General features: G+C 44.2%; 1 protein-coding gene across 1 annotated transcript; it reads left to right on the top strand.

Moving 5' to 3' along the window:
* The first annotated feature begins 68,975 nt into the window (after positions 1 to 68,975).
* PCDH17 (protocadherin 17) lies at positions 68,976 to 276,021 on the top strand. Its single transcript, XM_066621360.1, has 4 exons — positions 68,976 to 71,558; positions 153,471 to 153,529; positions 153,692 to 153,864; positions 275,167 to 276,021. Exons 1-4 carry the CDS (start codon positions 68,976 to 68,978, stop codon positions 275,850 to 275,852), a joined length of 3,501 nt encoding a protein of 1,166 aa, XP_066477457.1. The 3' UTR covers positions 275,853 to 276,021.
* Positions 276,022 to 288,358: the final 12,337 nt, after the last annotated feature.

Below are 288,358 nucleotides of genomic sequence, written 5' to 3'. Positions count from 1 at the left end.
ACATAAATAGTGGTATTCCATAATGACTGTACAGAAACCCTGTGAGGTAGATCTGGCTGAGAGGGACTCACTCCAGGCCACCCAGTGAGCTTCATGGTCAAAGAAAGCATTGATCCCATGTACCCCAGTCCAGCTGTGACACAGGGTCTATAATCCAGTGGAAAAATTCAGCATATTTAAGTCATGGATTCAGTGAACTTAAGTGCACAATTCTGTACTAATTGTGGCCTAAGCTCTCCACTTAGGATAAAAGAATGCTTCAAAACTTTGAAACTGCATGAGGCACTGAGAACTGAAAAATGCCTTTACCTTTTCTTCCACCTCCCTCATTTCTTGCAGTGTTCTCATCTCCCAATTTCCTTTTAAGTTTTAACACTAAATTCCAGAGTTCTCCCCTTCTGCTAAGTTTTTTTTTTTTTTTTAACAAGCAAATAAGGGCAACCAGCTGCTGGCAAGGTCTTCTAGCCTAACACAACCCAACTTGCAGAGAGGCAGAAAATTGCTTAAATAGAATAGGAATCTGTGGTGTTAAATTTTTGAAAGAAAATCATTTCAGAGTAGGGAGAAAAAAATACATTTTTTGAGTTACCTAGTTTCATTCTACACTACAAAGCACTCCTATCTCCCAACTGTACATATTTGATAGGGATAGTGCCTGTGGTTCTCCCTCAGCATACCAGTTGCTGGTGTGAATGAAATTAGTATAGAATAAAGGACTCATACTGCATAGCCCAGAGATCAAAGGAACTCTTGATGCTCCAATAATTAGCTAAAAGTCCCTCTATAACCTATCTTCAGTTTCCAGCCATGTGGAACACAGGGGGAGTAGGATAGTTCATATGGCACCTACACACCCACATTTCCTCATTTCTTAGACAGAGCTTGTACGGTTCCCGATAAAATTTTCTGTTTGCTCAGTCTGCGTTCTGCTCTGCATTTGCACTGCAGCCTTATGAAGAGCCAGCTCTCCCAGCTTTCATATGTCAAACACAGTAATGTACATATGAGCTTCATTAGTGAGCTCTGTGCTTCAAGCCTTTCCCTTTAACTGACAGTCAGGGCTTGTCCACATTAAGAATTAAACTCCTTGTAGGAGTCAGTACTGAGCTGAAGCTGATTAATAAAAGTGCCCTGCAGCTTCTTTACAAAGCTGGGAACTGGCAGAGGTGACGCCACAGGCACCGTTTCCATTATTCACACATTCTAGCATATTGAAGATGGGCTTTACCTACCTGTGGACTCAGAACTGCTATGCATACTGGTTCAGCAAAATGTGGGAGCTCTTTTTCACAGAAACTGCCTAAGAAATTTGGAGGGAAGCCCAATGAGTTTTGCATAAGACCACCAGCAAAAGGCCTCAGGACATGTTCCATACATCTCAAAGTTGCCACTAGATTTTGCAAAATTCAGAATGAATTTGCATATTCCTCCTGAGGAGAAATATCTTAGGAGTGTTGTGGATAGTCAAATAATTGTAACCATTGCCTTAGTCTTAATGAAACTAGCAACATTTCTCAAAAAATTTTTATGTTCCTGCTTTTATGTTCCTGTTCCTGGGCAATGCCTCTACTACCCGTTGCCCATGACCCATTGCCCCTGTGAGTAGGAACAAGAAAAATGTTGAGAAATGTTGCTAGTCTCATTAAAACTAAGGCAATGTTTACAATTATTTGGCTACCCATAATACTCCTCAGATATTTCTCCTCAGGGGGAGTGTGCCCTTTACCACCCCTTGTCCATGACTCTCCACCTCCTGGAACAGTGAGAAGTGCAAGGTATAGCACTAACTAGTTGTGGTTTCATTTCAGTGAGATAGCAATGAGAATGGCCTTTAAAAAAAAAATTCCTGTCTTCGTAATATTTGCTTTATTCACACAGAAAATCAAGGTTACAAAAATGAATTAGGACCTTCTGAATACAAACAGAAATAGACCTGAGGTGAAAATAGGTTCCAAAAGTGATCATCCCTCTGAAAATTGGGGGGTGGGGAGCGCACACATCTCCTTATTGTTTCTAGAACAGCATTTCCCTAACTGTGGGTTGCGACTCAAATTTTTGGTGGGTGGCTGGCCTGTCACAACGGGAAGCCTTTTGCAAAACAATATAAACACTACCAAGTATGTAAATATACAAAGCATGCATTTTGTTTCCTTGTGCTGCATTATTTTAAGGCAATTCTCATTTATGTGGGTACAATGTTCCCAGAGAAGAAATAGAGTCTGAATTACAAATGTTTCTTCGCATAGCTGGTTTACAAATTTCTATTAAAATCCTGGGCACTGCCTTGTTCACTGATATTTAAGGGTGCTTTCTAAGGGAGCAAAATTGTTATTACTGCAAGTGACATAGCATATGGCAAATGGGATAAACTGCAGTTCTGCACATTTGCTTTCCCACCCTGATACAACACTTTTTACATGAGGTAATGCTACACTTTTTACATGAGGTAATTGTTCAACATTCCCACATTTAAGCTTGCCATATTCTGAAATGTCACTTGATGGAATTACAGCTGATGCCATTTGCTTTAAGTCTGTATGTATTTAACATATGTCAGCCAGGCTGCTGTCCCACAGGTGCACTCAAGCTTTAGAGTGCAAGCCTATGCTTGGGAAAATTTTCTTTTTAAATATAAAAAAAATGTATTATGCAGAATGAAGACATGAAACCACATTATAAGTGCAACTGAATGTCACTCGATGATATAGTGCATGCATCACAAATGTAATATGGGTACCTGTTGGTGACAATATTGTCACCATCTTTAAAACTGCATTGCCACACTGGAGGTTTAAAGTGCTCCTCTCCAAAAAATGAAATGCCCCAGATGAGCAATGGCAAGTTGGAAGAATGTGAGGTTTTTTACTTGACTCAGCTATTTCATAGGCTAGCACTTTACAAAGGGCGCTTTGTTTCAGGAGCAAATATTAATGTGCTCTTTTGCCAACACCAGTTACTACATTCAAAACTTGTTTGCTGGCTCTGATGTTTCCAAACCCAGGAAAACATCGGGCCAGAGTGATTGAATCATACAGTATTCTGAAAATTGAGAAATTATTCCTATACCAAAATAAGGTTTCCTGGATGTAATATTAAGGTATACTTTGACCATGAACAGTGTTGATACTCAAAATTGAACTTTTTTTTTCAAAATGTGGATTCTGTGGCCAGTCTAAGAGCTATTCCACAAAGTGAAGTAATAGTACAATGAATGCTTCCCACTTAAAAAATAATTAAAAAAAACAAAACAAAGTCTCCCAACATGATGCATATGGGAAAGATAATTTAAGCATTGTATGCTCCCAGTGGCATAGCTAAGGAGGTGCAGGGGGTAGTAGTCACACCGGGCAACAAGCTTTAGGGGGACAACAAGCTGAGCTTGACACTAGTGGCCAAAATTGTGAAAATCTTGGTATGTACGAATAATATCATGTTAAATACAGCATTGGAAAGGTAATCTAATGCAGAATGCAATGAAACAAACCACATTAGAATATCTGTATTCTATCAAAAGTTATGGCCAATTAACCAGAAAACAAAAACACAACTGCCCTAAGGAAAAAAAAGTGGATTTCTTTAACTCAAAACTGACCTATGAGATTGACTGAACCAATAAGGTGTTAATATGAGTCATTTCCAAAGAGGCACTTTTTCAAGTGGCGCTCCTCTTATATTTAGCAGGGAGAGAATAACTGTTCTTCTTCACCCCAGCACAGTGTCTCTAACCAATAAGGGGTACACTTTTTATTTATCTGAATTAATTACCGTAGATACTCACCTATAAGTTGATATCACAGATAAGACAAGGGCAGTTTTTGAGCCAAAATCATGGAATTTGCTATGACCCTTGGATAAGTCAGGGGTTTAACTTAGGGAGGTGTCTGACTATAATTTTGTCTGATTTTACCCAAGTCCAGATCCTGAAAAATAACCTCCAGTAATTGTTACCTAAGAACTGCACAGTCACTAATTTATTAAAAACACAGTGTATATACATAGTATGTATACATCTATATATACATGTATACATACATACACTATTTTTAATACTGTTTTTGCTATACTATGTATACATAGTATGTATGTATGTATGTATGTATGTATGTATACATAGTATACATGTATACATAATATGTATACATAGTATAGCAAAAACAGTATTAAAATAGTCTCTAATTTATTAAAAACTATGATCTATCTCATAGATCATAAGATACATTTTTATTCACTAATTTTTTTAATTGTTCTCTCAACAACCATTTGTAAACACTATCAGAGTAAGGCCACAATCCCATCCACACTTTCCTGAGAGTAAGCCTCATTGACTTTAATGGGACTTACTTCTGAGTAGACAAGCCTAGGATTGGGCTTCCAGTACACTGGAAACAGCATACCAGTAGAACCATTAATGAAATCCTCCTTTAAAGTGCCTGGTGCCTTAAGCCAAAGGCTTTACATAGAACACACAACTGGGAGTGTATGTTCTATGAGTGTGCAATTCAGTTCACAGTACAGAGACAAGCAACAAGGAGTGACTGAGCAAGTGCAGCTGCACATAGTTGCACCTGGTTTACTTGGAAGTAGACCCTCTGTGGAGGAAGGACAGTGGCGCCTCCGGGCCTCATGTGGAGGTCCTGGCAGGGGGATACTGCAGAAGCATGCATGCTCTCCTAAAAGCTTACTACATAAGCAGCTGTTGCAAATGCTTCCTAGCTCCTGCCAGCATGCAGCTAAGATCTCTGGCTAAAATACCTGTTGCTGCAGAATAATTCTACTTTAAATTATACTCTCTGCTTTTCCTGTGTTTTGCATCTTTGCAAGGTCTCCAGGACTCTTCCAGTGAAAAGGACACAAACACAGGGAGATTGCTTCTCTCTCTCTCACAGATGCTCCCCACACAAACACACACACACACATACACAAATGCAGGAACTTTTCCCCTCCAGTCCAACTTCATTGGTGAGGATAGGGGGAAATGAGGTTAGCAAGGAGGTTTGCAAAAAGTTTTGCAAAGGAGAGACTGAAGTGTGACTGTATACAGTAAGGGGAGAGGTGGAGAGGAAAGCAAGAGGATGGCATAGGCTGGGAGCCCAATCCTAGGCATGCCTACTCAGAAGCAAGTCCCTTAATAGTCAGTGGGGCTTACGCCCATGAAAGTGAGGCTAGGATTGTAGCCTTAACTGTTTTAAGTGCTCTCTCTCTCACACACACACTCACACACACAAACTTTTCCTTTTATAAAAGTTAACTCTTCCTCTCCCCCCCCCCTTCATCAGTGGTGAATGATTATGGGGAGAGGGGCTAGCAAGCATCAGCTTCGAAACAGAGAGTTTAAAGTTTGGATTCAATAAGGGGGAGGGGGCAAAAACAAGAAGGAAAGAGGAGATGGACTTAACCCTTTCAATGGCTTGAGAAACAAAGGTACAGCCTTCTGTAGGCTGCCTCTCCTTCTCACTCACGCGCGCTCGCTCTCTCTCTCTTTAAAAAGATCACTCTCCCCCCTTCCCCACCCTGTCCAACTTCATCTGTGGGGAGATGGGGGTTAGCAAGTTGGGCTTTCCAATGGAGTGCTTGAAGTTTAAATACAGTAGGAAGGGGGAACAAGAAGGAAAGAGGAGATGGACTCAGCATCATTTGAAACCCTGCAGTTTCAAATGACTGCTTCTCCCTAGCTCAGACACCCTCTCCCACACACAGCTCATTGTCTCCTGCTCTGTCTTGGGTGCTGCTCCAGAGATGCCTCCATGGGCGCTGGTGCTGAGTGAGGGGAGCTGCTGATGGCTGCAGTGGCAATTGCCCGGCCCTGCGCTTGGAGCTTCTGCAGCTGGGCAACAGCCTGAAGGAGCACGAGGAGCACACCCACATGACACCCGAAGGCAGCTGCAAACGCTCTGCAGCATCCCCAGCCTGCACAGCCTCCTCTCAGCAGAAGATCACTTGCTCCCTCGCTCTCTCCCTCCCACAATAGTGATTGGCTAGCTCACTCGCCTCCCCTCCCACCCTCACTGCTTGTCTGCCCTGGAGATAAGGCGGGGCAATGATTCAGGCTGCTTTTCTGGGAAGAAATTTTTCACCTTATAGGCGGAGTATCTATGGTAAATTCAATTTTGTCAGGGAGGGGGGCTTCAAAATCTTGTTTGATCCCAGGTAGCAGCTAGATGACTTAGCTATGCCACTGGCTGGGGAAGTGGCAGATCAAGTGGGTGGTGGACTGCTGGGAGGAGGACACTGGTTTCCCCCCAATTTGCACTTTTTAAAAAGCCCAAGTGTGATGTCACTTCTGGTTGTGACATCACTTCCAGGGCATCATTTTGAGTTCCACAGTGGGCTACACATTCATTAGCTACATCACTGTATGCTCCACAGTTTATCTACATGAAGAGAGTTTTACGAGGCAGAGTGTCAAGGCAGCAGCCTTCCCAGCCCTCTCAGGAACAACCCTGGCAGCTCCAGGTGAGAGGAGGTAGGAGGGAAACAGAGAGAGACTAGGACTGGGCCCTTACTTACTTACTTTCTAGGCAGTAGTTAATGCTAATGAATATTACTCAAGTGAAGTTATAAAAAGCCAGAAGATAAAGTAGCAATATGTTTGCTATGAATGTGACAAGCCTCAGCAAATGAACTATGCAATCCCAGTCACTGTTTACCCAAGACTCAAATTAGTCCAATCCTGGTTAGATTAAAAATAAAACACATTTTTAATCAAAGGTGTCTTATAAAATAAAAGGATAAATGTGTTTACCACTTGTAATGGCAGGCTTTTGCAAGGAGCTCTATCAATAAAACCTACAGAAAACATTAAAAGAAGCTTCAGTATGAATATTTAAGCCAGATAATATATGAATATTGCATTGTAATATAAAATAATTGAAATTTTAATCTCTATATTGAACCCTTTATGCTATTTATTTTCATAGCATCATTAGTGTTGTACAGATACATTATGCAATGTTTTGAGATCATGATTTTGCGGATCTTCCACCTCAGTGGCATAATTCTTAGGCATTTAACATTTTATAGTTCAAAGTGACTTTTATTCAAGTACAGTAATTGTAATTCTCACTCAAAATACAGACTTATGTTACCAAATATACTTTTAAACATGCATATCATGCACACATTGATAAAACTATTTCATGTGCTGCTAGGATCCTGTGTGACCAGTGGCACAGCTCAGTGGTTCAAAGGGGAATGAAGAGGGAGGAGAAGGTGAAAAGTGCAACAAATTTTTATTTGATTAGAAATGAGAAGGAAGGGGAATCAAAATAACCTAAAAATCCGAACACAATTGCAAACACACTCATAAGAACAACTCTGCTGGATCAGGCCAAAGGCCCGTCTAGTCCAGCTTCCTGTATCTCACAGCAGCCCGCCAGATGTCTCAGGGAGCATACACAAGACCACAAGATACTTTCATCTTGCTGCTATCTCCCTGCATCTAGTATTCTATTTACACTCACAACCCCCAGCAAAAACACCAGATTACAATTGGGTTGAACCTGTACTACTTTATTAAACACAGTGACCAATTTTTAATGTATGAAACCTACTGAATATACCTTCCCTCCCTTGCCAGTCTGGGGTAGCCATCCATGACCAATTCGGATGACAGAAAAAAATTCCTACCCGGCCCTCATAATCAGCAACCAACTAATCTCAGACCGTACATACCCATCATGGCTTGGAACCTGTTTTCCTCCAGAAATCTGTCCAATCCCTAACAAAGGAAGGAAAGAACAGAAGCACTAAGCATGTTGACCATTTGACTACACATAAGACCAACAAGGAAAAAAATTAAGGCAAGATTATGGAGATGCTATGCTAAGGACCAAGATAACTAATTCATTTCTTCTGGATGTAGTGCAATGTGTTACTGAAGCTATAGGGCAAGTGTGCCGGGTAAAATCTCCTAATTCAGGTGTGTCCAAAGTTTTTGGCAGGAGGGCCCATCAGCTCTCTGATACTGTGTTGGGGGCCGGGGGGGGGGAAGAATTAATTTACATCTAAAATTTGAATAAATTTACATAAGTTTGCATAAATGAATATATTAAAGACAAACTTATATGAATGAATGAAGGTCTTGCAATAGCTCAAGGCCTATAAAAGGCCTTGCACAAAGCAAGGCTGGCCTTTCCTTTGCTGCCACTACTGCATCATAGACGTGAAACAGCAAGAAGTGGAGGGAGCCCTCATCCCACAGCTCACACGACAGGTCAAACAGTCGCCCTCACGCTATGAGCAGTTGTGTCGGGCCAGTGCAGGCTCCAACAAATCTCTGGAGGGCCAGAGGCTCATTGGAGACTGAGGGCTTCCTGAGGGCCTGCTTGGGCCCCAGGGCCAGGGTTTGGGCACCCCTGTCCTAATTGAAGGCAAATTTCCCAAAATCTAGGCTGTAGATTCATGCCTCCAATCCTATCTCCCAGCATCCTACACAAAGCAGCAATATTGCAGGAGCATTCACTGCATGCTATGGTGGAGGGAGGGGTGACAAGGCAGCCCAGGAGATGCAAGTAAATTTTTTTTTTTTTTTAAACTTACCAGTCTCAGGTAAAAGGTAGTTTTTTAAACTTACCAGGTTGCCTGACCATCAATACGTCTCCCTTAGACCTACGGCAGCTATTTTGCTGGCTTAAGTCCAAGGAAAGGCAGGGAACATGTTAGGCCAGGAAAATGAAGATAGGATCCAGCATGCCCTCAAAATACTCCCTGCCTGCCCCAATCCTTTCCTTCCTCAAGCTAATGCCTCAAGCCGTCTCGGCCACCACCTTACCTGCTCTTGTGCAGCATCCAGGAGCCACTGGTACGCATGAGGGGCCTCCATCCTTTGCATGAGTCATCTCTGCAGTGCACAACAGTAGCATGCCTCTTATGATGCCGTTAGAGGATCTATTTGAGAGATCGCCTTCTACCATATATTCCGGCCCACTCTCTTCGATCATCAGAGGGGGCCCTGTTGGTTGTGCCGTCATCAAGAGACGTTAGGGGGGTGGGGGCCATAAATAGGGCCTTCTCGGTGGTGGCACCTGTATTGTGGAATTCCCTCCCCTTTGAGTTGAGAACAGCTCCTTCATTGTTAACCTTCCGGCAAGGCCTGAAGACGTTTTTATTCCAGCAAGCTTTTGGTGTCTGATGGCTGCTTTTAACTGTTTTTACTGCTGATTTTATTGCTGCTGGTTTTTTTTTACCTTTTTATTGCTGTTGTTTTAATGTATTTTATGACTTTTAAATGTTGTTAGCCGTGGGAGTTAGCCCAATGTTGTTAGCCTCTGGGGAGAAAGGCGGATTACAAATCAAATCAAATCAATAAATAAATCTGTTGCTATAAGCCCTCAATAAGGTTGCATTGTTGGTTTGCAGGAGGAAAGCAGGGCAAGAGAACTGAAGTTGCTTTCCCAGGGATAAGGGGTATACTGTGAGGCAGCCCATGATGAGCACTGGGCTCTCACAGTAGCTTGGGTTGTAATCAGGGAGAGAAGTGGGGGAATGGTGGAAAAGGAGGGAATTGGGGCTTACTGGCCCTAGGTGCCAGCTTGCCACAGTGGACGTTAGATTGTAGCTGGAGTAGCGGTGGCTTAATGCAGCAACAGAAGGTAATTGGATGACAAGCTGGAAACAAGGCAGAATGAAGATGAGGAACAAAGACACATTTAGAGATCCAGTTTTTATGTATCTTTTTCTCCCATGTATTCCTATGGGATCTTTTCAGGCAAGTCCTTGATGTGACTTGATGATTTGTCCCCAGTTATAACTGGTTCTAGCACCTGGCTGAGTGTGTGATAGCTAACTAAGGAGACCTGTTGCAAAATTTGCAGAAGAGAATTGGAAGGGGAAATTGTGACATTGGTTGTTTCCCTCCTACCCCTTCAGACAATTTCTTTTTTTCTCCTCCAGAGAATGATCCTGCAGACCTGTGAGGCTGGTAGATTGAACCCTGAAGGGCCTACCTTGGTCCTCAAGTGCTTGCTGGTATGATCTTAGCAAGCTTGCGAACAGGACATAGATACCGCAGACACTCACCCATAAGTCAACCCCACAGATAAGTCGAGGGCAGGTTTTGAGCCAACAATGATGGAATTTTCTATGACCCTCGGATAAGTTGGGGGTTAAACTTAGAAGGGTGTCTGACTATAGTTTTGTCTGATTTTACCCCAGGCCAGATCCTGAAAAATAACCTACCACTAATTGTTACCTAAGAACTGTAGCCTCTAATTTATTAAAAACATAATAATAAGTGCACTGTAAACAACTTACCAGTAAATCAGTGGTTCCCAACCTAGTATTCATGTACTCCCAGGGACACTCAACAGGACTTTTAGGGGTACTTGAAAAAGAATGGAATAATGGTAGAAAAAGGCAGGTCATGCTCCAGAATGCCTTGCAAGGACCAGCAAGGCAGGAAGGGAGGTAGCTAGTTGGCTTTGAAAGCCCTACCAACAGCTAGTTTTTGGTCATCAATTCATGTATGAACCAGTGATTGAAAACCAGCATAGTAAAAAGCTGAAACATAATATGTAAAGTGATCAATCACCCAGAATTTCTCAGCACACTTCTGGTGCAGAACAGTGCAAAGGCAGAGTCTTCTGTTCCTCAAACAGATAAAAAGAGAAAACACTGTGATGAATACATGAAGTCTGGGTTTACATAGAGAGGAGATGAGGGCTTGTATTATTACAAACATTTTGCTAATATGAGGGGTACAATTTATTATTGCCAAGGGATATGCAAGTGAAAAAGGTTGGCAACCACTGCAGGAGAACCATGAATCAAATCCACCTTTAAGGTGTCTGGTGTGTTAAGCCAGAAGCTCTACATACAACATACAACCCATAACACATAACTGAGAGTGTGCAATTCAGTTAACAGCAGAGAGAGGCAGCTGCATATATTTGCAACCCTTTTTAGTCAGAAGCAGACCCACTGCTTTCCATGGGTGTTATTCTTAAGTAATGCTGCATTGAATTGTAGCCTGGGAATTGTTGCTTCAAACGGAAAGAGGATCCCGTCCTGGTGTTGAAAAAAAAGACCTCTGCCAAATGCAAAGCCTTTGCAAAAGGGAATCGGGTTGCAGCAGCAAAAGGGAACGGAGGGGAATAAAAGGTTAACTTTGGCTGAAACATCCCAGGAAAGTAACTATAGCAACTAACCAGCTGCCTGCCTAAGCTTAGCTGAGAAAGAACCTGTTCAGAGTTGAAAGGCTCTGCCCTCTGATTGACTGGGAGATAAGGCGAAGTGAGAATTGGAGCTTGATTACTTGGCAAAAATTTCACTACTATACCTGAGTATTTACGGTAATATTTTACATGTCATCAGTATAAAATAACTACTTAAATAAGCCTTTGAAATCTTGGCTACTAGCAACATGCTGCTTTACTATTTAAAAGCACTGTAAATACTCCTCCTAGAAGAGGACTGAAGAAGAGAACCTTTAAAACACTGGAATTTAAAAATATCCACTTAATGATGCAACTGGTAGTTATTCTTGCCCTCCACAGGGGTCCTGGGTAAGAAGTAAATTCTGACCTCTTTGACAGCTGAAACATAGGAATCAGAATCCTCCTTCTGTGTTCTTTGGGCTTTCATGGCCTTTTCAAATGTCATTTCTCGAGCAGGATTGATTCTCTTCCGTTTGCTATGATGAATGAAAGAACCAACTATCATTCTACTTGCAATCAGGACTCTTCTTGGCTAGAGCAGAGAGACTGATCTCTTTGAATCATTTGAACAAAGAAAATTCCAAAGTGTCTAAAAAGGAATTTAAAAAATAAAAATAAAATTGTAGCACTGAACAACTTTGTTATGCTAAAGTGGTACTCTATGACAAGTATGAGATAACATAGATTGTTGTCTTTGAAAGCCCTTATTTCAAAAGGCAAGTATTCTACTACATATACAATATAGGTTGCAAGTTGTTCCTCAATTGCAAAAGGGAAGGGCTGGTTTTTGCTGATCTCCTTCCTGCTGCCGTCTCATGCTGTCTTACTCAGGGGCCAATTTGGAGAAGGATGAGAGGAAAGGGATTGGTAAAAATTGTCTGTGTGCATGGATCAGGGAGAGCTGGATTCAAATCCCCACAGCGATGAAGTGATCCTGGGCCATCACCATCTCTCAGTATAATCTAACTCATAGGACTGTTCTGACAATAAGGGGAGGAAACCACGTATGTTACGCTGAGCTCCATGGAAGAAGAGCCAGATTGCAAAGAGTTATAAATGACAGTATGAGAGAGAGAGAGAGAGAGAGAGAGAGAGAAAGACTGTATGATCTTTTGATTGCACTTTCTGTTAGGCTGCAATCCTATAACACTTTCCTGTGAGTAAACCCCACCAAAAACAATGGAACTAATTTCTGAATGCGCATGCATAGGATTGCGCTGATAGTACCTGATATTCAGTTTCTGGGCCTCACTGTGTTATTTTAAGGCCTAATTCAATCACACAAAGAGCTGTATAGTGACTGGGTGGAATGGAGATTCAATTGGCAGTCCAGAATCTCATCCTCATCCCAGGGTGGTTCCACAGTTGGTCCTTATGCTGCTGGATGCAAGCAATCGTAGCCATGCTCAGCCAACTCCTAATGTAGTAAGAGTCCACTGTCTCCCTTCTGCCTCCTAGTGAACCTTCCCATTGGGTTCTGGGCCCCTGGCCAGCTTACCAAGAATCGGTGGAGAGCAAGTGACAGTGGCAAATGTGAGTTCCCTTCATGTGACCACCATAACTATAGCAGTGGCCATGAAGGAGAATAGTTCCTGTCCACTTCCCAATTTCTTGGCAATTTCTCTGGGAACATGCTACTGGGGGAACCCTCACAGGGCTTTTGTTCCAAGATCCCTCCCAAAAGTGGAAGCTACCACTATCTGAGGTGCACAGCTTTCAGCTACCAGTCCCAAGACCCCATTCTCCATCTTGTACCCAAGTTTTTTCTAATGCAAATCAAGATTCTGGCAGGAGCTTCTAACACTCACACATCCATCATGTGAACAGCACCAGAGGAGCTGGAAGAATTATTCCCTTATGCCCCCTAGCAGTTCCCTTCAGTCTCTTTATATCTTAATTGTATTATGGGAGAAATCTGCCAAGGCTTTCTTGCTTGTGGTTCACCTGCCAGGTTTGCCCTTTGCCTCCATCTTGGCTCAAAGAGAATTGGCGTGTGATGCCAACGTTGTTGGCTCTTTAGCCTTTCCTCAATAGAAAAGATATCCTCCAATAACATTAGTTGCTGAGGGAGAGAATGAAAGAGCCATACACAGTGCATAGAAAAGCATTCTTCTCACAATAGCCATGCTTTTCCACCTGATTCGGGCAAGAAGGGAGAAGGGATAAAATGCACTGCTGGAAGCTCCAGACTGATTTAATGTGTACATATGTAGAATTAGAAGATTTTTAGAATAATGGTGAGGTTATACTGCTGAAGCTGTGCCTATAATTTAATTCCTTATCAGCAGATTGTGTATTCTGCACTGACTAAAACAGATGGGAGTTTGGGCTGCAACAAGGAATACAAGATAGCATTGCTAAGCGTTTGGTGTTATGATTATTATTTAGATTACAGGCATGACTGGAGCCACTGCTCCATATTAATAAAATGTGTTGATTCAATTAGCATCACTCCCCAATTCCCTCTGCCTTTGTTTAACATTCTCCCTTAGCCTTTCACATAAACCTGGCAGGTGAACCACAAGTTGCTAGAAGTTCATCTTACAAAGCAGGATATGATGTCTGAGGCTGCATACTAAGTTTGCAATTTGTCTATGGATGAGGTTGTTTTTTTGGGGGGGGGGGATGTGACATTACAGGAAGAAGTTTCTCTTATCAAACCAATGCTTGTTGCACCCATTTACTAAAATGAAATCATCACTGATTCATTCACCAACTAATTGACTATTTTAGGATTTCCCAAAGTGACTAGGGAGAATGACTGACAATCTATATTACATTCGGCATCATCATGAGAATTTCTCCAAGCAGTCTGAGCATGGAAGAACCTGGGAGCCCTGGATGTTCACCTCTCCTTTAGCGCAGGGATTCTGAGCTCCTAGAATTCTTTTTCAAGCCCAAGCCCAGCAAATTCTCAAATGTCTCTACTTGTAAACAACCCACCATCTGACACGTAGTGTGGAATGTCAGCAGTGTTTTTGCAGTACCAAGCAGGCACCGAAAACAGAAGGCTTACTGAGCTCCTTGGCATGCTCCATGGCTATGCAGCTGGAATTGGAGTCCTGTGCAGCTCTGGAGTCCATAGAGCTCTGGAGCTTGATGATGATGATGATGATGATGACGTTATCTCTGAGTGCTCTGGAGCTGCTCCTGTGCAGCTTTATTAGAGCTCCATGCATCCCTGTAAAAATTATAGGGAACATTGCTCCTTGGGATAAAAATATTAACCAGTCAGAAAGGACAACTACAAAAGAGTAGATCCCCAACATACATACCAGTTCCATTCTGGAAGTTGGAACATCTGCATTTTGAAACAGCTTGCAGGCCCAGTGCTATCATTTTGGGCAAAAGCTCCCAAAACTTTGGGCAAAAGCTCCCAAGCTGTCTTAACTTGGCTGTTGGTTAAGTTGGGCATCTGTAACACAAGGAGCCAGTGTACTCTGATCTTTTCTCTTTTTTTGACTTTGGATTCATTTGCCTGAAAAGGTCAGGGTCATTTTTCTTCCCCATTCTTTTTTAGTGATATGCCTTAAGTGAATAGCAAACTTTGCTGCTATAGATAGCTCTATGGGGCAGGTTTTCAGCCCTTAGAACTATCTAAGATTAGACTGCTAGACTGCACCTTCTGGCTACATCCCTGGTCCTGGCACTGCTTTTACCTTAGTATTTCTAGACTTGTTGCTTACTTTGCCAGTAAAGTCTCCATATAGAGGAAGGAAGGCAAATCCATCAAGCTTTTTTCCTGTGATGATTACATCATATGGCAACTAAACTGAGTGATGTGAAGCTCCCCTACTTAAGAAATTCTACTTACAAACTTTCAAAGATATGAGCAGCCATCAGCTTCTAGCTCCAGCATGAGCCAGCTGCTGGGCTTTTAAATCATGCAGCTCAGTATGCATGGCCTCTTTGTTCTCTCTCTCTCTCTCCCTCCCTCTTCTGCTCCCAGGAATCCCTGTACTTAGGATCCCTGTTACTAGTAAAAACAAGGTTACTATAGCAACCAGGTTGCTTTTTCAGAATTGCTGAGTTTTATTCACTGGCATTATGGGACTTGCAAACAAAATGATTTGTGCCCAGACCCCCTGGAACCTAGCATGTCCTTAAACAGAAGAGCTTTGGTAACGGCACATGTTTTCCCAGTGTATCTTTGCTTCTGCTTCCCTCTGCCGCTTCTCTTTGTGTCTGTTTTTAGATGATGAGCCTCTCTGGGACAGTTTCATTCCTTTGTTATGTAAACTGCTTTGAGAGCTTTTTGTTCAAAAGCAGTATATAAATAATGCAAGTGTTACAGTATCAGCATATGAATCAATATAGGACAACAAGAAGCAGCATTTGAAACAGTGATCACACCCCTCTCAAAAGGGCCAGAATAGAATTGGTGTGTTTTCATCATGGGAGAGCCAGAGCCAAGGGAAGCCAATGGGAAAAGCAAGGTAGATACTCTAGGTCAGTGGTTCTCAAACTTTTTTGCACCAGGGCCCACTTTTTAGAATAACAATCTGTTGGAACCCATTGGAAGTGATGTCATTAACCTGGAAGATATCATGGCTGAAATGACATCATCCATTTAGGCTTCAAACCTAAGCCATGATCAGCCAAAGGTCCCATTATGCAGTGGGCTGTTATTTTGCATAGCTCCAAATTCAAACATTCCACCTTGGAAGTCAAAGCAAAGCACAGACTTGGATCTTTCTCCAACCACACAGCCCTCCTTTCCAGCATCCCATCTTCCCACCTTTTCAGGGTACAGCACCATGTCTCTCTCCCACTAGACCACCCTGCCAAGCAGCTCTATTCCCTGTATTTTCAGTTCTATATTTTCAGTGGCAGCCTGGCTAAGTGCTATGCAACCCACCTGAAATGGGCTTGTGACCTACCTAGTGGGTCCTGACCCACAGTTTGAGAAATGCTCTAGTTTAAAGTATTGGGGTGCGATAGGGCCATAAAAGAAAACTGTGTTGCTAGGTAAAGAGAGGAGACAGGGTAGTAGAATATAGACTGAAGGGTGAAGGGCAATGAGGTGACTTGCAATGAACAATAAAAATGGAGACGAAGTGGGGGGTCACTCAGCAAAAATTGCAAATAGGTCATGTGAAATAACAGGTAGTTGTTAGAGCATGGAGTGGAGTGAGGCAGCACTGCACTGGAGGGAACAAGTTCTTCTACAAATAAGAGACAGGGAATCACTTGGCAATTAAAGCATTAATTGATTAATCAGAATGATTAATCACTTGCTGCCTTCAGGCCTGCTTAATGAAAGTGTGATGAAGGACAGGACAGCTTCAGGATCTAGGGGAGGATTGTAAATTGGAGTACCAAAAAGATTTCTATCAGGTTACTTCCAAGGAGTGGAAGGAGATACGATGAGCCGAAGCCCATGGGGGGGGGGGGAATTGTATTGAAATTAGTGGAAAATATGGTTGAGTAAACTTGCAAAGGACAAAGTTGCAATGCCATGTGTATTTCCTTGAAATAAGCCATCTTGAAATAAGTTGGACTTCTTTATTAACCCATTTCTGCCTAACCCACAGGTGTACACATTTGATCCCTGTTGCCTATATGCAACATTGGCAGAAATGGCTTAAATACCCATAACTTCAGATTATAAGTACTCTTTCTTGGTATACACTGAAATAATGGGACTAAATATGGTTTGTACTGAGTTGCAAGGAAAAGAATGATAATCCTTGTATCTAGTATATATGTTTTTAGTTTCAGGGACTTTTCACACATTACATGCAGGCCCAGCCCATCTATGAAGTGAGTGATGTGGCTTGCGTCCACAGCAGGTGGTGGGGCAGATTCAGGATGACCTTCACATTCAGTATGCCACTGCCTCTCTAGCCCACTGTGCATGAAGCTGCATTGATCTACTTCCCTATCTACTCACCTTCACGCCTTCCTCACATGGTCCCTTTAAACTGCTCAAGGAAGGATTGAGGTGAGGGGCTGAGAAAGTAGCCACTTTACCTGGATCCTTCTTTTAAGTAAAATAGGAAGTGTGGGATGTGCTGGGAGTTCCTAGCAATCTCTATACTTCCTGCTGTGTCAAGAGGATACCACAGGAAGAACCAAGTAAGTATCTCCATTTTTTCTTTCTTTCTAAGAGGGTGGGTGGCATCAGACAATAGTATTGGGCATTGGCTTTGCTTTGGTCACACCTGGTTACTTGTGTAGGTGTATATCTAATTTAATTTTGTGTTTAAAATATGAAGTATTTTGCACCTGTCTGTGAAAATATGTATTGTATTGTATTGGCAACCTTCAGTCTCGAAAGACTATGGTATCGCGCTCTGAAAGGTGGTTCTGGCACAGCGTCTAGTGTGGCTGAAAAGGCCAATCCGGGAGTGACAATCCCTTCCACACCGGGAGCAAGTGCAGTCTGTCCCTGGTCTGTCTCCCTGGCTATGGGCCTTCCTTCTTTGCCTCTTAGCCTCAGACTGTTGGCAAAGTGTCTCTTCAAACTGGGAAAGGCCATGCTGCACAGCCTGCCTCCAAGCGGGCCGCTCAGAGGCCAGGGTTTCCCACTTGTTGAGGTCCATCCCTAAGGCCTTCAGATCCCTCTTGCAGATGTCCTTGTATCGCAGCTGTGGTCTACCTGTAGGGCGCTTTCCTTGCACGAGTTCTCCATAGAGGAGATCCTTTGGGATCCGGCCATCATCCATTCTCACGACATGACCAAGCCAACGCAGGCGTCTCTGTTTCAGCAGTGAATACATGCTAGGGATTCCAGCACGTTCCAGGACTGTGTTGTTTGGAACTTTGTCCTGCCAGGTGATGCCGAGGATGCGTCGGAGGCAGCGCATGTGGAAAGCGCTCAGTTTCCTCTCCTGTTGTGGGCGAAGAGTCCATGACTCGCTGCAGTACAGAAGTGTACTCAGGACGCAAGCTCTGTAGACCTGGATCTTGGTATGTTCCGTCAGCTTCTTGTTGGACCAGACTCTCTTTGTGAGTCTGGAAAACATGGTAGCTGCTTTACCGATGCGCCTGTTTAGCTCGGCATCGAGAGAATGAGTGTCGGAGATCGTTGAGCCAAGGTACACAAAGTCATGGACAACCTCCAGTTCATGCTCAGAGATTGTAATGCAGGGAGGTGAGTCCACATCCTGAACCATGACCTGTGTTTTCTTCAGGCTGATTGTCAGTCCAAAATCTTGGCAGGCCTTGCTAAAACGATCCATGAGCTGCTGGAGATCTTTGGCAGAGTGGGTAGTGACAGCTGCATCGTCGGCAAAGAGGAAGTCACGCAGACATTTCAGCTGGACTTTGGATTTTGCTCTCAGTCTGGAGAGGTTGAAGAGCTTTCCGTCTGATCTGGTCCGGAGATAGATGCCTTCTGTTGCAGTTCCAAAGGCCTGCTTCAGCAGGACAGCGAAGAAAATCCCAAACAAGGTTGGTGCAAGAACACAGCCCTGCTTCACTCCGCTTCGGATGTCAAAAGGGTCTGATGTGGAGCCATCGAAGACAACAGTGCCCTTCATGTCCTTGTGGAAGGATCTGATGATGCTGAGGAGCCTGGGTGGACATCCAATCTTGGGGAGAATCTTGAAAATATGTATCATACAGATATACCCTCAGTGATAGGCTTATCAAATTGAAATATCAAAATACAATTACCTCAGTGGTGCCAAAGGTGGAGATTGGAGGACTCTGTCAATGAATGGAATCAGGGTGCACTGGGCTCTGAAACTAGGCCTGGTTCTGGATTGCGTCTGTACTTGCTACCTCCAGTTTGCCCCTGCTATGGTATTTCCCATATCCAGCTTGCCTCAGACCCACCAGTCCCATGTCCTTCCCACCTTAAGGCCCACACCTTTCCCTTCATCTAGCTAGCTGGATGGTGAACTAGCTGCAGAGCAGCAGTGTGTATAAAGCAGTGACCAGTGGGCAGATAGGGATAGTTCTTCTCCCACATGCTCCAGTCTTGTGACTCTAGAAAGGCTGAATTGACCTCTTCATTCTTCTATCAGCAGACTATCTTGGTGCAGTTTTGGCACACAGGGGTCAGAAGAGCTAGGGATAGGACTGCTAAGGTGCTGAAGTATTTTCACACAAGAGACTATGGAAGAAAACAAGCAACTTATAAAGAGAACTTACTGACTGGAACGTGCTATGAAAATGCCTCCACAACTAAACTGGGCAAAAAAGCATATGAGAGCCTGCCCACTCATCCCTTTTTTTTAAAAGGCTAATTTTCCCTACAGGGTAGGAACAGAAGGAGCAGGGATAATTAGTTGGAAAAGGAGAACTAAGAAAAGCATAGATAACAAATGGAGCAGCCAGTAGGTCTGTGATCCCTTCAGCTTTTTCAGCCTGTCTCCAGGGAACCTTTAGAATTCTTAACATAGCTCTACTTTCCCCATTACTTATTTTTGCATAATGCAGGTAACATATAGCCTAGCTTTCAGATATGGAGCTCTCAGTTTTGGGATGACAGGTATCAGAACAGTTCAAAGACATATAAGATCTGGTTAGATGATGTCTGATACACTAGTCCTCTTGACTAGTCCAGGGACTATTCCGAATTAGAGTACAATGCAAGCCTGTGGTTTTTCATTTTCCTACTTTTGGGAAACACTTTTTACATCAACCAACATAAGAACAGCCTCACTGGATCAGGCCATAGGCCCATCTAGTCCAGCTACCTGTATCTCACAGCGGCCCACCAAATGCCCCAGGGAGCACACCAGATAACAAGAGACCTGCATCCTGGTGCCCTCCCTTGCACCTGTCTGCCTTTGACATAGAATCCTGCACTGTAAGATTCTATGGCATGCTGTAGGATGCTCACTCAATTAGATCTGAACTGACTAGGTCTGTTGGACTTCTCCATTGCCATACCTAGACTGTTCCTTTAGAACAGCAGTTCTCAAAACTTTTGGTCTCCAGAGTCCTTTACAGTCCTAAAAGGAGTAGTGGTGATCCTGGTTCCAGTGCTGCCCAGGGCCACAACTGCAAGCTGCCACCCCACCCATCAGCTGGGCTGCTGCCCCCCCCCCACTGGTCCCACCCCTTGCCCCTCTTCCAGAGGGCGACGGAGGCCATGGGTGCCTTCCCTGGCCCTCAAAACACCTCTGGGGGAAAGGCCCTCAGGGGGTGGTCCTCAGATCAGAGCGCTGGCCAACTGAGTGCCGCAGGGGGTGCTGCAGCACTGCTCCCCAAGCCTAGTGCCTGGAGCATTTGTCCCCCTTGGCCCGCCTTGGTACACCACAGAAAAGGAATCTTGAGGTGCTCGACCTGTGCATGTGTGGAGTCTCAGAGAGTCCAGCACATCTGCACATGCGCAGAGAGGTGCAACACTGATTCCAAAGCCAAATACTGGTGGAGAACTGGGAAGAGAAGGGGAATGAGGAAGGAGAGCCACAGGAGGAGAGATGGATGAGCAAACTGGGCAGAGAGAAAATGGTAGCCACTTATGGTTGATCCCTTGAAGGCATCTTGAGGCGCTCCAGGGCTCCTAGGAGCACACATTGAGAAATACTGCTTTTATGGATCTGCACATTGCAAGCTTCCCAGGCTTCCCACACCTTTTTGTCCCCAGCTGCACTGCAATCATGGCAATTGCATTGCCACTATCCCCCTACTCCTGCACATGCTTATAGTGACCCAAACTCTACACAAGAGTTTGGGAATCTCTGACCTAGCTCCATATTATATGCACCCCCCCCAACAGGGTTTCAAATGTGTATTTTCAGTAATAAGCTTTACAGATGAAAGGAGTGGTCCTGACTGGCTTCAAGAAGGTAGTCTTTAGGACACTGCAGAAAATGCTATTTCAAGGATCCTGAAAACTGGGGCAGGCATTGGCCAGTCACATATATTTGCTTTACTACAGGGACCAAAAACAAAATGTTGCATATGCCCAGGTCAAACAGGCTTAGTTCTCTTTCCTCCCTCCCTTTGTTCTCCTGGGTGCCCCCCCCCCCCAATTGACACCTCAACATTCATTGCTCTTGCAGGCCAGTGAGCATGCAGTCATTATCAGGCTGGAATTTTTTGGGAAGCCGGAGGTTACCATTGCTTTTTCAATTAATTTACAAATTACCAACTTCTGCATACCTACATACCCATTGTGCCCCAGAATATGTATAAATCATTACCTGTTATCTGTGCGTGGCCCAGTTCCATGTACAAATGGGTAACACTAAGCCACCTGAGTTCAGTATTAATGCAGAGACTGAATTTGGTATTCATATATGGACAACCATCTGAAGCACATGGTGGTAACTCTGTTGCAGATGGCTGTGGAGGATGTGGATTATGTATACCCATTTCAAAACAGGTTCTGGTCTTGTTTTGATATCAACATGGTTAAGTATGCATTGATTGAAAGAGCAGCTTCTTTTGACTGCCAATCAGTGTCAGTGAATGACCCCAAGTTCTACCATAATGAGGAAGGGAGACAAACTTCCTTCACTCCATAGCAGACAAATTTTAGAAGACCTTCATACCTTCCCTTCATATGTTGACATTCCGTGTCAAGCGATCTACTTCTCTATGTTTATCATTCCTTTGCTTGCTGTCGTTTAAATTGTGCACATTGATTCTAGAGTTCAAAATGAGTGCAGCCAAAAAAAAGAGAGTCAATCTGTAACCCTATGCACACTTACCTGGGAGTAAGTCCCATCGAAATAAATGTGACTTACTTTTGAGTAAACATGCATAGGATTGTTCTGAAAGGTATTCTTTTTGGTAGATATTTGCTTAAAATGTCACCATTTAAATTGGCAGTGCTAATGAGGACGCTAGAGAATAACTTTTCATTGGTTGAACAGCCAGCTTCATTCTTTGATGCACTACTTGGTATGAATACCTCCCCAAAGGTTAAATACATTTATTAACACTGATGTGTAGCAAGATAGATCAGATCAACCAGAAAATCTAAAACTGCTGTACATAATGTCTTTTTGTGAGTGAAAATGCCATTCAGTAATTATAACAGTCTCCCCAAAAAGGGTACGTAATGTATGAAACATACTTATCTCTCATTGAGGGAGAAGTAAATGATGCAAATCCATTTTTAAAAAGTTTGGTACCCTAAACCTAATTAATATCCTGTTTAATACTCCTTGAAATATTGCCCATGTTAAATAAGACAATCACTATGATAGAAGACATGATAGAAATTCATGGAATTATACACAGTGGAGAGAAAGAGAGAAGTTTCTTCATCTCTCACAACACTAGAATCCAAGGTCAACCAGTGAACTGATTGACAGGAGAAGAAAGGAATGGAAAGAAAGGAGCATGTGCTGTCTGTAGTAAGGGCTTTACTTACTACATGTCCTCAGGACATGCAAGTAAGACACAAAGCACCATTTATAAGTGCAGACAACATGTCCAAAAACATGTCAGGCAACATGTTTTAAATCATCATTTTAAAAGAGGGAGCCAGTTGGATTTTAGTGAGGATGGGATTCCAAAGTTGTGGTGCAGCTATCAAGAAGGCCCCATCTCTTATATCTGCCAGACTGATTAATCCTAAAGGCAAGCAGATTGAGGACAGCCATATGCTATTCCCAAGTACATACTTCTAGGCAGTATACCTCTGGATATTAGTTGTTGAAAGCAACAGCAGAAAAGGGCTATTGCAGTGGTTCCCAAACATTTTTGACTGGTTTGGGACTTACTGGGCCCTTGACTTACTAGGCCAATGGCCTTGGCTCTCCATTAGGGCTGCAATTCCATACATTGTATAGGGTGGTCAGGTGGCAAGGATTCCACAGCTCCCCTGGCTGTTTTCCACAGCTCACAGTTTGGGAACCACTGTGCTATTGCCTTCATGTCCTGCCTATGGGTTTTGTGGAGGCATCTGGTTAGCCACAGTAGGAACCAGGATATTGGACTAGAGGAACAATGGGTCTGACCCAACAGGCTCACCTTATGTTTTTCAAGAAGCATGACTGTCACATTCTTGAACTCATGTTTTAAAGGCAGTTTTTATTGTAAAGGATAGAAAGCATGTATTGCTATTTTACTCTTCCCTCTACATTTCTGTCATCTTCTTTGGGCACAAAATCTGTGTCCAAAATCTATATTTATCTATATCTATATCACCAGTCAGTGAGTCTTGTGATGAATCCATATCTGCTTGTTGTAGCAGCTCATTACTTCTGGCATTTCCCAGCACTAAAAAGGACTGGGAATAAGAGAGTCATGTTTTTGGCTCCCGTGAATTTAAGAATTCAAAGCATCTAGTGACAGTTTCTCTGCAGATGTTTAGCATCAGTGTCACTCCTATTCAGCAGTCCTATACATGCTTTCCTGGGAGTAAGACCTACTGAATGCACTGAGACATTTCTGCATAGACGTGCGTAGGATTGCACTATTGGTCTTTTTCATATTTTAAATGTTTATTCATATAACATTAGAGTTACAGCTGAATTCCACCTGAAGGAATGTTTAGTCATATTTCTCATATGAAATGAGAAGGAAGAAGGAAGAAGGAAGGAAGAAGGAAAGGCCCATAAAGAAGGTCTTTCATAAAGAAGGCCCTTCATAAAGAAGGAAGGCCCATAGCCAGGGAGACAGACCAGGGACAGACTGCACTTGCTCCCGGTGTGGAAGGGATTGTCACTCCCGAATCGGCCTTTTCAGCCACACTAGACGCTGTTCCAGAACCACCATTCAGAGCGCGATACCATAGTCTTTCGAGACTGAAGGTTGCCAACATGTACATATTTCTCATAGGAGTTATGGATAGCCCATATAGTGTATCATGTATGTGCTTTGTTGAAGTAAACTTATTTAATAATATCTGTTGAGTAAGTCTAAAATATTTTTATTATTGCAATTTAACAAGCACAATTTTCATAGACCCAGAAGACATGCAGTTTCAGTAAGGCAGATATGACGAACCTGGACTGAGACAGATATATTGAGGTTGCATAATGAATATGACCAGATCCTCGATCCTATCTGGGCACCACAGTTTGACTTATGAGACTAAGAGCCGGCTATTCCCGGCCTCCTCATTACTGCGGATGCAGCTGCTACTTGGGGACCTTCCAGGGAGCTCTGCAATATAGAATAGAGCATCCCCAGTTAGCCCAGCAAAAAAGGTGTTAAATGAAGATTCGGGGACAGAGGGGCCAAGAAAAGGGAGCCTTCACAGAATGCAGCCAGAGATTCTTCAGCCTATGATGAGGAAGGGATGCAGACCTGAGGGTTTGTGTCCAGCTCTCCTTGGCAGAATGGAGCGGCTGCAAAAGCCCAGGGAAACTGTCCCGGTAGGAGTAGGTTGGTTGCGACCCACCAGTTTGTGTAATGCTTCCCCTGTCCCTTTAAGACAGGGGTGTCCAAAGTTTTTGGCAGGAGAGCCACAAAGCCTCTCTGACACTGTGTCGGGGGCCGGGGGGGGGGTGGAAAAGAATTAATTTACATTTAAAATTTGAATAAATTTGCATAAGTTTACATAAATAAATATATTAAAGATGAACTTATATGAATGAATGAATGGTCTTGCAATAGCTCAAGGTCAATAAAAGGCCTTGCACAAAGCAAGGCTAGCCTTTCCTTTGCTGCCGCTGCTGCATCACAGACATGAAATAAGCAGTGGAGGGAGCCCTCATCCCACAGCTCACGTGAGAGGAAACAGTCGCCCTCACACTGAGAGCAGTTGCATCGGGCCAGTGTGGGCTCCAACAAACCTCTGGAGGGCCAGAGGCTCATTGGAGACTGGGGGTTCCCTGAGGGCTGTATTGAGAGGCCTCAAGGGCCGCAAGTGGCCCCAGGGCCAGGGTTTGGGCACCCCTGCTTTAAGAGAAGGAGGAAGGGGAGGGAGACAGCAATGTGATCCCCAGGATCACGTCGCTAAGGGGGTGCAAGGGGTGCTTTCTGATTATCTGAATATTTTTGCCCTACTTGTTCTTGCACTATTACAGGTATCTGGTCCCTTCCCTCTCCTGGTGAATGGAATGCTGTTCACAAAACAGTAGCTGCTTTCATTGATGGACTGAGGCATTGCCAAGAGCACCCCTGTGCATAATCTTACAAAGGGTTGGTGAGATCATATGATTATCCGATTGGGTGGCTTACAACCACCTGAGCACCTTTAACTGCCTTCTGACCTGGTCAGAGGAGCTGGGTTGACCATCTAGCTGGCACATGCAGGACGGTTGGCCAGAATCCTTTATTTGAGGAAACCCAGTCACAAAGATTCCCAGTTCACATAAGCTTGCTTGGAATGTTTTATGGCTCTTCTAATGATGCTGAATTCAAAAGGGAAAAGGGTGACAGCAGAGGTGTGTGTTTTTCAGCAACTTTTAGGATGCTGAGACCTCACAGAAGCTTCTAGTGGCTTGGAAGTGTCCAAAAGGAGGAGGACAAAAGCAAAATAAGAGAAACACAGGACTTTTCACCACAGAATTTGGATAGCTGCAGTATCAGAAGCTGCAACTATGGAAATATCAATTGATAGTGCAGTTTTTATAAAGAATTTATAACTCTGGTTAGTGAGGATGGCTAAAACCTGCTGGAGTAATTTAGTAGAGATTATGACATACGGCACCAAATATTTATCTGGACAAGTATACGTCTGGATTATGGCATTTGCATGAACAAGAGTACCAGATATTGATAGAATCTGTCCTCCCTCCTAAATTCCACATTTATCATAGGAATGAGAGGAGCGTGTGCAACTGCTAATTATAGAGACCTCTGGTACTGTTGTACATGTGTGATTCAGTCACAGTTAGCTGCGTAGACTGAAAGATCAGTATGGTCAACAGCCTGTCAGCAGCTTTCCAAGGTTTCAGACAAGAAATCCTCTCTATCCTGCCTGGAAGTGCGAGGGATTGAGTCTAAGGCCTTCTTAGAAAGAAAATATTCTTTACCCAGCGTGTAATTAGTTTGTGGAACTCTTTGCCACAAGAAGTAGTTATGGCATCTTGCCTGGGTGCCTTTAAGAGGGGATTGGACAAATTTCTGGAGGAGAAATTCATTACGGGCTACAAGTCATAGAAGGTACGTGCAAGCTCTTGGTTTTAGAGGCAGGCTGCCTCTGATTGCCAGATGCAGGGGAGGGCACCAGGCCACAGGTTATGTCTGTTGTCTTGTGAGCTCCCTCAGGCATTTGGTGGGCCACTGTGAGATACTGGAAGCTGGACTAGGTAGGCCTTTGGTCTGATCCAGCGGGGCTATTCTTATGTTCTTATGTTCTCCATGAAAAGTGTGTGCTCTACCACTGAGTCCTTCCCATGTTGGTGACACAAACCAATCAATCTGCATACATGCAAGACTATCAGGTCTTATATCATGACTGATTCTGTCAGTGTCAGATGATCTTTTGTAGTCTGCAGTTTACTCACCACTGTCAAGGAAGGGGGAGTTTTCTTTCCTTTTGCCTGGGTGGAAGGGGTGAGAACGAAGTCTGAGCTGAGGCTTGCAGTACTGAAGCAAGCTGATGCTATCAGCCTAAGAAGGCAGCTGAAGTTTCTGTACAGGCTAGGTGAGAGAACTTACCTACAGGTGTCAAGTGGCTGAACAGCCTTATTATACTGGCTAGGACTAAGTGAATTCTCTGCTTTTTAATAGTTTGTACAAGCAGAGAAATAATCTCTGCTGATTTGGATTTCCTTTTTCTTTAAGCTACATGCCTTGCAGAAGTGCATGCTATGCAACCTTTACTCTGATAAAAAATTGTCAAAACAGCTCCTTGCTTTTTCAAACTATTTTTTAAAAAAACCTAAATTAAACTTTGTTTGTAACCAGGGGAGTTTTTATATGTTAATTTGCTGCTTTAGCGCTGAAATGAGCAGGCTACATAAATTATTCTCTAATTTCTTTTCTGAGAAGTTTCAAGTCAAATATTTGCTGAATATGTAGTATCCATATTCAGTAGCAATATTTGATTTTTGACAGAATGTGACTGTAAATATACAGTGTTCAGGGGTCAGGAGACGACTGATGGCCAATGTCTGTTGGAGGACCCATGTGGCCAAGTCAGCTACTCAATTCCTCAGTACCAGTGGGAGGAACAGCAGCCAGTACACCAGCGGGAGTACACTGTAGGAAGTGCCATTGGGGACCCAGGGCAAGACTTTGCCCCAAGGACCCCTGAACCTGACACCAGCATTGATAATAGTACTTAGTACTGACTGGACTGTTGTGCACGTCCCACTTCTTTGAACAGTGAGAGGTTCTAGTGTCGGCGTCCTGGAGCTGGTTTCCTTTTAAATAAGAGAGGGCACTGGAAACCGAAAATATCTTTGCAATATTAGCTTTATTTGTAAATATACACATAGAACCCACTGGAAGCAAACCAGCTCCTAAAATCAGACAACAATTCTTAGAGAACAACTTGTGCAGCCACTCCAAGGCTGCATCTCCCATTTCCATCTTATTCCAGCTAGAATAGGCCTATTGTTCCATTCAAACTCCAAACTGTATTCTGCTGTTTTTATGTCCCCTTTCCTCTGCTGTTGAAATATCATTCGCTCCAAGCTTTGATGTGTATTGCATTCTAAAAGTTAAGAGAGAGATCCTGTATCACCCCCTTGGTCCAAGTCATTTGGCAGGTGGTGTGATGTGCTATCCTAGCCCCCAGCTGCACCCCTTAAGTGGAAAGAAATTGGGCCAGAAGACAATGGAAATAAAACTTCAAGCAATGTTTTATTCTGAATTTTAGGTCATACAAGGCCCAATCCTATCCAACTTTCAGGCATGGATGCAGCTGTGCTAATAGGGTATGTGTTGCATCCTGCGTTGGGGGGGGCAGTCACGGAGTCAAGGGAATGTTTGTTCCTTTATTGCATTGCAGGTTGCATTGCAGCTGCATTGGCTCTGGAAAATTGGATAGGATTGGGCCCGCAAGGAGAAAAATAGTCCAGTTCTTCTGAAATTCTTATTCTGTATTATCGTCAATGATAACTATGACTGCATTACCCTAACAGCCCAATACTATGGGACTTTTGTGCAAAAAGTCCAGTGACAGTGAAAATGTTGTGCCTCCATCATGCGCGATACAGCCTCTGGTGGAACTGGCCATCAGCTCCTTGCACGCATCAAAATTGCCTAGATGCTCCACTGACCGAGGTAAGTTGGTGGAGGGGGTGGTTTGGGGGAGGCTTGGGGTGGCAAGGGAGAAAATGGGACAGTGAGTGGCTGGAGGGGGTGGTTCTTGGCTGCAAAAGCGCAAGTTGGATCCTATCCCCCATTTTCCAACAATTAATAATAATAATAATAATAATAATAATAATAATAAACTTTATTTATACCCCGCCCTTCTCCCTAAAGGGACCCAGGGCGGCTTACAGCATGTTAAAAACAAATTAAAAACATCATTTAACAACAGATAAAAACATATTAAAAACACATTAACAGATACCATAAAAACAGTAGTCAGATGAAAAGTCAGATAAAAAGAGCATAAAGCAGCAGATTAGGCCTGTAAAAAATACTAAAAGATGTAGAAAATATGTTAAAAAAACAACTCGGAAGGCTTGTTTAAACAGAAGGGTCTTCAGGCCTCGCGGAAAAGTCTCAAGAGAGGGAGACATTCTCAAGTCAAGGGGAAGGGAGTTCCATAATGTTGGTGCCACTACTGAGAAGGCCCTATTTCTTGCCGCCGCCCCACGTACCTCCTTAGGCGGCGGCACTTGTAAAAAGGCCTTCTCTGATGACCTAAGAGGATGAGCCGGATTGTGCGGAAGTAGGTGGTCCCTAAGATACCCTGGCCCAGAGCAGTATAGGGCTTTAAAGGTCAAAACCAGCACCTTGAATTGGGCCCGGAAACGAATGGGCAGCCAATGTAGCCCCCGGAGAAGCGGGCTGACAGAGTCAAACCGCCTAGGTCCCGTGACCACACGGGCCGCCGCATTCTGCACTAATTGCAGTTTCCGAACCGTCTTCAGGGGCAGCCCCACATAAAGTGCATTACAATAATCTAACCTCGATGTCACCATAGCATGGATCACTGTGGCCAGGTCTGCACGATCCAAGTACGGCCGCAGCTGGCGCACCAGCCGAAGCTGAGCGAAGGTCCCCCTGGCCACAGCCGCCACCTGGGAATCCAGGAGCAGCTGCGAGTCCAGGTGGACTCCCAAGCTGCGGACCTGCTCCTTCAGAGGGAGTGCAACCCCATTCAGAGCAAGCCAACAGTCCAGTACCTGCATTGAGGATTTCCGAACCAGGAGAGCCTCTGTCTTATCTGGATTTAATTTCAGCTTGTTAGCCCCCATCCAGATCCTCACTGCTTCCAGACAGCGCTCCAGGCCCTCAACCACCACCCAGGAGTCTGGAGGAAAGGAGAGATAGAGCTGGGTGTCATCAGCATATTGATGACACCCCACTCCAAACCCCCGGATGACTTCTCCCAGCGGTTTCATGTAGATATTAAACAGCATGAGGGACAGAATTGAGCCCTGTGGCACCCCGCACCTCAAAGGCCAGGGTGTCAAACAGGCATCCCCCAGCACCACCATCTGGGACCGACCCTCCAAGTAGGAGCGGAACCAGCGCAAAACAGTGCCTCCAACTCCCAACTCGGCCAATCGGCCCAGAAGGATACCATGGTCGATGGTATCGAAAGCCACTGAGAGGTCCAGCAGGACCAACAGGGACGCACTCCCCCTGTCCAGTCACCAGCGTAGGTCATCCACCAAGGCGACCAAGGCAGTTTCTGTCCCAAAGCCAGGCCTGAAACCAGATTGAAAAGGATCCAGATAATCCGCTTCATCCAAGACCCTCTGGAGTTGGGCCACCACCACCCGCTCAATTACTTTGCCCACAAACGGGATGTTGGAGACTGGCCGGTAGTTATCCAACACAGTGGAATCTAGGGAGGGCTTCTTCAGGAGGGGGTGAACCACCGCCCGTTTCAAAGCGAGTGGCAACGTCCCCTCCATCAAGGAAGAGTTGACCACCTTCCCCGTCCACTCAGCCAGTCCACCCCAGGCAGCTCTTATCAGCCAAGCTGGGCAAGGGTCAAACAGGCAGGCAGATGGCCTCACACTCCAAAGGAGTCTGTCCACATCCTCAGGCTGTACAAGCTAAAAAGAATCCCACAACACTTGGACAAGCAGTTGCCAAGGGGACATTGTCAATGTGGCATCCAAGTCGCGACAAATACGATCGATTCCGATCCCTGTTCTCTTCTCAGACTTTGTCAGCTACATAGCCATCATGGGTCCAAGAAGACCTGTACACAGCCAGAAGGTGTACCCAGAGGTAGTTTTTTACTTTCCTCTGGTTGTCCTTCTGGTAGCCCCCCCCCCCATTGGATGCAGCATGTTCTCAGTCACGTTGACTGCGTCACATTGTCAGGGTTAGAACATAACCCAGGATAAATTTGCAGGCCTGAATAAGGTAGGGCCTAATGAGTGCTGAGTCACCAGGACTCAGGTGTAGAGTGAGCCAGCTGATGAGGCATGCATCATGAGACAGGGTGTGGCAGGAGGAGACACCACCCATCCTGATTCCTGCACAGAGCTTTATAAGAGACTGTGAGAGCCCTCATGTGTGGGTCATTGGTGGTCATGTGTGTTGTATGTTTTGCTGTCTCTGCTTTGTTTTGCTATGCTGCTGCTATTATTGTAAACTTGTAAATACAGACTGAAATGGTGATGAATTTCCTCATGTCTGTGTACTCTCTATGTTGTGAGCTGTGTCCTTGAAGCTGCATTCCGCTGGACAACCAGATAAGGAGCTACTCCCTCCTCGACACACATACAATGGTGAGAGATAGGATTGGGCTGCAACTGTCACAGATCTTATTGACTATAATATATCTGACAGTGTTCACAGGTATCAGATTATATTAATCCTGATTTTGTTTGCTCTTGATTACACTCTAAATGGCAGTGTTTATATTATTAACTTAAATGTATTGGTGCAGAGGAAGGGTTGAACTATTACTTATTACTTATCTGAACTTTTTATCCTCTTCAGGATTAAAACATAATTATTTTGTCACATAATTATACACTTAGAATAATACATATATTTATAACTTCTAAAATACACATCTGCAAATTGATCAGCACAGAGTTATCAAGTCTAATTGAAGTGGTGTTGCAGTCCAACCAAGGAAGTAGAATGAACACTTGCAACTCAGCCAGAAACAAAGCTAACAAGTTCAACCAAAGAGGAAGATGTAACACAGGCAACTTGGTTAGAAATTGGCTTCCAAACCTGCTCCAGTACATGCAGCAAAAAAGTAAAAGGAGAGGGAAGGTTTCATTTTAAAGGTATTTGTGTGTCTCTTTATGTCCAAAGGTCTAGCAAAGTTACACTTCAAAGTGACAGATGAAAGCAGAGTTCAGCACTTGTTCCAAGTGTGAGGTGCTGTTTCAGCTGCTGCTGGTTTAAATAGAGCACCTGGCTGCTCTAGACTTTGGTTTTCTAGTGGTACTTTCTCATTTGTTATTCTTTTCTTATTTTATTGTGTCACATAATTGTGAAATTATAACTTTTAAAAATACATGTCTGGAATGCTCAAAAAGAGAAAATTCTACACAGAACTTTGAACCCACTTAAGATCAAGTCCCTAACAGCCCAATCCCATCCACACTTTCCTGGGAGTAAGCCCCCTTGACTCTAATGGAACTTACTTCTGAGTATACATGCAGATTTGGGCTGTAAGTCTCCTGTCCACTGTGATAATGCAACCTTTGTATTGACCACAAGAGATGAATTAACACTACACCTATAGCCATTTATTTCATATACTATACCATGAAGCCACATCATATCTTTGCAGTGCTTGATTATACGTGATCAATCAAATGTGAAGAAAATGGGAAGCATGTCCTTGAAAAACGGTAACTAGATCTTTATACTAAATACTGCATACACACACACACAATGATTTTTGCATCAGTATGGCAAGCCTATAGCAAACAACTTGAAGAATATAAATTGGATGTTCCCTAGAAGAATGGGAAAAGGTTAAAATTCATCATTTTAACTGATAGGCTTTCTTTGAAAAATAACAGGTGCAAGGAATACAAAATACTGTGTTAATTTTCAATTCCTGCACTGTGATTTTTTTTTCAGAAATAATATCTTACAAACATAGCATATTTGATGCTTTTAATAATTTAAACCTAAAACATTGTTTTGAATCTTATTTTCTTTTTCAGACCACACACACAAAACTTTACCATCACAGAAATGATCATATTCCATTTTATAGGAGATATGTTGTGATGAATACCTTTCACGGCTTGATATACCATATGCAATCTATCAGTTTAGATGCTTTGAAGGAAATGTGATGAAAACCGTTTCAAACCAACTTGACTTCTGCAGATTTATGGCGTAATCCTATGTCAATTAGTGCCATCAGAATGGGCACAAACATAATAAGGCTTGTTGCGGCAGTGCAGAGGCCCACAGCTCTGATGGCAAGGCCTGCACCAGCCTACCACCGACACTTGTGCTCACTGAAGCAGGTAGGTTCTCCACTGGGCTGTGGGAGGTGGGAAGGGCAAAATGGGGGTGGGAGAGGCATGATGGGTGGGGGAGGCGCTGGATGCAACAGAGGCTGTACTTGCCCCGCTGGATTGCAGCACTTTCACGGGACTATCACGGGACTTTTGTTAGGATTAGGCTATGAGGCTACAGTACTATGCAAACTTTCCTGGGAGTAAGCCCCACTAAACACAGTGGAACCTGCATCCAAATAGACCTGCATAGGATTGCACTGTAAACCTCTTGTGAATTAAGCCATTCAAGAGGTCAAAATGACTCCTAAACTTCCCATTGGTTAAACCGCCCAGAGGTCGGAAAGTAGGTCCAAATAATAGGGGGAAATGATAGAACTGAAATATTTGCTGAGTGAAAAGATGTCTGCCTCACTATTGTCTATGTTAGTCTGATCCAAAATTTCCATATGTCTGAAGGTTTATAATCTAAATAATTGTAGCCAATCAACTTCGTGCTGATTAGCTGAGAGAAAGAATAAGCAGGACTTGTTATGCCTGCAGCTAATATCCAATCTCCATTTGCAAAGTCAACACTGAAGTTTTTTAACATTCTGTTTAAAAAAAGTTTTGTTTTTTTTAAAGAAAACTGTGGCATTCAGTTAGCTAGGAGTGGTCACATCTTTTACATGGTAGAGTTGCCCGCAGCAAGTGCGTAACATATGAACACCAGACACCAGACACCAGACATGTGCCCTCTGTCCATGTACCTGAGAACACTGTACCTGTCCATGTACCTGAGACCAGGGCTTTCAGGTATTGAAAGATATATAGCTGCCTTTTGTAATTTACATACCTCCTTAGGAAAATAGTGGCATATTCCAAACAGGAATGTTTAGTTGTGGAAAAAGTGACACTTCCCTAACATGTTCTGCTTCAAAATTCTATGTTAGAAAATTATTGCAGAATAATATAGTGTACAGAAAGCAGTGAAGTGCATTCAGCAATATGTAATAAAGGGGGGGGACACTTTGGGCATCTCTCTTGCTCTGAGAATTTGCAGTATAGTATTTCAAGTATGCAGATCATCACTGCTATCATCCTAACAAAAACAACAAATGACTATCCCTGTTTTCATCTATGAAATCTTAGAGGATACAGTTTGCCTGCTAAGTTGTAGAGTTGTCCCATCTCCTCCCCATTCCTCCAAGAAAATTGGGGGGACTGGACGGACACACAAATGTTATCTGTGAAAGAATGAGAAAGATACCTTTGTGCCTGTGTTTGTATCGTTTTCACACCTTCCAGGAGATAATCGTAACAGCTATTGCTGCTGCCTCTGCTTCTTCCTCCCTTTTCATTCTGCAGTGAATTCAAAGGAGGGTTTTCATTGTCAATAGATCCACTTTACACTGAATAACTAGAGTGAACAGGGAAGGACTTGCTGAAGAATGACTTGCAAATCCTGCTGCCAATGCTATTGCTGGATCTTAATTTAAACCTATCGCAAGGATGCTGTTAACATTTATCTGCCTCTCTGAGGGCCAACAAATGAAAATCACTCCCTAAATTTCCAGTGTTGGCATTTTGTTTTGATTGATTATCGCGATTAATGCCATTGGTGTTAGCTTTAAGACCCCCAAAGGGTAGTCAGCTAGTTAAAGCTGCAAATGTGGCTCCTGCCAACTATTTAGCCTCCTGAAAGTTTTTAAGAAACCATGATTGAAGATCTTATCAATCATTACAATTAAGTGTTTGTGTGCTTCTCATTTCCAAAAGCCATCTGCTATTGAGTTTTTAAAACTCACTTCTCTGTTTATCTAACCCACCACCTAACATTTGCAATAATATTTACAGAATGGTGGGAACAAGATGACAAAGAAAACTTTATACTTCCACTTTAATCAAGACTATTATGCAATATAATTTTTCTCCCCTTTGCAGTGCTCAAGGCCTTTAACAAATCAAAATACATCAAGTTAAAACAGTAATTAATGTCAAATGGCTAGCCACAAAAGGCCCTATTTAATTAAAAAGTTCTAATCTTTGATTAAACCTTATCACACATCCCTCTGATTGCAAACTGTTGTCTGCAAAGCACAAGTAATTGGTTACATAATCTATTGTCTCTCTCCTAATTGACACCTGCTAATTGTCTCAACATAAGATGGCAACAGATGCACTGCAAATGTTAGAAGTTAATGGTGAAATTACAATTCCTTTGAAGTCAGTGGGAAAACTTTCATTAATCTTTACCAAGGCAGGATTTTTCACCCTGATTTTCACATCAGAGGATTTTGTTAATATATTCAAACGATTTTGAGTTGCTTCTCATATTTCCTTTATGAGTCTTATGCCTGTTGGCCCAAATTCCCCACTTGCTGTAAAGCCAAAGTAATCTTACATCACTAAAAAAAGGTTGTATCTTTTTCATGGAGTCAGCACTTTGGCTAGGGTTTTTAGATTCTCACCCGGAGGACATGCACACACAGTTCAATGCTTTGAGGCACCAGGTGAAGTTGTAGCAACATACTCTAATTCAGTGCTTCCCAAACTCCTACAAGGGAGTTGGGAGCACTGTTTGTTGTTGTGGGGGGAGGAGGGAAAGCATTAGCGTAATTTCGGATTGGATTTCGTCACAAAAACCAGAAGTGCTTGGTTTTTTCCCCCCCTATGTTTGGAAGTACAGGGAGACCTGCAGAGGGCTCCTTGGACCTCCCAGAACTGCAGTGCTGGCTGTCCCTGGCAGCAGCACGATCCTGAGGATCATGTTGCTGCCTTCCACCCCCAACCGCCCTTAAAAGGGTAGGGATGATTGCTTCCCTGGCTGGTGGGTTGCAACCCACCAGTTTGGGAACCACTGCCCTAGTTCATATTAAGAACATACATACATTTGTTGGCAAACCTCACCCCAAGGATGCAAGGTAGTTCACAGATACTAATGGTGATTATTCTATTCTGTCTTGAACCACCAAAAGCCAGTTTGAATAAAAATAACTTACAATGGTCCTGGAAGATGTCTAGAGGGCAGGTCACACCTTTTTGCATCAGCTGAAACCTCTAAACGTTCGTGGGCAGTCCTATATAAAATCCCCAGTCATATCTTCTGCCACCAGAGTCAATGCAGCAGGTCCAAAAAGGCATGCACTGCATCCTGTGGTGGGGGGTGCAATCAGCCTGCAGGAGGGTAGTATAATTATTTTGTACTTACCTCCTGGTAGACTGCCTGATCTCCAATGGGTCTCCTTGGACACGTACCACCTATTTTGGTGGCATATGTCTAGGAGAGAAAAGGAGTGGGGAGGTTTAAAATAGAAGGAATAAGTTCCAGCATGCACCATTGCCAGCAGATCCCCTCTCCTGCCTCCTCCCTGCCCCAGTTGTTCCCTGATTCCTGCCAAGTTATGCCCTACCCTGCCACTGAATTACTGACTTTATGGAAGTGGCCCAGTTGCACTCTATATGGCTTTGTGTTTATACAGTGATGCAATAGGTCAATGTCACCCAGGCCCAGCTCAGGCACCAGGGGTCACATCGGGAGTAGGTGAGCAAGTGAGTATGGCCTGGATCCAGCCCTCATGCAGACCCTGAAGCCCAGTTGCTACTTGCCAGACACATCTGCTGACAACACCTCAGGGGGCAGTGGCCCACCGGTCCCGGACATTCCAGCCAAAGGACATTGCAAAGGGGAGGGAATCCCCCTGTTCCCACGTGCAAAGATTGAGGCACTACTCGTACTGAGAACTGATAGCAACAAGACCCTGACAAATGTAAAAACCTTAACCTGATTAAACAGTTTCTGCAGAACACTTTCACCAGCTCCTCATGTTCTTCCACATGGGGGTAAGTCAGCCACTACCCATATGGGCTCCATCCCCTGGCCCCACCCAGGGGATGGATGCAACAGACTGAAAGGGTTAGGCTGAAAGTACATTATAGTAGTCTAGCTTCAAAGTAGCAAAACTTTGGCTGCAAATTGAATTTTCCAATATGAAAGCCAGTCAAAGCTATTTCCAAGCAAGCCTGTTGAGGGTGGTGTTGATTGCTCTCACAAATCAAAAGTGTGGCCTTCCGCTAGGCCTGTGGGATTTGAGTCCTCTTGCCATCAGTCCAACCCTAAAGTCACATTATTGGCCTGCGTTGTGCTCTTCTGGCTGGCACCCAGAGCCATGTACACGTGTAAGCCAACGTGTCACACATCCTGTGTTGAAATAAAAGAAATAAAAAGGTTGTCAGGCAACAGTTCAAGACTGGAGAGTTTTTCCTGTCAATTCCCCCTGTGCTCCTCTCTCTCCCATCTAGCTGCTGCTGACTAGGAGAAGCAAAAATAAAAGAAACAAACAAAATCCAATGGACCACTTCTTATTCAGGACTCATTAGTTCCTGTTGTATTAGGTAGGTACAAATACCAAACTAAATGAAAGGACCCAATTCATTGCATTCTTCCCATTTGTCCAAAAATAAATATCGAACCCTACTACATGTTAACATTGTTTTGTTCCTTCTGCAGAGTGTCTTTAGCTCACCACAGGGTCTAGTTTCATTTCTCCCACAATTGCAAATGTTTTTAACTACTGCAGCCTGAGGGGGATGGGGGGAGATAAATAGTAAAGTTTAGAAGGTATTCGTCATTGCATGAGTTTAGGGCAACACGGAAATTTTGTTTTTGGGTCAGAAGTGTGGAGCAATGGATTTTGCATTTTAAAAGTTTTTTTAAAATACTTAGCACTTCTTCAACATATAAAGTGCTTACTATACAACAACCCTGTAAGGTACATCAGTATTACTATCCACCTATTGCAGGTGGAAAGCTGATGCTGAATGGTATTGACTTACTTAAGGACAACTAGTGAGTTCATTGCTTCAACCAAGGACTCTCGTCAACATGCCTCTCGCCCTGCTCAAGTTTCAGAATGTCTGAAATCAATATTCAGCAATCCTCTTGGGGTTCCTGGTTTTCATTTAGAGTTACCTTTTGCTTAGAACTCTGCTTCAAAACTCACCTGTTAACTCTGATGAACTCTCCTTGTAAAACTGCAGAAGCAGCCTCAGTGGCACTAGTGAGTCATGCTCATAGAGTAATGGTCTAAATATTTTGATTGAAAGCTTCTTTTCAGAGAGACAATTCATAATCCAACAGAACGGCCCACTGTTTCTTTTTTTTTTTCCTAGCATATGTCTGAACCAAATTAGAATAATATTTCAGAGTGGCAGCAAAATATATTTACATATTTAATTTTAAATAATTTACGTTGCCTTTTGCTAAGATAGTTTTACACAGGCTGATGTGTTAAGCTTCCCATGATTTATTGACTGCAGATTTTATTGGCATTGCATTTTCCTATGCAAAAGGGGAGGAAATGCACTCATAAGTTCTCAGCTAGCCATTTTTCTAACTATGGAATCAGTTACCAAAAAAAAGGGGATGAGGTGAAGAAGGACTGATTCACAATGCTGAAAACACAACATTTATCCGCAAGATGTTGCCCTGTATCGATCTGTACATATTTATTTTATTTTGTTCTTGTACATATTTATTCAGTTGTGTTACTTATGATAAATAAGATATGACAAAACTGGAAATGAATTATCACTGAATTTTGTGGGGGGAGGGGTGCTTAAGTAACAAGCATTCTTTAACCTTTTTTCTTCATATGGTTCAGTGACTTTCTCCTTTGTGAATTAGAGTTTAAAGTTCACCAGCAGCTCAGTTCATAAACCATTTGGAGCATATCTGTACCACAAACTTAAACTGGTTAAATAGTCCTCCCCCCGCCCCCCATTTAAAAGGTCCAGGTGCCTCTGATGGAATCCTTAGTCCTCTCATCAAACATTAGTTCCCAGAGTTATTTGAGGGACGCCATGACAGGTAAAATAGGTGAAGTTGTATAAATGAATATACAGGCATGCCCCCTTATTTGCAGGAATTCCTTTCTGGAACCCCACGAGGATATCTGAAACCACGGATATGGGGAACACCTGTTCCCACGGTCTGGGGGCCCCCCCTCCAGAGGCGTGTCTGAGCTCAGCAGAGGTCGAGGGCACCCATTCCCAGCCTCTGCCAGGCTCAGATTGAATTGAATAGCTCAAAACACATGACCTCACAAAGAAACTGGAAGTGACATTTTTAATGCCTTATAAGACATTTAAAATGTGATTTCTGGTTTTTTCGTGAAACTGGACGTCACGTGTTTTCAGTTATACAGCTCAGTCTGAGCAAGACAGAGGCAAACCAGTATTCAAACAATGGCCAGTCATACAGTAGATCATTAATGCAAAGACAGTTATGCATGTCTGCTTGTTATTGTCTGTTTGGAACTCAGGCAGTTATGGGGACCATTATTGGTAGGTGGGGGTGTGATTAAAAAGGGGTGTCAAAAATAAGCCAATTAAAATTATAATTTGGATGTATTCTCTTGCTGTATTTACTGATTACTGTACTTTGTATTTGGTATATTGTTGCTTACTGCTTTTATATGATTGTTGGAATACTTCTCAGGGTGTTGATAGGTAAAAGGAGATGGTCTTTGAAAAAGAATAATATTTGTTTTGGCAATCTTATTCTTATTCTGGCAATTTCATATAATTCACCACTAAGGAAAAATCAAGTCACATGAGCATTTTCCAATTTAAGCCAGGATTGTTAATAGCACATTGTCAACAGAGTCCATCCTGTTTACACTTAAACAAATGAGATTGTTGTCACCATCTTCTACTGCATAAGAATTAAGAACTCAATTAGAGTGTACTACCACTTGCAGCAAATTGCCTTACGCTGAGACCAATTTCAGTAGCACATGACTCCAAGCACCCCACCACTTTTAAGACATGCAGATTGCAAGATGGTTGGCATCATGTCTAAGAATTCTTCCTTGACATGATAGAAAATATCTCTTACCAAGTTTCTGAAATAACAAAATGTATAAAATCAATGGAGAAATGATAGAATATATATACACAGGGTTTTTTTGTAATGGAACACACCGGAACAGTGTTCTGGCACCTTTTTTCCCCTCCTCTCCGCCCCCACCTTTTTTCCCTCCCTGCGCCGCCCCCGCCCCACACTGCTGGCTAGGGAGGGATTCAAACCTCCAACCTTGTGCTCCACAGCCCAGCAGTCTCTCCATTGGGCTATAGGAAAGCCTATAGTTAAAGTGTTCAGAACTAATATATAAGGTCTAGGTGCTCCATGGCTGCAAAATATAAAGTTGCGGCTGCAAAACTCCTCAAAGTTCAGTCCCAGGCAGGCTTTTTTTTTTTTTTACCTTTTATTTTTAAGTCCCAGGTAGGACTTAACCCACAGTTAAGCTCCTGGAGTGAGCCCACTGCTGGAGGCTGTGGGTTAAGTCCTACCTGGGACTTAAAAAAAAAAAAAAAGGTAAAAAAAAAAGCCTGCCTGGGACTGAACTTTGAGGAGTTTTGCAGCCTCAACTGGCCCCCCTTTTGGCAACTGGCAACCAACCTTTATATTTTGCAGCCATGGAGCACCTCCCCACCTAATAAAAAAAAAATTTCTTCCTCATAGGGATTTGAACCCCTAACCTATGGCTCCACAGACGAGCACTTTAGCAATTGAGCCATAAGAGCTCTTAGGCTCAAAGTGTTTGGAACTAATACTTGAGGCACTGATGGCCACTAGCTGGGCTCAAGACCTTATATATTAGTTCTGAACACTTTACTATAGGCTTTCCTATAGCCCAATGGAGAGAGTTTCCTATAGCCCAATGGAACACCTCCCCACCTAAAAAAAAAATGGGGTGTTTCACTCCAGCTGTGGCAGGAGTGCTTTTGCTATCAGGGAGCTCACACGGGATGGGTGTGTGTGTGCGTGTGTGTAGTTATTGACTACGTCTAGTTGTCTCTTATTACTTATTTCTCTGATAAAAAATGGTTTAAAAATAAATAAATAAAAGATTAACAAGTTGTGAGTTCCTGCACCTTTTTTTTTTTTTTTACAAAAAAAGCACTGTGTATACATGTCTATAGATATTTATACTACTATATGAATAGTATCCCAGCCCTATCCCCTGCCAGCCCATAGCATGCATTGTTGCTGATGGAGCGCTTGCTGCACGCTGTGATGGTGGTGGGGCAACCAGATGGCCTGGGAGAGGTAAGTAAAAATATTTTAAACTTATCCCTCTGTAGGCCAATGGGTCTCCTTGGGCCCAAGTTAGCTTATGATAGCATAAGTCCAAAGAGAGTCAGGGGACAATTCTGAGCCAAAAAGAGGGGACAGTATCTGGTGCGTGCTGCTGCCACTGCAATCCACCCCCTCCTACCTCCAAACCACCCTCAGAATTGCCCATGACCTTCCTCCGTTGCACCTTACCTACTCCAGTGTGTCCTGGGTGGGCCACTGGCAGGTGCATGGATCTTCCATCTGTTTGCAACAGTGGTTCAGGAGGGCCCAATGGCAGTGTACCTTTTGCACTGTTGTAACTGGACTTGCAGCAGTGGATTGTGAGCTTCACTGCCATAGGCACAGAATAAGATTAGGTTGTTAACAATATCAATGGTTATTACGGACAACAGCATATTAAAATGACTTGCTATATTCTTTGTTTGATTTCCATTCCCTTTAGCTCAAGCAGTTATCACTTGCAGCAATAGTTCTCCAAGCATAATTTCTTGGATGTATATCAGTGTCAAACTAGACACTATAAAATATACAGAGCAACTGCTGCTCCATGTTTCCTTAATTCTGTATCTTGAAGCATCTAATACAATGTCACACAATCAGAATTTGCATCTCCTTCCCCCACCCCTGCTGTTCAACATCACAAGAAAGAGTGAGTAAAGAGATAGAACAATGGAAACCTAGTCCTATAACAACTAGTCTGAGCTTCAGGATTCCTCAATGAAGAAATCAAAAACATCTGGATAATATCAAATTCCCCATAAGGAACTTATTCTGCACTACTGCACTTCCCTTGTGAGGCATGCACCCAGAAGCATGTAGGCAAAGGTATGCATTAGGGCAAAGGTAATCATCACTGGTCATGTAGGAGGGAGGGACTGAATAGACCTAGGCAAATATAAACTGAGAAATGTGAAGCCTGAAATGTGCCCTGCAGGCTACTCTAATGTGCAGGGATTCCAGGTAAATTTGCAAATAAGCCAATGTAGAAAGTGTTCTCTTATGGGATAAAGTTTGAAAACTACCAACTTACAGCCCAAACCTACAATATAGATATGACAGTATATGTCCGTATACAATGGTACAACAACTGCCCTGCTGGCATAGAAATGTGTCAGCTGATGGACCCATCACAAATGCTGTCACAGTGCCAGAAAAACACAGTGCTGATGTAGCTCAGACATTGGCCAACTCTGTGGGAGAGAGTTCAAAACGAGGAGGGGATCAGGGCATAGCATGTGAGGGATGCGGACATGACAAATAAAGGTCAACGTGAGCCAAATTCTAAAAGTGTCTCAGATGGCAGACACACCTTGACACTGGAAAAATACTACGCTGGTAGTATTGGAGCTGGTATAGCAATAAGTAACCCCAGAGGGAACAGTGAGGAAGGGGAAAAGACCAGAAAAACACCAGAAAATCTCCCACTACCCTCTTCCTACCCAGCTTCCTATGATAGCATTTAGGACTACATTTGGCAGCCAATCACAGCACACCAACTCTGGTATATAAGTCACAGGAAGGGAGACTACCTCTCGAATAGATGCATAGGGCTGTGCTAGCATGACATTTCCTGGACAGGCTTAGGGTATGGTAGTCATTGCACCAACATCAGTGCACATCAGCACCAACATCAGTGCATTGACACAGTCTGAATGGCATTGAGCCACTAGATATCCAGGCTTGGGGGTATTCATGCAGCATCTGGAGAGCTACCTGAATTGTTCTAGAGTGGAATTGCTACCAAATTTTGTCTAAAGTGAGATTTGAAGTGAATTTGGAAGTTTCTGGTAAAGCAAAACATCCAAAGAATTTCTGAAAAATCTGTACACAGGTGTGTGTATAAAGAAGTATTCCCAACACAGTTTGAATAATTGGTTTGAAAACTCTAAGAAGTATGGAGAAGCATAGAGATGACTTCCTCAGTCACCACATTCTCATAGATGGAAAAAATAAAATGTTCATTCATCTGGTGACAAGTTAATTGCAATCCTATACATGCTGGACTGAATTCAGTCAGACTTTTATCTAAGAAAACCTGCTTATTATTGTGCTGTAAGGCACTAGTAAGGCACTGTAAGGTGCCTTACTAGTGCTGTAAGGCACTAAACTGCATGTTTAATTGGTTTCATCAGTAATTCAGTCATTTTCATGGATTAATTAATGCACACCAGTTTTAATTAGTGGGGCCAAGATCTAAGAACCCACTTGCTTTATTTATTTTTAAGTTAGATGGATTCTGGTGTGTTGTTGAAATAGAAAATAAAAAAGGATTATAAATAGACGGTTTAATAAAGAATGTAATATTTTATTTGTTAAGTTGTACATTAAGTTACTTTACCTCAAGTATCTGTGTTGAGTTATGAGTAATATACAGTGGCATCACAATGGAGGTGCAGCTGGTGCAAGTTGCACTTGGTGCCACCCTTAGGAGGGGATGGCACCACACTGCCAAAGCCTCTGGTGATCTTCAGCCCACTCCAGGTTCAGCTGCATTATACTCTCAGCAACTATCATATTTTTGCTGCTCGGCAGTGAGAACACGAAGTGACTGGTCCCGGAGTGTGTAAAAGATTGCCAAATGGAGATGGGCTTTTTGCATTTTTGCATACGATAGCCTGGAAAGTCAGGGGAGGCATGATTTCATCATTACATCACCCCCAAACTTCTGGAACACTACGTTCCTGCAGATAAGCTCTGTACCAGGGGACACCCAACTCTGGGATGCCTCTGGTAATATAAAGGTGTATTTATATTTACTTAATTAGTAGATTAAAGGCAGACAATTAGTCAACTACAATTCTTTGAATAATTGACAGCCCATAAAACAAAATTGGTGAACTAGCCTTAAACTAGAACCTAGCAGGGCATCTCAATCCTAGCCTTAGCAGCCTGTGGGGTGCAGCGGTAACAACAGCTTCTGTTGCATCTTGCGGGCCAGCTGAGAACCAGGGTGGCAGGGAGGTAAGTACAGAAAGCTTTTACTTACCTCCTCTGCTGATGCCTGGGCCCCCATGGCCTGCACAGATCTACCCCAGCTATTTTGCTATTTTGCTGGGGTAAATCTGTTAGGTCCAAGTGGGCATGTTGGGCCCAGAACTGAAGCATTGAATCTGGTGGATGTTGCTGCCACCAAGATTCACTCCCTGTCCCAGTCCAATCCCTTCTTCAATCTGTCCCCACAGCCAACTTAATTGGGTCAGCAGCTGATCTGTGGACCACTGTCACCTGTGTGCAGCTTTCTGAGCCTTGGTGGCAGCTCTCCACAGAACAGAAGAGTGGCCATTACGTGGTCCCCAGGATGCGTTGCTGAATTGTGAGATCCGCCATCAAATCCCACAGATAAGATTGAGCCCTCATAAAAGTTTAACCACTTCAGTAGAATCCAAATCTCACCAGCTTAGGTTTGTTTGGATCAACAAATCTCAAAAAGTACCTTACTGCCTGTAATGGTCCTAGATCTTCTGGGGAGGCCTTTTTAGTCTTATAGATCAGAAGGGGGCTTTCTTGGTAGTGGTGTTGTGTCTAAAGAATATCAAGGGAGTCGTCCTTGTCATATTTTCAGCATCAAGCAAACATGTTTTTTCATTGGACAGGTTCTAATTTACAATAATTATGAATCCTGCTGCTGAGCTTGAAAATGCTGTTGTGCTTTGTTCATTACAGTAAAAATGAGTTCTGTTTTTCTATATAGCAAATATATTAGACTTGATGCTACCCTGGTACATGACTGCATTTGGGGAAATGTAACAGACCTGTACTTTTAACAAGCTACTATGTATATTCTAGTCAATATACTATCTTGTCTATATCTATGTCTATACAATATCTAGTCAAAGATAGTCAATGGGACTTACTCCTGGGTAAGTGTGGGTAGGATTGCAGCCTAAGGTCCAAGTCCTAACCAAATTTCCAGCACTGACATAGCAGTAACAATCGGGCATGTGCTGCTTCCTGCAGTTGGGTGTCACTCACGGAGTCCTCCTCAAAGTAAGGGAATGTCTGTTCCCTTACCTCAGAGCTGCATTGCCCTTATGTCACTGCTGTAGAGTTAGGATTGCACCCTTAAGCATTTCTGAAGCATATGAATACATACACTGAAACAATTATTGGCTCTGATCCATGGCAACTAGTCACACAGAACAAATGGTGGCCCTGAATGAAGATGTGTATTGACATTTGGATCAAAAGGTGGACCTAGCCAGGACAACAATGAACATTGCTATGAGGGTGGGGCACTACATCCCAGACATGTAACTGAACCAGATTGGTGACACACATGCAAAACTGCTTATATGAGCAGAACTCCTTTGCTTTATTGGCATGACTGTTTCATCAAGTGTCTTCTAGGACATATTCAGATTATCCTTACGTGTATTAAGTAGATTCCTCTTGTTAGCTCAACATTAGGGGCACTTTAACTCCAGTAAACGTGCACCATTAAATATTTGCAGACTCAGGAAACATGACATCAATCTGAACTGAGGAAATTTTAAAAAGAATATAGTAGCCTAGAATTTTTTTAAAGATGTGTATTCAACAGATTTTTAAGTAATTAAGTTTTGCATTAAGAGCTCAATAACCTTTGCATCAATTTGATGACCTGAGATCCTTCAAATAGTCAGGGCATCTAACGCTATATTTCAGAGGGATTCACATCAGCCTACATCAATCAATACTGTTTTCACTTTACAGCCAAATTACCTAACCTTCTGGGCTAGCACTTTACATTAAGTTTCCCAAATATGCATTTAATTAAGGCTGAACATGATAGTTTTTAGACTCGCCTATCGACTGCTTCTTGATAAAGAGCAAAATTGAAGACCCAACCCCCTAACAGGCAGTGTTTAAGCCTGAATAAATGTGCTTTTGGAGCTTTCTGTGTTTTATTAATGTACAATCACTGATCAAATCCACATGACAATTCAATGGGAACAGTAATTTTAAGTGCAACTCTTCTTTAGCGCAATACAATCTGCTATGTTACTGTACAGTGCACTCACCAACAAGGAAACACATAAATGATTTAGATAATTATTCTAAGTTAGTCATTTGGAAAACTTAAACTGTTGTACATATTAAATTAAAACAAATGGTGCAACACACACACGTGCACACACGACACTCATTTTCTCTGCAAAACAAATCTTGATTAGTATACAGTGTTTGGATGTTAAACTGTGATCTTTTAACTAAGGCCACTTAATCCGTGACTTTCCCATTAAGAGCAGCTTCATAAGCTTCACGCAATCAATTACACATGATTGCTTCAGTTTACACCAGGACTCCTTGTGTAAGAAAACATATAAAGTATGAACAATACACCCAGTTTTTTCACTCCTGTCTTTATGTGCCTGCAGTGTAGTTTAACCCTAATTCTGATTCATTTGAACCCTGATTCATTTAAGAACATAAGAACATAAGAACAGCCCCACTGGATCAGGCCATAGGCCCATCTAGTCCAGCTTCCTGTATCTCACAGCGGCCCACCAAATGCCCCAGGGAGCACCAGATAACAAGAGACCTCATCCTGGTGCTCTCCCCTACATCTGGCATTCTGACTTAACCCATTCCTAAAATCAGGAGGTTGCGCATACACATCATGGCTTGTACCCCATAATGGATTTTTCCTCCAGAAACTCGTCCAATCCCCTTTTAAAGGCGTCTAGGCTAGACGCCAGCACCACATCCTGTGGCAAGGAGTTCCACAGACCGACCACGCGCTGAGTAAAGAAATATTTTCTTTTGTCTGTCCTAACCCGCCCAACACTCAATTTTAGTGGATGTCCCCTGGTTCTGGTATTATGTGAGAGTGTAAAGAGCATCTCCCTATCCACTCTGTCCATCCCCTGCATAATTTTGTATGTCTCAATCATGTCCCCCCTCAAGCGTCTCTTTTCTAGGCTGAAGAGGCCCAAACGCCGTAGCCTTTCCTCATAAGGAAGGTGCCCCAGCCCCGTAATCATCTTAGTCGCTCTCTTTTGCACCTTTTCCATTTCCACTATGTCTTTTTTGAGATGCGGCGACCAGAACTGGACATAATACTCCAGGTGTGGCCTTACCATCGATTTGTACAACGGCATTATAATACTAACCGTTTTGTTCTCAATACCCTTCCTAATGATCCCAAGCATAGAATTGGCCTTCTTCACTGCCGCCGCACATTGGGTCGACACTTTCATCGACCTGTCCACCACCACCCCAAGATCTCTCTCCTGATCTGTCACAGACAGCTCAGACCCCATCAGCCTATATCTAAAGTTTTGATTTTTTGCCCCAATGTGCATGACTTTACACTTACTGACATTGAAGCGCATCTGCCATTTTGCTGCCCATTCTGCCAGTCTGGAGAGATCCTTCTGGAGCTCCTCACAATCACTTCTGGTCTTTACCACTCGGAAAAGTTTGGTGTCGTCTGCAAACTTTGCCACTTCACTGCTCAACCCTGTCTCCAGGTCATTTATGAAGAGGTTGAAAAGCACCGGTCCCAGGACAGATCCTTGGGGCACACCGCTTTTCACCTCTCTCCATTGTGAAAATTGCCCATTGACACCCACTCTCTGCTTCCTGGCCTCCAACCAGTTCTCAATCCACGAGAGGACCTGTCCTCTAATTCCCTGACTGTGGAGTTTTTTCAGTAGCCTTTGGTGAGGGACCGTGTCAAACGCCTTCTGAAAGTCCAGATATATAATGTCCACGGGTTCTCCCGCATCCACATGCCTGTTGACCTTTTCAAAGAATTCTATAAGGTTCGTGAGGCAAGACTTACCCTTACAGAAGCCATGCTGACTCTCCCTCAGCAAGGCCTGTTCGTCTATGTGTTTTGAGATCCTATCTTTGATGAGGCATTCCACCATCTTACCCGGTATGGATGTTAGGCTGACCGGCCTATAGTTTCCCGGGTCCCCCCTCTTTCCCTTTTTAAAAATAGGCGTGACATTTGCTATCCTCCAATCTTCTGGCACCGTGGCCGTTTTGAGGGACAAGTTGCATACCTTAGTCAAGAGATTTAACCCTGACTCTGCATGGCATCCATGGTGTGGGTGAGGCAGCTGGTTCAGGTGGCAGGCTGCTGACAGTCACTGAACTAGGCACTTTGTCTCACTCCCTGAGAAGCACACGAAATTGAACTGAAATCAGCAGAACTTACTTTTAAGTAAACATGAACAGAATTGTACTATTAAGCTGCAATCCTCAATGCACATATTGGGGAGTGAGCCCCACTGATGTCAGTGTATTTTACTTCCGAATACTACGTTCAAGTGTTGCGCCTCTTATATTTTGTAGGGGGAGACTGACTGGCCCTCTTCACCCTAGCACAGTATCATTTTTAGTGACTGTTTGCTGGGGTTCCTTCTGCTTCTTTTTAGATTGCAAGCTCTTCTGGGACAGGGAATTTCCAAAAGGTTTTCTATGTAAACTGCTTTCTCTGATTTTCTCTGTAAACCACTTGCTTAACTTTTTTTTAAAAAAATAGTGTGTAACTATTCCTAATAATAATACTTGCCAGGGATTATGCTGCACAATGTTGTTCTGGATCATTCTCCATCCTGTTAGACACTGTGGGCATCCCACTGGCATCTCAAGGTCTGGGTCAACCTGAAGATAATCATAGAAATACATGATCATAAATGGCAGGGATCATATCTGCAAATATGTCAAATTTTTCCCCAAGCTGTAAGCTTGCAACAGGATTGCCTGGTTGCTAATTGGTATGTTTTCCTCAGAAGAGTGAAAATTCTAACCTTTTACTTGACAGATACGTGGGTAAAATGCCACAGAACAATTTGAAAGCTTATCTACAGTATGCTCTTTACCATTTTTTGTTTACACTGGAAATGTACAAATATTGGGGGTGGGGAGAGGGAGTTGAAGGTCCAAACAGGGATATAGCCTGTTTTAGCAAAAGTCCAAACAAGGGATATAGATTGTTTTAGCAAAAATGGCAGCTGGTTTTTTAAACTATATTAAAACAACACTACTTTTTCTTTTTGGAAAATTGATAGTAAAATGACAATATTTTTGACAGTGTTAGGTCGTGCTTTTACCACTGGTGCTCAAATTATTGATTGGAGGAATGAATTAAAGTGCGCACTGTTGGCTTCAGGAGGACTGGGATAGCTAAGCTCTCTCCAGCTCTGAAACAAACGACTTTTGGGGGTAGACCAGCCTCGGTGAGAATCGGTTCAAGTGACTGGTAAGGGAGCATCTTCAATGATACAAGAGAATTATTAAAGAACCATGTAAATACAAAGATACAAGTCCAATCATGAAGTCTTTAAACTCTAACAAATGTGTTTTATGAAATATTCCGAGGTTGTGGTGTGAACTTGTATGCATACCAAAATATAGAAATGGGAATGATTAATAGGTTTAGGAAAGCCTTGTCCTGAAGGTCGGACAAGAGAAGTGGGGTGAGATTTCAGGAACAGATCTTGCAAAGGGGAAGAAATGTGTGTATGCTCCTTCTTCCTCCACCTTTGGGTAGAATTGTTGTGAGATGCACCCCTCAGGGATCCAGGAGTTAGAAGAGAGGGATCACTGGCTGAATGGCAGGGGTCCAATTGGGCCCCAAAGTTCAGTGGTGGGGGAGGGGGAATTGCCTCATAAGAACATAAGAACAGCCCCACTCAATCAGGCCATAGACCCATCTAGTCCAGCTTCCTGTATCTCACAGCGGCCCACCAAATGCCCCAGGGAGCACACCAGATAACAGGAGACCTGCATCCTGGTGCTCTCCCTTGCATCTGCCATTCTGCATCTGGCCCATTTCTAAAATTAGGAGGTTGCACATACACCTCATGGCTTGTAACCCGTAATAGATTTTTCCTCCAGAAACTTGTCCAATCCCCTTTTAAAGGTATCCAGGCCAGATGCCATCACCACATCCTGTGGCTAGGAGTTCCACCGACCAACTACACGCTGAGTAAAGAAATATTTTCTTTTGTCTGTCCTAACTCTCTCAACACTCAATTTTAGTGGATGTCCCCTGGTTCTGGTGTTATGTGAGAGTATAAAGAGCATCTCTCTATCCACTTTATCCTTCCCATGCATAATTTTGTATGTCTCAATCATGTCCCCCCTCAGGCGCCTCTTTTCTAGGCTGAAGAGGCCCAAACGCTGTAGCCTTTCCTCATAAGGAAGGTGCCCCAGCCCCGTAATCATCTTAGTCACTCTCTTTTGCACCTTTTCCATTTCTACTATGTCCTTGTTGAGGTGTGGCGACCAGAACTGGACACAATACTCCAGGTGTGGCCTTACCATCAATTTGTACAATGGCATTAAAATATTAGCTGTTTTGTTCTCAATACCTTTTCTAATGATCCCAAGCATAGAATTGGCTTTCTTCACTGCCGCTGAACATTGGGTCGACACTTTCATCGACCTGTCCACCACCACCCCAAGATCTCTCTCCTGGTCTGTCACAGACAGCTCAGAACCCATCAGCCTATATGTGAAGTTTTGATTTTTTGCCCCAATGTGCATGACTTTACACTTACTTACATTGAAACACATCTGCCATTTTGCTTCCCATTCTGCCAGTTTGGAGAGATCCTTCTGGAGCTCCTCACAATCACTTCTGGTCTTCACCACTCGGAAAAATTTGGTGTTGTCTGCAAACTTAGCCACCATACTGCTCAACCCTGTCTCCAGGTCGTTTATGAAGAGGTTGAAGAGCACAGGTCCCAGGACAGATCCTTGGGGCACACCACTTTTCACCTCTCTCCATTGTGAAAATTACCCATTGACACCCACTCTCTGTTTCCTGGTCTTCAACCAGTTCTCAATCCAGGAGAGGACCTGCCCTCTAATTCCCTGACTATGGAGTGTTTTCAGCAGCCTTTGGTGAGGGACCGTGTCGAACACCTTCTGAAAGTCCAGATATATAATGTCCATGGGTTCTCCCGCATCCACATGCCTGTTGACCTTTTCAAAGAATTCTAAAAGGTTCGTGAGGCAAGACTTACCACACGAAGATTGCAGCATGATCACTGTTCCCCAATGGCTCAGTAACATTGACATCTCTAACCCAGTCCTGAGTACCGCACAATATTAAATCCAGAGTCATCTGCTCTCTGTGGACTCCATGACTAGCTGCTGTAAGGCACAGTCATTTAACATGTCAAGAAATCTGGTCTCCTTTTCGTGACCAGAACACAAATTGACCCAGTCGATATGAGGATATTTGAAGTCCCCCATGATTACAACCCTGTCCCTCCTTGTCACGTCCCTGATCTGTTTCCTCATTTCAAGGTCCACTTCCGGTTTCTGGTCTGGAGGACGATAGCACACCCCCAGTATTACATCACTCCTCAGGCCTGGTAATTTAACCCACAGAGATTCTATGGTGGTTGGACCCGGCCTTCAATCTCTACTTTGCTGGATTCTATCCCTTCCTTAATGTAAACGGCCACCCCACCTACAACACACCCCTGCCTGTCCCTCCTGTAGAGTTTATAGCCCGGGATTGCAGTATCCCACTGATTTTCCGCATTCCACCAGGTTTCTGTTATGCCCACTATGTCAATGTTTTCCCTTGTCACCAGACATTCCAGTTCTCCCATCGGGTATCTGCATAAAAGCATTTGTACATGGAATGCCCCAGGATGGGCTACTTATTAGTTCCTTTGTCCCCGCATCCTCTCATTGTGCCAAAACTTCTATCACATCCCATCATGCTACCATTCCCAATTTCTTCTCCTACTCTGTCTTTACCTTGTTGTTCTCTAACCTCCACATCCCATAGGGATGAGGCGTCCCGAAACGGATGCCCCTCAGCTCCTGTCGGCCTTCCCCCAGGGATTAGTTTAAAAGCTGCTCTGCCACCTTTTTAATGTTATGCACCAGCAGTCTGGTTCCATTCTGGTTCAAGTGAAGCCCGTCCCTCTTGTATAGGCCCCGCTTGTCCCAAAATGTTCCCCAGTGCCTAACGAATCTAAACCCCTCCTCCCTACACCACCGTCTCATCCACGCATTGAGACCCTTGATCTCTGCCTGCCTAGCTGGCCCTGCATGTGGAACAGGTAGCACTTCCGAGAACACCACCTTTGAGGTCCTGGCTTTCAGCTTCCTACCTAATAGCCTAAATTTGGCCTCCAGGACCTCCCAGCTACACTTGCCCACGTCGTTGGTGCCGACATGCACCACAACCACTCCCTCCTCCCCAGCACTATCTACCAGCCTATCTAGACGAGAAGTGAGGTCTGCAACCTTCGCACCAGGCAGGCAAGTCGCCATGCAGTCCCCACATCCGTCGCAAACCCCCCTCTCTATTTTTCTGATTATCAAATCCCCCACTACAAGAAGCCCCTGACCCCCTCCCGCCGAGGAGTATCTTGAGCGCATTCAGATATGGGCCTGTCCCCTGGAGAAGAGGTCCCCCCTAGGGGCTTGTTGCCCTCCTCTCCAGGATGACGTCCTCCAGCCCTGAGATTTCCCACCCATTCACCTGAGGAGCTGCATACTTGAGGGTGGGACGAAGCCTGATCATCCCCGGAGGTCTCCCCATGGTCCTTCTCTGCCTGCCTCTATTTCTCCAGATTGGCCACCAAGGCTTCTAGGGAGCGGATGCGTTCCTTGAGTCCCTGGAGCTCCTTACACTGAGTACATACCCATGACTTATGCCCCAGAGGCATATAGTCATACATGTTGCACTCAAACCCCACCCTGCTGCTGGCTGTCTGACTGCATAGCTTTTTTTGTTTGTTTTTGTTTAGAGGTAATAAAAAACCCTACACTGGTTTGCTGCCCTCTTCTCAAGGGAAGAGAAGGGTGGTGTCTGGGGCCCTGGCTTCCTCACTCTGCTGCTGAACTTGCACAGATGCTAAACTCGCTGTGCCTTACCTGGCACTTGGTTCTCATCCTCCTGCCTTCTCTACCAGGCTTCCTTAGACTGGTCCTGATCTCAGTTCCAGGGGAGCCACTAATGTGTAGCCCTCAAGTAGCTTATTCCAAGGCTGCCTCATCATCAGCCCCAGGTGCCTTATGTATCTCTGAGCCCCTCCATGGAAGATCCAGCCCTTCCTGGGTTGTTCCTCACCTAGCTTCATTCCACCCATTCTTTACCTGGTTAAAGGGGCAATGTTGCCCAGGTTAGAGAGGCCCTCATTCTGCAGTGAGCAGTTGGAAAAGAGGTCCCTGCCTACTTCTACTTGCACATCAAAGATGTGCTAGGGGTCCTCCCACTTTGTGTCACATTTACCACCAGCCAGCTGACTTCTGGTGGCGTGGTTCCTTTCCCAAGTTTCAGTGCATACTTGCGAGAATTTGTAGGAGGCCAGGAGTTATCTTGGTTATTGTGTCTTTGTGGCTCAGAAATCAGTGGGTGGGCTGGGAGCATATTCAGGCTTTGATGGCATGGTGACATTTACTGTTTCCCAAATGGAGGTTTAGAGCACTGATGGAGCACTAAGTTTAGAGCACTAAATTTGATGGAGGTTTAGAGCACTGGTTTCCAACCCATGGTCTTTGAAACCCTGACAAGTGGTCCGCAAGATCTCAGGAAAAGAAATCGCTTTTGATCCAGTGTCTCTCTGAGCACGCAGTCCTCTATGCACCACCAGAGAGGGCGGAGAATGGACTGCCTGCAGCTGCAGCTGGCAGCAAAAGCAGCAAACCACAATTTCTAAAAACAATAAATCTCTAATAATTTTTTTTCTAATTACAGGTATGCACCCCTTGACAATCTTCCAGCCAGCAACGAGTCGCATATGCAACAGCCGCTGCTGGTCATGTGGTCGGACCTGGGTGCACTCCAGGGGAGCTCTGCTCCCCTCATCCCCAAGGCTTTTCTGAGCCTCCCAGAGGCAGCACATATCCTCTGGAAAACTGTAAGTCATGTCTCTCGTGTGATTCTGGCATTCTGAGCCTCACAGAGGCAGCGTGCAGACACACACTGCCTCTGGGAGCCTCAGAAAATCCTCCAGAGGCAAGGGGAGCAGACTATCCCCTCACCTCTGGATGTTTCGCATTATGTCAAGTCCCACTTGACAACAGGGATGCCAGTCCGCATCCCTGTCATTCAGTGGCGCATGATGTACAAGCAGCCCTTGTTACCTGCGGGTTTAGTACCTGCAGATTTCTTCATCTGGGGATCCCTGAACCCATGGTGCGGGTAAACCTGGAGCCTCCAGAGGCGAGGGGAGCTCCTCTTGCCTCTGAAGGTTCTTCTAAAGTCTGTAGAGGCTGTGTGCATCAGCCCATGGTCTGTGCAGTCTTCAGAAGAGCCTCCAGACTGAATGGAGCTCAGCTCTGGTTTGGGTTCAGAAGCGGGGGGGGGGGAGAGTTGAAAACCTCAGGTTTCAAATACCTGAGGTTTTCCTTATTCATGGGGGTTCTGGAAATGGAACCTCCATGAATAATGCGGGCTGTCTGTATTACAAATTTAAATTAGTTTTTGTGTGTGTGCAGGGGTGGTGGGTTGCATGTGGTCCATGACAATTCCAATTTTTGCATCAGTGGTCCGTGGTCTGATGAGAACCACTGGTCTAGAGCCTCCAGGCCACTGCGGTGAGTCTGAAAGCAAATAGCTACCTGTGTCTGACATGGTTGGGAAGACTTGCAGGAGTCCAGAATCTTCTGAGCAGCTAGTGGAAACTCTGCTACTCTTAGGTACTAGGTAAACTGACAACTTGCTGGTCAGTATCCTCTAATATTTAAGGAGTTTCAGAAATGCAGCTCATGTGTGGCTCTGGGGATAAGCATGTTAGGGCGCAATCCTATCCTACGCTGGAACAGGCAAGCCAGGAGGCTTGCACTGTATCCAGCACAGGATAGTGGCCATAAGCAACTTAGCCAGATGTAAGGGGAAACATTTCCCCTTATCTCTGGGTAAGGGCTGCTGGCCCCAATGGGTCTCCTCATACTTGTGCCACCTCTTGAGGTGGCACAAGTCCAAGGAGAGCGGAGTGGCTTGGAGCTGCTCTGTTCTCCCCGGGAATGGGGGTTGGGATCCAGCATAACTGCCGGATCCCAGCCCTGCCTCCTGCTCCCTGCCTGCTCACCCGCGGGGCCGTCCACCACCCATCCTCCCTCCACCCAGGAACGCCTCCCCCTGCCTCCTCCCCACCTGCCTCCCGCTTACCTTTCTTTGTTGTGTTTGTGCCCAGCCGGGCAGACACAACTTCCAAGGGGGAAGCTGGTGCAAAGACTTGTGTCGGCCTCCGCAGGTCGGCACTTCTTTGAGCGCCAGCCTGGCTTCTTCCTGAGGAGGCGCAAATGTGTTTTACGGCACATTTGCGACCCTCCCAGGCCAGCACAAGGGACTAGTCTAGTGACCGAAGTGCATTCTAGGATTGCACCCTTAATCTTATCTTAGTGAGAAAAGGGCTCTGCAGTCTTCTGTATTCACCAAAGTATAAACGTATAAACTGACATGTGATAGGATTCAGAGTGGGTGCTGATGTGTCTGTTCTTGGTACACAATCAAGGAAAGCATTTCTAATCAAAATGCAGATGTGCAGGACACATCACACAATAAGCACATTCAAAATGCAGATTCAGTTTGAAAGTGCAGCTATGGCAAGAGTATGTCAGAGACCAACAGAAGGTGAAAATTACATAGCACATTGAAATGGGATTGCAAACACAAGGCATGCAGGGGTGTTGAAAGGTTGCATTCATTTGTAATGTTGCAAAATGCAGATACAAGCAGGATGCAGATAACTAAATGGGGTAACTAAATACGAGATGCATTGAAAGGTTGTATAATACATTTAAATAAGATTACATCCTTGTCTTCCTTCCCCTGTGATATGAAATGGAAAGTAGAGTTTCAATGGATTTATGAGGCTTGACCTGAGTTTCAGGAAAAGAGTGTCTATAAATCATTTTATCCATCTGGGGTATACAGATCCATGGCATAACAGTCTGTGGTGCAATGCAAGATTGGCAAATAGTTGGCATGGGCAGGCAGGTTTGGCTTGGGTGCTGCTGCTTGGCTTAGAATGTATACACTGTTCCTTATTACATTTGGGATCATAATACAATAAAGAGAAACCTCAAGTGTAACAGTTCCTTCCCTCACTGGATCCTTGTCAGTTAAGGCCAGGATCAATTGTGTATTTATTGCAAGAGTGCCCCTTTATGGTTCCCATACATGTAAAATGGAACTTTTATGGGACAAAGTAAATGGAGGCACTCAGAACCACAACTGAGACAGGGCCAAATCTCGAATGATAGGACAGCCAGGATGGTGCAGTGGTTCAGGAGTTGGACTTAGACCTGGAAGATCCAGGTTCAAATCCTCACTCAGCCATCAAGCTTCCTGGGTGACCACCTTGGATCAGTCACTCTCTCAACCCCACCTGCCTCATAGGGCAAAATGAGGGGAGGAACTATGTGGACAAAAGGAGGGGAAGAACTGTGACTACTACCCTGAGATCCTTGAAGAAAGTGTGGTATAAAAATGTGAAAAATCAATAAAAATAAATAAATCTCCTCACTGGTGACCTCAGCCATTGAGAATACTATCTGCATAGTTCCATTCTGAATTCTGTTTTTGATCACACTAGATCAGGAGTGTCCAAACTTTTTGGCAGGAGGGCCACATCATCTCTCTGACACTGTGTAGGGGGCCAGGAATAAAAAAGAATTAATTTACATTTCAAATTTGAATAAACTTACATATATTTACATAAATGAATATATTAGAGATGGAACTTATATGAATGAATAAAGGTCTTGCAATAGCTCAAGGCCTATAAAAGGCCCTATACAAAGCAAGACCAGCCTTTCCTTCACTACCTCTGCTGCATAACAGATATGAAACAGCAAGCAGTGGAGGAAGCCCTTGTCCCACAGCTCATGTGAGCGGTCAAACAGTTGACCTCACATTGAGAACAGTTTCATTGGGCCAGCACGGGCTCCAGCAAGTGGCCAGAGGCCCTGTGGAGACTGGGGGCTACCTGCGGGCCGGATTGGGAGTCCTCAAGGGCCACAAGTGGCCCCCGGGCCGAGGTTTGGGCACCCCTGCATTAGATGGTGACAGACTGCTGGGAGAGTTGGACAAAATTATGTTTCTTTGGAAGCACATACACAATAAAGTTTGCATGTTATGTATATTCAGCTTTACTGTACATCTAATCTGTTTTTGAAACTACCTGTTTGGAGTGGTTGTTTGGGAACACATCACTAAACCAAGAATAAACCAGGGTTCATTTGTTAATAACCCATAGTTTTCTGTATTTCGACAAAACAAGAAACTGTTCTGAACCAGAAATGAACAGCACATATATTACATGGAATCAGTTGTTTGTGTGGTATATAACATATTTTATAAGAAAAATGTTTATAGGACTCAACAAACAGGTTGTGTTACTCAGGTTGAAACACTTTCTTGTAAAGTCTACAAGAAAGACTTTAGTTACCAGTAGCTGCCATAACTTCTCTTGCAAAAACATCAGAATGTGAGGAGGTGTGGGTATGCACTTGAGCACATAAATAATTTGCTCTTTCTTGGTTTTGTTATCCTCTGTTGTTTTAGTTACTGTTATATGCTTTTAAAAAAATTATTTCATTGTATTATTTTGTCTTACTAACTGCTTTTGGTGTCTGCACAGCTGGAGAAAGCAGGTTATACACTCCTAAAATATGTAACAAATGCAATGTGCAAGAAATTGTGGGAACTATCTAAGCAGATGGTCACATCCAGGAGAGAGAGAGAGAGGGAGGAGATGCAAGCCAATAAGATAAGTGTTTCTCAAACTGTGGGTTGGGACCTACTAGGTGGGTTGTGAATCAATTTCAGGTGGATCCCCATTCATTTTAATATTTTCCTTTAATATACTTGATGCTGCCATGGTATGTGACTGCATTTTGGGGAAATGTGACAGATCTGTACTTTTAACAGGCTACTATGAAGATGCTTTTAACAATGATAGTAAATGAGACTTACTCCTGGGTAAGTGTGGGTAGGATTGCAGCCTAGGATTGCAGCCTAAGATTGCTAAAAATTTTCCTGCTTGATGATGTCACGTCCAGTCATGACATCACTTCTGGTGGGTCTTGACAGATTCTCTTTTTAAAAAGTGGATCCTGGAGCTAAAAGTTTGAGAACCACTGACTTTGACAAAAATCCCAATGAACATGCTTCAAACATGAAGCTCTTCTTCAGGGCTGAAACTTGAAAAATACAGGGGAAAAAATATGTATTTTAAATTGCTTGGTGGACAATTGCTTACAGATGTTAGAGCTATTAAACTCACCAAACAACAAATGTCATCACCAAAGTCATCACTTTTGGTAGCAGATTGGTAGGAGGTATGCATACCTCTGTCTGCCCCCTTGGCTTCACTGCTTGTCCTCTTCCCATTCCCTAAACTGACAAAGGAAGAGGAGAGGAGAGGAGAGGAGAGGAGGAAGTGTAAGGATGGGAAAAGAGAGCAACTTCCTCTGTAGCCCACCACTCTCCCCTATGCTTCTTCTTCTGCTCCACCCCCTTCTTCCCTTTTTAGTTCTGGCACTGAAAGGTGGAGAGGCTGGTGCATCATCAGGAAAAAAGGAGCCATATTTGACACACTGTATCCAGTACCAGGAGATCTTGGGTCAGCCTTGGGCATAATCTAGTCAAATTTATCTTACCATGAGTAGTATGGTTTAAAAACCAACAAGAATAACCACAACCCTGCATATTTTTTTAAATCATGCAGTTCCCAAGGAAGACTATGTTCATTTAATGCAGACTTGTTTCTATCAAACTGACACTGATTTTACATTCTAGCTCAAAAACCACTAAAATGGTTAGCTCAAAAACCACTAATATGAGAACAAATACTTTCCATGTTTTTGTAGCAAACAGGAGAGAAAAGCCTGAAGTCATAATCCTAATCTACTATTTTGTCATGCCTCTAGGTTTAAAAAATTAAACAGAGTATAGAAGAGCATGACATTTCCCTGTTATAAAAATGGCTGCAATATCCCAAAAAGCCCTATGCGTGTCTACTTAGTGGTCCCATTTAATTCAATGGGGCTTACTCCCAGGTAAGTGTGTACAAAATTGCAGCCTTAGAATCATATCCTATCCAACTTTTCAGCGCAGGTGTAGTTGTGCCAATGGGGTGTGCACTGCATCTTGCGGTGGGAGGGTAGTTATGGAGGTCTCCACAAGGTAAGGGGACATTTGTTTCCTTGCCTTGGGGCTGCATTGCAATTGCACTGGTGCTGGAAAGTTGGATAGGATTGGGCCCTCACTCATTTAAGAAATTTATCTGTATATTTTGGCTTTACAATTCATCCACTCATCCATTGCTTATCTTCATGGCCACATTTCTATAGGCAGGGTCACCATTTGGTGGGCATCCCATTCATATAAATTAATAATAGCTTTACATTTGAATACTATACAGTCTGGATGGGATGCAGCACTCTCAGGTGGGAAAACTCACCTGTCCCCTTTTTATAGCACAATCCTAAAGTTATAGCACAATCCTATGCTATAGGATATCTTGGCACAGATATAGCACAATCCTAAAGTTATAGCACAATCCTAAAGACATCTACTGAGAAGTAAATCCCACTGGGTTAAATGGGATTTAATTCCAAGTACGTTTGTATAGGATTGCAGCCTTAGAAACCACCCTAGAATTTGAATGGGACCAAGCAGCATAGTACCCTTATACTAACCCTCAGTTGTTACATTCTGAAATTATTCAAGTGTTTGTTGTCGACATGTATTAGATGGCAAAGGGTTCCTCCCTATATCTGTTATATCAGACTAGAATGAGGCCACTAATCTAGCCTTTTTTTTAAAAAAAGAGCCAATGAACCCAACATGGGAAGCCCTTTTCAGCAATAGGCCAGTTGTTGGCAATCTTCAGTCTCGAAAGACTATGGTATCGTGCTCTGAAAGGTGGTTCTGGAACAGCGTCTAGTGTGGCTGAAAAGGCCAATTCGGGAGTGACAATCCCTTCCACACTGGGAGCAAGTGCAGTCTGTCCCCGGTCTGTCTCCCTGGCTATGGGCCTTCCTTCTTTGCCTCTTAGCCTCAGACTGTTGGCAAAGTGTCTCTTCAAACTGGGAAAGGCCATGCTGCACAGCCTCCAAGCGGGCCGCTCAGAGGCCAGGGTTTCCCACTTGTTGAGGTCCACTCCTAAGGCCTTCAGATCCCTCTTGCAGATGTCCTTGTATTGCAGCTGTGGTCTACCTGTAGGGCGCTTTCCTTGCAAGAGTTCTCCATAGAGGAGATCCTTTGGGATCCGGCCATCATCCATTCTCACAACATGACCGAGCCAACGCAGGCATCTCTGTTTCAGCAGTGCATACATGCTAGGGATTCCAGCACGTTCCAAGACTGTGTTGTTTGGAACTTTGTCCTGCCAGGTGATGCCGAGAATGCGTCGGAGGCAGCGCATGTGGAAAGCATTCAGTTTCCTCTCCTGTTGTGAGCGAAGAGTCCATGACTCGCTGCAGTACAGAAGTGTACTGAGGACGCAAGCTCTGTAGACCTGGATCTTGGTATGTTCCGTCAGCTTCTTGTTGGACCAGACTCTCTTTGTGAGTCTGGAAAACGTGGTAGCTGCTTTACCGATGCATTTGTTTAGCTCGGTATTGAGAGAAAGAGTGTCGGAGATCGTTGAGCCAAGGTACACAAAGTCATGGACAACCTCCAGTTCATGTGCAGAGATTGTAATGCAGGGAGGTGAGTCCACATCCGGAACCATGACCTGTGTTTTCTTAAGGCTGATCGTCAGTCCAAAATCTTGGCAGGCCTTGCTAAAACGATCCATGAGCTGCTGGAGATCTTTGGCAGAGTGGGTGGTGACAGCTGCATCTTCAGCAAAGAGGAAGTCACGAAGACATTTCAGCTGGACTTTGGACTTTGCTCTCAGTCTGGAGAGGTTGAAGAGCTTTCCATCTGATCTGGTCCGGAGATTGATGCCTTCTGTTGCAGTTCCAAAGGCATGCTTCAGCAGAACAGCGAAGAAAATCCCAAACAAGGTTGGTGCAAGAACACAGCCCTGCTTCACGCCGCTTTGGATGTCAAAGGGGTCTGATGTGGAGCCATCAAAGACAACAGTGCCCTTCATGTACTTGTGGAAGGATCTGATGATGCTGAGAAGCCTGGGTGGACATCCAATCTTGGGGAGAATCTTGAAGAGGCCATCCCTGCTGACCAGGTCGAAGGCCTTCGTGAGATCTATAAAGACTATAAAGAGTGGCTGTCGTTGTTCCCTGCATTTCTCCTGCAGTTGTCTAAGGGAGAATACCATATCAGTGGTGGATCTGTTGGCTCGGAATCCACACTGTGATTCTGGATAAACGCTCTCTGCAAGTTCCTGGAGCCTCTTTAGTGCAACTCGGGCAAACAACTTTCCTACAACGCTAAGAAGAGAGATGCCACGGTAGTTGTTGCAGTCACCCCTGTCGCCTTTGTTCTTGTACAGCGTGATGATGTTTGCATCCCTCATGTCTTGAGGTACTCCACCTTCTCTCCAGCAGAGACAGAGGATTTCATGCAGCTCAGTGACGATGATCTCTTTGCAGCACTTTAGGACTTCAGCAGGGATGCTGTCTTTTCCAGGTGCCTTGCCAAAGGCAAGGGAGTCCAGGGCCACGTGAAGTTCTTCTAGGGTTGGTTCACTGTCAAGCTCCTCCAGCACAGGCAGGCACTCAATGTTGTTCAGCGCTTCTTCGGTGACTACATTTTCTCTGGAATATAGCTCAGAGTAGTGCTGCACCCAGTGTTCCATCTGCTGCGTCCGATCCTGGATGACCTCGCCTGTGGCAGACTTAAGAGGGGCAATTTTCTTCTGCGTTGGACCTAGGGCCTGCTTGATAACGTCATACTTCCCCTTGATGTTGCCCGTGTCAGCTGCTATCTGTATCTGGGAGCAGAGCTGGAGCCAGTAGTCGTTAGCACATCTCCTGGCAATCTGCTGGACTTTGCTGGTGGCAAATCTGGTGGACTATTGCTGGTGGCTGGACTATTGCTGGTGGCTGAACTATTGCTGGTGGCAATAGGCCACCATCTTACATTTTGGATATTTTATTTAGCTCTTTGAAAACTGTGCTCTCCTCTCTTCCTCTTCCTCTCCCCAACTCTAGAATGCACATCAGTCTTGATCAATCTTGATTATTAAAGGAACTTATTAAGGAAGGTGGGATCTCCTCTGCCCAGCAAGATGCCTGCCCCCACACCCATCATGTTTGAATTAATTAAGCATTGTCTTGTGGATCTGCTATAACCAAAGAAAATGTGCCTTCCTATTTTATAACCAAACCTGGGACTGCCCAATGAAGTTGGTTGGCAGTAAGTTCAGTGTGAACAAAAGGATTGATGGATTGTCAGCCAGCTGCCCTCTCTCTCTCTCTCTCTCTCTCAAGGCTATTGTTAAAGCACAGTTCAGTTTCTTAAACTGATTTTAAAGGGATGCATTTTTTCCTCTTCTCCAAGGATCAGCACATTCCTTCACATTTGCAGGGGCCATTCGTGTTGAGTCAAATCGGTGTATAAAAAATCCATGTATAAATAGGCTGGACCTGTACCATCATATTATATATCAATGTATAACTTCATGCAGACCACATTGAAACAAACCATGTTGAAATATCTCTATTGTATCAAATGTTATAGCAAAAAAAACCAGAAAAGGAAAACACAACTGCCTTATGTAACAAAAAGTGGATTACACTGGTAATCCTGTAACAAAAGGTGTACACTCTAACAAAAAGTGGATTACACTGAGATCACCACTGGGAATAAATAGCTTGTTGCAAGCATTGCAGAGAACCAAAGATATTCTTTATAAATGTACGTGTGCTTTGTCTTCTATATTACAACAAAATTGCTTTTGTATGTATGATAGACCAAAAGCCCACCTTGGGCTAAGAGCCCAATCCTATGCATGTCTACTTAGAAGTCAGTCCCATTAGAGTCAATGTACCTTGATGGACATTCCTGCCCTGTTTTGTTTTGGGTTATGATCTCTAATGTTCACCACATCTCTGTTGGCATCCTTCAGTCTCGGAAGACTATGGTATTGCGCTCTGAATGGTGGTTCTGGAACAGAGTGTCCTCTCCAGTGCGCGAAGCCTGGGTAAAGTAGATATGGACTGTTTCCCATGCAGCAAATCCCCCCTCTCCATGTCGCTGAAATGGTCCAATTGAAAGGCAGAGGCCAATACGGTTGGTTCCAGCGGCGTCGCAGGATTTTGCTCCGAATTTTGCCTTGAGGTTGACTCCTGAATCCTTTTCCATAACTGGATGTTATTGTTCCATAACAAGGCAATGGAGGTTTGGGGTCAGAGTTTTCCTTCTCTCAGATGAGCTGCCTTCCCAGGCTGACGAGTCCCATCTACCCAGTTCACCACATATGTGAAACCTTAATAGGTTTACATAAGTTCAAAAAAAGAAAATGTTCACTGCCTGTGCTTCTCCTCCTCCTATTATTATTCATTTCATATCATGACTATTACCAAAAATAATTTTGTCATGGAGGGGGACTAAAAATTTATGGGCCACAGGTGCCAAATGACCTTTGTATGCCACTGGACGCGAGGACTAATTAGGGGCCAGCTCATAATGAATGGAAACTGTCTTAAGCTCACCTTCAGTGAGACTTTTTTGTGGTTTTTGTTTTTAATGAATTCCTGCAGACTTAGACCTTCCTGCTCACGTTTTTCAGACAATAGGCTATAGGATGCTACTTTTCCTTTGCTCTTCATCCTCCAATATGCCCCAAAGGCAGCAGTACTGTCTTTGTACACTAGAGGGCGCCACAACCTAACTGGCAATGCTTGGGGGGGGGAGGCTTCTGTTTGGAAAGGTAAGGCTTTATTGAAACATACAAGATGTGTATCTTACAAACGTGGTAACAGCAACTTTCTTTTATCTCACCAGCCCTTGTTGTGACTGCTGCTGGGTCTTCTGAAGTTGGCAAGATGGGCAGGGCGAAGGGGGGCGGGGCGCTCGAGGATTCCCACTGCAAAGCTCACGTGCTGATTATGCAAAACAGTGGCACTCCCTCAGCCAATCGCATCTGAATATGTAAAACAGGGACACTCCCTCAGCCAATCGCATCCCGAGTTTTGGCAGCCCGGATCCCGACATCGTAGCTCTTGTGCAGCTGGGTGAGTTGCAAGCCGCAGGTAAAGCCTGTGTAAAGTACTTGGGATAGCATGTGTTTCTGCATTCTTGGTTTCTGCATTCACCTCCACCATTGGCCTGATAAGGGTGAGCAGCAGCACCCTTCTGCGTGGCTGAGGCGACAATCCTCTCCACACTGAATATAATGGAGCTTACTTTTGAGTAGATAGGTATAGGTTTGGGCTGTAACCATATCAAAGCTGAGATTGGAGGCTAGTGGGGGGGAGGGCATTTGAATGCAAATAATCTCCCAAAGCCTGCCTCTCCCTTCCTATTCGGTGTATTTCTGAACATCATCGCTGGAGCAAAGGCTAAGAGCCCAATCCTATGCATGTCTACTTAGAAGTCAGTCCCATTAGAGTCAGTGTACGTGTGGGGAGACAGACCAGGGACAGACTGCACTTGTGTGGAAGGGATTGTCACTCCCGAATCGGCCTTTTCAGCTACACTAGACGCTGTTCCAGAACTACCATTCAGAGCGCGATACCATAGTCTTTCGAGACTGAAGGTTGCCAGGGAAGACGTGTGGGGAGTACTGCAAGCTGCAATCCTCTTTCCTGAGAGTAAGCCCCATTGAACAAAATAGCACTTACTTCTGAGTAGACCTGGTTAGGATTGTGAGCTAAATGTTATCCTGAAAGAAAGCTATCTCTATCCCTCCTCCCCCCTGGAGAGACCCGGCTCCTCAGCTACTTTGCCGGGGCTTTGGTAATTATCCCCACGATCTGCTTCTTCGTCTTCTGCCCTAAATGATGCATGCTCGTCACTTCTGCGGGAGTCATTCACAATTCATAAATGGCAGCTTGCCTTGCCTTTCCTCTTTATGAATCGAGATCAGTGCTGGGAGCAGTCGGAAGGTTTACCTTTAGCTCGCTCAAATGCAGCGGCGGGGGGGGGGAGAGTTTGGGACATGTGTTTCTTTTTTTAAATCTCGATCCAAGGAAGCTTGAAGTGAATGGGTGGCTCCACAAGCTGCTGGGCGGTGCAGTCTGGCATCTGGATTAGCGCAGTGACGGTGGGCGCGACGAGCTTGTGCACACGTCTCCGGGAGCCCCCGTTGAACGCCCTGACTACACATGCAAAGAATGAGTCTGCAGGATCCACTCCCTTCTGCTGATCTAAGCCCTCGACCCGCTTCCTCTCCAGGGGAGACCAAGCCAGGCGTTCTCCTTCCTGGGGAAGACCACGCTTGGATCTCGGGGGAGGTGGGGCCAGAAGCCCTGCATGTGACTTTGCCGCCCCGGTGCTGATGCAGGAGAGGCGCGGAAGGGGCAGCCGTATTCAGGGCGGGCTGGTCGCGGGAAGCAGCTAAAATCTGCGGCGCTGGTTCAGCAATGTGCTTCTGCGGCATGATTGAAAGGATTGTGACTGAGTGGGGTTGAGGAAGGACATAGATGTTGAGGTGAAGGGGGCGAGGAGGTAGCTCCACACACACACACCCCTTTCAGGACAAGATTGATCCCTGCAGAGTGGGAAGAGTGCCCCTGGCCACGTGCAGAGTTCCAACATGGGCGTGATGCCCTCAAAGCAGGCATTTTGGACTCACTGGGGTGTGTGGTGCTGTGACTGTAAGTCCCACAAACACAGTCAGGAGAAGTCACAGGACAGAGAGAGAGCTGGCCCAGTGCTCCAGTGAAGACTCACTTGTGGAGCCTCCCCTAACCGGTGGGAGCAAGCTTGGACACTTTTTCTCCCTCCCGGCAATGAGCCAATCCTATGCATGTCTACTCAGAAGTAAGCCCCATTACAGTCAATGGGGGCTTACTCCCAGGTGAGCGTGAGGAGGATAGCAGCCGTAGAAGAAGCCACAGACCTCCTTCCAAGAAGCCTGATCCGGTGTGCCCCCGCGCAGCTCCGCGCCCCTGGGAGATGTTTGCCAGTGGCTCCCGGAGATCAGCGCTTCCTATCTCCCTTCTGAAGCGCTGGTACAGACCGACCCGGGAACACCCAATCCTCAATCCACAGGCGCTTGTTCAGCACTGAGGAAAGGGTGCTTTCGCCGGGTTTACGAACTCTTTTGTTACTACTCCATGCTGGGGCGGAAGGACAGAGGGTCCCTGCTCGGCTCAACCCAGATCCCTGCCCCGTTGGCGTGCCTGCTAAAGAAGCTGCAGGCATGCTGGGAGTAAAGTCAAGAGTCTATGGCTGCATTAGCTATTCCACATCTCTACTCTGAGTTGGATTTTACTCCCCAGTGGTAACCTTCTAAGAAAGTCGCATGCGTTCTGCCATGGCATTTACTTCCATGTAAACGCGCGGAGGATCTCAGCCTTTCCTACCAACGTCTCCACCCTTCGAACTCTTTTTTTCTGTCGAAGAGGACTAGGCAGAGTAAATCACCTACGTTACTAGTAGCCTTTCCTCAAGTCTGTGTGCAAAAGAAGGATCTGGAAATGAGTATTGGAGTCTCAATTCTCCACCCCCCTCAACACTAAAGGAACACTGAGAACCCAATCCTATGCCTGTACTCAGAAGCAAGTCCTATTATAGTCAATGGGGCTTACTCCTAGGTAAGTGTGGACAGGATTGCAGCCTCAGAGCCCTTAAGTCCCAGGTAAGTGTGGATATGATTGCATTTTAAGAGCATCTTAAGAGCCCAATCCTATGCATGTCTACTCAGATGCAACTCCCATTATAGTCAAAGGGGTTTCCTCCCAGGTAAGTGTGTGCAAGTGTAACTTGCAGCCTTAGAGCCCAATCCTATGCATGCCTACTCAGATGCAACTCCCATGAGAGTCAGTGGGATCCAAGTGTGGATAGGACTGCAGCCTGCACTGAAATGCTGGTTGAAGGGGGGGGCAGACTAGAGAGGACGTCCACTGCTGGGGAGATGCCGCAAGCACAGAGGAACGGGTGGCTGCTTCGCTCTATCTGAAGTGATCTAATCAATGACACCGAAGTGTTCGGGATTCTAACCTCGCCCCGCGGCAGACCGGCGCTCGCCGCTGATTGGCGGCCGGCCTCGGAGGCAAGTCCCTGTCCCGAGCCCTGATTGGCTGGCGGGGAATCAGTATCAATGCTTAAGCAGCGGCGTGAGGTGAATAGAGGCAGTCGGCAAGAGGCAGCGGGAGCGGCGCAGGCAGAGCGCGGCGTGTGCTGCAGAAAGGGGGGAGGGGGAGACGCCGCCGATCCTTCTCCTCCTCCTCCTCCTCCACCACCACCACCCATCCAACTGTTGCATCTGCCTCTGGTTTTGCAGCCGTCACCTGCGGACGTGGCCCGAGATGGATTTGCTTGTGGGGGGACCTGCTCGTCTCTTGCGTGTTGGCTGAACGCGACGCCGGGAGGACGGGGCGAGGAAGGATGCTCCAGACACACGAGCACTAAGCGCCTCGCTCCCCACTGCAGGATTGCAGACGGACTCGGTTGCTTGCATTTGTTTTTTTCCTCCCCGACTTAAAAACAACAAAACACTACACAGCAGGAGAATATATTTGCTACTACACACCTCCAAACTTAACAGAGCCGTGATTTACGCCTGCGTGCGGTGTTCTCGCCCTGGATGGTTCACACGTACTACTCAGGAGAGGGGGGCGCCACAACACTCCTGCCAGCCCCCCTTTGGGGATTCCAATCTGCTTTATTTTTTCCCCTCCAACCTGCTGGGGAGAGAACAGGAAGGAGGTGTAGTGCAAGGGGATCTGGGGCCAACACCCTCGCCCCCCCCCCGTAGTTAAGAGCCTGCTCCTCGCCTCCACCGCTCTAGTATTTTAGCATCGCAACGTGACATCTCTCCTCTCCCCCCCCCACCGTGTGTAGCAGCAAACCACGTCTGTGTAGGGAGCAAGATGAAGCGCTAGTGACTGCGCGGGGCGTGTGTGAGCGTCTGTGTGAGTGTTGGCTTTTACTTTGCCGGCTCTGACTCACCCAGCCGGCTTGCAACACCTGCAGTTCTGGTGGTGGCTTCCATTGATGGCGGGGGGGGGGGGCGGCGGCAGGGGAAGAGAAGCTGTTTTGTTCCCCACGAGCCTGAGATCCAGTCGATCACCAGTTCATGAAAGGAAGGAGCTTTCAGACCAGCCCTCCATGTCGAGCAGGAGCAGCTGCAGGCAACCCACACCGTGGGACCGTGTTGGCTGTAGTTGCCTTATCCCCCCCCCGTTCATTTTTTCCCCCCCGAAAGCGAATTAAAACACAGACCGTAGGAGGAGGATTTTGGCTGAGCGAAGGAAGAGCACCAAAGTGGCCTTTGCGGTGGGGAGGAGCGACTGCCAGGCTGCCTTGTGAATGCAAAGGCTGTTCCTCCTCGGCGGGCTGGGTGCGTGTGTGAGAGCGAGGGAGGGAGGGATAGGGAGGGTGTGCGTGTGAGTGCGGTGTGGTGTCTCCTAGCCCCACCTCTCCTCCTCCTTTCTTCCCATCCCTGCGCTCAGCCATGAGTTGCCTGTTGATTTCCTCTTGACTGGCGAGGGGCGGGGGGAGGCAGGCAGGCGAACTGAAATTAAACTGCAGCGAGCGAAAAGTGCACAGCTCCTCCAGACACGCACAGAGGCAGCAGCGAGAGGCGGCTGGCCGGGCGATGTGGTCGCGGCGGCGCCAGCAGCAGCAGCGGCTCCCCTTTTCCCCGGCGAAACCCTCCTCGCTGCCTTGGACGGGGCTGGCGGCGTACCTTGCAGGCTTTCCTCGCTGAGCAGCGGCTCCGGAGGACTCTCGCTTGCCTCCTCCAGACGGGGGGCGGCTGAAACTACAACCCTGGAGGGACTCTGAGATTTCTGGACACTGCAGCTTTCCCCCCCTCGGATGGTTGTGGCGCCGCAGGAGGAGGCGAACGTGCATCTGTGTGTGCGCGCGAGGGAGGGAGAGGGGAGCCGGGCGCTCTCCCGGTGGCAGGCAACGAGATGCGGCTCTCCGCAGCAGCCAGGCAGGCGAGACCGCATCTCTGAATGCAGCAGAAGCCCCCGGAGCCGTCAGACGCCGCCCGCCGCCTCCTCTGCCCCCCACCCAGCCGGCAAGACTTGGCCGAGGGCACCCCCGCGCCCCCATCGCGTCCTTTCAGCGCAACAGCCAGAAACTCTTTCCGAGCCCCGTCGTTGGAGCGGACTAAGCGACAGGGGTAGTCTAGAGACGGATCCGCTCCGGGGAAGGTTGGTGCAGCGCCTCCTCCGAAGTTGGGGAGCCGCGGCAGGGGAGAGGGGGGAGCCTGCTCGATGCCCACGCCGGCGGCGGCGGCGGGGCTCGCCGGAGCAACAGGTGCCGGAACTTGAGAGGGGGGAGCGCGCCGGCGGCCACCCGCGGGGATGCAGCTGCGCGCCTGGTGCCTGCTGCTGTGCTGGGCGCCCGCCCTGGCGCTGAAGAACCTGAACTACTCGGTGCCCGAGGAGCAGGGCGCCGGCACGGTGATCGGCAACATCGGCCGCGATGCCCGGCTGCAGCCCGGGGGCGGCGGCGGGGGGGCGGCGCGGGGCTCGAAGCCGACCTTCCGCGTGCTGGAGAACTCGGCGCCGCACCTGCTGGACGTGGACGCGGAGAGCGGCCTGCTGTACACGAAGCAGCGGCTGGACCGCGAGGCGCTGTGCCGGCGGAGCGCGCGCTGCCAGCTGTCGCTGGAGGTGTTCGCCGACGACCAGGAGATCTGCATGATCAAGGTGGAGGTGCAGGACCTGAACGACAACGCGCCCGCCTTCCCCGCCGACCAGGTGGAGCTGGACATCGCCGAGAACGCGGCGCCGGGCACGCGCTTCCCGCTAGCCGGCGCACACGACCCGGACGCGGGCGAGAACGGCCTGCGCACCTACGTGCTGGGCCGGGACGAGCCGGGCCTGTTCGCGCTGGACGTGAAGGCGCGCGGCGACGGCACCAAGTTCCCGGAGCTGGTGGTGCGGCGGCCGCTGGACCGCGAGGAGCAGAGCCACCACGCGCTGCTGCTCACCGCCCTCGACGGCGGCCAGCCGCCGCGCTCCGCCACCGTGCAGCTGAACGTGCGCCTCGTGGACTCCAACGACAACAGCCCCGTCTTCGAGGCCGCCTCCTACGTGGTGGAGCTGCCCGAGAACGCGCCGCCCGGCACGGCCGTCATCGACCTGAACGCCACCGACGCCGACGAGGGCACCAACGGGCAGGTGCTCTACTCCTTCAGCGGCTACGCGCCCGAGCGCGTCCGGCAGCTCTTCAGCATCGACCCGCAGACCGGCCTCATCCGCGTGCAGGGCGACCTCGACTACGAGGAGGGCGCGCTGCTGGAGATCGACGTGCAGGCGCGCGACCTGGGCCCCAACCCCGTGCCCGCGCACTGCAAGGTCACCGTGCGCCTGCTCGACCGCAACGACAACGCGCCCGCCATCGGCTTCGTGTCCGTCCGCCAGGGGGCGCTCAGCGAGGCCGCCCCGCCGGGCACCGTCCTGGCCCTGGTCAGGGTCACTGACAGGGACTCCGGCAAGAACGGGCAGCTGCAATGCAGGGTGCAGGGCGAGGGCCCGGGAGGGGAGGGCGCCGTGCCCTTCGCCCTCGAGGAGAACTACGACAACCTCTACACCGTGGTCACCGACCGCCCGCTGGACCGCGAGGTGCAGGACGAGTACAATGTCACCATTCTGGCCCGCGATGGTGGCAGCCCCCCGCTCAACTCCACCAAGTCCTTCTCCGTCCGCATCCTGGATGAGAACGACAACCCGCCCCGCTTCAGCAAGGGCCTCTATGTGCTGCAGGTGCCCGAGAACAACATCCCTGGCGAGTACCTGGGCTCCGTGCTGGCCAAGGATCCGGACCTGGGCCAGAACGGCAGCGTCTCCTACTCCATCCTGCCCGGGCACGTGGGCGACGTCTCCATCTACACCTATGTCTCCGTCAACCCCACCAACGGCGCCATCTACGCCCTGCGCAGCTTCAACTACGAGCAGACCAAGCATTTCGAGTTCCACGTGCTGGCCAAGGACTCTGGCTCCCCTCACCGAGAAAGCAACGCCACTGTGCGTGTCACCGTCCTAGACGTCAACGACAATGCCCCCCTCATCGTCTTGCCCGCCCTCATCAACGACACTGCTGAGCTCCAGGTCCCGCGCAACGTCGGCGTAGGGTATCCCGTAGGCACGGTCCGGGCCCTGGACAGTGATTTTGGGGAAAGCGGGCGCCTTACCTATGAGATTGTCGAAGGAAATGAAGAGCACCTCTTTGAGATGGACCCTACCAGTGGGGAGATCCGCACACTGCACCCTTATTGGGAAGAGCTGAGTCCGGTGGCTGAACTGGTGGTTAAGGTCAGCGACCACGGAAAGCCCAGTCTTTCAGCTGTGGCCAAACTGATTGTCCGGGCCTTGGCCGGACCTCTGCCTGAAGCAGGTGAGCCCCAAGTCAATGGGGAGCAACACCGCAGGCCGCACTGGGACTTGTCACTTCCCCTGATTGTCACCCTGAGCACTGTGTCCATCATCCTCCTGGCTGCTATGATCACCATCGCCGTGAAGTGCAAGCGGGAAAACAAGGAGATTCGCACCTACAACTGCCGTATTGCTGAGTACAGCCACCCTCAGCTGGGTGGAGGGGGCGGTGGCGGAGGTGGGGGAGGAGGCAGCGGAGGGGGAAAGGGCAAGAAAAAGAAGATTAGCAAGAATGACATCATGCTTGTACCCAGCGAAGGGGAAGACAGCCGGGGCCCTCTCAATGTCATGAATGTGGTGAGCAGCCCATCCTTGGCCACATCACCCATGTATTTTGACTACCAGACACGCCTGCCCCTTAGCTCACCCAGGTCCGAGGTGATGTACTTGAAACCTGCTTCCAACAACTTGACTGTGCCACAGGGACATGTGGGGTGCCACACCAGCTTCACAGGGCAAGGGACTAACGTCAGTGAGGCTCCCCCGAGCCGGATGTCCATAATTCAGGTAGGATACTTTTAGAAATAACCTGGCACTCACTGCTAAATTGCATTTTGTGTCTGCAGTGAAACCTGCTGAGAGGTATCCCTCAAGGCATCTTTCCAAGATTCGTAGGTTAGGGGTCAAAACCTTTTTGCTTTGTTCTTGCTCATTGGCAACAGGGTACATTAGAACTTCAAACAGTAAGAACCAAGCATTACTATACTGTGAAACTGGTGCCTGTTATAGGACCTACTAGAATTATAATATTGGTTTGGTCATTCAGAACTAAGATTGGATCAAAAAGGGCGTTTCTCCTACAGGTTTCACCTAATGTTCTGTAGAGAAGCAGGGGAAGGTTTGAAGAAGGCCTGTCACTTGTTGCTAAGGGGAAAATAGTAGATATTGTTCTTCTTCATGAATAAATACAAAAATAAATAAATATGGGGCTTAATCTGAGGGTATCTGCAGATGCAGTGTATGTAGTTCTCCATTTGTATGTGTCCAAATGAACTCCATTTGCAAAATGTATGTTTTTAACTTTTAGAATGTCCTATTAAATTATGTGCATAGATACGCACATACCCATATTTTTTTCTGACACAGAGTAGTATCCCTTGGAAGTCCACTGCCCTTTAATTTTTCTCATCACAGACAAGAAAAGAATTCAAAACCTTTGCTAAATGAGGAAAGATGCAGAGATAGATTTGCTAGATTACAGTATGGCTCTAATACCGCTAAAAGTAAGCATCTTGAAGTTCCATTGATTTCCACCAAAAATATAAAAATGAATATGTAGCTCTTCCATTTGGAAAAACAAATATAGGACTTGAATGTGCTTAACCTCACCTGGATTATGCCCAGCTTGGTTAACTATATTTGAGGGAACTTAAAAATAATAGTAAAGGAACATACATTGTGCTATCAGTTAGCAAAGCCACACTTCCAGTTCGTCTAAATCGGTGTTTTGATTATTGCTTTGTGGTACAAGAGATGGGACTGGTTGATGCATTCACATCTGTTATTCGATGACTGCACATCAACTGGTGACTTGCAGGTGTGGAATGGGCTATCACAGATTGAACTCCACAGATAGACTTTAAAATCACTTCTCACCACTCAGACACTGTGCTTTTCAACAGTTTAGGCACTCGCCTGCCATTCAAGTGTGTAGTGATCAAGTGCAGTAATGTGCATGCATGGAAAAACCAGCCATTAAATTACGTGACTACAGATAGAAAAATCATGTTAAACATCCAGGGGGCCAGCATCATATTTTTACGTGCAAATGAAGGTATGTTGTGGAATGGGCATGATCCAGCCGTAGAGTGTAACTATTGAGATTTAAACACATACCCAACTCTCCCAATCAAAATCAATCAAATGCGAACATGATTAAGTTTTCTAGGAATGCTCCCTGCATTTTTTTATAGATCTCCTTCCCTGTGTTTGTAAATGTAAGCAGGTAGTGCAACTGTAGGTATGCACAACAAGAATGTTGAGTGTCAGTATTGGTTTCCTTTTGGGAAATTTAATCATTTGCTTTATTCTGAGAAAAACAGATCATTGATTTGAAATGAGGGGATTGAGCCACCCAAGGCCTGTGCCTTTCAAAGCAGCCCACTGATTTGTAAAGGACTGTTGTAAGTAAATGGCTGGGTTGTGAACTGCAGTTTTCCTGTCTAGTTTCCAGCCAGGGTAACAGAAGACAGAGCAAAGGATTTACCCAGAACTAGTTTCATTAAATCCTGTGATCTTAATAGGGGTGTTTTTCAGGGTATTAAGAACTGCTCTACACATTACACAGAATGAGATGGTAGAACATCTGACTGTACCTTTCAGATGACAGATTAGGGATCATATTTTTGATCACCATGTTTTCAAAACCCTCCCTATATGTAGTAAGCTAACCTCTCACTGATGTGCTAATTGACTGCATGCAGAAAGCTCTTTATGTTGAAAAGTATCCTTCCAAAATTTGGAGTGGTATAGCTCAGAATTCTTCTACTTAGTTCTGTAGTCAATTGGTCTCAAGCCCCTAGAATTTGGTTTGTGTGGATATGAGATAGACCAGAACCTGACCAATATTTATTTGCCTACTTTATAAACAGTCATTCCTGTAGGATAATGCATTCCAATAGAGGCTCTGGAGAACTGTTGTTAAATACATTGGCAATGTCTTATGTTTTGTCCTGTGTTTCTTCTAATATACTCTACTTTTTCTAATATACTATCGATTTTTTAAACTGAGTCACATGGGAATGATCTGAGTGTATCAAAAGTGACACAGCCTCATTTTATGTTCCAAGCTTTAATGGGGGAAAGTTGCTCTCTTGCTCTTGATGCATCTAAAGAAAACTCATAATGGATTTGAGATTTTCCTTCTGGGTATTTCAGAGTTTGAATATTTTATTTATTTATTTAGTTAAAAAGTTTTATGCTCCACTCCTCCCCTCTTAAAAAGGGGCTCCCCAGGTTGACTTACAATACTCCTAAAATACAATCATGAAAAGATTAAAAGCAGTAGCCAGCATACAATTAAAGACAATACTGAAAAAGCATAAAATTCTGCTGTAGCAGCAGCAGCAATAAAGCATTTGAAACAACAAAGACAGCCTCACAACCACCCCAAATAAATTTAGCAATGAGTAATAGAAAACCAAACCATATCCAGCAAAAAAGATGGGAACCAGAACTAAGGTGGGAAAACCAAATGAAAGAGAAAACCCTCGCTGGGAGGCCACCAGGTAGAGTGTAGACAGGGGCTGCACGACCTGCTGCAACACGACCTGAGAGGGAATAAACAAAAACAGAACCCAACCCTTACACCTTGCTCCCTGTGTGCTTTTCTGAAACCCAGAAATGTGGAACTTCTGGTTTTATTTAAAGGGACCACTTGAACAAAGGAGCTCCTTTATGTAAGAAGCATGGTAAAGAGGCAGATCTTGTTGGAGTGTGTGGGAAATGGATCAAAGCAGGCTGTAGAGAGCTGGGAGTAGGCTATGTTAGTCTTGGGGTAAAGGGCACCCCAAATATGTTGCCCCCGAACTGCCCTCAACCATCCACTGCTGATGCAAGGTGCATCAGGTGTCCTCATGGTTGGGCCAACAGTTGGCACATTTCTCAACTTGACCAGGAGAGTATGCTGTGATTTTTTCTTTCTGTCACAGCAGTTCTGTGCAGACTTCTTTACACTGAACCATCGGGACTTATTTTTCCACGAATCTTTGTAGTATCTTTTTCTCTGTAAACCGCTTTGTGAACTTTTAGTTGAAAAGCGGTATATAAATACTGTTAATAATTAATAATAATAATAGTACTGGGCTGCAAAAGCCATTCCCAACATTCTGTCATGTTGTGGACAAGAATGAGAGAGTAGAATGGGGATGTGCAGAGAAGATCCGATGTAGTCCTCATCTTTGTGGTATCCCTGAGTGAATGGTAGTCCTTTCTTTCCTTATGTAAGTCAATGACTGCCATTCTTAGGGACAATGTAGTGGGAAGGCAAAGCCTGCCTGACCTTTAGAAACGGCAACTCTGTCAAATCCAAATGCACTTGCATGGATCACTTTGGTATATTTGACCTGTGCACCTTGTGACTGGGCAGTTGCTGATATGTAATAACCTAAATTAGGAAAAGGAATGGGATGGGAAAGAGTGAACGGGTGCAAGTCCTGATAATTAATTAGACCCTAAGTTGAAATCACTGATCCAGCAGAGGTATGTCTTTTGACAACTAGATTAGAAAAAATGCTGCTCCTCCCCTTCCGTACAAGGCCGCTGTGAACGCTTCTTCAACCCACTGTTGCCTTGTGTTACAGAAACAATTTCATTTTATGCTTATCATGAATGTGTGTTGCTATCAATTAGGTGAGCTGAGCAATACTCAAAATCTGAAATTGATTTTAATAAAAAGTGACGCTTGAAGGAAGGATATTAGGTTAGGGCAGAACTGAAGGTAATTTGATTTATAATTCATGCATTTAAAAATCAATATTTTTTTTCCACTGACACTTGTTAAAAACATGTCTTTCTTAAAAATGTAAAATGGAGTAGTCAGAGTACCAAAAAAGCCCCAAACTCATTCCACTCCAAAGCCTTTTTATCCAGTGTAATAATTAAATATAGAGAATTATATTTTGCTAAAACTATGTAATATTTATCTAATGCAAATAAAACATGTATCAATGGTACTGGACCACTATTTAATGTAGTGTACAAATCCCAATTGAGAAACATGATTTTGTTTATTTGTACAGTGCACCGTACAGTGTACAGTATAATATCAACTCTTTTTATGTCTGAGATATATATATATATATATATATATATATATATATATATATATATATATATATATATATATAAAACTTAAAGAGGAATTTCCTCCCTTGAAAAGGTGTTCTGTGGTTTCTGTAAATCTTAAAATGACCATGGGGTGGGATGTATCAATGGTACTGGACCACTATTTAATGTAGTGTACAAATCCCAATTGAGAAACATGATTTTGTTTATTTGTACAGTGCACCGTACAGTGTACAGTATAATATCAACTCTTTTTATGTCTGAGATATATATATATATATATATATATATATATATATATATATATATATAAAACTTAAAGAGGAATTTCCTCCCTTGAAAAGGTGTTCTGTGGTTTCTGTAAATCTTAAAATGACCATGGGGTGGGATTATAGCAGACTTGTCTGATAGCACCTCTTGGATGTGCAAAATATATACTATATGGTATAGTTGTATCTTGTGGCAGGTGATTATGGAACAAGGGAGTTAAGATAATTTACTAATTCAACTTTGAAGAATCTAAGTCCTAGTAGATTTAGGTCATAAATAATAGTGACACAAGTATAACCCATTTTAGAAAAGGTTGAGACATTGTGAGTGTGCGTTTAACTAGCTCCACATCCAAAGTCTGTGAATATGAGACCAATTTGAGTTCACAATGAATAGATACACCTAATTCACCTGTCTAGTAGGAGAAACTTGAGTCCTGGAGTTAAGATTGTCATCCTCTTTTTGACCTAGCAGGGGAAGGGCGAAAATGTAACTTTTATTTTATTTTGGAATGGAAATGCTGAGATGGAGAAGTCTTTTATCTGTCAAATTTTTTCCTTTTGTGGAAAATCCTATTTGGTCCAGTGGGATGTACTCCCTAGAATGTATGTGTAAGATTGCAACCTAAAGCTGTTAAAGCTGCTGGAATTCAGCTGGGTAGATTTTGGGCAACCCTAGATGAGGTGGCTGGCCAAGGTGTCAGTCTAATGTGTATTTACAGTACGATCCTATGCATGTTGACTAACAGCCCAATCCTGAACTTCCCAGGGCTGTAGCAGTACTAGAATGGCTACTGCTGCATTCCATGATGCTAGGAAGCAGTGCTGGGGCAACCCAGGGTAAGGGAGCTTACTCTTTTTGGCAGTGACCAGGCAGTGATGGGTCTCCTTGAGTCTGCGCCCACTATTAAGCAGTCACAGATTCGAGGATACCTGTGTCAGGTCTCCAGGCTGGGAGGGCAGATAGGTTATAACAGCAGGGCCTACTGCCATCTCAGCTTTCCTCCTGCCCCACTCCCTTCCTCTGCCACGCCTTCTCCTGCCCTCCCCCGACCTTGGAACACTTCCCCCCCATCCCAACTTACCTTTCTGCTGCCCTGCACTTGCATGGAGCGCCTGGAGGCACCTGGCCTGCCTCCAACCAGTGCTGGCCCATCAGTGGTTCGCGTTGCCAACTCCAGTGCTGGGCCCGCACTGACTGTTGCAGGCACGCCCTTCAGGTGAGCCCTTCAGGATTGGTCTCTCAGTCTCATTGTGCTCAATGGAACTTACTCCCAAGAAAGTGTGTATAGGATTGCAGCCTTAGTCATAGATATCTGTGTGTCTCTTGACCATATCGCTAATGGGCTAGTATGCCCCAAGATGTTCTCTGATAAAGGAAAAAATATTGCTACTTGTAGTTTTTTTTTTCCTTTCCTGCTGAGTTTTTAAGAGGCAAGAGACTGCATTTCCAGGTGGGTTATGCACCTTCCTTTAAAGTCATCTGAACATTCCACAGAATTATGTAATACAGCTTTTCTTTGACTATGGCCCAAATCCTAGTCAACTTTCTAGCACTGGCATAGCTGTGCCAATGAGATATATGCTACATCCTACAGTTGGGTGGCACTCGTGGGTTGCCTCCTCAAAGTAAGGGAATTTGCTTCCATACCTCGGAGCTGCATTGCCCTTATGTTGGTGCTGGAAAGTGAGTTAGGATTTTGTCCTATATCACTTAAGGCAGCAGGTTGGGACAATCTCATATTCAGACAGTCTTCCATTGCAGGGCAAACTGTGTTAGTCGGTGTGTTAGATTTCTATGGGCAATGATTTTTTCTTCATTACAGGAGCATCCAAGAGCATGATATTTTGTGCTCTGCAATGTGCTGAGTGAGAACAGAAGAAAGATTTAAGCACTTCAGATGTTATTTTGTGTGCCCTTAAAAAAATTTTTTTTGCCTTTTTTCAACATACAGACAATACTGTCCTTTAAATCTCCACACTGTATAGCCTGTAGATCAAAACAGTTTTTGTTCCATAGCAAAGATCTATGCTGAGCTCCCTAATTACTTCTGTTTCCAAGTTTTTGAATAATTAAGGATAGTATTAAACAACTAGAAGAGTTTATATATTCTGTTAATGAAATTCAGAGCAGTGGGAAGAGGGGAGGCTGATCCATGTTTCTCTCTTTTTAGGATGAATTAACCCCTGCTAATTGGGTAAGAGGCACTTTTTCTAGTGGGTGCTCCTCTTTTTAGCAGGGGGAGAGTAACTGGCCCACCTCACCCCAGCAGTGTCTTTTCTAGTGGCTGTCTGCTGGTGTTCTTTTTGCATCTTTTTAGATTGTGAGCCCTTTTGTGACAGGGAGCCATTAGTTATTTGATTTTTCTCTGTAAACCGCTTTGTGAACTTTTTGTCGAAAAGCAGTATATAAATACTGTTAATAATAATAATAATAATAATAATAATAATAATAATAATAATGAATTCCTACAGAAATGTCAGTAATAGCAAGCATGTGATTAGCTTGTTATTACTTCTTAGCGTGCATGCACCTTTCCTGTTGGGTAATTGCTTGAGGTCGTAAGAGGCCATGAATCATGGTGGCTTTTTCACACATTCACCTAATCACGAGAGGGAAAAATGAGAGTTTGAGCTCAGTCTTACTTTAGATGTGTATCATCCAATTACTGTGTAGTCATTCTGGGCCGAGAAGGGTTGTGTGCTTGCAGATTGGAAACTATTTTTCTCAAGACGACCTGTTTAAGATAGTGGAGAGTGTACAGTCAGTTCTCAGCACATGCCAGGGTCACAGCAGATGCTCAGGTATAAGTCGATCTTATAGACGCCAAGGGCAGGTTTGAGCAAAAAACCCCAAAAAACCCATATAATTTTCTATAACCCTAGTGGGGGGGGGGCGTTAAACTTAGGGGAGTGCCTGACTATAATTTTGTCTGATTTTCCCCAAGGCCAGATCCTGAAAAATAACTTACCAGTAATTGTTATCTAAGAACTGTACAGTTTCAGATTTATTAAAAATATAGTTAAAAATAATATGATACATTTTTATTCATTAACTTTTAAATTCAGTTCTTCGAAATCTTTTTGTAAACACTATGAGAGTAAGTGCATTGTAAACAAAGAGTAAGTGTTTGTCCCCACATACTGATAGAACCATTAATCAAATCCTTTAAAGTGCCTGATGTGTTAAGCCAGACGCTCAAAATGTAACATACAACTTATAACGCATAACTGGGAGTGTGCAATTCAATTCTCAGTGGAGAGACAAGCAACAAGGAACAAGTATGAGCAAGCACAGCTACACATGGTTGCAACCCTATTTATTCAGTAGGCTTGAGGTATTCAATCTGTGCTCCCTAGTGAGGCATGGCTAGCCTCCAGGGCATCATGAGGCATCTGGGGAGAGAGGTGGCTGTAGCTGTAGCTGCTCTGCTCTGCTCAGCTGCAGGTGCTGCCTGCTGACTTGCTGCTTTTCTGCAGCTATGAACAAGGTGGGTGGGGCAGCATGAGGTGGGGAGGGCTGTGAAACGTGGCGGGGGGAGGTGGGAGAGAAGGCAGGCAGGCAGGCAGGCAGAGGTGCTGCCTCTCATCAGCACAGGGAGCCCTCCTGGCAGGCTTCAAACTGGGAGGGAAGAGTAAGTACAAGCAGCTCAGCGCTTTCTTCCACTTGGGAAGGAAGGAGCCAGCCTGCTGGGGGGTATCCAAATTTCCCAGCCTGCATTCCTCTGTCTTGCCTGGGGGAATAGGGGTGGCATCTGCATGTTGGGTGTGTGTGTGTGTGAGCAGCCCCCATCTACTTTGGGGTGAGTTGTAATCTTGCTGGGTGTGGCTGCAATCCTTTCCACACTTTCCTGGGAGTAAGCCCATTTGACTCAAATGGGATTTAATTCTGAGTAGACCTACATAGGCTTGAGATCTGTGTCAGCTTAACCAAGGATCTTCACCTTTCTCTTTTTCCTCCCCCTTCAAAAAAGAAAAAAAAGCCAGTCTTGATGGCTTTGTCTCTAAAAGTTGATTAAAAAATAAAAATACCCATTCCTTTTCGGCCACTCCCCTTTTTCCTCCAGCCTTCTTTTGGGGTGGGGGTATTCTCTTGGCTACTATTGTAAGACAAAGGGACAATCCTAGCTAGGGTGAGAGTAAGCCCATTGACTAAAATGGGACTTCCTTCTGAGTAGAACTACATAGGCTTGGGGTCTGTGTCAGGTTAACCAAGGATCCTCACCTTTCTCTTTTTCTCCCCCTTCAAAAAGAAAAAAACACACTCTTGATGGCTTTGTCTCCAAAAATTGATTAAAAAATAAAAACACCCATTCATTTTCAGCCATCCCCTCTTTTTCCTCCTGCCTCCTTTTTTTTGGAGGGGGGGGAGGATACTCTCTTGGCTGTTATTGTAAGACAGAAGGCACAATCCTAGCTAGGTCTACTCAGAAGAAAGTCCTATTGTGTTCAATGGGACTTACTCCCAAGAAAGTGAGGTTAGGATTGCAGCCAAACAGTCTCTAGGTCTCAGTTTGCAATTAGCAGATACACACAAAACAAAGTCTTCCCCTCCCCCAGCAAATTCATCACTTCCCCCCTCCCTTTCCAAAACCCTCCAAGTGTGCTGCTAACAAACTCAGGGTACAATCCTAACCAGGTCTACTCAGAAGTAAGTCCTATTTTGTTCAATGGGGCTTACTCTCAGGTAAGTGTGGTTAGGATTGCAGCTTCAGAATGCTGGTAGCTATTTTTTGGTTTCTAGTGTATAATTATAACACCTTCATCCCGATTTTGGGGGTAACTGAGGTGAGGTGTTGTAATGGGGAGCCGTGGCCAATGGCTACAAGGTTCAGGGGAGCCTAGAGCCAGAAAAGTTTGAGAACCACTGCAGTAGACCCATTGCTTTCCATGGGAGTTATTCTTAAGCAATGGTGCATTGAATTGTAGTCTGGGACTTTGTTTCAGATGGAAATGAGGATCACATCCTGGAGTTTAAAAAACTATACCTCTACCAAACATTTGCAAAAGGGAAGTAGGTGCAGAAGGGTAGGGAGTGATCCTGCCAAAGAGAACAAGGCTTGCTTGATTTAAATAGAAGTGTTGAACCCTGGCTTACATTTTTTCTCAGGAGGAGTGAAAAAGTTAACTTTGGCTAAAACTTGCAACCTCGTTTCCCTGGAGGCTAATTGCCCTATCTCTGCATTGTTCTCTTATTTTCCTCTGGGTTTCTCCTGGCTGCCCCTGGTGGAAATTTCCCACCTTATAGGTGAGTATCTACAATTGGTTTTTGGAAACCCAAGTGGACTGCAAATTTGCAGATAATGGACCATTGATCCTATTGCCCGTTGGGCAAAAAGGCGGGGTATAAATTAATAAAATAAAATATAATAATAATAATAATAATAATACTATGGGATCAGTGGTATTAGGTATAAGGAGTACTCTAAGGTGCGAAGGGGTACCACCAGAAGAATCTAGTAGAGACCCTCAGGAAGCCAGCAGAGTGCATCAGGAAAGGCCAAAATATATATGAATGCTGCAGAGACCTTCCAGAGGTTTCAGGAACCTTCAGAATGACACCTGCAACCAGTGCAAACTCCTTTAAAGTGACTGACCAGAGCTTCCTCTGCCTATTTTAAAGGAGTCTGCACTGGTCACAGGCACCATTTTGAAGGTCCCTGCAACCTCTGGAAGGTCTCTCATAGCAGATAACAAGAATAGATGTGAGGATAACAAGAGAAGGTAGCAATTTTGCACCTTGTGGATAAGCAAATTCACAAATTAAGAGAACTGACAGTAGATGACTGTAGAAAACTTTATAACTAGCATACTGAACTTACTTTATAACTAAATTGTATAGAAGTTAATTTTATAGATGTAAAAAGTGCATTATACAATCTGTGTATGTGTGTATATACATATATACAGTGGAGGGAGTCTGATCCCAATTTGTGTGTGCATGTGCCCCTAATTTGAATTGACTAAAACCACATTCTTCAAAGTGAGGTAGGACACTGACAGCCCAATCCTATGCACGTCTACTCAGAAGTAAGTCCCATTAGAGACAATGGGGCTTACTCCCAGGAAAGTGTGGCTATGATTGGGCTGTGAGGCCACAATCCTATGCACACTTTCCTGGGAGTAGGCCCCATTGAACACAGTGGGATTTACTTCTGAGTAGACCTGCATAGGATTGGGCTCTGAGGTGGTAGAGTTCTGGATCATGGTAGTACACTGAGATGCAGACCAGGAGTTAAAATTAGGAATGCTTCTACATGCCACCCCTCCCCCGACATGTAGTAAACCAGAAAATTGGGGAGAGATCTGAACGGAACCTTTCCTGCACATGCTCATTTATTACATACAGTGAGTTGTTTTGCGTGGGGAAGCAATCTAAAAGATGATGCTCTACCAACAGCATGGAGTAGAACAGTCCAAAATTCTATTGTCTCAGCTTGGCCGTACTATCTCAGTCTGCACAATGTGTTGATTGGATCTTAGCCCAAGAGGAAGATACTGAACCTAATAATTTGTCTTAATAATAATAATAGTAATAATAAAAAATAAAATTTTAACCTTTTTCTCCACAAAAACCTGTTCCTGCTGTATGTGTACATAGAGAGAGAGAGAGAGATCCCACATAGCTAGAAACCATTTTTTAAAAATGTAAGCCAATTTATTTGAATTTAGTGAGGCTAAATCACCTCAAGCATTACTATTTTTACTTCACTGATTTATGACGGATCTGACTGTGGATCAAATGAACCCATCTTATTCTTTTATCATACCCAGGTCCTTTAGAGCATTAGGGAGGCAATTGTCCTTTATGTACGTTCATACATAAAGGAGGCCGCATCAGTCCTGACAAGAGGAGAAAAATATGACATTACAGGGTGCAGACACTGGATGCTTGATAAATCTGGTTTTGCTGCTGCAACCATGTGGCTGCAAAACAAGTGTTGCAAAGCATTGGGCAGGCCGTAGTACATGGCTGATAGATTTGATTGTTTTGGTGGGTCACACATTACTTACTGAATATATTAAGGGTTGATATTAAGGGTTATATTTGCTCAGATGCGTAATGTCAGGCCTATGCAATATCAGATCCACCAATATTAACCCCAGCCATAGAGGTGCTTTACTAATGTTGATAGATTTTTCATTGGTAGGCCACAAGCTGACATACATGCTGTGTTTATAGCTCAGTGCATCACCTTGTGCAAGTCTAAGGCTGCAATCCTAACCTCACTTTCCTGGGAGTAAGTTCTGTTGAACACAGTAGAACTTACTTCTGAGTAGACTGTTTAGGCTTGTGCCCTAAGTAACATAGTTTTTTGCTAGCCTTGCTGTGCGGTAGTCCAGTGGTTCCCCAGGGAGCCATGAAAACCAGCCAGGGGAGCCACAGAATCCTCATGAAAAAAACCACCAGTCTATACCATGAATAGGATTGTAGTCCTAATGGGAAACCGTGGCCAAAGGTCCAGTAGGTCAAGGGAGCCACCAGTAAAAACGTTTTAGACTACCCCAGTGTTTTTTGTGCCATCCAATTGCACTTTACTCCTGCCTTACTCAGCCTTAATGTTAGGCTGTGGCTAAATGTTACATTACATATACAGAAATACATTAGCATACAAGAGATCTGGGACATGTGGTGAACTAGGTTTGCCACCCTTTTCCTGTTCAGTTTCTGTGCATAGGGCTTTTGGTAAAGGCAGAGAGACAGAAAAAGTAGAAATAGTCAGTGGTGACTATATTGTATTCAGTTTACCCTTGGAGGAAAGATTGAAGAGTTGGGGACTTCTTTAGTGCAGTGGAAAGACAGCTACGGTGGGTAGAGAAATTCTAAAATATTTAACATTATGAGTGAAGAGAGGGAAAGGGAAATGTTTGTCCCTCATATACTAGAAATCAGGGTCTCTCAATGTAATGGAACATTAGTAGAGAAATACCGGAATTATTATGTCATCATGGCCACTGCAGCAGATGATGATGGCCACTGCTTGGAAAGTTTTAGCAGTATATATGTTCATGAGAAGAGCTCTGTCAGTGGCATGATAGCGGTTATTGCATGTTATAGCTAAATATAACCTCCTTGTACAGAGTTAGTTTGCATTCTAATTCCAGCTGATGAGGGCAGACAGTAGAGGAACTTGTACATTCTGCTCAAGGGCCCCAGAAGCCCCTGCTGGAAACAGAAAGATTGATTCCTCAGATCTCGATCAGATCCGGTAGGGCAACTCTTACATAGGCATAGTCCCTTGAGTTAGGCAAAAGGGGCATTGTTCTGTTACGTTCAACTACACTCTCACATAACACCAGAACCAGGGGATATCCACTAAAATTGAGTGTTGGGAGAGTTAGAAAAGACAAGAGAAAATATTTCTTTACTCAGCGTGTGGTTGGTCTGTGGAACTCCTTGCCACAGGATGTGGCCACAGGATGTGGTGATGGCATCTAGCCTGGACGCCTTTAAAAGGGGATTGGACAAGTTTCTGGAGGAAAAATCCATTACGGGGTACAAGCCATGATGTGTATGCGCAACCTCCTGATTTTAGAAATGGGCTTTGTCAGAAGGCCAGATGCTAGGGAGGGCACCAGGATGCAGGTCTCTTGTTATCTGGTGTGCTCCCTGGGGCATTTGGTGGGCCGCTGTGAGATACAGGAAGCTGGATTAGATGGGCCTATGACCTGATTGAGTGGGGCTGTTCTTATGTATCTTCCTGTATCTTCCTGTAGCGTCCTGTATCTCACAAACACCCTTGCATGCAAAATCAGAACAAAAAGGCCTCCTTCTTGTGTGGATAACTGCAGTAATTTTGTGCTAACAGGAAACAGGCTTGGTTGTTTTTTTTGTTTTGTTTTTTACTCTGGCAAACAAACCACACTTTCTTTTTCTTCACGTTTCCAAAAAAGATGAAAGTGTTGATGGATAAAGGGAAAGTAGCAGATATAGGTTCTTTAAAGTGACATGACAGCCAAGTTGAAAACTATCTACATATGCAAGTCATGTTGATGATCATAGAGAATATTTACGATTGTACTTGTGATGTGCTGTGGAGAGATTTGTAAATATAGCAGAAGTGGAGACAGAATGTGCGAACCATAGCTACAGCATTTTATTGAACAACTGCAACAAAAAAGCCCATTTTGTGAGAAATGCTCAAGCTGAGAGTCGCCATGGTTTGTTGTATGAGGCAGTCCTGTAACATTTTAAAGATAAAGTACAGATCGTTCATAATACTTCCAGGCACCTGATGTTTACGATGTGTCAACAGATTACTGTCAAATCCCAGTGCAGCCTCATCACCAGGTGTCCCTAGTAGCATCTAAGAAGAGAAGAGACTTCAGGGGGGAAGAAAAACCCCATAAGTCATACTCATGCTGTTCGCCTATGTGCTATTGTTCCATTGCTTGCTTTTAGAAACTTCAGTGTGCTACTTGGAGAAACTTCAATAGAATGACAGAACACTGCAATGGAAAAAGAGGAGAAATGTTTTACTATGCTGCATTTGTTAAGTATGGAAAAATGCAGTATCAAAAGAGCCACACGTTTATTAATTTTATATATACACACACATCTCACTAGTGTGGGAATTTTCTGTTAGTTTGTGGGGATTAGTTACTTTCATGAAAAGTTGCTCTGGCACACAGCTCTACTTATGGGAAAGGAAAACTTATGAAAATTAAAAAATAAAAACAAGTAAATCCCACAGCATTCAGTACTATTTTATGCCTAAGGAAGTGTGTGGGATTGTTATGGTGGCATTGTCTTACCAAAGGCCACAGGGCAGTTTTAATTACAGGTAGATTATCCCTTATCCAATATCAGGAGTCTTCAAAAATCCAGACATTTTTGTCCAAGACTTTTATAAATTTCTGTAGAATGAACACTAGAAGGTTTTGTGCTCATTCCCACATACAAAGCGGATACAAGCTGAAAGTTCTCTGCTCTGTGGTGTGTGCCTCTACAGACACTGTTGAAAAATGTCAAAGAGGCCAGCAGAAACCCATATGGGTAACAGTGAAAAGAGCAAGAAGAAGCATTTCTCATTAAATTTATGCAATTATGCTGAAATCCAGACAAATCTGAAATCCAGACATCTTCCTCTCCTAAGCAGTCCATATAAGGAATACTCAACCTGTAATGTGAAAACTGCAATCTACAAGGGATCAAATAAAAATGTGGAAAACACTAGATCTCATGTTGGAAGAATCTCAGCAAGATATGACTAGAATACTATAAACAGCAGCCATAATTCCACTGGCTACATCAGTGTGGCTTCATTGCCCATTTTTCATTTTACATAGTACAGGTCCAGCCGTGTTGAAAAGTATACACAGTTTTGACTCAACATGAATGGCCCCTGCAAATGAGAAAGAATGTGCTGATCCCTGGAGAAGGGGAAAAATACATCCATTTAAAATCACTTTTAAAAACTGAACAGTCCTTTAACAACAGCCTCCTTAATGAGAGAGAGAGAGAGAGGGCAGCAGGCTAACAATCCTTCTCTCTTCTTCAGACCCCTCCCTTCCCCCAGCACATGAAAGAAAGGTGATCATTTTGCATTGGTGAAGGGAGAGGCTGAGTGAAGTGCTGATGGATTGTCTTCTTAATGACTCTTATCTTAGAGTCTAAAGGTCAGCAAGGCTGTTTTTCAATCTCTGGAGCAAAGAAACTTTGTTTTTTAAATTGATTTGCTATAGTTCATTTTTTTTTTAATCCAAGTGAGTGCTTGGAACACGCAAATACTGTAATTAGTCTCAACCTGTAAAGTTGAATAACTGTTTGATTATTGAATCATGGAACTTCACATATATTATCTCACTTAGGCTGCAATCCTGTACTTACCTGGGAGAAAGTCTCACTTATTTCTTAGTAGATATGGTTAGGATTGTGCTGTAATCCTTACAACATTCCTGAAAGGCAGATAATGTTACTGTCTCCCTACTGTGGAAGTGAGGTTGAGAGAGAGGGTTTCTTAAAGCCACCTAGTAAGTTTGTGGCAGAGGTATGTTTTCCTGGTTCACAACCCAGTCTCTTAGCCATTAAACTGCACTAGTACTTATCAATACTAGTTGAGAAACCTCAGAAGTGAAAAGGAATTCAGCAGTCATAAGCAAAATCCTCTGCAATGTCATGATTCACTCCTTTGAGTGAATGTAGTTTTGTAGAATGTAGTGAATGTAGTTTTAATAGTTTGACTCCCTGTTGCTGAGCTTGACTTGGTAGTTCACAACTTGTGAACTACCAAGTCTAGCTCAGCAACAGGGAGTCAAACTATTAAAAATGTGGGAGATTTTCAGTTCAGTTTCAGTTCCACAGCCCAATCCTAAAGGCGGTGTTCCCACTATATCCTGTAGCAGCACTATATCCTGTATCCTGTAGCAGCCGCCAGCTGCCAACAGAAAAGGATTTTTGTCCCCTTCACCCAGGGAAAGTCCCAAGCCCAACAGTGGGGTTTCTCAAGTCTGCACAGGCTATTTTGCTGGCAGAGAATTGAATGACTCTGTGTTGGGCCTTCTGGTGGAGCAGAGCCCCACTGATCCCACCTTTCTCCTGCCCTGGGCCTTCACCCCACCCTGAGCTACTCCTGCCATGTTCTGCATACTCCCCACCTCCCCCCACCAAATACTGCTTACTGCTGGCCAGCCCCCCAAGTGGCACTGAGGCTGAGCGCTGTTGGCCCCTCCTCTCTGCAATGTCATGATTGCATGTTTTGCAATCAATGCCTATCCCATGTTTGCGACACCCAGTGCCAATGGTACACTCCTACCACTGGCACTAAAGAGCTTAGAATTAGGCTCCCCATTCACTAAAATTGTTTTTTTTTTCTTTCAGTTTTGATTTTGTTTGACTCCTTGTTCACCAACCAAGCAGTACTGCTTGCCCAGATTCAGGAAGACAGCAAAAACAGGAGGCTTATTGAATCCCCGGTGGGCTGACGTAGGTGCTCATTGGGCTGCTCATTGTGTTGTCACAGTAACAACGCTAACTTAAGTCACAGTAGTTCCTTATCTGTATTTTTTCATTTAATCCATTTGCACCCTACATTTTCAGTAAAAAAGAAATCATCCCAGGGCAGCACAGCATACTATTTACGATTTTCCATCCCAAAAGGAGGTGCCACAACTTAACTGCTTGGTTGACTTTCACCTTGCATTTTCTCATGACAGGGTTCTCTTTGTTTTTGAAAAGCACAAGGTGCTTGTTAGAGACTGACTGTGATTGAGAAGACATCTGTCAGTTCTGAGCTCGCTGGAAAAAGGAGCAAACAGTCAACCCCTCCCTGGGCTAAGCACAAACTCCTTGCATAAACCTCTTCTTCTCTTGAGAGTCATTGCTTCTCCCAGTACATATCAGGCTCTGATTCTGCTGTGCTTATCCTGGGGACTGGGGATAAGAATAGGCCCTCAGTTTGGCTGTACTTGTCGTAAGAGGCAACTAAACAGCCACCGGGTAGATGGGACTCGTTAGCCTGGGAAGGCAGCTCATCTGAGAGAAGGAAAACTCTGATCCCAAACCTCCACTGCCTTGTGGCTACATCCAGTTATGGAAAAGGCTTCAGGAGTCAACCTCGAGGCAAAATCCGGAGCCGGAGTCCCTGAGGCAGTTCATGGTTGAACACAGTCACGTTCTGGCAACTCCTGCGACGCCACTGTAACCAACCATATTGGCCTCTGCCTTTCCATTGGACCATTTCAGCGACGTGGAGAGGGGGGATTTGCTGCATGGGTAACAGCCTATCCTCCATACCTACTTTACCCAGGCTTCGCGCACTGGAGGGGATGCTGTTCCAGGGCCACCATTCGAATCGTGACGCCATGGTCTTCCGAGACTGAAGGATGCCAATAGTACAGCTGTATTCGGTGATCAGTCACTTGCAGCTTAAAGCTGTGACAGTGCAAGCCTTTGCATGTTTATGTTCAATGGGACTAACTCCCAGGAAAGAGTGTGTAGATGGATCCTATCTTTAAGCAGATTCACTAATGCAGTTTTCAGTATCTCTCTTCTGCTCATTCCACTCTAGTTGATCCTGCAAAAGAAATAAATGATAATAAATGCTTAACAGTTTTATTTTTACTTTAGTTACTTAGAAGATGTTTATATCTTCAATGCTACTCTCTCAAGGCAGCTTACAGAAATGTCAAACAATAGAACCAACAATTCAACCAACAATTCAAAACATAAGAACAGTAAAAACATGTTAGCTGTAGAATTAAAACCCATCCAAGCATAGTATCCTGTTTATCTAGTGCCATCCATACGTATAGGGCTTTACATAGACCAAAAGATAGATCTGTGACCCAAAGGGCTCCTCATCTCACAAAGAAGTAGAAGTAGGGTAAGACTGGGGGGAAAATGGATTATTTCATGCCCTTATTGCCTTTGCAATAGGATAATAGGAAATGATCTTGTACAATGCTGAGTGATGCTGTTGATCTATCTAGGTCTACTATCAAGTAATGTCTACTTGATAGTCAGGGGCTCTCCAGGGTTTCAGGCAGGGATTTGGACCTACCTGGAGATGCCAGAGGTTAGTTTTGCCTCAGTTTTTAGAATGTTTCTGAACTTTGGATAGCATTGCAGCAGCTCAACCAATTGCTGTGGGAGGCTTCATTCCTGCTACATTTTGTCTCCTAGAATTTCGTGAACTGTTCAGAGAAAAACACAAATTGTGCAGAGATTTTCCACGTATATCACTTGTATGAATATAGACTCTGCAGATGACCCGTCCAATGCGCATAGTTTCAGATGGGTTGAGGATATGATCCTCCTGAGCCCCTTCACACATTGATTGCATTCAGGCCTGAGGAGTCCTGACAATGCTACCTTCCCCCCCCCCCATACGTTGAGTACTTGATCTGGATCTGTCTCGGCTGCTTACGACCCAGTGCTTTGTGATGTGTGAATTGCAGCCCAGTTGCACATACCTCAGAGATGAGGAATTCGAAAGCCAGCCCTGCTAATTGTGAACACAGCATAAAAACCAAAGCTGGTTGTGAGGGTTAGTTCTTCTGAGACATAGGCATTGAAGGGTCAGATAGATTTTTTTAAAAGTTTTTACTGAGGAATCCTCAAATTTTGTGAACTTTTAGAGAGAGAATTTTGTATTTCGTTACCTCTATTTCTTTGTTGCCTATTGCTTTAGCCTTTCTGTTCTTATTTGCTTTAACACACAGGCAATCCTGTTCCTCTGCTTCTGTGGTCCCCCTGTCAAATGTAGTAGTATTCTCTCAACCACTAGAATGTTTGTGAACCTTCCATGACATCACATCAGTTTAGCCCAGGGGTGCCCAAACCCCGGCCCTGGGGCCACTTGCGGCCCTCGAGGCCTCTCAATGCGGCCCTCAGGGAGCCCCCAGTCTCCAATGAGCCTCTGGTCCTCCGGAGATTTGTTGGAGCCCACACTGGCCCGACACAACTGCTCTCAGCGTGAGTGTGAGTGTTTGACCTCTCACGTGAGTTGTGGGATGATGGCTTCTTCCACTGCTTCTTGTTTCACATCTGTGATGCAGTAGCAGCAGCAAAGCAAAGACCAGCCTTGCTTTGTGCAAGGCCTTTGAGCTATTGCAAGACCTTCATTCATTAATATAACTTTATCTTTAATATATTCATTTATGTAAACGTATGTAAATTTATTCAAATTTTAAATGTAAATTAATTCTTTCCCCCCCCCCCCCCAAACTCAGTGTCAGAAAGTTGATGTGGCCCTCCTGCCAAAAACTTCGGACACTCCTTGTTTAGCCTGTTGCTAAGGGAGGTTTCATTGCTGGCACGTTGGGCTGAAGGACATTACAGTACAGTTAGTTATGTTGCAGGATAATAAAGCAAGAAGGAACATATTGCTTTTGTGAGAATTGAGGATTAATGATGCATTTGAAATGAAAACCCACCTCATTAAATCAGTAGCATTGCTATTGGCTTACTACAGATAAAGAGTAATTTGGTGTGCTAAAACATTAACTGCTAAAATTATTTTGAGACACCACGCCCTAAACCAGAGATACTCAAGCACAGTTAGGTGTTCTGAGTGACTGCTAGTAACATGAGAGGAAACTTTGAGCATACTTCCCCTAGATAGCACAGAAGTACACGTTTTCCAGTTGTATATCTAGGGACATGTCTGAGGGCTCAGTCCTATCCAGTGTTCCTTTGCTGATGCAGCTGCATTGCAGCCCCAAAGTAAGGGAAAAAACGTTGTCTTACCTTGAGGGACAGCTCAGGGAATGCCCACCCACTGCAGGATGCAGCGCATGCCTCATTGCCATGGCTGTATCGGTGCTGGAAAGCTGGATAGGATTGGGCCCTTAGTGTGTGCTCTCTCTGCATTATACAGAATCTCTGGGGTGCATTTTCAACACATACATGTGCAGCATACACTCACTGCTCACTGCTGTCAGTCTACATACCTGTCTATATAAAAAACTTTCCCGCACACTGCTTACCCTTTATGTGCAGAGAGCAGATATTTGGATCCTCCTGCTTTTTAATTAGTCACATTCACCCCATGTAGAGCAGCTGCTCCATGTACTTTGCCCTTCTTCCTTTCTTAGTAATTGCTTCCTAAATAGCTGGTGGGGGGGCAAGGAGATGAAGATGGCAGCAGCAACCAAGGTGGGGTGCGTACATGTGTGCTAATGCGCAGGTGAAAACCTGAGGGAGCGCCATCGCGGAGCTTTGCCCCAGGCGCGGGGCTGCGGAGGTCCACGGCTGGTAACGCCAAACCATGATTTAACGATACATCTGAAACATCCACTGGCTCTTGCATGATCCTATGAACTTCAAAGCTCTGTACATGTCTCTGTAGTGTATGGGTTTCTCTAGGAGACAATCTTAATCAATGTAGTTTAGGTTTTACTTTTACTTGCTGAATGGCTGCCTTTAAAATCATTGTGTGCCTTTAAAAACAAGCAAACCAAAAACAGCCCTCCGTTGCAAAAAGCAATATCGTTTGTCAGGAAGCTGAGAAAGAAGCTAAACATTTTTCTCTCAATATGTGATACCATAATCATATTATTCGCCTGTCCTGATTAACTTCCAGAAAGGGGAACCATTGGATTTTACAGCATATGTGAAAGCATACGTATAGCATATGTGAAAATTCCCTCATAAGAGTAGTTTGTTTGCCCAAGTCATTCACACAACATATTTGAGAATGCTGTGTAAATGATTTTTATAAGGAATTCCTCAGGTCATAGGCTGGAAATTGAGAAAATAAGAAGAGCCCTGCTGGATCAGGCCCAGGGCCCATCTAGTCCAGCTTCCTGTATCTCACAGCAGCCCACCAGATGCCTCAGAAAGCACACAAGACCACAAGATACTTGCATCTCGCTTCCCTGCGCCTGGCATTTTATTCACCCTCATACCACCCAACAAAGACACCAGACTGCACTTGCTGCCACTTGTGCCACTTTATTAAACACAGTGACCAATTGTTAATTGAAGTAAATTTAACTGTAGTACCAACATGGTGGATAATGCCAAAAAGGGGACTGAGAATGAGAGTCACCGCACATTAGGGGCTCAATCCTGCCCTTGACTTGTCCCTTGTGCCAGCCCAGGAGGGTCACAAATGTGCTGTAAGGCACATTTGTGCCTCCTCAGGAGGAAGCCAGGCCAGCTGTCAGAGAAATGCTGGCCTGCAGAGGCTGATAGAAGCTTCCTCCAAGTGCCTTGTGTTCCTGGGCAGGGGGAGGGCAGTCGGTGGGTGGCCCCGGGTGGCAGGTGAGGAGCGGGAGGTGGGACTGGGATCTGGCAGTTATGCCGGTTCCCAACCCTCTTTCCTGGGGAAAACAGAGCGGCTTCAAGCCACTCCGCTTTCCTTGGACTTGTGCCACCTCAAAAGGAGGTAAGGGGAAATGTTTCCCCTTTCCTCCGGCTGAGCCACTTATGGCCACTATCCTGCGCTGGATACAGCACAAGCCTCTTGGCATCGAGGAGACTTGGCACTTGACACTTTCTAGCACCGAGGTCAGGGCACTGCAAGTCTGAGGTCAGGGAGCAAACATTTCCTTACCTTGAGGAGGCCTCCATGACTGCCCCCCGACTGCAGGATGCAGCTCATGCCCCATTGGTGCAGCTATGCCAGTGCTGGAAAGTTGGTTAGGATTGCGTCCTAAGAGTAGGTATGGAATGTATATCATTGCATCTAAAGCAGTGATACTTGTCAACATGTACCTGCACCAGGGTAGTTCAAAAAAAAGAGATGAATGGATCTAGCACAGGGGTGCTCAATAAGTCGATCCTGATCTACCAGTCGATCGCCAGGCAAAATGAGTCGATCGAAGGCTTCTCTCCCGTCCACGCATTCCTGGGAGTGAGCCCCGTTGACTCTACTGGGGTGACTCGTGAGTAGACCTAGAGAGGAGCCGCTGGCAGGCTTCTCTCCTGTCCACGCATCCCTGGGAGTGAGCCCCATTGACTCTCCTGGGGATGACTTACCTTTCCCCTGTTTTTGCACTGGTATGTATGGAGATCTGCCCCCCCCCAACTTCCATCTGTTGGTTCTGTGTGCAAGGGGTTTTGCACTGGTCTTGCTGTGATGTCTATATAGAGATCTTCCCTCCCCCACACCTTTTCCTTGTTTTTGCACTGGTCTGTATAGAGATCTGCCCCCCCCACACACACACACACACACTTGTATTGGAATCGAGGAAGATCTGGTGAGGAGGTAGATGTGGTGTCAGCAGTGGCCCCTTTAAGGGTAAGGCCTGGGCATCCAGCAGAGTGTGCTGCACAGCTGCAGCCAGTTGAAGGCAATAGGGCCCTCAGGGATATAAGAGCACCTTAGGCAGGAAGGGCTCCACATTTATGTGAATCAGCCTTTTCCTACATGAAGATCTTTAAGTCCAAGCACTGTTCCACCATGACTGATGAACATTTGGAAGTGTGCTTGAAGCTGGCAGCTATGCATCCTTGGCTGATTCACTTCAGTGCAAGTCATCAAAGTAAACTCAAGTAATTACAAAAAATGTTTATAGTTAATTATGTTGTGTTGTGCAATATTGGCTCATGCAACCGCAAGGTACACCAACATACATTGTACACATAAATGTTATATGTTATGTTGGCGCAAACATTGTAAAAAAACTCTGGTAGATCTCCGGGCCTTGCTGGGTTTCAAAGTAGCTCTCGAGCCAAAAAAGTGTGAGCACCCCTGATCTAGCAAATAGGGCCTAGATGTAGGAGAACAATTTAAATGTCTGTGTGTTGGTTTCTGAAAAAAATGTTATGTACTGTCTGAAAATGTAACACAGAATGTGAAAGAGAGGATACAAACCTGACTCATAGGCTCACATATGACTGAATATAGAACAGGGCTGTAGGATGAATTCTAGAATTTCTAATTATGAAAAAGGTTGGTCAAAGTGTACAGATACATTTTATATCTTAGATTCCAGGCTAGCCTCTGGTCAGTTTAAGATAGTAAAGCAATAGATAAGGAAACCATCAGTGATTCAGAAGCATTTTCTTAAGTTAGTCATCCTTATTTGAAAACTGCTCTGTCCTGTCTTCTGGCCTCCTAAATACTTTGGCCACAGTCCTCTGGGTGGTTTGCATTGGAGAACTTACTAGAGTATGGGGCCCAACATTTTCTTTCTTTTTTACCCTGAGTTGTAAATCTCAGATGATGACAAAGAAAGAGAAGATAAAGAGAAGGCAATGCATGGACTCTTCCAATCCCAGGACCTAGTTTTGGGAAATAAACAGGATACATTTCTGTTGCTTCATGTAACTCTAAACCCAAAGACATTTTTTTCAGCATTTCACTAGAAAGAAGGCAATGGAGCATGCTTGGGTTGGAACAAGGGAAATTGTTTAACTACCTTTTCACAAAGAAGTCTTCAAGGCCCTCTTTGTGCCACAGTTCCGTGTCAAGCTGAAAATGGGTGATGAACATTATTTAAAGGCACCAAGGATCTTGTAAGCATTCAACCTGTGAAGCTGGAACAAAGCATCTGCTTCTTCTAAAAAAATATTTTCCGTTTACTGCTTGTGTGATCAACATACAAAACAAGTTTCAGATGATGTTTCAGATGAGATTCATGTGTTGGTCTTCCATTTGCCCATTCTAGTCCTACTGATGCTGTGATTACTGGTATTTGCAGACCCTGCCCTGGAACACGTCCAGGAAGTTTTATTGTACTGAAATGGCTCTTCCAGTTCATTGAGCATCTAGCATAAGAACATAAGAACAGCCCCACTGGATCAGGCCTTAGGCCCATCTAGTCCAGCTTCCTGTATCTCACAGCGGCCCACCAAATGCCCCAGGGAGCACACCAGCATAATACAGTTGAATATGATTGGCGCGTTTACATATATTTATTCAGAAAAAATTCAGCAGTTAAACTGCATAATTATGGAAAACGAATCATAACAATAAAGACCATTTAAGTTAACAAGCTTTGTGATCAAAGGATAAATACAGGTTGGATAAATGAGACTGTAGATGTAACTAATTTACATAAATAGGCTTTGGTCTGATTAGAAGAGTGGAATACATTAAAAAATAATTTTGTTGCAGTAATATTTTTTAAAATCCCACCTTTGTTGCATTTCTGTTAAAAATAGCTACTAAAAATAGCTGGTTTTAGTGATAAAAAGTAACGCTGATTTAAAAAAAAGCAGTGTCACTATCAAAAGAAAATTGAATAAGTAAGCAAAAGTATCACATTTTAAGTTTTCAGTTTGGTTGTGATTTGTTATTTTAAAAACAGTTATATCAGTGTCTAAGAACAATATAATAACAATTAAACTATCACATAATTAAAACACACACACACACACACACCAAATAATAAAACAATCCACTGGAAAGTTTTTAAAAGGACAAAAACAAACGCCCCCCCCCTCCCCTGGCAAAACAGCAAAGAACAGGAATCAACCCCTCTGTAGAAGAACTTTGTCATCTACCCCTGCTAGTTTGCAAATAAGGAAATAAGAGCCAGATCCTAGTCTTCCCTTCCCTGGCCAATGCAGTGGTGCCAAAATGAGTACTGCTGTGGGGGAGGGCAGTTACAGAGGTCTCCTCTGGGAGAGGAGGTAAGCCTCTGCAGCACAGGGGCAGGGGGGAGGTCTACTTGGACCTGCACTAGCTAAATGGTTGGCACAAGTTCTCATGGGCCTGTGCCATGGAATTTAGTTCCAGGAGAGGGTTCAGGATTCAGTGGCTACCACTGCTGCCAAACCCCCCCCCCTTCCTGGACCTGATACACCCTCCATCATCTCCATTGCCACCCCTGTTCCATTCCACCCCCTCCCACCTTATGTTTGACATTGAGGAGCTCTGGACCCACTGGTTTGGGTGGGAAGCCTCCAACCTTCCCACCAGCATCCTGGCAGCATTCTGCTGACTGTACTGTCAGAGCATTTTTTATGACAGGTACTGACCTCTTTATGCAGACCACTTCCAGGAGAAGAGGCAAGCCAACATTGCTTGGCCTCTTTAGGATTGGATTGTAAGATACATATTTGCTGATCTTAATTCCACAATCAGCAATCCTAAAATAACAATAATTTCTGTTGTTTCTGGGTCTGATTTGTTTGCATGATTAATTTCTTATGTTTTGGGTTGTGAACCCTGCTGCCTTCTGGAGCTGTCCAAGGTTTTAGAGCAAGTGTATTGTGGGCTAAGAGTGACTTGAAATAATGAGGGCTAAACTGTATGTCATGGAGCTTCTTCACATATAAAATGGCAGGGTGGGGGCTAGTTTTAACATCAAAAGGTACATGTGAGTGAGGGAAGCTTCCCTGACATCGTTCACCAGGCTTCATCACTTCAGCCAGTTTTATCCCAAACATAACCTGCCTCTTTTGGTGTTAGACACTCTTAGTGCCCAATCCTAAAGAGGCCCAGCGCCAATGCTGAGCCCTAGCACTGGCTGCTGTAAACGTGCACATTTATGGCACCCAGAGCACCCAAAGCACATTTATGGCACCCAGAAAGTAAGTAGCACCAGCACTGGGCCCATGACAGTCAGGCGCCAGCCTTGTGTGAGGATACCTCTGACTATTTGCCAGCGCCTGTTGGATACAGTGGTAGTTTTGGTGCCACTGCTTCAGCAGGCACCAGGAAGCTCAGGATTGGGCTGCCCACTTTATACTTGCATGGGATGGACAGACAAGCAGGTTGTCTGTCCAGGTTGTCCCTCTTGTCCAGGTTGGCCTTGAGTTTAAGCACTCTAAGATTCCAGGAATATTGATCTAGGGTAACAACCCAAAATTACAGGCCTCTGCAGCAAACCTTGGCACTTCTTAAGTGCCAAGAAGCTCTGTGTCAAAAGCCTTGAACTTAAAAATAAACTTGCTGTACAATTTTTGATTGATTTTTAATTAAAGAAAAACATTAAAGGGAACATTTAAAGGACAATTTCTTGTTTACTGTCTTTATCAGAGGAGAACAGCCTTTGTAGTGTCTGAAAACTGCTACATTAAAAATCAATTGTGAGTCTTCAAAGCTGTATATTCTTCCTTGCTTTGTAGATATATACTTTAAAAAAAGTAACAGTTGGGAACACACTTGACAATTGGATTTAAAAACAAAAGGTAAATAATGGCATCATCAAAATTTTGAAGGATTTTAATGTATTTTTAATAATAGCTAAAGGATCTTATGCCTTTAACTGGCATGAGCATCCCAATTTGTAGTTCTTTAATGAATAATTTGTAAGTAGAGCAAGTTATTTTAGTGTTTTCTTGATGACTCTGCTTCCATCTCCTCTTGATGACAATTTAGGGGTTTTGTTTTTGGTTGCATATTGTTTTATTTTAATGAGCACCACAATTCCATTCCAGTGGATCAGTAAATACTATTATATGCCATATTTTTGCCAAGATTCTTGCTGACTGCTAAGCAGTCATTTCTGGAAAGAACTACTGAGCTACTTCTTAATAGAAAAATGAATGGGAACATATGTTGAATAGGACAGAAAGGCAAGCACTAATATTTGAATACGTGAATCAGGCCTGTGACATGTATTATAAGTCACATTCAGCCTGCCACCCATATACTGTGGTGTTCAAGGAGCTTGACAACCCCCTTGTTTTTGTAGCCCTAGACAGGTAGCAAAAACAGGTGGTTTACCAAACTACTGGTGGATTGCCATACATGAGTGGTGGGCTGCATTTTGATTCACAGGATTACGAATTCACAGATGTGGCATCTTGTTTTAAAGCACTATAGAAGAACAAAACAGCTTTCTAATATTTCCATTGTTAGGTTAGCACCATGCATGCATATGAGCCATAGTTTGGACGGTTGTACTGGGGCAGTGAATAGTGTGTCCATTCTTGGGTATTTCTTAGTTGGTGTAAAAAATGTTACAAATGTCCTGATGGATAAAATTCTGGTTCAGTTATATCCCCACAGTTTTCGAGTGCAGCCATCTGCGCCCAAGGTGATTTTGTTCGTTCCCATGGGGGGGGGGGAACTTCCATCACTTCCTTATCCTTGCTCTCTCTCCCGAATCAGTCTCCAACTCTTCCTGAGTTCTGTACATACAACGGGGGACTAGCAGCTAGCCATAGTGTGTGGATCCTCCTTTTTGACTGGCTACAGTTAACTAAAGCATAAATCATGGCTCATACAGCACCAATCCAGCCTGCAGTACTTATGACCCAGTGGGTCATAACATGTGGGATGGGGAACTGTCCATGCCATGTGGTAGTAGGGAGGGATCAGCAATGTTGTTGCAAAAGGAATACAGGTCCAGCCTTGTTATACACGGATTTTTTATACACAGATTTGACTCAACATGAATGGCCCCTGCAAATGAGAAAGAATATGCTGATCCCTGGAGAAGGGGAAAAATGCACCCCTTTAAAATCACACTTTAAAAAACTGCTTTTTACTGTTGCAGAGAGGCAGTCATGTAAGTGATTACAGGTATAACCTAAGTATCCACAGATTTTTCTATCTCAAAGCTGATGAGAAGGGCCCTTTAAATTAAACAGTCTTTCAATAATGCCAGAGAGGGCAGAATGATTCATCAATCATTCTCTCTCCAGCTTCACTCCTCCCTTCCCCGTTAGCGCTGAAAGAAGGCGAAATGGCTGTGATTATCACCTTCTGCATTCTTTCCCCCTTGCTGGGGGTCTTGGTGAAGGGAAAGATTGCTGCCTCCTAGTGAAGCCTAAGCTCCTGGAGAGAGACTGATTGGCTCTGTGTGCATTTCAAAGGTCAGCAAGGCTGTTTTTAAATCACCAGAGCAAAGAGACTTTGTTTTTTAAATTGATTTGCTATAGTGCAGTTTTTGCCATCCAAACCCTCTCAAATGAGTCTCAACCTGTATTTAAAATTACTTTAAATTACTATTCCATTAGGGCATTGCAGTTCTTCTTCTCTACTCAAAGAAACCCAAGGCGGTTTAGATTAGATTAAAAAACACAATGAAATGAAATATTCTCAGAATATTCTATTGTCGCAAATGTGGCCTTTGGAAAGTGTGCCAGATTATATACAGTTCTCTATCACCTGTCTGCACTGCCTGTGAATTATGGACACTATCAACCGCTTGCTCTGCTCACCTGCAATCAATATATTCTTGTTTTTGTTGCCTCTCTGGGCAGAAATGGAGGTTGTTCCTTTATGACTGGTGAATTGTTTCAGGTTGTTGAGTCACAAGTTGTGTAGGCTATTACTGTATGTATATTCTAGGACTGAGCATCGGCTATTCTTATTTTAAACCCAATAGAAATACAATTGGGAATATAACCATTTCTGGATGTATTCCAGTCTGCAAACTGTAACTTCTTTTGAGAAGTATTGCAGGATACGGCCGGCTCCTGCAGGCCTTGTTTACTGGTCTAGTTTTGCTCTGCATAAATGACCAGCCACTAAAGTTTAATGGTGCCTCTGGACCCTTAAATACTTCCTCCGGCCTGTGCTCAGGGCTCCATGTTCCCAGTGCAGCATAACTTTTAACTGTGAGCCTCCGAGTGCATTCTGTAATGTTTCGTTGAGATAATCCTCATGGCAGCCAATTTGATAGTTTAGCTGTTTTGCATACACTTGTGTGTAATTTGAGATGCAGATCTGAAGATCATTAAAAGAGAAAAAAAAACTGCACACACAATCCTGCTTTGATGATCAGGCACAAGATTAACCTGGTGCAGCTGTAAAAACTGCCCAGAATGTTTTTTCCAGATCTTTTTGTCATTTGCTGGATCAAATGACACTAAGAATACAGTTGAATTTAGAGTGCTTGGAAAATAATGGATTTAAAAGCCCCCTTTAAAAAAATGCATTAAAATCCCCTAGAAATTATTTCAATATCTAGGTCATACTTCAAACAAAATAAATGTGTGTGCGCAGTCAGAGGGAAGAGGAAGAAGAGAGAGACTAAGATCCACTTCAGCCTGAATGGGAAGGAATCTTGCTTAACAGTGCTCATCTAATGGCATTTTCAGGAGATAGGATGTGACCTGTGAAGAATCATTAAACAGTTTTACAAAACATGATGCCTGTTTTCTATTTTTTTTAGGCAGTAAACATTAAATCCATCTGATTCAGGGGCAGATCTTGATTCAGATGTTCCTGGGTCAAGAGGTAGATTTAAAAAAAGAAAAAAAAATCCTTTCTAGTCTTATGTGAAATGGGTATCCTCTCATTAGTGCTTTGATAGGTAATAATTTGAATAAAATAAGAAACCACTGCAGGATTCATCTAGTATCAGTGAATCTCATAATGTCCTTTTACTCAGTATTATTTACCCCATGTCAGAGACAGTTGAGAGGCTACAGAGACAACAGCTTGCATTAGATAGACCAGTGGTTATCAGGCTTATTAACAATTTTTTAAAATGACAGTTTATTGCAGTGTTCCCAAACTGATAGGTCACAACCCACCAGCCTGGGAAGTACTTAGCTCTGGCCCCTTAAGGGGTGGGGAGGGGGGGAAGGCAGCAAAGATATTGCCAGGGGGAGTTTTGTTTTTTTACTTTACCTTAGTGACTGCTGGCATGGGGGGGGGGTGCAGATGCTTCTGCAGGGCTCCCCAAGCCTCTTTAATAGTAAAAAAAACTTAACTGAAGGCCACTTCTGGTTTTTGATAGAAAACCGAAAATGACTTTCAATTGAGTTGTTTTTTTTTAAACTATTTTGGAGGCCTCCGCAGGGCTCCCCTACACCTTGGCGGTTGGCAGTTGCTAAGATAAGGTAAAAACCCTCCCTCCGGCAGCAGCATGATCCTGGGGATTGTGTAGCTGCCATAGCCCCTCCCCCATACATACCTACAGTGCTCCCCCTTGCAAGAGTTTGGGAAGCACTACTCTATTGGGATCCACCTAGTTTTATGAGACTTAAAAAAAAGTGATCTAGAAAGAAATAATATTCAATCATTTATTTATAAGTAATATTTTATTTGTATGTTTGCAAAAAACTCAACCAATTTCTCATTATGAGACAGACCTAACAAATAACCTCAAAGCTTGGGGGGCTTAGTTATGTGACCCAGCCTTCACCTGCTTCCACTACCTGTCATTAACAGGCTTGGAAAAAAACACACCAGAAGAAAAGACACTCAAACATTTATCTCCCTATATTTGCACATGGCAGTTAGCAGCTATCTGATTTTTGAATAGCCTCAGGGCTTGAAGCAATTACAGGTAGAACCCTCTTTATCTGTTCCTGGGTTCCTGGACCTCTTGTGGATACCAAATTCCATGTGATATCAAATCATGCGGATTTTGGGGTCCCCTGAGCTGTGAACGCAACCGGAGCCTCAGAAAGGTCCCTGAAAGCCTTGGAGGCCACTTATCCAGAGGCGACAGAAAGAAACTGTGCCCCTTTTGCGTCCATTGGCTCTTCTGAGGCCCATGAAGACCATGAGTAGCCTCCATGGTCCTCAGAATGGCCTCTGATGGTCCTAGAAAGGCACTTCTGATTTTCCAGCAAAAACTGGAAGTGCCCTTCTAGGACCTCCAGAGAAGAACCTCCGGAGGCAACCGGAGCACAGTTCCGATCGTCTTGGGAGGGCTCAGGTGGGGCTAAGTCTGCCTCCATGGTCTGCCAGCCTGGTCTTTGGATGGAAATTCAGCTGATAAACAGGCCCCACCTATAGATATCTGATCTTTCCATCATCAGTGTTTTTATTGGTGCTTCTGTGGACCCACCAGAAATCCAGTCACTTCCTACCAGTGAATCCTGACCGACAGTTTGAGAAATGCTGAGATAGACCATCCAGTGCATCAATTGTATTTTGAAGATTTGAACAAGGGACTTTCCAGGTAACTGTTCAGTCCCTTAGTTCTTATGCTACTTATCTGTGGTGAAAAAATCTCTGTGAAGTCAGAATAAAAGTGGCTGTGAAATTGGAGGTACTAACTAGGTGCACAGGAAAACTTTTTCTCTTACTGCAGTCCCAATGGGACTCAAGAGGTGGCGTAAACCTGAGCAGCCCAGGACTGGCCCAGGCTGTCTGGGAATGGGGTTAGGATCTGATGTAACTGCTGGATCCTGGCCCCGCCTCTCACTTCTCACCCACCCCCGGGAATGCCTGCTGCCCACCCTCCCCCTGCATGAATAGCATTCATGATGGGGGGGCGGAAGCGATGTCATTAAGCAGGTCATGATAAGAAATAAGCACTTTTTTCTCACTTAGGAACTCATTATTGCAAATGACACAAGAGAAAATATGCAAATCTTGATCATATTTTCAAGATATGTGACAGCTCAATTATTATGCAGGCTGCCCTTTCAGCAGTGACACCTCAGCACAGCTCAGCAGCTGAAAGCAGCTGATGATAGTTCTGGGAGAGCCCAAGTGATGCTGTTGGGAGAGTCCAAGAGTTTCTGGGGGCCACATCTGGCCTGTGGGCCTTATGTTTGACGCCCTTGCTTTGGAGTCTTGATTTTCCCCCCTTCATATGTCTCTTTATTCCCTTTGTCCAGATAGACAAATGATGATGAGACTGACTGCATATTACAGCTTCTGAGACTTGGAGAGGAAGTATGAGCAATTTGTGCTTTTTCTTTTCCCACATCTATAGTGATGTACTGTACAAAGGGGAAACCACAAAGGGGACACTTCTTTTCACCACGGGGATATTTCTCAGCTTCCTCCTTTTCTGGAACTTATGCACCTGTCCACAAAGGATGTACAGGTGTGCCTTGGTATCTGCAGGATACCTGAATCCATGGATGCTGGGAACAACCCCCTTGCACCCACTGGAAGCTCTTCTGAGCCCCACAGAGGCCGCACACATCCATCCACGGCCTCTGTGGGGCTCAGAATGGTGGTTTAGGCCAAAATAAGTCACTTCCAGTTTTTTTTTAAACCGGAAGTGACGTTTTAATGCCTTTAAAAGGCATTATGAGGGCCGGGGAAGCCTTAGGCTCCCCTCGCCTTCAGAGGGTGCAGGGGGGGGCACAGGGTTCCTCCCCAAATCTGCTGAAACCATGGATATGGAATCTGCAGATATGGGATCCTCCTTGTACATGAATATCTCCCTGTGCAAATTATAGCAAAACAAGGAAGCAAAGGGCCCAGTCCTATACAACTTTCTACTACTGATGAGAGGCATGCACTGCATCCTGTGGTGGGGGGACAATCACAGAGTTCTCATCAAAGTTGTTTGTTTCCTCAGGGCATGAGGAATGAAATGAAAAACATTTTAGTATGGGGTGTGAAGAAGGTTTTGAAGCCTGTTCTGCATATTCAGAGGACTGAATGAAGCAGTAAATTTTGAGTTGGTAGAATGGACTGTTCCAATTCAGATCACAGATGACAGCTCATTTTTGTATGTTCCCATGCATAGAAGCCTCCTTGCAAGAAGAAAACTAACACAGTAGGAGTGTGTTGAACTAGAATCTTTCTCCTTGAGATGCTGGTTTTTTATTTGCAAGGACGGTTTTTTGTTTGTTTAAAATGAGTAAACATTCAGAAATTCTGTCTAAAGTGGTATTATCCATTCTTCCACTTTGTTCTGTTACATTTGTCAATCAGGTTTAAGTGTGGTTGTTGTGGTTGTCAAATGTGAGTACCCATGTCCCGTAATCAAGTAATACAAAACCAAGTATTGTATAGTTGTCCCTTGGCATTCGTGGGGCAAAGTGGTCCCTTGGCAAAGTTCCACAACACCCTTTGGATACTGAAATCCTTGGATGCTGAAATCTGTGGGGGGCCTGAGTCATGGTGCAACCTGGAGGCTGTGCCTGCCTTCTGGAGGTCACGTTGGCCTCCTGACCTCCTCAGAAGGCCTTCTGGACATGACCAGAAGCCACTTATGGTTTACATTGTTGACTTCTGGTCACGTCTGGGAGGTGTTTTGAGGCGTGGGGAGGCCACACACAATATCCCCACCTCCTAGATGCAATCAGAAGTCGCTGACATGAACCTAAAGTGGCTTCTGGTCATGTCCAGGAGGCCCTTTGAGGCCCTCTGAGGCACAGGCTTGATATGCTCAGATGCCAAGCCCATGGATAAGAAGGGCCCACTGTAAATGTATGTGTGAACCAGCCTTGTGTCATGATGAAGGTTCAACAAAAAAGACCTTGGTCCAACCTTACAGTTCTGTGATTTTGTTTCTAAATATACAAGAGCTAAATCCTATTCCATAGATTGGTTTTGCTGTTCATTCATAGATCACATTTATGCGCTGCATTTCTTCATCGACAGTAATATCAATGTCATGAAATAAAGATTTTATGAGGAAAGAAAGCTATTTTGCTACTAGTTTTCAATAGACTGCCAGAAGTTCAGACATCAGGAATGTAATTTATTTTAGCTTCATTAAATGGGCAAGGGAGGAGGGAAAGGGGAATTTCCTCCATCAACCCTGCATTTTGAATTCTGGCAAGAACTGCCTAACAATTAGTGGCTCCAGTATCCAGCTTTTGACCTGCTCAATAACGCAATTGTTTATCCTTGCATGAAGGTAAAATGAGAGACAACCACATTTGTTAAACAAGTGCAAACGGCAGGAGTTTTTTTTGGCTGGTGTCAACAACAGCCAATGGCTTGGAGTTGTTTCCGTCTAGTTATTAATAAAGCAATCTTTACAGCAAGAGTTGGGGAAGAAGGAGGGGCCAGAAGGAAAGATCTTTTTTTCCTGTTGTTCCAAGTCATATTTGAAGCAATGGGTTTTCTGGAGCAGTTTTTTTCTCATCAAGATGATTCCCAAAGTAATTTGGGTTAATTAAAATGCATGCCTAGTTTCCCATCTCAAAAACCATTTTTAACCACCTGTGGCTATTTCTATTTTAAAAAGAAGCACACATCTATAATTGTTATGACTCTCAGCAGTCGACATGCAAAATTTGCAATTACAATGCCTCCCTTGGGTGGATGTGTGAAATGGCAGATTAATTCACTGCAAGCCTGGCCAATGGTCGAGCTTTTAAAGGGATGCTCACAATTTGGCATAGCTTACTAATTATGTGAATGCTGAGGGGAAGGGTATCCCAACACTTCAATCATCAATGGTTTCTTGATATATATAGCATTGTAAGAAAGCATTTACAGACACCTGTCCTAGATGCTTGTATAATAATTCTGCAGTAGCTGTTCTTAAAGAAAGAAGGCCTGTTGAAAATTCCAGCCGAGAGGAATATCTAGTGAACAATTCATAAACTCTTTATGCAGGCATATTTCTATTCAATTTCAGTAGGGTTCAGATAAAGGTTTTGGATTAGAACTGAAAGTATCAGAAAAGGTAAAGGTATCAGAAATGAAATTTTATACACTATCAGACTATAACCACTATTGCATGTCATCTGTTGTGGGCCATCTGTTATTGCAGTGGTCCTTAAATTACTCATTCTGGGGGCATAATAATGCTAATGAAATTGGATTATTAGGTTCTACAGCAGAGGTGTCAAACTCATTTCATACAGTGCGTCAAATAGCATTAATGACCCCTGTTGAGGGCCGGAAGTGATATAATTAACAGGAAGTGATGTCATTAATCAGATGATAACCATACATAAACACTTTGTTCTCTTTGTTTATTAGCTGCAAATGACAGAAGTGAAAATGTGCAAAACTTGATCATATTTTCAATGTATGGGAGAGCCTAATTGTCATGTGGTCTGCCCTTTCAGCAGTGCCACCTCTGCCAAGGCATCACTTTGCATCTCAGCAGGGGAGACATGACACATAGACAGAAGTGATGCTGCTGAAAGGGTGGCCCATGTGATAATGCAACTCTCAGTGCTTTTGCCGTGTCTCCCTCTCTTGCCCCTCTTGGTCTGCCCCTTTTCCCATAGTGTTCATAAGAACATAAGAACAGCCCCACTGGATCAGGCCATAGGCCCATCTAGTCCAGCTTCCTGTATCTCACAGCGGCCCACCAAATGCCCCAGGGAGCACACCAGATAACAAGAGACCTGCATCCTGGTGCCCTCCCTATCATCTGGCCTTCTGACAAAGCCCATTTCTAAAATCAGGAGGTTGCGCATACACATCATGGCTTGTACCCCGTAATGGATTTTTCCTCCAGAAACTTGTCCAATCCCCTTTTAAAGGCGTCCAGGCTAGACGCCATCACCACATCCTGTGGCAAGGAGTTCCACAGACCGACCACACGCTGAGTAAAGAAATATTTTCTTTTGTCTGTCCTAACCCACCCAACACTCAATTTTAGTGGATGTCCCCTGGTTCTGGTATTATGTGAGAGTGTAAAGAGCATCTCCCTATCCACTCTGTCCATCCCCTGCATAATTTTGTATGTCTCAATCATGTCCCTCCTCAGGCGTCTCTTTTCTAGGCTGAAGAGGCCCAAACGCTGTAGCCTTTCCTCATAAGGAAGGTGCCCCAGCCCCGTAATCATCTTAGTCGCTCTCTTTTGCACCTTTTCCATTTCCACTATGTCTTTTTTGAGATGCGGCGACCAGAACTGGACACAATACTCCAAGTGTGGCCTTACCATAGATTTGTACAACGGCATTATAATACTAGCCGTTTTGTTCTCAATACCCTTCCTAATGATCCCAAGCATAGAATTGGCCTTCTTCACTGCCACCGCACATTGGGTCGACACTTTCATCGACCTGTCCACCACCACCCCAAGATCTCTCTCCTGATCTGTCACAGACAGCTCAGAACCCATCAGCCTATATGTGAAGTTTTGATTTTTTGCCCCAATGTGCATGACTTTACACTTACTGACATTGAAGCGCATCTGCCATTTTGCTGCCCATTCTGCCAGTCTGGAGAGATTCTTCTGGAGCTCCTCACAATCACTTCTGGTCTTCACCACTCAGAAAAGTTTGGTGTCCTCTGCAAACTTAGCCACTTCACTGCTCAACCCTGTCTCCAGGTCATTTATGAAGAGGTTGAAAAGCACCGGTCCCAGGACAGATCCTTGGGGCACACCGCTTTTCACCTCTCTCTGTTGTGAAAATTGCCCATTGATACCCATTCTCTGCTTCCTGGCCTCCAACCAGTTCTCAATCCACGAGAGGACCTGTCTTCTAATTCCCTGACTGTGGAGTTTTTTCAGTAGCCTTTGGTGAGGGACCGTGTCAAACGCCTTCTGGAAGTCCAGATATATAATGTCCACGGGTTCTCCCACATCCACATGCCTGTTGACCTTTTCAAAGAATTCTATAAGGTTTGTGAGGCAAGACTTACCCTTACAGAAGCCATGCTGACTCTCCTCAGCAAGGCCTGTTCATCTATGTGTTTTGAGATCCTATCTTTGATGAGGCATTCCATCATCTTACCCGGTATGGATGTTAGGCTGACCGGCCTATAGTTTCCCGGGTCCCCCCTCTTTCCCTTTTTAAAAATAGACGTGACGTTTGCTATCCTCCAATCTTCTGGCACTGTGGCCGTTTTGAGGAACAAGTTGCATACCTTAGTCAAGAGATCTGCAACTTCATTCTTCAATTCCTTAATAACTGTTGGGTGGATGCCATCAGGGCCCGGTGACTTATTGATCTTTAATTGATCAATGAGGTCTGAAACATCTTCTCTTTTAACCTCTGTCTGACTTAACTCCTCGGACAGGAGGGGCCGTTCGGGCAGCAGTATCTGCCCGAGGTCTTCTGCCGTGAAGACAGATGCAAAGAACTCATTTAATTTCTCTGCCATCTCTAAGTCTCCTTTTATCTCCCCTTTCCCTCTCTCACCATCCAGAGGGCCAGCCGCTTCTCTGGCGGGTTTCCTGCTTCTAACATATTTGAAGAAGCTTTTATTATTCCCCTTAATGTTGCCGGCCATGCGTTCCTCATAGTCTCGCTTGGCCTCCTGTATCACCTTCTTACATTTCTTTTGCCACAGTTTATGTTCCTTTTTATTCTCCTCATTAGGGCAAGACTTCCATTTACGGAAGGAAGCTTCCTTGCCCTTCACAGCCTCTCTAACTTGGCTGGTTAGCCATGCGGGCACCCTCCTGGATTTAGTGGAACCCTTCTTTCTTTGCGGTATACACCTCTGCTGGGCCTCTATTACTGTTGTTTTAAGCAGCCTCCATGCACTCTGGAGAGATTGGACTCTTTTTACCCTCCCTTTCAGCCTCCTTCTAACCAGCCTCCTCATTTGGGGGAGGTCTGCCCGTCGGAAGTCAAGGGTTTTTGTTAGAGATTTGCCTGGTATTCTTCCCCCAACGTGCATGTCAAAACGGATCGCAGCATGATCACTGTTCCCCAATGGCTCAGTAACGTTTACATCTCTAACCAGGTCCTGCATACCGCACAATATTAAATCCAGAGTCGCCTGTCCTCTGGTGGGCTCCATGACTAGCTGCTCTAAGCCACAGTCTTTTAGCACGTCAAGAAATCCGGTTTCCTTATCGTGACCAGAACACAGATTGACCCAGTCAATATGAGGATAATTGAAGTCCCCCATGATTACAACCCTGTCCCTCCTTGTCACCTCCCTGATCTGTTTCCTCATTTCAAGGTCCCCATCCGATTTCTGTTCTGGAGGACGATAGCACGCCCCCAGTATTACATCGCTGCACAAGCCTGGTAATTTAACCCACAGAGATTCTACGGTGGAGCCGGACCCACCTTCAATCTCTACTTTGCTGGATTCTATCCCTTCCTTAACATAAACGGCCACCCCACCTCCAACATGCCCCTGCCTGTCCCTCCTGTAGAGTTTATAGCCCGGGATTGCGGTATCCCACTGATTCTCTGCATTCCACCAGGTTTCCGTTATGCCCACTATGTCAATGTTTTCCCTTGTCACCAGACATTCCAGTTCTCCCACCTTTGCTCGTAGACTTCGGGCATTCGCATAAAAGCATTTGTACACGGAATGCCCCAGGATGGGCTGCTTATTCGCTCCTTTGTCCCCGCATCCTCTCATTGTGCCAAACTGTCTATCACATCCCATCACGCTACCTTTCCCAATTTCTTCTCCTACTCTGCCTTTGTCTTGTTGTTCTCTAACCTCCCCATCCTCATCCCATAGGGATGAGGAGTCCCGAACCGGATGCCCCTCGGCTCCTGTCGGCCTTCCCCCAGGGATCAGTTTAAAAGCTGCTCTGCCACCTTTTTAATGTTATGCGCCAGCAGTCTGGTTCCATTCTGGTTCAAGTGGAGCCCGTCCCTCTTGTACAGGCCCCGCTTATTAACAGTATTTATTAACAGTATTTATATACCGCTTTTCAACTAAAAGTTCACAAAGCGGTTTACAGAGAAAAATCAAATAACCAAATGGCTCCCTGTCCCAAAAGGGCTCACAATCTAAAAATATGCAAAGGAATACCAGCAGACAGCCACTAGAACAGACAGTGCTGGGGTGAGGTGGGCCAGTTACTCTCCCCCTGCTAAAAAAAGGAGCACCCACTTGAAAAAGTGCCTCTTACCCAATTAGCAGGGGTAACAAAACGTTTGTTACCAAAACGTTCCCCAGTGCCTAACGAATCTAAACCCCTCCTCCCTACACCACCGTCTCATCCACGCATTGAGACCCCTGATCTCCGCCTGCCTAGCTGGCCCTGCGCATGGAACAGGTAGCACTTCAGGGAACGCTACCTTTGAGGTCCTGGCTTTCAGCTTCCTGCCTAAAAGCCTAAATTTGGCCTCCAGGACCTCCCAGCTACACTTGCCCACGCCGTTGGTGCCAACATGCACCACAACTGCTACCTCTCCCCCAGCACTGTCTACTAGCCTGTCTAGACGAGAAGTGATGTCCGCCACATTCGCACCAGGCAGGCAAGTCCACCATGCGGTCCTCACATCTGTCACAAACGAGATGGGGCTCGTTTGTTTCTAATAATTGAATCCCCCACTACAAGAAGCCCCCGACCCCCCTCCCGCTGAGGAGTATCCCAAGTGCGTTCGGATACGGGCCCATCCCCTGGAGAAGGGGTCCCCCCTAGGGGATTGTTTCCCTCCTCTCCAGGATGACATCCTCCAGTCCTGAGACTTCCCACCTGGGCAACTGAGGAGCTGCACACCTGAGGTTGGGACGAAGCCTGATCGTCCCCGGAAGTCTCCCCACGGTCCTCCTCTGCCTGCCTGCGCTTCTCCAGGTCGGCCACCAAGGCTTCAAGGGAGCGGACGCGTTCCCTGAGACCCTGGAGCTCCTTGCACCGAGGACACACCCATGACATGCCCCAGAGGCATATAATCATACATGTGGCACTCGATGCAGAACACTGGATAGCCCCCACCCTGCTGCTAGCTGTCTGACTGCATAGCTTTTTTGTTGTTGTTGTTGTTTTATTTAGGGGTACTTTTAAAAAACCCTACACTGGTTAGCAGCCCTCTTCTCAAGGGAAGAGGAAGGGCAGTGTATGGGGCCCTGGCCTCTTCACCCTGCTGCTGAACTCGCCCAGATGCTAAACTCTCAGTTTACCTGGCACTTGGGGTTCCCAGAGACCACATGCGTCTAGAGAGAGCCTCACGCAATGGCAGGCCTAGCTTTATACTCCTGGCTGGCTCCTCCTCCCTCCTTCCTTCCTGACTGAAAGGGGGGCTGGTCTTCCCAGGTGAGTTTACAAAAGCTCAGGAAGACAAAAGGCTGCTGATGGGCGTAACCTACTCTGCAGGCTACTGAATGGAGTGCTTGGATTAGCCTAATGGGTGGTGATGCTATGGTGGTGATGCTGAAATTCTAAAATGGACTATGCCTGGGTGGTTGGGAATTGGCCCTTACTAGGTTCTTTCCCTCCTAGTTCTGTTCTCTTAGGCTGGACTGTTTTGTAACCTCAAGCTAGTTTTTATTTGAGTTTGTTTAATTATTTATTGCTTTCTAGATCCTGTGTCCCAATTTACTGAACTGTTTAGGCTATGTTCTAACTTAGATTAAGTTTAACTTGGGTTAAGTATAGGGTTAATTTAAAACAAAGTAGAAAAACCTGCTTTCCACTTTATCCTCCTCCCTTCCTTGGATTAGGTGCTACTTTAGGTGCAGCTAACTTTCAACTTTGATTTAAGTGCCTGACCCTTGGGCTCTTACTCACGAGTAGGACTTTGCTCCTGCTCAGAGTAGACCTACGTACCTCCCTTAGGTGCTAACTTTCAATTTTGCTTTAAGGTTGATTTAAAGTTAAAGTTAAGGTTAGAAGACAGGGAGTTAGAAAGACAAAGAGTTAGAAAGAGTACACTTACCTTCTTGTCGTCTTCCTCCTCTCCTTCTCCAAAACTCAGAGGTCTACTCGCCTTCTCCTTGCCCAGATGCTAAACTCTCAGTTTACCTGGCACTTGGGGTCCCAGAGGCACTTGGGGTTCCCAGAGGCCACACACGTCTGGAGAGAGCCTCACACGATGGCAGGCCTAGCTTTATTTGAGGCCAGTTCCTTGCCTCATTCCATCCCTTCTTCCCAGAGCCTCAGCAGAAACTTAATTTTACTGTCTGGTTAAAGCATTTAAAGGGGCAATATCCGGCCCATGGGCCTTATGTTCAACACTCCTGTTTTACAGCATGTCTTACTGCTGAAACAATATACTGATCCAAGTAACTCATTCACTCCAACTTAGGAAAAAACCTAAGGACTTCTATATGATTGCAATAATCCCTTGTTACCTCAAACTCTCTTTTTTTTCCTTCCTGAGGACTCTTATAGCCTGTCCAAGCCCCCAAAGAGCCACTGGGAACCATGGTGAGCAACCACAGTAAATTTGTTGGTTCAGCGCTAACATAATAGCTGAGAACCTGGAAATGAGGAGAGGTTGTCCTCTCCTGAAATGAGGAGAACACCTTCAGTGATTCAGGAGAGCACTCTCAGGAAATCTCAGTGATTGAGATTTCCACTGAGCAGGACTAAGCCAAGCCCAGGAGCCCTTTAAGGGAGAAGACAGGAAGGGCATGGAAAAGGAAGAGCAGGAGAAAGACTCAGGTTGTGAACCTGGCAGATACAGTTAGAAGGAAAGAGATGAGAATGCTAATAGGGAAGGAGAAAGGGTAAACTGGAAAAAGCCTAGAAGAGGGAACAGAAGCCTAAGAAAAGATGTGGAAAAGAAGCCATTCTCATGGCTGAAAGCCTTTCCTCAGGCAGGGAGGGGGATGCCCCCAGCAGGAGAAGGAACCTGCAGGTCTTAGGAACCACTTGACCCTCTGACAGCTGGAAAAGCTAGAGATTTTTTTGCAGCAGCCAGGCCAAAAGGCTGAACTCGCCTGCATACGCCATCCTCTCCTTGCTCTGGCAACTGAAGAAGATCTATCTGACTGACAACAGACCAGAGTGGAGTAGCTGCAGGAGCTGGCATGCATTCAAAGACATTGGGGCAAAGGCCCTATTCTCTGCTCTCCATAAGAGACAATAAACCCCTTGTGAGCAGTTCCTTAGTATCTGATTGTTTGGTGTCTGCCTGGTAAACCCAAAATGCCCTACCCCACTCCTTATGACGTGGACCTGTCTCAATGGAATGATCCTGAATTGGCATGGGACACAATACCAAGTTTTTACGTGGTAAATGATTTTCTTTTCTTGTTTTGGAAGAGGTATCTATCTATCTTCTTGATTGTGGTTGCGTACATGCAACATGTGTCTGCATTCTTACATTAGTATAATACCTTTCTCACTGACTCCTACAATGTATTGTGAGAATTTTACAGACTTAAGGCGGTTCAAATGGGCAGGCTATACTAAACTCATCTTTATTTCAAATGAGTTTTTACAATATTAGTTCTGTGAACTCTTGTAGAATCCTGCACTGCCAGATGGAATTTTTTATGTCATGGTTGTGCCATTTTTATGTATGGTTGTGTATGTATGTATGTATGGTTTTTATGTATGTATGTATGTTGAAATGTTATGATTTGAATTGTTTGAATGCTTGGCTTCCTGGAGCATAGGGTAAGGATGGTTATAGAACAAATACAGAAATCAAATTTGTTTAGACTTCCCTATCCTCCTTGATCCTGAAGGAGCATGACACCTTCCTTCCCTCCGCTGCCTCCATTGCTTTCCCTCTGGTGCCAGATTGGATTGTAAACTGCTTGGTAAAGTGGCTTATCTCTTTTGCTTACATTACTTTCATTACTCCAAAGTCTGGGGAAGAAAATTTGATGGAGAAAATATCTAATTTACACACGTGGAACATAGCTAATGCTATGTTGTGAAGTAGTTTCTAAAGACACAGTACATGAGGGTGATGATTCTCACTCTTTGTTCCAAGAACCCAACAAATAATTTTGTCAGTGCTGAGATTAGAATGTGGTTTTGTCTCTAAAGTTTGCCATTAAGGTTGACATTCTATCTGAATTTCATATACTGTATGTCCAAAGGTGAAAACACAGATATGACCTGTGAATATCTACTCAGAAGTAGGTGCATTGTGTTCAAAGGGCTTAACTCCCAGGAAAGTGTGTACAGTGTACTCCTGGTATCCATGAATCTGACTCACCGAGGATGCCATGGATTCTGGGGGAAAGCCGATTTGGTTGTCAAACTGGAAATGGCTTTCTGAGGCCTCCGGAGGCCTTCTGACGCCCGTGGAGGCCTCCAGGGTCCTCTGGAGGACTCTAAAAGCCTGCCAGAGACCTTAACAAGCTGGTTCTGGTTTGCTTGTCAAACAGGAAGTGGCAGGGGATTTGCATATCTGCAGAGGGCCTGGAACAAATTCCTGGCAGATAATAAGGGCAAACTGTATAGGATTGCAGCCTTAATGACCATCTATTCCTTCTGTTTCCCCTATCTGTTTCTATGGTCTCTTAAAGATGCTTACCCTGCAAGCATCAAATAAGAATGGAATGCTAGCAAAGGAAAGCATTCACTAAGACCTCTCCTTAGATTCAAACCTTGATTGCTCCATAGACCTACCAAAGCATAAGCCTTGGTATCTGCCCCTTCCCCATCCTCCTCTTCCCAAGGGGGGTTTCCATGTTGTAGGCACAGCATATGATTTACCTCAGGTTTTCTGTGGCTGAGGGACCATGCAACAGCATCAGTATGCTGAAGGGGAGGAAGAGAAACAGAAGCACTGGATATAGTAAACACAGTTCACTTCCAGACACCTGGTCTCAATGTCCTAGTTCACTTAACTGGGACTGAATGTCCTGTTCCTGTGGAATGATGACTCTGGGCTACCAGAGAAAAAGGGATGGGACCAGTGGGGGATTCCGGCTAGATGACCCACTTTAGAGGTGGCTGCACGGACTTGCCTGGCATGACTGGATAGCCTGGTCAGGACTGACTGGTCAGAACGCCCTACAAGGGCTCTTGAACCCTAGGCGTAGGGAACTCTCCCTGCTCCCCTTATCTACCCCTGTAACCACCTGCCTGCTCCTTTCCTCTTCTTTTTCTCCCTTCCTCTCTTGCACTGCTCTGCTTCCTATCTTGTGTCCCTTGCTGTTTGGGCTTAGGATTCTCCTTTGTTTGCTTCTTTTCCTGGACCCCCTCCCTTTTCTGGTTTTGTACCTCACTCTTGCCTTTCCCTGCTCTGTCTTCCCTTTCTTGTGTGTCCACTGTCCCTCTCTCACACATTTTATCTTCCTTGCTCTCCTCCTCTGTTCTCACTATTTCCACCTTTGATGCTCCTGCTTTTGATGCCTCTCACATCAGCAAGCCCCACTTTCCCAATTTGTTTCCTGAGCCAGTCCAATTTGGCCTCTGTTGGCTTGGTGATGCCCAGCGATGCCGTCACCAATCATGCCAGAGAGTGTGGGCGGCTCTATCATCCCAAGCAAGTCCTGCACCTCTGTGGGTTGGGGACATGTCCTACATCATCTTCTGTAAATGATGAAAGGCATTGTTTTAAAATCAGTGGTGTTTGAGGGTCAAACACTAGGGTCAGAAAGCAAAGGAAAAGGAATGTCTCAGCTGACAGCATGCTCTAATGCAGTACTTCTAATTTAGCAGCATGAATTTTCTGCAACTACTTGTGTGTCATTTGTACAGGCTTTCTTGTGCAAAAAAATTACTCATACAAGCAGTTTACTCACATGAGTAGGTTATTGTCAGAGCAGTGAACTAATGTAAGTTTGTGGCTTCTCTTCTATGAACTGGAAAATTGCCACTTTTGATTTCTCAGCTCACAAAAGAGGCGGGGTGATTTTGAGTGAGTTTGTCACTCTGGGCTTACTGGCATTGCTCAAGATTGTGTTTTTGTATAGGTGGCCCAGGTTTTCACTGACCAAGTCAGCTGTTTACATCTGGAAACATCTGACCAGTCTCTATTACAAGGCATTACTCATAGTGGCATTTCATAATCAAACCAAGTTCAGATAATGTAGTATTTTGAAGAACATTACCCATTCATTGTAAGAAAAGTGATCCACTGCAAACTGCTACACAAAATCAGGTTTTGTTTACCATTAAAAGATTTAAACTTTACCTCAATGCTTGGATCTATTGTAGTGAGAATAGTGGTTTAATTAAATTTAATTACTGCTCATTCTTATCCTCCATTACCAATAATGCAGCCTGGCTGACAAAGCGCATGCTACATCCAGTGGGGGGGGGGGCCTTCCAGAGGTAAATTAAAATATTTTTGACTTACCTCTGTGTAGGCCTCCTGGGGTCCATGGGTCTGCTTGGACCCACACCAGCTATGAAGAGAGTGTTAAGTCTAGGGAGAGAAAAGGGTTAATTTGTACAAGAGAGGATAGGATCCTGGAACATGTTGCTGCCTCTGGGACCACCCCCACCCCCTTGCCTCCCGTACTCTTTTTCCTCTCCCCACCCATGACATGCCTCTGCTGCCAACTTACCAGCATGGGTGAAGCCTTCAGGAGCAGCTGTTGTGATGTACAACACACTGTGTTGTGTTGTACACACTGTGTTGTGTTGTGTACATCACAACTGTTGTGATGTACAACAATGGCAAGGGGTGTACACTGCACCCCTTGCCATTTACTGCAGCAGCTCAGAAGCACATGACAATGGTTCAAGTCTTGTGCTGCCAGAATTCCCATTTTGCCAGTGCAAGGTCCAGATAGGATTGGCTCTAAATTTCACTAAGTAGGCAAAGAAATAAATTTTAGAGTTTGTTAGGTGTTACTTTATTTGCATATGAATAAGCCAGGAGTGGCATCCATAAATGAAGAAAAAAATTTAGACTTAATGTGCACTTGTTTTGTCAAACAGTTTGTGCTGAGCCTACATATGCTCAGAAGCCTATCAACTATAGCAGTTATCAGTTCTTACAGATACTATAGCCAGGCCCAGAACAAACATGTAAAAACCCACATGGAAATCATCATTTCCCAAGCTGTAGTGCATGTTTGGTTGCAAAACCATGTGGTTTTTCTGATACCCATGAGTTTTGAGTCTTCAATTGAGGTGAGTCTCCAGAGGAAGTTTTGCAGGCCCAGGAAGTCAACTGCTTCGGGAGGGCAAACCCCCTTGGAGGAAACTCCCACCCCTTTTTGGCAAGCAATACATGAGCATACAGGAAAATAGTCAAAGCTGATGAACAATTCTGGAGGAGGGACTAGCACATCTTTTTCCAAACCTCCAAACACAGGTTTGGAGTGCAAAGGTGGTTGCAAATTCTATGTGGTTTGAAAATATGTACTGTTCACAGATGGAATTTCTGTCACTTCACCTGCCCATTTCTTGCTCAGTGTTCAGTAGTGCTTGGCAGTTCTTGCAGGAAAGAAGGGAATTATTGTATGTCTTTAAAGCTACAAGCAACAGAAGAAATGAATAATAGAGAGCTGGTGTAGTCAGTCAAGAAACTGAGCTGTGAATAGGAAGTCCACATTTTGAATTTTTCTTCATGAATTTACAAGTGACCTGTTCAGATTATATGCAGTTTGATGGGTATGCTCACATTCCTTCTCCTGGCACAACATTCCTCTTTTCTTAATTATGTGGGAGTGCCAGGACCCTTTGCTGCAATCTCACACACAACTTAAATCACCTGTGAGTGATTTGTGGCTTACAGCCCAATCCTGAGATGCCTGGCATGGGGGCTGCAGCAGTGCCAAAAGTTGCTGTTGCTGCATCCTGCGCCTCCAGGCAGCCGCCACCTCCTCCTCAGGAGAAGGGAACTTTCATCCCCTTCCCCTGGGTAAACCAAGTAGCCCTGCAATGGGACTACTTGATTCTATGATGACCCAAAGGTCGGCATAGAATTCAGAGCCTCTGTGTCAGGCAGCAAGCCCGACACGGAGGCTCTGGATCTGGTGGAACAAAGCTCCACTGGACCCACCTCCCTCCCGCCCCACTCCCTCCCCCCAGCACGCCTCCTCCCTGCCTCCCCCCACACCCCCACCTACCTCTATGCTGCTCAATGGTCCTAGCGGCAGAGCTCCGGTGCTCCACCAGCACTAGCCCAGCGCTGGCCAGCATTGGGCTAGCACTGGTGCTAGGGCCCTCAAATTTAACTTATAGCAAGTTTGTGACAATGCATACTGGCGGTGAGCCGGCACGCACTCCATAGGATTGGGCCCCTAAGCATTTATGTTCAATATACCATTGTTTTTCTTTCATCTAATGTAGGAGAAAGCTTTTTACAGTATTTGTTTCTGTCCTTCCCAGTCTCTCAGTGACCTTTCTGTCATTTCTGTGGAAACAGTAGAAGAGAGTATAGAATAACCACAACTATATTTCCCCTAGAATGAAGTGTGAATGGCGTACCTCCAGGGAGCAACATGAGTGTTAAACCACAAAGAAAAGATCCATGAAAATGATATTGAAGTGATGAAAAAGCACCAGCAAGTGCAGACTCAGATATTAAAAGGACAAACAAACCCTGAATAATGTTCGTGTTTTACATTTTAGAGGAAACTTAACAAAAGAGCTTTCAAACCTTTGTGGAAACATTCCCCAAATCTGACTGTTGTTTTAATTGTTTTCTTTATTTCCAGTTCAGTAGTATGAAAATCACCTACTAATTTGTGGTTAGGTGGGTTATTTTATTGTTAGGGCAACCAGATGCACCTTTAGTAGGTGTGCAGAATGCAGAATTTTTGGCAGGGAAAGCTTCTCATGCAGGAGCAAGATGAGGTGGCCTACTGAAATTCCATCTTGTCAGCAGTTATTAATGTCTATGGACCAATAACTGTCTTTCAGGGAGCTCTGTTTTTCTTTGCATCTGATCATCCTGTTAATAGCTGTTGGAGGGAGTGAGAGAAAGAGAAGGGGGGGGGGTTTGAGAGAGAGGAATGTGTAGACCCTTCTTCCCCACCTGTCAAACAAATTGCTAATCTGGTTTCAACTTGCCTGTGCTTTCTTTAAAAAAAAAACAACTTTCTCAGATGTTTTGTTCAAGGAGAAATCTTTAAATCTACCTCAAAATCATGTTTTGGACAAAATTCAATTGCAGTACTAATTTGGTAGAGAACCTTGTTAAGGATGATAAAATGGGAGTCGAGGTGAACAAACAAGCCTTTGTGGTCTGGAATTACCTCCTGTTTGGGGGATCAGCACTCTGAATATATGGCATTCCTGGAGTTGTGGCAGTACAATGGAGGAGCTAATGCAAATAAAGAGACTACCAGGCTTCCTTAGAGGGAGTGGACTGCTCTACACTAGCATATACAGACTCTTGATTTAGCAGAAGATTGTCAGCTGAGCAGAACTCAAGGAACTCTCTTTGGTGCAATGATGTAGCAGATTCCTATACTGGTAATTCTCTATTTGCGTGCTCTTGAGTTGCCTGCATTTGAAACTGCGCAGCTGAAAAATTAATACCAGAAGTGTGATTTGCATGGCTTGTTTTTGAAATAACACATTTTGGTGTGTTGACTTACCACACTAATGGCCCGATCCTGAGCTGCCTGGGGTGTGGGGCTGCAGCGGCACCGAAAATGGCTGACGCCGCATCCTGCATGCTCTGGGCAGCTGCCAGTGGCTCCTTGGGAGAAGAGGACTTCCATCCCCTTCACCCAGGTAAAGAGACTAGCCCAACAATGGAACTACTCAGTTCACTGCCAAAAGGTTGGCGCTGAATCAAGAGCTTCCATGTCGGACGGTGAGCCCAACATGGAGGCTCTGGATCTGGTGGAGCCTTGTTCCACTGGTCCCACCTCCGTCCCGTCTCGCTCCTCCCTGGAACGCCTTCTCCCTCTCACCCCCTCCCTGGAACTCCTCCTCGCAAACTGAAGTGGGGCGCAATCGCTCCCCTTTTAATTTCTAAAGCTCAGGGAGCCCTGCAGAAGGTTCTGCAGAGCTCCCCGCACCCCTGGGAGGCTGCTGCAGGGACAGGTAAGTACATGCCAACCCCTGTGCCCCCCTTACCGACACGATCCTGGGGGGTCTCATCACTGCCTTTCCTGCTCGCCCACATGCACTTACAGCGGTTCTCAAGCTCCCCGGGCTCGAAGGCGTTGCTACCTTTCCCCCGCCCCTGCTCCTTAAGGGGGCAGAGTCGAGGGCCCTCAGGCTGGGGTGTCACCATGCCCCAGTTTGAGAACCACTGGGTTAGTATGTTTGTAAAACTATCCATTGTGGTAGGCTAGAAAGCAACTGGGTTTATTAGCTGCTAATCAGCTGCTGCTGCTAAGAGGCTTCCTGTAATTCTAGTCAGGGAGTTTTTCACCTACTCTCTCCATAATCATTCATTAAAGGGGGTGCTTTCGAACCATACTGCTAACCCAGACCAGTTTCATTATTTCCTATGGGAAAGCCAGTCTTCTTTTGTATGTTCTTGATATGTCCACCAAGTTGCAGGAACGTAACCACTTTGCTTCCCCTGTAAATTGAGAACTGCCTATATTACTAGTATAAGGGTGACACTTCCTTTTGTCTCAGCAAATGTGGGTTCTTAAATTTGTATTTACTGAGATTTTGTGAATACAAGGGCAGGAAGCACTTTTAAAGAATTTGCAGGTGGGATTTGCACTGACAAATTTACCTCTGCAAATCTTGCCCTCCCCCCAGCCATTTTTAAACTTTGTGGGTTGGGAAGAACTGTTAAATGTGTCTGGGGGGGATATTTGGAAGGAAGAAATAGTGGGCAGAAGTACTCTCCTCCTCTTTCCTGCTGGTTTTACCTTGCAAATTCTCCAATTCTTACATTCATGTGAGTGTTAATGGGAGAGGGGGAGGAGAGTGAACACTCTGTAATGTGTTTTTCATCCCTAAGATGGACTTAGGCATCCCTAAAATGCCCAACATGACCCAAGGTAAACACTGCCCACCAGCATTGTATTGCAAAATGCTTGACAATAACCCTATTTTTATAATCCAAGGTAGGCACCAAAAATATTTTATGGAGTCCCTGCTGTATACCCATATTTTACCTGCAGGACAATGTTTGACTTGGTGGGTCATGTTCTGCAGGGAGACCTGCCTTATTGAAGAGGTTCAGAGTGCCCTGGTTCTACGTCTCCTAGTTGTCACACTGAACTACGTTATGGGCAGCCCAATCCTTGCGGTCGTGGTGCTTAGAGGAACAGTGGTGGCAAAATGGCAACTGCTATAGCCTGTGCGCACCAGGAAGCCGCCAGAGGTCTCCTCAGGGGGAGGGGATGTTTGTTCTCTTCCCCCAAGTAAGGGTGCTGACCCCGCAATGGGGCTTCTTACTCCTGCGCTGGCTATTGCCAGTACAGACTTGAGAACCTCAGTGTTGGAATTTTCATTCCAACACAAAAGATAGGATTTGGTGGAGGAAGCCTTCGCTGGTCCCACTGCCCACTTCGCTTTCCCCCTGCCATGGAATCCTCCGCCTCAAAATGCCACACCGCCACCTTTCTCCAGCCGCTGCGCGGTGTCCTCCACCTGGTGCAGTGCCTACTGGTGCTTTCTCCTTCCACGGTGCTGTAAAAGAACTTAACGTCATGTTTGCAGCACCCAGTGCCGGCACCAGTGGCCCATAGGATATCCGAATATTACATACACAAGAGGTGGCGTGACCCAGAATGCTGTGCAGTTCTGTCTTCGGTCCACACCTGCCACCTCTGTACATAAACATGAAAATCCCTTTCCATGCTCCTGGCTGGCTCAGTTTCTTCAAATGTGGAAATGCAGAACTTCCAATGTGATTTACAGGGATTGCACAAATGGATTTCACAAATGAGGGAGTTCCTGTAAATCAAACTGGAAGTTTTACACTACTGTGGTTGAAGAAAATGTTCCAGGAGAAAGGGGACCCACTTTTTCACTTTCTGCTCACATTTAGTGGGCAAAAAGTGGATCAAAGTGGATTGCATCTGTGGTGGGCTGGACTGGAGGCAGGTGGCGGCGGCGGCGGCAGATTCAGGCTAAAGGGCACTTCTTCTGCCCACTTGTCCTACTGCAATCTGCCACATCAGTTCACCTCATGCACTTTTAATTTACACACACACACACACACACACACACACACACACACACACACACAGAGAGAGAGAGCATATGTGTGTCTATATATAGTGTGTGTGTGTGTGTGTGTGTGTGTGTTCGTAGCCCATTATATCAGGTTTAATGGTTTTCTGACATAGTTCATGTTCAACTTCATCAGGGTATCCATTTAACAAAAGAGTTATTGAACTTCTTACTCCCATTTAACATGTGAGCTACTACCCTTCATAATTATTTCTGGGTCTCTGTTATATTAAAATCATATTTCAGAGTTCCAGTGAGAGCACCACTGATTATGGTTCAGCACAGAAATAAAATTAATGCTGAAGTGGTGGTGCCCTTCAGGTATTCAACCTGATACATTCCTGTGCTCTGACTCCTTGGTATTTTCTTGGCACAGGTCCTGCTTCACACAGGTGTGGAAGTATGTCCCCTTCCCCCTGCACTTCTCCTATGTATGTGACACATAAGCAGGATGTCTTGTAAAATTACATGGTAATTTAGTGCAAGCTGGCAACGATAAGCAAGCATGATTTTATGTCCTGACTGTTCTACTGCACTGTTCTCTTGTTTGAAGTTTGTGTAATGGAGAAAAAAAATGTCTAGGCAGCTGCTCCTTCAATCCATGGGATCAAATTTCTGCAATATTTCTATAACACCAAGATAGATATACCCACTGTAACCTTTTAATCCCATTTCCCAGCTGTTTGCAAATACAGGTAGTTCGATAAATAGGAAGCCAATTATATTGGCAGGGCAACTCCATTAATAGGATTCTGATCTGTCTTATTGACAAACCTGGCACTCTTAATATGATCCAATATATTAAACTGACATGGGAAAACCAGAATGACAAAATCTATCTGAAGCTAATTGACAGGGAAGTACATTCTAAAGTTTTAAGGTTTGAATGTGGTTCTTATTGGCAGGGAGGTCTCAGTAAATAATACATATCTTTGGTGAATGATGTGAATATATTTTATACAACAGAGCAGGTGGGTTAGAGTGGAATAGATTTTGTTAGACTTTCCCGTACTTCCACCCTTAACTTTATGTAAGAGAAGTAGAGCTTTGTCACATATTCTTCACAAATCCTTCTTAAAACATTCATCTTGGCTGCACTACTCGTAAGTGTTTGACATGTTGTGAATTATTTCAAAAATCTTCAGCTTTTTCTTTTCTTTTTTCAAATGAATAGCAGCCGTACCGAGTAACATAATAATGTGCCATGAATTTCATTAAGTTTATTTATTGACTCTGCTGGGTGATGGCTGAAAGAAAAGCTATTGTGTTCTCTCCTGACTAGAAATATTTATATACTGTGATAGTTGGCACTTCTTACAGGAACCTCATCTACTTTCTTAGAAGAGTAGTTTATCTTAAGAAGCCCTGTTGAGATATAATAAGATCCATCTTCTTTTCACTTAATCACTCAGTGCATTTTTTTTCTCTGTGAGGATCAAAGGCTGGTTGTTTCAAATAGAAAGCACAAGCCCCCTCAAGAAATTATCTCTAGAAGGTTCTTTTCTATTTGGAATTTTGTATTCAGCTGGGTTAGACAGTCATGCTTTCTACAATAGGGTGGATTTATTGGTTCAACCAAGTGGTATATAACAGGGGTGGCCAAACTTGCTTAACATAAGAGCTACATACAATAAACCTCAGGTGTTTGAGAGCTGTAAGAGAGCTGTAAGAGAGATGTTTGAGAGATGCAATATTTAAGAAGCATTTAAATTCTTAAATATATTTACTCACCCTAAACATTGAACTTACTTTTTACTCCAGTGGACTCTCAGTTTATACCTGGTAAATAAAGCTTGAAAAATTTTTCTTTACCTTTTATATTACTTGTGATGCACGCCCTAATGAACACCTGAGACAGAGGCTTGGGTTAACTGGGCAACTTCATTGAAATAACAATAAAGCATCTGCAGCAGGGAAACCAAATTTCAGCCTCCCAGCATGTGGGCCACTGCAAAAGGGAAACAGTTGTGACTGTCTACCTTCCCCAACAAACATGGGCGTGACCACCTTATTCAGTCCTACCATCAATCAGAGGGAGCTTATCACAGCCAACCCCAAAAGGTTGAGACAACTGGACTGTGCCATTGTCCAGACCTGTTTGATCAGTGATTTATGTTTGAAGATGAGAACAGTTTCACTCTGTTGGACTGTTTGGATCTTTCAATTGCCTTATTTCCTACTGATCCAAGTACTTAATTTCCAAAATGAGAAGCATGCAGCTTAAGTCTACCAGGAATTTATTTATAAATTTATTTATAAATGTTATAGATATTTATTTTCTATATATTTTCTACATATTTATTTCATTTTTACTTCAGATTTCCCAAAGTGGCATACAGAATTAAAAAAAATAAAAACAACAGCAAATGAACAAAAATGATGGTAACCATTCAATGGAATCTGTAGCTTTTCTAGCCTGGAAGCCCATCTCCTTCAACAAAGGGAAGTTCTTGTGCACATATCTAGAACCACTGTTCTTTATTATTTACATGGTGTATTCCAAGGATGAACTTAACATTTGAAGTAGTATCTGGAGTTGAGGGTCAGACTACACCTTGCATTAACATACAGCTCTGAGTGTACTTTAAAAAACAACAACAACAACACGTAAATAGTAGCTGTGAGAAAGGACAACCAGGATTGGGATCATGGCATGCAAGAAGGGAATTTTTAAACTTTTTCCCCTTATGCTAGTGTTCCGATAAAAATGGTATTTTGCAAGTTTCGAAGTCAGATGTACAACTGAGCAGTTCTCTGAAACTTCAAAGGTTCCTGCATATGTCACAGACTCAACTCTGGATTTGTATAGCACAAATACAGAGGAGCACTCCTGTGTGAGGCCATGCTCTCACACAGGAGAGAGTGTGTTCCACACAAGCAGTTCCTACTGCCCTGGGACACAAAGGTTTGGCAAACATGCTAAAAAAATGCCATGCTTTTCATGCAGATTGTTGCATGAAAGAGGTACATGTCTAGCTTTATGTCTGATATGCAAAGATTTTTAAAAAGCAAGTAGTTTAACAGAAGGCTTTTTGGCATTTTATATAGAAGAAATAACTGTCAGACTTCTTTTACTTCATAACCTTGAAGAGCGAATTGCTTCCTACCTTTAGAAATACCTTTTGGAGAATACCTTTCTCCAATAGAAGAAAAAATATGGCTGTTTTCTTGCGTTCTCCTTTATACTTTGGCTAGTTTGCTTTTAGTATCTGCCATATAACCTTGTATGTGCTAAAATCAAAATGAGAATATCCATACACACTGCAAGAAACAAATGCACTGGATTATACTGGATTTTTTTTTTTAAACTGTTGATTATACGTGAAGGACAAGAACAACTGAGAGCTTGGAAAAGAAATTAATTGTATCTTTCTTCTGCAACGGCTCCCCTAAAAATAAACAGAGCAACAAAAAACCTCTCACCTTCCATGCACTGTCGTCCCATTCTTGTTTTTTCCTCTGTCTGCTATTTTATTTGAAAAACCTAAATGAAAGAACACAGAGGGCCATGTTACATGTTTTGCTGTTTAGTCCTTTGAGCCTTGACTAAATTAAGCCTTGCATTCATCTGGAAGTGTTGGTGATGTAATTGTAGTCTTTTGCCTATGTTTATGTACAGTTTCTCATTCTTGGTGGAGAGGTCTTAGGTATCAGTGATGCACTGTTGCTTGGCACTCTGTAGGACCCTTTCTGTGGGTTTGTCTCATCAGCATTGGTTCCTTGGTCCACTGAGCCTGGGACATGACCTTTTGTGTTTGTTCCTGCACACTATCCCCATGCTCATCCTTCTAGAGCAGGGGTGCTCACACATTTTTGGCTCGAGAGCTACTTTGAAACCCAGCAAGGCCCGGAGATCTTCCAGAGTTTTTTTACAATGTTCGTGCCATCATAACACATAACATTTATGTGTACAATGTGCTGGGTGGGGAGGCAGGTGAGGCAGAGCTCTGCGCGTGGGTGGTGGGTGCTTGGGTGCCTCACAGGGCGGCGGCGCTTTGCAAAGGACTGCAGTGGGGAGGCTCTGCCTCACCTGCCTCCCCACCCACTGCACATCACTGCCACCCACCCAACCACCCAAACATAAGAGCACCTTGTGTCAGTGCTTAGCCACAGGAAGCCCCTGGCACAGGCCCAAAGGCTGCGCTGCCACCCAGAGCAGAGTCCCATCAACACCTCACCCGGTGGGTGGGTGGGGGGAGACAGAGGAAGGAGGGCTGTGGGTGCCGCCTTGGCACAGGCACAGTCCCTTGGAGTGACACACTCAGGCCTGCCTCCCACCCACCCAGCGAGGGTGCCAAACCAGCAAGGCGCCGCCCCCACCTCCGGCCATTCCTGTGGAAGCCAGCACAGAACATCCTCCTCTCCCTACAAGCCAGCCCAGCCGGCTTCAGACAAGCCTGGCAGGCAGGCAGGGAGGGAGCTTCACCCCCGCAGCCACCCACCTTCCCAGGGCCGCGCCCAGGCACCCTCTAGCCCTGGGGGTGGGCTGGAGAGAAGCCACCCTCGAGGCTGGCAGAGGGGCGCTTCCTCTCACGGCATCCCCTGCCCCACGGGGCCAAGGCCTGCACAGCGGGGAGGGGAGGCGACGCGAGGCTCTCTTCTCCCTCCCCCCCCCACGAACCTCGTCCAGCAGCCTGCGTTGCCACAGCTCCAGCCTCTCCTGTCCAGCCCGGGCACTGAGGGGGAGGGGGCGCGAGCAGAGTGACAAACGGCGACTGCGCACACGGCACAGCGGTTGAAAAGGGCCGGTATGGGGCCGTGTCCTGCAGCATGCCCGGTCAGCTGCCTCCCCCCAGGTGCGACCCACCGGACGGCTTGAGCCCCCCAGCCCACTGCGCAGAACCTGGAGAGGCCGCAGGAGCCCCCCAGAGAAGCCCCGCCTTGCCCCCCCAGGCTTCCGTCTCTCTCTGCCCCCACCCAGGCACATGCTGCCCGGCCAAGCCGCTCCGGGGCCTCCCTGGCAGGCGCTGCGGACCGAGCGGCAGTGAGGAGAGGCGGCAGCAGCGGCAACCCCCACGTGATGCGGCCAGACCAGCCTCCACCTCCTCCTGCTGCTGCTCCTTGGTCATCGCCTTCGTCGTCTCCTCCTCCCCGCACCGTCCACTCACCTCGCGCCTGGCTCCTGGCCTGCAGAGCATGCTGGGGGATGGAGTCCTCCCCCGGCACCACAATGCGGAGAACACGCCATGCCGAACTACACTTCCCAGTAGCCTCCGAGCAGCGCCGTGACCTCCGCGGGGCAATCTGCGCTTGGCAGCGCCGCGGGGCATTATGGGCTACGCCAGGAATGCTCAGGCTCCGCGATCGACTCATTTTGCCCTCACGATCTACCGGTAGATTGCAAGCGACGTATTGAGCACCCCTGTTCTAGAGTAGTTTTTGGCCCACTTATCAAGCATTGGACAGGAAAGCTTGTAGGCTTGTGAGTAGTGGCAGGCAGATCCTCCCATTGTTTTTGGCATACACTGGCATGCTCCCAGTGGCAACAGAGGCTCCACTGCTCCCAGTTCCCAGAGGCTCCCAGTTCCTGATTTCTTGGCTCCTCCTGGATTACCAGGAATCTTCTGCCCTCTATCCCTTGGGCATCCGAAAAGGAAGAAAAATGGAAAGGGGAAGAAATGAAGGGTGAGTTCATTTTGCGTGCAGGGCCAAGCTCTCACCTGGGCTCCATGTCAGTAGGCCTCTGCCCTTACTCTGCTCCCCTCTCACAGTGACTTTGGGTCCAAGGAAAGAATGGGAGGGACCCTGACTATGTACGTTGTTGGTTATCTGCACTGTGGACTTGCCCAGAGACGTATGCCACCCCGGAAGTAAGCAAGTCCAATCGGGGTGGATTTTCTTCACTGGGTGGTTTGATGTTCTTGTTCTGCTACTGAGGCCCATCTTGCTATAGCTGCTTGCTGGTGGTTCCCTCACTCCCCCAGTGGGGGGGGGCTGTGGGCCCTATGGGAGTGGCACTACCGCCTGCCGTTGCCACCTCTGCCTGCCCTCTAGAGATGCTCTGGTGCAGGCGCTGCATCCATGACAGCTCAGAAAGCCTTCTGGGGCCTCCATGGTGCCCTTACAGTACTTCTGGTTTTCAGTAGCAACAGTTTAATGTTTAATGGCACTTTGGAGACCTCAGAAGACTTTCAGAGCGCCCAGGAACGTCACACAAAGTTCTGTAGGGAGCTGGGTAAGTATCCCCTGGGGGGGGGTGTTGCGGTGGGGGGCTGCATGTGGTGGTCCTGTACCCCAGGGTGGCGTTGGAGCCAGGTCTGTAGGTGCACTCTTCCACCAGATGACACATGGAGCTGGGAAAGACTGGCAATCTTGCTATCCTGGTAGTGCAGACTCACCTGGAGAAATACCCAAGTAGTTCCAGTTTATACAGTAAAAGGCAGTTCCGTTCATAAATGAAACTGCATTTACTGTAGTCAGAGTCAAGTTGATTATAGCAAGCATGGGCAAATCCAGCATGGCTTAACTTGAATCAAGCCCTGAGTCTCCACCCCCTGCAACTCAACTTGAAAACAAGTCATAATGGGGCTCTTTCCAAGTTACCTTTTCATGACTTGATAAGACTTGAATCACAAGTCTTTTTGATACACGTGTCAGGAGTGGAAAAAAACCAGGGCCACTGCCGGGTGTGTGTGTGTCAGAGTTCTCTTCAAACACTCCCCTGCTATTCCCACCTGTAAACAAGGCAGGAGGGGTGAGAGGTACTGTGTGAGAGCCTGGAGAGAAGCAGCAAGAGGGAGGAGGGTCACGTGCAGCAGCTGCAAGGCCTACCAGGATGACCCAATCTTTTGCAGCTCTACTTAGAAATAGTCCCACTGCAGCCAGTCATTCAATGGGGCTTCCTCCCCTCCCTCCAAGTAACAACAGAGCTCATAGCAGCCATGCAATTGGAAAGCATGATTGCTACGAACCTCCCACCTCCTTTTTCTCTGGGCTTCTCCAGCCAATCCTAAGGCAAGAACCCCCTTGGGCTCCTCCTCCTGCCCTCCCTGATCCTGAGAAACAAACCAGATCATCCATCCTCTGTCCAGTGAGTATCAGTTCCTTCCTATTGGAGACGGGCGAGAGATCCCGCTCCTGCCCCTCTCCATTCAGATGCAAAAGCAAATATTAAACTTTCCCTTCCTCCTGGCTGGAACTTCGCTGCTGCTTGCCTGGTCTGAATGATGACTCCATGAGATCTTTCATGCCATGAAAACAGTAAGCAAGCACACCCAGATACAGGCAGACTTGACTCTGCAGGCGTGGAGATGAGTACTGACTTGATTGTTTTGCTGAGTCTTCCACACTTGCGACTTGAATGTACTCGAGTCAGCGAAAAACACTGATTTTTGAAACTCTGACTCAAGTCACCTGACTCTAGTTTCCATCCCTGGATTATAGGTTTTTTAGATCAAGGACATGCTCACTAGAATCTGCTTTTCTTTCTTTACATTCCTGAACAATTGTTTTGAGCCAAAATGTACACAGTCTCAAAATGTACATCATTTGCTGTACTTTCAAACTCAGTTTGGCAGAATGCAATTCTCTTGTCTTGCATGGCTGTTGCCATCATATGAGATTACCTTGGCACTGAAGGGGAAATACTTGGAATGAAGGTTTCCAAGGGGAAGAACTGGAACATGCTTGAATGAGATATTAAGTGGCAGCCTGATAAAGGGTAGAGATGTTCCATTTCGTTTTTTCTAGTAATGTTTAATTAAAAAGCAGTTAAAGTCAGCAAAGACATTTTGCTTTATTACAATTTCAGGTATGAGCACCTACATGCAATAAGGCTAGCACTGAATCATACTTTTCAAAAATGTGATACTTGTTCTAGTAATTCTGGGGGAAAAACTATGAATATTCTAGCAGCCTCATATTCATAAATCTGATTAATGTTTCAGTCTTTGTCAGATTTTACAATAAGTCTTCCTCTAATAAGGCAATTCTTTCCAGGCACCATTTGAATACCAACATTCTCCCACCGTCTTTTGTGGTCATGTTGTTCTTGGCCTTTGGTTTTTGCAGGGGAAAGTTGTGAGTTGCAAGACATTCGTTAAACTGTATCGTCACATTATGCAGTATTTTGTGTTGCAAGGTTCTGCAGGGCAGAAGAAATCGGTGTGGCTCCACTTTTGCTACCGAGAACAAACTTTTGCCTCAGAGACAGATACCTGGTATAGCTGAGCCATAGCTCAACTGTCTGTGAACAGGTCTGTGGGAGCCATGATCTTGCATACTCCCTCTCACCTCCTCTTTTTTGCACTTGAGGAATACAGTGAAAGTGCTTCTGTGTTATGTAGGAACTTGGGGAACTGCAGTCGGTCAGCTAACTAAAGGCGATGGGCAGCCCCAGGGGTGGGCTTGCGGGGAGCCGGAGGTGGGGCTGGGACATTGCAGTTATGCTGGATCCCAAGCCCCGTGCCCGCAGAGAACGGAGTGGCTTCAAGCCGCTCTGCTCTCCACTGACTTGTGCTACCTCCGGAGGTGACGCAGGTCCGCGGAGACCCATTGGGGCCAGCAGTCTTACCCAGGGGTAAGGGGAAGAGTTTCCTCTTGCCTCTGGCTGAGCTGCTGCTGCCAACGAACCTGCGTTGGATGCAGCGCAAACCTCCTGGCTTACCTGCTCCAGTGCAGGTTTGGATTGTGCCCACAGTCATGCAAGAGAGCATTCCATTCTTCAGCTGAGCCAGGCAAAGGCAGGGGGTCCTTTGCATTTCTGATTGCTGACTGCCTCTCTACAGCAGTATGAAAAACAGTTTTTAAACCACAATTGTAAAGGGACGCACTTTTAAATTTTTTTAAATTGCTGATACACATTTTATGGTATCAGCAGGGAGTCCCAGAATCAAGCCCCTGCGGATGTCAAGCATGACCTTATTCCATTAGGAGCAACGGAGTGGCACGAAACCTGGAAGTGGGTCTTTAAATCTATTTTTCCACTGTTTTTTTATCCACTAGGGGTTCTGGAATGGAATCCCAGTGGATAACGAGGGACAACCTGTGTCTGTGTTTTATTAATAATTGTGTTTGCTCAGTCATGGATAGGCACCCAACCGTTTTGTTATTGTGTTAAATATGGTATAAAGAAAATTGGTCAAATTGTTGAGTTACAGGCCATTAACTTTTGTTTTAAATATGGAACATATTGCCATTTGATCGGCCTTGACTATCTTGTCCGATGACAGATCTTTTATTCCACTTGCAGTTTGACAAAGGCTGCAATCCTAACCACACTTTCCTGAGAGTAAGCCCTATTGAACAAAATAGGACTTACTTCTGGGTAGACTTGGTTAGGATTATGCCCTTAGATTTATTTTTGACTAAAAGTGGATTTTCGAGTCTTCTGATTAAAATATGTGTAACTCCTCATACCTTTCAATATTTCTAATGACATTGGAAGTCACACCGATCAGACTCTGGTACAGCCATTAGCTGTCAGTGACCCTACTGTTTATGAATTGCATTTGTATGTTAAAGAAATAAAGACTCAAAATAGTGTCAATGTTTGCAGAAAATAACAAGGAAGGACCTACTTTTCTTATATAATCCATTAAAGAGATGCATATTGAGTCATGGATTATATTTTTGCAAAGCAACTCTCACAAAAGGTGTTTGGTATGATTTGAAGCCAAATTATTTAATGCAGGAAACCTGGTATTACATCAGAGTTATCTGGGGACTCTAAAAGTGCAACTTTTGCAAGTTTCCTTGGAACAGTTCCGTGGTAGTTACTCCCTAGTAAGTTATTATTGCAGCTGCACTGAAGTAACTGTTCCATTTTTGCAGCAATACATCTGGAGGTGAATTTTGACATAATCACAAGGAGAATAAAGTTATTCAGTGTTACTGTGTTGACATTCCAGTTTAAAATTCTGTGCCAGCCATTCCCTATTTGTTACAGTACAGATGCAAGGAAATTCTGCTCATCACCCATGAGATATGCTGAGATTGATGTGGTGTCCGAGCACTTTTTCCTGGTTTAAATCCAAGATTTCTGTACCCATCCACCATCTGAGAACTGTATTTAGTGCACAGCTTCCCCCCCCCTTTTGACATAGGGAAAAAGAATTACATGTACTGCACTGGATATTTTGCCCTTCCCAGAACCAATTCTCTCTCTCTCTCTCTCTCTCTCTCTCTCTCTCTCTCTCTCTCTCTTTCTGTGTGTGTGTGTGGATTGAGCAGGCAAACCTAACCCAATCAAATTTCATCTGCCTGCATGCAGAAGGGACCAGGAGAGGTTGATCAAGTCCCATGGGATGCCAGTTTCCCAAAAGAGTGGGTACTTTCGGTCCTGGATTGGAACCACTCCAAGGCAACTTTTCCAATTACATAAGTTTTATTGAATACAAAGCAGGAGTTCTTATCAAAAGCTATGTTTCTTCACTTTGTAGTCACTCTCTCGCCTCCAGTCGTCTGTCTAGTTGGCAAGCATTGTGAAGGTCCCCTAGTGAGTACAGCATGATGTTAGGGTTCTGCCTGCTTTCTTCTGGGGTTTACTTCTTAAAGCCTCCTCTCTTTCCAACAGTGGTCATCTGAGTGCCTATAGGTAGACTAGGCATCGGCTTATTGGTCACTTTGGGACCTGCTCTGGTTTCGGCCTTGGTGGCAAGAGTTGCTTGGGACTGAAATTTTCCAAATGTTATGAGTGGGTGGTGTTCCTGTGAGAGGTTTCTAAAACACCTGTCTCCATAATTACCCTCCCACCACAGGATGCAGTGCAAACCCCATTAGCACAGCTACACCATGGTTGGAAAGTTGGATAGGATTGGGCCCTGAATTGGCTATAGACAAGGGATGAGCATAGCAATATTCTATGAATGCATTTCACCCAATTGCATTGGAGGAGCTAGCCTCTCCCACGAAACAGTTGCTACTGACTGGTTGTCCAAGCACCCACAGGAAGATCGCAATTGCTTTTTGATTTGTCCTTGCTTTTGAAGTATTTGATGGGTTGGTCAAGAGAGATTGTCTGGGGAAGGAGATTTGAGGCTGATCTTGGTTTCCCACAAAAAGGTTTTGAGACTGAACTTTGCTTCACTCACACTCCACCATACAGTACTCAAGCAGAGAAGAAAGATAGCAAATTCTAAGTGTACAGTCAGTACTTCATACAAGACAAAGAGAAGGAAAATATCAGGGAGTTGTTGGGACTTTGGCAGGGCTACACAGCAGACTATCCTTAGAGATAATTTCCTAAGAGAGAGTTTAGTTGCAGGGGTTGTGACAGCAAAGGGTTAGCCAAGTAATTCTTCTTGAGCTTAGAGGTGTCTCAAAGAAAGAAAATGAACTAAGAAGCAAAACTTAACATGGTATGGTAGTAGTCTGGACTGGAGCAGGGCAAGGGATCCAAGCCGCCTCTCTTGGGAGGAAGGAAGGGATGATGAGAGAGAGGATCCTACAAGATTAGGTGACCAGCCTGTGCTGTCTTAGCAACTTTGGTAGTGCTTGGGAAGATCAAGTGAAGGCTGGAAGGAAAGGTTGCAGAGTGACACTGATCCTATGTATCAGCTGCCGTGGTGGTCCTTGGTTGGAGGCTGGAATAGGAGTGACAATGAAGCAGCCCTGGGTTTCTAACGCACGTACAACAGCAAGGCAGGGAAGCAGTTGTTCCAGCAGGATTTGGAGCTGGGAAGCTTCATCTATGTTTTGGAGGCATGAAACTTCATTTGAATCCAAGGAATAAATACAACTCTGTTCAAATTTGGCGAATTAGGTTCCATGGATTTATTAAAGAAGGAGGGAGTGATTACATGGGTGAATGAAAAATGTGACCTTCCTGGCCTGTGGACCTACAGTCTCTTGCCAGCAGTCCTGTAATTAGCCATGTCAGCAGTCTTTTGTCTTCGCTTTCCAGGCAGGCAGGCCCCTAGCCCCAAACACATGTGCTTGAACATGTAGCTTTGGACTAAAAGGGGATAAATAGAACTAAAATATTGACCATGGAACAGTGGCTGGCAACCTCAACTTCTCCATCTCACTGCTCTTGAGTCATTGACTTCCAGACAGCATGTGCAAGCTTCTCTTATGGTCATAACTGACACCAGTATCTGTTGTCTCTGCCTCCTCCTAATCTCATTGTTCTTACCTTTATGGCTCTTTATCTCTCAGGGGATTAGGGACACAGCCAGCTGGAAGCATCAAATATAGAAACAGGGATTACTTCACTTCAGTGTTTCTCAAATACCTCAAAGTTAGCAAAAACTGCAACACGTTTAAGGTTAGACAGAGCTGTTTGCAGCCCTTGAGTCTATTAAGACTACAGTCTGTTTCACATAAACTTTGGTTTCTGACATTTGTGTGTGTGAGTGAGAGAGAGACAACCTCTGCCTTCCATCCAAAGCTAGGGCCTAGACTAGGTGCAGGGAAGGGGGAGTAAACAATACTCTTTCATTCAGTGTTTCTCAGACTGTGGATTAGGACCTACTAGGTGGGTCGTGAGCCAATTTCAGGTGGGTCCCCATTCATTTCAATATTTTCTTTTTAGTATATTAGACTTGATAGTATGTGACTGCATTTGGGGAAATGTTACAGACCTGTACTCACTGGCGTCACTAGGGAGGTGTGGGGGGTGCGGGCCACACCAGGTGATGCGCTGGGGGGTGATGCGCCCTGGGGGGAGGATGTGCTAACTTTGCAGGGTTAGGAGCTACCGTGTCACACCATATACCATTGGATGCGGAATGGCCGGCGGAGTGCAGTGCAAAAAACAGAATTGAAATTGCTCCTTTCCTTCAAAAGTTATGGCCAAAAACCCGGAAGGAAAAAATGCATGGAGCCCTATGGAAAGTGAAAGTGACCCGTATTGCGTGTTTTCTCGCGAGTAGGCGTACTTGTCATAGTCCGTTGGAAAGGGCAGGCTGAGAGGAATCCAAGGACACCACAGTGGTCCCAATCCAATGAATGCAGCCCAAAAAAACTCCCGAGAAGGAGGTTACCCCCTCCCAGCTTCATGTCTGAGTCCGAAACAAAGCCACATGGTCGCATTTACTTGCAAGTAGGCGGAATTGCCTTAGTCAAGGCAGGCTGAGAGGCTCCAAGGACATCAGAATGGTCCTCATCCAATGAGTGCAGCCCCCAAAAACACCGGAGAAGGTGGTTCCTCCCTCCCAGCTGCCTCCCTCCCAGTCTATGGAGCCCAATGGAAAGCAAAGCAGCCTCATGGTCTCGTTTACTTGTGAGTAGGCAGACATGCCTTGGCTGGTGGTTAGGCCAGGCAAAGGGGAATGTGAGGACACCAGAAGGGTCCTGATTCTGATGGAGCTGCTCCAGAAGGCAGCCTCTCCCCCCAACCCCTAAAAAGAACAAAAAAGAGGCTTGAATGGTAAGGGGAAAGTTTTCTATTTTGCACTTGTGAAGCCTGTTGAGTCTTTATTCTGATGTGCCTGAAATAGAAGAACTTTAAACTGGGCACTGGGGAGGGCTGGAAATCACACTGATTCTTTTTGGGGAGGTGTTATTGCAGGCAGACTACAGAGTAAGCTCCATTGACCACTATGGGACTTACTTCAGAGTAGACATGCGTAGGATTGGGCTCACAGGCTGCAATTCTACCCACACTTTCCTTGAGAGTAAGCCCCATTGACCACAATAGGACTTACTTCAGAGTAGATTCACTTGGTGGAACAGGACTGGCTCCCCCTTATTTAATTATTTTATTTTAATTTAATTATTTATTTTCATTTGCTTGATGATGTCACTTCTGGCCATGACATCACATTCAGTGGGTCCTGGACAGATTGTCATTCTAAAAAGTGGGTCCTGGTGCTAAACGTTTGAGAACTGCTGCAGTAAGGTGTTAGTAAGTTGACATGGGGTGTGTGTGTGAGAGAGAGAATCTACAAGTTTTCAAAATCACTAAAATCTGAATTTGGAGGAATAAGACCATCATGCTATATATCAATCAATGCATAATTTCATGCAGAATGCAATGAAACAAACCACATTGAAATATCTGTGTTATAACAAAAGGTACAGCCAAAAAACCAGTGGGGGCGGGACGATGGTACATCACCACACCCACCTGGGGCGTTGCCCCGTCCACTGCATGGGGTGATGCACAGGCCTCCTGCACCGGGTGACGCAAATCCTAGTGACACCACTGCCTGTACTTTTAACAAGCTACTATGTACACTGCTCAAAACAATAAAGGGAACACTTAAACAACACATCCGAGATCTTAATGAACGAAATATGCCTATTAAATACTTTGTTCCTGACATAGTTGAATGTGCTGACAACAAAATCACACAACAATCATCAATGGAAATCACATTTATCAACCCATGGAGGTCTGGGTTTGGTGTCATACTCAAAATTGAAGTGGAAAAACACAACTACAGGCTGATCCAACTTCGATGTAATGTCCATAAAGCAAGTCAAAATGAGACTCAGTAGTGTGTGTGGCCTCCATGTGCCTGTATGACCTCCCTACAATGCCTGGGCATGCTCCTGATGAGGTGGCGGATAGTCTCCTGAGGGATCGCCTCCCAGACCTGGACTAAAGCATCCGCCAACTCCTGGACAGTCTGTGGTGCAACATGGCGCTGGTGGATGGAGCGAGACATGATGTCCCAGATGTGCTCAATTGGATTCAGGTCTGGGGAACGGGCGGGCTAGTCCATAGCATCAATGCATTCATCTTGCAGGAACTGCTGACGCACTCCAGCCACATGAGGTCTAGCATTGTCCTGCATTAGGAGGAACCCAGGGCCAACCACGCCAGCATATGGTCTCAGAAGGGGTCTGAGGATCTCATCTCGGTACCTAATGGCAGTCAGGCTACCTCTGGTGAGTACATGGAGGGCTGTGCGGCCCCCCAAAGAAATACCACCCCACACCATTACTGACCCACTGCCAAACCGGTCATGCTGGAGGATGTTGCAGGCAGCAGAATGTTCTCCCTGCTGTCTCCAGACTCTGTCACGTCTGTCACATGTGCTCAGTGTGAACCTGCTTTCATCTGTGAAGAGCACAGGGCGCCAGTGGCGAGGTTGCCAATCTTGGTGTTCTCTGGCAAATGCCAAACGTCCTGCACGGTGTCGGACTGTCAGCACAACCCCCACCTGTGGACGTCGGGCCCTCATACCACCCTCATGGAGTCTGTTTCTGACCGTTTGAGCAGACACATGCACATTTGTGGCCTGCTGGAGGTCATTTTGCAGGGCTCTGGCAGTGCTCCTCCTGTTCCTCCTGGCAAGAAGGCGGAGGTAGCGGTCCTGATGCTGGGTTGTTGCCCTCCTACGGCCTCCTCCACGTCTCCTGGTGTACTGGCCTGTCTCCTGGTAGCGCCTCCATGCTCTGGACACTACACTGACAGACACAGCAAACCTTCTTGCCACAGCTCGCATTGATGTGCCATCCTGGATGAGCTGCACTACCTGAGCCACTTGTGTGGGTTGCAGACTCTGCCTCATGCTGCCACTAGAGTGACAGCACCGCCAGCATTCAAAGGTCACCCAAACATCAGCCAGAAAGCATAGGGACTGCAAAGTGGTCTGTGGTCACCACCTGCAGAACCACTCCTTTATTGGGGGTGTCTTGTTACTTGCCTATGATTTCCACCTGTTGTCTACTCCATTTGTGCAACAGCATGTGAACTTGATTGTCAATCGGTGTGGCTTCCTAGGTGGACAGTTTGATTTCACAGAAGTGTGATTGACTTGGAGTGACATTGTGTTGTTAAAGTGTTCCCTTTATTGTTTTGAGCAGTGTATATTCTTTTAACAATGATGGTAAATGGGACTTGCTCCTGGTAAGCGTGGGTAGGATTGCAGCCTAGGATTGTTAAAAATTTTCCTGCTTGATGATGTCACTTCCAGTCATGTTATCACTTCTGGTGGGTCCTGACAGATTCTCACTCTAAAAAGTGTGTCCCGATGCTAAATGTGTGAGAACCACTGCTTTAATTCATTGTTTCTAAACATACACCCCCAAAGGATTCACATTATCTCTTATATGCTTTCAAATAGCCTGAATTTTTAGGGTAATTTTTACCTTCTTAGGGCAAGTGAGGTGCAATCTCAAGCAGTGCAATCTCAAGCATGTCTACTCAAAGTAAGCCTTGTTAAGTTCAATAGAACTTACTCCTAAGCATTTAAATGATTGCAGCCTAACATATTAATGTGAGAGTTGCAGTTTGATAACCTCAGTGTATGAAAGTGCTGCAGTCAGTCATCTCACAAACATTCAGTACAGAACATTTTCTCTTCTGCTGTCAGACAATTACTTGAAAATCTGAGACAAGCTAGAATGCAAGGGCTCTTGCTTAAATTAAATATGTGATCTTGTGTTGACTGTGCTTCATTGTCATGAATTCCACTCCTTTATTGAGGAGAATAAAGTCAGCTAATGGTTTGTTGTGTAACTAACTACACATACAGGAAGCCAGGATAACGAATACACCCCCTGGTTATTTGCATGAAGATGGGGTGGCTGAATATAGTATGTTGCCACCACCATGGAATAGTGACAGATGGAACGAGGCACCAAGCATTTACTGACATGGAGTCAAATGGTCGCAGCAGAGGCAACAATGACTGAAACAGCACTGCATAGTCTCAGTTCTGTTGGTTGAACGCAGCTAGCCAGTGTGAGCTGAAATCAGGTAGCTGTACAATTGCTATGTTGCAGCCCCAGGTACTTCTGCCCCCTCTGCAGCTGTGACACCCTCAGAACAAGTGTGGGGTCCCTCTTTCTCTTGGTTGTTGCTTCCTGAACAACACTTGTCGTGAACTGGCACGCACACCCATGACCCATCACTGAGCATAAGAACATAAGAACAGCCCCACTGGATCAGGCCATAGGCCTATCTAGTCCAGCTTCCTGTATCTCACAGCGGCCCACCAAATGCCCCAGGGAGCACACCAGATAACAAGAGACCTCATCCTGGTGCCCTCCCTTGCATCTGGCATTCTGACATAACCCATTTCTAAAATCAGGAGGTTGCGCATACACATCATGGCTTGTACCCCATAATGGATTTTTCCTCCAGAAACTTGTCCAATCCCCTTTTAAAGGCATCTAGGGTAGACGCCAGCACCACATCCTGTGGCAAGGAGTTCCACAGACCAACCACACGCTGAGTAAAGAAATATTTTCTTTTGTCAGTCCTAACCCGCCCAACACTCAATTTGAGTGGATGTCCCCTGGTTCTGGTATTATGTGAGAGTGTAAAGAGCATCTCCCTATCCACTCTGTCCATCCCCTGCATAATTTTGTATGTCTCAATCATGTCCCCCCTCAGGCGTCTCTTTTCTAGGCTGAAGAGGCCCAAACACCGCAGCCTTTCCTCATAAGGAAGGTGCCCCAGCCCCGTAATCATCTTAGTCGCTCTCTTTTGCACCTTTTCCATTTCCACTATGTCTTTTTTGAGATGCGGCGACCAGAACTGGACACAATACTCCAGGTGTGGCCTTACCATAGATTTGTACAACGGCATTATAATACTAGCCGTTTTGTTCTCAATACCCTTCCTAATGATCCCAAGCATAGAATTGGCCTTCTTCACTGCCGCCACACATTGGGTCGACACTTTCATCGACCTGTCCACCACCACCCCAAGATCTCTCTCCTGATCTGTCACAGACAGCTCAGAAACCATCAACCTGTATGAGAAGTTTTGATTTTTTGCCCCAATGTGCATGACTTTACACTTACTGACATTGAAGCGCATCTGCCACTTTGCTGCCCATTCTGCCAGTCTGGAGAGATCCTTCTGGAGCTCCTCACAATCACTTCTGGTCTTCACCACTCGGAAAAGTTTGATGTCATCTGCAAACTTAACCACTTCACTGCTCAACCCTGTCTCCAGGTCATTTATGAAGAGGTTGAAAAGCACCGGTCCCAGGACAGATCCTTGGGGCACACCGCTTTTCACCTCTCTCCGTTGTGAAAATTGCCCATTGATACTCACTCTCTGCTTCCTGGCCTCCAACCAGTTCTCAATCCACGAGAGGACCTGTCCTCTAATTCCCTGACTGTGGAGTTTTTTCAGTAGTCTTTGGTGAGGGACTGTGTCAAACGCCTTCTGAAAGTCCAGATATATAATGTCCACAGGTTCTCCCGCATCCACATGCCTGTTGACCTTTTCAAAGAATTCTATAAGGTTCGTGAGGCAAGACTTACCCTTACAGAAGCCATGCTGACTCTCCCTCAGCAAGGCCTGTTCGTCTATGTGTTTTGAGATCCTATCTTTGATGATGCATTCCACCATCTTACCCGGTATGGATGTTAGGCTGACCGGCCTATAGTTTCCCGGGTCCCCCCTCTTTCCCTTTTTAAAAATAGGCGTGACATTTGCTATCCTCCAATCTTCTGGCACCATGGCCGTTTTGAGGGACAAGTTGCATACCTTAGTCAAGAGGTCTGCAACTTCATTCTTCACTTCCTTAATAACTCTTCGGTGGATGCCATCAGGGCCCGGTGACTTATTGATCTTTAGTTTATCAATGAGGTCTGAAACATCTTCTCTTTTAACCTCTATCTGACTTAACTCCTCGGTCAGGAGGGGCCGTTCTGGCAGCGGTATCTGCCCGAGGTCTTCTGCCGTGAAGACAGATGGAAAGAACTCATTTAATTTCTTTGCCATCTCTAAGTCTCCTTTTATCTTCCCTTTCCCTCCCTCACCATCCAGAAGGCCAACCGCTTCTCTGGCGGGTTTCCTGCTTCTAACATATTTGAAGAAGCTTTTATTATTCCCCTTAATGTTGCTGGCCATGCGTTCCTCATAGTCTCGCTTGGCCTCCAGTATCACTTTCTTACATTTCTTTTGCCACAGTTTATGTTCCTTTTTATTCTCCTCATTAGGGCAAGACTTCCATTTACGGAAGGAAGCTTCCTTGCCCTTCACAGCCTCTCTAACTTGGCTGGTTAGCCATGCGGGCACCCTCCTGGATTTAGTGGAACCCTTCTTTCTTTGCGGTATACACCTCTGCTGGGCCTCTATTACTGTTGTTTTAAGCAGCCTCCATGCACTCTGGAGAGATTGGACTCTTTTTACCCTCCCTTTCAACCTCCTTCTAACCAGCCTCCTCATTTGAGGGAAGTCCGCCCGTCGGAAGTCAAGGGTTTTTGTTAGAGATTTGCCTGGTATTCTTCCCCCAACGTGCACGTCAAAACGGATCGCAGCATGATCACTGTTCCCCAATGGCTCAGTAACGTTTACATCTCTAACCAGGTCCTGCGTACTGCACAATATTAGATCCAGAGTCACCTGTCCTCTGGTGGGCTCCGTGACTAGCTGATCTAAGCCACAGTCATTTAGCACGTCAAGAAATCCGGTTTCCTTATTGTGACCAGAACACAAATTGACCCAGTCAATATGAGGATAATTGAAGTCCCCCATGATTACAACCCTGTCCCTCCTTGTCACCTCCCTGATCTGTTTCCTCATTTCAAGGTCCCCATTCGATTTCTGGTCTGGAGGACGATAGCACGCCCCCAGTATTACATCGCTGCACAAGCCTGGTAATTTAACCCACAGAGATTCTACGGTGGAGCCGGACCCACCTTCAATCTCTACTTTGCTGGATTCTATCCCTTCCTTAACATAAACGGCCACCCCACCTCCAACACGCCCCTGCCTGTCCCTCCTGTAGGGTTTATAGCCCAGGATTGCGGTATCCCACTGATTCTCCGCATTCCACCAGGTTTCCGTTATGCCCACTATGTCAATATTTTCCCTTGTCACCAGACATTCCAGTTCTCCCACCTTTGCTCGTAGACTTCGGGCATTCGCATAAAAGCATTTGTACACGGAATGCCCCAGGATGCGCTGCTTATTCGCTCCTTTGTCCCCGCATCCTCTCATTGTGCCAAACCGTCTATCACATCCCATCACACTACCTTTCCCAATTTCTTCTCCTACTCTGCCTTTGTCTTGTTGTTCTCTAACCTCCTCATCCTCATCCCATAGGGATGAGGAATCCCGAACCGGATGCCCCTCGGCTCCTGTCGGCCTTCCCCCAGGGATCAGTTGAAAAGCTGCTCTGCCACCTTTTTAATGTTATGAGCAGAAGTTAGAGTGCTTATATTTTTGAGTTCCCACAGGAAAAAAAGGCAGTTCAGCTGTTCTGTGGAAATATTTTGCAAGGTCCTACAAAACGTATTGAATGCATGGAGGGGAATTGCACCTGCTGGCAGTCCCTGCTGAAGTTTTCAGGTTTGACAAAAAATGGTCACTACACACATACACCTATAGGACTCTGCCATACAATGAGGAACCCTTCCCAGTTACATTGAGGACACCTTTGTGTGTACCGTACTATACCCGTATGCATGAATGCTTAATGTATGAGTGTTGAGCATGACCAATGGACCCAATCCCATTTCCTCTTTGTAAGTTCAGCTCAGTATGTATGTGTGTGTGTGTGGAGATGATGTTTGTACTAGTTGACAAGTGTGCAGATGTAGGGACCAACTGTATGCCAATGGCAATCCCTGGGGGGCGCAGTGCTAAGTTTTGCAGAGCACCTCAACATGTTGCCAAAACTGCCCCACCTCCTTGTTGTTGAAGCCATTCCAGGTGATGAAAGCAATGCAGAAGCATCTCCTCCACGTTGGTCTTGCCACCCAGAATGGGTCCAACAGCTAGGAGGAGAGGCAGCTTACATGGCATGTTGAAGCGCCCTGCTAAACTTAGTGCTGTGGCACCCTCTGTGTGGAGTGCTGTGGGAACTCTGCTATTATAAATATATAGTAATAAAGAGGAGAGAAATCAAGTAGCATGTATGCATGTATGAACCCTAAAATCCTAAATATTAGACTAAAGACACTGAAATATTGCTTAATGCCATAGCCCACTAGGAGTCCAATTCTATCCAACTTTCCAACTTTGGTGTAGCCACAGTGCATCTCCATTGTAAGGGAATACATGTTCCCATGCCTTAAGAAGGCCCTAGTGACAGCCCCTCCACCACTGGATGCAGCACACACCCCACCCTTACTGCACCAGCACTGTAAAATTGGATAGGATTGGGCCCTAGTTCTACAATGTGAACCCCATTAATATAAATGGTAGCTGTGTGATAGTGTTGGTGATGCTCCCACTTACTTGAATGGGGTTTATATACAGAACCTCCCCACTATTTGCACCCTAAGTCTTCGTTTGTTTTATGATAAAACTTTTACCTTCCTTTTTCATTAACTGTACTGTGAATATTTTAAGCTTTACTTTAAATTTGAAAATACAAAATGGTATTATTTAAATTCATTTTCACAAAATTATTGTATTTGAAAATGTATTTTTGCTGTCAAAAGATGACAATTTTCATTTTTTTACTTCATGACTGCTCAAACCTTTTAAATAGAACTACTGTTCATATTGCTTTGTGCTTAAATAAAAACACATCCACAAAATCCAATTACTTTAAAATCTGCCTACACAGTGATGTGCATTCCTTCTAAAATGTTTTGTACTAAATGTCTGATAATAGTATTTGCTTTTGCTGGAAATAGCAAGCAAGAAGGAGGTGAATCAGTGTAACTTGTGATCAGAGGAAGTGAACTGGCTTCCCCAAATAAAGAATCAAAGACTAATATAAATTATATGACTTATTCCGTTTTTACTCCAAGAATATTTTGTTGGATGAATGGAATGGAAGTACTCCTCAGGGACTAATCCATAGTATAACAAATTTTTTGTGTGTGTGTTCCAGCAGCGAATAGTAGAAAATGACCTTAGTTACAATGGATTATAGCTCTTGATGACCAACAAATGCTCGGGAGCACTTCTGTTGTCAGATTTTAAAGATGCAAGTAACTCTTGGCAAAGGTATTGGAAAATGTAACACAAGAATTAAAGTACAGATACAGCAACCTGCCAAGTGATTCCCAAGGCTCACTCTGCCTAGGTCTTCTCTCTGAACTATATGGAATTGCCTTACTAACACACTACTGTGTGTTCTAGGGTTGCTGCTGAATTTCAACTGAAGTGACGTTTCAAGGTAAATTTGAAGGTTTCTTCTTAGTTGAAACATAGAGGTTCATTAAGACTAGTAAAATTTCTCAAGAGGATCTTACACATTTTCATTCAATTTCTAATGTGCCTTTAAGGATGGGCTGAGGGGCAGTCTGCCCCAGATGTCAAATCTGCATGGGGTGTTCATGCACTATTAAGTGGCTGGCCTTTACCCAGGAGGGGTGTGATATGGTAGACCTAGCCTCCAGCAGGAGTCTATCCCTCAACATACCCTCAGCGTTCTCCCCAACATACCCTTTACTTACCCCAGTGGCAACAGAGGATGCTTTTCTTCTTCTGCTTCCTCCCCTCATCACTTTGGCCACAGAGTGCCATGATGAGAAACAAATTTATTGCAGCATAAGCTTTCATGCACTACCGTTCATGACGTCCTGCGTCTGATAAAATGGACAGTAGTCCACAGAAGCTTATGCTACAATAAATGGTTTTATCATTCATATAATCATTTATTTAACATTGGCTCTTTTGTTTAATGGATCACTGTATAGTAACTTCGTATTCAACAGACGCTGAAAAATTCTATAGACTTCAACGACAATTAATTTTGCATATGTTAGAATAAGTGTCTTGGGGACTGCAGTTGTAGAGCAGAACTGGATGTTATGACTGTAGACCTGGTTTAGAATCTAGATTGAAGCACAGCTGTAAAGCTGCAGGGTGTGGACATCAGGGTGTCACATCAGTGGAGAACCATTGTGTTGAAAGCGGGTGCAGAGCCTTTCTTCTGTCTACTTCTTTTCCCTACAGCAGTGGTTCTCAATCTTTTACCAATGGGACCCACCTTTTAGAATGAGAATCTGTCAAAACCCACCAGAAATGATGTCATGACCAAAGTGACATCATCAAACAGGAAAATTTTTATCAATCCTAGGCTGCAATCCTACCCACATTTACCCAGGAGTAAGTCCCATTTACTATCATTGTTAAAAGCATATACAGAGTAGCCTGTTAAAACTACAGATCTGTAACATTTCCCCCAATGCAGTCACATGCCATGATAGCATCAAGTCTACTATATTAAAAATAAAATATTGAAATGAATGGGGACCCTCCTGAAATTGACTCATGACCGACCTAGTGGGTCCTGACTCATAGTTTGAGAAACACTGCCCTACAGTCTTTTGTTTGGACATATGAAGCTGCCTTATGCCAGATTCAGAGCCTTGACCTATCCAACTTAGTATTGTCTACTGATGGGCAGCAGCACTCTAGAGTTTTGAGACGGTGTCTTTTCCAGCCTTACCTGGAGATACCAGAGATTGGATTTTGGACCTTCTGCATCCCCACAAGCTGGTTTTCCCTCATTCAGTGGTTCTCAGACTGGGGCGCAATGATGCCCCAGCCTGAGGACTGCAGTCTCTGCCCCTTGTGGGGAGGGGGAAGGCAGCAACACGATCCCCAGGATCGCACCACTGTAGGGGCAGGGTTTGTTTTTTTAAACATAACTTACCTGCTGCTGGGGTCTGGGTGGGGGTGCGTGGAATCCCACAGAGCGCTGTGCAGGGCTCCCCCCAGCTTGCAGAAAGTAAAAATAGCGATCATGACCCACTTCTGGATCATGACCCAATCCTGAAACTGGAAGTGGGTCGCAATTGCGATTTTCACTTTCTACAAGCTGTGGGGAGCCCTGCAGAGTGTTCTGTGGGGCTTCCTGTACCTCCCAGAAGCAGGTAAATTATGTTTTATAAAAGGTCCCCTGCCCCCACAGTGGCTCAATCCTGGAGATTGTGTTGCTGCCTTTTCCCCTGCCCCTTGGGGATTTTACCTCTGCAGTTTTACTCCTGAGAAGTTTGAGAACCCCTGCCTTGTTCAACCCTTGTTCTGTCTAAAATATGATCATCATGTCCTAACTGGCTCTTAACTCTGTTTTGTTCTTTTAATTTCCTACAGTCACACTAATAGGATCTGCACCTTTGCAGAGCAAGCTTAGAAACTTTTAGACCTTTAGTATCTAGGAAATTGTGCACACCCCTTTTCTTGGGTATCAACTTTCTTGTTGGTTGCAATCAGAGTTACTTTGCTTTATGTTTCATGTCAGTACTGTGCTTCTGCACATTATTATGCATCATTTGCAGATATGTGGAAATATAATATAAAGTAATGATAGCACATACTATTCGGAGTATGCACATACTATCTAGCACGTACTATTTTGTATGCACATAGCACATACTATTTTGTTCAGAGACAAAAAATCTCCATGTGGAAGTGGCCCTTTTAATAGTTGAGTTCATTGCATGTAAAGACTTATGAATGAGAAAAGAATAACTTTTAATATAAAGAGAATTGGTTCCACTGTTCCTTCAGCAGCTACTTTCAGTTACTTATTAGGCCTCCTTATTTCCTTAGCTCAATATCTTGTTAAGTGAGTGCCTCTCTCTAAATTCAAACTATTATCACCATCGCCTTGAAGTTCACAGGTCTTATCTGTGAGCAGCTTGCATGTGTCATGGTATATTACGTACATCTACAGATGGCTTTAGTGATGGGATTGACTCATGCGAATGTACCCATGTCTCTGAAATATAACAAAAGGAATAGTGCTTAGCTCATATTCATAAAAGGAGCTTGCTCCATGTTAAATGAGTCAAGTAAAAGTTTGAGCTTCCCAAGTGTAATTGTCACATGAAAACATTCAGTAGTCATGACAATAGTCATGCTTGCCATAGGTCAAGGCCCAGACAGACAGACCTAACAGCAAAAGAGAACAAGATGTGCCCAACTTGTGACACACCAAGTCAAACAGTCCACTTTCTATTAGACATGTGGTGGATCAGCAACTTTATACTTCACCTAGAACTGAAAAGGGGTGAAATATTAAGTACTGTTCATGTAACTCTGTATGGCTGCTGGGCTGCATTTGGCTTTGTAGGTCTGATTGTGCAGTCTCGAGGCTCTATGAGTTGCATCAGAACATGGGGAAAATATTGCAGATATATGGACACTAAATGCCATAGGTGACTGGATTTCTCAGGCTGACAACCCTTTTATGGGGTTTAAATACAGTAGCCTCTTGCTCTTTAAAGGTTGACAGTTAGCTTTACAGAAAGTGTTAATGAGGAAAGGAACAGAAACCCAATGGCAGAAAGACCATATATCTTTTTTTAAAAACATGAGTCTAACATCCACCGCCACATATTTTGGAAAGATTCCGTTATTGAGGAGTTGGTAACAATGACAGTTAAACCTCAGCACATTTAGGCTGCAATTCTAACCACACTTTCCTGAGAGTAAGCTTCATTGAACAAAATAAGACTTACTTCTAAGTAGACCTGTTTAGGATTGTGCCCTTAGATTGATCCTTGATACACTGGGGTGGGGGTCAGTTGCATAAGTGTAAAAGGTTGGATTAAATGTCCTCCAAGATCCCTTCCAACACTTAACATTTTATGATTCCATGACCTGTGTTGTTTGTGGGACTGCCAAATTGCCTCTTAGTTATACTGCAAATGCCAAATAAAATAATCTTGATTATTTCCAAACAGGAACTCGCAGAATGCACCAATTCCTAGTCATTGGCTTTAGCATTCAGAATTCTAGGGGGCCATTTTAATAGAAGAAAAAAGTGATGAGGACTACAGCACAGGCATGCACAACTGGTGACCCCCCACACAACTGAATGTAGCCCACAAACTGCTTCACAATTTGCCTGCAGTTTCTCTCTTCTGGTCGCAATCTTAGATTAATATATATAATTGACTGTTTTTTGTTTTATTTAAATTTAGTTGTCCGGCTGCATTTGGTTTAGTGGGTCATAAGTTCTGCAGCCTGCTCTTTAGCAGAAAAGGATGAGTGAGGGCATAAAGCTTGAGATTTTTCAGAGCTGCCGGTTCCAACACTGCACACTATTTTATTCATGCGCATTAAATATTCAGAACAAAGAGTGTCCTGAACGCTGGAGAGGACAGTCAATTCCTGTTCTGTCCAGCCCTGTCCTGCACATCTTGCAGCCTGCTGTGTGTGCCTCACACGTTGAGCACCATAGCCCTAGATAATGTTACAGAGCTCATAGCTGCTGCAGAGCATAAAGGTGTGGCATGAAGTGATGCAAAACACAGTAGGAGACTTGTCACCAAGTCAGCTGCAAGAAGCAGTGACGTATAGATACAGTGGCTGGAATGATGTGAAAGATACCAGGCTTGTTCTCATTCTCCCTCTCTCTTTTGTCCAAGGAACTCCATTAGTGAATAAAACACAATGGATTCAGTATTCATTTTTGGCTAGTCTCCACAGATGTCATAAATACCCTCTATTGTGCAGTCAGTTATCTTGAAGTCTTTCAGTTGGTTCCTGTAGAGATATTAACAAACCTAGGGGATGATCCACCCAGTGTTAAGCATTCCTAAGCTCCATTGATTTCAGTGGCAGAGAGCCAAGCATTTGCTTACCTTTCCCATTGAATTCAATGGTACTTAAAGATAATTAACTTTGGTCAGAAAGTGTTAGGGCCCAATCCTATCCAGTTTTCCAGTACCGGTGCAACCGCGATGTAGACCCAAGGTAAGGGAACAAATGTTCCCATACCTTGAGGAGGCATCTGTGACTGCCTTCCCACCAAAGGATACAGTACACACCCCACTGGCACAGCTGCACTGACTCTGGAAAATTGGATAGGATAGGGCCCTTAGTGATACTCCCCCCCATTAATTACAGCCCAATTCTATAGTCTAGGGGGCCTACAGCAGTGGATCTCATTACCTACTGCTTTAAGTCCCACACCAATGTTGTAAATGCCACGCTGCTGCCGTGAGCTGCAGAACCACCACTGCAAATAGCTGGAGGTCCTTTTGCTCCAGCAGCTTGCCTAGCCACACCAGTGCAAGTAAAGCAGCATTGGGGGCTGGAAGGGGAGGAACTTGGGGATGACGGGGCACCCCAAGATCATATTCTTCCTTTCCCAGCCCAGCACGCCCCCTTGGGCCTACACCAGTTAAACAGCTAAATAGCTGGCACAGGTCTGAGGAGGCCCATTGGTGACCAGGTGGCCTATGGGGTAGTAAGAAAAAAAGTCTGGTTGCTTCCCCACCATAGCATGCCATGCGCATTCTGTCAGTGCTGCTGCAAGCTATAGGCTGGCTGCTAGAAGTTTAAATAATTTTAGACTGAATTATTAATTGATTTAAATAACTTTTAATCAATAATTTCATTTTAAACTATTAATTCAGTGTAATTGATTAAATATAAATTTGTACATTATAGGATTTTTTTAAAAGTATCTCAAAGGAGGCTTGAGGAAATTTATGATTTAATGCAGCGGCTGCCAGACCCTGACCCGCAAGACCAGATCTGGTACCTGTGGAAATCTCTCCCCTTTGTGAATGGAGCTTACCATTCTGTGAGGCAGCTTGCTGTCTCTGCTGTCAGTCATCTCCAAACGTTGCACTGAGTAGCGGCTTCCACATTCTGGTGACCCAGCATGCTTGGCGCCCAGATTTCTGGACAGATGTGATTGCTCATCACAATGTTTGGGGGCAGTCAGCAGCAGAGATAGAAGCTGCCTCATGGAACAGTAAGCTCCGTTTGTGCTGGATGGTGGCTTTTGTGAGGAGCAGCATCCCGCAGTTTGGAGACTGCTGATTTAATGTTTAAAGGCTATCACTTACTGTTAGAAGGAAAGACCAACTTTAACAGTTTGGTTTTGGGTCCCTTCTACACATGAGAACTAAATAGCTTCAAATAGCTTCTCTAATGTTCTCTAAATGTTCAGTTCTACCAATTAAAATTGATGCCTGCTGTACAAGATGCCTGCTGTAATACAAGTAAAGCATTATCATCAATTGAAACTTTAGTATACAATCCTGCCATGTTAAGCACATTTGTAAAAGGCCCACTGGTTTCAGTGGGACAGTTTGAAACATGTGCTTATTGTACTTCTCTGTGACGTAGAATTTAGTTGTGACTAGATTAGGTCATTAATTGACTGGTAGTCTGATTAAACAGATTAAAACTGAACAGTGAACTCAGTTATTTGTGGCATTTGTATCAGCTCACAATGTTTGGAAGTGCTTATTACAGGCAATGAGAGTTTACTAGAGATATAAAATTGCATCCATCATACTTGAACTTGTTTCTGCTGACATTTAGAAGAAAAAGAACATAAGCTGCCAATATAAATAGCCTAGAACTATTGTTCATGACTTAGGAAGAAAGTAGTACTTTGTGTATGACATTATTAAATACATGAGGATGCTAGGAATTGATGCCATTGTAAATTACAGCAACAGCTGTTGTCTTTGGATATTGTCTGAAAATAAGTTTTTAGCAGGGTGCACCCAGCCAACTAGGTCATATTGACAGTTGACATGAGGTAAACTTATCTGTCACAAATTTGTGTTTGAGACTGGGTTAACACATAAAGCAGATGAGGTGATAAAACAGTTCCTGGACAGTACCACTTCCATTTCTGATTGCAGTTAGGGAATCACATGGTCAGATATTTTCCCATAGGGAGGAATCCTTGGGAAGAGGACTTGTTTATTTTTTTATTCCATTTATATCCCATTTTTTTCTCTAACAGGCTCCCAAAGCAGCTTACAAATATTAAAACCACATTTAAAACAGTAATTTACCTATAACGATTGAAATAACCTTAAACATTAAAACAGCCTTAAAAATAATAATAAAACACAAACTAGTAGCATTAAGAAAGGGCAGAGCCCATAAAATCCTAATAGCATGAAAATGAAAGACCTAGATAGATTAAAACAAAAAACAAAACTCTGAACTAACCTAAAAAGAAACATTGTTTGGCGTCTCCAGAAAGCCTCTAAGGAGCGAGTAGTTCATAAACTACACATAAACTAGTTCATAAACTACTGGAAGTTTCATAAGGTTGGAGCCACTACTGAAAAGGCCCTGTTTCTTTCTGCTACCCTCCCACTTTCTAGGTGACTACGAATCCTTCCATAGGCAGTTAGTATCCTTCCTCCTAACATTTCATCTTCTATGGGCAGGAGCGCTTTTTTAATACTGGATTCATATGACTTCAGATGAGGGAATGTAAAAAGCGTACAGTCTTCAAACACTAAAAAAAATTGTTTTCCTTATATAAACTAGGCCTGGACTAGGGCCTTGCTAAGTAGGTCTGCCACATTTCCAAGGGGACGTTCAAATGAATGAGTGAATGAATGAGAGCTCAATCCTGTGCTTGGTGATGCCGCCGAGCACTATCGCAAACATGCCTTACGGCACATTTGCGAGCCTCTCTGCTGGGCTCCCACCCATGCTAGCCCAGCGCCGGCTGTCTCCAGGACTGCCAAGCACGGTAAGCAGGTACGGGGGGGGGGGAGGAGGCGTTCCAGAGGGGGGCGAGGCCGGCAGAGGGCAGAGAGAGGGTGGGGGGAGGCGTGATGCGGAGGCGTGACGCAGGGAGGGGGTGGACTGGAGGTGTGCCGGCGGGAGAGAGAGAGGCAGGTCTGCAGAGCTTTGCTCTGCAGGATCCAAAGCACTCGTGGAGGGCTTGGTGCCCTACACGAGAGCCTTTACCTTACCCCCGTAAAGTGAGTAACCCCATTGCGGGGCTGCTTCCCTTACCTGGGAGAAGGGGACGAAAGTCTTGAGGTGCAGCCCACGGTAGCCCGGGGTGCACAGGATCTGGCGGCAGCCATTCTCGGTGCAGCTGAGCCTGGGCGCCCCAGGCAGCTCAGGATTGGGCTGCCCATCGACTATTCCCTCATCACCTACAAAAACTTTTATAATTCAAGCCCAATTATCTGCATGTATTTTAATGTCTGTGGCATGATGTATAAGCTACATAACAGTTATTTGTAAGTTTACTGATTTTTTCCTGCTTATAATGAACATCTTCCTTAAATAAATAAAAATTCCCTTAAGTGCCACTTTAAGCTCCCTCCCATGCTCACAGTGGTAGTAGCTAATGAGAAATTATTTTTCCCTCTGCAATACCACTTAAGCATGCCAATGGTGATAGTGATCTGGGAAATCATAGGTGGATTGATCAGGGTGGGTTTGGGGTGGTGCGGTGGAATTTGGAAGACTGCAGGGGGTACTAGTCTCCATTGATTTTTTTTTAACTATTAATCGGTAAATTTTCTTATTCCAATTCCAAATTATAATTATTAAAATAGAAGCTGTAATGTCACAAATTCTAAAAACATTTTTCATTGGGAAGAATCTGTGGCTGCTTATAGATTACAGATTCACACTGCCACTGCAACAATGACACAAAAGGGAACTTAATCTGTCACCCACCTTCTGAACAGATGGAAGGGGGGCTGTTGAGTATGTGGGGGGGGGGCTCATATAAAGGGTAGTGCCCACAAGGCTTGAGCCTGAGAGCCTCCAGGCTGGCATTGAGGCTGCTTGCAGTCCTGCTGCAGCAGAACCTGGGGGGGGGGGGTTGTGGACAGCATGTTCAAAGAGTGAGTGGAACCACTGACTGGCCTGAGGAGAAGGGAGTAGAGAGCCAAAATCCCCAGGGCCTGGCTTCCAGGGGGCCTGAGCCATGACAAAACAACCTATACAGTCCAAAACAAATTTGGGTTCCTGAGCCTATCCAGAGCTACATTTCCACTACAGCCTTAATGCACTTTCAGTGCACTTTAATTTAGGAAGGGGGAGGGGCGCAATCAGACATCTTGCCCTGAGCTCAGTGCCAGCTCTCAGAGACCCTGGCTACTGATCTTGGTTGCAAGATTGGCAGCCCAAAACAACTTTTATAGGCCATTTTCTCTTATCTCATGAGCAAATTAACAGTGAATGTTCATTTGGGAGGGGGAAACTCATATAATGTTTTCTGTCTTCTAAGGATGAAGACTGTCATAATTTGTGGTGCAAGTACATTGAGCACGTTCACTGCTCTAAAAACATGTATGTCCTTCGGACAGCAGAACGTGTATTCAAACTTTATAAATTGTTTTATAAATGCCCCTAGTTTAATACAATCCAGTTTGCACTCATAGTACTCCCTTTGTAGGAGACTATATATATATATATATATATTGTGTGAATATATATTGTGAATATATAACCTCCCAACATCTCATACCCAGAGAATGTGTGTAACCCTGGGGCTGAGATGCTGACTCCCCTACTCCCTAATTCAGACACTCCATATCTCTCAAGGCTGTGTTATTTTTATGAATAAGTTATTCTGTGGGAAGAGAGGACCTACAATAGCAGATGCTGTGCCTGCTCTTGTCTGAGCTTATTCACGAATACCTCATACAGATTTGTTTGAACATTTGCTCATGTTGTACCATTGTTGCTGGACAGTGCTCAGGCTGCAGAGTTGTGTGGGGTGAGGAATTGCTGGGTTTGAATGTTCCCTCCCCCGGGAAAAAAAATCCTAAATATAGAAAACTCTTAAGTCAAGGTAAAACTAGCTAGAACTCTTCTTCCTGGCATCCATTTCCCCATTTGTGGAGTTTATAAATATAACAGTCGAGAAGCAGTTGTACTGCGTGATGAACTATTTGTCTAGAGAGCTTCTCAGAGTGCTGAATATGCACTAGATTATATGCAATAATAGATTGTTGTGAGCAGAAGGTGGTCAACTGAACCTGCCTTAATATAAAGCTTAAGATGAGCACACTTGTCAGCTCATTACAAAACATGCTTTCATGTTACTTGTGTAAATCTTCCTTGTTTGTTTTAGCAGGTAATTTGTGGACCAGGATCACTTAATTGTTTTGAGTACGTAATTATATGCCAGCATTTTCCAATTTAATTAAAATGTACAAATCTGAAGATTAAGGGGAAAAATTATTTTTTGAATTATTAATCATTCCTCCTCTAGGAAATCTTGTTGCTCTGCAGGAGATTTGTCCAGTGTACAACTAGATGTATTTTTTTCCTTCTCTTTCACAGACAGACAATTTTCCCGCAGAGCCCAATTACATGGGCAGCAGGCAGCAGTTTGTTCAAAGGTAAGGCCTATTAAATAACTTTCTCAGCTTCCCCATTTGCATTCTTGTCAAAATTGCTTTGCCAGAGAGTACAGTTCAAATTGGGGAAGTAAATACAACTTTAATGCATTTTTTTTTCTCTCTTTCTTTTTTGCTCTCATTCTTTCTTCATACATATATCAGTAGCTCGACATTCAAGGACCCTGAACGAGCCAGCTTGAGAGACAGCGGGCATGGGGACAGCGACCAAGCTGACAGTGATCAAGATACTAACAAAGGCTCCTGTTGCGACATGTCCGTTAGGGAGGCACTCAAGATGAAAACAACTTCAACTAAAAGCCAGCCACTTGAACAAGGTGAGTGAAGCGACCAGTGCTTGCAGAGTCTGTAGCTTAAACAATGATTAGAATCCTCTTTCTTTTTCTCCGGCAGTTTATCATGCTGGATGAGCCATTGATAATGCTGTCAGAGAAAATAGTAAATCTTCTAGCCAGCCTGTAGTAAAAGCATATATATGCTTTAATATCTAGTTTTATAGAACTATATATATATAGTTCTCTGTATGTGTGTACTTGTGTGCACAAACACTCACTATAAACTGGAAACGAACATAGTTATCTTGTCTGTTTACATTTTTTAACCCAACAATGATGTTAAAATGTAATTGTGGCATTTCTTTTTTACTGCACTCTTAGACTATGATCCAAAGAATCTCACAGCTAGTTAAAAGGGGGTTTTGAGACTTCCAAGAGTTGCATGAAGATCTGCCGTTTAAAGACAAGAGAGAAATGTCCAACAGCTCTTTGGATCCTGGTTTATACAATTATGTTTATAGGGATGTCTAGAAATGTATATCTTTTTGCCATTTTGCTTTAGTGTGTCTGGAAGAGTCAAAGTGGAGTCACATGGCTAAAATACTGGTTTAATTATCACAGGTGCCATCCCCACAACTTGGGTGGGATATCACTTGCTTAAATGTTTCATCCACAGTAAGAGTCGTGATCTACAGATGACTGTGTGCTAGATGTAGTTGCTGTATAGAAGAAATATGAGATGATCCACAGTGTGATTATGGATTTCCATTTTTAATTATATAGAATGGGCAAGATAAGCAACTGGCATAAAAAAGAACCTCCATAAAGGGTCATGTTATGGTTTTTGTTCCCAAGATTTATATTATTGTTGAGAAAAAGATAAAGGCTGCTGCCCCAACTACATTAATTTGTAAGTGACACCTGTTGAAATTAATAGTTCAGAGTCATCAGGATTACAATCAAAGGGTGATACTGAGCACAATCCACCAGGTACTGTGTCGTTTCCAGTCTTTTTTTCAGTGCATTCTGATTGGGAGCTCATTGCAGTGTTTAAAAAATTGCACCTTTGAAGACACTTTCCTCATTGACTTATCTGCTAATGAACTCTAAAATAACTATGTGGGCTCTGGTGTCCGTCCCCAGATGTAGGGTGCTCTTGCAGCAGGACATGACCCATATGTCAGCAGGGTAATGGTCTCATTGCCCTTTACAGAACCTAGAAGGGACCACTGTCAGCTCCACCATTGATGGTGATCCAGGCAGGTTTAGGACAGGGAAGGAAGTTTAAATGGAGGGGAAAAGGCAGGCAGGGAGGGGGGGGGAGGCAAAATACAAAGGATGGAGGAAAAAGATGAGAGAGAACAGGTGACAAGGAAGAGAATCTAAACAAGATCCCAAAGAGGAGAGGAATGACAGTGAAGGAGACTGGGAAGGGGAAGGAGAGAAGAAAGACCCCAGGAAGTGAATGGGAAGAATGAAAGAAAGGAGGAGAGATGGGAAGGCAGTAGAGCAGCTGGGAGTAAAGAGATAACTGGATAATTGGGATTTCTTGAAGCTGGGCTTTCTTGACCCTTTTGATAGGAGAATTGGAGTATAAGTCCTAAAGGCATAGGCCTGAGGAAGAAGCCACATGCTCCCCACACCTTAGTGCCAAGTGAATCCTATGGGCTTTTTGGACCAGCAACCTCCTCTTGTAAAGTTCAACATCTGAGTGATAGGAATCATATTTCTGAGCAGATCTGTTGTTGAGAGATGGTTAGGTACCTCTGGAAAGGTGGAAGGGAATGTCCTCCTTCATGGACTGACCTAGTAAATTACCTGAGCAATACCTTCCCCAACTTCTCTGTGGTTCTTTGCTCCTTTCTTTACAGGGTTGGCCCGTCAATGTGGCCAACTGAAGTGGTCACCTCAGGCAACAGATTGGTGTGGGGCATCTATTTCTGTCCTCCTATTCACATCCACTACTCATCCTTCTCCTTTCACTTCCTGGATTAGAATGGAAGAGGGAGACAGAGAGAAAGAGGAAATATGAAGGGAATGAGAGTACTGAGCTGGAACATCGGCATGCAGGAGGAGCAGAGGCTGGCACATCATTGGGTAAGGGGAATACCTCAAGCATCAGGAGATCTTGGGCTGGCACTGAGTACAAGCTTAGGAGCTCCTATGGAACTCAGTGGGGTGTGAATAGGATTATAGTTACAGATCACATCTTAACAGAGTAAAAGTTTCCTATGTCAACTCCTATGATGTGAACTTGTCCTGTTAGGATGACCCCAAGGGTGCAGAGGCCTCAACAGACTGCAACAAAACTCTGCTACAGTATTTTGCAGAAGACTGGCGCTTTTTCTAGGATTCATACACAGGTTATGTAGAACATTAGGCAAGCCCTTTAGACTTAACTGTTGCCCCTGTGAATGAAGACTGTGAATTCCAAATGAAGAACGGGCTCTCTGATGCAGCGTGCAGTACCACATTGTAGAGGAAGATCAGCATTGCTGGGTAAGTTCTCTTTCAGGGAAACTTCACTATTCCTAATCTATTGAGAAATCCCTAATAAGTTTCCATGGAAGCCCAAGAAGCTCTGAAACACAATTTGAAAAAAAGACTATTGTATAAATATGGAAAGGCAGCCCAGACACAGTACATGGTGGATTACACCCATAATTTGACTAATTGTTCCATTTAACTCTTATAAAATAGTTACCAAAAAGCGCCTGTGATACTATTGAAATGATTTACAGTCGAATTTTGAAATTGTCTGTCCCCAATTTTATTTATTTTTATTTTAAGAAGTTTATACCCTGCCTTTCCCATGCCCAAGCAAATATCCAAAGTGGCTTACAAAGCTTTATAGTCAAGTACTGAGTATCAGTTGGCTCATGTTTCAAGAAGACAACCAGCCTGTCCCTTCAAAGCATGTGTCTGCTTGGTTATGTCCTTTTGTTAACTGCAAGTGGTATTTACTTCAAAAGAAACTCACCACTTCCTAACAGTATCAGTGAAACTGGCTACACCAGCTGCAAGTATGTTTGTGCATGTGTTTTACATTTTGCTTGTAATCTCTCAGGACAGCAAAGACAGACCCAACTGAATTACTTTGAATTCAGTTTCACATCTCCGTTAGTCATTTCAGCTTGTTGTGTGGAAAATGATTCACAGCACTGAGGATGTTTTAAAAATTGATTAATTAAGCCCTTCTTAATGAGAGAAGCTATATTTATAATTAAGCAGAAATACATTTTAAGCTTTCTATTAATTGGCGATTAATTAGAACTAGGCTTTTGCCTCCAGCACAGTCAGAGTAATATCACATTCATCAGCTGCAGTTCATCAGCAAATGCATGCTCAGCTTCATTTTCTTGATCATGTCAAGAATGCAGTATGATTTTTTGCTGTGTAGAATTTTCAGGATGCTGCTTTGTAATTTATTTTGTATGTGTTGGAGAGGGTGACCTCACTCATGACCTTGTTTCCCAAGTAATAAATACTAAAAAAGTAATTCCTTCCCTATCCCATCACCTCTTCACTACTCTCTGCTTATAATTGGACATTGATCTGTATAAGGACGAAGTACTAGATTTTTTTTTCTTGCAAAGAAGCCCTTTCAGCATAAATCTGTTATTTTATAATATGGAAAACACAGAATAAGATTTCCAAATGGTTCTATGGCTAGGACTGTTTAGCTCTAGAAGTGTCAGGCAAAATATCAGGAGGCATTTTGATTAGCACAATTTCCAAGAAAAGGAGATTTGTGCATTTCCAAGTTGTCACCACAATTTAGAGTGAAATTAGAAGCAGTTTTTGAAGTGTACTGTTCAGATAAATGTAGGATTTTTCAGGGCAGTTAAAAACGATTTCATCGTACATGCATATCTCACCTTTATTACTCATTAATTACATTACTTTATTATTCATTAATTACATGCATATCTCAAAGGACCTCACTGCAGGAGTTTAGCCCCACAACATCCCTGTGAGGCTAGTTTGTGAGATCATCTGACTTGCCTAACAGCCCAATCATACCTAACTCTCCATGAACTGATGCAGCCGCGTCAACACAGTGCCTTTGAATCCTGCAGGAATTTTGGCTTCTGTAGGCCTCCTCAGGGAAAGGGATCATTTGTTCCCTTTCCCTGGGATAAGCCCCTGCTAGCCCAGTGGTGGATTTGCAGACTCAATCCACCCACTCCTGCCCCATCACCTCCTCATTCCGCCCACCCACACCCCTAACCCTGCCCTGCCTCTCTTGCCATCTTACCTGTGTTGGCAGGCCTTCTCTGGTCTCCCAGTGTGCACGAGGAGGCTCCGGCCTCCTTGCTGGCAGTTCAGCAGTGCACGATTGCATGCGCTGCTGGAATGCCTTTTGTGACTGCCTTAACATAGTTTATGCTGGTGAAATGTTTGTGGCTGCCCAAGACTGTAACTTAGCCAAAGAGTTTCACAGCTGAGATTTAACCTGGGATTTCCATGGTTGAGCCCAGCACTCTCACCCCTGGCTTGCATAGCATCTTCTTCTTCCACAAATCTGTAATATGCATGGGATATAATCTAGCACGGTGATTTTCAATCTTTTTCATCTCACAGCACACTGACAAGGTACTAAAATTGTCAAGGCACATCATCGGTTTTTTGAAAATTGACAAGCTGCCAGTGGGGGGCTCACATCCCCCATTGGCCCTACAATTAAATGACCCTCCCCTGACTTCCTGCAGAACACCTGTGGACCATTCCCAGCACATCAGTGTGCCATGGCACAGTGGTTGAAAATGGCTGATCTAGCAGGACTGGGTTTTGTTCAAGTCCTACTGAAATAAACATAAGGAGTACACTAGGGCTCTTGCACAAAACGTTACAGTAGCTGAAGATATTTTTGGTTGTGTTAATTGACATTCAAATACACTGAACATCAAAATATTGCTGAGCTGGATCGTATGTCCACCATCGCTTTCTGTAGCCTTAATTATAGTAGCAAAGAGTGCCTACATTAATGCATGATGTCACCTTGGGTGACAAGTTTTACTCTTCTCTTGGGTGGAGAGATGTCAGCAAATTTCAAAACTATTTAGATTAGTTAGATTCTTTGAGCCTAGTAAAACCAGTACCATTTTGGACACCTACAGCCCAGTCCTATCCTCCACCACCAGCACCGATACAGCCACACCAAAAACATGCATGCTGCATTTTTTGGTGGTGGTTGTGGGGCAATCCAACAGCCTGCTGGAGGTAAATGAAAACATTTTACACTTACCTTCTGGTAGGTTGCCTGCTCTCCAGTGAATCACCTTAGACATACTATTTTCCTCAGACATACATACTCAGGGCCCAATCCTATCCAGTTTTCCAGTACAGCCATGCTAACTGGGCATGTGTTTTGCCAGATTCCAAGGCCAAGCTCTGCCTGGAGAATTATGCTCACTTTAAGCAAATTAGCTCCCCTTCTTTCCCCCAACAAATGACCCTGGTTCTGTCCTGCTGGACCCCACCTCCAGGGTAGCTCACCTGTTCAACCTGCAGAGGTCCTCTCTCCTGCCAGCAGCCTCCCACAGCTACAGCAGACCCTTGATCCTCAGCAGGTCTTGGGCACAGCAACCACACACCAAACTCCAGTGTCTCCAGAAGTTAGTCACAAAGTCAGTCAGAGTATCCAGGGCAAAGTCAATAAGCCAAGTCTAGTCCAATGTCAGATTCCAAAGTCAATAAGCCAAGTCAGTCTCCTCTCCAACCTGTACTCCTTCTACAACCCACAAACCCTTCCTGCCTCAGGTGTTGCTTATACCCCTGAGGACCCTATTGCCTTCAAATGGCTGCAGCTGTGCAGCACACTCTGCTGGATGCCCAGGCCTTACCCTTAAAGGGGCCACTGCTGACACCACATCTACCTCCTTGCCAGATCTTCCAGGATTCCAATACAGCATGCACTGTATCCTGTGGTGGGGAGACAGTCACAGAGGCCTCCTCAACGAATGTTCCCACTACCTCGGGGCTGCACTGCAACTGCACTGGTGCTGGAAATTTGGATAGGTTTGGGCCCTTAGTCCCCTATTTTAGTAGTGTATGTCCAAGAAGAGAAAAGAAGAATGTTGAAGATGTTGAAAAGAGGGGATAAGGTTCAACATGTGGCACTTCCATCAGATTCACCCGTCTACCACCTCCCCATCCCCTGGTCCTTCCCCTCTCCTCACCCAGAAAATGCCCCTAGACTTCCCACTCCCTCCCAACCCATGTTCCACCCCAACCACTGACATACTGGTGCCAAGAACTCCAGGGAGGCCACTGCCACATAGTTGGCACCACTAGCCATTTCTGTAGTGGCCCTGTCGCATTATATTCAATATATCATTTTGCAACACTGTAACTTGGGTTGTGCTGCCAGAATGCAAGTTCCAACAGTGCAGCTCAATGATAGGATTAGCTAATGGATGGGTCTAATTAGTCTGAAAGGGTTCCACTAAGTCTCGAAAAAGCCTTGATCACACTAGACCTTTCTAGAAGCCTCTGGGCTCTGGTGCATGTCAATGCAAGCTTTGAAAATGCAGAACTTACAACACCACAGGGTTGACCTGTGTGAAGGGTTGACCTGTGTGACCTGCAGTGAAGATGAAAAATACCAAATAAAGAGGTCTAGGCAACATTTTCTCTTGTTTATATTTGCGATCATGCAGAAAGCTCTTCAGAAGTCTGCATTTAATCAACATAGTCTGGATGAAGAATCCTATTTATCAGAAACGGCTCATTCAAGCGACTGATATTACCGCTTCCCTTCTTTAAAGAAGTGGAGTTTGGACTGAAAATGTTAGTCAAGCTTTGCTGCTCTCAGGCGGGTAGATTAGATTAATCTGAGTGTCTGTGAGGGAGGGAGGGAGAGAGAGACACAGACAGACAGGTATTTTATGAATATAATTCAAGGAGTAAGATACTTCTTATTCCAGGTCTTCCAAGAATGGGAACAAAATAAGAAAGAATCTTATAAAATTGGAAAAAAAAATTAAAAAAAAAAAAGGAAAGGCTGCCCAGGTTTCTATTGAGCTTAATCAGGAGAGCTCATTGTGTGACTGTGTACCAATAAAAATCAATTAGACTTGCCACTGAATTTTGGGAACAGGCTGTTCCTGAGTATAATCTTTTTAATTAGGTAGCTGTTTTTCCCCCCAGCTACAAGATTAGAGAATTGGGGAGTTTACTGTATATTTAGTTGTGAAGAAATATATAAAGTTACATGAGGACATATGAATTCCTTACCATATAGGAAAATAAATTAAGTGTTGGAGAGAGAAATTACAAAATATTGTAATATTGTCAAGGAAGGAAAAAAGAAAGAAACACTGTCCGAGGCTTAATAAAAATTACAGCAAAAGCAGAAAAAAATTACCCAGCTGAAATCTCTGAGTCTGACAGCCCAATCCTATCCACACTTTCCTGAGTAAGCCCCATTGACTCTAATGGGACTTACTTCTGAGTAGACATGGGCTGTTAAGCTGCAATCCTTTGCAGAGTTTCCTGGATGTAAGACTCATTGAATTCATTGAGACTTCTGAGTCAACATGCATAGGGTTGTGCTGTTTGCTACTCAAGAACATGAAAGAAAATTCATATGTTCAGAGCCACAGGTTCCGAGTCCTTTACAGCTTCAGAAGCATGGACTCTAGTGATGCTGAAACCCTAGGAGAGATAGGCAATGCCATTGTTTCCTCATTCCAATAACCATCTCTGAAAAACAAGTCACTGCTAAAATGATATTCTGAAATATGCCACACACCATTGCTGCAAACATGGAAGCATTTGCCTTTCATCTTTCTGACCCAATTAAGGACTGCTTCATAATTTACCATAGAATCAGAATAACTGATAAAAAAAATTAGCATCTATCCACTTTTGTCCCGTATTAGCCCTACATAACCTTCCTTCATAAATAGTTGAATTGCCTTATGGAGTCTCACCACATACTACCAAGGTCATTCCTGACAGAGGATTTGGGGAGAAAAACATAATAGTCCTGATTAGCGTCTAGGCAGTTTTGGAAGTCTCATTAGTCAGGATCTGCTAAAGGGTATAAATGTGTATTTTGAAGCAAAACTAAGGTTGAAGACAGTGGTTTCTTAGATTACAGTGAATTACAAAAGAGGTAGCAGTATTTTTTGGTCTGTGGGGCCCAAGCCCAACCCTGGTGGAAAGATATGTGGGACGAGGGAATGTTGATGGGGAAGATATGTAGAACCATCTCTATCTTGGCTTGGAATCTTGTGTATGTTTGCTTTAGTCCTCCTACCACTCAGCTCAACACAATCCATACTGTCATCTTAAGAACATAAGAACAGCCCCACTGGATCAGGCCATAGGCCCATCTAGTCCAGCTTCCTGTATCTCACAGCGGCCCACCAAATGCCCCAGGGAGCACACCAGATAACAAGAGACCTCATCCTGGTGCCCTCCCTTGCATCTGGCATTCTGACATAACCCATTTCTAAAATCAGGAGGTTGCGCATACACATCATGGCTTGTACCCCATAATGGATCTTGCCTCCAGAAACTTGTCCAATCCCCTTTTAAAGGCGTCCAGGCTAGACGCCATCACCACATCCTGTGGCAAGGAGTTCCACAGACCAACCACACGCTGAGTAAAGAAATATTTTCTCTTGTCTGTTCTAACTCTCCCAACACTCAATCTGAGTGGATGTCCCCTGGTTCTGGTGTTATGTGAGAGTGTAAAGATCATCTCCCAATCCACTCTGTCCATCCCCTGCATAATTTTTTATGTCTCAATCATGTCCCCCCTCAGGCGTCTCTTTTCTAGGCTGAAGAGGCCCAAACGCCATAGCCTTTCATCATAAGGAAGGTACCCCAGCCCCGTAATCATCTTAGTCGCTCTCTTTTGCACCTTTTCCATTTCCACTATGTCTTTTTTGAGATGCGGCGACCAGAACTGGACACAATACTCCAGGTGTGGCCTTACCATAGATTTGTACAACGGCATTATAATATTAGCCGTTTTGTTCTCAATACCCTTCCTAATGATCCCAAGCATAGAATTGGCCTTCTTCACTGCCGCCACACATTGGGTCGACACTTTCATCGACCTGTCCACCACCACCCCAAGATCTCTCTCCTGATCTGTCACAGACAGCTCAGAACCCATCAGCCTATATCTAAAGTTTTGATTTTTTGCCCCAATGTGCATGACTTTACACTTACTGACATTGAAGCGCATCTGCCATTTTGTTGCCCATTCTGCCTGTCTGGAGAGATCCTTCTGGAGCTCCTCACAATCACTTCTGGTCTTCACCACTTGGAGAAGTTTGGTGTCCTCTGCAAACTTAGCTCAACCCTGTCTCCAGGTCATTTATGAAGAGGTTGAAAAGCACTGGTCCCAGGACAGCTCCTTGGGGCACTTCGCTTTTCACCTCTCTCCGTTGTGAAAATTGCCCATTGACACCCACTCTCTGCTTCCTGGCCTCCAACCGGTTCTCAATCCCTGAGAGGACCTGTCCTCTAATTCCCTGACTGTGGAGTTTTTTCAGTATCCTTTGGTGAGGGACCGTGTCGAACGCCTTCTGAAAGTCCAGATATATAATGTCCACGGGTTCTCCCACATCCACATGCCTGTTGACCTTTTTAAAGAATTCTATAAGGTTTGTGAGGCAAGACTTACACTTACAGAAGCCATGCTGATTCTCCCTCAGCAAGGCCTGTTCATCTGTGTGTTTTGAGATCCTATTTTTGATGAGGCATTCCACCATCTTACCTGGTATAGATGTTAGACTGACCGGCCTATAGTTTCCCGGGTCCCTCCTCTTTCCCTTTTTAAAGATAGGCATGACATTTGCTATCCTCCAATCTTCTGGCACCGTGGCCGTTTTGAGGGACAAGTTGCATATCTTAGTCAAGAGATCTTGTATCAAGTTGCATATCTTAGTCAAGAGATCTTGAAAAGGTCAACAGGCATGTGGATGCGGGCATGTGGGCCTCTTCAGCCTAGAAAAGAGACGCTTGAGGGGGGACATGATTGAGACAGGATGTGGTGCTGGTGTCTACCCTAGATGCCTTTAAAAGGGGATTGGACAAATTTCTGGAGGAAAAATCCATTATGGGTTACAAGCCATGATGTGTATGCGCAACCTCCTGATTTTAGAAATGGTTTATGTCAGAATGCCAGATGCAGGGGAGGGCACCAGGATGAGGTCTCTTGTTATCTGGTGTGCTCCCTGGGGCATTTGGTGGGCCGCTGTGAGATACAGGAAACTGGACTAGATGGGCCTATGGCCTGATCCAGTGGGGCTGTTCTTATGTTCTTATGTTCTTATGATCTGCAACTTCATTCTTCAATTCCTTAATAACTCTTCGGTGGATGCCATCAGGGCCCGGTGACTTATTGATTTTTAATTGATCAATGAGGTCTGAAACATCTTCTCTTTTAACCTCTATCTGACTTAACTCCTCGGTCAGGAGGGGCCCTTCGGGCAGCGGTATCTGCCCAAGGTCTTCTGCCGTGAAGACAGATGCAAAGAACTCATTTAATTTCTCTGCCATCTCTAAGTCTCCTTTTATCTCCCCTTTCCCTCCCTCACCATCCTTAGGGCCAACCACTTCTCTAGGGTTAGGGTTAGGGTTTGCTTCTAACAAATATGCTTCTAACGTATTTGAAGAAGCTTTTATTATTCCTCTTAATGCTATGGTTCCTCATAGTCTCGCTTGGCCTCCCATATCACCTTCTTACATTTCTTTTGCCACAGTTTATGTTCCTTTTTATTCTTCTCATTAGGGCAAGACTTCCATTTACGGAAGGAAGCTTCCTTGCCCTTCACAGCCTCTCTAACTTGGCTCGTTAGCCATGCGAGCACCCTCCTGGATATAGTGGAACCCTTCTTTCTTTGCGGTATACCCATCTGCTGGGCCTCTATTACTGTTGTTTTAAGCAGCCTCCATGCACTCTGGAGAGATTGGACTCTTTTTACCCTCCCTTTCAACCTCCTTCCAACCAGCTTCCTCATTTGAGGGAAGTCCGCCCGTCGGAAGTCAAGGGTTTTTGTTAGAGATTTGCCCGGTATTCTTCCCCCAACGTGCACGTCAAAACGGATCGCAGCATGAATGGCTCAGTAACATTTACATCTCTAACCAGGTCCTGTGTACCGCACAATATTAAATCCAGAGTCATCTGCCCTCGGGTGGGCTCCGTGACTAGCTGCTCTAAGCCACAGTCATTTAGCACGTCAAGAAATCCGGTCTCCTTCTCATGACCAGAACACAAATTGACCCAGTCTATATGAGGATAATTGAAGTCCCCCATGATTACAACCCTGTCCCTCCTTGTCACCTCCCTGATCTGTTTCCTCATTTCAAGGTCCCCATCCGATTTCTGGTCTGGAGGACAATAGCACACCCCCAGTATTACATCGCTGCACAAGCCTGGTAATTTAACCCACATAGATTCTATGGTGGAGTCGGACCCACCTTCAATCTCTACTTTGCTGGATTCTATCCCTTCCTTAACATAAACGGCCACCAACACGTCCCTGCCTGTCCCTCCTGTAGAGTTTATAGCCCGGGATTGCGGTATCCCACTGATTCTCCGCATTCCACCAGGTTTCTGTTATGCCCACTATGTCAATGTTTTCCCTTGTCACCAGACATTCCAGTTCTCCCATCTTTGCTCGGAGACTGTGAGCATTTGCACAAAAGCATTTGTACACAGAATGCCCCAGGATGGCCTGCTTATTCGCTCCTTTGTCCCCGCATCCTCTCATTGTGCCAAACCGTCTATCACATCCCATCACGCTACCTTTCCCAATTTCTTCTCCTACTCTGCCTTTGTCTTGTTGTTCTCTAACCTCCCCATCCTCATCCCATAGGGATGAGGAGTCCCGAACCGGATGCCCCTCGGCTCCTGTCGGCCTTCCCCCAGGGATCAGTTTAAAAGCTGCTCTGCCACCTTTTTAATGTTATGCGCCAGCAGTCTGGTTCCATTCTGGTTCAAGTGAAGCCCATCCCTCTTGTACAGGCCCCGCTTGTCCCAAAACGTTCCCCAGTGCCTAACGAATCTAAACCCCTCCTCCCTACACCACCGTCTCATCCACGCATTGAGACCCCTGATCTCCGCCTGCCTAGCTGGCCCTGCGCGTGGAACAGGTAGCACTTCAGAGAACGCTACCTTTGAGGTCCTGGCTTTCAGCTTCCTGCCTAAAAGCCTAAATTTGGCCTCCAGGACCTCCCAGCTACACTTGCCCACGCCGTTGGTGCCGACATGGACCACAACTGCTACCTCTCCCCCAGCACTGTCTTCCAGCCTGTCTAGACGAGAAGTGATGTCCGCCACCTTGCAGGCAAGTCACCATGCGGTCCTCACATCCGTCGCAAACCCCCCTCTCTATGTTTCTAATAATTGAATTCCCCACTACAAGAAGCCCCTGACCCCCCTCCCGCCGAGGAGTATCCTGGGTGTGTTCGGATACGGGCCCATCCCCTGGGGAAGGGGTCCCCCCCAGGGAATTGTTTCCCTCCTCTCCAGGATGACGTCCTCCAGCCCCGAGACTTCCCACCCGGGCCGCTGAGGAGCTGCATACCTGAGGTTGGGACGAAGCCTGATCGTCCCCGGAAGTCTCCCCACGGTCCTTCTCTGCCTGCCTGCGCTTCTCCAGGTCACCCACCAAGGCTTCAAGGAAGCGGATGCGTTCCCTGAGACACTGGAGCTCCTTGCACCGAGGACACACCCATGACTTATGCCCCAGGGGCATATAATCATACATGTAGCACTCAATGCAGAACACTAGATAGCCCCCATCCTGCTGCTGGCTGTCTGACTGCATAGCTTTGTTGTTGTTGTTGTTTTATTTAGGGGTACTTTTAAAGTACCCCCTTGTCTTACTTGACAAGGCTTGGTTGAAAGAGAAGGAATAATGAAGAAGAAAGTCAGAGAATATCTGCTGTTCAGGAAACGTTGCTTAAAAAGAGAAACCCACAGATAGCAATATTTGTGCTATGCTAGCCTCCTCAGGAATAGTAAACAAAGGAAGGAGAATAAAAAATGAGCGTGCTTTGATAAATCTTGGCAGGTGGCCTAAAGGAGAAAGAGCTTTTGGAAAAGAAAACATAATCATTGGGACAGAAAGCCTTGTGCAATAAGCAAGCATGTCCCCTTTAAGTTATCTTTGCTCTCCCTTTCTGTATGGAGTTGCTACCTACTCTTTCTGCAAAAATGTCTAGCTGTCTCATAAGCTTATTTCTGCTCTCTGATTCACTGGCCTTGCTAAGCAGCCTCTTCCATATGTTTTAAGGAAAATTGTTCAGCTTGACATTTTGTTTGTTCTTCATTTTGAGTCTGAATCCATAAAAAGAAGTCTTGAAAATAATCAAGACTTCTTTTTTCTTGAAAATAATGTTGAAAGTCTCGAAAATAATCAGGCCCTGCTAATATGTTTAAAGAACTCTGATCTCTGAATAAACCTTTTACCAGGTTTGGGCATTGTGTGTTGCTGTTGTTCACTAGGAATCGCCTTCAACTTGCAAAAGTGGGAAGAGATGCAAAAAAAGGGGCAAGGCTGTAGATGTCCTATCTACATCCACCAAGGGTGGATCCAGGGGCAGGGCCATGGGGGTGGAGCCCCCCCCCAAGCTGTCCTGACAATGGGGAAGGGCAGTGGCAGAGGGTAAGGGTGGATCCAGGTTTTGTTTTTGTTTTTAAATTAAATTGTCAGCCCAGCACTTCTTTCAGGCCTTTTCTATGAGCCACCTATTGTTGGGGGGGGGGCGGCGGAGTGGCTGCCCCTCTGCCCTTAGCTATGACCTCCTGCTCTGTCTGGCTGCTCCTCCTTTGCACTCCTGTACGTACTTACCTGTGAGTAAGACCCATTGGACACAATTGGACTTACTTCTGAGTAGACTGCTTGGTGATCTAGGCTCTTTGCCATTCCTTTGTTTTCAAGCTCTGTGGCAGGAGCTACCCTCCTTCTGGAGCCTCAAGCTCCCCCATCAGCCAATATTTTTTTAAAACAGCATAGTTAATTTGCAACGTCCTGGTGCAGAGAGAGATGTCCCTGCACTGAGCATGTCTACTCAGAAGTAAGCCCCAGTGCGTACAGGAGTGCAGCCTAAAAGTCAACTCCTTCTGCTAAGAGCATTGTCCTCCCTCCCACAGGCTGCAAACAGGGGGAGCATTAGCTAACTGGAAAGGAGCCTGCCCTAGCAGAGGCTTTTGAGAAGGAGAAGGGTCCCTAGTGCAGTGGAAATGGACGACTGTAGCCTTTCTGTGGCCAAAACGGAGTCCTGATGCTCTTTAGGATGGAGATACAGGCTTCCATCCTCTCCACACTTTCCTGGGAGTAAGCCCCATAGACTATAATGGGACTTACACCTGAGTAGACATGCCTAGGATTAGACTCAGCTCCAGTCCTGTGCACACTTTCCTGGGAGTAAGCCCCATAGACTATAATGGATCTTACTTCTGAGTAGGCATGCCTAGGTTTGGGCTCGGAGGCTGCAGTCCTGTGCACACTTTCCTAGGAGCCCCATAACTGTAAGCCCCATAGACTGTAATGGGACTTACTTCTGAGTATGCCTGCAGAGGATTGGGCTCTCTTAGGCTGCAATCGTGTCCACACTTAACTGGGAGCAAGCCCTGTAGTCGCTATAATGGGACTTACTTCTGGGTAGACATACCAAGGATTGGGTTCTCTGAAACTGTAAAGCTATCCACAATTACCAGGGAGTGAGCCCCATGGACTATAATGGGACTTACATCTGAGTAGACATGCATAAGGTTGGGTGTCTCTCAGACAGCAGTCTGCCCCCCCCCCATTGTCAATTAGCCAGCTGGAGCTGTCAGGGGACACACAAACACAGTAGAACCAACTAAAAAGTCAAAGCATGCGAAAACATTCCTTTTCTGTTCACTCTCACATTGGGTGTTAAGCATCCTCCAAAAAGGGGGGTGGATGGGGAAAAAATAAAGGATGTTTCAAGATTGAGTTCTCTTAAACTGCAAGGCTACCCACATGTTGAAGAAGCAGAAATCTGACTAAATAATCCTGCTTGGAAGTGTTTGTAACTGATTAGCTACAACTTTGTTTTGAATCTGATTTAAATATGATATGAGGGCAGGGTCATTTTCTGGACATATTCACAGAGGAGAGATCTGAGCTGATTTCAAATGCAAAACTAGAAATATAGGGAGCTGAGCCCCAGAAGAGAAGGTGGTGTTTTATGACTGGCTTGCAGGATTGGATGCAGTGATTATAGTCCCTGAAAAATATCCTATGCAAATGTGCCATTCTGATCATTACGAATTTCATATTATAATGATGTTAAAGGCCCAAACACCTTTAACTTGTATGTAAATTTAAAGGCACCTGCTGGAATGGGGAGCAAAGTCAGGAGAAAAGGGAGTACGCACTGGATGGGGCATCCAACATAGCAGTCAGACTGGGAGCCCAAGTCTACCCACACAGCAAATCTTGACCATGGAAGCCACAGGTTCAACTGGGAGCCCTGGTCTACCTAGCAGGTAGATCAGGGCTCCAAGTCCAGGCAGGAGCCCAGGTCTATCTGCTTGGTTGACCTGAGCTCTGAAGTTAAGCTAGTGCTCATGCCCCCTCCCCAAAACACAAACTTTGGATCTACCCCTGACATCCACATACTTACTATGCACCCATCACACACTTTCCTAAATGCTCTTAGTCCTACAGTAGCCACAGCCCAGTGTGCTTGCAGGCACTGTTTAAGTTCAGGTTCAAAGCTAGCGAATGGTAGTCTTATCATTGCACCTCATTCCTGTCATGTGGAAAGCAAGTGTACCTCCAGCTGTACAGTACAGACTGTCAGGAGCATGTTTCACATTGTAATAAAAAATGTTGTTGGCAACCTTCAGTCTCAAAAGACTATGGTATCACGCTCTGAATGGTGGTTCTGGAACAGCGTCTAGTGTGGCTGAAAAGGCCGATTCGGGAGTGACAATCCCTTCCACACCGGGAGCAAGTGCAGTCTGTCCCTGGTCTGTCTCCCTGGCTATGGGCCTTCCTTCTTTGCCTCTTTGCCTCAGACTGTTGGCCAAGTGTCTCTTCAAACTGGGAAAGGCCATGCTGCACAGCCTGCCTCCAAGCGGGCCGCTCAGAGGCCAGGGTTTCCCACCTGTTGAGGTCCACTCCTAAGGCCTTCAGATCCCTCTTGCAGATGTCCTTGTATCGCAGCTGTGGTCTACCTGTAGGGCGCTTTCCTTGCACGAGTTCTCCATAGAGGAGATCCTTTGGGATCCGGCCATCATCCATTCTCACAACATGACCGAGCCAACGCAGGCGTCTCTGTTTCAGCAGTGCATACATGCTAGGGATTCCAGCACGTTCCAGGACTGTGTTGTTTGGAACTTTGTCCTGCCAGGTGATGCCGAGAATGCGTCGGAGGCAACACATGTGGAAAGCGTTCAGTTTCCTCTCCTGTTGTGAGCGAAGAGTCCATGACTCACTGCAGTACAGAAGTGTACTCAGGACGAAAGCTCTGTAGACCTGGATCTTGGTATGTTCCGTCAGCTTCTTGTTGGACCAGACTCTCTTTGTGAGTCTGGAAAACGTGGTAGCTGCTTTACCGATGCGCTTGTTTAGCTCGGTATCGAGAGAAAGAGTGTCGGAGATCGTTGAGCCAAGGTACACAAAGTCATGGACAACCTCCAGTTCATGCGCAGAGATTGTAATGCAGGGAGGTGAGTCCACATCCCTGTAAGTCCACATTGTAATAATGGGAATGACAACAGGATGGAGATAGGAACAGGGTGGCAAAATTCAGCAAGATGAAGGTTCAATCTTTGATTCTAATTGACATTATCTTAGTACTGTGTCTGCTGCAAGTGTACAGTACCAACTTTCATGCTAGTTGTGGTAACATTGGGAATTAACCCAGACTTTGGTGGTAAATTCTAGGTCAAATTGTGAAAAAGCAGTTTATATGGAGACCATTTGATGGTACTAGTTTCTATATTTTTACTATCTCATAACCCTACCCATGTTCTTAGTCCAGGACAGTTAAGCACCCTTGTTTGTTTGTTTTTCTTTTGTAGTACAGGGGTTTGTATTACTGGCATATTTACCTAGTCAAGCCACATATTGAACTCTTTAGAAAAATCCCTCATTGGCTGCTAAGTATAGTGACAAACCACATTTTGCAACATACCTTAGGCTCACACATTCCTGCGACTTGCAAATAAGAGGAAGTGAGTAGAAGCTCATACTACTTTGCCATTTTGTTCAATGTGGCAAACTATAGTTCATACAAACTATAGGTTACCCTCAAATCAGGATCCTGAACTATAGTTTGACCCTGTTTGCGGACAAACTTTGTTTTGTCCAAACCATCTAATTCAGATGAATCAGCAGATTTGCCACAAGCTAGAAGCAAAAGCTAATCTCTTCTTCTCTCTAACCTAAACATTGGTTAGAAATGTTCCAGAATGGGCACAATATTCATGGGATGGCGGAGAGGCAAACAGGTCAGGAGAATTCAGAGGACTTCTGAAAAGAAAATCATTTTACTTCGTTTGCAAACAGGACCACCACAAAGAGGTGATGGACCCAGAAGGGTTATAATGATGCAGGTTTTATAGAGCATTCTGAATAGAGGAGGGGTACACAAGGACACAAAGAGAGAGGGGTAAACATCCTTGGAAAATTAACAAGTAATCAGACAGAAAGCAAAATCAGCATCTCTTATCAGTTCTGAATGTTTGGTAGGAAGAACAGTACAATGTGCATCGACAAGTTATTTACATACAGGATGTCCATTACTGAAGTAATCAATCACAATTACAGTAAGCAGTTACTGGTGTAATCAATCACACCACTTTACCCTAGTCCTTTTGGGGTCTCACACCCTTGGTCTGTTTGTTTATTACCATCTGTCCTTATGTTGTGTACTTGGCTTATCTTGTTTAGCCAGCTTGTCTCTGAAAAGGAGGATGGTAGCTGCTGACTGGTAGCATTCCTGAGCAAGGGTCAGAGAAAAGCCTAAACCAGAGAAGCCTGATTTTTGAAGTTGGGCCCTGTGGGTATTTCAATATAGTGAGCTGGGCATTTTGGGGACAGAAATATAAGTGCTCCCCCAAGCATGTGGTTTGAAATAATCTTCCAAAAATAACACACCAGCATGTCAGTAAACCTGTGAGTCTATATTGGATAAAGTTCAAATAGCTTCATTTTTTCCTCAGAATTTAAATTTCATGGACACAGTGACAAAAGGATGTCATAATTGGGATGTCTGTGTAGGGATGTCATAATTGGAATTCTTGTCTATTTTCAGTGTAAACAGTGGGATATTTGTGCCACAGGTGGTTGCACCAGTGGAATCAACAAAGCTGCTTTCTTTCTGTCATTCTGGACCTGAAAGGATAGGGAGACAGAACTCAGAGGACAAACACCTGTCCTTTGAGAACACCACGCTTAAAGTTCTGGAGAGCACCTTTGCAAGATAGTGAAAGGTAAGGCTTGGGAGAGCCAGAACTTGAACTGCAATGCCCAGCCATGTTATAGAGTGCCTTGCACAATAATGTCAGGGGAGGGGATGGTTATGCTGGATTCCTTTGTGAGAATACTGAAAGACCCATAGGTCCCATAAATCTTATGTCTTTTGACCTATGAGAGGCAGTCTCAGAACTTAAACAATTTAAAGGACTATTGGGGTACGGAAATTTGAGGCTAGGCATGTGTCCTTGTCTCCCTCCCTAGTCCGCTCATTCAACCTAGATAAATCATGATGCTGGCTTCAGGGGCTGAAAAAGAGATGATACAAGCTCATGCTTTTGTGCTAATGGCATTGCATTGAGCACCCTGAGCTCTTAGGGGATGGATGAATGAAAGAAGTTGCCACATTGCTTTTGGGTTCAGCAAGCTCTCTCTCTCTCTCTCTCTCTCTGTCTCTCTCTCTCTCTCTCTCTCTCTCTCGTGCCCTACATCATTGCAGAGAATGGCCTGAGAATGGCTAGGACTCTTGATTATGTGCCAGTAAGTGCAAAGCAAGACCAATCTGTATACACAACGAGGGCTCAATCCTAACCCCTTATGTCAGTGCTTATTTCCAGCACTTATTTAGCGGTGCCAGTGGGACATGTGCTGCATCCTGCAGTTAGGTGTCACTCACAGAGGCCTCCTCAAAGTAAGGGAATGTTTGTTCTCTTATCTCGGAGCTGCATTGCCCTTATGTCAGTGCTGTAAAGCGGTTAGGATTGCGCCCTCATTTAATTTAGTTATTTGATAGAGTATAAGCAAATTTGATAGAGTATAAGCAAGGCATTACCATGAGAGAGAGAGACAGAGAGAGAGATCGAGAGAGAGAGAGAGAGATCTTTTATTAAAAAGTGTCCAAAATGGAAAGACATCTCCCAAATGTAATTTCATCGGAAGCTAGTACTATAGCAAAACAAATTATAACTCTTTTCGGTCTTCTGCTTACCTTATTTATTTTGCAGTCACAAGTTAGATTTTTTTTTCCTTTCCTTATAAACCTTATAAACCATTGCCTTCTTCCATGGTACATATTTACTGTTCACCCACACAAAGCCTCTTTCCTTCCTTCCTGTTTTGTAGCCCCCCTCCGCTTTTCACACATCCGGTGCTCTGATTCAGACAGCTTTGATCTGAATTTGCTGATTCAGAAGATGCTGGGCATTTCTTGTTGTTCACTGTTGTACACTTTCAGACATTCAGTTTGTATAGTCTTAATTGGATCATGGCTGATATAGATGTAACCTAAGAATGGCTAACAGTAAGAGTAAAAATGTAAGTGATAGATAATTAAATTATAGAAGGCAGGGAACAAGCTTTTAAACTTTCCCTCACCTCACTCCCCACCTATAGTTGGGAACTCTGACTCAAGTTGTTACTGGAGATTTTTTTCTCTCAGTGTGAGGAGTTTCCTAGCGGTCCTGTCAAAATCTCCAAAATTGCTTTCAGTAGTTAAAGGTGAGTGATACTGATTCTTGAAACTTATCCCAACTCCAATCATAGTGTAGTTTAGGGCAGACAGAGCCAGTGCTATCATTAGGCCAACTAGGCAGCTGCCTGGGGTGCAGGCCTCAGAGGGGTGCAGTACTGATCTTTGAGCGTCACAGTTTTATACAGATTAGTTTTTTAACCCATAAAAATTGCAGCTGACAATTTACAATTTTTTTTTAATTTTACAAAAAATGCCACAAAAGTGTTATGGAATATAATAAAGTCTTATGAAAAATGTTCATACTCTCTTATTATCTAGGCCACAAAATAACTTGGCACTGGCCCTGAAGGCAGGTCTGTAGAATATGTAACCCTCACATAGCCCAAGAGCCATGTACTGTGGCTTGCTAAGTGATTCCCCTCCACCCATTTTTGGTGTTCTAAATTTGCAACTAAAGCTAGTTTGTTGAACCCCAGATGGGGGTTCCTGGGGTTTGTTGAACCCCATACTTTACAGATGAGTTGCCTTCTTCTTTATGGAATTTAATACAATGAAGAGTCCTGCGGCATCTTAAAATTCTTGATTATTTTTGACGCATGACTTTGCTATTTTCACTGCAGTAGGTTAGCATGGTTATTCCTCAAGAATTTGTCATTAAGGCAAGAGATATAATCCATGCCCTGGAGGGGATCATCATCAAGAAATACTTTAAATTTCACATTAAAAAACCTTCTGACAGCTTCCTTTTGATATGGGATAGCTTGGACCTGACTTTAATATCACATCACCGCTAGATTAAAATGAGCATCCAGTTAACATAGAACTATCCATACATTATCAAATATTTGTTTTTCCTCTCTTACTACTGAAAGTAATTTTGAATAATTTAAAAGCTCTGCATGTAGCCAGACTACATTCTTAAAAGGAAGTTTAATATGTTCCAGTATAGATTTAACAATTGGTTCAAAGATGAAATGAAACATGTAGGTTGTACTCCATAGGGCTTCATAGTACATATGGACTTCCATGTTTCCAGAGGTTATTTTCTTCTACGTTGGAGTTTTCTCTGTGGGAATAAATTCCATTGTCTGCATGAGTTATTTCATGAAGAGAGAGAAGACATTGAGGTAGATGCAATGTGTATTTCAGCTACCAAATTTATACAAAAACTACTTAACAGGAGCAATTAATTACATGTATTATGAATTTTCTAAATTTTGAACTGGTCAATTAGAATTTGAATGCTAACATTTTCATGTTTGCACTTCAGCTTTCAAAACCCACTTTTTTCTGTCTCTGTAACTTAGATTGTAGTGGCCTCAAAATTAGTCTCAGTTTGTGTATTGACCAAATACTTCCACCAATTCACATGTTGAATTTCCATATTGGAAATTTGAAGCCAAAGTCTGCATTAAACATTTGATTCAGCTGATACACACAGTTAATTTTAACAGTTGTACTCATACTTATTGATCTGCAAGTGTTCGGTCTTTTTTAAAAGATTCCCAAAAAAACCAGTGCTGTTCCAGAGAACTGTAGAAGGTAGGATGCAAATACCAAGGGTACATGCAGAACCTATGGCATAAGCATTTATTACAGGTATACAAATGACCACAAAATGGTCTTCAACCTTTTTCATGCCACAACATAAATAAATAATGAGATTGGGGACCCACCGTTGATCCCATCCCCCCTCCTGGGACCGGATTCATCCACCTCCTACCCCCACCTGCCCCGTTTCCCTGCACCTCTTATGTCTTCACAATAACTCTGTGAGGTAGCAGCTTGAGCAGGGCCAGCCTTAGGAGCTGCAGGGCAAGATAGTGAGAAGAAGCTGTGCAATATTATATCAAGAACTCAGTTTTGATAAGGCAGTGCCATTACTGGATTGGATCCAAGCACTCTCTTGCACAGGCTTTGAAAGGTTGTGTGACCCCCCCCCCAAATGACTCACAGGTTGAAGAACACTGGCTATACATTACCACAATTGGAAATTTTTTCCTCTATACATGCAACAAGCGAATTCTTAGAGTGTATCTACAAAACTTGTTTTTCCATGCAGATTAAATTTTGCTGTATGGGTCAGCATGACCCAACAAGCCAGACAACATGATGACATGCATTGGATTGCAATGGAATCTGGAAAAGATATTGGACATGATTCAGCTAAAGCTTTTTATAATTTTGTTGATTTTGATGAAATAAAATAAGGACCAGTTTAAGTCTTTGCCACTAGAGTCAGTGAGACCTACTGATGCTTTATGTCACTTACAGCAGAATACTATTTTGTGCTGGAACAGGCAGCCAGTGCAAGATTGGAGCCTGAAGTAGCTCAGCCAGAGGCAAGAGGAAATTCTTCCCCTTACCCCTAGGTAAGCCACCACAGCCCCAATGGGTCTCCTTGGACTTGAGCCACCTCCGGAGGTGGCATCAGTCTGAGGAGAGCAGAGCAACTTCAAGCCGCTCTTTGCTGCTCAGGGAACGAGGTTGGGTTCTGGCATAACAGCCCTGCCTGCCACTCCCTGCTGTCTTCCCCCAGGACCATCCTCCCCCCACCCCGGAATGCCTCCCTCCCGCCTCCTTCCCATCTCCTCCCTACCCAACTCCAGACCCCTGCGTTGGCCGAGCTCAGCCGATGCAACCCTCCCTTCCCAAGTCGGCATGGAGGCTGAATTCAGCCTCTGCAGGCCAGTGCGCGTTCCTGCACCGGCCCAGCCGACTCCCAAGGAATCTTGCACCAGCCTAAACAAGCCTGGATTGTGCCGTAATAACCTTAGGTAACCTTTGGAACTGTTGTTCTATGGAAGAGGTTAAGGGATCTCTAACAGAATTCTCAGCACCTTTATCAAAGTTCCCAGAATTCTGTGGGGGGATAAGAAACCAGGACAGTTAAACTGGTATAAATGTTGGTAGTGCAGATATATCTGTAGTTTGGACTGTGAAATGACTTGCCAAAAGTGCTAGGTCCTAGTATACAAGAACCTGGAAACGTTCTTTCATTAAAGACAAAATTGCACCCCAATTTTGATATGAATAGTGAAACTCCACAAACTTCTGAAATGCAGGACCCTGTCATGATTTTCAGAGAAGAAAAAAATTCAGCAACAATTTTGACTGAGTTTTTAAAATTTCCCTTCTATTGCCAGCAGTTACAGTCTCTCTCTCTCTCTCTCTCTCTCTCTCTCTCTCTCAGGCGCACACACACAACACAACACAACACAACACAACACAAAGCATCCCCATCCAAATAAATTAAAACCACAAACCTCTGAGTAACTGTTTGGAAATTGACCTGGTAAATATTGGGAAAAATAACCTTACAAATCAACACACTCTCCCTTTCTGATATCATCACCAAGCATGTTCTTTGCAATATCCACTCCTGGGTTCACATGACATGAGTCAATTTACAAGCCCCAAGAATGCAAGCTGAGATACTTTCTCAGAGCACGATTTGGTGATTGCCCCACTAATGGAGAGTGTGGCCTAGTTTGGGAGTCCCATCCTAAAATGACACCACCTGTGAAATGTTGTTCACCGTTGCTTCCTCCCATAGGTTTTCCCCCCTGGACAGGACATCTCTCTCATTTTCTCTGTGCCCAAAATGAGAATAGCTCTCAGACTGCACTCCTTGTTCTGACTCCACCTAAGAAACTTTATGTCCAAGAGTATCATCCACTCCGAGTTGGTTTCCCCTAACAAGGTCAGGTAAGAAATTGCCTTGCTGTTGTATGTTAGGACTTGCACGCAATACCCATTCGTCACTTCCATCTAACTCAGGAGATGAAAAGCAGATCTGGGTTATTGATACATAGACTACAGGTATGTTATTAGGAAGACCCATTGCCTTGGTTATCCCATAGATTTTTTTTGTTTTGTTTTCATTTTGATTTTGAAATTGATCAGTTTCTGTATCTTAATAAGATGTACAAAAACAAAACCGTGAACAACAAGGCTCCAAATCTCTTCCTCTCTTTTACAGGGCAATGTCTTGATAAGCAACCCTTAAAACATTTAGATACAAAGGTAGACTTAAAAAAGTAGAATGAAAATGAGTAAATGAAAATCATTTAATCCTTTTCATATGTGGTTTGGTCTGGTACAACCAATTGCTGAAAGAAACATCCACAAAGGCCATAATCCTTCTCCCTCCATATGCAGAGAAGAGGCTATGGCAGGCTCCTTCTCAGACTTCAGTACAACCCTCTCCATCACTGTCATGCTGACACATTATATGTGCATATCAGTGCAGCCAAACTATTCACTTCAGTCAGAGGACTTTCTGCCACCAAACCTTGGAGCTGTCAGCAGAAGCAGAGGTGGTGCTGTAGAAAGAGGCCAGGAGATCAACACTGCAATACAGTTCAAGGTTAGACTTGAAAGAATCTAAACTTAGAACTAAAAAGCCTAGCCATGTTACAGAGTGTCTTGCATAGTAGTGGCATGGCAGGGAAAGCGATGGCTATACTGGATTGCTATGAAAAGACATTAACAGGGCAGCAGTTCAGTGGAAGAACACATCTTTTGCATGCAAAAGAGGGTCTAATGTTCATGGCAAGATCCCTAGTATTTCTAATTTTTTTTTGTTGTTGTTAAAGGGGAGGGCAACTCAGGTACTAGAGAGTGACAGATCTATGCCAGAGACCTTGGTCATAGTAGAAAGCACTGAACTCTATCGATCCTAGGGTCTAATTCAATGGAAGTCAAGTTTATTTTTTGTAACCCCCTTAAAAGATGCACTTTGCATGCAGAGAGTTTGAAAGTGTTTTTAAGCTTATTTTAGATCAGTAGTTCCCAAACTGGTTGGTTGTGACCCACTAGCCAGGGACGCACTCGTTTTGCTGGCTCCTTAAGGAGCAGGCTGGGGGAATGGCAGCTGCCAGGGACAGAATGATCTTTTTTAAAGTGAGCACCAGCCTCTGGGGGGTGCAAGGAGCTGCATGAACACCTCCACAGGGCTCCCCAAGCCTCAGAATGAATAAAAGTAGCGATTGGAACCCACTTCTGGTTTCATGATCAAAAATCAGAAGTTGGTTCTGATTGCTATTTTTAATCATTCTGAGGCTTAGGGAGCCCTGCGGAGGCATCTGAAGAGGTCTCCTTGCACAAGAGAGGCCTGCGCTCGCTTAGATAAATTTTAAAAAAACCTTTCTGCCCCAGCATGATTCTGGGGGTTGCATTGCTGCCATTGCCCCACCCCCACAAAGACTTACCGTGGTCCCAAACTCTGAGTGGAACTTTGGGAACCACTATTTTATATGTTCTCTCTTGGGGGTAATAGGCTTTAAATGTTCAGAATCCTATCTGTGATCATATAGTGCTGAATTAAATTGAGACTATAGGACAGGAAGCATGGCAAACTAATCTCAGAAGGCAACTGAAAAGTTTGTCACACAAATTCTCACAGACTCAGGAATGAAATGCAATTTTATTGAAGTTCATGTAGTTTCTATTTGAAGAAAATATTTATAAGATATTTTGAAGTTAAAAGAAAATTTTATACAAATCCTTGCATCCTGTTCTTGGTGGAAAACATTGAGTTGTATGTATCCATGAAAGTGAGTTGTGACAAAGCCCTATTGAAATTAATGGAATTTAAGTTAGTCATGAGTAACTTGTCTCATCTTCCATTTTACTTAGTCTTTAGTCATTTTATTCACTTTCCAAACAGCCAACCATCCAGAAGGAGAAAAAAAATCTGTTTGGCTTTTGTTTGTTTTTGTTTTGCTTTGAAGTGGTTTGCAGAAGATAAAGGGTCACAACTGGTTTTTTTGCCCTTCTATGCTTTTTTTAGCAGTTCACCTTAGATATACAAAAAAAATCATTTTTTGCACTGGTATTGGTCCCTGATTTTGCCAAAAATAGTTGGGCTCTACCTCCTGGACACTAAAAACTGAACTCTATTCCTGGTTCTTGTGTCAGACCTGATCTTGGCTCTGCCCCCACATTCTGTCCAGTTGTCAGGGTTTTTATCAAGAGTTGTAACCTTAATAACATATTAAGAAGTGATATCATGAACATATACAATAAATCCAATATTCATTTTAGTGTAAATGGTCATAATCTAGAAGCTTGGGTAATGATTTGTTGTTCAGATATTGGGGATTACAAATAACAGAATTTTGATATTTGCTAAAGGAAATAGAATCTTCTACTAATGCAGATTCTACTAGTAGAATCTTCTACTAATCTAAACGTTTTGGCCAGGGAGCCGCATGAAATATCTGGTGCAGTGCTGAGGGCCGGAAAAAATTTAAATTCTCTAATTTATTTATTTAAATTTTATGAGATGGAACTTAGATGAATGAATAAATGAATGAGTGGGCTCATTCACTCAGCCTCTCTGGCCCTCAGAACACCCTCCAGATGCAATCAGAGCACAGCTCTGGTCATGTTCAGTCGAGCGGGCCAGAGGCTTTCAGGGGACAAGAGGCTGGCCGCAGGCTGGATAGAGGCTTGCTACTGGCCGCATCTGGCCCCTGGGCCAGGGTTTGGAGACCCCTGTATTAATGTGTAATCAATAGTGTGTGTTTGATTTTTTTTTAGGCAGTTTCATACATGCTTGTCTTTTGTTTTAAGTTCGTTTTAAATTAGAATATTCTAAGCTGCTATTCATATTTTCCTGAATTTTGCTGATATTTTTTAGCTTTTCATATTTCAAGTGAAGTTATAGAGATGAGGATATAATAGTACTTGTAGTTGTATAGAATCAGCAGATTGTGAGGGTTTATCTACACTACAGACTTACATTAGGCAGTTTCCTGGAAATTGTAATTTGTAAGGGTGCTGAGAATTTGCTGCTAAAGATCCATACCCTCACCACTCCCAAAGGCTGTCTGTAGGGTTGTCACCTGTCTGTAGGGTTTCCCAATAGTTCCCAAGGTTCCTGGTTGCAAGAGAATCAGTGTTACACCACTTTGAGACTGTAGTAGTAATAATAATTAATGCGGAGTGTTTGATCTCAGTGAAGTAGCTATTCTGCTATGATTAGGGAACTGTTACCTCTTTCTAACTAGAAAGACGACTGAATGGGATTTTGAATGTAAGATACTGTGGATGCTACCAGGAATGCAAAAGCAAACCAGCAGGGGCACATTTTTTGACCTGCTGGAGAAGGAAGTCATCTTTGTGTGGTTGCTATCCAGTCCTTTACATTGCAATTTAGCAGTCTGTGGACTTGTTTAACCCATAGTTTCCCATAAAAATGAAGATCTGCTTAACTTGCTTAGTTGTAGAGCCCTGTTGGAATCTAAATTGCAGACCTATTTGTGTGTGTGTGTGTGCGTGTGCATATCCAGTTATGTAAATTACAAAATTAGAATATGTACATAATTAAATATGACAGTGGGCCATGTCCTCCTTTTCTGAAGAAAAATGCACAGAAGGGAAAAACTTAACTGCATCATCCCAAGGGTTTTTGGCTAGCAGAGAAGGCTAGCAGTGGTGCAGAACTGGAAAGGGAGTGCATGGACTGCTGTGAGCTTTGATGAAAAAAAATGTTGATATTTGCATAAAGAGCTGTAACCATATTAAGTCACCATTTACAAATTAAAATAGGGGTTTAAAAAAAAAACTTAAGTTATACAGAATTGTCCCAACTATGATTCAAAGTTAGATGGCAGATATTGTGGTAAATTACAGGCAGCTACATTTTCAAGCTTTTAATCCCAGTAGTAAACTATAAATAAATCAGAATTGGTTACCCTAAAGTTTAGAACAGCAATATAATTATAGCTGAATAGTTCTATAGCTAGTGCATATGAAGAGCCTCTATGTTCCAGGGTAGCATACCTAAATACTAGGTGCTAGGAACAAACAATATGGGAAGGCTATCATTTTCATGTCATGTTTGTGAATGCCCAGGATCATCTGTGGTGAAACAGAATCTTGAGCTACATTATGTTTATTAAGGATATTCATGTACAGCTTTTCAACAGCAAATTCACAAAGCAGTTTATGTAGCAAAAGAAATAAGGAAAAATTTGCTTCCTGTAACAACGGGGCTGACAATCTAAAAACACACAAGAGAGACACCACAAAGTAGCCACTTGAATGCTGGACTGAGTAAGAAAAAACCACCAAAAATCAGGTTGTGACCCACCAGTGGTTCCTGATCCACAGTATCGATACTGCTGACCTAGGATATTTAGAGGTATTTGTGTGATATATGTGCAATTCTGAAGAAAGTTGCTCGTATGTGGTTATTTCATTTACACTAAAGCAGGGGTGTCAAACATAAGGCCTGGGGGCCGGATGCGGCCTGCAGAAGCTTTTTATCTGGCCCTTAGGCTCTCAGCTGCTGAGCAATGCTGAGGTGACACTGCTGAAAGGGTGGCCACATGATAATTGGGTTCTCCCATATCTTGAAATACGATCCAAATTTGTGCATTTTCTTTCCTGTCATTAGCAGCTAATGAGTTCCTACACGAGAACAGAGTGTTTATTTCTGGATTTGACCTGTTTAATGACATCACTTCCTGTGTAATGACATCACCTCCCCCTCAGCAGGCATCATGAATGCTATTCGGCCCTCTGACATTAGTTTGGCACCACTGATTTACACCTAAGATCTGCAGGTGTTTTTTCAAGTGTTTGGGTATGCCTCCTAAAGCACCCACTATTATTGGCACAGTCTTTGCCTTCCTTTGCCAAAGTCATTCTACTTCAATCTGGAGATCTTTATATTTGATTACTTTTTTATGTTCTTTATTTTCAATTTGTGCATCCCCAGGTGCTACCATACCCATGATCCAGACCATTTTCTTTTCTATTGCTGTTAAGTCTGGTGTATTATGCAGATGTTTGGATGCAGAAATCCCACAGCATATTGACCTCTTTCAAGTGTTATTATTTCTATAATGTATATATTTTATGTATGTAAGAATGTGAGAAAAACCACCACTCTTCCTATGGCCCCAGTTAGCTGGGTAACAGATACCCCTTTAGTCAGATCTGGCTGCATATCTTATGTTCTTAAAACCTATGAGTTTTAAGAACTGTTCTTAAAACCTTAAAACCTTTCCATGGGCTGATGCTTTTCCCCCAAACTCAGCTCATAGTCTCTTATAAAGTTCCTTGACCTGTGTGCTCTTAGCGCTTGTTGTTCCTGAAAGTGGAAAGGATTAAAACAAAAGATGTCAGCATTAATGTTGTTCTGTTGGAAACATGCCATGAACAACAAATACTATCCTTGATCCAACACATTTCTGAAGGTGTTATGCCCTTTTTACTGTAGAGGCTCTGCTGTGCACATCTGAAGGGGCTGCATCTGACAGCCAGGGGTTTGGGGCAAATGCTACATAATTTCCCATGAGCAGTGTGCCAAATTACATTTTCCCTCCATCTGCTTTGCTGTGCAATTCAGAAATAGAGGGCAGTTTCTATTGTAACGAAGCTGTGCTGGGACATTAAAACATCTTTCTTTAAATTATGTAAACATAGCATACATATTTAGAAATACATTTGGCTAATGTTCATTCCAGTGAAGTCAGTGCTGATCTGAATGAGGGAAATTGAAATTAGTCCAGAATTTCAAGGATTTTATAGCATTACATGATGAGTAAGTAAATGAATAGTGAACAGATAAGTCTTCCTTGGTTCAACTCTTGTCTGAACTGTGAACTTGATGGGTGACTATGAAGTGACTTCTGCAGTGCCTTACCTAGGGTACGGCACCCCAGGGTGTGGCATGTGCCATGAGCCACTTCAAGGGTGGCACCAGTTGCTGTTGTGAATGTGTGTGTGTGCCAGTCATTTCCTGAATTGAGACTGGGAAGCAACTGCAGCATGTGGTTACTCACAGCAGCAACTGGGGCTGTTTTGCCCCAGCCGCCACTTAAGGTGTTCCTGTGCTCTTGTTGCTTCCCAAGCCAGGAAGCTACTGGAACTCTTGCTGCCTGGGCACTTTCAGCAGCAGTTGGGGTGAGCCCGATTAGGCCCTCAAGAAGGAGACAGCATTATGCCTCATCCTCCTCTACCCTGACTGCACCTCTCTCTATGCCACTTTCTGCACAGCCTGCTTCTGAGGCCATGGTGCCTTCCTCTACTTCTCCGTTCACCTCAGTGGTCTGGGGTTCAGTCGGCACTGCCACCTCTCGTACTTCGTATTCTTCGCCAGCATATACACGCTTCCCCCTCTGTGCGCCTAAGCGTCTTACTCCACCTCCCCCCCCCACTGGCCTCGAGGGTATTTCTTGCCACAGACCCTTTCTCTCCTGCTGTCACCACCGACACCACCGTGTCTTGCCCTTTTGTTCTCAGTCACTCCCAGGCATGCAGGGGGGAAATAGTGGAAAGACTGGTGAGGAATGCAGGCTATGCAAGAGGTGGCAGAGAAGGAGGTGCGGTCAGGGTGGAGGAGGCTGAGGTGTGCAAGGAGGAGACATGATGCACGCCTCTCCTTGCACACCTAATGTAACTTAGAACTTCACATGATTTACTTGTGGTTGGCCTTAGGGCAATATGACCAATCTGACCAAATTGGGCCCCACACCTGGAGGGGCCCCACACTGGGGCAGCGAACAGAGCAGCTGCAGCAGGCACTTCACTCTGTAGCTGACGCTCCAGCATTGAATCTTCTATGCTGAGGTGTCATGAGGAGGCGGCAAGTGGAGCATTGCTTCTGGAATGCCCTCCCTCCTGCCTTGGGTTGGCTTGAAATCAGCTCCCCAGAAGCAGTTGGTAGTGATGTTGCTGCTGGGTGCCTTATCCTGGTGAGTAGAGGGCCCCTGTGAAAATGTTTTGCATTTGGCCCCCAGTTCCTAAGGATGGCCATTGAGTCAGCATACATAGATTTGGATTAAAAGTCTTTTCTTTTATGGTTATTTGTTGTTTGGTTTATTGGTATAAGTTCTTCTAGATATTGGTATTGCTATTCAGAATTTCTTCTGCCAAATCAGGAATGAAAAATCCATTTAGACAGAGGATCTATTAAGTGAATGTTAAAGCAGGATTTCTTTAAAGGATTATGAAACTATCCTCTTTGTGATAGAATTTTTAAGAAACCTGCTCTTGTGATTTATGGATAATATCCTGATTTGATGTAACTGTTGCGCATTACTCTTTGAAAACATGAAAATCAATAGTTTTTTTTTAAAAGTACTATTATATACATAAGAACTGTTCTTATTTCTAGGTAGAACTTAGCACTTATTTTCCCTCTTTATATCTTTTTTTGCCTTTACAAGTACAGATACTTCTTTGTTACCTTTTTTTCATTCACTGTTCAGTACCCTTATTTTCCTTGGTTGCTGCTGCTTCAGCACCAATATGTTTCTTGGCTGCTGTTTTTTTTTCTAGCTTAGAGACATGATCCCACCCAATCAGGGATAGCACAGTGAATGCCATGGAAGTCCTAAGTAACCAATCCAATTTGGTAACCTGGTACTGTAAAAGAGGGCATGTGGCACAAATGGGATTTGGCTCAAACGGCACAAATCTAATGTTTTTGCATAGAATATTCAAATATCACCAGAAGGGGTATGTATATGTTTTTGGCCCTGGGAAAAAAAAAAGATCTTAAAAATGTTTGAGTAGCTTCAGCTCGGTTTTATGGTTATTCAAATAAAGCAAACCTTTTTGTAAACTTATTAATATTAGATGTTAGACCTCTGTAATCATTGTAGCCTTTAACCTAGTGATCCCTGCACGTGTAGGAGATTCAATACTCTTCAGTACTCTTTTCCATTATCTTCAGAGTCAGAAACAGCTCTAGGTGTGCTTCTTCCATCTGGATACAAAATCTTAAATGAGGTTGCATTTATGATGGTCTTTTAATGCGAAATTTTTAAAAAAATATATAGTTGAACAGAAAAGGGCATGGAACACATTTCTTTTCAAATATGTGTTTCTTTTTGAATATGCTATAGGAGCACTTGGATTTAAGATGATTACACTTTGATCTGTGTAAGATCAAAGTGTAATCATCAAAGTGTAAGATGATTACACTTTGATAGCTCTGGGACTTATTTTCAAGCAATGTGCTTAGGGTTAGGTTGGTAACAACGTTGTTACTTACATTGAAGTTGATGGGTTTAAATTAGTTTGTATTAAAGTTTAACTGGTAAAGTTTAATTGGTAAATTACAGACTGGCCATTAAGAGAAGCATGGTGCTATGTGGCATTTTTCTTCCCCCTACACCTTTCCCAAGCAGCTTCTTGTGCTGTATCGTAGGAGGCATGAGAAAATGCTGCAGCCGAGGATTGTCCATGCCTTCTGTTCATTCCACTAGCTTTATACAGAGTTTGTTCTTAGTTGCTGTGATGCAAATCTCTTCAGGCAGCCAAAGCAGCAGTATAGGACAAGGACCTGAGCAATGACAGAAGACATTTTGTAAAAACTCCCAAGAGCTGATTCACATACATACATAGTAATTACTTGATGACTGAAGCGAAACATACATGTATAAAAGGACCATCATGGGTACAACATCTCAGATGGAATTTTTGCACCCCCATCCCTTCAAACACATTGCTTTCCAATAGAGTCAGTTCACACAATGAGCTGCCAGTTATCCAGCGCTCAGTAATCCAATGTAGACAAATCAAGAACATACATACATATGTAAACCAGACCCAAGTGTCAAAATAGATTGTCCCTGCACCCATGGAAGTAGTATCATCATTGCCTGTTGTGGGTACAATTTGATTTTGGGGGTGCTTTAAAGAATCTTCCAAACCTGTTTGACCTTATCTAACAATGGCAGAATTGAAATAAATGTGTACATACTGACTCTGTAATACCACTTTCAGCTCTCTTAAGCTGCAATCCTATACCCATGTATCCAGGAGTAAATCCCATTCAGCTCAGTAGGGCTTACTTCAGCGTAGACATGCACAAGATTGCACAGTTCAAAACTTCTGTCACCAGTCTGAAAGATCAGCTTCTTCTGTAGCAAAGTGTCTCTTTTGTAACCCCAAAGATAATTTCTTTTTAAAAGAAAAAACTTGAGCAATCACTTTTGGTTGAATTACTTGAGGGCATTCCATGCCCAAACAAAGTTCAAAGGCAGTGTAAGCGATATGAATAATCTGAGCTGCCCAGCAGCAGCAAAATCCCATCCAGTCTGATTATGCAGCACCAACCACAAATGTGCCAGAAGAAAGAAAAGGTTTGTGCATTTGCCCCAGGCATCACAGAAAAAGGCATAAGGACACAGTTTGGCTTTAAACTCAGCTATATATTTTCTGGAAGATCCAGTGGTTATATTTGTATATTGGAGGTCACTACACCATTGGGATCATAATAATGCTTAGCATTTATATAGCACATCTCAAATACTCAAAGCATTTCACATACATTATCTCAACTATCCTTAACAATAGTCCAGTACGGCAAACCATTACATATTATTATCCCTATTTATTTAGGATAATAGTTGGTGAGCTATGGTTGAGACTACCTGCTGACTTTGTGATGAGATATTTGAATGAGGGCATTTGAATCAGGGACTGCCAGGCTCATAGCTCCCATTCATAGACAAATCTTCAGATTCTAACTCATTGCATAGGAAACCATTAGTAACTATAGATATCTGTAACACAATTCTCAGAATGCTTACCAAACCACAGTTCCAGTGACACCAGTATAAAACCAATATACATTTATAATGTAGATGATGTTCCCTTTAAGCACCCTGCTAAAGCAGCTTAAATATTTCCTGTCTGAAAGTTTACAGATGTAAGTTTGGTTTCGAATGTTTGGGAATAAGCTGGTAAGTGTTCAGAAGTGGTAGAATGGACTGTATTACTCCAGAATTAGGTGAATAAACCCAGCTATTAAAACATAAAAATAGTAAGGTATGAGCTGGGCTATAACCTGTCTACCTGCTGTACCATTCATTGTATAATACCATTTCTTAACCTTTAAAGATTTTTTGAATCTTGCCTTGTGTCACATACTTATGAATGGAATCATGCTTTTTTCAATGGTTTATATCTGTATTTAGTTTAAATCATTTACATTTGCATTTAATGGGATGGTATGTAGCATTTGCAAAGCTTAAAATGGTTAAACAAATTTGAAGATGAAGTTAAACATACAAATCTTCACAAGATGCAATATGAAACGTTCAGTGAAGTACATTTCAAAATAATTTTATAATGATATTAATATAGAAGCCACTTTTTGTGCTTATTAATTACAGATGGATCTTTAAACAATGATTAAACTTGGTAAATAGGTTTAAGAATCAGTAGGCATTCAATAATCATACAGTCACCGTCTTATTAAATCCAAACAAATATGTGTTGAAGACACTTGGAGCCATCTATAGTGCCCAGTTTGCATTCATCATTTCTCAGCATGTATCATTATTTGAACTAGAGAGTCACAACGTGCATCTCAGCACCATTCTCATTATTAGATTAGATTAGATTACTGCCTTCTGATCAGTAGAACCACAGATACAATTTGTAGGAGGATGCATTTCCCAAGACCTCCTGGCACCTAAGGTGACATGCCAGATGTTGCCCTCCACTTACCTGGTTTTGTGCCAGCCTCTGCTCCTCTCACTCTCTGCATTGAAAAAGGATGAAGAAGATGGAGCAAAGAGGAAGTGCTGAGAAGAACAGAATTGTCTCCAGTTCTCTAACACACATTCTCCTGTGCTCCACATTTTCTCTTCCTTTTCATACTTTTCTTTTTCTAGTCCAGGAAGTGAGAAGTGGAGGATCAGTTAAGGCAAGTGGACAAACATAGCTGCCCAATTTGTTCCCAACAGCCCGATCCTCAGTTGCCTGGCACACGGGGCTGCAGAGGCATCGAAAATGGCTGCTGCTGCATCCAGCACACTGCATCCAAAAATGGCTGCAATTGCAGCCAGGCAGCATTTGTCCCCTTCTACTGGGTAAAGCAAGTAGCCCCACAATGTGGCTACTCAATTCTACGACAGCCCGAGAGTTGACGAGAGAGCCTCAAAATGGAGACTCAGGATCTGGTGGAACAACGCTCCCTCGCTCCCGCCCAACTCCCTCCCCCTGGCATGCCTCCTCCCTCCCCTCTCCCCGTCCTCCCTCCACCTCCTCCCACCCTGGAATGCCTCCTCCCCGCCTTCCTCCAATCCCCCACCTACTTCTCCACTGCTCAGCAGTCCATGTGGCCACCGAGCGGTGGAGCTCCAATGTTCCACCAGCGATAGGGCCTGCAAACCTGCCTTATGCCACATTTGTCAGTGCGTCACTTATGCCACAGTGCGTGCAGGCAGTAAGCTGCTGCACACTCTTTAGGATTGGTCCCTAAGGCAACTTGGGGACCTTGGGGTCCAATCCTAAAGTGTCCCAGCGCAGACACTGGGCGCTGTAAACTTGCCACAAAGCATGAGCCAGTTAGACACCAGGACCCGCAGAAAGAAGATACGCTGCCACCAGGAGTAAGTATGACCTCCGAGTGTGGTCTCTGGGAGGGGTAGGGGGAGGGCAGGGTGGTGGGAGGAACCAGTGCGGGAGGGGGACAGAATCGGGGAAGTTCTGCTTTGCTGTTTCTTGAACTCCTTGGTGGGCCAGAAGGCCCTACACAGAGTCTGTCAAGTCTGAGCCAGCAGTGCAGATTTGAGAAAATTTATTGCGGGGCTTGAGGACAAAAGTCCTCTTCCCCTGAGGAGACCTCCGGCTGCTTCCTGGCAGTTGCTGGATAAAGTAGTAGCCACTTTGGATGGGCATGGCACTTCTGGCTAGCCAATGAGGACATTCCAAGAAATAACATGAGACATTCACATCTTCTGTATGAACTACTTTTTGCTGCAATGTGATATTTAAATACTACTTCTACTACAAAATAATAATAATATTCTTTCTGAATATTCATCAATTGATAACTCATAGCATGGAGATCTCAGTGGTATCTCTGCCCTATACTGAAGTGAATAAGATGAAGTTCAACAGGAGCAAATGCAAAGTTCTGCACTTAGGCAAAAATAATCAGACACAGGAAAAAATTCCTAATGGTAAGGGCGGTTCGGCAATAGAACAGATTGCTGAAGGAGGCAGATTCTCCCTAACTGGAGATGTTCAAGCAGAGACTCACAGGCACCTGTTGGAAATGCTCTAGGACAGTGGTTCTCACACATTTAGCACCCGGATCCACTTTTTCAAATGAGAATCTGCCAGGACCCACCATAAGTGATGTCGTGACCGGAAGTGACATCATCAAGCAGGAAAATTTTTAGCAATCCTAGGCTGTAATCCTACCCACACTTACCCAGGAGTAAGCCCCATTTACTATCATTGTTAAAGAATATACATAGTAGCCTGTTAAAAGGTCGGATCTGTAACATTTCCCTAGATGCAGTCACATACTATGGTAGTATCAAGTATAATAGATTAAAAATAAAATTTTGAAATGAATGGGAACCCACCTGAAATTGACTCGTGACCCACCTAGTGGGTCCTGACCCACAGTTTGAGAAACACTACTCTAGGAGGATTTCCTGCTACAGGCAGGGGGTTGGACTAGACCTCTCAGGTCTCTTCCAACTCTATGATTCTATTCTATGATTCTTCCTCCTCTTTTTCTTTCTAAAAGGCAGCCACATGGAGATGCCAATTTTTTTTTAGAGCAGCAGCATACAGTAGGAGTTTCATTCTTTTCCTCATGTTGTTTTCCTGATAAAAATTGCCTTCCTGGCCTGCTATTTATTCCACCGTGGGGGGGGGGGGGAGATCAACTGTACTCAAAAGAAAACAATACCAACACCACCACACTTCTGGTGGTTCTATTTCAGTTACAGATTTCTTGCATAACATGTAGTTTGGACCTTAAGAGACTATAATAATCTAGGTCAGTGGTTTCTCAGACTGTGGGTCGCGACCCACTAGGTGGGTCGCAAGACAATTTCAGGTGGGTCCCCATTCATTTCAATATTTTATTTTTAATATATTAGACTTGATGCTACCATGATATGTGACTGCATTTGGGGAAATGTTATAGACCTGTACTTTTAACAGACTACTATGTATATTCTTTTAACAATGATAGTAAAGGAAACTTACTCCTGGGTAAGTGTGGGAAGGATTGCAGCCTAGGATAGTTAAAAATTTTCCTACTTGATGATGTCACTTCGGGTCATGACATCACTTTCGGTGGGCCCAGACAGATTCTCATTCTGTCCCTGGTGGGTCCCAGTACTAAATGTGTGAGAACCTCTGATCTAGGTTATGTACTGTTGGCTCATTTTTCAGGTCTAGTGCTAAGTTGTGGTCCAGTGCTAAATTAACGGGACAGTTCAAGGTCATGTGGTGAATAGGATTCTTTCACCCAGTCAGGAAGCACCAGGAGATACTTAACTTAGTCATATGCACATTATGTCCTCTGTAACCTGCATGTCCACAGGAGAAGCTTAAAAACACCCCAAATCCACTACTCTCCTCCTGCAATCTACTGATGATGCAACCCACACACCTAAAAGGTGGGCTGCCCCTGTTTGGTTGTGATATTGATGTTGCAAAATGAGGTTTCTCAGATTTTGTGTAATACGATCTGCTCTCAGCCTTGCTCTTTCATTCTGGAACTGGATTTTTAATGTTATTCTTTTGTATGGGAGTCGTGCCATCATTTCTCCTTATGCTACTTAGTGGAACAAGAAGTTCTAGATCATGCATTATGAATCCATCCTGCAACTCCTTCCCATGCCAGCACTAATGATATTTTTTCTGAGGGCTAACAATGACATGGGAAGGAGCTGCAGCATGGACTTCTCTCATCTGATCTGCATCTACTCAAAATGTTCTAGTGATTCAGGAAGATGCAGTACTGCAGCTGTTTCCACCCCACTGAATTGACATCAGCAACAGGCCTGAGCCCAAGGGACAGGCTGCCATTGCTCACTGCTGACAGCAAGGAGCACTTAAAGGTGTTAAAGAAAAATACACTTAAAGGGATTTTTCTGTTTTATATCGTAGTATGACTACATGTTTCTTTAAAGAAGGTTCATGGCCAAAGATAGAGTGGGATGTGGCCAATTGGAAGGAGGGCACCCTAGGACCAAGACCATCAGTACTTGCAAGAGACTACATATATTTTTTTCACTTTATACCTTTGAAAATTTGATCATTTTTTTGCCCCAATCATCGTGCCAGGTTATGCTTTCTTCCATGTTTCCATTTACTAATGTTGCTTCCTAGCTATTACCAAACGACCTGGTATAGCTGTGAGGTATGACCTGTTGTGAGACAAGACAAGCCAGCTGAGTGGAAGGCATACAGATCTGAATTTTGGAGCACACCCTCCCAGGACATTCTCCTGCACAATCCATGCTAGAATGCATGGGAGCTACTCAGAAGCATAGTAATGTGACTGCTAGACTACAGTTAACTTAGTGGATAACATGTTGTACCAGCCAGCTGTCTCATGCTGAAAGACTGGTCTACTTCCATTATACTGACGTGCCTCTGCAACAACATGCTGAATGTTCCTAATCAAGCAGGTGGGAAAACATCTGCTTTTGCCAAAATAAGATGTTATTTTATCTAAAGTGCCCTGTGTGTGTGTATGAGAGAGATAGAGTGAGTGTATGTATTCAGATGTAGATATTTTAATACCTGTTTTAAGCTGAACTAAGCTGGTACTTAAAATAGCTCCCTGACATTCAGAATAATGGATATGAAAGCAAGTGTAATAAAAATTGTCAGCAAGGTGCAACGTAAGCACTGATTCAGCTACAACTCCTTCATTTTAAACATTTTATTTAGTAGGAAAGATCTGCATCTTGCAGGAAGGATTTGCACACAAGCCTTCTCTTCCACTAGCTGCCAAGCACCAGTAAGTAGCAGTGACTCTTAAAACTCCTGCCCTGCATAGCACAAAGAAAGGGGAGGAAGATAATCCCTGACTAATTAACAAAGCAGGGTTAATTCACTAGCTGTAGGCAATTATTTCTGCAACCTTTCCTTTGTTTCAGGATTAATTCACTACTTAGTTATAATCTGGTTATAATCTGGCAATTCACATTATATGTTTAAAACCACCAACAGAGTGTGTAACAAAGCAGGTATGGTATTTCCCACCTATTCCAACTTGTCCTTGCATTTACTTACCTCCTCCCAACAATTTTTTTTTTGGGGGGGGGGGGAGTGAGCAAGGCAGCAACAAACAATTCCATGTAAAAACTTCAATTTAGCAGAGTTTTGAGGCACTTTAAAGACTCATTTATTACAGGATTTTATGAACTAGAGCTCAGTTCCTCAGATGCATGGTTATCCTCATTTGGCAACTAAGTCTTATTAAGAAAAGAAAAGAAGAAAGAAAAGTAGGAAAAAGAAGGAAAAATAGGACTAAAGGTCTGTAGAGTGCAAACTGCAGCCAGAGCAAGTGATGAATACAGTGGCAATTCACAACAGCTGTGACTGTAGTCTTTCAGGCTAGGCAAGTTAATTATCACATGTCATGAGATGGCAACAAAGGTTTCTGGTGAAACTTTTCCTGGTTCCTGTAAATAATACATTTCATACATGCAAGTTTCCCACAGAGGATTTCGCTTTATTTAACTTCTGCCCAACATTGCATATATGCTACAGGGATCAAATGTGTACACCTGTGGGCTGGGCAAAAAAGGGTTAATGATGTGGGCTCTAATCCTCAAAAGCTTATGCTAAAATAAATGTGTTACCTCTTTAAGGTTCCAGAAGAAGATATTCCATTGTTTTATATAGGATTACAATTATTTTAAAATGGCAAATAATAGGCAATCCAGCTAGCTGCCATAACACTAGTAGGACTCAAAAAGGGTTGTTTCTCCTTTCATTCTTAAAGGAAGTGCAGCATACCAACACTCCTGAGAATTAAGTTCTCAAATTTCCAACTATTGTTGGTGTGATTTTCTTTTTTCCTAGGAATTTCCTTCCCCTCTTCCTTTGATGCCAGCCAAGGAAGTCAAATGCCCTTTGATGCGGTGAAATTTGAGCAAAATTCATATAAAGTGACATGAAGTTGATAGCAACATAGGCTGCAGCTTGTTCACCGAAGATGCATCATTTAATTTGGTTGATCCAAGTGGCAAATATGTCACCAGAGATTCATCTTTCATGTGTAATATACTGAAGTCTAGTCAGATTTTGCTACTTACGCAAATATACAAAGAAACTCCATACCTAGTTTTCTGCATGTTATGAAAAAATGGAAAATGAACAATGCCCAAACATTATGATTGGTTGCGATTAGTTATGGGCAACTCCAATTCTGCCCACAAGGAGTAATTTGAGGTAAACTGGATTGGCACCAAGTATTCTCCAGGGTGCAGGAAAAGGAAGGTCTGGCTTAAGATCTGTCCGGCATTCATCTCAAATGTTTGATAACAGGTGTATGTAACTTGGAAGTAAGATAATACAGCTCAGAGCTAAAGTAACATGTCTCATCATATTGCTGTAGTACTTAGTTTTGCTGTACTTAGTAATGTACTTAGTAATGCTGTAGAACCACCATTCAGAGCATGACACCATAGTCTTCCGAGACTGAAGGATGCCTAGGAACTTAGTTTTATCAGTATTTCCAAGAATGGAAGACTATTGAAACACGATCATTTGATTTAAAACTCTGTAGTTCTAAAAGCAGTATGAAGAAGCAGGATTTTTCAAATGCAAAATTAATGTTGGTTTTGTTGGGAACAATCATCGCTGATGTTTGGCACAATGACTTTAAAGCTCAGCCTTTTAAAGAGGACAATTATAACATATAAAACGTATAGATAAAAATATCCATCTTGAAAACCATGAGTTGAATGGTTGCTATGAATAAGTATATATTAAAATACTCAGATTTTTACTGTACAAATGATATAAAGGTTTGGTTTTTTTAATGTTCAATGTACATGGCATTGAGGTCTTATGACCTTCATAAACCAGATTATACTGGCATACAGTGTATTCTCTAGAAATGTCAAAGCAACAACTGTTGAGATTTAGGTTTCTTTAAAATAATTACAGTTTTCTAGATTGAAAGTGTTATAGTTTTCAAATGTCAGTTGGCATCCTTCAGTCTCAGAAGACTATGGTATCGCGCTCTGAATGGTGGTTCTGGAACAGAGTGTCCTCTCCAGTGCGCGAAGCCTGGGTAAAGTAGGTATGGAGGATAGGCTGTTACCCATGCAGCAAATCCTCCCTCTCCACGTCGCTGAAATGGTCCAATGGAAAGGCAGAAGCCAATACTGTTGGTTCCAGTGACGTTGCAGGAGTTGCCAGAACTCAGTTCAGCCATGAACTGTCTCAGGGACTCCGGCACCGGATTTTGTTGGAATTGGTGCAACTCCGTATGCTCTCAAGGGGTGGCAGGAGACTGTCCTAAAAAGGGTTAAGCCATAGCCCAGTGTCCTTTGCAGTTTACCTGTCCACCTTGGATGACCTATGTGGGAGGGGCGTGATCCAGACCCTATATAACTCCTGAGCACGCCCTCCTCCCTCTCTCTTACCTCTTCCTCACCACAACTGAGGAGACAAGGTGGCATGCAGCAGGGATCTGCTGGCGCCGCCATCTTGACCACATGGCACATGCAGGACGAGGCAGCTATAGGGCCTTGTTATCTTTACGTCAGGATACCTCCGATTCCTAAATCAGATGCTGTAACCGTACTACCATTGGAACTGTGAGTAAATGAATCTGTTCTTGCAACTTCAACCAGCCAATGTTGTTTGTGTGTTTCTTGACTAGCAGTCAGCCGGGTGTGGGAGGCTCCCTGGGGTTGATTCCCAGCTAAGGGGGGTTCTGCTGCTGAAGCGACTCTGCTCCCCCCCCCCTAATGGAGGAAATCTGGTTTAAGAGATTCCTCCAACAGGTTATGGGCCCAGGGACCGTGCACTGAGAAACCCAGGGACCTTGCACTAAGGGACCCAGAGACCAGGTACCAGGAAACCTAGGTGGGTTGTGCATTGGGAAGCCCAGATACCTTGGAAGGATATTTTTGATTTTTGGGAACTCTCCCCACCCAATCTAGAAGGCTGAACTTGCTGGGAAAAACAAACAATGGCAGAAGGAACAGAAGTAGGGGCCTTAGCTGGCCAACCAACAGCCAGGCTGAACCCCAAGAGCTTCCATAACTGGCATTGCAGAATTTTGGCGGAAATTCAAATGCATGGAGCATCATCCGCACTAGAGACAGAGCGTCCAACTAGTGGAGAATCTGCAATTGCGGCATGGAACAGAGAAGATGGCAAAGCAAAATGCCTCATTCTCAGATCATTAACTGATCTCCAATTGCCCTATGTGCGGGAAGCTAAGACTGCAAAGGAGATGATGACAATACTGACTGATACCTATGCAAAGACAGGAGTGAAGGATCAGTTCAGATTGATCACTGAATTGTGTCACCTCAAGTTGGAGAGGAAAGAGGACTGTGATAAGTATTGCAGTAAATTGACTGAACTTTTCAGTGACCTAGCGCTCACAAATTTGGTTTTTTCGGAAGACCAGAAGGTGGCATACCTTGTAGGATGTCTCGATGAGTCAATTTTTGGGGGCTTTGCATCATCTGTGTTTGGAAGAGAGAGAAGGGAGTATAAGGTAATACTCCAAGAGCTGAGGTCATATTGCGCACCCTTCAGGCAAGAGGAACTTGCAAGTGGCTCAGGTTACAAAGCAGAGTATAAGTCACACAAAAGACCCATCACCTGCTTTGTCTGCCACGAGGAAGGTCACATGGCAAAATTTTGCATGTCAAAAGAACCAGGGAGGAGGGAGCATCACCTGAGCTCTGCCCAAGACAAAGGAAAGGGTCGAAAAGAGAGGCAAAAGAAAGGTGGTAATCCCGCCCACAAACCTGCAAGAAAGCATGAGAGCAATTTCAATCACTGCCTCAGAGAAAAGGTGGAAAATAAGGAGTGGATTGTTGATTCAGGATGCTCATTTCATACCTGTTCCATCCAAAGTTTCTTTCAGGAAATGGACACAGACGAAGAAGGTCAGATTACCATAGCTGACGGTAAGAAGGTCCAGATCCAAGGAAAAGGGACAGTGAAATTGAAATGTGTAGCAGGTGATTCAATTAAAAACTTTACCATAAAAGATGTTAAGTACTCCCCAGAGATAAGTGGAAACATGCTGAGTGTATCAAAGTTGGTCAAAGAAGGATGCACAGTTGTTTTCACAGAAGGGGGCTGTGACATAAGACGGAAAAGTGATGACCTTTTAATAGCTCAAGGTTTTGAAAGGAATGGAGTCTATGTCTTAGATTTGTGCAACGAGGAAGCACAACTAAGGAGTGCCAAGAAAAATTGCAACAAAGACTGTTTGGATTTGTGGCACCGCAGGCTAGGACACAGAGACACAGCAGCAGTCCTGGACTTGCAGAACAAGGACATGGCAAGAGGGATACAGGTGAAGCACTGTGAGAACCATCCAGAGAGGTGTGTGTGCTGTATCAAAGGCAAAGCAGTCAGTCCATCCTTTCCAAAGAGGACTGGACAACGCAGCACCAGGGTTCTGGAAATCATACACAGTGACCTGGTAGGTCCAATGCCAAGTCCCTCACTAGGGAACTATAAATATATTCTAACATTTGTAGATGATTTCTCTAGATATACCGTGATTTATCTGCTGAGAGAAAAGAGTGACGTTCCCGACATGCTGAGCAAATACCTGGCAATGGTAAGGAACAAGTTTGAGAGAAATCCTGGCGCACTGCAGACTGACAACGGTGGTGAGTACACCTCACGACACACAAAGTCAATACTAGAGAGCCAGGGAATTAAACACAGGTTATCAGTGCCACACACACCACAGCAAAATGGCGTCGCGGAACGCAAAAATCGTAGCCTGTTAGAGATGGCCAGATGCATGCTAACAGATGCAGGTCTGCCTACAAATTTTTGGAGTGAGGCGATAATCACTGCCAACTATTTGCAGAACAGACTACCTACAAAGGGTGTCGTAAGCGACAAAACCCCTTTTGAGCTGTGGCATGGCAGAGCACCAGACATGAGTCATCTTCGCGTGTTTGGATGCAAGGTATATGCTTTCGTTCCAAAGGAGAAGAGATCCAAACTAGACCTGAGAGCGGAAGAAGGTATCTTCATAGGATATGCTCCTGGAACGAAGGGTTACAAAGTTATGGACATGCACACCAGAAAGGTGACCACCAGGCATGGTCTGTACTTTGCAGAAAATGAGAAAGCTGATAGAAGCAAGAGATTTATTAATGATCTATCTCAGACAGATGAGGAGCTCACGTATGTGCCAGTTTGTCACAGCAGCATACCAGGACCCTCATCACCAGAGTCTGAGGCGAGTGCAGCAGAAGAGGAGACCGACGCAGAAGAGGAGGCTGATGAAGGAGAGGAACTGCTGGAGCCAGAAGTTGCTGCAGACGCAGACCAAGTACCAGCAGAACCCAGACGTTCATCTCGAGAGAACAAAGGCGTTCCACCTCCACGACTTGGGCTGACCTACCTCGCAGGGTCGTCGTCACAATGCGAACCAGAGTCCTGGGAAGAGGTAGAAGCGATGCCCGCACATGATTCAAGTAAGTGGAAAAAGGCTGCACAAGAAGAAATAAGTGCATTACACAAGAACAAAACATGGACACTTACTAAGCTACCGCCAAACAAAAAGGCGATAGGGTGCAAATGGGTCTTCAAGGCCAAGACAAATGCACAAGGACAGATAGAGCGCTACAAAGCAAGGCTCGTAGCCAAAGGCTTCTCCCAAAAGTATGGAGAAGATTTTGACGAGGTTTTTGCTCCTGTAGTGAAGCACACTACCATAAGACTGCTTCTAAGCATAGCTGCATCCAGAAAAATGTCTGTCCAACATTTGGATGTAAAAACTGCTTTCCTTCACGGAGAAATTAAGGAGGAGCTGTACATGAAACAGCCACCTGGTTTCATAGATAGCAAGAAGGCACATTTGGTATGCAAGCTTCAGAAGGGGTTATATGGCTTAAAACAATCAGCCAAAGCCTGGAATGAAAAGCTGCACCACATGTTGACCCAACTAAACTTCACACAAGGTGCAGCAGATCAGTGTCTGTACACAAGACAGAAAGATGGAAAATGGACTTATGTATTGGTTTATGTGGATGACTTGCTGTGTTTCTATGAGAGAGGACAAGACTACAAAGAGTTAGTCAACCACTTAAACAAACAAGTGGAAATCAAAGAACTGGGAAAGGTGACTCATTATTTGGGTATGCACGTGGAGAGAGAACGGGATGGAAGTTTCCTCCTCAGCCAGAGAACAAAAATTCTGGACTTGGTGGAGTCACTAGGACTCAAAGACGCGCACCCAGTAGCTACACCGATGGAGACCAACTTTCTAAAACAAACAGATGAAAGTGAACCTCTCCCTAACAACACACAGTACAGAGAAGCAGTGGGCAAATTGCTTTATCTTGCAAACACGACTAGGCCAGACATTGCAACTGCTACTGGGATTCTGTGTAGGAAAAACAATTCTCCCACAAAATGGGACTGGCTTGGAGTGAAAAGGGTTGCAAGGTACCTGAAAGGCACCCAAAACTTCAAATTGAGGTTGCCAGCCAGTGAGAGACCCAGGTTAGTGGTCTACAGTGACTCAGATTGGGGAGAAGATAGAACTGATCGGAAATCGACCAGTGGACATTTGGCTCTGTATGGAGGTGGAGCAATCAGTTGGGCAAGCAGAAAGCAAACCTCTGTTGCTCTTTCCTCTACAGAAGCAGAGTATGTGTCTACATCAGAGACATGCAGAGAGGTAATGTGGCTTTGCAAATTGTTGGATGATTTGGGTATAGAAGAACCAAGGCCAATCCAGATGTTTGAGGACAACCAGAGTTGTATCAGGTTGGCACACTCAGAAAGCCACAATGCACGCACTAAACACATTGACATTAGAAACCACTTTGTGCGTGACATGATTAAGAAAGGACTTGTCAGGATGGACTACTGTCCAACCCAAGAAATGACAGCAGATATCCTGACCAAGCCGCTGACAAAAGAAAAATTCCAGAGTCTACGAGAAAGTATGAATTTGCTGGACTTGAGCATCCGGAGTTGAGAAGGGGTGTTGGAATTGGTGCAACTCCGTATGCTCTCAAGGGGTGGCAGGAGACTGTCCTAAAAAGGGTTAAGCCATAGCCCAGTGTCCTTTGCAGTTTACCTGTCCACCTTGGATGACCTATGTGGGAGGGGCGTGATCCAGACCCTATATAACTCCTGAGCACGCCCTCCTCCCTCTCTCTTACCTCTTCCTCACCACAACTGAGGAGACAAGATGGCATGCAGCAGGGATCTGCTGGCGCCGCCATCTTGACCACATGGCACATGCAGGACGAGGCAGCTATAGGGCCTTGTTATCTTTACGTCAGGATACCTCTGATTCCTAAATCAGATGCTGTAACCGTACTACCATTGGAACTGTGAGTAAATGAATCTGTTCTTGCAACTTCAACCAGCCAATGTTGTTTGTGTGTTTCTTGACTAGCAGTCAGCCGGGTGTGGGAGGCTCCCTGGGGTTGATTCCCAGCTAAGGGGGGTTCTGCTGCTGAAGCGACTCTGCTCCCCCCCCCCAATGGAGGAAATCTGGTTTAAGAGATTCCTCCAACAGATTTTGCCTCGAGGTTGACTCCTGAAGCCTTTTCCATAACTGGATGTAGCCACAAGGCAGTGAAGGTTTGGGATCAGAGTTTTCCTTCTCTCAGATGAGCTGCCTTCCCAGGTTAATGAGAAAGTTTCAAATAAAGTTTCAAATGAGAAATAAAGTTTCAAATAAAGTTTCAGATGACTAGTTTCAAATGTCAAACTACTTAACATCCTTAGTAATGGGACTCACTATGCAATATTAACAGAATTTCCACCTTCTAGAAGATTTCTGGATGCTGCACCACAGCTATCATTGTAAGCAGAGAAAAAGTGGCAGAGGGAAGAAGCTATTCAAAAAAAAAAAAATTCCCTTTTTTCACACCAAATCTCCCACCCACACCTGTTTCCCAATCATGGGGAAACTATAGAGAGTCCTTGTATCTTTTCCATTATGAGGGCAAAAGAAACATGAAGATGGCACTTTTGAGCAAACTACTCAAACTGGGGAATAGGAGAAGTAGTCCATCCTTTTGCCACTTATACACCAAAAGTGACAGCTTCCAATTACGATTTTCGTAATCATAATTATGGAAATACTGTTGTGAGATTAGACACATGTTTCTTGTATGTCTGCTAACTTGGCCCTAAAATGAAAATATATATGAATGACAACAATTGAAAAGAATTTTTTCCGCTTAGTAGGCAGAAAACAAGAAGGCTCAGTTTGAAGATTGGCAGTATATACATCTGTTTAAATTCCTCCCATATCTCCAGTTGACTGACAGCTTCAACAAGCTGTTAATTGCCCACTTGGTTAGCTGTAAATGAGCCTTAATTTTTTTGGATTTGTGATGTAGATTTGCAAGAATTAGGAATTAAGTAGGTCTAATTGCCTGCTTTTTCTTTTGTAGGCCATTCAGGGAGATGGTAGTAACATTTAACTGAAGTTTATTCAATTCTTCTCCTTTCATTCTGATTCTTGAGCTGCTTTTCATGTAATATGAAACTACGGGTTTGTTCATGTTGAATTTCTTCTCATCTTTTTGGCCCTTATTTTGAACAGCACATATTCTTAGACATCCAGTTGTACAACAGAGAAACTTTGAGCTGCCTGTTTGCTTTCATTTCTTGTCTGTTCAGGACTCTGCTTCACTGATTCACCAATTTCCATAGTGCAGCAGCCTTTTAAGAGCACAGTCTTGGTGACCCCTGATCCTAATGTTGAATTTCTTCTCATCTTTTTGGCCCTTATTTTGAACAGCACATATTCTTAGACCTTTAGAGTCTTCATGGGAGTTCATTTCTGATAGTGGAGGAACCTGGACTGAAGATTGCCAGGAAGTCAAATCCTTCAACTAGGAATTAAGTCCCTAAAATTTGTGGAAGCTGATAGTGGTTATTCAGGTGTGGTGGGAAGATGTTTCACACATGCTCAATGAATTGATAGGTTCAGACATGATACAAACCCATGGTTTGTGCCAACCATTATTAACATCCAGTTGTACAACAGAGAAACTTTGAGCTGCCTGTTTGCTTTCATTTCTTGTCTGTTCAGGACTCTGCTTCACTGATTCACCAATTTCCATAGTGCAGCAGCCTTTTAAGAGCACAGTCTTGGTGACCCCTGATCCTAATGAGGACCTGCCCTGTTAAAATACAATCCTTTGTAGCATTGGTAGATTTTTTTTTTAAGATCACTGGTACTCTTAACATGAGGGAATGGTGCTGAAAAAAATCCCTTATTAGGCTTTATGACTCTGACACATAAAGGGGATGATTTGTAACTTCATCAGAAAGTTATAAATTTAGGAAAGGCATTCATTTTAAATAGGTTTATGTATCTGAACTTAGTATTAGCTGTTCATATGCAATGTGCATTTCTGAATGCATTAAAATACAGATAGTTGGCAACAGGATTTTACAAGTGTGTGTTAGTTTTGTGGAAAAGAGCCAATTTTCCATTTGTTTTTTGAAGACAGTGTCTGTCTAAATGCTTGTTGTACAACTCCCCCCACCCCACAAAAAAAAAAATCCAGTGTCCAAGGCATTCTAACCACAAAGTGTGCATGTCCCATTGTTTGCTCTAAGGAAGCCCAAATTACCAAAATGTCATGCTTCATAGGATCAGACGTGTAGCATGTTACAAAATGAGCTTCCAAAGTTGATACATGTGCACATGTACACCCATGGCTGTGAAGCATTCCAAGTCATAGATTTACATACACGCAGATTAGAAGAAGGTAGTGCTGGACTAAACTTCCAAAGAAGTCAACTTCTGGGACACATTCTAAATTGTAAATTAAAGTTAAATCCTCCTATAGCAGTTTCATGTATTTTCCTGTTCAATTGTCATAATAATTTTAGAACAATCATGTTAGTGAGTTACAAATGGTGAGTTACAAAGTGAGTTACAAATGGTGCGGATGGAAAGGGACTTCAGTTTTCCTTCTCATGGGTGTTAGTAATATATACTGTGTCAATTTTTTTCCTCCTAACCTTTCTGCATTATTTGTGCTTTAATAATTTGGACTCCTAATGCACACAGTGGAAAAATATAGATTGAAACTAAGGTGTTAGATAAGCAAAGCAGTGTAAGTGATGATCCTGAGCTTGTTGTGTCAGGTATTGAACAAGCAGAGACTGGTTCTTATAAAATAAATCTTTATAGTGCGAGAGTGGTGATCTATTCTCACCCTGGTAGAGCCTGCTGAGAAACCAGTAAGTTGCATGTATAATTATATTTTTCCCAAGGAATGAATTATACACCTATATATAAGTGATAGTTTGCAATCTATGATGGCTGCTGTTACACCAAACATTTTTAAAATTATTTTTTATTCGGCATGGGGATTTGCACTGGTGCCTGATCCCAGTGAATATGTGATTTTGCTATAAAGAAGAGGTTTGGTGTGATTTGGTCAGAGAATGGGAAACTTGGGGAGCTTCTCCCCCTTTTTTTTTGTCTGGATATTGTTTTAAGTAAATGACACATGATCTGTCATAAATTTAAAAAAAGAAAAAAAACTTGAATCAGCCTGAATAAATTGCAGACTCACAAATAAGTTTGAATTAAACCAGAGTGATTACTTACCTTCTTTGATAAGAAATCATCTGCTCATCTTCTATAGTAGGAACTAGCATTCGGAACCAAATGGTCAGTTGTGTAGATTGGTTGTGCCTGAAGCACATCAGTTTCTGTAGTTCGTAAGATGTATCAAAGAGCCAAGGGAAGAATGGGAGAACCACAACCCTCACTTAAAGGTAGACTTTCATTGAACAGTTTAACAGATGCTGATTACTGATGTTTTGGCAGGGTCTGTATGGGGCAGTCAGTTGCTGTAGGTTATGAATGCACTGTCTGTTTGCAGAACAGGTCCAACCTTTTTATACATGGATTTGACTCAGCATGAATGGCCACTGCAAATGAGAAGGAATGTGCTGATTCCTGGAGAAGGGGAAAAATGCACCCCTTTAAAATGCTTTTCTTACTGTTGTAGAGATTTTTATCTCTACAGAATGAGAAGGGCCCTTTAAATGAAAGGAAAACAGTCCTTTCAGCCAGTAGCCAGCACACAATCCATCAATCATTCTCTCTCCAAGAGACCCCCCTCCCTTCCCCCTGAACATGAAAGAAAGATGATCCTTTCTAAGCGCCTGGAGAGAGACTGATTGTTGGATTGTCAATCTTAATGACTCTATCTTAACATCACAAAGGTCAGCAAGGCTGTTTTTCAATCACCAGAGCAAAGGGACTTTGTTTTTTAATTTGATTTGATATAGTGCTATAGATTATTACCATGTATCGAATGAGAGGCAACCTGTATATCCCATGTTGCAACAGGTTTTGGTTGCTAGAGTGTGAGTGCCCAATCCTATGCAGTGCATGCTGGCTCACGCACTGCACGCACGCACTTCTCACACACTCCTCAATGCCGGTGGAGGGCCAGTTATGCGAACCGCCAGGCAGCAGAGAGGTAGGTGGGGGCATGGGGGGAGGCAGGGAGCAGGCGTTCAGAGGGCAGGAAACTATGTAGTCTTGCCTTTAAACTCTCTTTTGGCCTTGGAAGGAAAAGGAGTGTACATCATTGGTATCTGAGATTTGCAGTGTAGAGAACCGCTTTTTGTAAGCAGGCTCTTATGTTCTATGGTATGAACATAAGAAGAGCCCTGCTGGATCAGACCCAATCCCCATCTAGTCCAGTTTCCTGTATCTTACAGCAGCCCACCAGATGCCTCAGGGAGCACACAAGACCACGGTAACCAGATTTCATAACTGCAAAAGAGGACAAGGCATCCCAAAATGTAGGACATCCAAGAAAAATGTAGGACATGGCAAAATAAAAGTTGACAAGATTTGTATATTTTATGTGGTTTAAACACTATATTACTTACTAAATTTAAAACTATATTGCATATAATTTATTACATATAATTTATCAATTACAAGAAGTTTATGCGTTGCCTGCAGGGGCTCGCTCACAGGGAAAAGGAGGACAGTTGCATTCTTTTCCAGGGCACAAGGTGAAAAAAAAGGACATGTCCTGGAAAAAGAGGACATCTGGTCACCCTGCACAAAACCACAAGATATTTGCATCTTGCTGCCACTCCCTTGCATCTGGCATTCTGTTTACCCTCACACACACCCACACACACACGCGCGCACACCCTGCAACAAAGACACCAGACTGCACTTGAGTTTAACTTAGGCCACTTTATTAGACACAAGTGATCAATTTTTAACGCATGAAACGTATTGAAGTCACAGTCCCTCCTTTATGGGTCTGGGGTAGGCAAAAAACAAAACAAAAAAACCTGCCATTCATAGCCAGTTCAGGGCCCAATCCTATCCAAATTTCCAGCCCCAGTGCAGCCAGAATGCAGCCTCGAGGTAAGGGAACAAATATTCCCACACCTTGCGGAGGCTTCTGTAACTGCCTCCCCACCACAGGATACAGTGCACACCCCATGGGCACAGTTGCACCAGCACTGGAAAATTGGATAGGATTGGGCCCTCAGGTGACAGAGAGAAATTCCTACCCAGCCCTCATGATGAGCAACTCAGACTGGCTTGTACAACATCATGGCTTGTAACCTGTTATGGAGTTTTCCTCCAGAAATCTGTCCAATTCCCTTTTAAAGGCATCTAGGCTAGACGCCATCACCATATCCTGTGGCAAGGACTTCCACAGACTAATTATACACTAGGTAAAGAAAACTTTTCTTTTGTCTGTTCTTACTCTCCTGACATTCTGTTTCAATGGATGTCCCCTATTTCAGTGTTGTGTGAGAGGGAAAAGAGCATCACTCTATCCGTCCCCTGCATCATTTTGCATGTTGCAATCATGTCCCCCCTCAAGTGCCTCTTTTGAAGGCACTTCAAAATTGAAGGTTCAGAAAAGTAGTACAAACATATAAGCCTCACAAAGATGTAAACTTGCTTTTGGACTGTAACACTTTGAGCAGGTGGGGGTTTGCTTTATTGTCACTTAGCCATTGGTATGCGATTAGGTTGTTAAGTGAACATTCAATCCAATCTAGTGCCTTTACTGTGTAAACAGACACTCCCTGCCAGACACTAACTGGCTGCACAATCTACTGGACATTGATTGCCTCTTTTTTTGCATTAAGAGTCTCTTTGTTGTGTAAACAGATGCTCTGCTGCAGGCTATGAGAGTTCCAACTGCTTCATTAACAGCCTCTTTGTTGTGCTTTTACATTCTTTGTTGTGCTTTGACCTACATAGTATATGTGGTCTGTCATTAAGTGGAAGATTGTTAAGCGGCGCATGCCTGTACATAGAAAAAAAATATATCTCCATGTAGAAATTTTATGTTTGGGAGAAAAATCCTAGCCTGTTTCCCTGTCATGCTGTGTGCATTTGAAAATTTTTGTGTGCAGGGACTTTTTTTAATGCGTGGAGAACTATTTGTGTTAGCTGCTACCTGCTGTCTGAAGTGGTACTTCCCAGGTACTGGTTTACTGCTCCAGTAGGAACTAGACCTTAAAGTTTATAATGAGCCATCCTGAGAACTCAGTAACACAGTACTGTACTTTGTGTGCTTCTGCACACACAACAAGAGCAACATGGGGAGTATGTAGAGCTGATGGGGTTGTCGAAAGCAAAGTGTTTGCCATTAGCTGAGTTTGAAATGCAACAGGTGGTGGAAAAAGAACTTCTGGTGACTTCACTTTCCAGTCAGCCACTAATCAGTAATACCTGGTGGCAAGTCTTTCTGTTATAGACCGTTTGTGACCATCCATATAGCTACATAATAGAGGATGCTTGAGATATGTTTGGCTCACATCTGCCTTTCCTACCTACACAGTCAGGAGTGGGGAAGGCACTAACCTTTCCAACTAGATTGCAGAGAGAACAATTTGTTTTTGGTAATTAGAGCTCAGCACGCAGTCTCTTGTTTATTTCACTCTTCTTCGGCTTGGTGTAAATAGAGCTCAGGGTTTCTTTGACAACTATTTAGTTTACAGCACAGATTTAAAGTATTACAGGATAATGAGAGACTTATTAGTTTAACTTTTGCCATGATATTTTAGTGTCTCAGATAATTACTATTTGTGGAATAAACTGAATGGATTAGTGTTGCTATCCTGCCTACATTGCTGAGTAATAGTTTATGTGCTGCTGATAGCTCTTACTTCACGCATTATATTTACACCAGTGGCAATCTGAGTGCCAAAAATGCCACACTGATGAACTCTTTTGTTTTCCTTATTAAAAGAACATAAAGGTTCTCAAGCACCTGATATTTCATTTTAAGCCAGACTCCCTTTGTCAGCAGCTTCATTGTATTCCTTAATCATGCTCAGTAAGTCTCCCTTGATCAAACTGTTAACCTGACAACTCTCCTAAGCGAACTGTTAAATTTCCTTTGCATGCTCTTTCATAGTTCTTACATATTTTTATCTTGCGGCACAGTTTTTGCTTCTTTCTTGATTTGCCCTTCTAATCACTTACAGGTTTTGTGTTGCTATTTGATATAGCCATTTGTCTCTGCCCTACCCTTTAATTATGATTCACCGTGTCTTTAATCTGATCTGGCTTTCCTACTTATTATTATGATTAGCAGTAGTACTATCTGTTCTTTATATAGCTCTATCTGTATACTTGGTGCTTTACTAGATTAAAAACATGCAGTTCTTTTTGGAAGTTTGCAGTATAAGATAGGGCCTTGAGCTTTGTCCTAGTGTGTTTACCAAAGCCAAATGCTGGGATGGGGTGGGGAACAGGCAGGGAGAGTTCAAACAAACCTCTCTGAGTTTCATCAGACCCTGGTAAAAATGTGCAGCTTGCTAAATGGCGTCTACTGTCATCTTGAGAATAAGGACTCCAAGATGGTAGATGAAACAAAATTGTATGGCATACAACACACAGGGAGACCACATAGAAACCAAAGTGCTGTAAACAGCAGGAATGTAACTGTGTTTAACCCATTTTTTCCCTGGTCCACAGGTGTACACATTTGGTCCCTGTTGCATATATGCAACATTGGGCGGAAATGACTTAAGCTGGTCAGAAGCTGACAGCTCTCCTTGTTCAGCTGCATGACTGTGGGCAAATGAGAAAGGCTTAAAAATACATTAAAAGACTTTAAAATGTATTGGATCCATGACAGATAAAGCAGAAGGTGACGTAGGGAAAGGAAGCATCAAGAATGCCATGAAGGTAGTAGTGGATAGCTCCTACTTTTAGCTAGTAGGACAGTCCTGTATCTGTTTACTCAGAACTGATAGCCCACTCATGAACTGCCCGGAGCACAGGGCTGCTGTAGCACCAAAAATGGCTGATGTGGCATCCTGAACACAACGGCAGCTGCCAGAAGCTCCTTGGGGCTGCGTAAGAAAAGTAGCCCCGCAATGGGGCTAACTCAATTCTGCTGCAGCTCTGGAGCTGCCACAGAACCAGAGTTCCATGGTGGGCCCAGCGTGGAGCTCAGGATCCAGTGGAGCTGAGCTCCACCAGTCCTGCCGTCCTCCAGCCCCGCTCCCCCGGCATTCCTCCTCCCTGTCCTCCCTCCACCACTCCCCACTCCAGAATGCCGCCTCCCACACACCCCCACCTACTTCTCTGTTGTTGGGAGACTGCCGAGAGGCGGAGCACCGGCTTTCCACTGGAACCTGGTCAGTGCTAAACCCCACAAATGTGCCTTATGGCAAGCTTGCGGGCAGAGCTCAGGATTGGGTTCTTCATATATTTCTTGACTGACCATTATTTCCAATATACTTTATAGTCCTGAGATCCTGAGACTTTATTTTAAGGGAAGTCTGGAAGGTTACCCTGGGAAACGGGGGAGGGGGTAATCACATGTAGGAGGAGAATGACAGAGGCAATACACATGTCATCAGTTTGGCTGCACAAAAGACAAGGAAAGAGAGGGGGGCTTTGTGAATCAATGACAAGATTGTGCCAGGGATCAAATTTACCTATTTTCTGCTGATTTGTGTTCAAAGCCTTGTAGGAACAATGGGACCAGGTTGCCTAGACCAAACTATCTCCTGGGCTGGAGGTGGGGTGGAAAAGGTGGGAAGAGCTTAAAAGCAAACCCGGAGGTTAGGCTGTGGTCATATCTGATTGTAAAAAGGGAAGAAGGGCAAGGGAGCTGAAGGTGTTTTCCTGAGAGGACTATGCTGCAAGACAACCCACAGAAGGATAGTTGTCCAGCTCACACTGACATAGTGGTTTTGTGCTCAGAAAGGATTTCTGCTTAGTGGGAACTATAGCAGTAGTTTCTTGGTTGAGCTTGGGCAAGGGAGACAGGAAAGAAGGACAAAAAGAAAAGTAAGCAGTTGGTTACCAGTCGTGGGTGCTGGATTGGCACAGTGGTATTGGGTAGTGGCTGGAATGGGGATGCTTTACATAGTAGCAGTGTGTCAATGAATGATAGTACCAAAAGCAAGGCAGCGAGAAGAGAAATGAAGACACATGGAGTCATGTGACACAGCTTTTTATACCTCTCATAGAAAATTAAGGTATCTTTTGTGGGGTGTGTACCTTGCTCATCCTCAGCCCTACGTATCCTACGAAGGGTGTTATAGCTAGTTCTAGAGGCTAGGTGCTTCATTAGCATGAACTCTTTGCTTGAGTCGGTAAGAGCAGCTAGGGACCCTTCTTTTGTGCCACTAACAACTTTAGTTACCCAAGAGCCTCCCAGGTTGTGGCTTTTGCTCACAGGTTAAAATACGCTGTTCAGGCAAGATGCAGCCACTCAAGGAATTTTTGAAGAAACAAAAGCCAGGCAAAGCATCTTCCAAGCCAGACTGCTAGTGTGGGGGGTTGGGGGTGGTTGACAAATTGTAAGTGTGGCCTTACTCTAGGCCTGTGTGACATGAGACTTCTTGCCATCAATCCAGTTCTAAAGTCACATTACTAGCCTGGGTCAAGCTCTCCTAGCAAGCATCCAATGACAAATACATGATTTGTGAGCCAGCCTGTCATGCATCATGTCTAAATAAAAGACATAAAAGGATTGTCAGGCAACAAAGTTCAGTGGTAAACAGCTAAGCTCTACTATGATGCTAATATGAAATTACCAGACTCTCAATCTCAAATATCTTCTTTTCACTGCCGTACCTGGAGGAGGGAGTTAAAGAGGGTCAAATACCTGCAGGGGTGGCACCATCTTCCTCGCCTCCTCCCCCCACCGCCTTCTTCACTCCTTGTCTGGAGGCCTCAGGCCTCCAGATGGCCTTTAAACTTCTCTTCTGGCTTTTTGAATGAAGGAGCCTCTGAAGGCCCCCAAATGCTATGACGGGGAGGCAGCATTCTCCTCTGGGGGGGCAGCGTTCTGCTATCCTAGCCCTGGGTGGCAAAGGGGCCAGGATTGCCAGTGTTCTGTTTCCATTGACGATATTACTATATTGCCTTCTGATAGGTGGGATGGGAGTGTGGGCAGACAGAAGGGATGGAACCCTTTTCATTCATTGGCATCCTTCAGTCTCGGAAGATTATGGTTCCGCGCTATGAAAAGTGGTTCTGGAACAGCGTCTAGTGCAGCTAAAAAGGAGGGCAGGAGGTCTGGTCTAGAGGGTAGAGCCTCCGTCTGCCTGAAGATAACATCCACAAGGTCGCCAGTTCGAGGCCACCGGCACCGTGCGACCTTGGAGCAGCTGACAAGCTGAAGCCGAGCAATTCCATCTGCTCTGAGCGTGGGAGGATGGAGGCCAGAATGTGAAGCCAGATCGGAATGAAACACCTTGAATGTAGTCATTCTTGAAAGAAAGAACCTTCTTTGAAATTGTAAAAATCCCTATTTAATAAGGGATTTAATAAAGCCTGCCTATGTAGAATAAAGTCTTGAATAAAGACCAAGAAAGGCGGTATATAAATACCTGTTGTTGTTGTTGTTGTTGTTGTTAAAAAGGCCAATTCAGGAGTGACAATCCCTTCCACACTGGGAGCAAATGTAGTCTGTCCCTGGTGTGTCTCCCTGGCTACGGGCCCTCCTTCTTTGCCTGTTTACCTCAGTCTGTTGGGCAAGTGCCTCTTCAAAGTGGGAGAGGCCATGCTGCACAGCCTGCCTCCAAGTGGGACGCTCAGAGGCCAAGGTTTCCCGCCTGTTGAGGTCCATTCCTAAGGCCTTCAGATCCCTCTTGCAGATATCCTTGTATCGCAGCTGTGGTCTACCTGTAGGGCACTTTCCCTGCACGAGTTCTCCATAGAGGAGATCCTTTGGGATCCGGCCATTGCCCGTTCTCACGACATGACCAAGCCAACGCAGGCATTTCTGTTTCAGCAGTGCATAAGCTTGTTCCAGGACTGTGTTGTTTGGAACTTTGTCCTGCCAGGTGATACCGAGAATGCGTCAGAGGCAGCACATGTGGAAAGCGTTCAGTTTCCTCTCCTCTTGTGAGCGAAGACAGTAAAACACCGTTTCTGGTACTGTGTGCTACCTGGGTATTTTGGTTCCAGTGCTCTGAATAAGCAGTATACCTATGAGGTTTTTAGGCAGTTGCTGCTGATGCCTGATGTGAGGTTTGTCATTCAGTTGCCTTTACAATTTCCTGGTGTTCCTTTACTTCTAAATTATGGACTGCTTCTTTGATTCCTTCCTTGAAAGCCGATCAGGACAGTTTGGAACAAAAGGTGAGTTTTTAACTTCAGTAGTTTAAAAAGAGCCAGAGAAATGCCATGTTGTTCCCCCCACAGTAAAAAATTTTACATTACAAAAGAAATGCCCACATTAAATATGCACATATTTATGGCTACTATTAAAGGGTAATCCCGACAAAAACTACAAATGTAATCTTTTATTATAAAGCAGCTTTTAACATAAAGGTATTCTTTAAAAAGAATTCAAATGCTCCTGCTTATCAGATTCAAAAGCAAGATTTGCTATGGGAGATGTTTCATATCAAAATTATTTTTAACCTTCTGCTTAGGGGGAAACAGACATCGTTCAGAACAAAAGAAGAGAGAATCTTATAATCTCTAACTTTTTTGAACTTGTAATTCTGCCCAAAGAAAACGTATTTAAAGTATTGTAAAGGATTTCTATTCATAATTAATAAGAGGAAGGTGTGAAATCCTCAGTTTTGTTTCAGTTTTCTTTTCCTGGACTCAAGTGGCAGAAAACCCTTTACCTATTTACATATTTTTCAGTACTGTTTGTGGTAACTAGGTCATGTTCAGAGTAACACTCCTGTGAAGAGATGCACACTCTGCTGATGCCATCAAAGGTTACAAGCCAAGATTTGGCAAATGCCATCTCCTAGTTCTAGAAGCAGGCTGTATTTGAATGTCAGATACAAGGGAGTGGCAAAAAGATACAGGCATCTTGGTGCCGTGGGTGCTCCCTGAGGCATCTGGTGGGCTGTTCTGTGATGCAGGAAGCTGGTCTAGATGGGCCTTTGGCCTGGTCCAGCAGGGTTGTTCTTATATTTTTAATGCAAGCTCTCTCCAAGAATGGAAAGAGCACTGGCAGAGCATCCTTTTCACTTGGGAAAGGGCCTTATATGTGGGGGGGGGGGAAATGGTTCTCCCACTCTTGAATGTTGCTTGTGTTTACATAGTGCACTTTCATTCTCTATCTGAATATGACCTATAGTTCTTTTGGTACTAATAATTGCAATAAAGATGGTTGACTCTTTTTTTTTTTTTTTTTTTTGCTTTTCACACATGGTCACACTGCATGGATAGAGTATGTTACAGGGATCGCTTTCAGTTCATATACTTGTAGATTTTGCTTGCGCAGATGGAAATGGTTTTGCTGCAAATTAATAAAATATGCATGGTTTGGCATATAATAGTTAATCTGTTGTTTAAAGTAGATAGTTTGGTGAGAAGGCATAATGCTCTTTCATTGTTATTTACTTATTTATTTAAAAGATTTATGCCCTGCCCTTTCTCCCAGTAACAGGGCACCCAGGGCAGCTTACAATGTTCATTAAAATACAATGATAAAAAGACAAAACAGTAAAAAGTAAAATACAGAAGCCAGCATACAACATCATAAAAATATATATAATACAAAAAGCTTAAAAGGCATAAATGCAGCAGCAATAATACTAACAAGCACACTTAAAAATAGCACCATTGAAAATAGCAAAAGCAGCAGTATGTAAACCAAAACTAAGGTGAGAAATCTAACTGAAAAAGAGAGTTTAAACCCCACCAGAAGGCTGAGGTTATAGTGTTATAGTTTTTAATTCAACTAGGAGGATGTTCCATATCTTGATGCTGCTATGGAGAAGGCTTTACGCCTTGTCACCACCAGCCTAGCTTCTTTCATGGCAGCATTCACAGGATGCTGAACCTCCTCGATGTTCTCAAGGGATGTGTTGGTTTGGCTGGGAGAAAGAGGTTCTTCAGGTGTCTCAGCTCTAACATATAAGGGCTTTAAAAGTCAAAGCCATCAGACCAAGCTACAGCTGCTGGAATCTATTGGCCAGGAAAGGGAGAACTGCTTTGCAGTGATTCTGGTCCCAATGCAGCCAACCAAACCAGAAGGACACAATGATTGATGGTATCGAAATTCACTAAGAGGTCTGGCAGGACCAACAGAGACACACTTCCTCTTTCCAATCCATCACAGATAATCAACCAGGGCAACCAAGTCATCTCCATCCTGAAGCCATGTCTGAAGCCAAATTGAAAATTGTCTTGAGACAATCCAGTTCATTCAGGATGAGCTGGAACTGAGGTCCTGGACCACGGTCTCTATCACCTTGCCCAGATATGGGAAGTTTGAGACTGGTTAGTAATTATCCAAAACATTTAGGCCCTTCTTTCTTCAGAAGAGGGCAGAACACAGTCAACTTCTATGCTGCAGGCAGTGTCCCTCCCTCAAATATGAATTAATCACCTTTCTTGCCCTCTCAGCCAGCACTCACCCCCAGACAGAACAAATATGCTGGTTCAGATCAATAAGCCAAAGAAGTTCAAGTAGGCAGGCAGAAGGCCTCATGCTCCAGAGCAGGGGTGCTCAAACTTTCAACTTTAGGGATGCTGGACCTTTAACAAGTGTATAGAAGAGAGAATTTCAGCAGGTGTAGCTTGTCATCTGTGGGATGACAAGTTGCACCTGCTGCAATTCTCTTTTCTATACACTTGTTAAAGGTCCAGCATCGCTAAAGTTGAAAGTTTGAGCACTCCTGCTCCAGAGGATCCTGTCCACATCCTCAGGTTGTACATGCTGAAAAGAACCCATAGACCCAACAACAGCCTCCATTACCACTGTGGAGTCCAGCTCAATGGTTGCAAAGTGTATTCGTGCCATGATGAGTTTTGGGAATATCGACCAGAATTTTCAGGTTGGGAATTAAAATCCATAAAACCACAATTTCACAATAATCTGAATTTCACAATATATATAATCTGAATTTCATTTTTTAACAGCAACTCTGATAAAACAGAATTAATTTTTTGATACAAACGTCTTTGAAAGACTGGCTTTCCACAATGCCTAATTCCTAAAACAGTCAGAGAAGCCATACTATCTAATATAGAAACTGTTAATTATACCCTTGAAAGATTTGCAGGTAGGAACTGGGAAAGATCTGTCACTATTTTGAAGAGGAAAGCTGTGAACTGTTTGTGCACTTCAAGAACGGACACATTATGGTTTTTTGGTATTCAGGCATCAGAACCCCAGTACAGAATGAGACACACCCCTGAGATGACACTTCTACAAATCAGAGTAGTCATTAAATTTTTCCTAAAATGAAATATTAAGGAGAGTTTGGAGGTTCCTCTTTGGGTTAAAACAGGGAATTTCTGCAAGTGCAACCTACTGGTTTCTATCTAACTAGTGAGCTTTGTCAGCAGGGGTGGTTGAGGTCGGTCTGCACCTCCTGCTACTAATTGTCATTTCATGTCATATTTTGCACTGCTGTTCCTTCTTGTTTACCCTTTATGCTAATACTGATAATAAGCAATTAATTAGTCTATTCTGTTGTTTTCCTTTATGAGAGCTTTTTTTCTTTTTGCAACCTCATTTCCTATTGCTCATAAGAATTCTTTCCCATCCTAATAAATGATCTGTTTAAAATTCAAAGAAAACCAAGTATGCCATACTTCTGCCTGTTTCAGTGGAGTAATTCAGGATTGCAAACATTTCAGAACAGATGATCCATCCTTCAGACACCCCCCACAATTTTTTGTTGTTTGCTGAATGGCAAAATGTGATTTACCAGAATCTTGTCTTTGAAAAATGAGGAGTATTTATTACAGAAGCAGAAGTGGTTCTCGTAAGTTTTCAGTCTGATATTAAATCGGTTTCATGATGAGTTCAGTGCTTGTTACAGAAATTAAGACCTCCCTTTCTAAAGCAAGGTTTATTTTGTTAAATCCTATGCTCCATTTTATAAAGTTAATTGAGTCTGCCCCTGGACCATCAATATGAGAAGAACTGAGATTCTCAGACCACTCCATGCATTTAATGGTAATAGATGGCAGGTCAGGCAGGGGGCAGGGAGGTGTTGTGAGGCCCTGATCTGCCTTTTGGTAGGGTCCCTGCATGTTTGGGTTGATAAAAAGATAAAACAGTATCTTGTGTGTGTATCTACCTGGTGTGCTTACTGGGTAATAAGTAATGGCTGTTACTGCTGTACTACCAAAGTGGCTGGAGGTGCCATTTCAGTTTCACCACAGTACCCTGGCTCCCTGCCCCAGAGCAATACTGGATTAGGGCCCAGGGTATTGTGGCAGAATTAAAATGGTGTTTTCAACTGTAAGCCTCTGAGAAGAACACTGGGTGGAAATTTAAAGGGGGCAGGTGGCAATGAGGGCATCAGGAGCAGTGGACCTTCTCTGGCATTAGTCCAGGGATTCTCTGTGCTGGTGTCAGCCTTGCTGTGACAGAGAGCAGTAAAAGGGAGTGGATGAGTTTAAGAAAGATTTCTGATAAGCTGTTATAGAGAAAAGTTATTTCAAATACAATTTTTCCATCTCAACTAATTTTTTAAGGCTACCCTGGAGCCAAAAATCTGGGCGCCATGGTTGCATGTTAGGTGAGCCCTTAGATTATTTATCCAACACAAGGCTGGCTATTGAGGCTATCACACTCAACCCTTTATATCCAGTTGTCAGTTTAGTATTCTGGGGTTCACATCCCAGGTGTACTTCTCAATTCTTCTGAACAAACTCTTTTGTTCTCCAACTTCCCAGTTATTCCTGTACACTTCTGAGAGATTCGGTATCAGCCTTGCAGCGGCAGCCAAACCATGAGGTGATCTGATGTGGTTTCCATCAGGGCAGGTGGTAGGAGGACTGGGGGATTAGGGGTGCCCTTCACCCTGAGTCTGCTGCTGCTTCCCTCCAGTCCACCACAGACATTAATGTGCTTCCTGCTCACTGAAGCAAGAAGCACATAATCTGCCTCTTTACCATGCTCCTTGTGTGGTTTTTGCAAACCCAGAAGTGCAGCACTTCTAGGTTTGCAAAGATCACACAAGGAGCATGGCAAGGGACTTGCCCCCCCATGTGCTATGACTGTGGTGGCCACATCACACAGCTTCCAAGGTCACACCACTTCTGCATACATTACATCTAAGAAAGCAAATATGTAAAGGCTAGTTGTATGAAGGATATTGAAGTCTAGTGGGAATTAATCCAGATTGCCTTTCAAATGTCCTCAAGTGAGTATTAAACTTGGAACTAATGCAGATGTTAAACTTAACGGATATACTAATTGAGGTGGATTGTTGCTTCAAGTGTTCTTTATTCTTAACAATACAATAACATGGTGGTTGAGGAAGAGATTCTTAAGGGTGGCCCCAGTGCCCCTTTTTCTTTTTGAGATAGCAATGATGCATAGTCTGAGATAGCAATGATGTTCTTTAGTCTGTTTGGTAGTCTCCACACTTTTCCAGAATGGTTTTGTTACACAAACTATTCAGGCAGAAAAGGGAGACACCAGTACTTGAAGAGATAGCTACAGATTGCCTTTTGCAAAATTAAGTACTTTGGCCACTAAACAAACTGCATAGGACACATCCCAGGTTATCATAATGTATAGTATTACAGTGCCATAAAAGAACTCTGGCACTCTGGAGACAAGTTCAAGGTGGATACCTGAGACACTTAGGGTACAATCCTAACCAATTTTCCAGCACTGGCATAGCTGTGCCAGTGGGGCATGTGCTGCATCCTGCAGTTGGAGGCGCAGTCATGGAAGCCTCCTCAAGGTAAGGAAATGTTTGTTCCCTTACCTCGGAGTTGCATTGCCCTTATGTCAGTGCTGGAAAATTGGTTAGGATTGTTGGAGGAAATTAAAAATAGTTTCCTCTTTGGGGGGAAGCAGAGTAGCTTAAGCAGTGGACCCCCCTTTGGGTATCACCCCAGGGAACCTCCTTCACCCAGCTGACTGCTAATCAATAAAAAAGACAAAGAGGCAATGGCTTGTTAAGGTTGCAAAAAAGAAGTTATTTATTTACAGTTCCATTGAGTGTATATTTACAGCATCTGATTAGGATCAGAGGTTCAGCTAACACTTAGAGATAGCAAGGCCCTGGAGCTGCCTCGCCCTGCATGCCTTGTGCTCAAGATGGCCTGGGCATCAGAGCCCTGGTGTGCGCATCTTAACAGGTCATAGGACAAGAGGAAGTGCTCAGAGGAGAAGGGAAGGATAAAGGGTTAGGGCCACACCCCACAAGGATCACAGAGAGAACAGGTAGAAAGGTCAGAGTCACTGGACCATAGCTTGACCCCTTCTGGACAGCATCCCGCCCCCTCTGGACAGCAGGCAGAGTTGCATCAACTCCAACAAGGATCAGTGGCATTGCTAGGGGGGTGCGGGCCGCACCGGGTGACGCCGGGGGGGTGATGCGCCCTGGGGTGATGACGCGCTAAAATCGCAGCTTTAGGAGGAGCTACCCCATCATGCCATACACTGTTGGATGTGGAATTCCCATTGGAATGCAATGCAAAAAACAGAATTGAAATTATTATTATTAACAGTATTAACTAAAAGTTCACAAAGCGGTTTACAGAGAAAAATCAAATAACTAAATGGCTCCCTGTCCCAAAAGGGCTCACAATCTAAAAATAGCTCCTTTCCTTCAAAAGTTATGGCCAAAAAACCGGAAAGAAAAAAAGAATTGGTCCCTATGGAAAGTGAAAGTGACCCGTATTGTGTGTTTACTCGCATGTAGGCATACTTGCCATAGTCCGTCAGAAAGGGCAGGCTGAGAGGACTCCAAGGACGTCAGAATGGTCCTGATCCAATGATTGCAGCCCCCCAAAAACACCCGAGGAGGTCCCATCCCTCCCAGCTGCGAGTCTATTGAGCCCAAAACGAAGCCAGGTGGCTGTGTTTACTCATGAGTAGGGGAACTTGCCTTAGTCCATCGGAAAGGGCAGGCTGAGAGGACTCCAAGGACGTCAGAATGGTCCTGATCCAATGAATGCAACCCAAAAAAAACACCCGAGAAGGAGGTCCCTCCCTCCCAGCTGCGAGTCTATTCAGCCCTATGGAAAGCGAAGCAGCCTCATGGTCGTGTTTACTTGTGAGTAGGCAGACGTGCCTTGGCTGGTCGTCAGGCCAGGCAAAGGGGAATGTGAGGAAACCAGAATGGTCCCAATCCAATGGAGCTGGAGTGCAACAAATGCTCCAGAAGGCAGCCTCTCCCCCTTGTCCTTGGACAAAAAAGAGGCTTCAGCTGGTAAGGGGCATGTTTTCTATTTTGCACTTGTAAAGCCAGGTGGGTCTTTATCTTGATATGCCTGAAATAGAAGAACTTTAAACTGGGGAGGGCTGGGAATCACACTGATTCTTTTTGGGGAGGTGTTATTGCAGGCAGACTACAGAGTAAGCTCCATTGACCACTATGGGACTTACTTCAGAGTAGACATGCATAGGATTGGGCTCACAGGCTGCAATCCTACGTGCACTTTCCTGAGAGTAAGCCCCATTGACCATAATAGGACTTACTTCAGAGTAGATTCACTTGGTGGAACAGGACTGGCTGCCCATTAATTATTTCTTTTATTTTAATTTAATTATTTATAATTGTTTATTTTAATTTGCTTGATGATGTCACTTCTGGCCATGACATCACTTCCAATGGCTCCTGGACAGAATGGCTCCAGGTGAGGCGAATTCTAGTGACACCACTGGTAAGGATTGCGGCCTTAATGTGGCACCTATACCTGGCATGACTTATAAATTATTAGAACTAGCATGTGAAAAAAATCCTACAAGGAAACTGTAACATCTATACTAGCTCTCAGTATTATTTGAGATTGACTCAGCTAAGTAGGTAGCATGCATTTCCCTCTGCTCTTAAGAATTGTGACATCCTTAGGAACCTTTGCAAATGCGTAGCTTTTTACTGGCTTATTTTGGGATGTTTCCATATGTTGTGTGCGTTGCACTTTAAAAGCAGAAGAGAGACAGAAATGAAAGAAACATCTGCAGGGCAACACTATGACTGTTTTGAGATGTCTGTTATTAAGTACACAACCTGTTTTACGCTGGGATTCTGCATAATTATGTTCCAGCGGAGGGAGAAACAACAGATGTTGAATAAAGATTGAAAATTCTTAAAAGAAACTGTTTTAAATTTTTTTTTTAAAGAGCAACAATTGCTCTCAGTCAGAGATGTTTTGGCAAGCCAGTTAGGCTGCAATCTATTTCTCAAATTCATTGCCCATTTCAGCAAGATTAATGTCAGACAAAGTGTTTCTCCTCACATCTGATCAGTTGAACAATTATACAGCTCCAATAATCCCCAAGTCAGTCTTTCAGAAAACAGCTGAACATTTCCCCCAGCAATTTCATAAAGTAGATTAAATGAATATGATATCAGGTCAAGAATGCTGCAAATGTTTTGCATAAGGAGATTTCTTTTTTCCCCCTTACAAATTAATTGTTTTACTCAGCATAAAATGAGAAAACAATCAATAAAGGAGTATAGTTGTCAAGGTCTGAGTTGAATAAATGTCATTACAGTAATGTTACACACTACATTCACTGAAATACCTAAGGGCCAAACAGTACTAGACAAAACATTAAATGTGTCTTTGTCTAGTTAGGGACATGCATTTCATCTAAAGTAGCAATCACACGTTACAGCAATTTGGATTGTGGCCATGGCACAGAGGTAGAGGGCATTGAGCACTGCTTCTCACTAAACATTTCCCTCCAGCATCTGTTTAACCCTGAAAATGACCTTGTAGCAAATTAAACTTTCAGATTAAATAGCTGCTTTGAGAAGAGAAGAATTTTCAGCAGGAAAACTCCACAGAAGTAAAGGATTAAACACCAATATACCATGGTCCTGATCCAAATAACGGTTCTGCATGGCTGCCACTTGCAAAAAGAAAAAAATGTATGACCCCTAAGCAGGCAATGGCACACTTAAACATCATGTCCTAGTGTGGCCCTAAGGCCAGTGATGTAGCTAAGGCATCTGGCACCCAGGACAACTAGTATTTTAAATGCTCCCATAACACACACCCCCATTTTAACCCCAACCCCTCATATGAAAGCACATAGTCCAGATACAGCCCGCAGAAGCTCGTTATTTGGCCCTCAAACTCTCCCAGCACCACCTTCAGCTGTTGATTTGCTGAGGTGACACTGCTGAAAAAGCATCCATCTTTTGGGATCTCCCACATCTTGAAAATGTGATCAAGATTTGCGTATTTTCTCTTCTGTCATTTGCAGCCAGTGTGTTCCTAGTTGAGAACAAAGTGCTTATTTCTGGTCACAACCTGCTTAATGATGTCTTCTCCTGCTTAATTACATCACTTCCGGTCCTGTGCAGGCACCATGAATGCTATTCGGCCCATTTTATGAAACAAGTTTGACACCCCTGTCTTAGAGGCCTCCGAAAGGCACTTCCTCAGGGTGGGGGCACTGAGAGCCGAATCCTGGTCTCAACGCACCGGCTTACTGCCGGCGCACACTGTTGCAAATGTGCCATATGCAAGGCTGACCGCTGGGTGAGCACCCATGCTAGCCCAGCGCTGGCCAGTACCAGGCAGGTACCCAGCCTCCGCCACTCGGCGGTCGCACAGAGGCGAGGGGGGAGGCAGGGAGGAGGCATTCCAGGAAGGGGGAAAGCAGGGAGAGGGCAGGGAGGAGGCTGCTGGGGGGAGGGAGGGAGGGAGGCGGGACCGGTGGAGCACCCTACACGGCACCCTACACAAATGCTCTTCCCTCACTGCCGACCTTTTGGTCAGCGGTGAATTGAGTAGCCCCATTGCGGGGCTATTTTCATGCCCGCAGCTGCCATGGGTGTGCTGGATGTGGCGGCAGCCGTTTTTGGTGCTGCCACAGCCATGTGCCACAGGAACACATGATTGGGCTGCCCGTGCCTTCTGAGGCCCCAGGTACCAAGCCTTTAGGGGAGTGTCTTAGAGGCCTCTGAAAGGCATTTCTCGTTTTCACCGAAAATTGAAAACAAAGAATAAGCTACCTGCTTGTAGAAAGCTTGTCTGCCAGGGAGAAGTGTTCTGATTTTCATGATGCAGGGATTTTATCCAAATTCTGATTTTCCCTCTGTCTTCTGATGGAATGGAGCCCAAGAGGAGTCCAAGTAAAAAATAGGTGTTGGGAGTTGTCTATATACCTTCTTTACCTGGCAGGGCTTGAATTACAAGAGGGAGGAGAGAGTGCTTGGCCTTCTTACCTTTTCTGACTGTCCCCTCAGCTACTATTTGTAGAAGGCTATGAGATGGGAGATATCGTGGCTAAAATGGGGAGGGGTGTCATTTGTGGATACTAAGGTCCTCTTAGGTTTTGACCAATAATTTAAGCATGCTCAAATGCTCCTTGGTCCAGTAAACTGCATGGAAAAATTGCACAAGGAGTGAGGAAAAACCTTTAGCTCCATTGTCAATTACTCTTGCTTCATGGTTAAAGCACAGACATAATATGATTTACAGTGTAGTCCTATGCAGGTTTATTCAGAAGTAAGCTCCTAGTAAGTGTGCATAGGATTGTTGCTTTAATTCATTCATAGGACATACAAAAGCTATTCACAAACGTTATCTCAGTTTTTACCATAATCCTTTATGGTAGGCCAATACTGTTATTGCTGCATTTTTACTGTGACTTGGGATGATGTTTGGGAGGGGGCTGGGATAAGCTCAAGAGAGGCTGGCTTGTCTAAGGATACCTTGTTATCCAATGAACCTTGTTCATTGCTGTTGTGTCACAGCTCCTCCCCACTAGGTATCGTGCCCGCTTAAGGCTGGTTAGTTTCCCTTTGCTAACTCACCTGGGTAGTAAGCACGCGCCAGAGTCAAGTCCCAGTTCAGTAAATGCAGATTGCCAAATCACAGTCCAAAGTCAATATGCCAGGTCACAGTCCAAGGTCAAAGTCCAGGTAAGCCAGTTAGTCAATGCAAGGTGCCAAATCAGAGTCCAGAAACGATATGCGAGGTCACAGTCCAAGGTCAAATTCCAGTCAGGTCAGGTCTCCTCTGGGTCAGGGTCCAGGTTTCCCTCTGGGTCAGGGTCCGGCTCCCGGCTGGGTCAGCGTCCCACTTCTGGCTCCTTTGGTCCTTCTGAAGCTGCCTTTTATCCTTTGTATCCCATTAAGTGCAAATGCAGCTCAGCTGTGAGCTACCTCCTTAGCTCATTCAAAGTCTCATCAAGGTCAAATGAAGCTCAGGTGTCCAACCAGGTCTCCATTGGGCTTGATTGATTACAGCTGTGGAGCCAGCCCTGCCCTTCCCAGAGCTGTCAGCCAGCTGTCAAAACATGGAATTGCTGTCAACACCACAGCATCCACCTGATGATCTTCTGATCTTCCATTACAATTGCTAAAGTTTGTTGCTAAAGTCATGTAAACCGGGGACCTTAGCTTTCAAGGGATGAGTGGAACCAGTGGCATAGCTAATGAACATGTAGCCCAGTGCAGAGCTCAAAATTATGCCCCGGAAGTGACATCGCACCCAGGCTTTTTTAAAATTTGGGGGAAACCAACCTCCTTCCCCCAGTAGTTCACCACTCACTTGATCTGCCACCTTCCCCCAGCCAGTGGCATAGCTAAGGCATCTATCTGCTACATGGGATCAAAGAAGATTTTGTAGCCCCCCCATGACAAAATCAAATTTAATTAAGTAAATAAATAAAAAGTGTACCTCTTTTTGGTTAGAGACACTGTGTTGGGGTGAAGAGGGATGTTTATTTTCTCCCTGCTAAATATAAGAGGAGCACCACTTGAAAAAGTGCCTCTTTACCAGTTAGCAGGAGTAGCTGTATGATGCATGGAAATAAGAGCTGACTCATATAAACACCTTATTGGTTCAATGCAGTATCTTAATAACATCTCATTGACTCTCAGAACAATCAGTCTCATAGGTCAGTTTTGAGTTAAGGCAATACACTTTTTGTTCCTTAAGGCAGTTGTGTTTTCGTTTTCTGGTTAATTGGCCATAACGTTTGATGGAATAAAGATATTCCAGTGAGGTTTGTTTTATTGCATTCTGCATTAAATAACCTTTCTAATGATATATTTTCAGAGTTTGGCCACTAGTGTCAAGCTCAGCTTGTTGCCCCCCTAAAGCTTGTTGCCCAGTCCCCGTGCACCCCCTTAGCTACGCCACTGAATGCAACTGCCCAGTTACTTTCTGGGAAAAGGTTAGACAGATACAGATTATTCACCTGGCACTTTTTCTATAATCTAGCAGAAGCTCTAGTTGGTTTGGTAACCAACTAGTTACCAAACTAGTTACTAGTTGGTAACCATTGGTGTCAATGACCATTTTTCCCTATCACAAACTAGTCCATTCAGACAGCAGATTTTGGTGGTATCTAAAGGGAAACACAATTTACAAAATAATTTCATTTATCCATCCATTGCATACAGTACATGTATGTCTACTCAGGAATATGCCTGTGGGACTCCCTCCCATGTAAGTGTGTATGGGATTGCAGTACCAATTGTTTATTATTATTACCACCACCATTTGGTTTAGGCACCAAACCAATGCCTTAGGCATTGTGCTGCCTCTCACTGTAAATAGCAAGACTGGCTGCAATCCTATGCACACTATCCTGAAAGTAAGCCCCATTGAAGACAGTGGAACAATGGACAAGGCCTTCTGAGTAGACAAGCATAAGATTGTGCTCTTTGTGCTTTTAACACACTTTCCTGAGAGTAAGACCCAGTAAAAACAGTGGGTCGTACTTCTGAGTAGACATGCCTAGTATTGTGTCATAAGACCATGATGATACTTGATGTCTGTTCCAAGCAATGAATTCGCCTGACGCAAAGTGTTTGTTGTGTATATCAAGCCTCTTGTGTCATTTGACATGAAGCATCCACTGATATCAATATGTAGGTTTCTGTTACTACCCCACCGGTATATATAAAAAAGGAAGGGGGGATCTTTCTAAAAATTTGATACAAACACAAGCAGTGACCATTTGGAGAATGAGATTTAGAATTCAAAATAACGTTTTTCCTTACAAATGACTTTTTCTCCTGAGGAGCTAGATTTAGAATTGAAGTTAACTCTTTCCCCTGCAAATGATTTTTTTTTCCTATTTGTTAACTAAATAAAAATATTTTATCTTTCAAGCATTCCCGACATTGCTTTCCTTTGCTATCCTCACCCTACACACCATCACAAGTAGACTTCAGTCTGTTGATCTGCTTCTGCCAGGTGAGCAAACCCTTCCACTGCTAGCTGTCTTAGTCTTGTGATCCGCATTTTACATGTGAGATTGTAAAGCTACCTTGGGGGGGGGGGCATCTTTCTTTCTTTCACCAGAACTGAGAAGTTGGTAGAGTGTATTTTTGCTGAAAGGACTTTTCAAGTATCTTGTTGAAAAACAAATCTTCAAATGGGCATAACGTGCATTTTGTATTGGAGTCAAGCCGGAGTGAGAATTTGAACTGAATTTTATCAGAAATTCCAACTGTTATGGACTTTTGTGTTTGCATGCATAGAGTACCCTGTGCAAAGAATGGAAATATGTGTACTACTATTGCCATTCTAATGCACAATGTGCTTTATAAGCCTTATCTCATTCCTTATAATAACTCCTTTGAGTTGGGCCAGTTCTGCCCCATTCTATTTGCTCATTTTGTGCAAGGAAGGATGCTTGCTATATCCATTGTAATGTGATGCGATGCAGCTTTCTCAAGCCCAATGCACCATGTTTCTGATCCTGGGAGGTATTTCTTAGTGTGCAAAATGAAAAGGCACCCTCTCATTTCTTGCAGGGAAGTGCAACTATAAGGTGCATTCTCAGTTAGCCCCCACTTTGCAATGGTAGTGGCCCAGCAGGGGAAGTTTGGATCCCTGAGCACTCATCTGGTAGGAGGTTCATCCTCTCCCCAAGATAAAAAGAAGGACCAGTCCAAAGTCATTTGCTGCCCCCTAGGTGAATGAAAATTTTTGCTCCCACCTTCCTGCATATTACTGTCTGCTGAAGCAGCTTACTAAAAGTGCATTAGATGATCAAGAATTGTTCTTTTTCTCATTTTTAGTGTCTGGCACTTCTTCACTTCTTCCCTGTTAAAACAGTTAAGCAGCTGATGCAGATTAGAAGGTTCCCATGAGTACCTTCTTCAAAACAGCAAGCAGCAACTGTCTATTCGTCTTTCTCTCCATTTACTATCAGTGAAACAGTGCCCTTGGAATTGTAGCAGCCCAAGTAGTTGCCTGGTTTCAGTGCCAGATTGCCTTCCCATAGTGACTCTCCCCGTCTCCCTGATGGTGCATTGAGTGTTATTACTGTCACCAGTACTGAGTGGTCAGGAGTGAGCCTAACCAGGGCATGTGCTTTCAGCCATTGCCTAACCTTGTCAACCCCTGACACTACCACCTACCTAGTTTGCATTTTTGAATGGGCCACCCCTCCTAAGTAATTGACTTGTGCAGAGTGTGATTAGGTATTGATGCCTGGTTAAGCCATAACTATTCATATTCTACATATTCTACAGTTGAATGATCTCTGAAGCATAATTTCAACACACTGGTGTGACTGTGATTGGATACAGCTGCTTTTTGGACGTGTGTTATTAACGCACACTTGCAGTGTGATAAATTATAAGTGAATATTGGTAGTGTAAGCTGTTAACATATTCCATATGGGAAGGCTGCCATCTCTGTATGAATGTTCTGTTTCACAAGTCTCAAGCTGATGGATATGTCTGTGGAATCAGAACAAATCTTTCTGACTCTTTTTTTTTTACCGTTTTAAGTTGTAAAACGATGGCAGTGGTTTGATGGGGGTTTAGGTTTCCGCTCTGTTTTTAAGCAGAAGATGTAGAACAGGTTCTCCTGTTTTATAGCCTGGAGACAAACTGTCAACATAAATGATGTGTGGACTTTTACTCCTGATAGTCATGCTGGAAAATGCCATTTAAAAAAATAAAAATAAAACAGATTAAATACCACACAACATAGCTCATTACTGCCTAGTGTAAATTTATTGGAAAGACAGTTTTTGCAAATGTAGCTGGCATACCATAGCTAGTTATTACCTGCTTTGCTGTTTAATGGATGAAGTTGGAGATATTTCTTGTATACCCTTAGACCAGGGGTGCCCAAACCCCAGCCCTGGGGCCACTTGTGGCCCTCGAGGCCTCTCAATGCGGCCCTCAGGGAGCCCCCAGTCTCCAATGAGCCTCTGGCCCTCCGGAGATTTGTTGGAGCCCACACTGGCCTGACGCAACTGCTCTCAGCGTGAGAGCAACTGTTTGACATCTTGCATGAGCTGTAGGATGAAGGCTCCCTCCACTGCTTGCTGTTTTACATCTGTGATGCAGCAGTGACAGTGAAGGAAAGGCCAGCCTTGCTTTGTACAAGGCCTTTTATAGGCCTTGCAAGACCTTCATTCATTCATATAAGTTCATCTTTAATATATTCATTTATATAAATTTATTCAAATTTTAAATGTAAATTAATTCTTTTTTTTCCCCGGCTCGCAAAGACAGTGTCAAAGAGATGATGTGGCCCTCCTGCCAAAAACTTTGGACACCCCTGCCCTATATGAACAAGCAACTGTGCGAGAGACACAGACCTTAAATTGATATAAATCTGTGAAGAGGTCTGTGTCCGACCAAAAGCAGAACTGAGACATGGCAGCGCACAACCTGAGCAGAAGATGGGCCAGCACAAGTCCCTTGCGCTGACTCATCACTGTTGTGAAAGTGCAGGCAAGCACTTTCAGACCGACTTAGGAGCAAGGTGGCCGGCGCACAGACATGCATCGGTCTCCAGAGGTTGATGCAGACCTGCTCGGCTGGGACAACACATAATCCCGCGCCAGCCAAGCTGGGATCTGGGGAGCATGAGGAGGGTGGGAGGGAGGCATTTTGGGGTGGGGGAAGGATGGGCGGCAGGTGGGCCTGTGAGCAGGCCACAGGTGGGGCCAGGATCTAGCACTTATGCTGGATCCTGTTCCTGGGCAGCTGGGGCAGTTCTGGGCTGTTCGGATCTGTGCCACCTCCTTGCCCCAGGCTGAGCCTTTTTTCAGCCCCAACCCTGTCTTGCATGCAGGGCAGGCCTAATGGCCTGCCTGCTCCAGGGCAGGTTAGGATTAGGCTGTTACAGTAATAAAGAATGAAAGTCATTGGTGTATCTTTCAGTGTCATGTTGCATGACTGCAATTAGAAACAGCTTCTGATTTTGTTACATTTCAGAAAAAAAAAAATCCTTTTGTACTAGAGCAGGGGTGTCCAAAGTTTTTGGCAGGAGGGCCATATCATCTCTCTGACACTGTGTCGGGGGCTGGGGGAAAAAAGAATTAATTTACATTTAAAATTTGAATAAATTTACATAAATTTGCATAAATGAATATATTAAAGATGAACTTATATGAATGAATGCAGGCCTTGCAATAGCTCAAGGCCTATAAAAGGCCTGGCACAAAGCAAGGCCAGCCTTTCCTTCACTGCCACTGCTGCGTCACAGATGTGAAACAGCAAGCAGTGGAGGGAGTCCTCATTCCACAGCTCACGCGAGAGGTCAAACAGTCGCCTTCATGCTGAAAGCAGTTGTGTCGGGCCAGTGCAGGCTCCAACAAATCTCTGGAGGGCCAGAGGCTCATTGGAGACTGGGGGCTCTCTGAGGGCCGCATTGGGAGTCCTCGAGGGCCGCAAGTGGCCCCAGGGCCGGGGTTTGGGCACCCCTGTACTAGAATGTTCATAGCATTTCCTATACCCACTCATAGGGTTGTAAGTAATTCTTACAACCCTATAAGGCTATTATCAATGCCATATCACTGATGCCTAGGCTAAGACAGCCTCAGTGTGGTTTGTCTAAGAGCCAATCCTATCCAATTTCCAGCACCAATGCAGCCATCTCAATGGGGCATATGCTGCATTCTATGGTGGGAGGGCAGTCATGGAGGCCTTCTCAATGTAAGGGAACTTTTGACACTGGAAAGTTGGTTAGGATTGGGTCCTAAGTGCGTGTAGTAAATTTATGGCACTAGGAAGATTTGAACCAGGTATTTTCTGGTTCACAAATTTCTGAAATAGAGAGAAATTTCTCTGATGTTAGGTTTTGCCTTGTTTTGTGTCTTGCCTTTTTTTCCCCTTAGAAATGTGCATTTCACCTCTCTGGCTGTTGAAAAAAAGTTGACTATGAGGATTACTCAAACCATTTTGTGATATCCTGGAAGGCATGAAGCATAATGAAAAGGAAGTGATTTTAAGCATACAGAGAGCCTCTCTCCTCGCACAGTAATAACAGCCAGTTCATGCATATCTGAGAAAGGACATGGGTGGAATGGCTACAGTTGTCTCACTTGACAGAGACAAGTAGTTGGGCATTTTCAGAATGGAAGAAGTTGCTTTCTCTTCAAAGATACTCTTTCCAGCTCCAAACCTCTCCAAGTGAATGTCTCCTGTTCTCCCCCCCCCCCAAAAAATAAAAATCTTTCAATGCCTAAGGGCAAGGAAGCTTCCTTCCGTAAATGGAAGTCTTGCCCTAATGAGGAGAATAAAAAGGAACATAAACTGTGGCAAAAGAAATGTAAGAAGGTGATACGGGAGGCCAAGAGAGACTATGAGGAACGCATGGCCAGCAGCATTAAGGGGAATAATAAAAGCTTCGTCAAATACGTTAGAAGTAGGAAACCCGCCAGAGAAGCGGTTGGCCCTCTGGATGGTGAGGGAGGGAAAGGGGAGATAAAAGGAGACTTAGAGATGGCAGAGAAATTAAATGAGTTCTTTGCATCTGTCTTCACGGCAGAAGACCTCGGGCAGATACCGCTGCCCGAACGGCCCCTCCTGACCGAGGAGTTAAGTCAGATAGAGGTGAAAAGAGAAGATGTTTCAGACCTCATTGATAAACTAAAGATCGGTTTTCTCTGATTGCAACCAAATTGCAAACTGTGTTGACATGCCAATAAAGGTTTCAGAACAGAACAGAACTAAAGATCAGTAAGTCACCGGGCCCTGATGGCATCCACCCTAGAGTTATTAAGAAATTGAAGAATGAAGTTGCAGATCTCTTGACTAAGATATGCAACTTGTCCCTCAAAACGGCCATGGTGCCAGAAGATTGGAGGATAGCAAATGTCACGCCTATCTTTAAAAAGGGAAAGAGGAGGGACCTAGGAAACTATAGGCCGGTCAGCCTAACATCTATAACGGGTAAGATGGTGGAATGCATCATCAAAGATAGGATCTCAAAACACACAGATGAACAGGCCTTGCTGAGGGAGAATCAGCATGGCTTCTGTAAGGGTAAGTCTTGCCTCACGAACCTTATAGAATTCTTTGAAAAGGTCAATAGGCATGTGGATGTGGGAGAAGCCGTGAACATTATATATCTGGACTTTCAGAAGGCGTTCGACACGGTCCCTCACCAAAGGCTACTGAAAAAACTCCACAGTCAGGGAATTAGAGGACAGGTCCTCTCGTGGATTGAGAACTGGTTGAAGGCCAGGAAACAGAGATTGGGTGTCAATGGGCAGTTTTCACAGTGGAGAGAAGTGAAAAGCGGTGTGCCCCAAGGATCTGTCCTGGGACCGGTGCTTTTCAACCTCTTCATAAATGACCTGGAGACAGGGTTGAGCAGTGAAGTGGCTAAGTTTGCAGACGACACCAAACTTTTCTGAGTGGTGAAGACCAGAAGTGATTGTGAGGAGCTCCAGAAGGATCTCTCCAGACTGGCAGAATGGGCAGCAAAATGGCAGATGCGCTTCAATGTCAGTAAGTGTAAAGTCATGCACATTGGGGCAAAAAATCAAAACTTCACATACAGGCTGATGGGTTCTGAGCTGTCTGTGACAGATCAGGAGAGAGATCTTGGGATGGTGGTGGACAGGTCGATGAAAGTGTTAACCCAATGTGCAGCGGCAGTGAAGAAGGCCAATTCTATGCTTGGGATCATTAGGAAGGGCATTGAGAACAAAACGGCTAGTATTATAATGCCGTTGTACAAATCTATGGTAAGGCCACACCTGGAGTATTGTGTCCAGTTCTGGTCGCCGCATCTCAAAAAAAGACACAGTGGAAATGGAAAAGGTGCAAAAGAGAGCGACTAAGATGATTACGGGGCTGGGGCACCTTCCTTATGAGGAAAGGCTACAGCGTTTGGGCCTCTTCAGCCTAGAAAAGAGACGCCTGAGGGGGGACATGATTGAGACATACAAAATTATGCAGGGGATGGACAGAGTGGATAAGGAGATGCTCTTTACACTCTCACATAACACCAGAACCAGGGGACATCCACTCAAATTGAGTGTTGGGAGAGTTAGGACAGACAAAAGAAAATATTTCTTTACTCAGCGTGTGGTTGGTCTGTGGAACTCCTTGCCGCAGGATGTGGTGATGGCGTCTAGCCTGGACACCTTTAAAAGAGGATTGGACAAGTTTCTGGAGGAAAAATCCATTATGGGGTACAAGCCATGATGTGTATGCGCAACCTCCTGATTTTAGAAATGGGTTATGTCAGAATGCCAGATGCAAGGGAGGGCACCAGGATGAGGTCTCTTGTTATCTGGTGTGCTCCCTGGGGCATTTGGTGGGCCACTGTGAGATACAGGAAGCTGGACTAGATGGGCCTATGGCCTGATCCAGTGGGGCTGTTCTTATGTTCTTATGCATCAATAGCAATTTTTGGTTTTGCATTTCAGAGTTGTTCGGGGAATTTTTTTTCTAGTGAGAACAGTTTCAAGTCTCTTTGGCTTACTTTTCGCAAACAGCAGATGAGGCGATGAATCTGACTAACTCTGGACTATATCACTTCAGTTTGCAGCTTGCAGTTGGGGATTTGCAGGTGGGGATTTGCATGTCAGAATGTTCTCTTCTCAAGAGAGACATAGAGATACAATTTCTTCACAAGGCAAATTAGCATGTCAAACATAGAGAAGAATCTATCTCTCTGCCATCTACTTTTCTGATGTTCAGGGATTATTTTATTATTGTATGGAGGAGGGCTTCCTAACTGCAGTCCAAGACCCAAGTTAGCCACCAGCTACTATATATGAGAACTAGGCCTTAATATTAACAACATAAGTTTGCATAAAACCCTGCTGTCTTGCCTAATGCAAGTTTTAACTTATTGTGATGTACTAGGTGAGCTGATTGTCTACCATCCAAATGCAAAGAGAATTTAACTGATCCCTGATCAGAAATTAGGACAGTTGGGGATAGGAAAGTGAAATTATTCTCTCCACTTGGTAAAATTGTAAAGGCATTTTACACATGTGCGCATGGGACACATGAAGTCCAGTTGAGAGTCCAGGTGAAAGTGCCACAACCTTCAAGGAATAGGCTGGGAGAGATAATGAACCCACATGGGGGGTCACACACCTCATGCCGCCGGAGCTACCCCATTGTGCTGCTGCTCCATCAATCCATTGCCCAGATCAAGCAAGAAGAGAATGGAGGAGGAAGCTATTAACTTCTTGAGTGCCTCTGCTGAAGACTTCACTGGCAGAACTAGAGGAGCAGATAGAGACCATTGCGTTCTTGTTCCTGATTACTGTCTTGGAAGGAGTGTGATCAGGAACAGAATCATCCTCACTACCACTGCCTTATCCTTCCTCCAGCACCTCTTCTCTACCACCTGCTGCTTCTTCCAAAGTGGATGGAAAGAGGTATGATCCTGGGAGCTGGTGCTCTTCTCCTAGCCAGTTTGGAAGAAGTGACAAACCATAGAGGGGTGCAGGGGTGCATGCAACAAAAGAAGGGGTGAACATAAGAACAGCCCCACTGGATAAGGCCATAGGCTCATCTAGTCCAGCTTCCTGTATCTCACAGCGGCCCACCAAATGCCCCAGGGAGCACACCAGATAACAAGAGACCTCATCCTGGTGCCCTCCCTTGCATCTGGCATTCTGACATAACCCATTTCCAAAATCAGGAGGTTGCGCATACACATCATGGCTTGTACCCCATAATGGATTTTTCCTCCAGAAACTTGTCCAATCCCCTTTTAAAGGCGTCTAGGCTAGACGCCATCACCACATCCTGCGGCAAGGAGTTCCACAGACCAACCACACGCTGAGTAAAGGAATATTTTCTTTTGTCTGTCCTAACTCTCCCAACACTCAATCTGAGTGGATGTCCCCTGGTTCTGGTATTATGTGAGAGTGTAAAGAGCATCTCCCTATCCACTCTGTCCATCCCCTGCATAATTCTGTATGTCTCAATCATGTCCCCCCCTCAGGCGTCTCTCTTCCAGGCTGAAGAGGCCCAAATGCTGTAGCCTTTCCTCATAAGGAAGGTGCCTCAGCCCCGTAAACATCTTAGTCGCTCTCTTTTGCACCTTTTCCATTTCCACTATGTCTTTTTTGAGATGCGGTGACCAGAACTGGACACAATACTCCAGGTGTGGCCTTACCATAGATTTGTACAACGGCATTATAATATTAGCCGTTTTGTTCTCAATACCCTTCCTAATGATCCCAAGCATAGAATTGGCCTTCTTCACTGCCGCTGCACATTGGGATGTGGAACATGATTTTTGCTCTCTAGATCCTGTGTCCTGTGTCCTGCTGGTGGAACATGAATGAGTAGGACTCTGTTGGTAGAACATGAACTTTTATTCAGGTGCCACTTCACTTTGAGATGTGCCTGATGATTGAATGCATAACAATATAGACAGGAACAGACCACTTACATTTTTTTTTTAAACAGAGACATGTCACCTCTCCTTCCTTAAGGTTCAAGGCAAACAACAGCATATAGTAAATTTACAAAGTGAAAGCTATTATAAACTGAGTTGGTCCTTCCATCCCCCACGCCCTGCACCTGAGTAGCTTTGCTAGCCATGTCAAAAGTCTTTAAGCATCTCAAAATTCCTTGGATATTTTGCTAAAACATGAACCTCCTACTTCTCTTGGACACTTTGTTGTAAGTAAAACTCAGTGTCAACTGACTGAATTCTCTAATCTCCCTTCCTTGCCTGACAAATGCTGCTGATTTTATCAGAATGCTTCTTGCTTTTCTCACAATTCCTCAAATGTTCTGTCCAAGCAGAACCCTTCATATTTGTCTTAAAACATTGGTTTAGTGGTCATTTTAATCTTAAGCAAATTTTAATAGTACTATACCCTACCTAGGAGAAATTGTCCAGGGGGAATAATTAACCACTTACTTTCCCCAGCAAAAGTGTCTTATCTGACCTGATCTCCTTGGCTTCCAGCAGATACAAATGAAAATTCAAGGATTTTTTCCCCTCAAACCCCCCCCCCCATTATCACCATACATGAATATCTCTTCATTTTTCTGCACTTCATTTACTAGTAGCTGAATGTGTGAGTTGACTCACTTAAAGGTTGGTTCAAAGATTCTCTCTGTGCTGTTAGATCTGTGATGACCTTTTGATTTGTGCATGTCACCTAATTAACCAAGTGTTGGCTAATATATGTTAATTGATCATAATTGATATACCGTATTTTTCACTCCATAAGACACACTTTTTCCGCCCCAAAAAGTGGGGGGAAAAGTGTGTGCGTCTTATGGAGTGAATACTAAAAACAAAAACAAAACAAAAAACAAAAAAAACAACTCCGCCCTGGCCCCGCCCCCTGCCCGCTTGCTCTGCTCGGCTTCCCCGGGCAGTCAGAGGCTGAGCTGGCTGGGGGGCTCCTGCCTTACCTCAGTGCCGGCGCAGACTGTGGCAGCGCTGGAGGGCGCCCAAGCCCGCGTGTCTACTCAGAAGTAAGTCTCAGAATCAGTGGGGCTCACTCCCAGGAAAGCGTGGGTGGGGTGGCAGTCTCGCTGCCCAATCCTGTGCATGCCTACTCTGAAGTAAGTCCCATTAGAGTAAGGGGGCTTACTCCCAGGAAATCCTCTCTCTCCCCCCCCAAGCCTGAAGCATCACAGCCTCTCTTTCCCCCCACCCCAAGCCTGGAACATCACATCCTCTCTCCCCCCAAGCCTGGAGCATCACAGCTTCTCTCTTCTGCCCCCCAAACCTGGAGCATCACAGCCTCTCTCTCCCCCCCCCAAGCCTGGAGCATCACAGCTTCTCTCTTCCCCCCCCCAAGCCTGGAGCATCACAGCCTCTCTCTCCCCCCCCCAAAGCCTGGAGCATCACAGCCTCTCTCTCTCTTCCCCCCCAAGCCTGGAGCATCACAGCCTCTCTCTCCCCCCCCCAAGCCTGGAGCATCACAGACTCTTGCTCCCCCCCAAGCCTAGAGCATCACAGCTTCTCTCTTTCCCCCCCCCCAAGCCTGGAGCATCACAGACTCTTGCTTCCCCCCCCCAAGCCTAGAGCATCACAGACTCTTCCCCCCCCAAGCCTAGAGCATCACAGCTTCTCTCTTCCCCCCCCTCCAAGCCTGGAGCATCACAGACTCTTGCTTCCCCCCCCCCCAAGCCTGGAGCATCACAGCCTCTCTTTCCCCCCACCCCAAGCCTGGAGCATCACAACTTCTCTGCAACACTTCTCTGCAACACTGCAACTTTCCCCCCTCTCTCTCACACACAGGCTGCCCCCTTCTCTTACACACACAGATGCTCTGCCTCCCACACACACACACACTCACACAGCAGAGGAGGGGCGCTTTCACTCACCTCATCCAGCATCTGAATGTAAGCCCCCCCCCATCACAAAGAAAAAATTATCTCCTTGGTCAGAATGCCAGTGTTTGCTTATTGCACAAGCCCCAGGTATCACCATAAATCCAGAGGTTTGTTGTGTCTTGAGAATTCAAGTTGTGGTTGGACTTTCCACTTGTTCATTTGTATTGGAATCACGGAAGAACTGTCGAGGAGGTAGATGTGGTGTCAGCAGTGGCCCCTTTAAGGGTAAGGCCTGGGCATCCAGCAGAGAGTGCTACACAGCTGCAGCCACTGGAAGGCAATAGGGCCCTCAGGGATATAAGGAGTACCTGAGGCAGAAAGGGTTTGTGGGTTTTGAAGGAGTGCAGGTTGGGGGTAGGAGAGGAGACTGACTGGGTTTATTGAATTTGGAATCTGACTGTGGATTGTGACTGGACTTGGATACCCTGATGGATTTGACTAACCTACCTGGAACCTGACCTTGGACTGTAATTTGGCTTATTGGCTCTGGACTCTGATTTGGCAACTCTGATTGATGGGACTGATTTACTTGGCATCTGTGGACTGGAACTGGACTCACTTTTGCTTGCTGCACTGGTGAGTTGCACAAGGGGGACTGATCAGCCTTAAGCGGGCACGAGGCCCAGTGGTTTGGAATTTGGCAGAACATCATTGTAGCAGAAAGATAATGTGATCCCCTATTTGTGTGCACCTGCTTTTGTGAGCTTCATAAATTCTGATTCTAGCGATGATGAGTTCTTGGGGTTTCCAGAAAACTAGAGTACTCAAACCTTTAAGTCTCTCCATTTGTTAATGACAGTGATAATGGTTCTTAATGCCACTGTTGACTGCTGTTCACTTTACATGGTTCAAATGTTGTTCTGTTATAGTTTATTAAATATTTTATTACACTATTTGGTTCAGAATATTTTTTTCCCTGTTTTCCTCCTCTAAAAACTAGGTGCGTCTTATGGTCAGGTGCGTCTTATGGAGCGAAAAATACGGTACTTCGTCCATAGTGAGATCTTTCTTGTCATGCAATGCATTTCAATAGAGTCATTTCACACATTCAGCTGCAAGTGACCAAGTATTGAGTAATCTAGATAGGATCTAGACCTTATACCCCATTCAAAAGAACTGGGAGAATAGAGCTGTTTCTTATTGTTTAATAAGTGGTGGTGGTTTTTTCCCTCTTTTCTTGACAGTGCTCATGGCAATATTTTGAAAGCAACCAAAGAGAATAAAAGCTCTACTGACATGCTTTATTATTTGGTACTTGCAAGGAATAAACTCCTTTGTGCTACATTGGATTGTCTTTCCAATTGGCTTAAGGTCATCTAAAACGCCCCCATGCTTGTGGTTAGATAGAGCCTGTTTATCTGTGTTTTCCACTGAACCTGCAGGTATTTTATATGATTGAGCAAAGAAAAAGACAGCCGCTCTCTCAGAAAAGCCACCTTTTAAAAGATATTAAATGCCTGAAAGTAATGCGGGTACCCGTCATTTTGTCTCTCTGTGTTTACCTGCCTGTGTATTGTGGTTTAGTTCTACTTCCAGTTTTACTATTATTTTGCTTTTCTCCCCAATGATTTTTTAAAATGAATTCTCTTTTAACTTAACAAAACCTTGTCTGTTCTGAAAGGAGAATCCTCATCAGAGATTGGTTTAAAGTCTTGGCATTGGTCCCATTAGCAGAAGGATTCCCCAGCAGTAAAACCACTCATTATGGCTCTTGCCACTTACATTAAAAACAAAAACATACCAAAACCAAACACCTGTTTGCCAAGACCCTTCTCCTTTCACTTGATACAGTCAGGCTGGCGCTGCTCTTACAGACTCTGGACACTTATTCTGGACACGGGATAGATTGCAAAAATATTAGAGGGGGGTTGCTTCTCCTTCCAGGCATTGACCTTTTCTTCGAGGCCCACCAGGCTGCGTACATGGAAGCACTTTTTGTATAGTGCAGCTCAGGATAGGGATACTTGAGATACTGTATGAAATACTGTATGCCCCATGTCACTTGCTGTGCCACCAGAGTACCCAGCTGCCTCTCAGGAATGGTGTCTGTGTCAATGGAGGTATGTCCCCTGCTCCTTCTTCTAGGGCATGGGTGCCCAAATGCTGGCCCTGGGGCCACTTGCGGCCTTTAGGCACTCCCAGTCCGGCCCTCAGGGAGCCCCCAGTCTCCAATGAGCCTCTGGCCCTCCAGAGACTTGCTGGAGCCCACGCTAGCTTGATGCAGCTACTCTCAGCATGACAGTCAACTGTTCGACCTTTCAAGTGAGCTGTGGGATAAGGATTCCCCCACTGCTTACTGTTTCACATCTGTGATGCAGCAGCAGTAGTGAAGGAAGGACAGGCTTTGTGCAAGCCCTTTCATACGCCTTAAACCTTCATTCATTCACATAAGTTCCATCTCTAATATATTCATTTGTGTAAATTTATGTAAATTTATTCAAATTTGAAATGTAAACTAATTCCTTTTTTCTTGGCCCCCGACACAGTATCAGCGAGATGATGTGGCCCTCCTGCCAAAAAGTTTGGACACCCCTGTTCTAGGGCAGTGTTTCTCAAACTGTGGGTTGGGACCCACTAGGTGGGTCGTGAGCCAATTTCAGGTGGGACCCCATTCATTTCAATACTTTATTTTTGTTATGTCAGACTTGATGCTGCCATGGGATGTGACTGCATTTGGGGAAATGTTACAGGTCTGTAATTTTAACAGGATACTATGTATATGCTTTTAACAATGATAGTCAGTGGGACCACTGACTAAGTGTGGGTAGGATTGTAACATAGGATTGTGAAAATCCTGCTTGATTATGTCACTTCTGGTCATGACATAATTTCCGCTGGGTCCTGACAGATTCTCATTCTAAAATATGGGTCCTGGTGCAAAAAGTTTGAGAACCGCTGCTCTAGAAGATACTGGCCAGGGTAAGGCCCATCCTCTTAATCCAGAGTTGGATCCTCTTAATCGAGTTGTGGCCATTACATTTCTTCTTTCTTGACTACCCATGTCTCTGTCCCTGATTGTTCCCTCCTTCCAGGTGGTGGACAGCTCTTCATCTGTCTTCTGTAGGTCCCTGTTTTCAAGTAGCTCCAGCTTCCAAGTTTCTCTTGCTCCCCTCCAAGGTGCCCTCATTGCTCTTTACTATCTTCTTCAGCTCTTTCTGCCCTACATCTCCTTCCATATCTCATCCCTGCCTGCCCAGCATCCTCATCCACCTGCTGATTGGTAAAATTACCCCATCTCTCCCTACTGCCCGTCTGTGTCTCTCAGGGGCTCACAAGGCCCCCTCCATTCATGACTTGCAAGGGTGCATAAATCTTCAATGGTGGTTCAGGTTTAATGGAAAAACTTCCCCAGGAAGCCTGCCAAGCTTCATTATCTGCCTTGCCTAACATTTAAATTTAACAAGTCTTTTAACTGACCATATTTGGTCATTACCATCTTTCTGATTTGTTTTTATTTCAGTCTCTTTTCTGTTCCAAGCTGTTTTCCATTAATACGGAGCCTTACTTCTCAGTAAGCATTAATGGAATTGTACTCTTGTTTTCCTTTGTCAAGTTTGCTTTCTAATCCCTGAAATGGTCAACCTCTCCCTTAGTATCTACCACTTGATTTTGGTAGACACCTATGTACATAGGTAGATCAGTCAAATCTTGAATTTGAGGACATTAGAGGAGTTTTTTGTCCCAAAGTCCAATCTGTCACAGGCAGCCTGATCCTATTCAGCACTGGGGCAGCGACCCACACCATATCCAGCACTGAAACTGAGCAGGCCAGAGGTCTCCTTGGGTTAAGGGAACACTTGTTCCCTTACCTATGTTGAGCCCCAGCCTGCCCAATGGGGCTACTCAAATTTGCACCAGTAGAATAACTGGTGTAAGTCCAAGTAGCCCTGTGTAGAGTTTTCAGGCCCGGGAAGGGGATTAGGCTGTGGCAGAGACCTCCTTCTCTGACCTCTTCTAGTCCTAAACCACTCTCTCCCCACCCTCGCCCATCCCAAAACACCTTTTCCCCATCCTCATTCCACCCTCCTCCCACCCCCATTCCCCACTGCCCAGCAGTAGCTCTTCTGCTCTGCCTAGCACCTGGATTCAGCACTGGCAGGACACTGCAGCCTTTCCACAGTGCTCCCTACTTTAAAGTCATTGCAAACGTGCTCTACAGCACATTTGTGACAGCTAGTGCAGGCACAGCAGCTGCTGCACTGTTACTCTGCTACACAGTACTCTGTGAGACTTTTTTTAAGCATTGCGAACCACACATCATGAAATCATCCATGGATTCACTTTCATAGCCAATTTAAAGACATATATGATCAGTCAACATACAGAAAAGTCTCTATCAAGGATTAAAGATGTCATATGGTCCTTTTTTTTTTTTTAATGACACTTCTTGGAGTAAGAAAAATGTCAGTAAGACCTAGTCAGAGATTTTGTACTGGTTACATTGATTTTTACTCATAATATGATCTCTTCACTGGGAATACAGTTCTAGGAGCAATCTCTCCCAAATGGAACTTTTTAATGAGGCATAAGGCTGAAGGAGAAACCTGATTAAAAGAACTGTCTTAGCCAATATTGCTTTCTGCCATTAATAAAGTTGCTTTAGATCATGACGGTGATATTGTTCACTTAGATTCCTGTCCATCTTGCTTAATTTGACTTAATTGGCAACCTTAGATCCCTCCATGGTACCATTTACATGAATTTGATGAATGAGCTGAAGAACAGAGAGTGTCATGAAGCCAGCTGATATTAACCCTTCCTTTCAAATTCCTCTCATGGGAATCACAAATTCTGTTGGCTGGCTCCAATTCCTGAATAATAATAATTCAGGCTCCAATTCCTGAATTAACTAAGCCTACTTTGTTAGCAACTTCAGGATTTGTGAACAAGAACACCCAGGATGCCTGTGCATTTCCTAGGGGTAGGCAAAAGATGAACAAAATATCCTGTGCTGCCTGAAGCATGACAATCCTGTGCTGTCTGAAGCAGAGCCCGAATGAGACTCTCCATTCCCCAGTGTCCCACACCTTCCTTCCTTCCTTCTTCCTTCCATTTCTTTTGGTAAAAAGAGAGGAAAAGCACTGTCATTTAACCTTCTGCAGGACATCTTTGGTTGCCAGGTGCAGTGCATGGCACCCTTGAGAGCTGGTCCACAATCTGCTGTGTTAAGTGGCCTACTTCATCCTGCTTCCTGGTAGGTTCAGGCCTCAGCAGTGGTCTCAGAGGTCAGCCATGTTGGGCTTTTGGCCATATGGCCAAACTAACTCCTGAACCTGCAGTACCAGTGCAGTGTCCTTCTGGCCTGGCTGCCTTACTGGCTGCTGTAAAAAACCCTCCAGCTCTGCCAGCTCTCTCAGAGGGTCAACAGGCTCCTGAGATCTACAGGATCCTCCTCCTGCTGGAAGCATTCCTCTCCTTGCCTTTGGAAATGCTTTCTGTTCCAATCCTTAGAGCAGCAATCTGCCTCCTTGACTTCTCACCTTGTTCAATGTAGTCTCAATGTAGGAGACTACATTGCACTCTTTAAACATGGTGATGGTGTTTAAAGGGCTAATTGGAAGAAGAAACAAGATGAGAAGGGGCTGGATCACTGCATTCTAAGGATTGGAACAAAGTCATCTTGCTCCTTGCTCTGCACATGCTCTTTAAATGAAGCAGGAAATGCAGAGTGAGCTGAGAGCATAATACTCCACTTTTCCTGTTCTGATTCCTGTATTTATGCAGAAAAGGGGGCAGGTAAGGAGGCCTACTCCATCAGCAGTGGACTTGAACAGTGGTCTCCAAACTGGAGACCACTATGCACTGGGACAGGTTTCCCCTGAGTGAACCATTCTACTAAAAAGCCTGCTTACCTTGCCACTGATCTCTCCCAAACTCTTTGCTAGCCAGCCACATCTGCCTGGAAAACCAGGCACAAAGCCTGCCGGGACAACAGAACCTGGCTGAAGTGCAATTGGCAACACATAAAGGAGACTCCCCTGTGGAACAGTAAACTCTGTTCACTTGGGGGAGGGATTAGACCAGGCACTGGATCTGGCCTGTGGCCGGGGTCTTGAGAGCCCTGGACTAGAGGAAGGTGACTGGCTTCTATTCACAGCTTTCCTCCCCAACCTGCCACCTGATGTAAACATAATAATTTGTGTCATGGACAAGCCAGTTATGTTCCTTCTAGATGTGCTACTTTCTTGCTGCAACAGGACAAAATGGTTGGTGCATTATTTTGTCCTGTCACTGTTAACCCTGAGCATTCAGTGTCTTTTCAGTTCCTTTTTCTGCTAGAGCGCTGATAGAGCTTCTTTTCTTTCTTAATCATTCACAGTTCCATTCATTTCTCTCTCCTTGCTTCTTTTGTAATCCAGGGTTTTATCCCTTTTCTCCTTTATTTTCCATCCAATTTCGCTTTAGCGTTTGCCACCCGCAGGGCATTCTGTTTGCTTGCCAATACATATCCTAGAACATACTGTGGATGTTATTCTCTGTAGTCTGTCCAGAGGGTCAGTGAGGCTCCAAAATGGTCCCCGGAGGTGTTCAGGTTCACTGAGCTGATGCAGTTGGCAGCTGATCGAAGCTTCCAGCAGCTGCTGAATTGACTTGAACATGATTCAGACAAGGAGGTTGTAGTATCTGCGTGGAATCATGGTAATAGATCATAAGGAGCATTTCTGTAGCACATTCTGTTAGCATCCTATGCAGGATTGCTGTCATGGTGTTTCCACTTGGTTGTGTTTTAAGAAATTAGCTGCTGAATATGTGGTGTTAGCCACTTACAAAGGGGATGGGGGAATGATGGCATTCGCCAATTCTCTTTTACACCAGATCCTTGCTACATTTCACAGATAAGTGCTAAATATAAGGTTTAATTCATTCATTTCATTTTTATGGGAAAAACTTAATATCCTTTTTACATGTTTACCTAAAAAGATAATGGATGTTTGTAAAAATAAATAGCATACAGATCCACTTGCTGGAGAGCCTAGATTAGATAAAGTTCCATGCAAACCGTACACTTAGTGGCAACAGGTCTGCTGACATAACTCCCAGAGAGAACTTTTCAAATCTGATCACAGCCTGTTCTGTAATTCAAAGTGAGTAGGAATTGTTGTGATTTGGTGATTGCCAAAAGTTATTTTCCATCCCATTTGCCCTATCCAGGATTGGGTGGTCCTGCGGAGTCCAATGTGACAGAAGAAGGCACTTCTACTTTCGCAAAATGGCTACCAACAGCACATGTAGTGCTTTGTCGGCGGCCGTTTTGCACAAGCTGAAGCAGCACCACAACACTGCCAGTGTTCACTGGACAAAGTAAGACAGTGGCGAGGGCAGGGGGCAAAACTGGACTGGGAGGAAGAGGAACGTGGCGGGGGGCTGGATCCACCTGCAATGACATGGACTGGATCCTATCACTTCTTCTAAGAACCTCCCTGTTCCCTTTCTTCTCTCTGGACTTGTGCCAGCCAAAGAACAGCTTATTGACTCTAATGTCAGTGTGCCATGTTTGAACTTGAACTCATAGGGAGACCTGCTGGATGGTTGCTTCTCAGTTGAGAGATTCCATCAAATTCTAAGACTTTATGCCTTCTGATAGCATCATGAGGCTCTGGGGGGGGGGCACTTTAAGCCTTAGGGAATAAAAATTGATACATAATTTGTGTAAATATAAATGCATTAGAGATAGATGGATGAATAAATGAATGGTTTCAAATGTCCAGGACACCTCCAAGCACAAACACAGCCCAAGAATAAAGCACATACTTAAATGGACCCCCATTCCCCCACCCCAAAAGCACAACTCTGGTTGTGTTTGGTCAACTGGGCCAGAGACTCTCAGGGGATCAGAGGCTGGCCGTGGGCCGAATAGAGGCTCTCCGTGGGCCACATCTGGCCCCCCGGGCTGGGTTTTGGAGACCCCTGTAGACAGTAGAAATAGGTTTGTAAGCACAGACGGTACCAAAACCAAGCCCCTCAGAGGAAATCTGAAGGTGTACCAACAAAGTGGTAGGAATGTATCCTCATTTTATGACAAAGAATTGAAGAGAAGGATGTGCAAAGCTCTGTTTTGACTGCTACACTGAACAATGATGACAATGAAAGTCACAGAGAGCCTGTGTGTGTGTGTGTGTGAGAGAGAGAGAGAGAGAGCAAGAAAGGCAGAGAAAGTACAAGGTGTCGTTTTACAAAGTGACTTATTGCTATAAGAAGGAAGACTTTTACAGCTTATAGACTTGAGTGAGAATGTGAATAATAATAAGCTTTGTAAAACGAAAGACCTTGAGCAGATTTAGCCTCTGCTGTTATAATTCATGAAGACTGTCAGCTTTTCAGCCGGTTTCATGCTTTCTTGCAGAAGGGGACGTTTTTATGAAGGATGTGTTTGAATTCACCGATTTGAAATTAATGATAATTGCCAGTATGGTTGTTTTATCTGATGCAGAATGATAGTACAATAAGTGTAGATCTCATGTTGTCTAATTGGATTGCTCTGTTTTATTGGTTGGGACTATCACGTACTGGTCCAGGAACTGGAGATTCATGAATTCTGCATCAGGTACTGCATTCTGTTGTTAAGGAATTTGCCAAGTGCTCCTTCTGGTCACCTAAAGACTCTTCTAGTGCAACATTGCAAGTAACCGTTCCTCTACTTCTGCTGCCACATAATTAGGTTTGATGAAGGATGATGTGTGTAGGGAAGAACTTGCAATCAGGAAAGAAAAAATGAGAACAAATGAGGAATATAGTTCCAGATTAAACATTTCCTGCTGGAAACAGCTCTGGGTTTGATTAAGAGACTGTGTGAAGATTCAACTGTCAAGTCACGAAAAAGAACATTTCTTCTTTTTAAATTCTAGAGGAGTAGTCGCATTATTCTGTTCCAGCAAAAAGAACAAAGAGTCCTGTGTCACACCTCAAAGATTACATTTACCACCAGAATAGCGAAATTTGTAATAAACGCAGAAGCTCTTTCTTAGAAGCTTTCTTTCTATCTGATGAATTTGGAGGAAAAATAAAAAATTTCAATAACAAAAGCAAAGGTCTTGGCGGGGCAGAGATTTCACACATCTCTGAATTGTTGCCAGATTTTGGCTGAGGTGGAATTCAAAAGACATTTGAAGGTTTCTTCTCAGGAATGCTGTTTGAGCAGTTTTAAGAGAAGTCAAACACATTTTGATACAAGTAGTGGAACTTTCTGAAGCCTAATAAAAAACCAACCAGGTTATAGTGGGATACAATCTGTTTTGCCAGAAGCAAGAAATATATTGTTTTAAAGAATATTTAGCAGGTTGATGGGGGGCAGAGAGAAGAGGGTTGGGACACTGGCAACGTAGATGCAGATGGAAATGTAAAGTTTGGGCCTTGCCAGTCATGCAGAAGGGGAAGCTTTCTTTTCCTGAAAAATCATTATATTAGTATCAGTATTATTTATAACTGTCAGCTTCACATTTTCCTTTGTGTTCTGGATCCAGAAGGGAGAGATTCTTACAATTAAGCCTGTTGTAATACAGAGAGACAGATGCCAGAGGTCTGTATATAAACAGTTGCAATAGGAGCATATGCATGGCATCAGATTTACTAATGCTTGCATCCTTGTGCCCTAGGCTCTTTCTGAAGCTAAGGGGAGGGAATGTTTTTATGTTCTATCATTTTCCCTGGGTAGCAGCAAATTGGCTGCCATGCACTCATCTTGAGTAGAACTGCACGGAGTCACGAGAGAGAGAGAGGGGCAAATGATTTTTAAACCACAACTGTGTCACTAAATTAAATGTGTGAAAGTCAGGAGATGTAAGATGTGATGCTGATACGTATGGACAGTGGTAGGCAGACTCAAAAATAAACTTTAAATGCAAGAGTTCCCTTTCTATCAAGAACAGTGTTTTATTCCTGCCTGCAGTGCAACGCTGCCTTTGTCCTAGGGCAGGATGAATGGAGCAGACTCAAAATAAGTCTCTTTGATGGTCAAAGCTGTATCTGAAGTTCTATGGATCTCAGAGTGTAAGTTAGGAGCAGTGAAAGTAGCATCTTGACTATTCCTAGCCCAGGGCCAGTGCTTGCATTACAGAAGCAACAGTGTTGCTGCTGCCCTTGGCTCTATCCCATGTCACTCCAATATAATTATAATTAGAATGGAGGAAGGTCATGCAGGGATGGGGGGGGATGTGTAATTGCTTCCCACACCAACATTGCCTCCTAATAATCCCAGAATAATGTGGAATGAAGCCGTGGAAAGCGAACCAAGGCCCTCATGTAATGTAAAAATGGCACCAAGTTTACATGCACAATAGGTATCACCCCCATTTTCCTTATAAGGTTATTGTGGAATTGCCTGTTATTTGCTTCATCTTTTATTCAATAAGGTACCTACATGAAATTCTGTGTGTATCTTTGGTGGGGAGGGTGTTTCTGTGTGTTTTTTGGATCATACCAGTCACTTTCTACTTCTCCTGCACCTCAGAAAAGTGTAGCAGAATCACTGCTATAGCAGTTGTTGTCTCTACAGGTGTTGTTAGTACCTAGAAGGTGTGAGGAATTGTCCAGAGTCTGTGCTAGCTCATAAGTCACTGCTGCTCATTTTGTGGGGTGAGCATTCATCCAGATTCAGTTCAAGAGTCCTTTGCTGTTGCAAATTTTATGGAGAGTTGCATAAGTAGCCATAAGGTCCAGAGAAATAGATACACTGACATTTTTTTTTTTTAAATCAGAGAACAGGGGAGATTAAAATCTACAATACTAGACCACCTGAAGCACAGGTTGGGAAGCAGTGGATACCTAACCAAAGGTTGTATGCATCTGGATAAATAGTCAAGCTAATCTGAAGAAGTTTGCAGAAGCACCTTCTTTATTGGCTCAGGTGAATGTCTCCAGTAATCACTTTGAAATTTCTCTGCATCCTGCACATTCAGCAGGCAGCACTAGTGACTCCTTGGGAGAAGGAGACTTTTGTCCCCTTCCCCCAGGTAAGTCACGTAGCCCCACAGTGGGGCTACTCAATTCCACGGCAATGCAAGGTTGGCATAGAAGTAAGAGCCTCCATGTCGGGCAGCTAGTCCGACACAGAGGTTCAGGATTTGGTGGAGTGAAGCTCCACTGGTCCTGCCTCCTTCCCGTCATGCTTCCTCCACCCAGCACACCTCCTCCCCACCCTCCCTCCGCCTCCCCCCACCCCAGAATACCTCCTCCCTGCCTGCCCCCACCTACCTCTCTGCTGCCTGGTGGTCCAGGCAGTAAGGTAAGTAGTAAGATACTGGTGGAGCGCCAGTGCTGCCCAGCGCTGGGCTAGCACTAGTGGAGCACCTGTGCTCCGCCGCTTGGGAGTCACGCGGACCACCAGGCAGCGGAGAGATAGGTGAGGGTGTGGGGGGAGGCAGGGGGAGGCATTCTGGGACAGGGGGGAGGCAGTGAGCCGGTATACACTGCATAGGATTGGGCCCTGCATAACTGTTCTTTTTGTGAAGGGTGTACTTATGTTCTGTACATTGATCAAACAGCATAAAAGAGCAGTCTGGGTGGATTGCACATACAGCGGTATCAAGGGTCTGTGTGTGTGTGTGTGTGTGTGTGAGAGAGAGAGAGAGAGAGAGATTTAACCAATATGCAGGACTTCACATGCACATGAGTAAATACAACACAAAAAAATATTATTTTGTCATATGTATTATTTGCAAGATTTCTCAATTTTTTTTCTCTGATTTTTTTTTAAGTTTCCCCTGGAATGCTGTTTTGTACTTGTTACATCAGCGCATACTTGCACATTGGTAATGCAGAGAGATAAAGTGAAGGAACTGAAAGCTGAAGCAAACTGTTTATGCTCCAATTCCAGGATTAATTTTAGAAATTCTGCTAGTTAAACTGGAACGCAGGTGACTTGAAATGCAAGGCAGAGTGAAGAATAGTCACTGTAAAGAAGCAGAATCGGGCAATCTTCTTGTTCCTGTTGTGATTTGCATCTCACTGAGTTTTGTTTTTTGCTTTTTGTTTTCCTTATTGACAGATAATTTGGAGGAGGGGAGGATTCAGTTGTGTTGCAACCTGATGATAAAGCAAATAATTTCAGACAAAGCTGTTTGACAAAACAGTTCCAACATTCCAGCTTTCTTGAATGATTTGCTAACCTGGATGTTAACCAGGCAGGAAGCAAAGTAGATAGCATTTTGGACCTTCGAACAAAGCATGGATTTCCCATAAATCCAGACGAGAGCTATCTAACCTCATCTAGTAAATCTCTCACCTGGGTGTAATAATGTTTTCAATGAAGCATAATTCAGTGAATCTGGAAAACCATAATTTGTGATGCCATCTGGTCAAGCACTAATGAAACTTCTGGGAGTGTTGGTCATTATCACTACTAATCACATAATCACATCATTATCACTACTGAGGACACTGATACTAAAAGTTTTTTGGGCAGAATAGTGTAACAAATTTGGAGTATTTCTTGTGGAAACCATGCATCCCTATCCTCCCCATCCCATCTCTGTTCTTCAATGAAATACTATAGTTTCAAAACATGAGTTTGAAAATGTAAAATTTGTCCCTTGCCTTTTAATACCTCAATTTACACAGTAATATTCTAATAAAATTATACTGTTCAGTTTTATGAAGCGTACATTAGTGCTTCTGCTATAACATTGATAGCTACTATTTGTTCTTATACTTCTAAGGGATCTTTTGGTTCAGACCAATTCTAGGTCTTTTGGCTGCAGAGTAAAAAATATGTACACAAATAGGACCTTTTTCTGGGTAAGGTTAGAAACATGAGCTTGTTATTGGAGTTTAAAGAAAACAGAGAAGTGATACTTCTTTATTTTGCATACAGAACTGACCAAGTTGTTTTTACAGCTCCCTTAATATGTCACTTTGTGTAATATGTACTCCTATTTCTCATGGCCACTCTAAACATGTATGAACTAAACATTTTAAAATTGTGAATGTTTTGGAGACAGGGGACCATTTACTGATTTATTTTGCTATATAAACCTCTTTGTGAAATACTTTTTTGTTGAAAAGTGGTATATAAACATTCTTAATAACATTGTTCTTATATTTTTATTCAAATACATCAAATTAAATAGCACTTTTGCAAGTAAAAAATATAGATTTCCTCAAGAAATTTACTGTCTACATAATCCAAAATAAAGAGAGAAAATCTGGAAGAACAAAAAAAAACAATGAAAGAAACCTGTAAAATTATTTTCAGAATTGAAATGTTTCAGTTTTGCACAACTGGTGACTCACCAAGCAAAGTAGAATGCTATGAATGGGTGGGCCGTGGGCAGCTGAATCCTAAAGCCAGTGGCTCCACTGGGTGCAGCAGCACCAAAACGGCTACCACTGCATGCAGCTGCACTGCCAAGTCCACCAGAAGTCTCCTCAAGGAAAGTCCCAAGCCCCATAATGGGGCTTCTCAAGTCTGTGCTGCTATTTTGTTGGCACAGGCTCGAGGAACTCAGCCTGACCTAGAGTTCAGGATCTGGTGGAGCAGAGCTCTGCTGGTCCCACTTCCCTCCCTCCCTGGTTTCTCCCTCCACTTCACCCACTCCCTACCTCCCCCCCCCCCCCCCGATAATACTTATCACCGGTGCTGCAGAAGCGCCAGTTGGCCTTCCAAGTGGTGCTAAGACTCACCACTGACTGGCACTGACCGAGGCACCAGCAGCCCCTCCTCTCTGGGTGCAGCAGACTCTGGGTTGCAGCACATTTTCAACACCCAGCACTGGTGTTGGAGCTCAGCAACAGTGCTGTTACTGTTTAGGATTGGGCCCTAGGACTCTAGTCAGCCTCTGTTTTTGCTGCCTGCATGGGAATGCAGAGATGGGTCTGAAGTGAAATCTTTGGTAGACTACAATAAATGGCTTGTGTGTTGCATTTGTCTGGGTGAATCACGAATTGTGTAGACCTGGTCTGTTTTGAAAATACATACAATATTTCTATTCACAACTTATTTCAATCACATGAATTGGATCTGCTGGTAAGAGTCTTGTTTTAGAGCAGCGATTTTCAACCTTTTTCATTACATGGCACACTGACACTTCCACTAAAATTGTCAAGTCACACCATCAGGTTTTTTACAATTGACAAGGCACACCATGCTGCCAGTGGGGGACTCACATCCCCACTGGCCCTACTAATAAATGACCTTCCCCCAAATTCCAGTGGCATACCTGTGGACCATTCATGGTACACCAGTGTGCCACGGCACAGTGGTTGAAAATGGCTGTTTTAGAGCAAAATTTCTGTTGTGCTAAATACATTCTGGATTCTGAGTATTTTTAGAGTACTTCTTCTAGATTTTTGTCCTGCTTTTTGGCTTGCAAAAAGGCTCCAGGGGTAGATTATATCAAAAGTCAACAATTATAAGATAAAATCCTAAACTCTTTTTTCCTTCTCCTCTTAGGCAGTTGGTGCCTCTTGGTCTCCATGAAGAGGGAAGGGAAGTGTCTGTTCTTTTTTTAAGTGGTGCCTGGGGCCAGACTTACCAGTCTCATGGAGCAGCCTGCCTGGCGAGCCCAGGGTCAGGTACATTCTGGAAGGGACGGGAAGGCCTCAGTTGGGCAAGGCATGGGCAGAGCACACCTGCCCACACTGAAGCCTTCCCTAGGATAGGAGGTATAGAAACCAGAGGGTGACTAAGGCAGGGAGGGTGAAACCAGGAAGAGGAGGAAGTACAGCTAAGGCCAGGAAACTGTAAGGAATGTTCTAGGAATGAGAGGGGACTGGTGTCCCATGGCCACTTGGGAAGATGATACACTTCCCATGGTCCCACATGATACACATGATGGTCCCGCATGGGAAGAGTATCAAGAACAGTGGAATGCCACGAGCCTCTCTTCTTTTTCTCTTCAGCCCTTTTGAATTCATGTTGGAATTTATCTTGTCTATCAGATTCACCCAGCAATTTAATCAAAAAGAAAAAAAGCAGGTTTATTGTGAATCTCTGTAACAGTCACGGCAGTAAATTGCGTATCTTGCATTACAGGAGCATCGATGTTTATGACTTCGGTATACCATCTGCCTTCCTGGAACCCAATGTATTAAAATTCTTTCCTCTTATTTTTATAGAACAAATATAATTTTGTGGCAGCTGACATTTTTAAATCTGCTAGTGTGAACATAATGAAAGAGCCATACGTGTCAACCTTTGGCTGGAAAAACAGGGGCACATTTGTGTTGTGGAGCCTAGATGAGGACACCGTTTATAATTGATCTGGCATACTGTGGTTGCCTCCATTTCTGTAGTTCCTGCAATGCTGCTTCGCGTAAAATCTTTGATCCACATGGTTATGGCAGGTCTTGTACCACTATTCAGAGCACGATACCGTAGTCTTCTGAGATTGAAGGATGCCAACTGTCCTGTTAGATTGTGTGATAGTAATGCTCATCCCAGTAAAGCATGTGACTTGTATGGCTTTTAATTATATGATCCTTATCCAGGGCCTTTTTCACATCTGCCTGGACACCAGGGCACACCAACTGCTGATTGTGAGTCTGCTCTTGATCCAGACCATTTCATTTGTTTATTTTAGCCCAAAATAAATGTAGAGTTTTCAGGAACCATCAAGTCATCCAGTTACCTGCACAATCATAACTGTGTCATTCAACCTTCAGATTTCTTTCATTTTTTAAAAGAAATGGTCCCTTTGCTGCATCCAGTGTCAACTAAGAGGTGTATAAACAGCATTAGTTTTCATTGGTAACCTGATTTCTATAGCACTCAGGGACAGATCTGAACCAACTAAGCAGTGCTATACCTTCCTGATATCCTTCATACATTTAATATGTATCGATAGTAGAAGCCACAGGAGATATGCATATCACCACCATTAACAAAATTAATTGCACAAAATGTTTAATTTTATATATTGGCCATGTGTTGCTTGCATAGTATACTATGTTAATGCTGCAATCAATGCAGTATTCCATATCCTGCAAAGCTACTGCAAATGGGCCAGGTGAAACTATGGATTGATCCTTATGTGGAGCTCCTTATGTGATATAAAAAGTCTATTCCTATTTATCTGTTTGCCTTTATTAAAAGTTTTGGATGACACTACTTTAGCTTCATGGCTCAAAGGAAATTGTAACAAACAAGTCCTTACTACAAATGATTGTGTCAGTTCTCTTTTAATCATGAAGTACATTTTGACTTAATTGAAGAAGACATCCTAGTGAAACCTTCATACTAAAATTTAAGGGTCATATTCAGGGATGTTTTCATGGTTTTCAGTGGCAGGAAGCAATCATATTTTAGTGGAAAGGAAGCAGATTTCACAGGAACATTCAAAGACTTGTTCATGGATACATTATAGATTCAGGGCCCAATCCTATCCAACTTTCCAGTGCCAGTACAGCCATGTCAATGGAGCATATGCTGCATCCTGTGGTGGGGGGGGGCAGTCACAAAGGTATGGGATCATTTGTTCTCTTACTTTGGGGCCACATTGTGGGGCCGCAAAATTGGATAGGGCTGGGCGCTCAGGCTGCAAACATATATTGTTACCAAAAGGGCTGTTTTGTTTCAGGGGAATTATTACACTACCCTTTCCTCAGGCTGGATAACAAGACAGTGTAATGCAGAGAAATTCCCCTTTTAGCTTAAAGAGGAGACTGGGAGAAAGAACTTTTAATAAAAGATTATACTTTTATTTCAAAAGCACAAAGGTAAACATAATGCACATGGATAAGTGTATGTTTCTTGGTCCTAATGCTTGAATCCAGTGTACGTAACTTTCATGGTGGTTGCATGTAAAAAGTATTTGGTGCATCCGAGGAAATTAGAAAAAGGAAAGGTTGTAGGGAAGGATTTTAGGGGTCCCTGGTCTGCCAAACCCAGTTGCTAACTAAAGATGGGGAGAGAAGGGGAGAAAAGTGGGGGAAAGAAGGGAAAAAGTTCCAGGCACCAGATAGTTACCTGTCTTGTAGAACAGTTGGATGGGGGGAGTCCTGTGTGGAGGACCCTCTGATACAACACAGATGTGTTGGTCCTTGGAAGGGGGAGCCAGAGAGAGAGCATGTGGCGGGGAAGCCCTCTCTTAAAAAGGGATTTGCAAAACGTGCTGAGCTGGATGGTAGTAGCTTGCTTACTACCACACAGCAGGGTAAACATTGAAAAGATCAGGATGTCTTATCAGCAAAATTCAATGGGGTCTAATGGCTGGCTTCCTAGCTGGGGGAACTTAAACAATACATTGAATGGGCAACCCAGGAAGGCAGTTCAAGTTTGCATATGGTACTTAAGCAGTGATTGGGTTAAAACAATACAATGAATAGGAGACACTTAAACAATGATTTACTATGCCAGACTTCTTCCTATAATATGCGTTTGCATAAACAGTGATTGGATTAGGAGACACTTTTGCATAAACAGTGATTGGGTTAAAACAATACAATGAATACAGTATCCGCAGGGAGGTGGAGGTTGTGTAAGCTTGTGACGTGACCTGATTGTGGTCCTGATTTTAGTCCATAGTACATAACCAGATAGAAAATCACAACTGAGGGGGAAAAGGATTTTCACGTAACAATATGAGAGTTAGTCCCTTTGTACTCAGTGGAACTCGCTTCTGAATCAAAAAGCATAAGATTGCTTTTTATTGCTTAGTAAATTGCTTAGGAGAGTTGTGGTTTTTAAGGGTTATGGTTACTTTTTATACTTCATAACATACTTCAATGTTATCAGCACAGGTCAAATTGAAGCAAGGGAGTGTGTGCTTTTGCCCAGCATACCTAGTACAAAATCACATTTAACTGTTTGTACCATTCACACAGTTTGTAAAACTAGCAAGTGGCCAGAGAATGATGCCCCTGAGGAATACAGTAATTCCAGTTGGGATAAGAGCAGTGGATCAAAAAGCACATTTTGATTAAGAAAATGAGGGAAACAATTAACTTTCCCCTGCTCAAATTAGCAACCCAATCTGTCTGCTCTGAAATAAAGAAAAAGGAATTGGGACATCTGTGATTGTATCTCCCATTCACATGTAGTTTGGCCCTTAGATTTAAGAGATTAAATTCATACCAGTATGCTTGATACAATAGGTGTACACTCTGGTCTTTATTTTCCTTGCAAAGGGAAGTGGGCTGTTCTACAAGAGTTCTATTGAATTCATTCTTTTAAAACAAGTAGTCAGTTTGACCTTAATGCACATTTATTCAGAAGTCCTATTGACTTCACTTGACCTTGTTCCTAAATAACAATTTATAGGGTCACATCTATGTTTATACCAGTGTTAGCCCAGATGTACAGACCACCCAGTGTATCTGGACCAAAGGATACCAGGATTGTGCCATGTGTGTGACTGGTCTTTTGTAGCCTGAAAACCAAGCACAATTCTTTTTAAAAGTGCAATTAATAATTTGTTCTGTTTGGTCCTGGGAGATAGCCAAAAGTAAGCTATCTGCTAATTGGGTAAGAGGCACTTTTTCAAGTGGGTGCTCCTTTTTTTTTAGCAGGGGGAGAGTAACTGGCCCACCTCACCCCAGCACTGTCTGTTCTAGTGGCTGTCTGCTGGTATTCATTTGCATCTTTTTAGATTGTGAGCCCTTTTGGGACAGGGAGCCATTAGTTATTTGATTTTTCTCTGTAAACCGCTTTGTGAACTCTTAGTTGAAAAGCAGTATATAAATACCGTTAATAATAATAATAATAATAATAATAATAATAATAAGCAAAAGCCACACACTGGTTATTAGCTCTTTCTTTAGGTCATAAAATTTCCCAAAAGATACAGAGAAAGCCTCTGATACCTCATTCATTTTGAGGACCTTTAGCTCATGAATGTTAGTGGTGATGGTCTAAAAAGAAATTAAACCCAGAGTGGTGGTTGTTCTGCTATTCTATTTGTCTTTTAAAATTCCAATCACCTTGGCAAGAACTTTTATTCTAGAACTGTAAGCCAGGCAATAGAGGTCATTTCAAAAACTTACACTAGGCAGTGGAGCTTGGCTGAACTGTTTTGGCCGTTCAGGAGAATGGTGCCTCTGAGTATTTCCACAGAGCATTTGCACATCATCAGCAAATGTTCTGTATTGCAAGAAACTTTCTCCTTACACTGAAAGCACCCTATATGCATTATTTCAGTAACTCTTTAGCAACAAACCTGAAAGGGGAGGCTAGTATTATTTGTCTTATTGATGAGTGAGGCAGAGAGGCAGAGTGAGGCCCCTAGCAAGTCTGTGGCCCTCAGCACACTCACTATGGAGCAGACCCCACCAAACACAGTGGTACTTACTTCCAAATAAACATGCATGGAAGTGAGCTGCACAGTACCACATGTTCCACTCAGTTTCTGACCCTACCCCATCGCATACCAGACCTACAAAGATTTAGGCAAAATAATTGAACACCTGAACCATAATCACTAAAATGTTAATCAGTAAACCTTTTTAACAAATGAATTAGATGAGCACTGATCACATTACAACTAACCATATAATATAACTAACCAAAATAACAGTAATGCACTACACATCACAATTCCTTGTTTCTACAGCAAGTACACTATCGAGTATGGGCTAAAAGGGCTGCAACACTGGCAGAACACCTGTTTTGGGGCATGTACCAGTTTCAAATTATGGTGTTTCTGGTTAAAGCAGGGGTGTCCAAACTTTTTGGCAGGAGGGCCACATCATCTTTCTGACAGTGCTTTGGGGACCAGGAATAAAAAAATTAACTTACATTTCAAACTTGAATAAATTTACATTTAAATTTACATTATTCATTTACATAAATGAATATATTAGAAACAGAACTTATATGAATGAAGGTTTTGCAACAGCTCAAGGCCTATAAAAGGCCTTACACAAAGCAAGACCAGCCTTTCCTTCACTGCTGCTGTTGCTGCTGCATCAGAGACATGAAACAGCAGGCAGTGGAGGGAGCCCTCATCCCACAGCTCATGCAAGAGGTCAGACAGTCACCCTCAACCTGAGAGCAGTTGCACTGGGCCAGTGCAAGCTCCAGCATGTCTCCAGAGGGCCAGAGGCTCATTAGAGACTAGGGGCTCTCCACAGGCCAGATTGGGAGTCCTGCAAGCAGCCCCCAGGCAGGGGTTTGTGCACCTCTGGGTTAAAGGATCATTAGTAGCAATGCTGCTAAGGGCCCTTGCCTGACAAATTGGGACACCACTCAGAGTTTACAGCATCTAGGTGTACCAATTATTTTATTATTAAACATTTCCAAATACTTTCAGGGCCAAGCTAGAAATATGCTCAAACTCATGATATTGAGACATGTTTCCAACTGGAAGTGTCACTTTTTGACTGATAGCCATGTTGGTGGAAAACTCAGGTTAGGACATGCAGGGAGGGAAAAGAGTAATTCTCCCTTCCCATTCTGTTTTTATCCTGAAAAAAGAAATGTTCCCAGTATAGTGGTGTTTTGCTATTGCAGTGCCAGTTTGAGAAAGCACAAAGCAGCACTACTTCAGCTTGCAAATGGCATATGGGGGAACAGTAGCTCTCCCCATTAACCCTGTTCTGACTGGGGTCTTCCTCCCAAATGGTTGTTACTGTTATTAGCTAAAAAGGAAGAAAAGAATGGAAGTACATCACAATGGCATGTGTTTGGATAGCTAGTTTGGCTCTAAGATTTCCAAATGATGAATTCTTGACCCTGCTCTTTTTACATCTTACCTATACTTCAGGGGTGCCCAAACCCTGGCGCCGCTTGTAGCCCTCAAGGCCTCTCAGTGTGGCCCTCAGGGAGCCCCCAGTCTCCAATGAGCCTCTGGAGAATTGTTGGAGCCCACACTGGCCCGACGCAACTGCTGTCAGGGTGAGGGCAACTGTTTGACCTCTCGCGTGAGCTGTGGAATGAGGGCTCTCTCCACTGCTTGTTGTTCCAAGTCTGTGATACAGTGGCAGCAGCAAAAAAAAGGCCAGACTTGCTTTATGCAAGGCCTTTTATAGGTCTTGAGCTATTGCAAGACCTTCATTCATTCATACAAGTTCATCTTTAATATATTCATTTATGTAAACTTATGTAATTTTATTCAAATTTTAAATGTAAATTAATTTTTCCCCCAGCCCCCAACATAGTGTCAGAGAGACTATGTGGCCCTCCTGCCAAAAACTTTGGACACCCCTGCTATACTTCATTTGCATTTCTTTTTCCTCAGTTGATGTCCTTGCACTGAAGAGAATATGTGAATGCATTTAAATCAGGTAGAAATTGTTTTGCCAAATTCCCAGGGCAAGCTAAAGAACCTATGCTCACTTTTAGCTTATTAGCTCCCTTTGTTCCCCAACAATGACCCTAGCTCTGCCCTGCAGCACTGCTGGACCCTACCACCAGGGTAGCTCACCAGTTCAACCTGCAGAGGTCCTCCTTCCTCTCCTCTCCTGCCTGCATCCTCTCCAGCCACTACAGCAACACCTTGATCCTCAGCAGGTCTTGGGCATGGCCACCACACACCAGTCTCCAGCAATCCCCATTCCAGTAGTCCTCAGAAGTCCATTCACCCATGTGTCCATTAGTCAGTCAGCAGATCTAGTAGTCATTAGTTCCTCAGTCTATTAATCCATCAGTATTAATTCCTTCCAGCTTTCCTCCTACTACCCACCAAACTTTCCCTTCATCAGGTGCTGCTTTTATCTTTTAATGATCTGGTTGTCTCTAGTGGCTGCAGCTGTGCAGCATATCCACTGTTAGTTAGAGCCCTATGCTTGCCTGCCAGAGCAAGGGGCCACTGTTCACACCCTATCTCTTGGAGGGATATTGTGCATTTCCAGTACAGAAATCAAGATGTTATACATCCTGGTTCAACCCAATTTATTCACTGTATTCCCACCCACCCCGGGCAAGTAGAGTTCCATTCTGTTCACATGCCAATTCAGTACTTGGCATGTGAACTGGCATGGAGGAAGTCAGACTTGTGTTGATTAACACATTGAAGATTAGTCATATGCAGGGCTGACTGAATGAAGTGGGAGGGTGCAGGTCATGGTAGGAATTAGCAGTGACCACTACACTATCTGTTCTCTTTAAAGAGACCTTAAGAAAGGAGCCAGATAAAGGGGCCCATCTGCTACTCCTAAATCTGTTTCCTCATCACATCCCACTGTGTCATTCACTTCCTGTCTGGTCATATGACTATGCCCTTAGATCAGTGTTTCTCAAACTGTGGGTTGGGACCCACTAGATGGGTCGTGAACAATTTCAGGTGGGTCCCCATTCCTTTCAATATTTTATTTTTAACAGACTTGATTCTACCCTGGTAAGTGACTGCATTTGGGGAAATGTCACATATCTGTACATTTAACAGGTTACTATGAAGATGCTTTTAACAATGATAGTCAATGGGACTAACTCCTGGGTAAGTGTGGGTAAGATTGCAGCCTAGGATTGTTAAAAATTTTCCTGCTTGATGATGTCACATGACATCACTTTGGTTAGGTCCTGACAGATTCTCATTCTAAAAAGTGGGTCCACTAAAGGAGTGAGAACCACTGCCTTAGATTAAAGCTGCAGTCCTAAGCATTCAGATCCGACTTCAGTATCTGTAGAGGATCCATTTTCAGATCCCACATGGATACTGAAACCCATGGGATAATTAAATCAATGAGCTGTCGACCAACAGCTGTCACCAACAGTGGGCCTCTGAACGCTAATGGAAACTCATTCTAGTTGCACCTAGAGCTGTTCTGCGGCTCCACTATGGGTCTCAGAAAGCCTCCCAATCACAATGGAACACGCCCGGGAGGTCCTCAGTGGATTCTCAACTGCAGGTCTGGAACCCAAGGTGGATGAAATCCACAGACCCTAAATTTGTGGATAAAGAGGATCCACTGTACTTAGTATTTATTTATTTTATTTATACAAGTATTTATATACCGCCTTTCTTTGGTCATCAGATTTCTCCTCAGACTTTAATCCAAGGCGGTTTACATAGGAAGGCGGTTCCCCGTAGGGATTTTTACAATTGAATAGTTCTAGTCTTTCCTAGAACTCCTCGTTCCAGCTGGCCTCTCTCTCTGGCCCTTCGCCTCCCATGCTCCACTTGACAGCAACTCCTCTCTGCCACCGAGGGTCAGCTCATCAGTATATCAGCGTGTCGTCAGTTCTGGGGTACTTCCGGTTCTTTCGAACTGGCAGCCTCAGATCTTCAGGCATACAAGGCGGCAGCTCTACCAACTGAGCCAGACCTATGTATGTAGGTGTGCATAGTCCTACATACTCCTAGTATGTAGGAGTACAGGCCCAATCCTATCCAGGTTCCCAGCATTGATGCAACAGGGTATATACTACATTCAGCAGGGTGGGGGGCAGTCATGGAGGCTTTCTCAAGGTTAGGGAAAATTTGTTACCTTTCCTTGGGGCTGCACTGCAGTTACATCAGCACTGGAAAGTTTGATAGGATTGGGTGCTAAGTATCCTTGAAATCAGTTGGGCTTCCTTCTGAGTAGATATGCATAGAATTTCACTATTATTTTTACCTTGCTCTTGTGATTTCTGTAGCTTACCAAAGGAAAGGAATCTGAGCTTTCATAATGCTGATATCTCTTCTTACGTATGGAGCTGACAGGGCCAAATTGGGAGCGAGCGTGTAAAACAAGCAAAAGCATATTCTTACTTTTGTTTGTATCAATTTGTCTGCTTGTATCAATTTCCATTAATTTTATAGGTAATAGATTTTGTATGTTGCTCTTTTCTGTTTGAGTTGGCTGCTGTTTTTTTGTGTTGTTGATTTGCTGTCATCAGCTATTGTTTTATTCTTTTTTTGGTTAGCCACCCATATGGAATGTAAAAGCAGGATTAAAATGTTTTCAATAAATATGTAAACATTCTGAATGGATGTGAAATATACTGTAGTGAAAGGTATGGTGGGAGAGATGTTCTGTTTGAAATAATGAGTTTGATAAATAACTGAAATTCAATTTTATTCCAGTTAAATTTGGCAATTTCCTTATGTCCAAATAATTACATTTAAAATTATGAAAATTCAAGAATTGAAATTTAAAGTCAGTACTTTTGTTGCTGAAAATCAGACTTTTTGAAATACTATTTTCTCATCCAAATCTGAGTATTGACATGCACATTTTTTCTGTAATGTAATTTTTCAGTAGTAATTTTTTTCAAATTATCCCAAAATTTGATACTCAGTTTTCTAAAAATAAAAGTGTTTACAATATTTATGAAATTACCAAATGCACTTTAAGAGTTTGGGTCCACATTTCAGTGCAGACAGGGCCCAAGTGGTACCAGACATATGACTTAAAATACTTTGGACCCCCTTAAGGGGAGAACGGTAGGTTAAAAATGCAGTAAATAAATAAATACCACTGGCTTAGATAATGGATTTTGACCATCATCATTTATAAATTAGCTGGGGATGTTGGGTGAGGGGTGGGAAGAATGTCATGGAAGGTGTTTCCTGCTCTGTAACTCACAGGTCCGATTTTCCTCCAGAACAGCAAGGGAGAGGCCAAAGACCCATTGTTGGGATCTGTGGACCGGCCCGCTGTAAGGAAGGAAAATTTCCAGGTAACAACCGTGTTTTCTTTTTCTTGAATTTTACAAATATGTCAAGTACAACTTTAATGCTCTAACTGCAAGCTATGTCCCAGTTCATACAAAAGTATGACTTCAGTGTGGTGAGAAACTTCTGCTGATTACAGAAGCTGTCAGAATTGACTGCTGCTACAGCCACCCTCAGAGAATCCCCTTACAGCCTGTCTTACTGCTGTTTACATATTTGCTCATCATCTCCATCAATGCCCAGCTTCTTTTTGCAGTGTCAAAGAGGTATTTGCAAATACTTTCTTGTTTCTGTTGCTGCAAGAAGTCAGGTCCTGATGGAAGGTGAGTGGAAGGAAGAATGCTGTAACAAGGCTAGACATTGTGGCTGTAGCGGCTATCAGAGTCACCAGGACTTTTGACCATGTGGAGGTTCATTCGCAGGGTCCTTTTTGACCAGATCCTTGGATTTTAGAGAAACGGTTTATGTACAAAGGCTATTCAGTGGGATGGAAGCTGAACCACTCTGGCCTGCATGTTTTTGTGGTCCATCTCATCTGTGAAAGGACCAGGAATTAGAGCCCAATCCTGAGCTCAGCGCATCGGCTTACTGCTAGCGCGCACTGTTGCAAAGTGCCATAAAGCACATTTGTGGGCCCTAATGCCAGGTGAGCGCCTGTGCTAGCTCAGCACTGGACTAGCACCGGGCAGGCACCCAGCCTCCACTGCTCGGTTGAGCACAGACCATTGAGCAGCAGAGAGGAAAGCGGGGGTGGGGGAGGCAGGGGGGAGGCGTACTGGGGACGGGGAGGCGGGCGGAGGGTGGGGAATGGGCAGGGAGGTGGAAGGCAGGGAGAGGGTGGGGGACGGATGCCAGGGGGAGAGAGCAGGGAAGGAGGGAAGCGGGACCGGTGGAGCAACACTCCACCAGATCCTAAGCCCCCCCCCCCCGTGTCAGGCTCGGCATCTGACATGAAGGCTCTTACCTCACGATTGCAGGGCTACTTACTTTACCTGGGGAAGGGGACAATAGTCCCCTTCCCCCAAGGTGCCGCCCACAGCTGCCGTGGGTGCGCAGGATGCAGCAGCAACAGTTTTCAGTGCTGCCACAGCCATACGCCCCGGGAGCTCAGGGTTGACCTCTCAAACTACTATCCCTTCATCTATTCCTTGCCTTTGAAATAATGCATATCCTTTTCATGTTAGATTTTCTATTCTCCAGATTGAGTTGGTGTGCATAGCAGCCTGATCAAACATTGCAAACTAATGTGTTTTAACAACTGAAAACCATTCCAAAGTTTTGTTCTATTTTGATTGGATAACCATTTGGGGAGGGAGTTATTTAAAGCATGTCATGTTGGGTGGAAAAAGGATGCCTTTCCCCACCTTGTTTTTTGTTTTTTGCTGCCGTTCTCTCCCAGTTACTCCTCCACATGCCTCTGGAATTCCAGCTTTCTTTCGTCTGTCCTGAATATCTTACCCATCCGTTTCCTGAATTCTGGTATTGGGATCAAGGAAGACAAATTCTCTGTCCTCCATTCCCAAACCATAAATAATTTTATAAACTGCCACCATGTCTCCCTTAGGTGCCTATTGTCTAAATCAGCAATTTTCAACCTTTTTTCATTTTACAGCATACAGACAAAGCACCAAAATTGTCAAGGCAAACCATCAGTTTTTTGACAGTTGACAAGGTACAATGCACTGTTGGGGGGGGGGCTCACATTCCCCCAGTGGCCCTAATACTAAATGACCCTCTCCCAAACTCCTGAGGTTTACCAAGAGACCATTCATGGCACACCAATGCACCAAGGCAGAGTGGTTGAAAATTGCTGGTCTAAATACAGACCCTCAGGTACATGCTTTCCCAGGAGCAAGCCCCATTGAATACAGGTAGTCATGGAAAGGATTGTATTGTCAGATAATTTACTCTTCCTCATAGAAAATGTGGTCCAGCTTCCTGATCGGTTTTGTTGCCCTTTTCTGCGTGTAAAAAAGATGAGACAATCAGAACTGTTCCAGTGAGGGCAGCAGCATCAAGTAAATAGTAACATGGCATTGCGGTACTGGCTGTTTTGTTTTAAATCCTTTTCTTAACAATCCTTGATATGGAATTCACCTTTTTCATTGCTGGTGCACACTAGGTGACATTTTCTTTTCCACCTTGGTCTCAGATCCCATTGGTATATATCAGGGGCACCCAAACCCCAACCCTTGGGGACTCCCAATCCAGCCTGCAGGGATCCCCCTGTCTCCAGTGAACCTCTGGCCCTCCAGAGACTTGCTGGTGCCCAGCAAGTTGCTGGCCTGACGCAACTGCTCTCAGCATGAGGGCAACTGTTCAACCTCTCACATGAGCTGTGGGATGAGGGCTCCCTCCACTGCTTGCTGTTTCATATCTATGATGCAGCAGTGGCTTGAAGGAAAGACTGGCCTTGCTTTGTGCAAGGCTTTTTATAGGCCTTGAGCTATTGCAAGATCTTCATTCTTGGATACAAGTTCTTCATACAAGTTCCATCTCTAATATATTCATTTATGTAAATGTATGTAAATTTATTTAAATTTGTAATGTAAATTAATTCTTTTTTATTCCTGGCCCCCGACACAGTGTTAGAGAGATGATGTGGCCCTCCTGCCTAAAAGTTTGGAAGTCAGAAACCAAAGTTTGTGGTATTGAGTTAGAAATGTGTGCATGAGTACTCATTCACTCACAAACTCACACTTGGGACTTTGCAGGGGTGGGGGTGGGAGAGACACTGTATTGGAATCTTGGAAGATCTGGCAAGGAGGTAGATGTGGTGTCAGCATTGGCCCCTTTAAGGTTAAGGTCTGGGCATCCAGCAGAGTGTGCTGCACAGCTGCAGCCACTTGAAGGCAATAGGGCCCTCAGGGATATAAGGAGCACCTGAGGCAGGAAGGGTTTGTGGGTTGCAGAAGGAGGAAAGCTTGAGGAAGGACAGACTGGATTAAAGAATTGATGGTAAATGGACTTTGGAGACTGTTGGAACAGACTGCTGGAGACACTGGCATGTGGCTGCTGTACCCAAGAACTGCTGAGGACCAAGGGTCTGCTGTAGTGGCGGGAGGCTGCTGGCAGGAGAGAGGACCTCTGCAGGTTGAACAGGCGAGCTACCCTGGAGGTGGGGTCCAGCAGGACTGCAGGGCAGAACCAGGGTCATTCTTGGGTGAAAAGGGGTGCTAATTAGCTAAATGTGGGCATAATTCTCCAGGCAGAGACTGGCTTGGGATTTGGCAGAACAGACATGACAGGAACCAAGGCAATGTCTCACAAGTTGAAGTAATTCTGAATATCAAGAGTTGCATTGTGGAAAACAGACACCCCGTCATGGGCACAATCCAAGCTTGTGCATTTTGTACTAGAAAACATCCTGCTGGATTGTCCCTGTTCAGAAGTAAGTGGGGATGTATTGCTTCAGGCACAAAAATGGACTGAGCCAACCCTTACAGGAATGGAAAGCTTTACACAACAGCAGAAGCAGCACCAACAAAAAGTCATCAGTTCTGGATTTATTGCCAATCAGTTTTCTAATCTAACCTTCCTAATTGCTTTGCCCAACTGAAAAATAAAAGCACTTGGCCAATGTAAATATGCAGATTCCAGACAGCTCTGTTTAATAATACTGAGCTTGAACTTAGATAGAACTCTATTTGTTTATCTCTGCTTATTTATGTCAAGATCAATTGTAATTAAAGATGAATTCGACATTAGAAGAAGTACTTGAACTGATTGTTCTCATCAAGCAAATCCTGTATCCTTGGGGCTTAGGACATATCAGAGAAACTGTTATTCCACACTCCACGCCTCCCTCCTCCCTTATATACCTTGTAAATAAAGGAGCTCTTTCAGGCTATGATATCTTTTAGCAGAGACAATAGCTTCCCTTTAAAAAAAGTCACTTTTCCATTTCAGTTTTAGAAGGTCTTCTTATTCAGTTTCAGCAGTGATAAACGAAACTGTCAGAACTATTGACAATAACATTATCTGGATTGACAGTGCAGTTGATTGTTTAGGCATATTGCTTCCTTTTAATATCTTTCTTAGAAATGCATTATGAAAAATGTAGAAATTGACAACATATCACTTAAACGGAAGAAATAAACAAAGTCTACCTAATTCAAGAAAATTGAATTTTTTTCTTTTCCACATTTCCCTACATCTAGTTCACAGATTAAGTGCAGATTCACCAGTGCAAATTTTAAACTTCCACCTTAGACATACACATAGCCACATAAAAATGCACATAACCTAAAAGCATGATCCTATTCATGATTACTCAGGAGTAATAAGTCCCACTTTTAATTTAATTTAATTATTTATAATTATATAATTATTTATTTTAAATTTTCTTGTTGATGTCACTTCCAACCATGACATCACTTGAAAAATTAATTAATTATGTCATATGGGGTAACAACAATTTGTGGGCCCCGGGTGTCAAATGCTACATCACTGGTCCCAAGCAGACCTGGCTTTTTCACAAGGCATTTGGGATTGTATTATTCCATGTGCTTAGTTCTGTTTGACTTGTTGATGGGGGGGGGTTAACTGATTGACTGTGCGTCATTGTTTTTCAAGTAAATGTTGTGTTTGCTTTTTTAAATGTAAGCTTTTTGGTATCCGCAGAAGTTCTGGAACAGACCCCCCACAGATATTGAGGGCCCACGTACTCTCAACATGTGGTTTACATTAGAGACACATCTTGCTTCTGATACTTCTGATACTTCAGTATCAGATCACACTCTCTTCCTTATACTAACTAACTAACTAACTAACTAACTAACTAACTAACACAGTGTTGATATGATGCCACCACATTGTGCATCATCCCCACTGCTTGATATGAGGTGGGGACAGGAAGCCACACAACATGACAACATAAAATTGCTCATGGTTTGTGTTAGGTAATACAATGCAAAGAAAGAGATACAGAGTGTCACCTAATTTGGCTTTCAGAAAAAGACACTAAAGATAAATTCTTCAATCATTTATTCCATTTATCATGGAATAAATAAATGTACTGGGACTTAGTTTAAGCTACCCAAGGGCTAAGAAACACCCAATGGGATTTAGAAACACCCAGTGGGATTTTTGACTCTCTTCCTTTGAACATCAGACACATATGTACCAGGCCATATCACTCACTTCTTTAGTGAGTTCTCCTTCAGGGTCAAAAGTGGATTGCCGTGTAGCAAGCAGGGTGCCTGTTTGAGAAAGAGCTTCTGAAGCACCCCTGAGCTCGTTGAGCATTCCTTTGGATTTTGACCATTTTCACTCTTTCGTAAGGATGTACACTTACAGTACAGTTAGCTAGACTGTGCATATGCTAGATAACATAGGTGATAACAGAGAGAAAGGCATTTTTAGGCTCCATTCTCTCATTAATAAATACATAAAATCACTGTGGCTCATTCCCAGGCCACTTCAGTAATATTTGAACATAGAGATCATAGATCACTTACACGCTGACTTCCCATGCCAATATCGCGCTGGCGAGAGGCAATCCTGATGTGGGATAGATTATATGGTTATCCTCTCTTACATAATCTCACTGTTCTACTATGGCTGGAGTGGTGTGAGCATTGACTGCATACTACATACCATTGGTGGCAGTAACAACACTGTGCCTTATATCTAACTGCGCATTATTCTAACTTTTTTCCAGACTGAAGGAAGTTAATTTTGGCATTTTGTCCACTACTCTCTTTTAGCAGGCTGTCACTTGCAGTGAATCTACAGGGGAGTGTGGGCTACAATTGAACCAAAAGATTAGAAGGAAAATTGTCACAAAACCCATGTATCACACAGAGAAAACATCTTGTTGAATTCAGCTGTGTCTTATAAACAGTACATTAAGCTGAACTCCTATTGATCCAGAAAAAAACAGAAGTTGTAACATACATATTAAAAACCTTTTGAAATAAAAATAATTTGCATTGTACCAAATCATTATTGGTAGCCACTGTTCTCTCTACACTATACAATCAGTTCTCATTATATGCTAGGGTTAGGTTCCTGGAAACCCTAATGGATAGCAAATTTGCAGATAACGAACCATTGATCCAATGGGATTAACTGGGTTAGGTGCAATCAGTACCCTGGGGGTGAAGAGCTATCTTTGCTGCCATCAGAAGAATCCAGCAGAGACCCTCAGGAAGCCAACAGAATGCAGCAGGAATTGCCAAAAGTTCCAGAAAATCTCTGCATAGCAGATGAGAACAGAGACGCAAATAACAAGAAAAGGTAGCAATTCTGCCCCTTGCAGATAAACGAATTTGCATATAAAGACCTCATATAACTGTACCTCATTTCTTTTCAACATTATTCTCTGAGTATTGGATGTGTCCGTTTCTTTGCTGCGTGTATTTTAGTGTTCAGTGACTGCAATTGTAGTGTTCTTATCCTGTAACTTTCATTTTTTAATGTTCGCTGTGCTGCAGAGAGGGCTGCCTGTCTGCGTGTAATTAGTACAGCATTACATTTTACGGGGTGCAGCCTCCGTCTTGTCATCCTGTCTTCTACTACCGTTGTCTTGTCTCTGCTCTCTTTTTTCTTGCTACAACTTGCCAGCCATGGTTAATGGCAACAAGGTAACTTGTTTCCTTTTTCTTCTATGGCTGCTAATTTTTCGCATCTATTTTCGGATTTGTTCTCCCTAACGCACACAAAGCGCTTCTGATTGTTTACCCTGGAGCCTCCAGAGACTGAGAAACGCCTCGAGGCTGCTGCTGTTTATTGTACACACTTGGACTGTTAAGGGTTTATTTTCAACAGGAGGCAGGTAGGCCTGAGTGGCGATCAAGACGGAGAGGGCAGAGCACCCTGCCAGTGTGTTTTGCTGCACAATGTAAGGTGTGGGTCCATTTTATATATTTATTTTTACCTTTACATTGATTCCACTTTCTCATAAATACTAATTTAGCCATGGGCGGTGATAGTTCACTTCGTGTTTATAGTTTTTGCTGCTAGTACAAAAGTACCTCTTCGATTTTCTTTCCCCTGTCCGCTGGCTGCAGCAAGTCAAAATTGCAGGCTAATGGTGAAGTGAGCAGCCTATAATATATGATAATCAATACTTCAAATCTGCTTTCTATGATGTGACATAAAAGAGGGATGCAGGGGGGGGAAAGAAAGCAGCTGATGTTTTTTGTTTTGTTCTTTTTTTCATTACAGTGCTGCAAGGAGGTGGGTTTTCCCTTCAAGGTCAATGTGTGCTTATTTCCTCATAAAACCCCTCTCCTTTCTCTTTTTTGCTTCATATTTAATTCAGTTGGAGCTCGGAATCCCAGGTAGCTAAAACGGAAGGTTGGTCAATACGGCAAGCATAAATATAAACCATATAGAGAGATATTTTATATCTATATCTATATAATTCTGAGAAAAGCAGGGGAGTAGGTGGTTGTCACATGGATCACTTCCTGTAGTGGGCCTATAGGAGTTGTGCAGTATGGCCCAATCCTATTTGAACACTGCGTTGTCATTCCACAGGCGACGGTGCAATGCCCATTATATCCTAAGCTCATCCTGGCAATCCCACACTGTCAGCACAGTGACACTGGCGCAACAGAGTCCAGATGCCAAGCCTGTCCTGGCAAACCAATTCTGGCACAGCCATTCCCAGTAACACTCCCACCTACAGGAAACACCAACATAGCCCATTATCCACATAATAGTGTCATGATGGGGTGCATCACTGCTGTGCCATTGGCATGTCACCACTATGTCATCAGTGTGACATCTGTGTGTCATCAATGTGTTGTCCAAGGAGCCAATCACTGCATCCAATCAGCCCCAACACTGGCAGCCAGCGAAGCACCGCCAGAGTGAACTGAGCAGGGTGCAGGGGCAGGTTGGCCAATGGGCACCCAACACAGGGAACATGAGAACAGCCCCACTGGATCAGGCCATAGGCCCATCTAGTCCAGCTTCCTGTATCTCACAGCGGCCCACCAAATGCCCCAGGGAGCACACCAGATAACAAGAGACCTCATCCTGGTGCCCTCCCCTGCATCTGGCATTCTGACATAACCCATTTCTAAAATCAGGAGGTTGCACATACACATCATGGCTTGTACCCCATAATGGATTTTTCCTCCAGAAACTAGTCCAATCCCCTTTTAAAGGCGTCCAGGCTAGACGCCATCACCACATCCTGTGGCAAGGAGTTCCACAGACCGACCACACGCTGAGTAAAGAAATATTTTCTTTTGTCTGTCCTAACCCGCCCAACACTCAATTTTAGTGGATGTCCCCTGGTTCTGGTATTATGTGAGAGTGCATCCTCTTGCCAGCCACTAGGAATGAGCAGCACAGCAGCAGGCACCATCTCAGCCATGGGGAGAAGCCCCAAGGACGTGTTGCACAAACACACACAACATAACACAAGGAGGCCACTCCTACCTCCTATAGGAGTCACAGTGGCATCAGCAGCAAAGGGTCAAAAGCAAAGAATTACTAGCAACCTCAGTACCCAGGGTTCACATTCCCTCATCCTACACATATAATTACGTACACTCAAGGAATACCATTTGAGCAGTGCAGCACACAGGTAGAAAGATAGGTCCTTTGGAAGTGGACAGCCATGTGAAACAAACACACAAACTTCTCCATGGCAAGGGTTTAAATGTCTGTGGGGACAGGTTCAAGTCCAGCCAAGGAACCTAACTGGCAAGTTGCTCACCTTTCGCATGACTGACCAGAAGCACCCATTTTCCAGGGACAAAAGAGGAGAGAGAAGAGGGTCTAGAACCCACAAAGAGCACCCCATCAGCATTTAACATTTTGCACCACGGCAAACAGGCACACCTGGCTAGGAGGCTGTAAAACATAGACCTATCAGAGGGAGCATTGTGTGAGTCAGTCACAGGGCTGACATGTTACACAAGATGCCTACTGCACAGCCCATGTAGGTGGCCACACCCGCTCTATGCCCTTTGTTGCAACCCTGACACCTTCCAGCATGGCTGTCAATATGCTGCCTCCCCCCCAGTTCCCCTGCCGCTGCTTACCATATATGATGGCAGCAAAAAACAGGGGGCTTGTGATAATCAAAAACCACCACCCCCCTGAGTCCAAGAAGTCATGGAGTGAGGATGCAACCTCACCAAGCAGCAGCTGGGCTCACATTGGTCACTGCAGGCAGGTTGTGTGCTTCCCTTGGGGTCTACAAAGCGTCTTTGCCTTTGGAACAACTGCCTGTGAAGATCAAGCCGAAACCCAGAGAAAGTAACAGGGACTTGACAACAGCCTCAGTCACACTTGCTCTGTGACTTGAGATGCATACTTGGAGTTTGTGTGGGAGAGTGTGGCTACCAAAGTGTGCATACAGTTATGCCCTGTAGGAGGTGAGAGCATAGTGACTTGGGGAATTAGCTTTCTGTGTTACTGGGTGACTGCAGAGGTTCAGGCCCTTGCGGCAATGGTGCAGTCCTGAAAACCAGAAGGTTTTCTAATGAGTGTTCGACCAGCAGTAGCAATTGATAGAACATCAGGCATTCACCAAAATGGAGCAAATACTCTTAGCTGTTGCAAAATGAAGGGATGGTTAAGCAACACAACTGATCGTAGAGACACGTGATAATCCAAAAGGTTTGGGGGGTATGGGGGGTAGAGACGTGAGGCAGAGATGCAGCATCAATACATTGCGCCATGGAGTTTCCTCCCCCTCCCCTTTTCTTACCTGCGTAGGATGCTTTGTGCTTGCTTCCTCTGTTGGGGTGGTGAGGTAGAGGTTCCTCAGATGTCTGTCTGTGGAGTCCTTCTGGGGCAGAATACCTGTAATACGAATTCTGAAAAGACAAGTTTGTTAACAATCTTGCCATACATGTTGTGAAGGATGAGAGGTTGTTTGTGCTGCTCTTGTGCACCAAGTGCCGTTTCATCGTTCCCATCATCAAAGTTTCCCTTTGAGGGACCAGAGAAGTATAGCTCCATACCATGCATGTCCTCATCTGAGCTGCAGTCTCCCTGGCAGGGCCTTTAGTACTGGAGCGGCTGTAGTGTGGTGAGCTGCCAAACGTAGGCTGTATCCTATGCTCCGCCATGGGAGAGTGAATGGGGCGGGGGTGGCAGGAAGTGCAATTTTCTAGTATGTTTCTCTTCCTCATTGTTCCTTATGGAGTCACTACTACCTATTCCAGCTTTGTCATTGGTATAGCATTTTTCTGGTGTCAGGGACGTGTCCATTGTCAGAAGAGGAGTATGGATATAGTCTGTGTTGGCTCCTCCTCATTCCTCATGCATTCCTCCTGCATCCCTCCTATGTCATGTCCCAGTCTCCTCTGTCTTTTGGCCTCTCCATGGCAGAGTTACTCTGGCATCTGAGTGACATCTGAGCTGTGTTGGCACTGAGTTTTCCCAGTGTTGCGTCAGCATCCTCAGTGCATTCTTCAGCAGGCAGATTTCTACACTGGTGGGCCTGTTGTTGCCCCAGCAAATGTGCAGATACTCTGGCATATCTCCAGGATAGGACTGGGCCTCAGACACACCCTAAAAGGAATAAAAGTTCTCTTGAATAGCTCCTATTCATTTTGGTGGGCCATGCACAGGCAAATATCCCAGTAGATTGTTCCCCTACATGTCAAACTACATGCGCACACAAATGTGTATGATAAAGCCATGTTTTCAACTAGAAGCACTTTTTTTTTGTAGACATTAGCTACAGGGAGAGGTGCAATACCAGGCCATATAGGGATTTGTTCTTTCCTTGTGTGCCGTTTTTAAGCTGAAAACCGACTTTTCAGAATGGCAGTTTGAGAAAGTGACCACTTCAGAGACCAATTACTACTTGAGAAGGGGATTTGCTTCTTGAACAAATCCAAAGTCCCCCTCTGCATACACTGTCTTCCCACACACCCATGAAGTTTTTTTTATCACATGCAGTTGTGGGCACACTGATGTTGATGTTGACCCTTAGTTAAGAATCAAGGGGATGCCATTTGAATGTTGTGCTTCAAATGCTAAAATACCTTGAGCATTTGGTCATGAGGGTCATGACCTCATTTGAGCATGAGGGTCACCTCATTGCTTTGGTAAAACTTTTTGAAGTTTGTTGAAGGGCAATTTCACTAGTTTTCTGTTGTCTGGAGATCTAGTGTGCTATTTTGGAAGGAGAAGAAAAATGTCAGACATTCCTCAAGCAAGGTTAAAAGGTGGTTTCTGCTTTCCATTTCACTCCCAGCCTCTTGTGGTTTTGTTTGTCTCGTTGGCTGCTTTCCTTTGAATATTTTAAAGTCAGGCAACTTTGAAGTTGCCCCGGAAGTTGCAGATGCAGAACCAGACTGATAGCAATAGACTAGCTGTGTGGTATATGTATAGTAAAGTTGTGAGTAGAGGGCAGTCCTCATTATCCATAAGGGTTCTGTTCCCAGAAAACGAGCGGATACTGAAATCTGCAGATATTGGAATCCACCAATTTTGGAGGGCAGCAAGCACTCCAAGCCTGACTGAAGCAAACCACAACTTCTGGTTTTTGGCTGAAAACTGGAAGATGTGCTTTTCAGCCCTCTGAAGGCCTCAGAAGGGCCTCCAAACTGGCTGTACTCCAGCCGGGTTCAGAGGGCTACAGATGGCCCACCTTGCGGGTTCATAACCCTCAGGTATTCAAATCCAAGGGTACTGCAGGCCACCTGTATACATATAATTTCATATGGTCAGGATGTATATTGGATTAGAAACTGCAGGTACTTTCATGCTGTTGTGGCATGCTGTTCAAAGAAAAAGAAACCAACCATCTGCGTGGGTGCTCATTGGATCCCAGCCAAAGGTAGCAACAGAAAGTTGTGTTTGTCTCTGTGTTGGTCAGTGTTGGTTGCATGCACTGAAAATGGGTCTAAAATTCCATGTTGTCAGAATAGATACGTTTGTTATTATTTTTAAAAATATATGGTCCACTTTCCTTTTGGATAATGCGGAGTAGCTAACAACATTCTTGACACCAAAAACATTAAATTGATGCAAGAGAGTCAAGACAAAGTTGCAGCTTCAGAACAGATGGATATGATTATTTCAGCAGAAAGTCACTGCCCTCCCCATGGGGTCCAAAACCACTTCCTGATCGTGCACTGGACACTGCCACTGGTACTAAAGAGAATAGGGCTTGTCTGGCTTGCTAGTCCCTCTGAGGGATATGAGGCCTTGGCCAGTGCCTAACTTGGCTGTCTCTTAACACTACCCCTGCCCAAATCCAACAATGATCCAAAACACAGGAAGAGTAACACATGCAAAGGAACAGCAGAGTTAGATGACCCTTTCTTTAAAAAGCTAAATCATGAACACTGGGGAAGATTGCTTAGATGCTATCCATATGTATGCATTACACCAGGAGTCTCCAAACTTTTTGGCCAGTAGGCTGCATCAAATGTCTGGCACAGTGTCAAGGGCCAAAAAAAAAAAGAAATAATTTTTTAAATATAAAATTTAAATAAATACATTAGAGATGGAACTTAAATGAATGAATGGGCTCAAAGTTCTAAGATTTCTCCTAGTACCAACACACACCACAGAAATAAAACATACACTCAAATGGACTCCCGCTCCTTCACTCCACCCACAACCAGCTTACTTACATGTACAGGAGCAAATACCTCGGAACCAGCAGATCACACAAAACACCAGGAGTCAAGGCCACCCAAGCGTCAGAAAGTTTTCAGAAGCCTTCAGAGAACCCAAAAATGTCAATTCCGGTTTTTCAGGAAAACCAAAGTGATGTTTTTAGGCTTTTAGCAGGCCTTTTAAGGGCTGGGGAAGCTGCATGCAGCCTCCCCAGTCTTCAGAACACCCTCTGGACATGATCAGAGCACAGCTCTGGTCGCATTCTGTTGAGTGGGCCAGAGGCTTTCAGGGGATCTGAAGCTTGCCGCAGGCTGAATTGAAGCTTGCTGTGGGCTGCATCTGGCCCTCAGGCTGGGGTTTGGAGACCCCTGCTTTATACCAATTTAAAATTGACCAGTTGATCACACAGACTCTTTTTTTCTCATATATTTTTCTCCAGCATAATTCTTGCTGAGATGGCAAACCTGTGTCTGGGCTGTATTGCTTCATAATGCAACTGGGGATTCACATCTCTAAATACTTCCACATGGGGAAAAAACTCCCTCAACCTATAAAGCTTGCATGTCAGGGCAAAGACCAATTATCTCTGCCCCACTTCTTAGGTCTACTCTTAGAAAGAATGGGCAGCCCAATCCTAATCAGCCCTTATGTAGTGAGGCCAGTGCTGAAATTCGGTAGGCTGAAGGTTTCGTGGAGGTAAGGGGGCATTTGTTCCCTTGCCTGGGGGAAAGCCCCAGCCTGCACAATGGACCTGTGCCTGCTAATTTGCTGGTGCAAGTCTGAGTTGAGTCGTGTCAGGATTCCAAGCCCACGGAGGGCTGCTGCCAATCTCACCCCATTCCAGGACCTGATCTTCCTATCCCCACCCAGTCCCTGCCCCATTCCCCCTTCCCCCCCTGCCCTGCCCCTGCACTACAGGGAGCAGCTCTTACCTGTTCCAGCAAATGTTCTTGCTTGCACTGGCCTTCCCACCTGCACCTCCTTCCCACCTGCACCTCTATCTTTTGTGGTGTTGCAACATACTTCATGTTTGCCACAGTGTGCACGGTTGCTGTATTTAAGCGGAACGCTTGGGATTTTGCTGTAAGCCAGCTTGGAAAGTTATAGAAATCTACCAGACCAGTCACTCTATCAAAACAGGAGATGAGCTTAGCCTGGCCTGAATTGTTTTTGGCAAACCCAAACCCATTATTGTGAGCACTTAGACTCATACACATTCTGCTTAATAATTTGTTCTAGGACCATTTCAGGAATTTCCAGGCTAACTTCTCTGTAATTTCCTGGATCTTCCTTTTTCTCTCTTTTAAAGATAGGGGCATTTGCTCTTCTACAGTCTTTAAAGCACGAGCTCCATGAGCTCTGAAAGATTACAGACAGTAGCTCTGAGATCACATCCATGAGCTCCTTCAATACCCTGGGGTGCAGTTCATCTGGTCCTGGGGATTTAAATTCATTTAAAGTAACTAGGTGTTCCCTTACCATCTCTTTACTTATCCTGAGTCGTGGTGTCCCCAGGTCTTCATTAGTGCAACTCTTAGGTTTGGCCACCTTTCCCTTGTGGGAGAAGACAGATGCAAAATAAGAATTGATCAGCTCTGCCTTCTCTCTGTCATTGTTACTACTTTTCCATCTTCTCTATGCAGCAGGCCTACCTGTTTTTTGTTTTTTTCAGACATAGCCAAAAAACCCAATTTGTTCTCTTTGGCATAGCCTTGCTAGCCTTAACTCATTCTGTGCTTTGGTCTTCATGACATCATCCCTGCAGGTGCAGAGCTTAATTAAGCTCTTATTAGTTCCTCGGTTTCAGCAGGAGAGATAGAAGTACGTGCATAATGTTCCTCTTGAAATGAATTGGACTTAGATGTGGTGATGTTCTCTTGTGATCAGCATTCTTCCCTTTAAGCTGTGCAGTTGCACAGTTCCAAACCAAACCAAGCCATCCCAGAAGTCCAGTAATGATGTATGATCTCTGGAAATGCTGTTGAGCTGCGACACAGCTGATGAAGTGTTCCACACTCAGCACACCTTAGGAGGAATATTTGTGCTCCATGTTCATACTTTATCATTTGATTGATGGGCACTTACAGGTTTCCCAAATTATGCAAATAGCAGGTGTCCTGTACTATGTTATTGTACTCCTTATCTAATATCTGTTTCTTAGAAAACCAGTTCCTGGGTGCTATCACGCTCTGATGTGAGAAACAAACTGAACCCAGGGAAGGGCTATGCACATAGGTGCCAGCCTGGTTCTCTGGAACTCTGAATATGGAGTTCATATTGAATTCCATGAGACAAAGTATTGCATTCCAATGAGACAAAGTGGCAATCTGGGTCATGATTCAGAGAAAGCAAAACCTTTCCCTGTTCCAGTTGAGCCTCTTGGGAGACCCTCTACTTTCCCTCTACTTGGGATTCATTGGATACATCGGATTCATTGGATACTTTTAGTCCAGTGGAGAAAAAGGCATCTTTGAGGTGGGAGTCAAATCTGCCACTGCTCCTAACACTGGGTGGCCCAGGCTCTATCAGTGGGGACCCCAGAGTGGATCAATTTATCTGTCTGAACAAAGCATATGTTTCATTCATGCACACATCCCCAGGGATCCCTCAACTATTCATGCTCTACCTCTAAATACACACGTACCAAATAGTCAATTATCATCAGAGTAAAAACTAACCTTTTGCTAGTTCTTTTGCTAGGCCTTTTGTAACATGATGACCAAGAAGAAAATCCACTTTCTTAACTATTTTTGCCATCACTTTGAGAAAACAGAAGAAAGCACTCTGACTGGAAACATTATCAGTTTTAAGAAAATGTAAAATGATGACAGTCTTCCTAATAGTATATATTGTGCAAATCAATTTTCCTGTTCTTGCACCAAAACAAAACAAAAAAGGAGAAAAAGCCAATTACATGATCCATATTCATGTCTAATAAAACAGCACTATGCATCTTTTGACAAGCTTGTACTTAATGCACAGTGACAGAAAATGCTGTTCCTCTGTTCTGAGCTGGAAGTGAAAGCTTTCTGAGAAAAAAAAGTTTTTATTACATGACTGCCATCCAACATAACAATTACAAACAAATGGAGGTGTCGGAGATGAAAACTCAGCTTGCTTAATTTATATGAAGTGTTTGTATTGCTATAACGTCAGCTGTTACTAGATCTAAGAAAAAGAGTTAATGCTGATAATGCCTTTTGAGTTTCTTAGCTACTATTTGTGGTTTTCCCAGTTTTAACCGATCAAAGACTAACAGCAGTCTTTTCTGCAGCAGGTTAGTTTACAGTTGAAGCTCAATTCTATAGAGAGAAACTCCCTGATGACCCCTCTCCTGCTTCCTTTGGACTAAACAGCCACCATTGTACCTTGAGAATAGTTCTAAATAAATGGTCTATCTCAACTTTTTGGGTTATGCAATACTCCTGAAATGTTTTAATTATGATTTCTTTCATAATTAAGAAGTCAAGTGAACAAGCTGTAATCTGTTTTATGTAATTGATTGTTGACTTTAAAATATTGTTGTTTCTTGTTTATTTCTCAGAACAAGAGGAGTGTGTTAATTGCACAGATGAATGCCGAGTGCTTGGTCATTCTGACAGATGCTGGATGCCTCAGTTCCCCACTGCCAACCAGGCTGAAAACGCAGATTATCGAACAAATCTCTTTGTCCCCACAGTGGAAGCGAATGTTGAGACTGAGACTTACGAAACTGTGAACCCCACTGGGAAAAAGACTTTTTGTACATTTGGAAAAGACAAGAGAGAGCACACTATTCTCATTGCCAATGTGAAACCTTATCTCAAAGCCAAACGTGCCCTGAGTCCTCTCCTCCAAGAGGTTCCCTCAGCATCAAACAGCCCAACCAAGACCTGTATTGAGCCTTGCGCCTCAACAAAAGGACCACTGGATAGTTGTGAGATCAAAACAGGAGCCTTGGCTGAGCCCAACAGCCAGTACATGACAACCACTGACAGTCAGTATCTGTCACCTAGTAAACAGTCCAGAGACGCTGCCTTCATTGCATCAGATCAGATGGCTAGGGTTTTTGCCGAGGTACATTCCCGGGTGAGCCGAGACTCTGCTGAGATGGACTCTGTGCTGGAGCAGATAGACCGTTCAAACAGGGAACTAGGGGGGGAATCGGTGGATGCGGAAGAAGTAGTGCGAGAGATTGACAAGCTTTTACAGGACTGTCGGGGAAACGACCCTGTGGCTGTGAGAAAATGAAAAACAAAAACAAAAGACAGCCTGGCATTTATTTGCTTCTGCTGATTAAAAAAAATATATATCCCCTGGTTCTAAAATTTATACAGGGATAAACGAAGACCAATGCTGCTTTAAGGCTTTTAGTGAACATCTGAAGTGCCCACAAATATGTTCTTTTCACAGCTCTTTCTTTTTCACAGATAACACTGGTTTCGTTTTGACCAAACTTTCATTAGGACAGTGTGACGTATGTTGGAAGGAAGGAAGGAAGGAAGGAAGGAAGGAAGGAAGGAAGGAAGGAAGGAAGGAAGGAAGGAAGGAAAAATTGGTGCCACTTTGACAATCTAATAGAAAGGTACAAGGGAAAAAAAAAGACAAATGGAACCTGCTCTTTCTTTAGACTGATAGTTGATGTTGACTTCACTGTTTTATCTGTAGATCCCATAAAAAGCAGGGTGGAATAGTTATGTGATTGGTTTCCAGCAGTCATTACAGGCTTCTACTGAAAATCCTGAAATCAGAAACCAAGTAATAAACAAACAAGCATTCTTGTAGTAGACCAAGCTACACCAACCATTAACACTCATTTGTGAAAACCATTTCTGTATAAAGTTATCTGACACACAGACACACACAGACACAAAACAATAACAACAACTGGAAACCTGAAAATCCATTCCATAGCATTAAACTATCCTGGTCATTAGTAACACAGCTCATATCATATTAAAAGTTAAGTGTAAAATGATAGAGTCCATGTTTGTCCTGCGCACGCATAAACTAACTCACGTGATACGAAGAGGGGAAAGGGGCTTTAGTGTCCAGCAAAACTCTAGGCTAGCAGTACATTTTTAAACTGAGGCGTAATATGAGATCACAAGTAATAATTACCTTTTGATGGGTGATAATAGAGGAGACAAATTAACATTATTAACACCTTTTGTAATTCATTTGTGGACGCTAAGATAGCTCAAGTGAGTGCAAGCATTTCAGACATCCATGCAAATCCACACAAATCATTTAAATGTGCAAATGTAAGAAGATTCAGTGTGTTTACATCAAATGACATATTTTTATTGATTTATTCAGATTCAGTGCATTTGAGCCAAATTGTTGAGTGTATAAGAGCTATATTGTGTATTTTATTAAATTAATATATAGTTGTGTTGCAAAAAAAAAATATTTGGGCTTATAATGTAAATGGCAAGTGTTGCCTCAGTAGCTGTCGAACTCTATGAGTTTTGTTCTTTCCGTTCTTTTTTCCCTTTTCCCCGCGAAGTGTGGGAAGCAGAGCCTCAGAGCAAAGTCTCTTGTTTAATGTATGGTCTACCAAGTACCGCAGTACATAATCTGTTCAAAATGTGTCTTGAGTGAGTTGATGGAGCTAACTGAACGGCCGGCAAAGATATCCATTAGTCATGGTTATGTGCAAGTCCTTGTAGAAGCTTGTGTCGCAACCCATATTGAATAACAAAAATTACACTTGAACCAATGCCTGGGACCTCCTTGTTCTTTACCAAGCATACTCACTCGCTCACTTAGACACAGGCCAGTCTGTTTCGATATGGGCATGGTTGAATTCTCCAAAAACTTTAATATTTCAAAGTTTGATCCTACTGTTTGGTTCACGGAGCATGAAAATGCTTTGGTGCCCATGTGATAGAAGCAGTCTTTTGTGTGGTTTTCTGGAAAGAGCTGTGACATCTACTCTGGTTTCAATTTAGGCTCTTCTTTGATCCCTCCCATCATCCTCCATTTCTATCATGTTCAGTAATTATATTCTCTGTCTGTCTCTCACACTCATTGTCCTACGTGGTGTTTTTGCATTTGATTCCTGTGAGTGCTACAGTATAAAATTAAAATGTTTTCTTTGAGTGCAATTTGTATAAGCACACTTGAGCATCAGACCAGATATAAAAAGCCTGCATCAAAAATTCATATATAAAAGATTCCCTTAGACCAGTAGTTCCCAAACCTTTTAGCACTGGGACCCGCTTTTGAAAACAACACTCTATCAAAACCCTTCCGGAGCATTTGTTGAGCTCCATGTTCATCAGATTGAGACCATTCTGGTGGCACTTTGCTTGGCCTTCTAGAAGAACTAAGGCTTAGTCACCTACTCACAAGCAAACATGCACATGTAACCGAACCAAAAATCAGGTTGCAACCCACAGTTTGGGAACCACTGCCTTAGACCATTTCCTCTCCCATTTCTGTGTTTTGGGTTACCAAGGACATTTTTCCCTCCATTTCATGTAACAATAATGAGGGAAAATATATCCTAACTGACATTAAATGTGAACTATCTTTTCCTTAGGGCCAAACTATATGTGACATCCAATGCATGGTGTAGTTACAGATAAAAATTTAGTTGTGAGTGGGGCCTCAGTTCAGACCAGTAGGACATTTAAACCTTTACCTAAGGAAATGGCACTCTCAGGGTTAAGTAGCCAGTTTGGGCTACTTACTTGGGATTTTCAGTAGAGAAAAAGAATGGATATATAAGGTTAAATACATCCTATTTCTGTTTCTTGTTTGATCTAAATTGCATCCCCACAGTTTCTACTCACAAGTAAACTTAAACCTCTACCAACATGCTAATGCAGCTAAGGTCACATTTTTTAAAATACAAAACAGGAAACTTTAGTCTGTCTGGCAAATGTCAAATTTCACAAAGCCATGCTTTCATCATTTTTAATTTTATTAGAAAAGCAGCACAAAATATGTCATAATACTTATACTTCTGTTATGTCAGAAGTAAAATGTTGACCACTTAAAAAAAATTAAAATAGACAAAACTACAAATAATTATTTTGGTTTCTGAAAAGAGCTGTTTCACATTAATGCCCCATTCAGTGAGCGCTTGATGTCCATGTGGCACTCCACTGTGGACAAAGAGTCCTGTCTGAGCAACAGGGGCTGCCTCATTCATTGGCATTTAAGATTGCTTTGCAGTGTCACTCCTAGCAGTGATAATTACAGGAAGACAGTCTTCCAGATATGAAGTACTCATTAAATAGGAATGTACTATTCCGGGTCATTTATTGGACCACTGTTATTTAAGTGTGATTATCTGCACCCCAGTGCAGATCTGTCGCTGGAGACATGACGTTGTGAGGTCATTTCCAAGTTCTGCTTCTGAGGAGGCGGCACGGGCGGTGGCGACCCTGTAATCCAGCCACCCCCCTATTCTTTCTCCTTTGGCTCAACAAGAGGCTCCAAAGGAGAAAGAAAGCAGCCAGACTGTGGGGCTGTTGAAACATGAGGCAGCCCACAATCCAGCCACCCCTGTTCCTTTAGTGGCTCTCCCTTCACGTGGTGCCCAGGGCACATGCCCTACTTGCACATGCCTAGATATCTTCCAGTACTTCCAGTACTGGTTGTGTTAGTCTAAGTGCACATACAGCAATCAGAGTGAAGATCATTTTCCTCCCAGCTCAAAGTGTGGTTTATATGTGAGGACACTGTGAGCAAGATCCAGTCACCCACAAATTTTGAGGTCTGGGTACTGCAAGTGAAAGTATGGATACAACACGGCCCATGTTATACATCATATATCTTGAAGAACTTTGAATCATGGCCCAAGAGTCTAATATTCAGTGAATATAATGGCTGCTTATTGAGTTTCAGGATCTAAAATACATGGTTCACTGTGTTCTAAAATATTGGTTTGCCAGGCAACTCCAGAGTGGTACAGCTTTGACAGTGGAACTGTTTCCTGCTAGAAAGCAGTTTATGTAGTTTTATCCCCTCTTCTATATTTTCAAGGCAAAGTGCCTGAGCATCAAGTACATAGTTCCCTCCAGCAACATAATTATTGAACAGAAGCTAAGCCAGTATGTCAGCAAAGTTAAGTGATGGCAGCATATGTATTTTTTTAAAATGGCCAGTAGTACAGTTCATTGTTAGGTGCCTGACAACACATGCATGCGCACACACATACTACTCCAAGAAAGGCCTTTGCCAGTGTGAAAAAGGAAATATCTTAACATGCTCTGTCACTGATGATTTAAAAGCTCTTGCTATTTAACAACATTATCTTAATTTTGTTGATTCCACAGGCCAACACACATTTTGCTTCCTTAAATGTTACACCAATTCCTGGGTATATTTGGGGTGCCTACACCATGGCTTCCTCATGAGGAAGCTGCTTGAGCCATTCACTAATGAGGCTATACTATATCTCCAAAACTAGATGTGATAGGGCAAAATGGATGCCATTTTTGGAATTGGCACCCCAAATTCATATCAAACCACCATAAAGTTTGGGGAAAAATTTTCTGACCCTGTTTTGTAGGCCTGTGTAATGCAACATTCATGACTCACAGCTGCAAAGCCCACTTTAGAAAACTTTAATTTAGCAATCAGATGCAGAGTACCATAGCTCTCAGGCTTTCTACGTAGGTATGGAGTACTATTTTCCATGCTGGCCATGGTGAACACAATACTGGAGAGGTTAGACGCAGTAAGACTGCACACATAGGGCTGGGGTCACACAAGCATAATCACTTGAAGGTAATTACTTACATAAGTGAAAGAGGGACTACAGATCTGACACCATAGCTAAAATTCAATTTTCAGATTACCCAATGGTGCCTAAAAAGCACCATTTTCATTAAATCCATTTAATTTTTCCTAAAAATCCCACAGTAGCATCTGCAGGGCAAAGAGAAATGACAGTCCACTGAATTACACATGAACAGGGATTAGGCAGACAAAGGGTTAAAATGAAATGTCTAAAAGAACAACATGAAAGAACATTGAACAACATGAGCAAAGAAAGGGGGTAGTAAAAAATACAGTAGGCTGATGGAAAATACCTGAGTCAAACTTTGCTTTGTGCAATACCCAGTAAAACCCAGCAGATAGACCTGGGATGCTACTCAAGAACTCAGCCCACAGACAAGTTGCTAAATTTAAATCGGGGAAGTTAGCACCCTGGCCTAGAAAAACAGTAATTCCATAACACACTTTAGCAAGCTTAAGCTATTACATTGCTCAAGGAAAGCCCAGTCATTGCACTTCTGGGTGAGCAAGTGGATCATTCAGGCAACTGACAGAACAATGAAGACTTCCTGTGGACTGGCAGATATATAGTGATGTGATGATTTCATCAACTTTGATGATTTCATCAACTTTGCTTTGATTATGCCATGATAATCAGACTCCTCTACCAGAGGAGTAGAATCCCACCCCTTGGCCTTTGGTGGACAGGTTTGGCTGCCAAGTTGCTATGTGCCTGCCATTCTCAGACTTTGTTAGACAGCTCCAACAAATGATAGACATCGTCATTGCAGGAGCTGCTTCTTCAGGGATGAATTGCTGCTGTTGTTGGCAGAACCTGACCTTTAAATGCTGAACCAGAGTAAAATGAATGCTCCACATGCAATAAATGAGATTAACATGCCCTGCTTTAGCAGGGACGTCCCAGAGGCAAAAGCAGGCTTCTGTGTATGCAGCTGAAGCCCATTGTTGCACTTTCCCATTTCAATCCACCAGTTGTTGCAGGTGACTTGCTGAGTAGGACTAGTACTGAAGCTAAGCCAAAATATGTACCCTTCACCTGCTATTGACAATAAGGGGGATGAAACATATATCCCACGCAGCTACAAATGGGAGGCACTGAAAAATAAACCACTCAAGATGTTCCAAAGAAATGGTGAGAGAGGAATCATGAATGATTTGTGACTTCTCTTCCAAATGTGCATGTCAATGTCAAGTGAAAGCATGGTGAGAAGTTCACACTTCCTCTCCAATTATTATTTCTGGAACTAATGAAATAGATTGTGTTTTTCAGATGGACCGATCCATCAACTTCTATACCACAGTTTAATCTTTTACATAGAATTACTACAAATTACATGGAAATACTCAAGGGATTCAAAACTCAAGGGGATTACTCCCCAATTAAGCATGCATGGGATTACAGCTTCAGGGCCCAATCCTAAAGTGGCCCAGTGCCAGCACTGAGCCCTAGCACCAGCACTGTAAACATGCTGTTTATATGCTGTTAAGCACCCAGGGAGTAAGGAGTGCTGGCAGGAAGAAGATGTGCCACTGCAACCACTGGACGATGAGTGCGATCTCGGGGTGGGGGAAGGCAGAACAAGGCTGGGGTGCGAGGAGGTGCGAGGAGGAGGCCAGAGGGGGTGTGATCAGCAGAGCAGAGCTCTGAACTCTGAACATATTCTGAACTTGTGTCAGGCCAAAAGGCCCAGTCTCTCAAATCTGCACCAGTGAAATAGCCGGCACAGACTTGAGAAGCCCCATTGCAGGGCTTGGGGCTGGATGGGAACAAAACCTCCAGCTGCTTCCCGGCGCTTGCTGGATACAGCAGTAGCCACTTTGGCTGCACTGCTCCAGTGGGCACTAGGATGCTCAGGATTGGGCTGTTATATATTTAAATGATGGACCATTAGATTTATAACTGAGTAATACGGATGAGAATTATTCTTTGCACTGTTTCATGCATGCATTTCCCCTAAAATGGCACATCTCTCATAAAAGAAAACCCTATACTTACGTTTCTATTATTTATTCAAGGAAAGGCTATTGAGAGCTCAATCCTTCCCTTACCCTGGAGTAAGCGTCTGTGATGCATGGAAGTCTACTAGGATCTGTGCTAGATAAATAGCTTGTGCAGGTCCATGTGGACACATGCCATGGAATTGGGTTCGGTGGCCACAACTGCCACCAAACCTGCCTACTTTCTCAACCACCACCAGTCACCATTCTGCCTCCTGCCTCTCCTGCTATCTTACCTGGATCAGTGGGCAGCTCCAGATCTGCTGGTGCTGTCAGAAAGACTCCAGCTTTCCCACCAGCTTCTCCCACAAGCTTCTCTGGCAACACACTGAGTAATGTGCCTTTACAACTAGCATTGACTGCTTTACATATTGATAACACTTGAAGTCAATATGCAATTCAGCAGATAGAAAAATCTAATAGCGTGGATAAGTTGGCTGCCTAGGCTGGTTTCATATTTGGTCAGGAAATTGAGAAGGTTCTTGGCTTCTAAGGTTCTTGGCTTCACGTTTTCTCTTGCTAAATGTTGCTGTTAACAGCAAGCAGGAGACTATCCCCCTTTGAAAAGCACCACATACAAGCTGTTCAGTTGCTGGTAATGGAACCCAATATTTTATTCAAACCAGCTTTCAAGCTCTTCGTTGTCTAATGGAGTAGAAGTTACTACGGTCAACAAGTAGTTTGCTGCTTGGCAATAATAGACATCCTCTTGTGATTGCCTAATTACATTCAGAGACATCAAGCGGTATTTATCAGTGATTCTAATGAAGTTTGAGCTGTTGAGATGTGTTGATTTGAAGTATCATTGACTGAAACCTGGTGGAGGTCTTGACTTGCCTGGCCGCCTCCTCCAGGGTAGCAGTTCCTTTTTACAGCAGTTCCCTGTATCCCATTGAAAAGTTGCCACAAAAGATTGGTGAGCATCACAATCAAGCAAACAAACACAAGCACAAACAGCAAACATTCTGTAGATCATTTCAGTTGCTTGTAGCTGTTTTTTGTTTGCGCACAGTTCAAAGAACACTCAAGACAACAGATATTGTTGTCCTGGGGGCTGAGATCTGCAGCCGCAGAGGGAGCGAAGCCCCCCATGGTGTGGGGGCAGGACCACTGGGCAGTACCAGAACACATCTGCCCCCAGGTTCATGCCTCGTTCTCAGGTGACATAGCTCATCCAGGTCTGTCCCTTAAAGGGAAGGCAGCCGGACCACGGACTGTGCCACCCTGAGCCGCTGAGCTTCTGAGGCAGACCCTGCAGTCCCTGTCTATGTCCTTGTGCCGCCGGGCTCCTGAGGACTGCAATTGGGTTTTGCCCTGCCTATGCCACCTGAAGATGCATGCCAAGGTTGATTTCATGCCTCCTAACGTGCACATTGGGGGGAGCGGGGCAGCCCCCAACACCACTGGCTGAGAAGCCGGCGCCGACAGGGGCCACACTCCCGTCACTGGCCCAGTTCCCCCCAGTGTGGGCAACCCCATCTGCCAGGCAGGGGTCGGGGTGGTGTGCTGTGCCGCCAAGAAACCCGGCAGCTGAGCAGAAGGCTGCACCCCAAAGCCAGGCCCACCAACAGCAAGCTGCATAGGCACGCTTGCCTGAGGTGTCCCTGTATGTGCCCCCAGCGGGGCCGCCAAGGACCCCTGTGGAGCAATCCATTGTTGGGAGGTGCCAAACTGCAATGCCGCAGCCAACTGGGGGGGAGTGTCGCCAGTCGAAGGACCTTCGCCCCGCCATGCAGCCATTTGCAGGGTCTGCTCACAGCGGCTGCCTGAGAGGGCCGGAACTTCCAAAAATGGCGGCCGCCACGCATGGGCCGCCCTTCCCAACATGGCAGCCACACAGGGCCCAGGCCGGCAGAAAAATGGCGGCAACCGGCCCGGGCCCAGGGAGGTCTTCCGAGGGGCAGATCTTTGCCGGCATGGCAGGGGCACACCAGGGGCAGCACGGGTGGCTGCAAGGCACCAAAGACATGCAAAGACCCCCTTGCCAGGCCACCCAGGGCAGCGCCGAAGGTGAGGTGCCATAAACACTGCAGGGACCCCATGGCAGGCCACCCTGGGTCAGCACCAGGCAATGCAGGCGGCAGATAAGGCACCAGGGACCCACAAGGGCCCCCTTGCAAGGGACCCACCCAGGGGCACCGTAGGAAGCAAGGGGCAGGACAGCGCCGGAGGCAACGAGGCGCCATGGGCCTCGAGGCAGCTGAAGGGGGGCAGCCAGTAGGCATCAGCAAGGGGGGGGTTGGCCAGCGCTCTAGTAGGCATCAGCAAGAGGTGGGGGCTTTTGCTGGCAGGAACCCTCAGCTCTTTGATTAAAGAAAAAAGGAGGGAATGAGGTTGCTGAGGCCCGTTGAGAACATCCCCCACCAAAACACCCCAACACCTCACCGCTCACAAAGCAGACTCAGGTCCGCTCCCACAGCTTCCAGGTACCGGAACACAGCACCCACATGCGAAGGAGAAAGAGGCTGGGTGTTGCCCCTTAAAAGGCCTCTGCCTCCGCTCAGTTCCAGCCCACCTCCCCTCCCCCCACAGGGAGGAGACTCTTATGTTCCAGGCCAGGCTAAACAAACTCTGGTCACCCTTGTAATTGGGCAACCGGCCTAATGATCAATGTAGAAAATGAAGATTAATCAGTAGTAGTAGTAGTAGTGAAGCATTTACCACAGTGGTGTTTTCTTTTGCCTCCATTAATTTGGCGGATGTACTAAATACATGCCACAGGGACTATGACCTTAGTTTCTAAAGAAAAGCAAATGTGACATTGCAGTGATTTCATCTAGTTACCAATGTTGCCCTGTTCCCCCAAAAAGGTGACAGTTCCTGCTTCCCCTACTTGTAATTGTTTTGTCTTGACAAGAGAGCAGCAGAGTTTTTTCCAGCCTGCTGGGTAGGTTTGTCTCCTAAGCTGTTGATATGGTAACAGCCCTGCTGTCTGCTCTGTGCTTGCAAGACTATGGCACTGCAGTATAAGTGCTTTTGTTTTGTATCTGGGTGGCCAGTAAGCTCTCCAAAAGCTTACTGGGGATGATATTTAATTGCAGAGGCTGACAGACTAGTGGAAGTCCCTGCAAGCAGAACATAATCTTGAAACATGCTTATAAAACAGGGGGGTCTTAATGCCTTATTAGCAAGAAGTAATATCCTTGTACAGTCTCTGGAACTTACAATGTTCCTATTGGGTTCTGTTTATCCCTAAGTGTATTGTTTGACTGCAACCAATGTGTATAAGATTGATTAGTTTGTATTCCGCTTTTTCAAAAGTTTCACACACACACACACACACACACACACACACAGAGTCATTTTCTCTGTGGGGTGAGAAAAAATACCCAGTGGATTATATGGGTTATATCATTGCTTTTTTATTTTAATATGGCCATGAAAAATCTTATGCTTTGTTCTGATTTGCTCAGTCATGCAGGCATCAAAATAGTTAGGGTACTAACTAGGTAATATTTCACCTAGAAATATTCTGTTGGGTGCACACATATTCCAAGTCACCCTTTGTTACTTCTATAAAAACTTAAAAAGGACATTTGATTATCTTTCTCTTAAAATTTGAAATCTGACCTCAGAATGTGTGTTTTTAAAAATTTTATATATTACACATTAGATATTTCAAATTATAACAACAATTAATCTCAAAAGTGGTAGTGATATAAGATGCGCTATGTGTTGGTAGATAAAAACAAAACTCATCACTATTATTGTTATAACTTGAAATGATTAACAGCCTGATACTATCAGGCTGCTACTTGAGTGGAATGCGTGTTCCACTGACATTGGCTGATGAAAAGCAGCAGTAAAGTGCTGGATGCCAGCAAAGCTGTCAGTGCACTGGCAAGAAGGTCAGAGCTTTCCTGCAGTGGACCCCAACAGGTCCACCAGAGCAGGTAAGCCCAGTGCAGGGGGTGGAATGAGGCAGGGAGAGAGTGGAACAATGAGGTGATGGGTGGATTGAACTTAAGAGTGGTGGTGGCCCACACTGAATCCAAACCACCTTCCTAGGCCTGATCCGCCTGCAGATCTGAGCTGATTCATAGCGGCTGCTGGGGCTTATCCTGAGGAGACATCCAACAGTCAAAACTCCCCCACAGGATACAGCAGACTGCTGCATTGCTGCAAGGAAAGATAGGTAGGATGGGATTGTAAAGTATTTCCTTAACACATGACATTTTTTTCACTTTTGCACACCCTTTGCAGACATTCTAGTAATGTCTGACACTGACATCTTACTACTAACAACTGAAACAAATGACACATTAGCCCTTTTCAGATGTGTTGTCCCATGCGTTCTTCTATGCATGGGGAAGGCAGCGTGAACAAGCTGCCCCAGCTGCTGACATGTCCATGAAGTTCTACATGGACACTGATCAGTGTTTGTCACTGCGGATAAAAGTTGATTAAGGGGAGATGTTTCATGGATGGGCATACAGGCTCTCCCCTCCCCCACACAAGAACATGTGGGGGGAAGCTCAAACATGTCTAAAATTTGCTAGCTGCAGTAGCAGCTAGCAGAAAGCAAGGCTGTTTATGTAACAAAATACATAATTGGGGTGCCCCCTTTACATCCCTGGAATACTCTTTGATTAAGAGAAGGAGCATTGCAATAGTAGCCAGGAAGGTGCCAATTTTTGCAACACGAAAGTGCTAGTTACTAACAAAAGTATGAAACTAAAAGCTAAAATTAATACAAACATCAACATACAATTAGAACAAAAACTGTTCCTGAAATGAAGTCATAAAAGATGGGCTGACTTTTTCTTTTGAAAAACCATGCTTCAAAATAAAAATTTTAAAAATCTGAAAAGCGAAGTGCCCTGCTCTGCTTTCTTGGGAAGCATTTTCCACTGCTTCTAATGTAATTAGTAGTGTTAGCTGAGGCATTTTGATGGGTGGGGCCAAGGGGTGAAGCTAGAATCTGACTGGTGTGGACAACCTTGGCCCTGCTGCAAAGGGCCAGTGAGTGGCTGCAAAGAGTGGTCTGCACCTCTGGTTTAATCGAGTTAACATTCATGAGGGTGTCCTGTCACAGGAACCCCACCCCAGATTCCTTTAGTATGAGGCATGATGCAGTCTTTGGATCTAGTCCTGGGGCTGCAGATGCCTTCTACGGAGTCAAGAAGGGTCAAACAGCTGCTTCATGGCTGGCTGCCCAGTGCGGGTCCCCGTCATAATTCTGGCCCTCTCAGGGCTTGCTGGTGGGCACAGGTGCTGGCTGAGGCTGCCCAGTTGGCCCTGGGCTCTGGGGTCCTGCCAGCTGCTGCTGGAGAGGTCAGGCTCAGGAACCCTCTGCTGGGACTCAGTGGCGCCCCCTGATACTCGTCCTGTTGGCTTGGGGTCAGTCTACCAAGGTACCCCCTGAACCCACATTCCAATTCCAAAACCTTTATTGGCATGAACAATAAAATTTGGTAAAATAATAAAAGTCAATACATAATAATAACCGATTCAATGGCTATACTACCGAGAGAAAGGTCACACAAGGGGGCAAGGATAAAGGAAAAGAGGAAAGGTAAAGTCAAGGAAAAGGTTATAACTTAGAAACTGCAGATAGAAATTCTGCTACCGCACTAGTGGTGACTACAAACGAGTCACTCAAAAGAGCAGATAAAGTCTCGGATAGGGTACCTAAAGGGAAAGAAAGAACAGAATGCAGGTGAGTTTCTCGGAGTAAATAAAGGGCCGGGCAGCAAAGTAAAATGTGAGCCACTGTGTCCGGCTCCAAAGAGCAAAAGGGACACAATCAATATTCCAGGGTGATATTAGAGAATCTGCCTGAATGAATGGCTTAAGGAAAGATGTTGAATCTCGCCAACATAAACACCCTCCTCTTAACAGGATTTATCAACATAGTGAAATGATTGGAAGAACGGCCAGATGAAGGAAGAAGGCCAAAAAACCAGGGAGAACAGGTGGGATTGAGGTTGGAAGGAAGCTGAATAAATTCAAGTTCCCATAGTTTGGTCTTAATAATTGAATGGGCTCTGTGAAGACTAATC

The sequence above is a fragment of the Tiliqua scincoides genome, chromosome 3 (genome assembly GCF_035046505.1).
Source record: "Tiliqua scincoides isolate rTilSci1 chromosome 3, rTilSci1.hap2, whole genome shotgun sequence".
NCBI lineage: Eukaryota > Metazoa > Chordata > Lepidosauria > Squamata > Scincidae > Tiliqua > Tiliqua scincoides.
This window is presented reverse-complemented; position numbering and strand designations above follow the sequence as displayed.

Bases quoted from the DNA above. Each gene is read 5' to 3' on its own strand.
- PCDH17 (XM_066621360.1), top strand. From the start codon at position 68,976: ATGCAGCTGCGCGCCTGGTGCCTGCTGCTGTGCTGGGCGCCCGCCCTG. The intron at 71,559-153,470 runs GTAGGATACTTT...TCTCTTTCACAG, and splicing joins GCCGGATGTCCATAATTCAG to ACAGACAATTTTCCCGCAGA. The intron at 153,865-275,166 runs GTGAGTGAAGCG...TTTATTTCTCAG, and splicing joins AAGCCAGCCACTTGAACAAG to AACAAGAGGAGTGTGTTAAT.